At 45.6% G+C, this 288358-nt stretch overlaps 11 protein-coding genes and 1 pseudogene across 15 annotated transcripts in view; 7 read left to right on the forward strand and 5 right to left on the reverse strand.

Moving 5' to 3' along the window:
- Positions 1 to 2636, forward strand: part of LOC142767175 (uncharacterized) — a 15028-nt gene extending 12392 nt beyond the window's left edge. The window contains exons 8-10 of the mRNA XM_075868393.1: positions 489 to 659; positions 1520 to 1681; positions 2445 to 2636. Of these exons, the coding sequence (XP_075724508.1) occupies positions 489 to 659; positions 1520 to 1681; positions 2445 to 2636 (525 nt within the window). The remainder of the gene's footprint in view (positions 1 to 488; positions 660 to 1519; positions 1682 to 2444) is intronic.
- Positions 2637 to 20613: 17977 nt separating this feature from the next.
- LOC119179994 (uncharacterized) lies at positions 20614 to 42768 on the forward strand. The gene is made up of 12 exons (XM_075868394.1): positions 20614 to 20691; positions 21477 to 21586; positions 22099 to 22193; positions 22818 to 22841; positions 24968 to 25120; positions 25796 to 25943; positions 27393 to 27555; positions 30287 to 30411; positions 35799 to 35940; positions 36761 to 36931; positions 40095 to 40256; positions 41637 to 42768. The coding sequence occupies exons 1-12, from the start codon at positions 20614 to 20616 to the stop codon at positions 41826 to 41828; spliced, it is 1563 nt and encodes a 520-aa protein (XP_075724509.1). The 3' UTR covers positions 41829 to 42768.
- Positions 42769 to 47555: 4787 nt separating this feature from the next.
- ND-B14 (NADH dehydrogenase (ubiquinone) B14 subunit) lies at positions 47556 to 54404 on the reverse strand. The gene is made up of 3 exons (XM_037431104.2): positions 54246 to 54404; positions 50534 to 50649; positions 47556 to 47826 (listed from the first exon to the last, which is right to left on the reverse strand). The coding sequence occupies exons 1-3, from the start codon at positions 54370 to 54372 to the stop codon at positions 47701 to 47703; spliced, it is 369 nt and encodes a 122-aa protein (XP_037287001.1). The 5' UTR covers positions 54373 to 54404; the 3' UTR covers positions 47556 to 47700.
- A 3014-nt stretch (positions 54405 to 57418) lies between these two features.
- galla-2 (MIP18 family protein galla-2) lies at positions 57419 to 62536 on the reverse strand. The gene is made up of 4 exons (XM_075868717.1): positions 62198 to 62536; positions 61603 to 61680; positions 59771 to 59942; positions 57419 to 57597 (listed from the first exon to the last, which is right to left on the reverse strand). The coding sequence occupies exons 1-4, from the start codon at positions 62324 to 62326 to the stop codon at positions 57503 to 57505; spliced, it is 474 nt and encodes a 157-aa protein (XP_075724832.1). The 5' UTR covers positions 62327 to 62536; the 3' UTR covers positions 57419 to 57502.
- Positions 62537 to 64881: 2345 nt separating this feature from the next.
- LOC119179471 (uncharacterized) lies at positions 64882 to 70184 on the forward strand. The gene has a single exon (XM_075868718.1). The coding sequence runs from the start codon at positions 65527 to 65529 to the stop codon at positions 69373 to 69375; it is 3849 nt and encodes a 1282-aa protein (XP_075724833.1). The 5' UTR covers positions 64882 to 65526; the 3' UTR covers positions 69376 to 70184.
- Positions 70185 to 75337: 5153 nt separating this feature from the next.
- Dad1 (dolichyl-diphosphooligosaccharide--protein glycosyltransferase subunit) lies at positions 75338 to 76313 on the reverse strand. The gene has a single exon (XM_037430990.2). It carries the CDS (start codon positions 75875 to 75877, stop codon positions 75533 to 75535), a length of 345 nt encoding a protein of 114 aa, XP_037286887.1. The 5' UTR covers positions 75878 to 76313; the 3' UTR covers positions 75338 to 75532.
- Positions 76314 to 76575: 262 nt separating this feature from the next.
- Positions 76576 to 118482, forward strand: fliI (FLII actin remodeling protein). 3 transcript variants are annotated; one of them, XM_075868721.1, is made up of 30 exons: positions 76576 to 76666; positions 77932 to 77958; positions 80051 to 80161; positions 81144 to 81296; positions 81876 to 81961; positions 82175 to 82251; positions 83450 to 83534; positions 84389 to 84492; positions 86124 to 86243; positions 88745 to 88803; positions 88916 to 89073; positions 89571 to 89812; positions 93969 to 94131; positions 95462 to 95544; positions 96653 to 96703; positions 97021 to 97133; positions 98863 to 99048; positions 100602 to 100777; positions 101590 to 101819; positions 103305 to 103506; positions 103663 to 103771; positions 105129 to 105212; positions 106250 to 106346; positions 108860 to 109155; positions 110603 to 110755; positions 112991 to 113028; positions 113627 to 113756; positions 115069 to 115158; positions 117203 to 117409; positions 118129 to 118482. In XM_075868721.1, exons 1-30 carry the CDS (start codon positions 76604 to 76606, stop codon positions 118261 to 118263), a joined length of 3828 nt encoding a protein of 1275 aa, XP_075724836.1. In that variant the 5' UTR covers positions 76576 to 76603; the 3' UTR covers positions 118264 to 118482. The 3 variants fall into 3 exon arrangements, with proteins under 3 accessions (XP_075724836.1, XP_037286694.2, XP_075724835.1); XM_037430797.2 differs by lacking the exon at positions 77932 to 77958; XM_075868720.1 differs by lacking the exon at positions 76576 to 76666 and having other exon boundaries at positions 77735 to 77958.
- Positions 118483 to 122936: 4454 nt separating this feature from the next.
- Positions 122937 to 123584, reverse strand: LOC142767293 (essential MCU regulator, mitochondrial-like). Its single transcript, XM_075868722.1, has one exon. It carries the CDS (start codon positions 123547 to 123549, stop codon positions 123256 to 123258), a length of 294 nt encoding a protein of 97 aa, XP_075724837.1. The 5' UTR covers positions 123550 to 123584; the 3' UTR covers positions 122937 to 123255.
- A 1354-nt stretch (positions 123585 to 124938) lies between these two features.
- On the forward strand, positions 124939 to 173050 carry LOC119179248 ((E3-independent) E2 ubiquitin-conjugating enzyme). 2 transcript variants are annotated; one of them, XM_037430318.2, is made up of 25 exons: positions 124939 to 125234; positions 125622 to 125795; positions 134379 to 134476; positions 135934 to 135994; positions 137372 to 137524; positions 140028 to 140146; positions 141386 to 141539; positions 144682 to 144910; positions 146832 to 147001; positions 149078 to 149180; positions 149734 to 149839; positions 150677 to 150782; positions 151279 to 151538; positions 157558 to 157842; positions 158764 to 158977; positions 160036 to 160248; positions 163831 to 164026; positions 165566 to 165669; positions 166390 to 166452; positions 166791 to 166994; positions 167585 to 167645; positions 168563 to 168764; positions 168857 to 168963; positions 172330 to 172564; positions 172919 to 173050. In XM_037430318.2, exons 1-24 carry the CDS (start codon positions 125013 to 125015, stop codon positions 172494 to 172496), a joined length of 3771 nt encoding a protein of 1256 aa, XP_037286215.2. In that variant the 5' UTR covers positions 124939 to 125012; the 3' UTR covers positions 172497 to 172564; positions 172919 to 173050. The 2 variants fall into 2 exon arrangements, with proteins under 2 accessions (XP_037286215.2, XP_075724838.1); XM_075868723.1 differs by having other exon boundaries at positions 151303 to 151538.
- A 5655-nt stretch (positions 173051 to 178705) lies between these two features.
- LOC142767294 (N-sulfoglucosamine sulfohydrolase-like) lies at positions 178706 to 187516 on the reverse strand. The gene is made up of 6 exons (XM_075868724.1): positions 187362 to 187516; positions 185771 to 186037; positions 184534 to 184684; positions 182729 to 182967; positions 180996 to 181171; positions 178706 to 179446 (listed from the first exon to the last, which is right to left on the reverse strand). The coding sequence occupies exons 1-6, from the start codon at positions 187450 to 187452 to the stop codon at positions 178817 to 178819; spliced, it is 1554 nt and encodes a 517-aa protein (XP_075724839.1). The 5' UTR covers positions 187453 to 187516; the 3' UTR covers positions 178706 to 178816.
- Positions 187517 to 187756: 240 nt separating this feature from the next.
- LOC142761678 (etoposide-induced protein 2.4-like) lies at positions 187757 to 215986 on the forward strand. 2 transcript variants are annotated; one of them, XM_075868726.1, is made up of 2 exons: positions 187757 to 189023; positions 215443 to 215986. In XM_075868726.1, exons 1-2 carry the CDS (start codon positions 188071 to 188073, stop codon positions 215648 to 215650), a joined length of 1161 nt encoding a protein of 386 aa, XP_075724841.1. In that variant the 5' UTR covers positions 187757 to 188070; the 3' UTR covers positions 215651 to 215986. The 2 variants fall into 2 exon arrangements, with proteins under 2 accessions (XP_075724841.1, XP_075724840.1); XM_075868725.1 differs by lacking the exon at positions 215443 to 215986 and adding an exon at positions 191270 to 191622.
- On the forward strand, positions 210488 to 211813 carry LOC142767138 (zinc finger MYM-type protein 1-like; annotated as a pseudogene).
- Positions 215987 to 288358: the final 72372 nt, after the last annotated feature.

Genomic DNA, 288358 nt, shown 5'->3' on the forward strand with positions numbered 1-288358 from the left:
GTCAAAAAAGGGTGCAAAACCAAGTGAGCAGGAAGATTTCAGTGCGGAAGGATCGATACAATTGATCGAGAATAAAAAATGACTTTCGCCTTCATGGCAAATGCACAAAGAACGATATCAGCTCATTTTCTCAAGTCTCTATTAAGCCTCATCAACAAGGAATACATGGGAATATAAAAGTGCTCAGAAATCTCCTTACATACATTCAATTAAAAAATTTTTGAGTAAGGTTTATCGCGGATTTTATCATTTGGACAGCATTCCTTAAAGCAAGAACTCCGATTATAGCTGTTGCCCTGCCATACTCAAACGCTGCCTTACATAAACTTTGGATCTGGCAACATTGTTTGGCCACCCTTGTGAAAATCGTAGTATTTGCAGCCTCAATTCTTCTAACCCATGTTCTGTTTCAGTTTGGCAGCGGTCACCTTCAATTGCTAACGAGCTCGCGCTAAATCTGCTTTTTCACTGTGCCTCACATCTCGCAGTTGGATATGCTGAATGAATTCCCACACTACAAGCAGCTCTTGAACCGTGACAAGATCTGCTTCTCGATCTCGTCGTCGATAAACTACGCCCGAAACTCGTTCCGCAATATCGACTTCAGGGTGGAGATGGAGGACAAGGACGACAGCGTCATACGGTACTCTCGTTACAGGGTGAGTTTGCCGATCACTTCAACAGCGCGAGCTGAATTAATCTATGCAGGATCTGCAATTGAAACGGACCTCTAGAATATGTCGCACCTGTGTAGAGATGTAGCATACAGCCTGAAGTCGAAGATGCTAAGAAAAGGGCAGAACGCGATAGCGTGATCGGACCATGTTTGTATCGCCTTCCCACTAGCCTGTCTTCGCTTCTCGGTGGAGACATGGACCGTGCCGCCAGGAAAAAGAGTGTGTGGGCGCCTTACAGCTCCTTCCTTAATTCTTAATCTACTTCGAACTTTCGGTCACGGACAATTCATAACCAGAGACGCCGACATCGCCGAAACGCCCTATGTTGCAGCTTCTAAATGTTTACTTGGAGCAATAGAGAAGTATGACAGCATCGTATGGCCAGGTTCTGGCTGGCCGCGTCCACAGAAAAAGGATGCGTAGAAGCTCGCCCCCTCGACAGAACCTATTTTCCAATTGTCCCACCAATCCACTATTTTCCACTTCCCACAAATCGTCGTGGCCCTTTGTCTCGTGACGTGCAGATTGCGCTGGCGCTATTATCACAGTTGCCAGTTGGACTAGCCATGGGGCAGACGCATGGGGTTTGTTCACAAGAACAACGGACACTGGAACACCAACATGCACAGAGGTGCGCATGGGCTCGAAAGCGACTCGAAACCGCAGCCTCACCAGACTTTCATCTTCAGTGCATTAAAAAGGCCTTAAATTTTACGTGCGCGAATCAGTACTCCTTTTGCGCACATTTCCGTGTTGTTGTCTATGTTATTAGTTTAACGTGCCGTATATTGTTTTCTTTTTCTTCTGCACATGGCGTGACGCCTGCTGCACCGCGTTGACAGTTCACCTCCATCGACAACCGCACGAAGGAATACCCGCTGCAGTCGGACGCCTTCAAGTACGAGTTCAACGACACCACTCACACGCACTTCTGGAGTCTGCGTGTCGGGGGCAACCTCAAAGGGTTTTTCGCCTACGACGACGCCAGTACGATCGCTCACAAGGTGAGCACCTCTTGTGCAATGGTCACTGTGCTTTTTGCAAACGCGGCGCACTTGTACGTTTGTACACTTGCGCACTTGTACAGCCGCTTGGTTGACGCACGCACGGAAAACCGAAGCAGCCTTAGCAGTTCAGAAAGCGTCGTGCACGAGGACCGACTACGCTATCGGGGCCTATAAGCGTGAAGTCAGAGCTCTATCGTCCTCCAATTTGCGTCACGATGAATTACTAACTCGCTCAAACACTGACCTTAATCCTTCATTCGAAGCAAAAGCCAAGGCATAACAATAAGCAAAGCCACAAGTTCGTTCGAGTCACAAGCATCGAAATTTCCATAATGGGTCAGCGTACACAGCACCGTGGTTCATGTAGAAAATGTCGTAAGGAAGTTCTGTGATTATTACAGTCACATCGTCTTCATGCCGTCTCTCTTCTCATCTACATTTTCAACAGCGAATCTTTCTAAGGCCGTGGTTAATTTCTTCAAAGCGAAACGTGACTCTATGTGCACAGAAACTGGACAGTTCCCACAACCCACCACCAATTCGCTAGAAACGAAGACTTCTAAACAAGCTCACTAGGTATGTGCCACAGAACTTAGGCATGCCCACTACTCAACTCCGGTCCACAAAACGTTATGAGCAAATTCAGGCTACGAAATAGCAGTATGATGCCACCGGTACCGCTCTACCACTCTTCAGACGGTCTTAGCCAGGTTTGGCCAGTTAAGCTGCCTTCTTTTTTTGTTTTCTTGCATTCTCGCAGATTAATGCGTTGCTCGACGCCTACCCTGGCGACCGATGCGTCGTGTTTGATGACCTCGGTGACGACATGTGGGCGGGCAGCTTCAGGCACGACGGTCGCACCATCTCCTTCCAGAAGTACGAGATGCTGCACGCCATCTCTAGCGCCATGGTGCAGAGATACGGCCCGGCCTTCCCTTCGAACTATTATTAGCTTGATTACACGTTCACCCTTCATGTGGGCGCTCTGTGCGCGTTGGGGTGCCCCAGACGCCGATCACACTGCTGTTGATGTGGACAGGAAAGGAAGAAAAAACGTTGGGAATGCGGACGTCTTCGGCGAACACTCTCGTTTGCGCGCCTTGAGTGAACGAACCGATTTGCGATTCAATGTAACAATTGTTATTGCGCTCGTTTTTAAATGCTTGACGTCACCGTATGCTTCATAGCGGCTAGCGGAGTTTATACATGTCTTCTATATATTGCACGGGACCTCCTTGCCCACTCCCTTGTCAAGAGATAATGTCCCACCTGGTACAAATACGGGCGTATACTATGATAGGAAAAAGAGGAATATCTAAAGTCACCTGCAAATGTCCTGTAAAGTTAATGCTTCCATTCAATGAAGACGTGACGTTTAGAAGCGTATTTATATAGAATTCAACGGGTTTCCAGGGGTCAAGGTTGGGACATAAAAGAGGGAGCAACAACACTCAGTCTGTGTGACACCGTGTCTTGTCGAAAAAAGCACACCGGTGACTCCATGGATTATGTCAAGGTTAAAAAGACGCTGTTGCAAAGATTTAGGTTGACGGCAAGAACTTCCAGGAGCGAAGACTTGCAGGGGCGTTTTCGTGGGTTCAATCCGGAGAATGTAGACACCGAAGTAGTTTGTGTGAGCTCGTCAAATTACTTTCAGAGAAGGATATAAAATAGCCAAAAGTAGAAAAAAAAACGTATGGAAGCCGGGCGTGACTGTATGGTCGTTGAGAAATTCCCAAATTGTTGTTGTAATACGTTTTTTTAGAGGCAAAGCTCCTTAAGGCATAGGCCATTATCCATCGAGTCACATCTATGGCGATGACGATGGTGCTGAGCCGCTCTCGAGCTACTACTCGACTTGCACACTTGATGGTGCGGCGGCGCTCGCTCCACTTCGATGCGCTCTCTAGTATGATTGGAGACCGCTAGAGGCGCAGCCATAGCAAGCGTTCCAGGGTTCTTCGATGCGCGCGCCCCCCTCGAGGAACCCTAATACGTTCGCTCTTGGCGCGCTTCCTCTTTCGCTGACAGTCTGTGTGCTTCGAGTATCAGCGGAGCGTGGTGGTTTGGGCTAGTTGGTGTGACATGACAATTGTTATAGCGCGAGACTAGAACGACGACAAAGGGACCTTTGTCGTCGTTCCGATCTCGCGCTTTTACTTTTGTCGTGAGCGCAGGGCTCGGAGAGCGGCTGCAGTGAGAGCCCGCGAATCCGAAGCTGCACGGAAGCGCCGGCAAGACACTCCTGAGCTGAGAGCCGCCGAAGCCTCGGTGAAACGCGCACAAAGTGTTTGTGAAGTCTTCTCACGACTATCAACTGGGCAGTATTTACGGAAGGTTCACGGTTTACCGATGTACCTCCGGAGCTTCGCCCACTCATCATCAGTCACTCCGTGGATATGCAGCGATTGTTTTTTTTTTCAATAACGAAGGGTAGAGAAGGGTATATCTCCTCACTTGGTGATGTGGCAGAGCATGTTGACCGGTATTTCGAGCTGCACGGGCTTCAGAACCTGAGAAGATGAATAGGGGCGTTGTCACCAACGTTGTCACAGCGACCACTCGGGTGTTTCCAATGTTACCACATTGGCCACCGGGTATCAGTTGTATACTCCAATAAGACATCTCACACGAGAAAGACAAGCGACTGATGCCTGGTCACTCGTTATGCGTGCAAGTGCTGCATTTCGTGACTAATATAACCACCTGCCTTTAGTCTAGGATCGTAAAAAGAAAAACGCAGACTGAAATTTTGTAATTCGTGATATTCTTTAGGAGTACCAATGTGTTAAGTGTTTGTTAAATGCGGAGTGCTTGCAAGTGTTCGAGGAATAACTTTCCTCCGAATGGACCACTGAGTCTCGAAAACCCGCCGAGTCCAAGCAAGGCGAATGCGTACCGCCTTCCACCACTTGAGGGCGAGAGCACGACGACAGATGCTGGCCAGACTAGCGTCCGGTTAGCTACCCTACTCGGGGTGGTCAGCCAGTCTGTCAATGGGCTAACCTCTCTGTCCTTTCGTTTTCGTTCTCCTCCTCTGCGGCCCTACACTGACCGCAAGATACCAAAAAAAGTGAAAACTACGTGGCCGTATAGAAGGACTAGCTGGTCACTGCTACAGACGTTTTACATTTTTATACGTTTTTTTAATCGTCTTTATTTCTTCATTTCGTGGACTAGACCTTGCGGCCATAATAATCATCCCAGGTATACGAGAGACGCTGTGATGATAGGGCTCCCGAAATTTCTAACATCAGGTGTTGTGTAAAGTGCACTCACATATCGCACACGACATGAACCTGTGGCATCTAAGCCGTCGAAATGCGACCGCTGCAGCCGCACACCGTGACCACTGTTGCACCGAGGCAGACTGGCCCTGCGGCACGACGGCAGGCGTTAGCTTGCAGGAATTCGCCAATACGATTTTCTTTTAAATAAACAATTCTGAGTGTGTATCTTCTTTTCAGTGTGTTGCGGTTTCGTGCCCTGCTGTTATTTTCAGCCCGTCTTATACAGCGTTTCACTCAAGGCTCCATGGGCGTCGCCATATTCCTCTCTAGGCTGTTCTTTGTGCGCGTGACCCCTCCCCCCCCCCAAGGAAAATGCACTGCCGAGGCTGTGGCGCCGTCTTCTGTACTCTCGTCCAACAGCCCAAAAAAAAAAAAGGAACTCCTCCTCTCCGTATAAAGGGTCCATATAAAACCGGACATATCGGGCAGAGACATGTACACTGAAAAACTGGAAGTTAAGGACCACCCGGCAACAGAACGAAAAAAAAAATCACAGCATATCTATGGAGTGAATAATGATGAGTGGGGAAAGCTCCGGAGGGCCATGACTCTTCTGTGCAAATTGGCCCATTTCATTATCATGAAACACGTGAGAACCACTGTGTGAGATTATATAAGAACTTTTATTTATTCTCCTAAATGAGGTTTGGCTTTCGTTGTCCCTCCCAAATTACGGCTTTATATGGACCGTGAAATGCCAGAAGAGCAGTCCTTGTATAGGCTGCAGTTGGACGTTCGTAAACGCAATGTTTATATGCACGTCCCTCGGATGATTGGGGGTGTCAAGTAGTAAAAGGATGTCTGCGTGAGAGCATATCAGCATTCTGCGTCGTGTAAGCCAATTATCGTTCCTGCCTGCGATATCCACGTCAGAATCGACAACCAGTATGAACGGTGCATTCTTGTTCTTGAGTCATATGTGAAGCTCATGGGAGGCACTTTTTCCCCGGATATAACGACGGAGGGCGCAGGCCTGTTATTGGGTAAATGTAACGTTAGGTGTAATCGAGGAATCGCATCAAAGTAGGGATTACTAGTGGGTTTCGTTTTCCTTTGGCATGGTTCTTTTACTGAATGTTGAAAAAAATAAAGCTGTCCGACTTTTTCAGCATGAAAGCTGCAAATCCAGAGTAGGGATTACTAGTGGGTTTCGTTTTCCTTTGGCATGGTGCTTTTACTGAACGTTGAAAAAAATAAAGCTGTCCGACTTTTTCAGCATGAAAGCTGCAAATCCAGTCAAAGACCGCGCTGAACGCCGCGGTGCTGGAGGAAAGCGTGTCGGGGACTCTCCAGGCGCTGTTGTTTGAAAACAAATCGCCCGCAGCTTCCCTCGGAGGAACACTGAGGAGGATGCGGAGCATATAATTGGTTAACGGGGTGTTAAAGTGCGACTTACTTGGGTCGATGGCTAAATTGGTTAACGTGGTTGTGAAATGGGGTGTTAAATTGCGACTTACCTGGGTCGATGGCTAAATTGGTTAACGTGGTTGTAGGAGGGGGTGTTAAATGAGTGAACACGTACACACGTATGCGAAAAGGCGGCGCTGGTCGAAGGGACGTCGATCATTGTGTTTGTGGATTCGTTGGAATTCATTTCACCGCGACCTTGGACGTCGACGCGCCGTACAAACCAACCGACGAGCGGCAACTGAGCGAGCGAGCGCCGACCTTGAGTATATATACAGCGCGACGGCGCATGCACTGTCAGCTGTCGAATGTTCGAGAAGGGGGAGAAGCGCAACGGCGCATGCGCGCGCGTCAGCTGCCGATGTTCTCGAAGCGCGACGGCGCATGCGCGCGCGTCAGCTGCCGATGTTCTCGAAGCGTGACGGCGCATGCGCGCTACATTATACAGCTAGCGAATGTTCGTGAAGAGGAGAAGCGCACGCGGTGTGTAGAGGAGGAAGGGCGCACAGATGGTGGAGGAGTGAAGCGCGCGTGGTGTGTAGAGGAGGAAGGGATGCACAGATGGTGGAAGAAGGAGGAGGAAGCTTGCGGGCGGCGCCGCACTACAAGCCTCGAGTATTAGATGCTCCGCATCTAAAAAAATAATGGGAAAAAATGTAAGAGCGTTGATATATAGACGCCATCGCAAAAATAACATCAAAGCTACAAAAAGTCACGGAAGCGTTCGCGAGCTGCCTCGTTTCGCACATGGCGTTCACTCTTCAAGTACCACATTACTTGTTACCATCGCAACGGCGTCTTCAGTATGTTGAAAGTAACGAGAAATATGTCATTCGTTGTGTCGGCGAGCGGCCTCCGACGGCGAGGGCCCGACGACTGAACGCGAGACACAACGTGCGCCGGCACGCGCCCCCGACACGCGCAGTAGCAGTGAGTTGACCGGAGCCCGCGGAAACAGAACAAAGACTGAGCCGGCCAGCGGCCGTTTATCGAACGACACACAACGGACACGCGGACACACGCGATTGGCTGCATGCAATCACTTGTGTGTTGTTACAGGCGACATCTGTTCAACAGAGTACACACTAGGGCGCACTCGGTGCGCGCGCCACTCACAGGTGGCGTCACGGCACAACACCATTCAAGCTTCCTGTACATATGAGTTTTCAGCTCATTTCATTAGGCAGCCATGCGACGTTACAGAGCGAGGGCAACATGATCAGCTGAGACCGCGAAAATCGAGTTGGGGGTAGCCGTTCACTTTATTGTATCTTGAATTTTATTGGCTGAATGACTTTGAACAGCGTGTCCCTATGGTTGCTGTTCGTGCTGCACTAATCTCTAGCAAATTTTGAGTCTATGCAACGCGCTAGCTTGGTGGCGCAGGGTCTCCCCTGCGTCTTCTCTGGACATCAACTTTTCATCATCGTCGTCATCACAGTAGGCCAGCAGTGACTAGTAAGACTCTTCCAATTTATGTTGCACATGCCCGTTCATGATGATGATAGTTGTTTTTTTTTGCACATAGCTACACAGTTCTTACTGCCGAATGCTTTATGGGTGCTTAGAGCAAGTTAGCGGCAATCATGAAAATAACAAGCTTTCCAAAGCCTTCGAGACCTGATCCGTCCGTCTCAGTGGTTCACGCCACGAAATATATTTCACGATAGTTAATATGCCCACCTCCCCCATGTGGGTGCATGGCACATTCCTTTAATGATGATCATTGATATCGTGCAGGCCCGAGCGGCACGTGAAGGCACGCGCTCACAGAAGAAGCTTACAAACCTGGAGGACGGTTCACGGCAGGCCAGGTTCCCCACAAGTCCGCAACGAGGACGCCGTCATGAGTGAAGGTGCGCAAGGTGCAGCCACTTCGTAGTGCGGTGCCATTTTTTTCTACCTGCTAGCATCTTCCCAGAGATACTTTCTGAGCGGCCCGTGAATTTATTAGGTAGGAAGACGTCGTGCCTCGAAGGGCTTCCAACTGCGAGATCAACGGAGAGGACGAAGCTCTGCAGCATGTTCTTGTCAGTAGCGGACGGTTATGACGCCAGAAATCACCCCCCACCATTCAGCTCACAAGACTGGTTACTTACGGACCACGTAATCTGCGGCTTACTGCGTAGTTCGCCGAACCCTCCCACCTTTAATGCATTGGTCGTCACGCGCACACTAACTGCCATGGTGTAAACTGCAAACTTAGGCTTCTTCTCTACCCTTTTACGTCACTAAATGCACCCGGGAATGTACCCTATAGCCTCAACCTGCGTTTTTTCCTGCTAACAGGGCGGTTAACAGTTGTCCTTATGTTGCGTCAAATGAAAGGCCAGGCCGTCACAAACCTAAAAAAAATGCTCTAGTAAGTGTGAATGCATGCAACCTGAAAACTTATCCAAATTCAGTATGTATGTACCGGGTCGTCTCAACGCTGTATGAACATCTCGCCACGTGCTCGCGCAATATATGGTGACTTTTCCGCGGCCACTTCGAACCGTGACTCCATAGGTGACGCACAGGCCGTCGTTCAGGGAGTTTCACCACCTACTGTGATGACAACTAGCCAAACTGCTACTATATAGGCTGACATGAAGCTAGTGTTGATGTCGGTAGGTGCACAATGGGAAAATGAACTTTCATATAAAAAAAAGTTTGTCTTGTCAGCATTGTCTCATTTTCACACTTCCTCAGAGCCGTCTCTCTATACTGCAGATTTTTATGGCAGAGTACACTCGTTTCCAAAAAAGTGTCACCAACCCTTTAAAGGGGTACTGACACAAAATTTCGGGGCCGAGATAGCCTGCGGGGTCGATTCTCGTGAACATTCGTATATCATTTGCAAGATATCAACAGCGAATATAGCTTGGAAGTTATTTTAAATTAATTTCGAAGTTTGCGTGAGTGGCTGATTTCATAGCGCTATAGACTCCATCAGAGGGTACCCCTAGGTGACCCCCTACTTCCCTCACGTGACCACGCTGTGGTCAACAAAACAAGTTATGATGACGTCATAGCTGCCATTTTGCTTTTGCCGCGCTATCGTTCCCGAAGTTTATATTTCTCGGCGGCTGGTTGCGAGTGCGTGGCCATGGCGCACGCTTGTAAAGTTTCGTGTTTGGCGACATTCCAGTCCCGTTTCCTATTCGAAAATAATTCTTGATGTGGACCGTGCGGAAGTGCGTCACAGCTTTGTGTGCTGACGTGGTCATGAGTTGCACACGCTAGGTGGCGACAGTTCCACCCAGTTTTTGAAACTCTCTCAAACCGAAACTTAAACTGATTGATGATGAGGGGCCTGCAAATAATTATCTGTCGCGTGCTGTAGCAAACGATGTGTCGTGTCATGACTAACAGGCCCCCAGCAACGCATTGCAGCAGAAGAACGCGAGGCCAAAGTTTTTGTGTCAGTACCCCTTTAAACCTTCATAGAGTTTCAACTTGGGAGTTCTGGGAGGCTGCCACGTGCAGCTGTGGACCTGAACTTCAGGGGGGAAACTTGGGTGGTCGAGGGTTGGTTGGTTGGTTCCTCAACAACTTGGCGCAACCCACCTGGGGGGGGGGGGGGGATAGGCCATGAATGGGACGGTGCCGTACTTTTTAAACTAATTCACTTCTTGAAATGAAGGGTTGAATTAATTAGGTAATAATTTAAAGGTGTTAGATTTCTAAACGAAAACATTGAAAAGGATAACATAGGGGTCCTACATCGTGTAGCATAACCTTCCTCTTCTTCTCCCATTCTGTTAGACAATGGAATCAAGTCACTTTTCTTCTTCCTTCTGTATCATGTTGCACACTGTAATGGTTGAAGCCGAAAGACCTCTGCATCCTTGGTAATACATTAAGTGATAGATGACTTGCACCGAAATCATTGAAATCGCCGTGTTGGTGCCCCGCAAGTCACAAGACGCAAGATGTAGTGGTGTCCCAGCGACGATGACGTTATCATGCGACGCCACTGTGCTGTCATTATGGCTTCTTAAATACATGTGATTCGCGACTCGAAACTGCTGGGCGTGAGCGGCTTGGGTTCATAAACATCGGAGCGTGTCAAGGTGCATTCCCGTAAAGATACATTTTGTGCTCGTTAGCGGATACATACACTCCTTAACAAGTCCCCACTCGGAAGCCACTCCGAGATTTAGCTTTAAAGCTAAATCTTGTTTAAAGCTTGTTTAAAGCTGTGAAGCTTGTTTTCCCTACCCCATATTACAAATGCATGCATTATATTTTCGCGGTCGTTTTCAACGATAACCTAGTTCATGATTTTGTTTTGCTATTACTAAAATTGTTTGATTGCGTGTTCTATAACGGCAATGTATAACCTATGATTTGCATGTCATTTTGTAGTACCGGCTTTTTTGTGTTTTCTATCAATATGAATCTGTGTAAACAAATATTTGTTTTCAGATGCCTTCCCTGCTATAAGCTCTCATGAGATTGGCAGTATTGTTAAATAAATAAAATAAATAATAAATACATAAAGGGGAACTCCGGCGTTTTTTTTTTCGATATTCACCGATTTCAATAAAACTTTAAACATGTGCTCACGTTGGTACCGTGGTGATATGTGCCAAATTATACAATAGGTCATTTAGCTTTTTTTTTTTTTTAGAAATCAAGTTTTAAACTTGGTAGCTGATTCTGGGATCACACTTGTAAACGCGGGCCATCCTGTGTATATGACGTCAGGGCCTACTCTTTTTCCAAAGAGCCTGCCTTTCCCAGCAGACGGATACAACCGCGAGCACAGTTCAGTTTTGTCAGCTCCATACAGCGTGTTAGTAGCTGTTGACGTCGGGTCTTACAATATTGAGCAACGAGGAAATCGATTCGGGGCACTTCAGATGCTTTATGCACCGGAGGGTCGAAATAAAACAAAACAAAAAAACGATGCTTCCGCGCTCAGATAGTAGCTGCAATCATCCCTGAACTTGGTAAGTTCAGACGAGCGGCACAGTTTGATTCCGCGTCGGATGACATCGCACACAAGCTTTTCGCGCATCAGAATATCGAGACACGTCAGCCATGTTTACACCCTGGCCAGCCGTGGTGAGGTGTAGCGAATTTCGTGACGTCATCGACGACGGATTTTTGTGACGTCATCGGATACCCACCATGGAAGACAGAGCCGCTCCCTGTTTCGGTTTCTGTTTTGACTCGTCGTTTCTTTTTTTTTTTTTTTGCCTAAATAATATTATTGACGAGTGCCTGGGCAAAATGAACCAGCCTAGTTTTTTTTTTCAGGACTTCGAGTTGCTGCTCACAATAATACCGAGAAATTATCTCGAGACCTGTACGGTACTCCTTTTTCGCAAATAATTGTTTGTACTTCCACCCTGTAACGGCCCACTTCTGGGCTAACAGTATAAATAAATGAAATGAATGAATGAAATGACTGCCAGTACTATTGGAAAACGGCATTATCTCAATGTGGATGGAAATGCACTGGAGTTCTCCTTTAACGTTCCCACATTCTCTTTAGTAGGCTAGCAACGCCCCATATACTAAGTTGCGACGTGTAAAAAAAAAGTAACTCATTACTTTCTTACTCAATACTTTCTTTTTTTTTGTTTTGTTAACACGCCTAACGAAAAAGCTAACGGATCCACTGTGGAAAGAATACATGTTATCGCACGCAGGGTCGAGTGTGGGCTAAGAAATATTGTTTGTTTCTTTTCTACGTCACGTTTCAGGCTCAGAAGAAAGCGCCATGGATGACACATCTACAGCAAGCACTGACGATGCGCTGGACATGAGCAGCCAGATCGTCAGCACGTCGTAAGTGTCTGCCCGTACAAAGCGTACAAGTTGAGTAGAGGAGTTGAGTAGAGTAAGTTGAGTAGAGGAGGGAATACAACGAACGAGACAGAAAACCTGTATGAACTGACAACTGAGCAAGGGCCATTTTAGTTTGTTTAAAAGTCCTTACAGGCCTCGTCCGAGGCCTTAAGGTGGACATCATAAAATATTCGATCATAACGAATACTTCTCATACAGCTTGAAATGGCTGAAAGAATATGCATAGTCAATATTACCTAACAATAATTGTAGAGGTGAAACGAACAAAGGAATAGTTCAATGTGTGAATAGTTCAACGTTAACAAAGGAATATATCAAGAGAAAACATCATCAGGTGCACTTCGTACACATGTAGGCAGTGCAAAAGAAAGCACATAGTATAGTTCAAAAATGAGTAAAAATAAATGACCAGCCCACAAACAATACAGGTACTGGAACACCCATAACGAGAAAAAAAAAGGTGATACGCATTTTGTCGAGGTTGTGCAGTAGAATGTGCAATTTATGACGGGACAAAGTTTTCAAAACTTTTTTTGTTCGGATGCAACAAAACCACGAATGGTGATTCCAAAACCGAATAGTACAAGGATGCGCTAACGAATTAAAAGCGTGAGTTACTCCACATACGCGAATTAAATAGGACGAGTTTACATAGTTACAGCGAAAGATAAAAATGTCATCGTCCACAACCATAGCTTTTCTTTCTGTAGATAATTTGCGTAAATGCGCCATCCAATCGCGCTCGCTCATTTTCGTGACGTCAAGAGTGTCCCTCTTTCTAGGGTGTTTCAGAGAATTCACTTTCCCGTACGGACACATTTGCGTCGCCGGTTTTAAATAGATCTAATGAAATAAACTCTGCGAAAGCGTCGTCGCACTCAGACGACCACGAATTCAGGGGGCCCGTCACTTCCGACGAGCTAAGCGTAGGATTTAGAGCTACACTAAGCCTTACACAGGAACGATATTGGCGGGGGACTTTGTTCCCAAGTTGCAACCGAGCGTAGCACATCTCGTCGCTCGAGGTGGTTCGCTTATGCGCTGTCTCGTTTCCAGGAATGACGACAGTGACGACGACTACTCCGACGAGGCTGTGCCCATCGTCGGCTGCTGTATGTTGGGCCTGCTCATCATTATGATTATCCTCCTGTCTCTCATTGCCCGCCTCTCCGCCAGTAAGTGTGCTTCCCTGTGCGAATCGATGAGTTTGTCACATATTGAATTGCATCTCGACAAACAGATGAGAAAAAAACATTGTACGCGCGGACACCCGTGTGTGAATACGTGGGAACGATGCCTTCATTTCTCTTGGCACTGAACGAACTAAAAATAAAGCTCTCGTGTGATGCCATGCGGGCTTGCTGGTAAGACAACTGCACTAGGTTTTCTTGAAGCGCAGATAAAAGCCTAGAAAGCTGAACGTACAAGTGGTCCCGCAGATTATTGGAGGTAGGAGGTCGTGGGTTCCTGATAAGCGCACCGAGGAGCGAAGTAAATTTTGTCAGGTCGGTTTCACTTAAATTGAAGGAACCTTGAGTATACTGAAAAAGGCCCACTAATGTATTGTTCAGACTGTCAGTATTTTATATTGCTGTAAGTCACCTCTTGGGAAAATTCCTAAAGCGCCACGATTATCTGCAGGGTTTTGCTTCGGGTTGTGCAAACGTTAGTTGCATCACGGGGCACGGAGAAGGAGGGATGGGTGAGTGCCGGTGAGGTTTAGGTGGTGGCGATTTCACCTTTTGCAGCCCCCTGTCGATGCCCATGCAATGTACTATGTTTAGAGCTATGTGACGCCCCATCGAAATACGACAACAATTGTGTACAGAGGTAAACAAAGCGTATAAGAAGAGCGCAATGTTCGCCACTGTAACACGTGGTTCGTAAGAGCATGGAACATTTATTACATCCGCGTAAACACGGTGAAATTTTTACGCATGCCGCAACTTCACAAAAATTTTATACTCAGGGCGGGTAAAGAGGTGCACTTTATAGAAACGCTATATCTCATCACCAGAATATGGTTCTTAGTAAAGTGCTGGTGATAAATGGGACCAGTACAGCCTCGTCTGATCGCTTGAAAACGATAATGCTGCTATGGAGTCATATTTTGCCGAAGTATTTGCGCACGTTTTTTTTTTTCGTTCGAGGCAACACTAACGCAACCTTTGTCTTCCGCCTTCTCTTTCAGCTGACTACAATGACGATGACGACGGTAAGCTCTGCACATTCACCTCCTTGGCGTTTCACTTGATGACGTATATGTGCACAGCAGTGATGGTGGCGCCATCTAATGGAACCTGGCCCAACCGGGACCTGTGTGGTCATTTTTCTAGCTAATTAAGACACTCATCTGGTTGTCTTAATTAGCTATTGCTAATTGTTTCATTGTTAATTAAGATACCCATATGGGTGCCTTATTTAGCAATAAAGGTAGTTAGCGATCTTGCCACCAGGTCTGAAAGGGTCACTGCCCACGTCAAGCCGCCTTAAGGGCCGCGGCTTCTTATGAATAAAGTTGATTGCTTCATGTGACGTCGTTGGAGTATGTGCAGGGACTCGGTGTAGGCATCCCGATTCCGCGCCACGGCTCTAATCTTTATTTGATGCCGCCATCTTTTGCCGTGTAATCCAATTAGAGAAAAACGATGCTTTGTCATGGTGACCCGACCGTAGTGCTCGATTGCTGCGATACGTCATCGTGCTACTTCACCGACATGTTATATTGCGTGTCAGAAATGACTCGAGCTACGTAGCATACCCCCCCCCCCTCCCTCCTACCGAAATTCTGAAAATGGGCCCACATACGGGACGAAAATTCAGTCTCTTCAGAGGGTGGTGAAAAGGGGCGCTGCTTAGCCCGCATCGGCAAGATCAAATACGGCCCATTCATCGAGCACTGGAATTCACCAGAATTAGTCACGTAGTCTGTTGTCCCGATAGTGTCGATGCGTGTAACGATTTCGTCATCGAAAGGCAATGTCTTATCAGTATTTAGTGAACTTCACATTTGCTCAGAGCTTTCTCCGTATGCTATTATAGCCTGCCCTGTGGTGGTAGTATCTCTCAACTTTTTTTTTTCAGACGCGGCGTCGACTTTGAAGTACAAGACAGCCGGAAAAAGTGAGTGCCGAACTTTTCTTCTAAGAGGAATAGCGTTCTTCATCTGCGTCGGCATTTTTTTTTTCGCCGTTCCGTTTGTCTGCATGTCCGCTGCTAGCTTAATTAAGAGCTGGGAGTGTACAAGCAGTCATAGGCATTTCACGGGTTATTACGGTACAGGGGCAAAGTTTTATCGCAGCAACTGCCCACCCCTCGCTCCTACGTTGTTCGAGTCTAAAGGACAACACATTTCGCAATGCATTCACAAACGGAAATGAAACGCTGGCGCGCTTTTCACGATACCTTGCCTCAGGTCTCTAGCTTTCTGGGAGTGAAGCTTGCAAGTAAATGGTAATTGCATGCATCGCGTGTGTTGGGCCGTCGTTAAAAACCTGCTAATAAAGCAGCCATGGACCAGTTCTAAGTAATCGTCGAATGACCTCATTATCGGACTTTAATGCCCCGGGGATCGATTGCCGCAAAGATTACTCGAACGGAAGCTCGAATACGTCTATAGAATGAGCCGAGTTGCTGAAATTGGTCGCACTCCTGAATCGCTTTCTCTCTTCTCTCGTCCCTATGGGCGCGTTGTAAGAGATGGTGCGTGGAAGGGAGATTACGTCAGTGCGTTTCATGACCTTGAGCTCGCTTGATGAAACACCATCGCTCTCTCCATTTGCGATCTCTGTGCTTCCCAGTGCGCGAGCGTGCATGGCTCACTAGGTAAGGTTAGCAGACTATGGAGGGCTGCTTAGGCGCGTGGCAAGAAGCGCGTCATTCGAAAGACTCCATTTATGTCGACTATTGGCCATGTAGCGTGCTATCTGCTTTTCGACGTCAAAAAGCAGGCACCGGCAGCTTCGAGGATGGTGTGAGCACCGGCCTCTCTCTACGAAAACTGGGCGCTCGAGAAAAGCTGGCGTTCCTCTTCTCAACGTGCCTTGCCGCGTGGTACTGCAAGAGATGGCTGTCTCCTGGACAGTGGCGCAGCCCAGGGGTGGCGCACTGGACCCGTGCCCCCCCCCCCCCTCCTCCTATTTGTTTTTTTTTGCCATGGCACAGAGTGAAAAATGACAATCAAAGAGATGCCAGCTTTACCCTTCTTCCTGGGAACAATTTTCGCCTACGCTACTGCTGCGGGCTGCGTTTCGTCACCAAGCCCGAGGTGTGGTTCATGGCCCCTTCAAAGGGTTACTGACACGAACTTTTTCCGTTTTATTCCGCGTCAAATGAAGGATCAAGGAAATGTGCTTGTAGGCGTGACTGCATCATGAGAAAGTAATTACACTATGTTTTTTGAAAGCTAGCTAGTTCCGGTTCCCTTTGTACCGTGACGTCAAAACACGTTATGAGCTTCGTGACGTGCTCGCGCAGTATATCATGACGTTTACACGGTTGCTGCGCTTGATTGCTCCGCTGGTGGCGCACATGCACCCATGCCGTGGCCTCCCGCTGCGATTTCTGCAACGACCGCACGTGCCATTCTCAGATCAGCCAATGGCTGATAGAAGGCATTCTACGAGGGATTTTTGAGTTTCCTCCGTCGTTCGTCGAGAGAAGAGGAAGCTATTTCTAGCTGACTTAGATCATTTATTGTGAATTTCAGGCCACATGCAGCGCTATAATATTTGGCTCACGTGTTGTCGGGAGCCTCTACTATAGCGATCGGCAGCGTTTTCTGACCATGCTCAAAAAGTGTTCCAGGGCCCCTTTAAAGGAAACTTTCCTAGCTTACTACAAAAAATAGAAGAAAATGCGAAATGCAATAGATACAATAAAATATGTTGTCAAAGGAAAATTTTCTTGCTTACAATAGAATAAGAACAACGCAATAGAATATAATATTATATTTGTTGGAGGAAACTTTCATAGCTTACAGCAGAAGAGAATACAACAGAATACGCTGTGTTTTAACACGCGGTGACCGGGTAGTATGGCTCAGGAAAAACATGTTTTAGACTAGTGACGTCTGCGCAGCTCATCAACGTACTTATAATGATTTTTTTTAAATGGGACGAAAACACTATGAGGTGTGGTTCATGCCGCTAAATAAAGGTCCGCCGGCCGCTTGTTTGAGATACCAGTTCTACGGAAAATTTTCGCGGTAATCGTGCATTCCATGTATCCATGACAACTGTTGCTTCCACTTCGCATTCATAACGCCCGTCAACACAAGATGTCGTGGTGCCTGGTCTCGCAGCAAAGCCAACAAAGACTCCGGCCTCGACTCCTGGTGGAAGTTCGCCTCCCAGTCGGGCTACGAGGGAGAAACGGGACAAACCCTCTCCCAGACCGTCTAACGTACCCTCTACTGGACCATCTGACGGACCCACTCACGGACCACATGTAAGTCCCTCGCACAGGCGACCTCGTAGTAGTCATATAAAAGTACCAGCAAATTGTCACTCGATAGCACCGACAGTTTTTTTTAACTATTGGCATTCTAAAGAAACTAACGAAACTACTATTACGTCTAAACTATCGATAGATTTATAGGTAGTGCTATCGATGGTACAATAGTTGGCATTACTACCAATTATACTATCAATCGTGCTTTGCATATTGATGTTGTTTTCGATGGAGGCGGAAATGCTGTAGGCCCGTGTGCTCAGGTTTGGGTGGCATGTTAAAAAACCCCATGTGGTCCAAATTTCAGGAGCCATTCACTACGGGGTCTCTCATAATAATATGGTGATTTTTGGGACGCTTCACCCCACTTATCATCAATTATGCTGTTTTTGGTGGGTGATATCACAAGAACATTTGTGATATTACTATCGAAAGAACTCGGTTCGTTTAAATCACGAGGGATTCTTTTCTTAATTAATTGCATGGACACCCTCTGCTGGATTTTTCCGCCGGCGTCAGCGTCACCAACCGCATATGTACACGTATCTATATATATGAAAATGCAAGAAAAAAACAATCCGGCGTGCACAATCGAACTGGGTCTTCTCAATCGCGAGTGCGTGTGCCACCGAAGAGCACGTCCTTCAACGTTCAAACAGCAAGCTATTTATATCTACTACTTATCGCTGCGGATGGGCATCTTGGGGGATATTGTGTTTTCAGCATTACCAGCAAGATGGCGCAATGAGCACGCGTCACCACATCGCGTGGCGGCGCGTGCTCTATTCTCCCACTCTTACTTTGCCCCCCTTAGAGGAGGGGAGCAACGCTCCCTCGCGCGCCCTTATCTCGCGTTCGGGAGGAGAGGAGTATCGTACGTCTTGGCTGGCCTCGGGCTTTACCTGAAATGATTCTGTTGTAGTTACAGGGTGCACAAAGGTTACTACAATAATCGCAGTCTCCGTTTGCGAAAACCTTGTGCCTTTCAGACACAGCGAAATAACAACTGATACGTTTATTCACGCGCATCTGTACCTGTGAGTAACGCGGGGCGCGTTTCAATTTGCTTTCGAATCTGCGCGTGACCTTCCAATTTGTTGCTATCGCATTCATTGCTTCGTCTTTGCGGAAAAGCTGTGACTTTTTTTAATCGTTTGAGAAAGTGAGAATGCCGGAATATGTCCACCAATAAATTCATATTCAAAATGACTAGTCACGTCTTAAAATTTACAATCTTATAGTCTTTCATAGTTTTATTTCGCATTCACAAGCACAACATAAATTTTAAACCGCGTACTTTTGCCACATGTGACTGCTTCCTTTCCGATACAGATGAACATATCAACTCTACTACCACGTGTTAGCCCGGCATTCCAGTGGAGGAACTGAAGAATGTTAACTTTTCTGCCGCTCAGTCTTCTCCTTTAGTTGGGCCCTATACCTGCACATAGCGAACCAAGCTTATGCTGCAATGAGTTCTTGCAATGGAACTATCCAATGTGCTGTCGACAGTGATATCAGAAGCTTTATCTTTACCATCGATACTTTGATAGTGACTGAACTATCGATAGTTTCGATAGTACTACCGATAGTTCAGCACTACATCAAATCACTGATGAGCTGGAAGTCGCTGTCATATACAACCTCGTAGTCCATCTGACGGACAACGTGGCTGGTCCACTAATGATGACTTGGAAGTTCCTCTAGTGAATGAGCTGACAAGCTAATAGACGACCTGACAGGCCTTAAAATGGACGACCTGGTTGTCACTCTGACGGATCACCTGCCAGGCCCTCTCACGGAATACCTGGTATCTCGCTACTGGAAGACCTGGCAGTCATTCTCAAGTAGAAGCACCTCAGTTTCATTTCTCCGTAATGTTCAAAGAATCGGGGGAAAACTAAAAAGGGCTTAAAGCTAGACAGGCCCTTCACGAATGTATTGGCGTTTTACGATATCAAGCAATAAGCTTTGATATAGCAGGTAGCAAAAAAAGGTCTACGAATGACAAAAACGCTACACCAGTTTGTAACTGTTAACTTGGATTTAAGATCAGGGGCAGCGGGTAGTACACCAAGATTTTAACGCTACATATGGCGTATCTTTCTTCCGCTCGGTGAACTTTATTCCTGCCCCTTGTTGACAATGGGTTCACCTAGCGTGCCCCTTGTGGTTTCACCAGAAGGACTACCTGTACAGCCCTTCTCAGGGAATGCCTGGTGTGTCTCCACAGGTAACACCTGGCATTTCCACACCTGGACGCCCTGGCAGTCAACCAACGGCGCGTCCTGGCGGTCAACCAACCGCACATCCTGGAGGTCAACTTACTGCACATCCTGGCATCCAAACAACGGCGCGTCCTGGAGGACAACCAACTGCACGTCCGGGAGGGCAACCAACGGCGCGTCCTGGCGGTCAGCCAACCGCACGTCCCATAGGTCAACCAACAGCTCGTCCTGGTGGCCAACCAACGGTGCGTCCTGGCGGCCAACCTACGGCGCGTCCTGGCGGTCATCCATTCACACATCCTGAAGGTCAACCAACTGCACATCCTGGCATCCAAACAACGGCGCGTCCTGGAGGACAAACAACTGCACGTCCGGGAGGGCAACCAACGGCGCGTCCTGGCGGTCAACCAACCGCACATCCTGGAGGTCAACCAACTGCACATCCTGGCATCCAAACAACGGCGCGTCCTGGAGGACAAACAACTGCACGTCCGGGAGGGCAACCAACGGCGCGTCCTGGCGGTCAGCCAACCGCACGTCCCGGAGGTCAACCAACAGAGCGTCCTGGTGGCCAACCAACGGCGCGTCCTGGCGGCCAACCAACTGCACGTACTGAACGCCAACCAACCGCGCGTCCCGGAGGACAACGAACGGCGCGTCCCGGTGGTCCTTCAACTGATATTCCCGGGTTCAAAACGACAACACCAAGTTATCGACCCCATACCCCGTCTGGGCAACCTGTGACCCCGTCATGGCATCCAGCGACTGGGCCGCCATCAGCGAGCACAGCGCCCATAGGGACCAGTACAGCTTCATCACCGGTGTCGGGGTAAGTCTGTTTGCCCCACACTTCACACTATTGAAAACCGAGCTTTCCGTCGCAACCATGGTTTCATAGTGGTGCAGAAAAATTTGGCACTAGTGTCTATCAGAGCTGCAAGTCATTACATTGCAGCGAGAATGGAGTGATCAGTGTTGCCATGTGCCACCGAGCAAACAAGCGAATATTCATCACAAAATATTTTTTTCTAATCTTGAGAATGATTTCAATTTTGCTTTGAACGATATCGCACATACACGCAGGGGAGTTTATAAAAATTGCCTAATTATTTTGTACTGCGAAAATATGCGCAACTATGATCGAAAGCACATAGCTACTTGTACTCGGTGTTGCATGAAACAGCATTCCAAGGAACCATGACTTGCCAGCGCATGATTAACAATACTTGTAATTTCCCTCAACGAAGTTCGAAATACCAACCTTTAGTGGAAACAGTACAAAGTGAAGCCCCTAATCAGGGATCTCACTTTTTGCGACTGAGGTCCTGACCATATATCTGCAAAAGACGCACGATTCTATTCACTCAGACTAACTCGGACTCGGATCAAGCTGTGAGTCTGAGTGATTCCATGTGAGTAATAGGTTTGTAAACTTGAACTCCAGTGAGTCCGACTGACATTTTAGTGAGTTTTGAGCCTGAGTGAGTCTGTTTGAGGAAAACATTGGTGAGTGTGAGTCCGAGTGAAGCCTAAGGGTAAGGTATGTGTCGTGAAAGAGTCTTTGTACTGGCCTATGATCCTGACATGCCGTACCATGGCATGTTGGTTCTGAAGGTCCTGGCAGCTGAGCAGAACCACAGGGATTGTTCTCTCGTGTTAGCTTGGTTTTACGAAATAAAGAAGAATGGAGCTGGCATGCCTATATTCCTGGCACCTACCGTGTGGTAGGTGCCAGCCACCTCCTCGCAGTTCGGCAGATTTTGTGTCGATGACAGAACCCTTTGTGGTCTGAATGAAGGAGGTTTAAGAAAAATTTTCCTCCTTGGTCTGAACCTCTTCTGGTTTTGACTTACGAGACGATGATGTAGACTTCTTCCAACAGAAATTGCTTCCTGCGGTTCATTCCTTCACGTTGCAACTTCTGCTTCGAGCCTCTGCTCTCTCCTTTCACATCCTACTTTCATTTCATGTCTCCAATTACGACTTTCTGCTGCATAACGATGAGGGTGCGATTCAAAGAATGCACCGTTCACCTAGATACAGGTGCAAGCTTATGAAACCGACGTGGTTGACAATAATCCAGAGTGACCTTTACTACGGTGTGCCTTACACACACACACACACCCACACACGCACGCACGCACACGCACGCACGCACGCACGCACACACACACACACACACACATTGTAGATTTGGAGTGCTAAATCGCCAGAAAATTATCATTTATTCTTTCAGGCCACCTTCAAGTCTAACTTCGAGACGTGCTCTATCGACAAGCTCTGCAACTCCGCCCACTCGACCTGTGACGGCGACTCCGCCGTATGCCTCCAGTAAGTAGAACATAACCACGCAGTTTTTGTAAAACCATGCCTTCACGTATATTATCCACTGCGTGTTTACACAGGGGCTTTTTGTGATTTCAAATGTTGTTTTGTTACTCTGGTGTGTATTAACAGCAGAACTAATTCTAATGTACAAATGTTGGGGCTATTTGCTTCTTTCCTGCCAATGACATGATACTGCTAGGAAGACAACAGTATGGTGGCCTTTCCTACAGCATCGCTCTTGTCACGTGTACTTCGGCCTCCACACAATACCTTAATTCATAGGTGCGCACATGGGAGCGGGGAAGGGGGACGCAATACCGGCCCCACGCATTGAAATGTTATGTGGGGGGGGGGCGAGAGGGGGGTGCAAAGTCGGCCTCGCACATTGACATGATATGGAGGAGGGCGCTGCGACAAACCTTCACCCCCTCCCCCCTTGAGAAGGAATCCTGCGCACGCTTATGCCTAAATTATCATCTTTCGCATTGGAAGTGTATGGGAAGAGAATGCAGAATATTGCAGTGACGTAGGGAAAGTTCGAAAAGTGAATCTGAAAAAGTGGGACTTAATGCCTAGACATTCCTCTAGAAATTACTTCTTAATGACCACTTTTTCTTTGTATTTCAGCGTCTCGACCGGGGAAGCCACTTCGTAAGCATGTTCCGATTGTCTCGTTAAATCTCTTGTGTAGGAGGCCCAGGTTATTATGGGAACTCTGTAACGTATGGGATCACAATGAAATCGCACCGGCACGCATAGAGATGACCTGCTGGGCTGGGGATGATGGTGGTGAAAGTCTATTTTGCAAAAAAAAAAAAGTCCTGAATGACTCCCACCTTAGTTATGGGTAGAGGGAACCGCCGCGTTAGGGTAGAGAACCCTAAGCTCTCCACCCGGGACCTCGTGGGCCTTCTGGACGACTCGTAGCTGACCTCTGAGCACACCACCTTTGTGAATCTGGCCCCATAGTGGTATTCGTTCTTTGGGAAAATGTCACATGTTGCACAGTTGTATATTGTGTTACTTAAAATCCCCACCGCATTTATTCCGCGTACAATAACAGACTGGAACAACTTGCCTTGTGAACAGCTGTCCAATATTGACGCTATTGCTCAGTTAAGATGTTAAGTTTTTTTTATGCTTTGTATATGCCTTGTGTGTGCCTTTTTGTTCTTGCCTTGTATATGCTTTGCATATGCTTAGTTTATATGCCAACTTTTGTATTGTTTCTTTTCCCGTTCCATACTTACAATGTTGTTTCCCTCTGGTTATTATAATTTGTACTTCCCATGCCCCTCCTGCTTGGGCCCTTACCTGGGCCTGCAGTATGTCATAAAAAAAATTCCGCGCAAAAAAAAAAACACCGTCGCAGCCTGGGTCGATGTTTCTCATCCTCCACGGACCGGGGTATAGGCACGTTTGTAGCATGCGTAAGGTAACCAACTGTCATCTAGTGAACTATTATGCGGTTGAGAAAACTCGCTTCCACCTAAGTGCCTTGTCGTCCAATTACCATGGCACCCGGGCACCCCGGTGCATATGGTGCTACTTCATTGTTAAATTTAGCAGGCAATAGGGAAATCATGCTAAGTGACGGTGATGCAGCATGCAAGCTGTAGCCAACCGTAGTCTTCACGATTATCTCCGGCAACGCCCAACGATGCGCTCCAGGAGCTAATCTCTGAGGCGACGAGCAGCATAACGGCAAGAGCATTGCATGCGTGCACCGAAAAATGCGGCCTCGTGCCGTCTTACCAGAATAGAGTCTTAAAGTGCGTTACCTTTATTTAACGCCCAAAATGAGGTATTCGAGAGAAAAATAAGCATTAGGCGCATATTCATGAAAAATCTTCGTCTTCCAAACGTTAATGACGTATTTAAGCATATATTCATTGACTTCTAAATTTTGGATGAAGATGAAGATACAGATCTGGTTCTCAATTTTGCGTGGCTGGCAGCGAGAATGTGTTGTCTCAAAAGACCACAACAAAACCAAGTATGACGTGATGAAATCAAATATGGTGTTTATTATGATTATTTGATGGCCAAACCTTCGCATTTTTGCGTACAGTACTGTAATTATGGAGTTTTGAGTTAGGCCGTCGGAAAGACATGTCTAGAGCATACGTAGAACGTACATGACAAATTTTTTAAGGACATTAAGTCACGTGGTTGGAGATTGACGCATCCGTACATTGCATCTACTTACTCTTCTTTCGAAACAGGTTCACATTGCAAAGCTCAACTCTTGTGATTGCCTGAAAGGGCACTTAGCGGATCGGGCACAAGGTGTCTTCGATTTGTCATCTCTGAGCGCCCACGAATGCCCTGTATGAATGGCTGTTACCAAGCACGGGGTGACGCCCCTTTAGCGTATCTTGAGTCTTGGAGGTAGTCGCGGAGAATTCGGAGTTAAAATAGAAGCTAATCGACTCTTTGAATCTCAGTTGATCTATGCGCTAGCCGCAGTACAATGCCTCGGAGATCATTCCGCTTTCTTTTCTTTTTTTTTTTCATGATGTCACGGTGTATGCTCATTGCCCATAGTCTTGAAACGCCTTTTGATCTTCGAGGCTTCGCTATGGCAATAATTGTCACTCCAACCTCCATAAAACCTCACCAAAGCTGCAAAAAGAACCATTAAAAACTCATAAATAAAGGTGGAAGATTCGCCGATTTCAGGTGAAATTAACGAAACGATATCGATAGTGGCCCATGAAATGAAGCATCGAAATGCCTTCGGGTGTCAAAACGTACGTCCGCGACTCTCTTTGCAGGCAACTTCACCCTGATCTGCGTGTTCGAGTACATCACGCACGACATCTGGAAGAAGACGGACCAGTGCACAGACTACGTCTACATCCGGGCATTCTACTACGCCATCAACGTCAACCACGAGCCTCTCGTTTTCACCAGGAAAACGTTGACACGTGAGGAGATACGTAGATGCTTTTTGAATAGTGAAACCGGTGATCACAATGGATGAAACCAATGAGCGCGCACTCTCTACAGTGACGTCATGAGCCAAAAGGCCGAGGACCCCGCCATTAACATTTCCGAGTGCTTGAGCGGGTCTGTTTCTTTATTCCTGTAGATTATTCGCGGCTACCCGGGACTTCTTAAAGAGATACCAAAGTGAAACAATAAATTGGGTTATATTGATAAACTGTACTTTGAGAAACTTCATAGGTCTATTGAGGAAAAGATTAAGATCAAAGTTTCGTTTCTAAATTTCCTGTCAATAACCACACGTGACGTCGGGAATTTCAAAGTGTGTTTTTGTATTTTGGTGACGGCTGGCTCAGTTAAACTTCCTGATACCTACTGGGCTTGGTCAAAATCTACAACGTCACACCGATTGGTGCGGAAATATGAAAATGGTGTCGCCACCCGCGTTTTCTTATGCCACGTTTTCTCGAACTAATGTTAGAATAATTGTTTTCGTATTTAGTGTCCCTTTTTTTATCCGGCTATAAGATGCAATGCAACTGACATTTACCACATTCTACTAATCTAGAAGCTTTTATTGCAGCACATTTCTGTGTCAGCAGAAACGAATGTTCTGTAGACTACGAGTGTCACCCTGCTTTTTTTTCCTCTTTCAGGGAGGACTCACATATTGTACTACGACGACCCAATGTACTGGTACAATCTCAGCATGGCGGACAATGTGGTCAACTTCGTGCAACGCCTCCGTTACGCGCACGCCGACTGGTACCTCGGCATGTGGGGCGCCACCTTCATACGACTGCTGTGAGTATTCGAAAATCCACATGGAGGCTTCCTACAGCGTAGTTGTAAACGGTACAGCTGCCCGTTTTTACAGCTTTCGGCCACGAACAAAAAGAAAATATTGGCTGTGGCTTATCTCAGTTATGTCTCGATGTACGTAGCGACAAGTGGGCTGAATCTTATTGTTTAGCTTGGTTATCTGCAAGGTTACGCTTGTCGAAGTGCGTGAAAAAGCCCTAAAGGTTTCGTTCCGACAACGAAGCGTGGAAGAAAGTTTAAGCGGAAAGACAGGGAGGTTAGCCAGTTCTTGGACCGGCTGGCTACCCTGTACTGGGGAAAAGGGTGAGGGGTTTCTTTCAGTCTCTACGACTCACTTTTCACATCAGCCCACGAGTCCCGCCGATCCGCCAACGCCGGATCCTCCACTTAGGTCACACCAGATGACGCGGCAAGCGGTGTTGCCAGCTGCGGTGGTTGCTAAGCAACGGCTGACCTCGTGGTGCGGCCACTGGCCGCAGCGAAATGGCGAGAATATGGCCAGTGTACAAAAATAACTGCGGCGTAGCCAGGGTGGGGGGACACACCGAGCCCATGCCCTCCCCCTCCCCACAGAATTTTTTTTTTCGTCATGGCACACAGAGCACAAAATGACACTCGACCACATTTGCCTGCCCTGCCCCCACGTAGATCAAAGTGGCGCCCCCGACCCCCGAAATATATTTTTGGCTACGCCCCCGTAGAAGAAATGCCGTGACCATCTCTGAATTGGCGATGACATCATATCGTTTTCATACAGGTGTAAGCTGCGGCCACTTCTACATAGGGCAGACGGGCCACTGCAGTAATATGGAATTATTGAAACGTCATAAATCACCCGAGGCTTATCTTCTTACCTGTCATTACATTATCGAGAGTGTAAGTGCATGCCAGAGTTTGATGATTGCGCTGTTTTGTACCGGTATAAGGTTGAAAAAAAAATGCACCTGATGATCGAGGCCTGGCATATCGATAATGGTAGCACAGGCGTGAGCGCACCGTCGATTAACTTGCTTAATGTTGAAATCGAGTGCCTTAGCAGCTATCTTTCACGTTCAACCCCATGCATACTGATTTGATCGCCTATTGCATGGGCATAGCCTAATATGTCTTCGTGCCTTCTTTCTTTTCCCCCAATGTGCGTCTCTTCGGTCCTTAGTCGGCGTCTGAGGTGTCTAACTTTTTTATTGTGTCCGTGTTTGCACCACCTGTCTTTTATAATGACTTCACATATTGACGTCATCACGTGACATTGTCATGACATAAGAAAGCACGTTTTGTGACGTCATCACGGTCATCACATTACTCTACGGTGTCACATGAGAGCGTCATCAATAGACTTCGTGAATCGGTGTCAACTCACATCGTCGACGCTTTCATCGTCACTTGGCGTCGTTCACGACGCACTATCGATGCACTATTGTTGCTCCGCAGGACAAGTCTGTGGGACACCGACATCGTACACGATTCGCTCTACGAACTGACTCACCGCATGTGGTTCGGCCCGATCAACTCGTCCCGGTTCGACGGATTCGCGGTAATCAACACGATCATCAAGGACATGAGAGGAGCGTACAAGGTTGAACAACAATACAACGTAAGGATACGTTTTCAAAAAAAAACATTGCGATTAATGTTAACGACAGACATGCTAACACTTTTGTCCTTCTTTCTGTTCACTAGAAAACCCTTAATTACATTTCGGATCGTATTAATTATGACCGTCAACAGCGTCAACACGAACGTCACCAAACGTGACTTGACCATATGGGTACACGCACGTGGTAAAATAGCGTTGTGCTGACGTGATTTGTGACGTCATCAACATGTGTTCCCTTCAATAGTTAGTGGATAACACACTGCAGCTATTGCGGCTTCAACTAAATTAGTCATTTTTTTTTCACCCTCAGTTTGTCAAAGTTTATCTAAGGAATTTCATTTCATTCTTGTCCATGCAATCATAATAACCGTGGTGGGAGAATGTATCGTGTTCTACATCAACTCGCATCACACATCTATGTGAACGCTTTGAGCATTTCTTCCCTTTCCGTCCTCCATTTATGTAAAACCTGCAAGGTTATTACGAATCTATTTAACATGGGCAGAAAGATCATGCATGACGTTTCTATCAACACCTTTCAATCGAGCCCGGCTTCTGTAGTAATAGTGATGCTAGCAAAATGCGCTCCATCCTAGTACACGGAAACCGAGACAAATGAAGCACACTGTGTACACTTTCTTTTACGTACACTGGTTGTGCAGACAGCCGTGTAGCACAACGTGCGAACGATAGTGCAAGCTGTTCTTTGCTCTTTATACTTTCCTATAAGGGCACACCAGGCAAGCTCACATATCGTAAAGCGAACTCGATACTCGTAGCTTTGACAACAAAGCAACAAGACTTTCGACCACTCACCGCTCACATACATCTCGCACCTTGCCGCTTCCTGTGACGAGCGTCAGATGAAAGCGTGACCACCTGCTTTGCGGTGAAATGGCAGCAAAGGAATCCAGGATGACTGAGGGCCAGCTTCAAAAATTATTTTCTTTTTTAATACAAAAATTTTTTTACTAGACTTCTTCATCACTTAACCATGCAGAGTTCTATCAAACTCCGCTTTATGAGAATTTTTTTGACCGTATTAGTACGGAAGTATGGTCAAATATGGGACAAATCGCATACTTTTGCCGATTTCAAAATTTGTTTGGGCAGATTTGAAGTCTATTTCGCCTCTAAACATTTTTGTACGACACTAAAATTTCCTAAAAAGCACAATATTCTCAATATTGCTTAGAGAGAGTTCCAGCTAGCATAGGAAAAAATGGCGGACTTTGAAGATTTCTTTGGTTTTTGAAAAGGTCTAGCTGGTAGGTAAAGACAAAATTTTAGAACGGTTTAGTATCACAACTAAACAAAACTTCGTTAGTAGCTCAAGTGCTGTTTCGAAGTTTCGCAAACAAATATGGCTTTTATATACATGTTCCTATTGAACACTTTATGGCAAAAGCAAACGAACTTTGAGGGGACGCCACAGTCAGAAAATTTTTCGAGTATATATATATATATATATATATATATATATATATATATATATATATATATATATATATATATATATATATATATATATAATAAAAAAGAAGAATGGTGTTACCCAACCAAACTTAGTGCATATAGTATAGCATAGCGATCACTACAAATTTTTTACGCTAATGACAATTGAGTAAATAATTATTGTATATGCACGCCAAAAAGTACTTGCCTATTTATCTAATTATCAATGAGATAGATGTGTGTAGGTTCAAACAACAACTGTGTTTGGTACTTTCAATAACGTACTAATTACGTGCTCATTTTTTATGCTGATAAAGAAAGCCCGCAAAATATGAAAAGTAACACTTGACTATACTGCTGCGTGCATCTGTAAGCAGCACCTTAAAACATAATCACTTTTAGGTGGCCATTATCAATGAAAGAAATGTATAAAGAAGAAATGTCACAGCTTTGTCACAAAGGCACCGAGCAAGAATATTCCTGCTCCGAACGCAAAGGCGAAGCAATGAACGCGATAGCAACAAATTGGAAAGTCACGCCAAGAATAGCAAGCAGATCGAAACGTGCCCCACTTTCCTCACTCACAAATGACGCACGAAACGTAATCACAGGTACAGATGAACGCGAATAAATGACAAACGACACAGAACCTGCAAAAGGTGCATAGCCGCTGGATACCTAGCCGTGTCTTAAGATGCTTTCTCGCTGGCTATGTATACTCGTGCACATGCTGTCAAGTGATGTTCGCGACTGTGGCAGGAATGATTGTACAAAATCCGTTTCACCAAAAAACTGAAGCAGTGAGTGTTATAGCGACAAATTGCAATGTCATATGAAGTGAGGCTGGCAGTCAACTCATTCAGATCCGGTCTCGCGTAACTCTACAAAACGCCGGTGTAAGAGGCCGCTCCAGGTACACTCATGGCACCGATTTTTCATGTTGAGAGCACAACCCGTAGAAGCTCCCGCCTGTTATGGAGGCACAAGGCGCGGGCGGATCGTTTTCCAGACGACCGGGGCCCGCAAGACCATTTTTTTTTATAGCAGGCGCTGCATCGGCAGGATTTTGCCACGTGATCCGTACACTTTTGCTCACGCCTGTACACAAAAGGAATTTTCGTGTGACGTCAGTGGTATTACATGCCTGCCACCAGCACTGTCCAATGTTGACAATAATGCAAGCCATCAGTGTAAACCCAGTGTCTTAAGCGAAAATTCAAGTAAATTGAAGGCTATGGGTGTATATAGCCGCCTGGTGTATTTATCTTTCCAGGATAGCATTTTTAAAGGCCCAAATAAGCCAATCATACGGTCAGACTGGACTTACTTGCACACTGCCGCCGTATGGCCGGGAGGGCAAGAAGTGGTCACCGACAGACACATCAGGAACTTCCTCAGGTAATCTATGCTATATTATGTATATTCTTCACTGTGTGTCTCTTTCACTTATTGATTAGAACTAACCGACAATTTTACCAAGAGAAATAAAGGGTATGTTATTAAAAGTAACTGTAACAAAAATGTGAAGAAAGAAAAGTGGACGTAAAGTTAACTTGCCACTCGCAGGATCCGAACCTTCGAGTAACGCGTCCGATATACTCTCTAAGCTACGTTGGAGGTCATCCGTCCGTCCACTTTTATAAGGTATAAATGTGCATTTAAATCTGTGAGTGTCAGTGAGTGCAACCTGTTGCCTTTAATGAGAGTGTGGAACCCTATTTTTTGCCTGTTGCCGTCAAGCTGCACGTGATCTTATGGCAATTTTAAAGGAGCCATATATGGTATATGTCACTGCATATATAGTAAATGTAAATTATGTTTGCCGTCTGTGGCTTCTATAAGAGCCATGTCATCATCATCATCATCATCATCATCATCATCATCAGCCTGACTACGTCCACTGCAGGACAAAGGCCTCTCCCATGTTCCGCCAGTTAACCCGGTCCTGTGCTTGCTGCTGCCAATTTATACCCGCAAACTTCTTAATCTCATCTGCCCACCTAATCTTCTGTCTCCCCCTAACCCGCTTCTCTTCTCTGGGAATCCAGTCAGTTACCCTTAATGACCAGCGGTTATCCTGTCTACGCGCTACATGCCCTGCCCATGTCTATTTCTTCTTCTTGATTTCAGCTATGATATCCTTAACCCCCGTTTGTTCCCTAATCTACTCTGCTCTCTTCTCGTCTCTTAAGGTTATACCTACCATTTTTCTTTCCATTGCTTGCTGCGTCATCCTCAATTTAAGCTGAACCCTCTTTGTAAGTCTCCAGGTTTCTGCTCCGTAGCTAAATACCGGCAAGATAACGCTGTTATATACCTTCCTCTTGAGGGATAGTGGCAATCTACCTGTCATAATTTGAGAGTGCTTGCCGAATGTGCTCCACCCCATTTTTATTCTTCTAGTTACTTCACTCTCGTGGTTCGGCTCTGTGGTTATTACCTGCCCTAAGTAGACATAGTCTTTTACAACTTCAAGTGCACTATTACCTATCTCGAAGCGCTGCTCCTTGCCGAGGTTGTTGTACATTACTTTCGTTTTGTGCAGATTAATTTTAAGACCCACCTTCCTGCTCTCCTTGTCTAACTCCGTAATCATGAGTTGCAATTCGTCCCCTGAGTTACTCAGCAATGCAATGTCATCGGCGAAGCGCAGGTTACTAAGGTATTCTCCATTGACTCTTATCCTTAACTGTTCCCATTCTAGGCTTCTGAAAACCTCCTGTAAGCACGCGGTAAATAGCATTGGGGAAATTGTGTCCCCCTGCCTTACACCCTTCTTGATTGGTATTCTGTTGCTTTCTTTATGAAGCATTATGGTAGCAGTTGATCCCCTGTAGATTTCTTCCAGAATGTTTATATATACTTCATCTACGCCCTGATTCCGCAGTGTTTGCATGACGGCTGATAATTCTACTGAATCAAACGCCTTCTCGTAATCTATGAAGGCTATGTATAGTGGTTGGTTATACTCTGAGCATTTTTCTATTATCTCATTGATAGTATGAATGGGCTCAATTGTTGAGTAGCCTGTTCGAAATCCTGCCTGTTCCTTTGGTTGATTGAATTCTAATGTTTTCTTTACTCTGTTAGCAATTACCTTTGTAAATAGCTTGTATACTACAGAGAGCAAGCTGATCGGCCTGTAATTCTTCAAGTCCTTGTCATCTCCTTTCTTATGTATTAAGATGATGTTAGCGTTCTTCCAAGACTCTGGTACTCTTCCCGTCAGGAGACACCTCGTAAACAGGGTGGCTAGTTTTTCTAACACAATCTGTCCTCCATGTTTCAGCGGATCTGATGTTACCTGATCCTCACCAGCAGCTTTGCCTCTTTGCATGCTCTCCAAAGCTTTTCTGACTTCTTCTATCATTACTGGTGGGGTGTAATCTGGGTTACTGCTAGTTCTTATAGTATTAAGGTCGTGGTTGTCTCGGCTACTGTACAGATCTCTGTAAAACTCCTCCGCTATTTTAACTATCCTATCCATATTGGTAGTTATTTTGCCTTCTTTGTCCCTTAGTGCATACATCCGACTTTTGCCTATCCCAAGTTTCCTCTTCAATGCTTTGACACTTCCTCCGTTCTTCAGAGCGTGTTCCATTCTCTCCATGTTATACCTTCTTACATCGCATACCTTACGTCTATTAATCAACTTTGAAAGCTCTGCCAGTTCTATTTTGTATGTTGTACTTGACACTTTCATGATTTGACGCTTCTTAATTAGGTTCTTCGTTTCCTGAGAAAGCTTGCCAGTGTCCTGTCTAATTACCCTGCCTCCAACTTCCACTGCACACTCCGTAATGATACTCGTCAGATTATCATTCATTGTATCTACGCTAAGGTTGGTTTCCTCACTAAGAGCCGAGTACCTGTTCGGCAGCGACACTCTGAATTCCTGTACTTTCCCTCTCAGTGCTAGCTGATTGATTGGCTTCTTGCGTATCAGTTTCTGTCATTCCTTCTTCAAGTCTAGGCGAATTCGAGACCGTACCATTCTATGGTCACTGCATCGTACCTTGCTAATCACTTCCACATCCTGCACGATTCCAGGGCGTGCACTCATTATAAAGTCTATTTCGTTCTTATTTTCGCCATTAGGGCTCCTCCATGTCCACTTGCGGTTTTCTCATTTTCGGTAGAAGGTATTCAAAATCCGTAAATTATTGCGTTCTGCGAATTCCACTAGTAGCTCTCCTCTGGCGTTTCTAGTACCGATGCCATAATCTCCTACTGCCTGGTCTCCAGCCTGCTTCTTCCCTACCTTTGCATTAAAGTCGCCCATCACTATAGTATACTGTGTTTTTACCTTACTCATTGCCGATTCCACGTCTTCATAGAAGCTTTCAACTGAAGCGTCATCATGGCTGGATGTAGGCGCGTAAGCCTGTACTACCTTCATCTTGTATCTTTTATTCAGTTTAATTACGATACCTACCACCCTTTCATTAATGCTATAGTATTCCTCTTTGTTGCCAGCTATGTTTCTGTGAATTAGAAAACCCAATCCCAGTTCTCTTCTGTCTGCCAAGCCCCTGTAGCAAAGGACGTGCCCATTCTGTAGCACCGTATAGGCCTCATCTGTCCTCCTAACCTCACTTAGCCCTATTATATCCCATTTAACACTCTCTAGCTCCTCGAATAGTACAGCTAGACTTTCCTCACTAGATAAGGTTCTAGCGTTAAACGTTGCCAAGTTCAGGTTCCAATGGCGGCCTGTCCGGATCCAGAGATTCTTAGCACCCTCTGCTGCGTTGCAGATCTGACCGCCGCCGTGGTCAGTTGCTTCGCAGCTGCTGGGGACTGAGGGCCGTGAGTTATTTGACGTAAGCATGTGGGAGGTAGTGGCCAGATACTGCACCAAGGTGGCCAATCTTTCTCTGGTGAGGGAGTGCGTTCTCGGTGGTGTTTGCCGGTGAGGTCGCACCCCAGGCCTCTGAATGCAGCTCCATCAACACGCGGATTTTTTTTTTTTTAATCCGGTTGGAAACTGCGCGGTACCGGGATTTGAACCACGGACCTCTTGCATGCGAGGCGGATGCTCTAACCACTACGCCATCGCCGCAACTCCATGAGCCATGTACAACATGGCCATAAGAGCCATGTACAACAACCTTAACGCAGCCACATATGATAACTACCTCAAGGGGCTCTAGTTCAGCTGAAAAAGCTTTACGCAGCCCTTGGGTTAATATACATGGATAATTTATATGCATATATATTTGTCATGCACATATGTACATATTTATATGCTGTATGATGCATATAAGTGGATTTACCTAATCCTAAAGTACCACATATGGCTCCTAAAGAAGCCATATGTGGTACTTTCCCACATAAGGCTTCTAAAGGAGCCATTTGTGGGAAGTTTATGTTTACGTAAAGCCAATTGAGTTCTTGCACCGACATGAAACTCAGACGGGCTCGTAGCGGAGGAGCACATGGTCTCTCACTTCTCGGTACCCATTGGATTTGGGTGTGGTTTAGGGAGACTGCATCAGGCACACGTAATGTGGAAGAGATCACCTAAGGCAAAAAACCACACGCGATCGGTGCAGCATAGTCGCGATGTGCCTATCCTTCACCCAGTGTAATAGCATGGCCTCCGCGATCAGATCCGGATTGCACTGGCGCGCTGCCAGGTAAAATCGCGCAGGCAACGATGATAGCGAAGTTAGCCGCGGCCGGATGCAGGATGATGTGTTGAACAAGTCGTGGGCTCGATATATATTGTGGCCGTCGCCGGAACGCTGTTTTCGGGCTGCATCGATCGGCATGCGTGGGCAGGTCTTTCACGTTCCTTCCAGCGTTTGCCACAGGTTAACTCCTACGCACTAACTAATCTGCAGCATGACTGACTATGCCTGAACTCCTACTGATCAATCGCTACCTAATGGCATAGGTGTGCTGCGTGAGTAGGGTATGGGATGGGGAGCAAGAAGGCGGGCCTTCCTCATCGGCAGTGAGTCGGGGGCGCCAATGCTACTCGATACCTTTATGCAAACAGGCCCCTCACGTTTTTTTTTTTTTGGTGCACATGGTTATAGTTACGCATGTCACGATTCTGGCGACCAGCGACCCCTGCTGTTGCATTCGAACAACTATGTACTTTCTACTTTGGTAAAGCCAATGACAAGCATTCATGAGGAGGAAGCCATCGCTTCATTTTCCTTTTTTGCAGCCATTGCGCAGTACGTTTTCTTTGGGACTTGACCAATGGTTGTAGGGAGCGCCACAGGTGTGCATACGCAGTTGGGCAAGCGGGGGCGCCTTGTCTCCCCCCCCCCCCCAGTCACCTAATACGGGTGCGAAACTTGCCCTATATATTCACTTCATAGGGATCGGGGGCGTAAAGCCCCATACATTGACGTATTAGGGCGTGGGGCGCTGCCACAAACCTTGCTTTGCCCCCCTCCAAAGGGGAATCCTGTGTATGCATATAGGGGAGGCTAAAGTGAAGCTTATTTGGTCCCCTTGATAGAGACGATTGCTGGGACGTGATATAACCACTGAGACGTGATTGGGGCACGTCCCCGCACAATGTGAAAGAGGTGCAGACTGTGGTGACCACTTCTTATTGGTACAGTCCATACAGCTACTGTCACCTTGTTACCAGGCCAAGATGGAGGATAATTTACAGGAAAAGCTTTCACACGACGTGCACAGCCATTGGTGATAAGTTTTGACTATCTTTATTTAAGAACTGGTGTAGCTTTAGAGGTATACTGTAGCCCTCGTCAATGCCTATGACTTACCCACTAACATTTTTACTCGATCCCAATCTGCAGCGCCGCCGACATTGTGGGCCTCAGCACGAGCAACACGACCGACGAACCCAACACGGTGCAGTCTGTGGGAGCCAGTCCCCGGTTCCTTTGGGCGTCGCCGCCCAACCCGATACGCGGCATATTACCGGGCATCCGAGGCATGGTCAGTGTTTACACCTAGTTTTTGTGCTCCTAATTATTGGCGTGTGCCATCCAGATGATGTCGATTACGGGTGACAGTGACACTAAGATATGAAGGCCATTGTCATCTGTTGGGGCAGTTTTCACCAGAAGGGTGGCAACTTTGGCTTACGTGTCTGATGAAACACCGCAGCCAAGTAAGAAGGCCACATCATTAAAATGATCTGACCTCCCTTTGCTCTGGTGTTGCAGCAGGAACTTTGCCTTTTTTATTTTTTGCTTGAGATTTCGCAGCATGCCTTCTAGATATGTGTTCAATGTTGAGCTTTGTGGCTTTCTCAAAATGTCAGCACTGAGAAGCGCATCAAGACCACCTGTGCAGATGACTTATGTATCTAGGGGGACACCACGTTAGACAATGACTATCGCTGTCGGCCGCCTATTAACTAAGATTTAATAACCTTTTTGTGACTGCAACAAGTGGGTATGTATTAAAAATCTGGAAGTAGTCGCATTCATACACAGATATACTTGGACGAATTATTCTGGCATGTCCGTGCTCCGAGGTATCGCGCCGCAAAGTTTAATGGAGCAGCAACCGCAAGGTTCTGAGCGAGCCCAGCCTAACCTCGGCGGATCACGTGACATCACGTCACATGTGCTCTGGTGACTCGAGGTGATTGCGACACGATAAATGACCTTGTGAGACATGGCATAATAGAGTGGTCACTGTACAAAGTTGTCTTCGCTGCGCATTGCATGTATACCCGTATTTGGGTCAGGGTCTTAGCGGGTTGCGTGAAATTTGCTTTCTCCACATGTGTGCAAACCTGTTATCGCAGTTGGATATGTTGCAAGAGTTCTCCTACTACAAGCGACTCCTGAACCAAGACAGAATCTGCTTCTCGATCTCCTCGTCGATAAACTACGCCAGGAACTTGTACCGCAATATCGACTTCAGGATGGAGATGGAGGACATGGACGAAAGCGTCATACGGTACACTCGTTACAGGGTGAGTTTGCCGTTAACTTCATCATTGGGTGTAAAACTTCTGCGAACTATGACGAAAATTACACGTTCTCTCCTGGCATATGCAGGCAGAGGCAGTTCCAGGATTATTTTACTGGGGAGGGGGCACGATAACTGATCCAGTTCCTTTAAGGGGGGCAGGGGGGGAACTTAGTCATTATGTAAGGACTACTCATGTTCCCTGTTACCTCTTGAGGGGGCAAGGTGGGAGAGGGGGGCAGGCAAGAATTTTGGGGTAGCTCCAGCCCCCCTGTGCCCACCTTTAGCGTATGCAGGAGTAGCACCAAAATTTTTAAAGTCGAGAGCACTATAGCTTAACAAATGCTATACAAGCCTCATCAAACGCCTTACGCCATGTCTTACATGCCTCGTCCGCTTAATCCGCTTAATGTTAATTTTGAATCGTACAAAAGCGAAGAGCATATACTATTGTAATACACACAGTTGAAACATAGCAAAATTGCTGTTAGTTAAGACTATTGCGCAACAATGCGTTATGATAGAAAAAAGCTTATCAACCACGCAAAATCTCGAAGTGTGCCTGTCAAGCTATAAGAAACTAGTAATCAATGGTAGGTGCTACAGTTACAATGCCAATGATGATGCTGTGTACAAAGTGACACCGATTCACAGTGTCAGTGGTTTCGACGAGTCTTCTACCCAATATTTAAGGTCTGGCCGCGCGGTTTCGGCAGCACGCCGATAGCATGACGTGAGGGGCAAGTGCCCTAATAAAAAAATAAAGAAACAGCGAACTGTGCTGCCTAGTATATAACTGTGAAGCTGACATTATCGCTCTAACCAAGAAATGGCTAACTTCAAAAGTATCGAACTAGGTCGATGCAACAAACCGTATAACATATACCGGTGTGACCATGCTAACACTACAGGTGGGGGTATTCTGCTGGCTGTTAACAAGTGTTATGAGTCTTTTTTTATCCTAATAAAGTGTGACATTGAATCTCTATAGTGTTGCCTGAGCATTAATGTCATAAAGATTGTCATCGGAGTTTGTTACCGCGCTTCATCAAGCGATTCGTCATTTCGCGACAATCTGTACAATTCAAGTGACAAGTGACAATTCAATTTCCAGCAGCTTAGTATTATCATGGGTGGCGTCATTTTCCAGAGTATCTGTTGGTGAGGACCATGTACATTTTTGTCGTCTTCCTCATCCGAAGCTAATCGTTCCATTGAATCATGCACTGATTTCAGCTTGCATCATGCACTGACCTATGCGCATAACAAAAACTACGTCATCGCTCTTGTATTATGTCCTCATGTCATGTACTGATCTCTCTTCGGTGGTTCACTCACCAGGACTGAGTGATGACGATGTTCTACATTTTTCTATCACTCTATCATGGTCGCCATCACGCAACCACTTTAAAACAATCGGAAATTACAGGAGAGGGAACTTTGATACTAATAACGTTGCGCTCTTAACATTCTCAGATCAGATTTTGAAAAACTTCAACAACCGTCTGTATGAGCTGAACTGGCAAATGTTCAAAAGGAAAATAAATAAATTATACAACCAATTCGTTCCTGTTAAACAAGTTTTCCCAAACATCAAAGCGCCATACGCTACAACATATCACTGACCCATCTTTCTAACAAGAAAAACCTCTGTTTTGCATGGCAAGGCATTTGCGATGTCAACATAAATGGGAGGTTTATAAGAGTGCAGCTTCTACTTATCTAGCAGCACTAATAGCTTCCAAGTACTATTTTTTCCAAAATACACTTCATAGCATGCTGAAAAGTAACCCAAAGAGTTTTCGGAAACTATTTCGGTGTAACGATACGCAAACCATATCTATAACCACATCTAATGGTGATCCTGTACCCAGTCGACAATGTGCAACCATTTTGATTTATGCATTCATGGTAATTTTCATCCTGAAGGCCAGGTAATTAACTACCACATGTGACCCCTTGTTATTTTTTTCCAATAAACCCTATTATTTCTTAGTCTGCTGACATCGTAAAAAAAATTTAAAACTTAAAGCTTGGCTCGTCTTGTGGAGTCAAAGGTACCAGCTCAAAGTTTTTGAAAAATACCCTTGAGTATTGCTCCATTATCTTATAATACATTTTTTTCACAATCACTCCATTCTGCCTCATTACCTCAGGACTGAAAGATAGGAAAGATTGCACCAATCTTCAAATCCGGTGAAACCCATAACTCTCTTAACTACGGATCAATATCTCTAACTTCAATACCATGCAAACATGTAGTTACCATGTAAACATGCAAACTTTTTCGAAGATGATTCTAACTTTCAACGTGGGTTTCACAAATCTTTCCCTTGCGAAACACAGCTGCTTTTATTTACTCGTGACCTGTACACTTACCTTGACTCTGGCTTTCCCATTGACTGCACATTTCTTGACTACTATAAATCCTATAACCAGTGTTTGAATCGGTCTTATGCTTTACTTTTTTGTCTTTATTGTACATTGTTACTGTACTCACCTGATTGATTGTTCATGTATTTTTTCTTCTGTTTTTATCTCTCTTTGTACTTGCCCCTCCCCTCTATAATGTAATGTCTGTACCTTGAGGGTATTTCAAATAAATAAAAATAATTAAAGAACGCAAAAAGTGACCGTCTTTCATGATGGCGACAATGCCAATACAGAAAAATCATATGACTGCATCATAAACTGACGTCACCATGTCGCACATCACTGGTATCTGTGAGGCCATTATGATTCAATTATGATATTATCACGTGACATGCCCCACGACAAGCAACTCCTACAAGTGGCCCACGAAAAGCGTGTTTCTCCATGCAGAGAGGAGCGTATCACCTACATTTGGTCAGCTCTCAAAGTTTTCAAGAAAGTGGCGCCGCAACCCCCCCCCCGCCTTCCTTGGCGCCGCTCCTGCAACCTCGCGGGACGCATGTGACAATATATACAGTGTAACATTAGAAAGATTTAACACGTAGATGGACTTTAAAGATGCACACAGAGTCGATCTTTGCGATACGGCACTTTATTTCATGAATTAGGTGTCAAAACGTCTCTACTCCTTCTTTCACACTTGTTTCCTTGTTCGTCTGGCATTTCGGACCTTTGTCGATGTCTAATTCATTACCTTTGTACATACGTCGCACCTGCTATTCCGCATCTCGCAGTTCACTTCCATCGACAACCACACAAATCAGTTTCCGTTGGATTCGGATAACTTCATGTACGAGTTCAACGACACCACCTACACGCACTTTTGGAGCCTGCGTGTCGGAGGCTATCTTAAAGGTTTTTTCGCGTACGACAGTGCCACTACGATCGCTTACAAAGTGAGTACACTTCACAGAAGTGGTGCTTTTCCATATGCACGACTCAGTCGCTTAGCATGTACTCATACTCGGGGCAGTGTCGCTGTAGTCGGTATACCGACACCATTATTCGAGGCTGAGTTTACTCTGTCATACAAACCTCGTGTATACAGAGCCGACTATACGAGAAAGTCTGGAGCTTAAAGGGGCCCTGAAACACTTTTTCAAGTAACCATGTATTGAATTCACTGGAAGAGCTGGTTGCCTTACGAATTCAACGCCGAAAAAGTTTTAAGAATCCGTCCAGTGGGAGTGGAGTTACAAAGATTTGTCGCATGCTGCAATTGCATTCTCTCTTCTCTTGTCCCAACGAAAGCACTGGTAGCTAAGCAGGGAGAGATAGCAGGGGCGAAAAAAACGTCACTCGCACCTCGTGACCTTGAGCACATTTTTTTCTTTTTTTTCGAATATGTGGCTTCTTTAGTGATATTGAAGGCGCATGTGTAGACAAGTGGCGACCTCTCATGGCAATCTCTGTAACAACCGAGCGCACCATGTTCAAATCAGCCAATCAGCCAAGACTGATAGATGCGCTTTCTACGAGTAATTTTTGAGCGTCTTCCATCATTTGTAGAGAGAAGAGAAAGCAATTTTTAGCTGACTTTGATCATTTATAGTGAATTCCAGGTTGCGTGCTGCACTATAATAATTGGCTCGCGTGTTGTTGAGAACCTCTACTACCGATCGGCAGTGTTTTTTGAACGTGCTCAAAAAGTGTTGCAGGGCCCCTTTGAGAAATGCTGGAACGGATGCTGATGATGATACTGATAACATCGAAGTCAATTTTTGCATGATGCGCACACTGACGACAGAAGCGTGACGTCGGGCAATTATGGTGACTTTATACAGAAATACAACTAGTTGTGATGTCTGGCACAAAAACATAAAAATTGTCTGCTTGCTCGTCAACGACGGTATGGTGGCTAGAGAGAATATAGCCACTATACCAACGAAACGACGGAGCGGAGTGGTCATGGAAACGTCAGATCTTGCGCAGTGCAAGCACCTGACACAAGCACGAATTCCGTCATGGCACTAAATTTCATAATGGCGTCCTTTTAAGCCAATCGCAGTGGTCGTGGCAGCAGCAGCTGCCTTCTGAGCAAATCATAGTTGACAATATAGCAAATTTGAAAATATGGCGAGAAACCTTCAATTCGCTAACTCAGTCGTCTGCCCATATTATGATGCAGACAGAGTGGTGCCTACTTTAGAAGAACGGCTGTCCCCCTGCCCCTGTGCGCAAATCAGGCGCGCACCCACCAGGCTTCGCTTGCCCACATTATTCCGGTTGGGGAAGGGCAAATTATTTTTTTGTATTTGTATGTGGCACTTTCGCAGATGAATGAGCTACTGGACGCCTACCCTGGCGACCGATGCGTCGTGTTTGACGACCTCGGTGACGATATGTGGGAAGGCAGCTTCACGCACAATGGTCGCACCATCTCCTTCCAGAAGTACGAGATGCTGCACGCCATCTCCAGCGCCATGGTGCAGAGATACGGCCCGGCCTTCCCACCAAAATATTACTAGGTTGCTTGCATAGTGGACCGTGATTGTTTGTGCATCCTGCAGTGCTCGTTCAGTTGCCAGACACCATCGCATCGCTGTGGGTTGTGGACAGAGAAGACGGGGGTGTCAAGAATATGCGTGCTAAGTGAACACTCCTATGCGCGCTAATGTGAACGACGCTGACTTGCAACTCAGTGTCATAAAATAATTATTCAGCCCTTAAAAGCTTGCTATTAACGTACATGTAAAAACTCAATAGTTATCTTGTTTTCTTAATGATGTAATCTTGTTATGACCTTTTACGTCTTAGACATATACGAGCTATTGATAGCACGTCTTCTACCACTGTTATGTGTATATGTGACTGGTTGAGATGTACTTTATTCTGAACTTGCTAATGTTGCATTTAACATGACGCATGCATTCATTCAATGTAGCAACTTCATTCACGGATAACTCCCACATTGTATAACACTGCACAGTATTCCATTATCACTATGGCACTTGTGCAAAACTCATGTTGCAACATGCGCTTGCACTATCGAAAAGAATTCGGGTCCATTTGAGGTGTATTGAAACACCTCTGGGCCATATTACTTGGTGTACACTGAATAAAGCTTGCTTGATTGATTTTAAACCGAAGGTTCATGAGAGTCGGGGAATGCGCGCAGAGCTCTCACAGACCCGCATAACTTCTGAAAGCATGGTACGCTGTATCAAATTCGTAGAGCAACAGAGTTTAAGCTATACTCCATTTCATACATCAAGTGCAACACTGGAGAAGCTGGCGAGACTTCTTGCGGAACATGTGCTCGCGCCAAGAAATAGTTCAATGATCTGACTACCCATACTGTGTTTTTATTTTCTTTTTGTCTTTAGACCAAGTAATAAATTTACATCCTTTGTGCCTGAGAAATAAAGAAACCACATGATTGTCAATAAATTGTTCAGTATCGATGAGCATCTATGGTTTTGTATTATGGTCTCCGCGATCAGTGTTATCAGCACGCAGCTGGAGCCCATTGAGGAGACCATGTTTGCAAGGACAAAATATGAGCGTGGTACCGCAGAGTTACACATTTTGCTGACCAAACCTCCTGTATAGTTTCTGCATCATCGCATTTGATGTATGAAATGAGGTATAGTAGTATAGATTCGAGATTTTCAAAATAAGTGTGGGGGGTGGGGGGGAATTGCAAAATCAGAGCGCAAGTATGTTTGTGTTGTCTAAACCGCTTCTTTTGTGTCCGTGTCTAACCACCTACCTTCTCTCATCAGGTAGGAAGGCGTAGACATTTGCCTGCTTACCTATAGCTGGTATGGGAGGAAGCCCTTGATCTTGAACTGCGACCAATTCGTATAAGCGAAATTGCTGTGTTATTGAGATGCCTCTGTAGATACTTGAAAGTGCAACTATGGCACCAGGTGTGTAAGACATAAGATCTTTTGCACATGACCTGTTGTGCGTCGGGACCATCTAGGAACCTGAGATCAACCGCAGCTGCTAGAAGACTTGCTGCACAGATGACTAAATTTTGGTGGCCACCGTGCCTTCAACAAGTCATCCGCCGTAGTAGTGTGACTGACAAGAACAAAGGTCCAATAGGCTTTATAGTCATGGGAGGTGTGACTCTGCCTGAAGAAGTTGTCTGGACTATCAGCAAAGGACCAAAGTACATGACCGACTAGCGATTGCCCGCAGTATGTCAAGCCAGGTCGACAAAAGGGGACGTCAAGGAAAGGATGCATTCCATAAGGCACAGAAGCCGTCGACAAAACTGTAAACACAAAGCCTGCCGAGAAAGCCAATAATCCGACTAAAAATGTCGTTACTCTCTTCAAGCAAAACAGTCGGTTAGGTTGATCTAGGCTGCCAAGACTGGAGGATTTGTAGTTTAAAGCGAAGATGACTTCAACAAGTTGGGCGAAGGAGCCATTGCCAAGAATAAAGGGCAAAGACGCTATAGTGTTCAATAACCTAGAACTAATTAATAATGCAAGTTCAATTATGGGGTGTAAAAAGAAAGCGCTCACAGATTTCTTCACTGCAAAAACCAAGGGCTCGGTTCTTTTAGAGGCGAAGCTCTTTTTTAGGGTGAAGCTCCTTAAGGTTCCCTCTTCTTAAGCAGTAGTAGTAGTAGTGTGTGTGTATGTAGCCACCTTTAGTTTATGAATTGCTTACTAGATGAAGTCCTGTGTATACGTCCTTAAAGGGCCACTCACTATGTCCCATACCAAAGTTTAGTTAGACCACAAATATTTTTTTTAATTGGTTCATTACGAGCTGAGAAAACCATTTTTTTTAAGCGGCGTGAAACGAGGATGAGAGTAGGCGAGCTCGAAACCCTTGCCGCTTCTCCGCATAGCCTTCGCAAGCCAAATCTCTTCGCTACCCTCTCCGGCATTCGACCAAGAGGTGAAGTGCGCATGACGTGCGCGAACAAGCCCAACCCCAATGCACGCGAGCGGCGTTCTTTTGTTGTTAACGAGCGTTGTTTGTCGGTCTACTGCCTGTTTCTGCAGGATGGTTTGGAAACGCTATAGCTTAGATGCGGTAGAATAAATGAGCACAATGAGTTCGCGAACGCGTAGGAGCGTTCCATGGCTGCCGTCTGCTCGATGCACTGACCGTGGGGACACGAACGCATGCAAAACGCCGGTACATTAGCCCCGCATCTCGTTGCAGTTGATGGGGGGGGGGGGGGAACGAAAAAAAAAAAAAACGCTCACATTCCCTTATTGCGTCTTACTATTTATCTAAAGATTTATTAATCTCTTCGAGCAACAAATCCCTAAACTATGCATGTCGTGTAAACAACTATCCCCTTGACATGTGTCACTGTTTGCAACGTCAGAGCATAGTCTTCTACGTGGAGGACCAATGTCACTGCATTGCCGCGTACGTAGGGCCATTTATACGCACACGTCATGTGCTCATTCTCCGGGCGCATGCCCGCGAAAGGGAGGGAGAGCAGCGTTCATTTTGAAATTTGATCCGTTTCCGCGGCGCGTAGCATTGCAAATTTTGGCAAGGTGATCGTGAACGCATCTACGCATTGCGCATGTCAGCTCTAAATTGTCAAACCTGGTGAGTGGCCCTTGAAAATATCACTAGCGCCCCCAGCTCATCATCATTCACTCCGCGGATAAGCGGTGAATTTTACAGAACAAGCTTCATTGAAAAGTTTTGGCGGAAGAATTCGAGTGCCCTGCATATAGATGATACATTTGCGAGAAAGAACTCTGGTTGACTGGCGAGCTTCTTGGATTCTAGGACTTAGGCCAGGCCCGTAGCCAGAAATTTGGGGGGGGGGGGGGACTTTTTTTTATTCAAAGCCAAGACTGGCGGCCAGGCAAATGTGGTGATGTGCATTTTGTGTTTGGTATGCTGTTGAAAAAATATTCGGGGGGGGGGGGGAGTCAAACAGGCCTGTTGTGCCACCCCCTGGCATAGACCAATGCAAAGCCTCGAATCCATCATTAAAGCAGTATTTTAAAGGGACACTAAAGGGAAAGAATGACTTGGTTTAGATTGACAAATTGCATTTTGTTAAAAGTTTGTTATTAGCAGAGAAAGTCAAGGTTGAAGCTTCATTTTCAAATTTCGCACCGAAATCTGTGCGTGAGTCAAAAATTTCACACTGATTTTTCCTATTTTCCCTGCATTTGCTCGATCAAATTTTCTGAAACTTTGTAGGCCACGTCTATGGCACCCACAGATGGCAGTGTACATCATTTTTATCGATTATAATCTACGCAGAACCCAGTAGATGCGTACAAAACCTATGAAGTCATGGTGTTTGGTGCAGGGAATCATTTTACTGCCTTCTTTTCTTTCCTCTTTCTCCCCTCCTATCTTCCTTTCCTATGTTTCTTCCTTCCTCCCGATAGAGTGAGCAGGTGTTGTGCCCCTCCAGGTGGCAGTTGCCAGCTTTCTCTCTCTCTCTTTTCTCTGTGTCCTTGTGTATCCATGTATGCAAATGAAATAAAATATATAACCATCATGTCGCGGTAAGAGTGGTGTTTGCACAGTACTTCACTAAACTGTACATTACTAATAGGAGAGAAATCGTTTTAGTAATTAGTTTTTGTTCGAAGTGGCTTAACTGATATACAAACACAGTACATTTATAAGCAATGTGCCTACTATAATTACGTCCTTATACAGATGGTGTTGCTCCAAAGTATGTCTCTATTGTTCGTGTTACCGTCGTTTTATGCGCTGTTGGTATCTGTCATGCATAACTGCGATAGTGGACTAGCCTCCTAATGCCTTGCGATTTTTTTCCCCCCTCGGCAGATCTATGGGGTTTCGTTCCAAATTGACCGAGTACCAGTTTTCTCCATATTCATGACCTCTCCAGACTCATGGCAAAACTGCTTTGACTTCTTAACACTACTTCTATCAGCATAAAATTATGCCAGCATTAACACATCATCATTTGTTCCAACGTGCTGAACATGCAAATAATATTGGTAGCGGGAGAACTGCCCCTATGTGAATTAGTAGGGTGGTTTTATTCCATAAGATATGTCACCAAGCTACTATTCCTCCACCTTGGTAACCTAATTAGCATACATCAGCTTTACGGGGCATTTCCTTTCGTACGTTGAGGAATTACATGAATCGAATTCAACTGCCCGGTCATTCCTGGAATGGTAATGAGATAAGCTTTTTGTTCCAAGAAATTGAAAAGAATGCAACTGTGGCAGGTTCTAATTCAACTGCTGTACAGCTGCTTCATGCGGCTGTGCTTTTGTCTTCTGTTAGCCACACCTTCCACTGTCTGTGAAACATGGGTGCTTGCTTTGTCCACGTGTGTTCCTAAAATTACCTGGAGGGAACTCTGGTGCTGCGATCATTCAGCGACCGTGGGAATGATGGGTAGTACATGGATTTGCTTGGTCATCCTGCTTGCAAGCCTCAAACGCATTTATGGCTTTGTTTATCGCAGTTTTTGTTTTGTTTGAAATAAAACAACAGACGATTCTAAATTTCATGAGGCGATTTGAAATTATGAGCTTAAAAGGTTAAAGTAGTGAAGTGCAACTGCTGAACATTTGCCGATTGTCGTTTCGTGACAAAGCAACTTCAAGCCACACAAAGCCAACCCAAGCCGAAAGTACAAAAATTAGACAAATCTGTGTACTACCCATCATTCCCATGCTGTACTACAGCTCTCATAGACGCTAGCGCCAGAGTTTCCTCTAGTGTATTTATAGGAAACTATGCATGTGGGGTCCTCCTGTTGTCCTCCCATGTGGTGTGGCTGAGTATTGGTTTGTCCTGAACACTACGGACAGGTGCCACAAAATCTTATGAAATGTATTTTACGTAGGTAGTACAAATTAGTTCGAAGCTAGGATGGGAGTATTACGGACCAAGAGGTACCGAGCCAAGTATGGAGGGATACACACTATACAGAGCGTGTGGAGATGATGAAACTGTTGAACACCTGATACTTTCGTATAACAAGCTTTAACCTACAGTCCTAGGAGGGATACACACTATACAGAGCGTGTGGAGAAGTCCTAGGCAATGAGGCTGAATGTCTCAAATTATTGGGGTTCAGGATAAATGTAGGCAAACGGGCTTCAAGTACGTAGAAATAACCAAGAGGAAGCTGTCCGATTGGTAAAATTAAGTCGGGAGTAAAATTCAGTCTTTCACTACATAACGTTGGTACTTCAAGAGGGTGTACTGCAGCTCCATCCATCTGCACATGCAGCATCAAATGCGCAGAGGGCTTTGTTTTCAAACGTTGTTTATTGATTGCTAAGGTGCTTTATGTACAGTTCAACAACTAGTTCTTGCTTGCAACGTGTGGCAGTTTGAAGCTTGAGAGGCCTGCCAAGCTAGTCGCGGTAGCCGCCTCCGACGAACTGTAGGCTTCTAGTAACCAGCAAGAAACTTTGACATAAAGTCCGTAGGCTTCGGGTTGACGGTTTCCTTGAAGTAATTCATAACGTGGGATTTTTGCTTGAAGATACTGAGCGTTTCCACAAGCTCCATTTGGCCCTGCAGTTAAATCAAAGGGCTGTGATAGCATTCGACAAGACAAGATGTAGTAGTACTCGTAAAAAACTTCATTTCTGTTTATTTTGCTTGTGAGCTGATAGCATCGAAAAAGCTATGACAACTTTACTGAACTTCATACCGACAGGGTTTGTGTCATAATGCATCGTTACATGGGAAATTGTGACGATGTTTTGATGAAAAATTATTGATTTTAAAACATATTTTAAGCTACCAGCCTGCAGCATCAAAGATACTCCAGATATCCATATCTCAAACTGCACATGTAGATGGACGCTCTTACAAATTATACGCCAGTATAGTCTTTCCCGCTCCTCAAAGAATTTTTCTGAGATGCTATTTCTTTTATAATGATGCAACCGGCTGGTATGAGCAGTACATTGCAGTAGCATAAGCGACTGTGGATTACAAAGTACACTCAAACCTCGATATAACGAAATATCGGTTATAATGAAGTAACTAACTATAGTGATAGGAACTAGACTGATAGAACTGTACTTTCGTAACAAATTTTCAGATATAACAAACATTTTTTGTGACATGCAACATTGTTATGATGAAGTACGAGTGTTACTAATGCAATGAACTTGCTGTAGCATAAGCGATGGTGGGTTACGAAGTACTTTAAACCTCAATATAACAAACCTGGATATAACAAAATATCGGACATAACAAAGTAACTAGTCTTGCAGTAGGCATCGTGATAGGAATTCACATTTATAATGAATTTTCAGATATAGCAAACTTTTTTTGTTTGTAAAATTGCTGTAGCGTAAGCAACGGTGGGTATCAAAGTACCTCGGACCTCGATATAACGAACCTTGATATAACGAAATTAACAAAGTAACTAGTCTTGTAGTAGATATAGTCACAGGAATGTACCTTTATAATGAATTTTCAGATATAACAAACTTTTTTTGTGTGCAAGATGCAACTTTGTTATAATGAGGCTTGATTTTACTACAATCGCCAAGCACAATCTAGATGTTGAGCGATGTCTACATTTGATCTCAACCGAGTTTCACATTCACGATTGGCTCATTTGCACAACCTGTGATCGACGAAATTGACTCTAATCGGGTAAAATGCACTAGCACTACGACAACTAATGGCCCTACACATGCTGATGTTCACATCGACCCACAGCAAGAACCAACATAGTTTCAATACACACTGGGCCACTGCTACCCAGTGTGTTATAGGTTTTAGCGGACGTTTCTAGTACTATGGCAAAAGTCGTCCGCTACTATAGTGTTTTGCACGTCAAGAGCAACGCTGCGGAGACCAGCAATACTTTTTTTCAGTTCATGCATTCACATCAAGAAATAGTTCAATGTTCTTACGAGGCCAAATAGAATTATCTTTTTGTTTTTATGCCAAGTAGTAATTGAAGGTGTTTTGTGCTGTTCCTCACATCTAAACATATGCCAGTTACTATGTGGCTGGATTGCTTAGGGACTATTTTATTACTATTTCAGCCTGTGACGACGCGCCACTTCGGTCGCACATTTCAACTGCCTGGGGTTTTTTAACAAGCACTAAATAAGTATATGGGCCTCAAGCATTTTGCCCTCTATCGAAAATGAGGGCGCCCCAGTCGGGATTCTACCCCCCGACTTGTGGGTCAGAAGTCGAGCGCCATAAGTGCGAGACCACCAATTTTTTGATCTGAGACCAGCCCCACAGAAATGGGCCTGGATGCGAAAGTCAGCTGTTCAAAACTCTCTAGCAGTCCTCGACTTTACGAAAATGTGTAAGCTTTATTGGATGAAGCGTACGCGAATTCTCTGGGGGCGGAGTCAACATTTCATCGCAAGTTGCAACCAAGCATAGCGCCGTTTTGCCAAAACATTTGACCTCGAACGAACATGCCCGAACACTAGTTCTGCATGAACAAAGTTGTTATTAGCCCTTAAAAAAAATGCTATACATTCAATTAGTATTTGCCTGCCTAAAGGAATGTCTGTGTGACATGTTTTGACATTCATAGTGGTCCCATCTGTTACCGAAATCCAAAGCTATATGAAGAAGCCTAGTGGTTGGCTTTATTACAGGCTAACCTCCCTGTCCTTCCTCTCCTCCTCTTATTTACAGAATAGACTGAATATGGGCTGAAAAACTAGACAAAAGGGTGCTTTGCATTTTGCATATGCACTGTGGTGATAACACTAGGCGATTATGTGTGCAAATTTCTGCATACCCAGTTCTAAAGCTCTGTATTGTTTCAACAAGCCACAAAGCGATGAAAATGTGTGAAAGACTTTGATTAGGTGAAAAGATTTACCAAAAACAAGCAAAATTTTTTAAACTTTGGATGAAGAGCACCGAAAAACACAGACTATACATGAACAAAAACCAACTGGCCATTTTACTAACAACATTGCCTGCTAGAGCAGACGACAGTGATTGAAGTAGTGATAACAGTGTTGTCTTTAAAGTAGCACCAAGACTGAACCATTTTGCGTACAAAACATGAGCGTTACCACCCGGGGCTGTTATAAACGAACAGTACCTTATTCTTTCACACTGTGAGGTTAAAAGGGTCATTGAATGCTGAATGCACCAACCCAAGTGTTTTCATGCATACGTGTCAACCACAAAAATATTCATTTCGTTAAGCACTAAGACTACAGCTCGAAATGGTGGCTTGAAAACTCGGCCGCAATATAGTCCGCAAAGTTGGTCGCACCTTGATAACTAGCAAGTCGATGGCCCGAATGTCTCGAACGTGCTTGTTCTTGAGGTACTCTTCCCGCAGCTTGGCCCTTGCTTGCTCCGCTGATACCGGTATGTCGTAGATTTTCACTGCAAAGGTGACACAAGAGAGTGGTTAACTGAAACAGTCACATGTGTGAGCATCACCGCACTTGAAACCAAGACCGTCATCAGCACACTACGCTTGGCGACAAACAAAAAAAATTTGCCCTCTGTCTACAGAACCGTGGCAAGCCATCAATTCACCTGTGAAAAGCAGTCTTACAAGCCGGTTTCCACTCAAGGAGTCAGAGTTTATTTATTTACACTACCTTATAGGGTACTTGTGGGGCCTTGTGTAAAGGGGGGCAGTAGAGAGAATAAACATGAGAGATATACATAGATAAGATATTGTTTACTACAGAGGATACATTTGATCTCATGAACATATAAATGCAAAATATGCAATACAAACGATAATTTAAAATAACCAATTGAACCAGCAACAGTGCAACATAAGATTTTAACTAGCGAAATTGTTTTCGGCATTTGAATATACAAAACACAACAGATTATAAAGAGTGTCATACATCAAGTTGGAAGCATGAATATTTTTAAATATTGTTACAGAACTTTGCGTGGTCTCGCTCTGATGCAAGATCATCTCGCAGATCATTCCACAGACGAATAAGGAGATGCCACAGAAAGGCTGAGCCACTGCCGTTGGTGGGGCTTTCGGACCGATAAAATACGGGCTTTTTTTTCTCGTCATCCAGAGTCGAACGTATCAGTGGACCTCATTTTGCAGCCACAAATTTACAAGCACGCAAAATGAGCTCTAGGCCATTCAAAACTCATCCGGACAGCAACTGCCCAAGCCACATCAAAGCCGGACTGCTGTTCTCTAGTGACGTGTGCTTCCGATCTCATGTAGGCGTTCAAGAAAAGTGTTCACTGAAAAGATATGCGACTCTAGAACATCTCAAATATTGTGTTGCGCAACAACACCTCTTCACAGTATTCCCCAGTACGATTATAATACCACACGTCAGATATGAAAACCACGTTCTTTCTGCATGACAGCTGAGCAACGCTTTGCTGCATTCCTTGACTCATTTTCTTAGCGACAGGTATCTCTACATCCTTCAAAATAGTGTGTGTCATAGTATTTCAGACTAAACAAGCCATGGACATGTGCATTCACAGCGTGCCACAAACCAAACAAAAACGCTGATGATGCATTTTAGCTGTGTACGAAGAGAGCGTCGGAGTAATGCTCTTTTAATGCACACCGGTTTGTAATCGTATAATGCCTTGTAATCGTAATCTATCACGCAGCTTAAAGTTGTTGTTCTGGTACAGTATATGTGTGCATTCACTGACCCATAGTTGAAAGTTATCGTGCACTTTGATATTGCATGCCATGGAGGGGCGCATTGTCTATCACACATCGCATAACAGCGCATGGGATCAGCGGAAAGGTCGGTACGATGATCTATGATAAAAAGGCAAGTACAATGGTGCGACACTTGGTTGCCATGGTAGTGTTGCCAGCGAGGCAATAACAAGGGATGCGATGCTCGGGAAGCCACCAGCAAGACTGCCTACCGAGGTTGTCTCATGCTCACGCGCTGCGCTCGGAAAGCACAGTGTGTGTTCAAGTATCTTTCGGCGACATGCACGAGGACTGACTTCACATGACGAATCTACCAGCTGAAGAAGTATGGCATCTTTGCAGAAGCCATCTTGACTGAAGCTATGGCTAAATGAGCGGTCAAGGTCCGCCTGCGAGTCAAGGAAGCCGAAGACACCCTGTGGGAAAAAGCCATAGAGGCCAAGTTTACCCTCGAGCGCTGCAGGAAACTAAAAGAAGGCATGAGTGAGTCGCACTTCTATGATAACAATACTGGCAGCAGCCTTCTGTTCAAGGTGAGAGCTGGGGCTCTTTGCACTTTTGAGTGCCACAGAATGTTTGACGACGCTGTCGTCATCAGCCTGTGCAGAGTTTGCAGTGCAGAGACTGAGACACAAGAACACCTCGTTCTTCAGCGCAGGAGTCTCCCAACCGCTCTGGTGTGGTGGAGGGTGCAACCCTCCCACAGGTGATTGGGTTTCAACTCTTTGATGAGAATGACATAACGGGAGGGGGGGGGGGACATGCAGTGAAAGTCATGGAAAGGCGGCTTTCCGAGTGGTAGGCAACCGTACGCCGGACTTAAGACCTGGGCTGCTCTGCGCGCTTCTTCTGCCTTTGTTGTTTCTTTTTTCTTTCTCGATGCCAGGGTACTGAGTGCGCTCTTCCATTGCAAAGGGCCAGGTCACCACCACATCATCATCCCCTATTGGATGGAGCATTTATGAACGTGGTACGAAAAGAGTACCCGAGTAGGTCAGGTTTGGTCTCGATCGGGATCAAGTCTTTACACCACGATTGCGATTGCACTGTCGGAGGAACAGTGACAGTAGTGGGTGGAGTTGGCATTCTTAGGCTGTAACCGAAAATAGCGCGAGCATAAAATCACGACAGCGACAATATAGCAAGGTGTTCAGTGAAAGAGCCTCGCTATGGGCATAACATGAGCACTCCAGATCGAGACCGGGTCTTTAGATTGGGTTCATTCCGTAGCTTGCACAAGTAGCGAATTGCCAATGCTGAGCAAGAAGCTACATAAAACAGCCAATGGCGATCAAGAAACTTTCTCGATAGCGGTCGAAACCATTGCAACGTTAAAACCCGTTTTAGCCTCGATTCTACGTGGGACTCGCTCGCTGGATTTCGTGCCGACCGGTTGTGCCCCCGCGATATCCGACGACAGCGCAGCTCTGGCGGACTGGGCTCCCCCTATGCCATCTCCTGACGCCAAGAGCTCTCGCCGAGTGGTGCCCCGTCCTCAGACTCCTACGACCGTGTCCACCTTCCCTATCTCCTCTTTACTTCCGTAGTTTTCTGCCGTATGCTGTCCCTGCGCCTCGCTCTTTCCTTCCTCTATCTATCTATTTACCTTTTAATCCTATCTTTTTTAATTCCTCCTCACCCCCATCCCTTGTGAGCTACTGGCGAGGTGTTGCACTCTGATGCAGACAGTTACGGGGCTCACTTTTCTCTTTTCTCCTTTCGAATCACATAAGATTCTACGCTTCTTTTCATGTTTTTTCATGCAATCGACACCGCAGAAGCACCTCTTCTTACTATGGTTGAGCTGCACAAACGATGCGAAACGCACACTACTAGGTTTGGATGCAAACTAATACCCGATTAAGAAGACAACCACCGCCGTAACTGAATTGGTGGAGCATCGGGCGCCTTATCTGAAGGTAGCAGCTTCGGTCCGTGCCGACGGCAAGTTTTACTGCAGTCCACTTTACTTTCTTGGAATCAATACCGCAATACCGCAATTACTGGAGTACATTAAACATTCGCCTCCTTCCTTGGCTTCATTATCAGCTGGCTTTCATTACTGGGGCAAACATTATACCGATTAAGCACAAACGCGGATGAGTCAACTTCGTACGCGCGAAGTCGGTCGGACCGGCTTGATATTACGTCAACAAGCGGTATTTACAGTGTAGCATTTCTATGCAACCGGCGACATCGAAGCTGAACACAGCTAGAGGTCATGCAACACAGCTGAGATTAACCAGTCCGTCGGCGACATTCGGTTCGTTCTCTCAGACACCACCAGGACAGCTGTCCTCGCTGCGCTTACCTATGTGAGGCATCTGACGATACCAAGCCTTGTACAAGTTTAGGGCTCTTCGCCTCGCTTCGCTCTGGTCCAGCGAAAGCAAGGGTTTCACCGTTCGAGCAGTCGATTTTACCAAGTTGGACGCCATTTTGCGAGAACCGTAGCGTCCTCTGGTGTGGTCAAGGGGCGGCGACGACAGTTCTTGTTTCACGCGCCAAATCAAGAAATTTCGACGAAGCGCACATCACTTTGCTCTACCAGCGTTCAGGTGGCGATTTTTATGCGCTGAAACCCCGAGCAGAAAAGTTTTTTTGCTGCAGTAGTAACTATCGTTCACGTTTCTGACTGAAACGTGAACGGCCGTCAGAAAACGTTAATTCGCCGACTGCTTCTCGGACCGCGTAGATTATTAATTACACAGAAACTATGTTTAATCACGTCCCAAATTTAATGTGCTGCAACAAGGCGCGAACGATTTCACGGTCAAGCACCCGATTTCAAGACGTCGCTATCAAATCGCGAACCACCATTCGACCCTCCTTTTCGATATTCATCCCTTCCCATTCCTCCGTGTCCCTTCCCATTAAGTGCAGCCACAGGAGAGAGTTTCATTGGTTCCGCACGAAACCGCAACATAGCAGACGACCGACCTAAGGAAACTTGTTTCATCTAGGGACCTTAGAACGACCGCGCCGCTAACGCCGATTAGGCAGTACTAGCCATTCGGTATGTTGTCACGGAAAGTTTGTCCAATACATGTAAGTCCGGCGTCAAACGACTGCACTCAAGTAGTAAACAACTTTATTAAGGCAGCTGACGGTTTTCTAGGTGGCGAGGGCCATGCCTGGTCGCCACCTCGTCAGCGCGTTTGACGTCCCGCAGCTGGGCGTCCAGGCTTGTGGTCGTGAGGATTCTCTCTCAGGCCTCACTTGAAGGTGACTGTCCTAGGAAGTCTGGTGGGGAGGGTCCTTACTGCATCTTGTAATGAACCAAGAATAGCGTGCGTGATACGAAGTTCACGGCCAGGAGATAAACGACTACGAAAACCCGCCAAGCTAGACTGCGCACTGGTCGCGAAGGTGAAAGCTCATGCCTTAAAGCTTTAAACGGTTTCGAGTTTGCGGTAAACGCGATGCATCTAGCAAGTACGATGACGACTACGCTTTTCCCGGCAGGCTCACTCGCTGGATTCCATGCCAACCGGTTGTGCCCTCGGGATCTCCGACGTCAGCGTAGCTCTGGCCGACTGGACTTGCTCTACGCCATCTTCTGCTGACGCCGACAAGAGCTCTCGCAAGTGGTGCCCAGTCCTCGGACTCCTGTGACCGTGTTTTCACCTTTCCTATCACTCCTATCCCCTCGATATGTCGTCGCTCTCACGCTTACCTCATCTCTCTTTCTCTCTCTCTACACCTTTATTCATATACTTTTAATCCCTCCTGACCCACCTTTCCTGTGAGCTAGTGTTGAGGTGTCGCTCCCTGAAGCAGACAGTTACGGGGCTCACTTTTTTTCTTCTTCTTCAACATAACCACTCCCCCCTCCCCCTTTTCAGCGCAGTTGAAAAGGACGCTATGTCATGTTGCGCCGCGCGCGTCCGCTCTTTATTGTTAGAGTGTACTAGAAGTGTGTACTTTTGTCCTGCGTCAGGCGTAACCGGCAGTATCTCGCGAGCCGCGGCTGCTCGTGCTCGTCGCCAGACAGACAGACGGACAGACGTTTCGCCCCACTCATCAGTCACTCTGTGGATGTGCTGCGATTATCCTTTTGCTATCTTCTTCCCTCCACCCTTCGTTCGTTCACTGCGAGTCCCCTCCTTCTCTGTATCGACCTCGTCGCTCACTCTCCAGCGGCGCACACATCGCGCCTCTTTTCAGGCGCGCACACCTCACAGCTACTGCGACAAAGACTTTCCGGCAAGCGCATTATAACCGGCCGCTCTTCTTGAAAGACTGCACAGTAAGCGGTATGCGTATACATGGGATTCTGTGAGAGGGTAAACAGGAGTAAAAAAAAGACCGCATTGTAACCGGTTCTACGCTATGTGTAGGCGGCCAGCTTATAAGTGGTCTACACTGTAATTGGTTATGTCGCGATTCCTCGTACCTTTTGCCAAGACCGTCCGTTTCCTTTCTGGACCCTTGTCCATCTTTCATAGGATGTCTGATGAATGAGGACATGGCTTGCATCAATGGGGCAGGCCCGTGTAAGCACAGTTCAATGACACTTCCCCAAGTACAGCAGCAGCACGCATCAACGCGTTGGAAAAAGAAAAGCAAACAAGAAAAAAATGATGCCACATTCACGAAGTGAATGACGATTACATAGCTAGCTCCAGAAGTTAAATCTGGTAAACCGAGAATCCTTCGTACATCCACTCAAGCATCATACAAAGATGTGCCCTATGAGGGGCAGTGCAGGTTTGGGGATGTTAATTGCCAACAATTATTATTACTATAGGGAATGTTCGTTGCAACGCCTCCGCGCCACGTCTTAGGTGACTAAAGGGCAGCTGCCTTCCCCCCCCCCCCTCCAGAACAGCATGGAACCAGAGGAGCCTGTGCAGCAGTCGCCTTGCAAGCCCTTCGCTTCATGGTGTGTAGCAATATCGAAGCGCACTAAGCGATGTCCAGCGAAAGAGGGAGAAAGCACAGCAAGAGCGAGCGTTATATATAGGCGTGGTTTTTTTCAAACTATAGCATGCGTCGAGAGTCGAGCGAGCACCGCCTAAGTGGCGCACCATTTAGTGGGCGCTGCTGAAATAAACCGAGAGTGCAGTTGCACCACTAGCGGGAGCAGCAGGAACTAGCGTGGCTACTGCGGCAGTAGGGACGGACAAGCCTCGAGCTTAAGAAGCAAGCTTCTAAAAGCTGTGGTGCCACCGCCATTTGTAATGCAAACGTGGAAGCACTAAGGCCTACAATGTTTACACGGAGTATCTCTGAGACATCTCCAAGACTACGAAGCGCCGCTGATGGCCCCATCTGACAAACTGGCGACGCGATGCACATGGCTTCCCGCACCTGTGCGTGACTGCCGCAGGGTACGTTCATATCACACAGTACGTTCATATCAAGCATGGAAAGGGGAAAATCGAATCGCGACAACAGTCTTCTATTACATTCCAGACTAATGGACCTTGGCCGGGCCCACCAAAAAAACTTGCGTTACCTCAAGATTAATAAGAACCCTGATCTTATCACTGAGGTTTTATTGTATATTTACACATAATCACTTGCTCATTTATACAAATAAAATACTTTCCATTATCAGTGCTTTTAACGTTCCATAAGGCACCCGTTGACAACTCGAAGCAGGTGCGAGTTTTCCAAAGCAGCAGCAACTCGCTCTTTGTCCTCCAACTGCTTGTTGACTGCAAGAAATGTATGAAATAAGCACTGTAGATCATGCAGGGAAGTAGCAATGGCGCATACACTATGCAATGCGTGCACTGAGTGAAATGGCATTAGTACAATGTTTGTATAAGTGGTTGCCAGAAGGCCGTCTGCCGTTATTTAATACAAAACTAACCATAGATGGCTGCCACAAAAGCCATAACTTGTCGACTTGAAGGACCCCCTTCCCCAAGACCAACTTTGGAAACTCGAGATGCTTGCATTTGATAGTGCTGCATGTGTGGGCACTTCTGACTGTTTATTACTGACGAACAAGTGTGAGGGCTCACCTGATTTCTCGGCACCTCGTGACATTGCTGCTAGAACGAGGTATACAGAGGCCCCTTATGATGTTCCACAAGAAAACGGCGTATTGCTGACGATCCAAGACAGTGTCAATAGCACACGAAACCACAACTAGCACCCAACGAAAGCTATTGTTTCTTGCCCCTTTCGCTATGTTATCCGGCTTCCCTCAAGGTGAATTTGGGGTGCTTATGCCTGGAATGCTTTTCTTTTTCCTGAGGGAGGCACGCTCAAAGGACCCACATCGCTTGATACTTAACCGAGCGCAGGTCCCCCAATTGGAAAACTGCGCGTTTAGCGACACCGAAGTTCGAGCGCACATGGTTTCAAGTGCTCCCCAGCTGTGGGGTATTAGTTTATTCAAATCTCGGGTGGGCATTCTGAAGTGATGCTAAATGTAGTCACAATTAATGACACGATACATTACAGCACTTACGATTCAATTTCAGCATTACCAGACACAAGGCTACAAATTGCAGTAAAAAATTCACAAACAAAAATTTTGCTGTCGGGGGTCCTCATAACGTGAACTTGTAGGAAGATTGAGAAAAACAAACACAATGAAGCAAAATGAGAATAAAAATGCAGGAGGTGCATGAGAATGTATACACTGGAGAAAAGAAAAAAAGATATGGTGCAAAAAGAGCTGACCTAACAGTAGGACGTAGCTGACAACATATTAACATACATTCAACTGGCCATTGAGACTAGAATTCAGTCCAATATATACAGCTTTAACACAGTATCCACCATAGTGGTAGGCGAGAGTTATATGAAGTGGGGCAAAAGGCAGTCCAGAACACGGGCAAAGCATAGGAAGTAAGCAATGCTAGGCACAAACAAAATAGGAATGTTCTAATACAAAAAAAGATCTTGCACAAGGATCTGTCATTCAAAGAGAAAAGACGTAGAGCCCGTGGCTCTATTTCTGGCAATGACCTTTGCTAATTTGCTAAAACTATGACCTGTGCCAATCACTAATTAATGTAAATTTGCCTGTTTAGCTGAAGGCCAGACACAACCTTTATGTTTTGTAATATGTCGAGATTGCAAATATTTGACAGTCGCTTCAATATTCATAGTGTTTTTTCTCAACTATTAATATTCTTTATGAAATTTTAGCTTTCAAAATATTAAGCGCCAAAAAAACTCCTGTTTCACCGATTGTGCTTACTTCAATTTTTTTATTTTCGTCATTCGCCTCTAGGTTCCAACAAAAATACAACCACAACCATTGCAGCCATAGTGCTGAATAGCACTGCCATATGATATAACATACCTTTCTTGCTGGATTACAGAGGCCCATTATAACCAGATGTCGGCTATATATTTCTCAGTGCTGTGGATACGACACAATGCACTTCATTTTCACAGTCGTTGGTTCAGCCCTCTTGACACATGTCTACTGTGCATTAATGACATACTTTTCATAAAGAATGGGCATCTACTACTGTTTCAGCAACAATCAACCCAAAGAAGGAATCATTTATAGGCAAATTCCATCCTCAAGCCATGTTGCTCTGTTATGGTCAATACTGTAGAGAGGTGTGGACAAAAAAAAAAGGGGGGGGGGGGGGGGGAGGCCCGAACAACACACCTTTGCCTCCACTGCAAAGGTTAAAAATTCAAAAAACTAAAAGGGGACTGAAACTAAACCTTGCACGATTCATACGCACCAAGCTCTGCAACAAGATTGAATCTTCAAGCTTTTGCTAGACAGTGAAACTTAAAATAGGTTTATGTTCACCAGATTTCCAGAGACGACCAATATATTGTGAAAAGAAGCTCAGCAAATACCTTTATACCAGTATATTTCATCTTCCCACTTGTTGACCGAGCACTTACTCGCCGATTCCGACACGTGAGTTCCGGGAAGAATCCGAACAGCCACCTTGAATACAGGTGGCAAGCAACGAAGCAGCTTGACCCTGATGGCCAGCCCGATGAGTGTCGCCATGCTGCAGTGGGGTATTGTTGGCCGAAAGGCCACGTCAATGGCAGACTTGTCCAAGTCCACCTGTGGAGCACACATGGGTGAAGCCCTTTTAACTAAACCAGTTGGCCTTGATATTGAAGAGCAAGCCCAGAGTGCAGCCAGTGCTTAGCATTAACATTAAACCCAAATATGAAATCGCAACCCTCACAAATGAGGCAGTTCAGTTAGCACTAGAGACCCCACCGATATTAGATGCATTCAAGCTCGCAGAAAACCGTGTAACTTAACAATCATACATATATATATATAACACTTCACCAAATATAGCATAAATGCATGTAATAGGTGTGCTGCCATTTTATAAAGAGCTAAAACGAGGTGGGCGGCATGCCAATAAACTTTTTTCAAAAACCGCCACGAAAACACACTATGCACACCTTCAAATTTGTCAGAGTCGGTAACAATACAGGATGATAAGTTAATACTATTGTGGTATGAATAATGATAACGGTACCTTTTCAGTGATTTTTAAAAATAGATAAACTTGATAAAAAAAAAAGCCCAGTTTTACGTAGTTCTGAACTTAGAAACACATTTTCAATTACCCAGCAGGCACCCAAATGGTCCAACTTTGCCATTAACTTAAATTACAAGAAACAAACTTTGTTTCAAACCTCGTTTAATAATAAAACATTATATGTTTTACAAAGAAGCCCCCCCTTTTTTTTTTGAGCATGTGCTCTTACACTATTACATTAAGACATTTAGCCACTCTAGTTCAAGGCCATAGCTTTATTTTGATGAGGTCGCACCCATGCACGAAACTCACTCAACAGCCTTTACATACCAGATATTCACCACTGTGTTTTCTGGCTAAGGCTGTGGTCTATTGGCTAAGGTTGCTGAACTGCAGGTCGCAGGATCGAATCCGGGTCGTGGCAGCCACATTTTCGATGAAGGCAAAGATGCTCAAGGCTTACGAGGTTCAATTTAGGCGCACGTTAAAGAACCCCGGGTGGCCGAAATTTCCAGAGCCCTCCACTACGGCGTCTCTCGTATGCACACGGTGGTTTTGAGACGTTAAACTTTACCAATTGTTATGAATAATTATCATGCACAAGATGATGCTGGAGCGATGGTGGTTCATTGACCCTGTAAATCACTGTCATTGGGAAACTGCAGCTTGTTTTGCTATTTCATGGTTTATGTGAAAAGTAGCACTGATCATTTCCTCACAACTTTCTTGCTCTGCCTCCTTGTACAGTAACTGTATTCTTTGCATATTGGCAGCTTTTCATTGGCTCGTGTGACCATCTAGCAGGCCTGCACCGCCTGGACAAGGGAAGGTCCGTGCCCTAGCTGCCTCCGTGTACTTCTCGCACGCACACTAGGAAGTTAGTGGCAGGGTGCTGCATGAGCTTCTGGGTGTCGCCACGTTACAGTTTTATTTTGAAAAAAGGAAAGATCCCTTTTTTCGACTTCACGAACTTTCCAATTCATTGAAATGATCAATTGTTGACATCGCTGCGTTAAATCGAGTTTCAGCTGTAAATAACCATGCATATAGCTGGTCTTTCTCTTTTTTAAGCACACCAGGCCAGACATCAATTTTACAGCATAAAGTGGGTACAACACCAGGCAACACCATTCTAACACAAAAACATCATTGCCAACCTGTGTGCTTTGACAATGGTTCTATCCAAGCTAGACATACAACAAAGAGTAAGGTTTGCCTCCTCACCGTTATGTTCTTTTCATCAACAACATTCAATTCTTCCAAAGTGAGGGGATGCTCAGGGTCGTTGATAGACCGAATGTGATGTGCGGGAAGTCAAGGTTGACACACGCAAACTGTGGCATGTTCATCACACTGTAACCAACAGTCGAAACTTTTTTACACCAAAGGGCCAGCAGCACAGTAGTGTATATTGAACATAAATCACATCAATGGTTTTGTTTTCAAGTGCTGATTTCCAGAGAAACAAAGCAGTTAAATCTACACATATCTAACTATGCAAAGTGATTTAAACTATGCATTATCTGTAAGAAATTTGATTCTTTGATGTTGCCACAAGACGAAGAGCAAAAATTTTTTTCATTGCGAAATGCGTTGCTTAACAAAAACTTGCAGAACACCAACACCACATATCCCACTATCACACAGTGCAGAAAAGTGTTGAAGTTGTTCATACAGTTACTCTGCGGTTGCAAGCGAAACATTGAGGTTATACTTTGAGACATGTTTTGCTACTCGCAAGCATATTCGTACCGTTTACTGCACCTTCTTTCAGATACCTCACTGTGCATCAAGAAACGGGTAGATTTTACGAAAGGATATCGAAAATCTCTCGCGAGTCAATGGGATCTTCAATCTCCTCGTTGAGTTCTTCAGCAGTTCTCACTCTGTCCTTCGCCTTTTCGTAGGTTGACGGAGAAATGTTATCCAAACCATCGCTACGGGCCATAGCTGTAAAGGGTCACTGCTTGCAGGGACCGTGCAAGACCATCAACAGTGAGTCCAAATTTTCAGCCGCGCACATGCCGTGCCTCCCAAACGCGCATGGCGGAGGAGGCAGATGAGGAACCACGACCTTCTATATAAGTTTATATAGCAGGTCGTGTGAGGCATAGAGTTTCTCAAAATTAACTAGAGGCCACTCTGGCGCTGCGATCGTTCAGCGACCATGGGAATGATGGGTAGTAGGCACATTTGCCTAGTCTTCGTACTTGCGGGCGGCGAATCGTACTTGCGGCTTCGTTTATTGCTGTGTTTCGGTTTTGTTTTGAAAGAAAGATCCAATCCTTTTGAACTTTCTGACCCAAATTTGAAAAGTAAGTCGAAAAAAATAGGATGGAGAAGCGCAATTGCTGAACATTTGCTGATTTTTTTGTTTTGTGAGAAAAAAAGCTTTAAGCCACATGAACACACACGGAGCCAAAGGCAGGCCAGAAGTAAGAAGTTTAGACCAACGCCTCCTCTAGAAAGATGCCTGCCACATGAGAAAAAAAAAACAACTGCTACACTCTTTCTTTTCTTCATTTTGAAAGTGTTCTCGGTCGCTAGCGTCACCTGTGGCAAACGGTGCAACAACGCAACACTTTGCATAGCCTCCGAAACAGTAGTGCACAATTGCAGGTCTCGAACAACTCTCGACTGACGTGCTCCTATGGCCCTATGTGCCGCAGATGAAAAACGCTTAGCTCACGGAGGAAGGTTTTCCTACATGGCTTAGCTGGTACCGCCCGTCGCCGTGATGATGGATGGATGGATATGGCTGTACCCTTTAGATCGGGCGGTGGCTAGCGCCACCAAACCGTAATACTTAATGATAGTGTCGGTCGCGAGCGCCAACACGCGGAGCTTGTTTAAAACTGAAGGCAGGCCAACTCCGCTGGGAGCGCGAGTCATTCCTCAGGCGTCTTTCTAGAGGAGGCGTTGATTAGACAAGTGTGTGTGTACTACCCCATAGAGTTTCCCACAATACTTACGTACTACCTATCATTCCCATGCTCGTTGAAGCGCCGTGCGTTGCTGCTCCCATAGACACTAGCGCCAGAGTTCCCTCTAGTAAGTATTGTAGGAAACTCTATGGCACGGTATGGTGTGAGGAACACACACCCATTCATCTTCGGATGTATGGATGTATCTGGCTGTGCTCTCTAAACTGGGTGGCGGCTTGCGTTACCTAGCAATAAAGTTGAATACTATTATTATGTTTAAAGCTTCCGAGATTGCGGACGCGCGGCCGCCATCTTAAAGGTTATTAACACAATTGTATTTAACTTTATGGCTAGGTGGCGTAAAACGCCGCCCAATTCAAAGAGGACAGTCAGATGCATCTATCTGTTTATCTATCCTCCGTGGTCACAAACGTCATTATTCACGGGGGTAGGAAATGTAGGAGAGGCCCTGACGTCACTCGTCGTGAAGCTGCGATGCACGGAGGAAGAAAAAGGTAAGGAGAGGCCCTGACGTCACTCGTTGTGAAGCCGCGATGAAGCCGGAAGTCGGCCATATTGAGTAGGCAAATTCTCCTCTCTTGTTTACATATGAATGCGAAGCAGAAGGCGCGACTCCCTCTCCGGCTCGAAAAGCACGTGGGCTGCGCAGCGCGTGTGTCGTGACGATCCGAAACTAATGGAACTGGGCTCATCACTCAGAGCCAGCGGGACACCTTCAGCGAAATCGCTTCGTCCGAGTAATAACAAAGAGTAACAGCTCGCTGACAACGAAGCAACTACGAAAGAACGCGCGCTAGATGCACTGACAACGGCGAGTGCTTTCACGTCATTAATTGAGCAACTGTACAGACAACACGATCGGTCGTGCGCCTTCTACGGTTGCATTCCGCCACGCGACTGACGCAGCGTCCTGCCACTGTGTCCGTGTTTCGCGCGAAATTCACCTGCGTCAGCATTCTGCGACCGTGGTGACTTTGAGCACGGTGCTAGTGACAGTTGAACGTGGTTGCTGTTAAGTTGAGATTACATGCAATGCTGGAGGAGAGTGTACCAAGCGGAACAGAAAAGGTGTTTTAATACGCACATGCAAGTTGTTACTGTACACACACAACACGAAACTGTGCACATGGTCCTCACGGCGTCTTGCTGGGCTCAACAGCGTCGTCTGTTGTCACAAGCAGGAGCACTGCTCAACCGTCACTGACCTGCAAGGCGTTCGTCGTCATTCAGCTTCGTCATGGTGCCCAACGCCATTTCGCTGAACACTAACTGTTTCATCCGCGTCATCCGCCGCACGACACATGGATATGCACTCGTTCTACACACTGTTGAAACGCCGTGATGGACAAAGGGATTTGTAAACGTTGCTAAGAGTAATGTAACAGCCAGGAGAACACTGCGTAACCAATAACGCGGCGCAGAGCACATATATTGTCCGCCACGGCTCAGCACGAGACCTGGGGAGGCACACATTCCGCCGCCAGCCGCGGCCGCTCACTGCTAGACCAGCTTCACTGCGCAACACGTAACCATAACAACGCCGCCATCACGGAAAAAGGAAAACCTTTTTTTCCTCTGTGGCCGCCATTGTGCCCAGTGAATATGGCCGCCATGATGTCATTTCCGCCACACTTTTCACGCCGCGCGCCGGCTGGACATGCCCTCTCCTACTTTTCCTTCCTCCGTAGTCGTTCGTGGTGCAAGCCAGGCCCGAGAAAAACGAACGCGCTCTGGCTGGCTCGGGCTGTCCGCGGGTAGCCAAAAGAGTAAAATCGAAGAGCCTCAAATGAATGCAATGCGCAAACTATGGCGCCAACCGCTGATGCTTCAGACTACAGTATACCCCTTCTAGCCACCATACTTCGGACCGTGCGTTTCTCGTGTACCAGGTAGACATGCCGCTGTGATAGCCAAATGGTTCTGTGGTGATAGCTGCTATGACTTTAAATATCACTGACCAGCAGTCGTGATCGAACAGTTCCTGCGGCAGCCTCGCCAAACTGTTTCAGCACAATGTTCCTCGCTCACGTTTCTGTTGTGTGAGTAGCGGCGCAGATAAAAAAAAAAAAAAAAAAAAAACGACGGTGCACGCTGTCGGTGTTCGCCACCGGCGTCGAAGGGGCTCCTAGGAGATCGTTCGCAACGTTTTTGACAGTTCATTCTACGAGCTGCGCGTCTGTGTTACTAAGACACGGTGTCTCAAATGTCGAGGCAATCGCCGAACCACCAGTACATGTGGGGATTCAACGCTCCGCACCGGTGCGCGCACTGCAAACTGCGCTTCGTCGAAGAGGGCGAACTGACCATGCACCACCGGCGCCATCACGGTCTCAAGCTTCTCGCAGTTGAGAACTGGAACTCGGACGAGCGATGCTACGGGCCGGTGTCGTCGTGGCCCTCGAAAGCGGCGCGGGTGATCGACTTCAACTGCCTGCTGTGCAGCCATCAGGCCACCTCCTGGACCGAGCTGTCGCAGCACATCGCGGACGCTCACACGCGGCGCGTGTGCACTTGCTGTGGTCGCCTTTTCGCCAACGAGGCCGCGTTGAAGTCGCACCGCCGCAATATGCACGACGCCCCGACGTCGAGTACGGTCGGCGTAAAGGTCGTGGCGTCTTCATCTCTGGCAGTCTCTGCGACGGACGAGTTGACGGCCGTGGTGACCCCCAGCGCTGGCAACGCGGCGGACGAGGGGCCGACTGCGTTGTCTGCCCAGGTCGATTGCAGCATATGCCAGATGTCCCAGTCGCACCCTCAGGGCTCCGACGGCACCTTCAGTTGCGCCCACTGCGCGTGGACGTCGCTTAGCGTGTCGCGCCTCAAAAGGCATCACCTCGAAGTGCACGACCAGGGAAAGTACGCACAACTCTTGCAAGGGACGTCGGCCCCCGAAGTCGGCCCGGAAGCGTGCGACCCCAGCGCAACCCGAAACAGCCTGGCGGACCAGGACAGCGGACGGTCGTCCGGGCGCGAGAGCCCTACTCCGACGGGGGGATCAAATGCCAGCAAGATTAGCGAGGCGCCTGTGAGACCTGTAGAAGGTGGTGTCCCAACAGACGACAAGAAACGAAAGGAGACGAAGTCGGCAGAGAGGAGCCTAGAAATCACCTGTCCAAGTTGCAACTTCACTGGCACCACACCTCGGGCGATGCGCCTGCACAACATATCTGAGCACAGTGGGAAGCCCTCCCATGAACCTGAAGCCAAAGAAAAAAAACGGACGAGTCGGAAACAACCTTCATCCATCAAGTCGAGGCACATGCCAGGCAATAAGAAAAAGGCGAGACATGCCATCGAAGGAAGGCAAGCATCTCACCGCCGCAGCAAGAAGACCTTCACAGCGCATGGCTATCAGCAGGACGGTTTTGTCTGCAGTGACAGTAGCAGCTTGGGAAGTGAAGATGAAGAGAGCTCGACACCCACGCCTGCTCTGAGCCCGCACTCGGACGCTGATGGCAGCTGGCATCCGAGTGAGCGGTCAGGCGAGGACACGGTTCATGAAGAGGAGGAGGACTCCGGCAGTGGCGTTGACAATGAGGAGGGCCACCTCTCCTGCGAAAGGTGCCGAGTGAGCTTTGTCTCCGAGTTGGGTCTTGCCATTCACATGAGCCGGTCACACAGGGTGTCATTCTTTTGCAATTACTGCGTTCGAGGCGCGAAGCATGTTGACATCCTGAGGCGCCACCATAAACGGGAGCACCAGCAGCTCCCATTCACGTACCGCACTCTCGACAAGCTCAAGTTGGTGACTGTCGGTGCCGATTCGGATGAAAGCGACGAAAACACTGTTGGCAATGAGAGACCCGTTGGCAGATCCGTCCGGCATCCTAAGAGGTACCGTCATCGTGTTGTTAAGAAGAGTTCCTCGAGGAGCTCCTTGCGACAGTGTTCTGGCAACGTGTCACCGAGTGAGCAACATGATTCAACGCCGTGGCGGCGGAAAAGGCACCGACCCCTCTCCTCTACAAGTGATGAGGCGACAGATTGCTACGAATTGGAGACCGCCGTGCCTATAGTTTCACGCTGTGTCTACTATGGTTACCGCTGCCCCAAGTCTGTCCGTGCTTTTCAACAGTTGGTAGCCAACATAAAGGACGAGTTCAAATGTAGTGCTTTCAGCTGCGGCTTCAGCACAAATAGCTCTTCAAATTTTGAAAACCATTTGCAGAGTCATGATCTCATCGACGTGTTCTGCATGTACTGCGGCATTAATGTTGACAGTCCTGGGGCATTGCTGTCACATCTCCGAGAAGACCACAGTGATCTGTGGCTTCAGTGCTGCAAGTGCCTGTACCGTACTGCCCGCAATATGCATTTCAGTATCCATTTCGCTCAGGCACACCCTCAGGACACAATCGCATCTGTTGCTCTGTCTAGGCGTGGTGACCCTGTGGCATCCATTTCACCTGTAAAGATCAAAGAATTCAGTTCGTACGTGTGCGGTTTTCCGGAGTGTCTGTTTAGCAACAGGAAAAGGTGCGAATTTGAAAAGCATTTCGAAGAGGCTCACGGCAATGCAGACTCGTATCCATGCGAAATCTGCCGTAGAAGTTGCCAGTCCGTGGGATCGCTCATTGAGCATCTTCGTGATCACGGCTTCACAGACATTGAATGCGGCTACTGCAACTTTGGAACAGAAGACACTGGCACCATGATGCTTCATGCCTGTTACTGCCACTCGAGCCACTTGACCATGTTCCGTGTGAGAAGCGACGACCTCAGCCAGCAGCTCATCACTTCCTCTGACCAAGGCATCAGGTACGAGACCTCTTACGACTTGAGCCACCTGACATTTCAGCAGCGGTGCTGTTTCTGCCCAACATTGGTTGCGGGATTTGAAGACTTCCAAAGGCACGTGTCAGGTAAGCACGATCTCGTGCTCTCCGTGCATGAGCTCGCGGACAAGCTCTTCATGCTTTACGACTACACAGAGGCTTTGCAGCATGGCCAGTGCCCATTCTGCTCATTTGCCGTCGACGACACAGGACGTCTGCAGCAGCACATATTAAAGCAGGAGCTCTGCATCACTACCTACATCTGCTCAGCCTGCCGCCTTGGCTTCGACGACCAGCTGTCCTGGCAGAAACATGTCGACAATAGTCGTTGCTCCTCATCTGCAACACTGCAAGTCTGTGAGAATGGGCCACTGCTCTCTTGGGTGCAGCAGAACTTAGCATTCAAGTTTCAACGTTTCGGCTGCTGCCACTGCACACAGGTTTTCAATGTGGCATCCACCTTCCGAAGCCACCTCCAGCGACATTACTCGTACTACCCGACCCTGTGCAAGATTTGCAACCAGTCGTTTCGTGGGATCAATGCAAAAGAAGCTCACATGAAAGCTGTTCACGGTGGGTCCAGCTTGACCGAAGGTGAGCAAATTGACATTGACGCGGAAGTGGCACGCCAGAGTGTCTCCCGAGAGCTCCACACTTGCCACAAGTGCAGCTTCCAGACTTTCAGCCAGGCGTACATTGAAATGCACTGTGAAAAGTGCTCTGCGGTGGAAGGTTCAGCTACCACACTGCAGACGAGTGGCAACAGGTCCGAAAAAAGCAGCACTGCTTCGGAGGAAGAGGATGATGTGCCTGCTTACTGCTGTATGCAGTGCAGTGTGAGCTTCATGTACCTGGAGCGAATGCTGAGCCATGGCTTCACTCAACACGGATGCGAGTACTTTTGTTCTGTCTGCTACCGTGGCTTTCAGACCAAAGAACACTTCATGCGACACTGCAGGACTCGCACTTGCTGGCGACCCCCGTCTGTCTTTCGCGTCGAGGTCCTGAAGCGGTCATCGCAGCGAAAGTTCTTCTACCGAGAAGTTTTCGTAGACTATGATGACGATAACGGGGCGTACAGTTCATCATGCGGAGACGACGAGCTGGAAGAGTGCTACTATTCCTTCTACAACCTGGAATACGAGCCGGTCCGGGGATACGCCAGCACATACATCAAGGCCGACACAGAATTGAAACTCTCGGTGCAGGACATTGCACAAGTGATGAACATTGAACCTTATGTTTCTGTTCGTGATTGGAAAAGGACATTTTATTGAGCCTCACTACTTCATTGTGAAATGGCCGACTCCTCATTCTGTGGCATTTTCTGTGTTCATTTTCATCTACTACATTGCCTCTCGGCCATGTTTAAAGTTTGATACCTCTGCTTTCTGTACTTCATGCTGGGTCTACAACACCTTGACGGCGGGCACTGAAGTGTCATGCTTTTCACAGAACTGTTACTTATGACGGCCACTCTTCGCACTGATATTTGTTGTTTTGCAGCTTCACGGCTGGGTGTTTTTCGAGACAGAAAGCTTTTGTGAATATCATTGTTTTCTAGAGGCGTCATGGGTCGTTTTTAATGTTACCTGGGTATTGCTTTTCTATTCTTTGTGCCATTAAATGAAGACACATGCCACCTTAAAGCCAGCACGTACGGATGATGCGAGAGGAGTTTAGGGAAAAACACAATTCCTACTTGCTCCAAGCTTCACCCTCATTACTTAAACTGAAAAGTGAATCTGTGGGAGCGCTTGTTCAGCTTTTTTGTGATCACGGCTTAGCAGAAGTTGAGTGCGGCTACTGCACCTTTGGATCACACTTGAAGGCCTTGCATAAAATTTATTGGAAACACTAAAATTTATCATGATGCAGACCATAAACCATTTTATGCTTCTTGTACATTAAATGTGTTAGATGGCCATAGTAAGTTTCCTAAGGATCAGGTTGTTTCTTCCCTAGGTAAATTAAGTATTAACACCAATATTCTGTTTTGTTTCACCATGGCATGTCAGACATGTCTGTAGTGTTCTGTGTACTTTTGAGGTGGCTGTACAGAAATAAACACGTTTCTTTAAACACACCTCTAATAATGTGAAGCAATTTTTTAGGAAACCAAAGCACTGTCACAGTTTCTTTGTAAATAGCCGTCTACGTTTTGGTGCTATTGTGGTGGTCTCAACTTTGTGTTAACCAAAATGAGCACAGGAGGACTTCAGTGCATGATCAACATGTTTTGCAGATCGTGAAAAGAATTATGCGACTGCCCTGCCATGGTATGTTACGAAATCCTTTTGTCACCAGTCACGGGTGGCACGTCGCCACATAACGCAGCCTGTCGCGTGCGGATATGTGCCACGGGTGATTCACTCTGCCTCATTTCAGAATCTGGACGTCTTAACATGACGACATGAGCGAGCCCATGTCACATAAAATTTGGCACGATCGTCAATCGGCAAATGTGCCGATGGAAGGAAAGAATGAAAATCGTGGCTCAAATTGAAATCGAAACCAGGCATTCTGTGGGGCACCCAAAGATATCTGCCACAGAGTCACACCAGTGTTTCATACTGCTTTGGAAAAAAAAAAGGTTCTGTACTTCATAAAAAGGCACAAACTTTTTTCTTCAGAGTTACTATGGGCCATTTAGATGTGCACGTCGGCGCATTGTTGAATGCACTTTGTGGCAATAAAACTAACATACACGATCTAGTCATACCACGAGCAACCCTTTACATGCCATTGTGCTCTGCATGCCAGCTAAGCCCACAACACCTGCTCAACTACTAGATAAACACGAAGACATTGATCCACCTTGTAAGACTTGACTCGAGCGTAAAATCTTGGTTAGGCTGCTGCACACCGACTCTTTCCCATGACTTTGATTCACAAATTGCACGGGAAAGAAAGAAGACATTTGTTTCAGAGCGAGGAGTATGAGGTCTTTAAGCATCCACTCTTAGCTAATCCCACGTTGGGACTGGGAGGTCGAGTCTGTCCGCCCTCGCACGGGCCGTTCAACACATCGAAGTTCTTTCATATTAACAAAAATCATCGCAAAGCCTGAAATTCGTGTCGCAGATGCTGTGTATTGGCGCTTTGTATAGTATATGGTCTGATCTAATGTGACTCAGGCTATCAGAAACTTCATAGTGAAGGGCACCGGATTAATTTGACCACATCACCAGATTGTAGATACATGCATGCATGACAAACCTGTATTAACGAGCATGAAGAGACGTGAATGCCTTCGTTTGCTCGAAATCCAAACAGTTTGGTACAGGCAGCTTCTCCGACTTTTTCAGATGACACTGATGTGTGGGATCTGCGTAAATTTTTTTTTCTAAAGCTGAAAACAACTTCATTCGAACTCATAGGCCCCGCCGCGGTGGTCTAGTGACTAAAGTACTCGGCTGTTGACCCGCAGGTTGCGAGATCGAATCCCAGCGGCGGCGGCTGCATTTTCGATGGAGGCAGAAATGTTGTAGGCTCGTGTGCTCGGATTTGGGTGCACCTTAAAGAACCCCAGGTGGTCGAAATTTCCGTAGCCCTCCACTACGGGGTCTCTCATAATCATATGGTGGCTTTCGGACGTTAAACCCCGCTTACCAATCAATCAATCAAACTCGTAGGTGCACCCTAAGGTTCGTACTGACTCTGTTAACACCGCGTAATGATGTTCGTACTCATGTCTACTCACACTCAACAACTCATCCAAGTTAATTCTCTCAACTACTTACCAACTCGTACAGTGAGACACCCTTCTGAAGTTCATCACTTTGACATCGAGTTTTTACTAATGGGCACTGGCAATCCTACTTGCGTCCACTCACACACACAGTTACTCACTCGTCCCGCCACAGCGGTGTAATAGCATTGTGCTCAACTATTCACTTTATTATAAGTGCATGCATGTTTTGAACTTGTTGGTAAGGCTTCAAAACAGCACGAAAATCGAGGAGTCGTAAATCAGCGCTTGTTCCTGTTTGTTTCTTTTCCGAGTCCTCGTTTTTTGAGCTGTTTCGCATCGAGGAACAACCATTCACCTGCAAGTCGTGGGCTCGAATCCCAACTGTGGTGGCTGTATTTTTATTAGAGGTGGAAACGCTCGAGGCCCGTGTACTTCCTATAAATGATTTAAATACTACAGCCATGACCATAGGATCTGCGGGGTATTAGTTTTGTTGCTTACATATAGCCGAATCTCTATTGCTACATCAGGCATCCCGTTTTCTCTTTTGTGTGTGTGTGTGTGTGTGTGTGTGTGTGTGTGTGTGTGTGTGTGTGCAATGAGTTCTAACATACTTTCTCCATCAATGGTGCGGTAGCATTGATTTCTTGTAGAACTCTGCTTCCCTCAAGCAGGAGCCATTCACAGCTGGGCACAATTTTCACAAGATCTAGATGTGTAATGGCTAATCAAGCTGATGAGCAGGTAATACATATTGCACGAATAGACAAAAGTATCGCGTCGCATCATTCCCAATTCCTCTGTGTACTAACCACAATCCTGTTGTCACATCATCCCTACAGTTTCACTTTCACAAGTGGCAGCCAATATTTAAAAAAAAAAAGGGACCAAGCATTTTCATTATTTATCCCCGAACATATATGTATTGTTGTTCGTGACATTTCGTTGTTATTCCTAGAACAATAGAGAATATTGCTATAATGGACCCTATAGTGCTTCGGGATTGGGTACTCAGGCCTTTCTGGTTACTTGGGTAGGCCAAGCCATGACCCAGGCTTCACGATGCATGCACACTAGCAACAAGTCGAAGGGGCTGTGTCTGCAAATTTTTTGGGTAAGTTGCTCCGAAACCTTTCGTTACTGGTAAGTTTTGTGCAGTGCAGGGAATGTTTTTGTTTCGTCTTCTAGAGAAACTTGCTCGTGCCCACGAGCAGGATTGGCCGCGCTGTCGGTTACGATGGTAAATGAGTGAACAATGAATAAAATCAAGCAATACTAAATGTAATGCGACATTGAAAAATTGTGCAGATTTCGTGTACCATGGGAATCAACGTTATGCGAAACATGCGGACAGCTGGTGACTGTGGCGCAACATTTTGCTTGAGCCAGACATTACGAAATGGCGCTAAATATACGCACAAATGTTGTGCGCACAACATGTGTTGAACAACCCCGTCTTTGCAGTTGCATAACGAAGCTAACAGCAACGTGGATATTACCAACGTCGGAAGTAGTAAGCTGATATGCACCGCTTGTGCTTGCGAGGACGGTAGCCCTGCCTAGTGCTACGTAGACCAACTGCCTGCATCAAAGGAGCACATATGTAATTTTTATATAATTAAATAGCCAGCACTGCAACCACAATGGATGTTTCACCAACATACAGTTTTTTTCCAGGGCAGTTTTGAAACTTGGCGTGGCTCTATGGTAGAATTCTTGATTGCCACGCGGAATGCTTGGTTCCACTCCTACTGGGACTCTGATATTTATTCTTTGAATTTGTGTGGTCAGTGCTACCGATGCAAGTTTTTGTTAATGCTGTCGCATTAATATTACCAATGTTTGTTTTCGTCACTCCTGTGGGGATATGAACTGTCAATCACCATTGGCACATTCCTGCATAACCCAGCCAGTGTTGCAAGAGTATAGTGTCTGGGAAAAAAGGATTGGCGGCGTATGCACCAGAATTTTCACGCTGTTCATGTCACAACCAGGCAGACATATTTGTCAAACCCTCTTGTCCTCCCACACTAATTCTGGTCTAGCCCATGTTAAAAAAGTGGTCACGGGAGCACCCAGACGTAGGCGGCCAGGTAGATATGTGGATAGAAACGCTCAAAGTGCTGCAGTTCGCTCGTAAATCTTTTACACTTAATAGGAGAATGGCAAAATGTACCATAAATAAGTACCTATAGCATAGCAGGTGCTATACCAAGTAGTACAAAAAAAATTCAATTTCTTGTAGTCAGTCTCAGTAGCAGCCCAATCTTACAGATGTTTAAATAAATTTTGTAGGGCTATCAAAACAGCACTGCGGCTTGCACCTGACTGATCAGCCCTGAACGACAATAGGTTAAAAGTAGTGGATATTAAACACAGCCTACCAAACAGCCTTTCAAGAAATTTTCTGCAGATTGAGGCAAAATGACGGTATCGGAGAAAAAAAGCTTTATCGTTTCCAGTTTGCTGAAAACTACTCAAAGGTTGGTCAAAGAGAAACCAGATTTTTTGGTGGTGGTAACAACTTTATTAATAACTCCGGCCAATTGGAGGCCTGGGCCTAGGCCACTCCCGTCTTCTTGCTGCCTCGCAGGCATGCTGGGTGGCTCACAGTTGACCCTGAAGATTGAAGCTGCACAGCGCAGCCATTCACCGTGCCGCAGCCTCATCTGGGGAGACTGCATTTTCCTCGGCTAAAACTTCACATTCCCAGAGAATGTGCCTAAGTGATACGGGAGTCCAGCCGCACAATTCGCAAGTGTCATCTGGATAGACGTCTCGGTATATCCCCTTAAAATGAATGGGGTTGAGGAAGGTCTGGGTTTTCAATGGCCTCCAATCTACCGCCTTGGATTTGTCAAGTTTGGGGCTTGGTGGAGGATAAATATGCCTAGATTGTTGATAAAAGTTTGCAATTTCAGGTAAAAATTGAATCGTGGAAAAGAAAGCTTTTGTTAATCACCTCACATTCACACGAACAGCATTTTGTAGTGTTCCATAAGAACTACGAATGGCGGCGATCATTCGATTGTATGAGAACTGCTTCATTGCTTTTAAGAGTAATGGCATCCAAATCTCTTCTTTGTCATCTGAAAGTGACTCATTCTGCCAGTCCTGCTTAACACGCACATCAAATGATTTGGAATTGCCTTCCCGCATCACTAATAACTATTTTAGATCATTAAAGATTTGTTACTATATTAATAAATTTTTAATATAACTTGTCACTTTTTGCATCTTTACAGGCACATTTGTATAACAGCACTTCAACGTTCTATTTCGAGCTTTGATAGCTATTATTTATAGAAAAACATCACTCTCTGATCTTTCGTTACATATTTCTTTGAATATTCATGTGTAAGTGCGCCTGTCATCGGCTATTTTCGCATAATCAGAAACATTGTACTACCTCTTTGCACTTACAATGTTTGTTTTTCGTGTTTTTACGACTCCCCTCTGTAATGCTTGTTGACCCCTGACGGCATCATAAATAAGTAAAGGAAAGATTGGGCACTACGTGTGTTTAGGCGTGAATTGAAAGGCACTTTTTTTTTCTGACACCACTTGTTTATTACAAAAGAAAAGAACGGAAGATGAAGTAGACCGGTAAGGAATCGGGCGGCAGAAAATGACAAAAGAAAAAAAATCCCGCGAAACCAGGCAAACATGACAGTCCTTTCACACTCGGCGGACGGTCCGTTCTTCTTCGTAACGGAACGCAGCAACAAACGGTAGGTTCTTCAGCCGATGAAGTTGATGACGACCAAGTGCAGGATGATGTGCGCAAACACGAAGTCCGCGTAGGCCCTTTCGGGGCTGATGCCGAAGAACTGAGACTTGTTCTGCGGGTTGGCCTGGAGCCGCAGGCAGACGCCCAGCACGAACGAGGCGACGCAGGTGATGAAGCCGGAGAGGAACGAGTTGAACGGGAACGTGCCCACGATGCAGCAGTACACGAACTGCACGATGCCCGTGAGCATGACGTAGACGAGGTACGAGTCGATGATCTTCATCTTCTTGGGCGTCGTGGCGGAGTACTCGTCGAGGAACCGCTTGACGACGTCCCAGGTTGTCGCGGAGGCCATGGTTTTTTCCAAAAGCGGCGCTTCTTTGCGAAGTCCGGACAAAACGCTCGGCTATGCGATGCCACGAAACAGCTCGGATTCCACCGACCGACGTGTACAAACACCGGCAGATAGCGATTGCAAGTTGCCGACGTTGCTGGCTGACTGGCTTGCGACTTCAAACGGATAATGTGGACACAAAGGTGATGATGATAGTTCTGTAGTAGTAACTGGTTTGATAATGGTAGACTGTAGCCGTCACGTAACCTTAGCACCTTCTTAAAGCGTGACCTCTAAAATTTGCAATTAGCAGTCGGGTCGTTCGGGTTGCCTTGGTTTTAGTTTGAGACATACGATCAAATACGGGTGTCACAAACACACCTTAGCTTTAAATAGGCTCAAATAAAATTGTTAGATTATAATAGACTTAGTATAGCTGTAAAAATTTACCAAGAGGTTTGACGCCCAGCTTGACCCACACACACACACACACACACAAAAAAAAAAAAAGATGCGTGCACCGCATTAAAGCGTAGGCTCTGAGATTAACAACATAAACGTCGTAGAACACCATCTACCAAAATGATTGAAACGCGAATAATTTAAAAACTTTTAGCTTTCATAAAATTACTGGTTTATTTTCATACTCGTGCATTTGCCCTTTTTGTTCTCGACGTTTTTCTGCTATTTTAAGGTTTGTGCACATCTGATCAGGTGGCGCCACAGACACTCTCAGAGAATATCAAGATGGCGGCAACTGGCGTGCTGCCTTTCGTCCGCGGCATCGATTTTACTCGAAATGACTTCCAAGTACGAAAAATTCCGCTTGTCCGAATGCTTGAAATTAACGCTACTGTCACTAACCTATAGAGTCGTCGCATTGTCCTGTCGCTCAGCCGTGCGTGCTGTCAATGTTGACCCCGCCTTCTTCGCTGGAGGTGTAACCCAAGATCCCGGGAGACTCCACAGCACGTTGGTTTCTCTCACGCGGCTTTGTTGTTGTTTGCTGCAGTGCCCGCATTCTCGCGTCACGGAAGCCGGAAGGATCGACGCGTGCAAAACAAACGCCCTTTAAAGCGTGACAGGTCTTTGACAAGTTACGTGCAGTACAATCATAGCCGACGTTCCCTTCCTAGAAGCTCGCTAGTGACGGCTTCGCTTGTCGAATGGTTGCCTAACAGTATGCGAAAAAAAAAAAAAGAAAAAGAAAATAATGAAAAAAAAAGCTGTGACTAAAATAACGAACTCAACGGCACGTGTTCCTTGTGACTTTAGTTGGGCAAACTACGGTTTAGCGATCGGGTTGAATATAGATCTCGGATTTCCATCGACTTTTGCCATGCCCTCTTGCACGGGCTACCCACTTTCGATCGCGATAAGGTCCAATCGGGATCCAGTTTCTCAATTGCGATAGGCCCCCTTCTTTAAATTGCACGAGTAAGCTTTTCGTGATCGAGAAACTTGATGCCAGTGGAGCTGGATTGCAACCGAATGAATTAATGTTTTCTGGGGTAGCTCTTTGTGAAAAAGTACCATATGTGAATAAATAGTTTGTTTTTTCGAAATCTAGGGTGCTTACTGATATAAGAAAGTGTTAACTTATAGGATCACTTTCATGGGAATTTTGTGTAGCTTTGTCCAGTGCGGAAGTTGAAATATCAAGTTTATGCTTCCATGCTCAAACAAGTATGCTGTGTGGCTCTTCATTAAATGGGTGCTCTTGAATGGTCATTACATAAAGTTGTTTCCGGCTACGCCATTTTGCTGTGCTTTACTTTTTTTTTGCCAACTTAAATTTTTATTGATATGTGAAATGTAACGTCCCAAAACCACCATATCATTATGAGAAACGCCGTAATGGATGACTCCGAAAATTTTGACCACTTGGGGGTTCTTTAACAGACACCCAAATTTGAGACCAACTTAAATTTTCCAAATCGGTCGCACAGCATGTTGACTAGTAGCTTGAATTTAGAAATGTACAGTACGATCTCTTTAGTTTGCCAAGCATGCAATCGTATATCCTAAATCTGTTTTGCTGTTTTGTGTTTTTTCCTTTTGTGTCTTCATTTCAGTTGCGAGCATGGAGCTATGATAAATACGTAAGCATCACATGATCCCAACACATGTAGACATTTTTTCATCTAGAAAATATGTATGTCTATGTCTCTGCAAGGCTCTTTGTCTTTATATAAATTCATCAAGAAATCTCGATTGCTTTGCATTTATTTGTCCATAGCAGAAGCCGTTAGCTTTCACCTATTCTTCTTTAAAATTATGAAGAAAAAAATGTGTTTGTTCCGCACTTATTTCATACTTCGCAACAAGCCTTTGCAACCTAAGCAAGTAGTGTCCATCATGAGTGTTTTTCTTGGCATACTGCGTTGCAGCATCCAATTCATTCTCAAACTGCAGAGCTAAAGTTATTCCTCTGCCTTCTCGATTCACTGCTCAATTGAAGGTTCATAAAACTGCATTGCTTTTATGTCGAGTATGTAACAGTTTCAATTGTGTTGATTTGGTTACATCGACTAACGCGACAATCTGCTTTCTTTCAAATCAGACTGGAAAAAGAAGACGGATTCGAGTAATGTAGATCTCTTACTTCTTCCACTTTTTTTTTTTTTTTTGAGAAATGGGGCAGTGTGGCTGTAGTTACAATAAAAAGTGAAGCCAGTGCCCTTCATGAAAAACCTCTAAAAAAAGAAAACGCAGCTTGCACTAAATCGTGCAAAGCTGGGTGTCAGCAGAGTTGCCTGGTGCGCAGCTTATCTTGGCTTGGCTGGGCTATAAGCTTCTCACTTCTCTCTTTCCCGCCCCTTACTATCGCATTATAAGATCGAGAATTTTCTCGATCTCATCCTTATGTATGTGTCTGTCTATTTCTTTCTGTTTTTGACCTTTTCTTTGTCTTCCTCTCTTTCTTTCCTCCCTTTTTTCTATGTTTATTTTTCTCTCTCTCAGTTTAGTCGTTCTCCTGCCTCGTTTTTTTTTTCTCTTTTCTTTTTATCTATTTCTCTTTCTCTGTACTCATTCTCCTCTTCTTTACCTCACCCTCACACCTGTCCCCAATTTTCTTTCCCACTCCCTCACTGTGATATACTGTACTACTATACTATATTATACAAGGCTATGCTATGCTAGTGTGTCTGGATAGCTGGATCGCCATGACACTTGCCTTCTAATAACGGTGATGCGGGTTGGCATCTCTCCGAGAATCGCCCTCTTTATGTTTCTCTCTCACTCTTTCTGTACTTTCTCCCATCAGGACTATTGCATCCCGTGGGGGACAAATGGGTGCACGTGTTCTGGTAGCGAAGCAGGGGAGGAAGGCAATAAAGAGAGCACATGCCAGTTCTTAATGATGACAATTTTCTATCTACAACGAACGGCAAACCTCTGCCATAGCAGCTCTGTTGTGAAAATAATCATTTATCTTGAGCACATCGAATTAGTTGCATGGGAGAGTAGTTCACTGGTTAGGACACCCTTTCTTTACGCCACTCGGCAATGGTAATTTGGTAATGGTTATACACGCCACTCGGTCTGTAATTTGGGCTAGAGTTGTGTTGCTGCAGATCGGGTTAGCTTTTGCCATTACCAGTCCCACCGACAGCCAAATTAGTTGGGCGGTGGTTTATCATGTGTGTTTAATTGCTAATGGTAATATAGCAGGGCTGTTTTATAAAGACCACCCTGATTATGTGGAAAAGTTTGACAGCTTACCACATGGTGCGTTTTTGTGCGATGCGGTCTAAAGGCAATGAGTCACTTCCGGTGCGCCTACTGATAAGATGATTTATTGAGTAATTGTTTGGTAATAATAGTTCTAGCAGTAACACACATCTCGTATTTGCCTGCCATATGAGCTGCTCTTTTGCCGCAGTACCGTTCATTTCACTTGATTAACTTCTTTGTTCAGTACCTGTAAAATAGTGCCGTGATGAATTTTCTAATGTTCATGTATTAAGTGTTACAAAATCGCTCCATAGAGATGTAAGTTTGCAGCTTTTAGCATTTTCGTCTTCATTTCAGTAATCTACAATGTTTACTCTGCATTTAAGTAGGGTAGACTGTGAAACACTTTATGTTGGGGCTCTAAATGCACCACCATAGGGCTAATTCTGATATTCAAATAACTGCGATTGTTTCTTCGTTAATGCTAACTGCTATGCCATTTCACCTCTCCTATAGGAGGACTACTTTCCCAAAGCGGTCGGTGAGATGACCGGCCTGCGATGGCTGCGGCTAAATCGGACCAAGATCGATTGGATTCCGGATGAGCTCCAGGGCCTCAAGAAACTTGTACGTAACCAGCCAGCTGGCACATCAGTCAATCGTTAAACATTTCCAGCGAAACTCGCCGGATGCCTTCAATCGCATAAGATGACTTGAAGGCATAAGCCATCTTCTTTTTCTTATCAGTTTATGTACGTATTCTGAAACTTTGAAACATTATTTATTCCATCATTTGGGATGTTGAGGGCCTGGGTCAAAATGTCCTTTTTTCCCTCTGAAAGCTTTATGCACCAAGCGTGGTTTTGCTCTGCGTCTGCGATCAACCCAGCTTTCACCAAGTGTCAATTTCATGTGGTCATGTGGTGTCACAGTGCTGCCATGATGACTTCACAAATTTTAGTACTCTGTGGTGTCATCAACATGGGATATCATCACAGGATTACAATTTTCGCGTCACTCTGGTTCTCTCTGACGGTAAAGTTTTGCATTTGAGAAGCATGAATGTGCCTAGTTCGCTTGACAGAATAAAGAGTTTAAGAGGACCCTCCATAGAGTTCACTAAAATTAACTATAGGGGACTCTGGCGCTGCGATCGTTCAGCAACCATGGGAATTATTGGTAGTACCTGTATTTGTCCAGTCTTCGTGTTTGCGGGCTTCCAACGCACTTGTGGCTCTGTTTATTGCAGTGTTTTGGTTTTGTTTCGAATGAAAGAATAAACTTTCGTGAAATTCGTGACCGAACTCGAATTGGTGAACCTAAAACGTTAAGGTGGCGAAGCACAACCGGGAAACCTTTGGCGATTGTTGTATCGTCACAAAGCAGCGCCCAGCCAGGTATAGCCAAACAGAGCCAAAAGCTTGAAGGTTAGACGAATCCACGTACCATCCATCATTCTCATGCTTGCTGAAGGGCCATGCGTTGCAGCTCCCATAGGAACAAACGCCAGAAATGAACGCTAGTGTATTTGTAGCCAACTCTATGGCATCCTACACCCATGTCCTCTTCATGGTTGTTACTCTAGCATTTAGCTTGTTTCCATGTGCAGGAAACATTATCTCTGGTGCGCAACAATCTGGTGACGTTGCACGGTGAGGTCCCCCAGCTGCCGTGCTTGCGCTCCCTCAACTGTCGCCACAACCGGCTCAAGAACTCGGGCATACCCCCCGACATCTTCGACCTCGAGGATCTTTTCGTTGTGGTAAGAATACTTTGAAGCGTGAATGAACTTTTTAATTTTATAAAGCACTCAGTAAAATAGAATATATTTGACCTCCACTCAAGTAGTATCATTCTTTTTATAAAATGCATATCCACCATTAGTTATATCAGGAATTTACCCTTTTTTTATTTATAGTGTAACCAACCTTCTACGTTTCTGCAGCATATTCATACAGTGTGTATGCAAAATATACACGTATGTTCTCTTCTTTCGTGTGATGTTTTGCTGAATAACTATTGTATCCCATTTATGTTTAGGTTATGGAATCATCGTGGGTATTGATGATGGACTGATTTGCGTCATATTTCATTTAAATACCATGCTTTTCATTTCTTATCTATGTGCCACTGCTTCTGACCCATTCTTTTATGTAGTAAGAGCTAGCCAAGCTGCTTTGGTGCAGCATTCACTCCCATCATCCTTCCTGTACTAAACGTGAAAGTATTCGTTTCAAATTCAAGCTTAACCATGCACCTGAATACTGACTTTCCAGTGTGTAGCTTTAGGATCGCAGAGTGGGACGATGTGACTAAATGCCTCTACGACCCTTTCTCTCAGGACCTGAGCTACAATGACTTGCGAGAAATCCCCACAAACCTGGAACACGCTCGGGGTCTACTCGTGCTCAATCTTGCTTACAACAGGTACTTCATGTCTATTGTTAGGTATCAGTCTATTGCTCTACGTAAAGTATTGTTGGGTGTGGTCTATCAGTCTTTTGTTGGGTTGCGGGGGGGGGGGGGGGGGTGTTTAGCTGGAGTTCATTGTCATGAAAGAGAAAGGTGGAGAACTTGTTTGCCAGAATGACTTGCGCATTATTCACCCCCATCCACTTCTCGTTTTGAATTTTCCCGCAGAATCGAGACAATCCCTCACCAGCTCTTCGTCAGCCTCGTCGACTTGATCCACCTCGACCTGAGTGGCAACCAGCTCGGTGAGTTCTTTGAATGACCAGACTCGCTAACGGTGTCAAATAAAACGTGAACGGTCAGCAGTGGCATAGTGCATACCTTCCAGTTATTATTGTTTAAAAGATTCGCACATCCAGTTTGGCAATACTGTGCCATCCCACTCTAGTGCGATATTTTTGCTTCTGTTCTAGTTGTTTTAATGGAAGAAAACAAAAGTTCACCTAAATAGACTGGAAACAGCCAAAAGCGCTCTGTACCCCCCCCACCGGCCACTGTTATCAACATGTTAGAACTAGGAAACAAGCGGAAATATCGCACTATAAGGAAATCAGAGACTGCTGCCAATCCTGATGCTTGTGCTAGTCAGTAGTGTTGACTGGACAACACTTTGTACACCACAACAACAAAAAAAAAAGATTGTAGTCTGTGTCGTAGATGTGTTGCCCCTTTTTTTCTCGTCAAAGTGCGCTACTTCACCCTTACGGTATGATTGCTACTGCTTGCTGCTGTTTGTGTTTAATATTATGCCTTTAACACACCTTTCAATGTGCATTTGGCATTTTTGAACATTGTGCAAGTTAAGGGGAAATCAGGGGCATGTACATAGGACAAGTCGTCGAACGAGGCGAAGTCACCAGAACCAATGTTTCGAGGAGGTGATGCAGCTGTGTCGCGGCAAAAATGGTTGCTGCCCTGACAAAGCAAGCCTCCTTGTCGAAATGCTGGCACCAGTGGCATTCCTCATGGGATGATTCTCTCGTTACTCTATATCATGTGTAGGGTATGTGTTGTACACATGCAGGAGTACCATTTCGGATACAGTGCAATCCTGTTGATACAGTTCTACATAATACGTTTCTCAACCTAGTAAATTTTTCTTTTTATTCCTGGCCAACATACCTTGGAGGTAATGCATATAATATAGCAATCTGGTGAGGCTACTTTGTTGATCAGCTTCAATTCCTTCCCATTTAGGCCATAATTACTTCTATGCTACAGTTTAAGCATACGGGTAATGTCTCCATATCCTTCTTTGATTCACTGTCTGTTGATTTCACTAGGCTGTGTTCAACAAAAAAAACGAGCCTTTGCAAGGATCCTGCTTTCACATCAGAGCTGAGTCATCCGCAACGTAACAGTTGAACTCATTTGTGTTCTAAATAAAAAATGTGTTTTGAAAAAAAAAAAAAAAAAACCTTCGGCAATGCGTTTTTGTTGCAGAAACCTTGCCTCCTCAGATGCGACGCCTGGTCAGTCTGCAGACCTTAGTGCTGAACGACAACCCCCTTGGCCACTACCAGCTGAGGTGCGTAGCATGTGACAAAGCGGCCCCGATGTCACGACACAGTGACACCATTGGCTCGAGGGGGGGTTCCTTTGACTGCTAAAAGGCGCACTTCTCTCGACTTGTAACCAAGTGTAGTGTTGCGCATCGAAATTTGAGGACTGTGTGCAATGAAACCAGAATGGATATTCTTAGCCCTTTTTAAGAAATATCATGGCACGTGGAACATTCTTCAAAGAATTCCCAGCTTGGACATCATCTCACTGGTGATAATTTTATAAACCTTGGCTTAGCAGGTGCCATTACGTTCCAGCTATTTAGAATGATGGCTGCTAAAGGATGTCAAGTGTGTGGTGAAATTTTTTTCTATTAAGATTCTGACATTAGTGATGACTCATATCTCAGCTTTTATCGAATCGAATCAAGTTTATCCTGCAACAAGGTTTGCGAGGAGACCCGACAAATCTCAAGCTACATTGAGCAGCTTGAGAGGAACCTGGCCACCTCGTACACTGAGCAGTTTGAGTGGTTGAAGAGAAGCATGCCATATACATAGTGCATCAACAGAGCAGTGAACAAGCATGTTAAGAATGATTAAACAGGGTTATTGTGGAAATATTAAAAAAAAACAAGAAAAAATAGACGTATTGATGAGGACCGCAGAAAAACTGAAAACCTATGGAAGCACAAGCAATGACATGAATATGTTGCGTAGCCTTGCTAGTGACAGAATAGATGCATCATACCTACTTCTTCGTGCAATTGATTTAGAATACTAGTCGGTAAACAAAGCGGTAGCATTCGGTCACTGTATCTGGTTCTGTTTTTGTTGACAATCCAAGGTTCTAAATGACGAAATTGGCCTATGACTGCAGGCAGCTTCCGGCGTTGACATCACTCCAAGTTCTGCACATGCGCAACACGCAACGGACGGTCATCAACACGCCCGTCTCGCTCGACTCATCAGCCGTACTCTCTGGTGAGCTGCCTGACGTATGTGAAGGCATTTTGCTGGTTTCAACATTTGGCAGAGCCTAGGTCAAGGGAGACTAGGGTCCTGAAACTTTCTTTAATTCTTCGTTCCTTTAAATAAAAGTTGGTGGGCTTGTACATATTTGTGCAAGGATCTCAACTATGCAATTGTTTTTCTGGTGTGCTATATAATTTGCAATACATCAGACAGTCGATGTGCCATTTTGGATTCGTTTGTATTAACTGAGAGAGTTACAAAGTAAATGGGCATATTTCGATACTCTTGAAGGAAAAATGTATGCAAGAACACATAAATATAAAAGTTTTTAACCAATTTTAACAAAAATTATGTTATGTTGAACATTAATGACTGATATCTCAGCTTGACTTCGACTCGCGTCATTTTGTTCAACACACCGTAATCTTTGTTCAAATAGGTTTAGAACATTGATTTTTATTTCCTTGTGTGCAGTTTTCACTCCAGAATATTGCGATGTGCTGATTTACGTAGTGACTTTTCCAGTTTATTGAACCGTTGCTCCCGAAATGGCACATAGAATATTTAATATTTTGTGAACTACTTATTGTGCTAGGAAACTAATGGCATAGTATTTGAACTTGGCAAATAAGTATGTGCAAACCCAGCAAGTTTCTCCTATATAAATTGAAAGATTTGAAAAAAGGAAGTTAATCGCCCAGGTTTCCCTTTTCACTGAAGTTGGGAAATAACTTGGAGGCTCTTCAAAGCTTATGATCGTCACAGTTTGCATTACCAGTGTCTGTATTGGCGTATCAGCATCTGAGTTGTTGCAATGCCTGCTGTAGGCCTACTACAACCCTCAGCTCTTGCTTAGCCTAACTTCGAGGGAGTCATGGAGCACATGTGCACATTCTTCCATATATGACCTTACAGATGCACTTTATTGTGCTGGCATTTCAGGAATAGGCTGATGTGGCCATTTTATATCTGTAAAATCTAAATGTATGGTACAGCAGTACATTTGTACACTATTTGTTGTACGCGTAAGTTCAGCACTTTCTGACCTTGTTAATTTCATGTCACAACATGCAAAACTAGACATTATTCATCTGAAAGTACATAATAACAGTGCCCATAAATCTAGGATTACATGGTCTATATGTATGTAGCAGACATGTTCAATAAATTCGTGTAGTCTCGGCAAGCAACCATACCCTCAGATTCAGTTTGTGTTTGAAGACCTTGAACATTTGCTTGCTTCATGATTTTGAAACAACTGGGAACTGCATAGCATGTCATTGAAAAGCTAGGAATTCGTCTAGAATTAACGAGGATTCTCAGTTGTCCTAATTTGTCTTATGTATTTTTATTTTTGACAATCAGTCCATGAATGCTCGCGATATCTGGCCTTTGTGCACTTTCAGACCTGTGTCAAAGCCTACTAGGAATCAGCATGAAAACTTTTCAGTTAAGGACGACTCAGACGCAAGCGTGGTATCATCCTTTAATTGAAAAGTTTTTGCACTTAATGCCAGTGGAGTGTGGCGTTGACTAACAGCTCATACCCCCGCTCTGTCACATAATACACCTGCACTGTGACATCGATGTCCTTTTTGCTGTTTCAAATAATCTTCCCGTTGCGGGATCATTTCACCCAGATGTGGACTTCTCCCAGAATGCACTGCCGAGAATTCCCGACGTCCTCTACACATTGACGACGCTTCGGCGCCTCAACCTGAGTGACAACGCCATCACAGAGGTGTCCCCGGTCATTGGAGGTTAGTGTCATTCGAGCAAGCTTATATCAGTCAGTCATGCAATTGATCAGTCAGTCAGTCAACTCTTTATTTTTACTGTGAGGTGCTGGGTGAAAAACAAAGAGCAAGGAGAAAAAACATTTTCTCCGTATTTTAACAGTGGCGTATACATGGTGACGTGAGAAAAAATGGAGGCTCCGCACACTATAGGTGCTAACACACCCTGTAAAGTCGTTTGCACCTCGTGTCGCACATGCTTCGCACATAGGCCCCACTTCGGGTTCAGAACTGTAGAGTGGTAGGTGGCATTGTGCTCGCGAGCGATTGTTACCACCACCACCATCATCATCATCATCATCATGGTTAGCGCGGTAGTGATGCCAGGCGGCAAGCCTGGGTGGTGGCACGTGAGAGATGAGCGGGGCTCTTATGCGTGTGGTGTTTGGAACGAGCGGTCGTCTGTTGTGGCGGGTTCGCGGTGGACAGCACTGTGGGTTGTCTGCCATTGGCCTTCGTGGTGAGTCGAGCATTAGAAAGGTCACCTTGTGTTTGTTACGTTGTTGGGTGTTCTGGAATATTGTGTATGGTTGTTTTAGCATCTTAATCAGAACTGATGTATTTTGATTTGGCCGACGATATCGTCATTGTAAAAAGTAATTCAATAAATGTGTGTTGTTTGGTTCGTTTCGACCGCGTCCGCTGTGTCCTTTCGCTACGAGAGCGACGTGCCTCGTTTCGAGACCCCACAACACGAAACTGCGGCATGCCAGGTTTTCCACTGTGAAAGATGGTCGTGCTAGTTGTTTTTTGCTCAAATCATGGGTACTTTTTCATGGCTAATGTAAATACTATGAATATAAAGAGATTTAAGGTTGTGGGGGTCTCGAAATAAGATTGCCGCTTTCGGAACACACGGAGACAGTAGACGCAGTAGAACAAACCAAACACCGTCTTCATTTATTCAATTACTTTTGAGATCAACAATATCGTCAGCCGAATCCAATACGTCGCTAGTAAAACACTAAACCACAACCTTGTACAGTATTGCAATATAGTCAATCAACATAACGAACACAAGGTAACGCGAAAGCGTCATCGTCGATGTTCGGTTCGCCTCTAGGAACCACCGGAGAAAACCTGCAATTGCCGGCAGGTGTCACTGTTGGCACTACTGCGCTCGCCATAATGATGATGATGGTGAACCCTGTGCCACCTATCGCTTGATGCTTGCTAACCCTAAATGCATCCTATCTGCAAAACACGAGTGTGCCATGAGGCACAAATGACTTTACAGAGGGTAAGAGTACCCCCACAAGGTTCATCGTTACTACCTAAAACATTACGTTTGGCAGAACAGCGATGCTGGAATCCTTGAAGAAATTTTTCCGTCCATTGAAGTTTCCTACCTAAAGCCAGTGACACAAACTTGTCTGTAGGGAAAAGTCAACTATCTGAAATGCTCGTGAAGTGCTTGACATCACAAAAATGACTAAGTGCTATTGGGTGGAGCATATGTGCAAATTCTTCGTCGAAGGAACAGCAGTGGCTGTGAATGTAGGCACTGAGATCGGGCTAGCTGGTGCTGGTCCTGCTTTTCCTTTCTGGTGGCTACATATATGCATATACTTGGTGTTACCTCCATTAAAACCTCATTTGAAAATAGCGTTTGTCCTGTCTACTTCATTCGTCTTTCGTAAGTGTCCTCTGCACTTACAGAAGTTGTGAATGGAGAGCGGGGCGTTTTCGCCTAGGTTGTAACTGTGTGTAGTTTCCTGAAACAGTGGCCCATTGCTGCAATATCAATACAACATATTGCTGCTGACGTTCAAAGGCAGTGACCTAAGGAAGATATGTAGTAGGCTTAAAATGGGAAAGGCAGTGACGGGTAACAGTGGGGGTGAGCGACTTAGTAAGAAAGTTATGACACGGCCGCAGTGGCTCTCTGGTCATGGTACTCGGCTGCAGCCAGGGTGTGTCCCTAGCCGCAGCAGTTGCATGTTAATGTAGGCAAAAGGCGAGAGGCCCATCTACTGTGTGGTGTCTGTGCGCATTAAAGAACCCTAGGTGGTCACAATAATCCAGAGCCCTCCCCTACGTATCTCTCATAGCCAGAGTCAGTTAAACACTGTGAACCGACCAACCGACATTTGAATGAATGCAACCTGCTACGACTGTCTTATGGTTATTGCTTGACTGCTGACCTCCATGTTGTGGGATTGCATGCCGGCCTCTGCGAAAGTATTTTGATGAAGGCAAAGGGCTAGATTCAGATGCACGTTGACAAATCCCAGGTGGTTAAAACTTCGTGAGCCCCCAACTACAACATCCCTTGTAATCATACTGTGATTTTCAGGCATAGAACTCCAGAAATGATTATTATTATCATTATTATGAAGTGAATACTGTTTTAGAGGCTCGTTACTTTGAAGTTTGTTGGTTTGTGAAAAACAAATTTCTAGAACGAAATGGCAAAGGAGCTATTTTATTTCATTTTATTTTTTTTGTGGCATCTCTCCTTGCAGACGTGTGGAAGAACATTCGCAGTCTGAACCTGTCTCGAAATAAGCTGACATCACTGCCTGTAAGTGGTAGAGCCGCATATGTTTGTCTTTGGACTTGTAGGTCGTGCTGTGCGCTGTACGAGACATCAAAGAGCTTTCTTCTCTGTATTTTTGTGTGTTTGCACACTTTAGGCAGCGCTGTGCAAGCTCACCACCCTGACCCACCTGTACCTCAACGACAACATGCTCGACTTCGAGGGCATTCCGTCGGGAATCGGTAAGCTCCACAACCTGAAGGTGTTCATGGCAGCCTACAACAACCTGGAGATGATTCCTGAAGGCGTCGTACGGTGAGCCTGCCCTTGTCTTCCTACCGTAGATCTATATTCTTGTGCTGTGTTCAGTTAATCAATCAATCAGTTTATTATTTATCACTAAATCGACTACACTGCATTATAAAATATATACAGTTACTCAATGTAACTCGTTGATGGGGTGCCCAATGACAGGTAGTCTTATTTATACACATGTAAAAACATGTTCAGTGGCTTTTTATTTCTCCCATCTTCGAGCTGCACTTCCCCAATATTTCTTCATAACTAAGAGCCTCGAAGGGAAAGTAGGGCTAGATGCTTGGGATGTAAAAACATTGAATATAAGAGCCTTGTCGTTTTGAATTATAGTATGACACATGTCTTTAACTGGAACAGCACTGCATAGGAACATCCAAATAAATGGTTGCAGAACTTACGAGGTTTTACATGGAAAAGTGCTGCATCACCAATTTTACTACCAAGAAAGTGTTCCAGCCAACAGCGTGGATCGCTTATCCACGGAATCCATGCAGCTGCGGACGGCTCAAGAAGCTGGTGCTCTGCCACAACCGGCTCATCACGCTGCCCGAGGCGATCCACCTGCTCACTGACCTCGAGGTGCTTGACCTCAAGGACAACCCGGACCTGGTGATGCCCCCCAAGCCGCTCGAGTGCCAGCGGGGCGCTGGTGCCGAGTTCTACAATGTCGACTTCTCACTCAGCGAGCAGCTAAGGCTCGCTGGGGCTACGCCGACTGCGCAGATCCCAGCACCGAGTGAGTGCACGACACCATGTTTTTTTCAGAGCAGAGCCGTCTTAGTCTACACTGTGTTACCGTTGTTATCATGTTAGTAGTAGTAGTAGTAGTAGTAGTAGTAGTAGTAGTAGTAGTAGTAGTAGTACAGTTAAACCTCGTTATAACGAAATTGGGGGGCCGCCGCTATTTGCTCGTTATAACCAATATTTCGTTATAGCCGTAGCGGGCATTTACCGCAAATATTATGCACTGTACTTACCCCCAAAAAATAGCGGGCGAAATAGCATCCCGCCGCACGGTGGTATGCAACAAAATAACCGCATTCCCAAATTAAAAGGAAAAAGTCATGCACCTGTTTTAATGCACTTCAAAATACACAGCTTGCATTTCAGGCAGACTTAGCTGCAAAGAAGTCCGTAATTGGACGTTGATGCATCTTCCTGAAGCGAACGATGGCTCACTCAGCTGCGGCCGCAATGTTCAAGCCATCTTCGCCGCCCTCGTGAGCGCCGAAGTAGTGGCACAGTACGTCCACCGCGTCTAATGCCTCCGACGCCGTCGGCACGTTTGTCTCCTGTTCGTCGACAGTCATCGTCACTGGTTTCGTTACGGTCACTGACAGCGCGCACAATATCGTTATCCAGAAGCTGCTCCGTTGCCACCTCTTCCGAGTCTGCACTCACATAGTCGCAAAACGACTCGCTGTCAGGCCCGACACCGGCGTCACGAAGTGCCGTCCATGATGCAGCGACTTCGTCTGATGTAGCAAAACCGTCCGGCACAATGGGCTCGTCTGATGGCTCATCGCTGGCGTCTGGTGCGGCGGCAAATGAGGCGTGCCGAAAGCAGTTTGCGATCGTGGTCGCCGTCACACTCACCCACGCCGCCTGAAGCATTTCGAGCGCAGCGTACATGTCAACATCGGTGTCTCGCTTAATCCTCATGTTGAGCAGGAGCTTGTCTATCACACGATTGCGGTAACCTGCCTTCAGCGACATAATCACGCCTTGGCCAAGCGGCTGTATTTTTGCTGTGCAGTTGGCAGGAAGGAACAGCAGCTCGATGTTTTGAAGCACGGCAGCGGTATGGTGGGCGGTGCAGTTATCTAAAACAAGGCACACCTTGCGGTTCGCCTTTGCCAGCTTCTCGTCTCATTCGCAAAGCCATTTTGAAAAAATCTCCCTGGTCATCCAGGCTTTGCGATTGGCTACGTACTTGACTGGGAGCTGCCTCTTCCCCTTAAAGCAGCGAGGGGATGCACTTTTGCCAATTACAAAAATTGGCAGCTTCTCAGAGCCGGTCATGTTTGCACAAAGTAGCGCGGTGATCCGCAGCTTACTTTGTTTGCCGCCATGGCACGGCTCGCCTTTGAAGGCTAACGTCTTGAGCGGCAACATCTTGAAAAAAAGAGCGGTTTCGTCCGCGTTAAAAATATCCTCCGCGCTGTATTTTTCTAGCAGCCGCACGATGTTTTCTTTCGCCCACTTGGTAGCCTCTGCTTCGTCGACAGATTGCGATTCGCCGCAGACCACTCTCCCGACAATGTCGTGGCGCTCCTTGAAGCGTTGGAGCCAACCCGAACTTGCTACGAAGTTGTCATAGCCCATGATGCAGGCAAAGTCTCTCGCTTTTCTTTGCAGCAAGGCACCGCTCACCGGCAGATTCACGGCCCGCGTGTCCAAGAAGCATTTAAAAACGGCCCTTTCGACCGCTTCAAAGGCAGGTGCCCTCATCCTCTTAGCGCTTCCTTTCACGCCACGTGCAACAGCATCAATGATGGACTCCTGCTTGCTCAAGATGGTTGACAGTGTGCTCGTCGATACGCCAAAGTCTCTTGCCACGTTGCCTTTCTTGGTCCCCGATTCGACAACTCTTATTGTAGCCGCCTTCTCATCTAGCGTTATGAGCTTTCGCTTCACGCCTGGCGCATTCATGTTGCTGGAATCACGAGCGCAGCATGATAAAAGTTAAGGCGGAAGCGGTCGAAAAAGAGAAGAAACACGCACGCAAAAGCAACGCGGCTCAGGTCGGCGAGCGACAACACTTGCAGAGAAAGTTACTGTGAAGAGGAAGGGGCAGAAGGGGCCCTCTTTTGCGCTGCCCTCTAGGAACCGGTTACTCAAGGGGAAGGGGGTATGCAAGATTAGGAAGTGCGCCTCAGCGCCATGAGAAAGGGGAGAGGGAAAATATAAAGAAGACACAAAAGAAAAGGGCGAGACGTTCGCGGTGCTGCGGAGTGCTCCGCTGTCGGTGGTAGCCAAGCGGCGCACGTGCAGCGATCTCTCCTCCGGAAACAGCGCGTGCTGTCTGGTTTGCGGGCGTTGCTGGAGGGCGCGTGGCGGGAGTTTTGAACTGCTAAATACAGTTCTCGCGTTGCGCGCCGTCTCAAATTCGCGTTGTGCACTGTCGTGACATCGGCTCAAAATTTTACTTCCTAACAAAATTTGTTCGTTATATCCCATAACAGGCAAATTTTGCCTCGTTAAAACGAGGTTTTGAATACATTGGTTTGTATGGGGACTTTCAAGGGGAATTAGGATTTGCTTGTTATATCCATTATTTCGTTATAGCCCGTCTCGTTATAACGAGGTTTAACTGTAGTAGTAGTAGTAGTAATAATGCAAGACATGTGATCAGAGGGGAAGTGATTAATGAAATAAAAATATCACAGCATGTCCACGAAGTGAATGATGATGAGCAGGGCGAATCGTCTGTCTTTCTGTCCATCTCTCTATCCCTCTGTCTGCCTGTGTGTCTGTCCATCTGTCTGTTTGTCCATCTGGCCAGTTGCGCCTGACGCAGGACATGGTTAGACTAAAGGGAGCTTTGCCCCTAAAAATTTAACCACTTGCACGTAGGGGACACTGATGAAATAGTGATGCTGTTGGCTTACAAAGAAGCCTTTGCTTTGTCACTTATTTTATCTAGTTGAATGAAATTGGTTGAAATAGCTATGAAGTGGGGATGAAGTGGAAGAAGTGGCAGGAGTAGTAGTGAGAAAGAGAGTAGTGTAGTGAGGTGGGAGTAATGAGCGGTGGGAGTCGTGAGTATACTGGCACTACTTGATTCTGATCTACGCAGGCCCCCGAACACAAAAGCCTTGACTGAGGACAGCTTCGCTGTTAATAAAATGGAACTGTGATGATGATTATGACTTTGTGCATAAAGACGTACATTAATTGCAATAAACCACCTCTGCACCTACATCTATGCTTTTCGACAGTTTTCATGCCTGGAAGTGGCCGAATTTTTTGCCCCTGATAATTTTCGACAGCTATCGTAAGTGTCATCGTAGCTGTTAGCGATAGTTTTGAGCATGGCTGTAGACAACAGTAGCTGTCCTGGTTACAGCTTCATTATTAAAATTAGGTACACTGAAAGCTGCAGCATAATACTATAGGGATAGCTGTAGTGATAGCTGTGGGGCTATGCTAAGCGTTACATTTTTTTCTTTAGCCTTCACTACTGTATTGCAGTCATAGCTGTTATTGTCGCCGTTGTTAGCGATAGCTACACTATAGTTTCAGTGCTGCTGATAGAAGCAGCAATGCACATTGATGGTTGTTACATGTGTTAGCGATAGCTACAGAGATAGCTATTTGACTATTAATCGAGCAACACCTTTTCCATCATAGGTGTTAGTAATAGCCCTAACTGTGACTGTTAGTAATAGCGACTGTTGTAGTTAGAGCAAATGTGCTTGATAGCTGTGGTGTGTTTGTAATAGCTACCGTAATAGCTGTGTGGCTATCAGCAAAAGTTAAAGCAATAGCCTTTCCAAGTGTGGTAGGGGTAGCTTTATTTATGATAGTAAGCAGTAACTGTGTCTCATTAACAACATTGGTGTTAGAAATAGCTACATGGCTGTCTTTAGATGGTGATGGCGGTGACAGCATTTACGAGTCTGAAGGAAAGCACCAAGGGAAAAAAAGGCAAAAAAGGGTGGTGAGTTGAAGAAGAATGATATAGTACAAAAATATAGCCACAAAAAAAAGCTGTCACCAAACATTGTACTGCAGTTAGTATCAGCCACTCCAGGAAGATTTGGACCGCACACACTTTGACAGACTTCCACAGAAGTCATCTGGCTGATTGTAGGCGTGTATGTGTGGCTGAGTCAACTGTCGTCTTGCTAGCTTTCAGCCTCTGATATGTGCAAATGGCACGACTGCAGCCCCCGTAAAGGACCCGATTGCGCGCAAGATGCGGCTTCGGCGGCGGCGCGAAGGCGAGGCCGACAGTGACCAAGCGAAGATCCTCAAGGGCATGACCGATGTGGCCAAGGAGAAGGACCGAAACGGTCGTTCAGGAGGGGAAGACCGTGTGGACTCCCTCAAGTAAGCGAATGCTCGCATCTGTGATGCCTTTGGGTAGTCAGTGCTTGTCGCTTCCTTATAATGCAGTTTGAACTCAATCACATTAGGGTAGGGACCCTGCTTTAGGCGATTATTTATTTTTGAGTGGATTTTTATGAAACTGTCGAAGCTTTTGTATATTTTTCCGTAGATTTCAAAACCTAAATATTTTTCTGGTACAGTGGGCTGTTATTTAAAATATGTGTAGCAGTCATTTCATGTGCCTTATGAGGAGAAAGATTTTCTGAACTATGCAGGTTACATAGCAAAGCAACATATCACAATAATTTGGAATGAAAACTGAGTGCCGTAAAACCAGAATGAATGCCTAAAGTCAATTCGAACAAATGTTATAGAGTGAACTCTGGTGAGCGAAATCCTAGCTTGACGTCTACTCGCTTGCATAAAATCAACATTCGACAAGTTTTGCTTAAAGGAGTTTGTAACATCCGTTACTGTTACAGTCCATACTGTTGTCGTTTCGAATTATTGTGCCTCGTTAATTTGCTTTGCAGCTCTCGCAGTTAAGAGGACGACTTTGCTGCAAACAATTGAACGCGTATTTGATATTTTAAAAACTGCATTCATATGAGAAAAATATAGCACGTTTTGGATTGGCACATTAAAATACATAAGCAGTGAAAAGTTTCTCGAAAACTTGCTGAGAAACGAAATACGTGTTTCTAATGCAGCGTCTTCTCCGCGAAAGTTTTATCGAAGTTCACTGGAAAGTGAAGAAACAAGGGACACTTTGGCCGTTCGTCAGATGTACGACCGCTTTGTAGTCGTCGCCATTGGCAGGTTACTACGATTTGGGGTCACTGCTTAAGTTTTAAAAACTGGGACTGCATGGCAAAAAACTAAAATACATTAACCGAGTGCGCTAGCTAAGCGTTGGGCTTAGACATTAGGTTCATGAGATTATGCCAATCCATACCATCGCGGTGTGGATTGGCATAATCTCGAGTAGCATCATTGGATTCGGTGATTAACAATGGGCTTAGGATCGTCATTTGTCATCTACCGTGTAGATTTTACAACTACTCTAAATCAGCTTGCACCAACGAGGCTATTGACAAGATCTATGCTAATTTCTCCGAACCAAAGCAGTATTTAAACCTCAAGTTTGCTGCGCCACTATTACATTGTAACTGCTGTTGACGGTAAAAGTGGAACGTAAATTTGTCGACGTGGTGTTATGCATTATTTGTTTATTATGTATATTTATGCATTGAACCTGATGCAACTTTGTCATGAAATGATCCGGCTGTACCAGCAATGGCTGTTACCGTGTTCTCGTGCCCGCGTGCAGGCCAAAGCGTTGGGACGAGGCCCTGGAGAAGCCACCCATAGACTACAGTGAGATCTTCGAAGAGGATGTTGGTCAGATGCCCGGTACTGCTTTTCTTGTTCTCTTGATAACTGCAGATGCTTATAGTTTTTCTGCGAACATTCAGCTGGCTTGCGACCTCACGAGACAATTTTTCATGTTCAATATTTTAAGAAATGTGGGTAGGGGGTTAGAGAATATACTCTGATATTGTAATACAATCACGAAATGTAGAAACACTGCTACATTTAATAAAGTAGCAGTGGTAATCATTTAATCTTCTTAATTGTTTACAGATTGAGGTACTGTAATCATATTTATAGTTATCTCTTATTTGTTTAGTGAAATTCTTGGGGCATGAGGCATCAAAGAAGAGAGTGGTTAAAGCAAACAATAGAAAAAAAGAACGTAAAAGCAGAATGGTATGTTTTAGTGCCCTGGATTCTGATTATACAGCTTTAGCTAAAAAGTCATTTCACATGATCTCAGAAAAATCATAAAAAAGTGCACTAAGATTGCAAGCTTCCTGAGGTTACTAAGGTTACATAGTAACGGAATGCTCTTGATTTACACACAAAAACTAAAAAATAGGAGGAGGGTTTGATTATGTAATGTTAACTAAAGCTGCGTAAAATATGTGGTTATCGTAAACGATGCTGTCATCATGAACACCTTTTCTCTTATTTTTTCCACTCTCTGGCAACAATGCACAAGACTATGTGCAGATGCAGTGTGAAGGTCAGCATTTTGAATATTGGAACTAATGTTACAATACTCGACTTTGATTAGAATTGAAATTATTGGAAATATTGAAGTATTTGAAATAAACAGATTGACATAAACTGCATTAACTCTGTAAAGGTGGTTTTGCTGCCGTGTAGGGGCGCTATATTGTGAATACTTCACTTTAAGGTTAACTCAACATACCATTTCCCTCGAATTAAGTTTTAAACCTTGTTATACCAGCTTCTATGCTCCAAGTATAGTTCTAAGTATATGCTCCTAGTTTTACTCCATAAGTGAGCAAAAAGGGCAGTTCTTCTTTCTCAAAATGAAATTTCAAAAACTGAAGTGTTTTTCATGTTTCTGGAGTGCATGTGTTTACTCCTCGAGGAATTTACGCACCTTAAAGTCATACGTAGCTCTCAAACAGCGATCTTTTCTTTCCCGCAGGGACGTTTGTCTGGGAAATCGACAACTTCCTCCCAAACCCCCTCGATGAGTGTAAGTACTGCGCAGGGTTCGGGCCAGCATGTTTAAATTTCCTAACCTGTTTTAAACTTTTAAACCTATACTCTTGAGAGAGCAAGCATTCACTCATCCTTTCCACTGTAGGTGAACAAAAGAGTTAATTAACCGTTGCTTTAGGGAAAGCCTGGAGATATGTATAAAGTAAATAAAGTGGGGAATATAGTAGAGGTAACCCAGTAACGAAGAGGTAAATATAAGTGGTAACGAAGAGGTAAATATAAGTAGAGGTAACGCACACTTCTGTAATCTGTAGTGAGCGTGCACATAGCTTTGTGCTGTTGACCTTGCAGCTCTGGTGGGCAAGTTCTACGAGGGTGACTGTTACATTGTGCTCAAGACGTTTGTCGAAGAGTCGCAGAACCTCAACTGGCTCATCTACTACTGGATTGGCTCCGAAACCACGGTCAGTGTTGTGGACTTTGCTTTGGGGAGTGAAGAAGGCGAGGGTTGTGTGTTAGGGGGGGGAATCGGGTTAGATACACGAGTGTGTTCTTGCGATTCCTCTCCTTCACAGGGGCCCGCACACGGCATTTTTGTTGCTAGGCATTTGTCTACTCATTACGCCACCATTTATTATAAGTGGGCATAGGTGAAGAATATTCAAATGCTTCAAGCATTTGCACAAATGTTGCAGTATTCAAAAGCAGCTAACAGACATTTTGGCAACATTTTAAAACCGGGTTGATTGGCGGATCATGGGAGAGGCCTTTGCTCTGCAGTGGGCATATTCAGGCTGCTGCTGCTGCTGCTGATAATAATAATAATAATGATGAACTTCTTAAAAAGGTAGTTTCACTGTCACGCATTTCTGTTATGCCATGAAACCACCTATGCATGGAAAAGTCGCACTTTCTCAAAAGCCTCACTTCGAGGATAAAGGGGTACTGACACCTGTCTCTCATAATCGTATGGTGGTTTTGGGATGTAAAACTTCTGACAATATTGTTAGGGTTACTGACACCACTTTTCGAAGGTGAGTTCCATCGAAATCTGCTGTGTACAGAAATGGCTCTGAGCTAGTGTGAAGCTCAACAATTGCTAATAAAATATTTTATTTAGATATACATGTAACATGCTTGACATCAGGTACCGAAATTTCGAAAATGGCCGCTTGTGCAGTTGTTGACGGAGCCATGATCCAGGTTGGCCATGGAAACGTCACTGTTTCTTGTGCGAGCATGGATGAAAAGTTCATACCATGTTGTGATGTCAGGGAGCAGTAAGAAATGAAACTGGCTTTTAAAAGCATATTGTACGTATTTTTTCAGGCTACACTTATGCTTAACAGTACACGTTCTGTGCACTTGATGAGGGCACGACCTTTCATTTGATGCAAGAAGACAATAGCTGAAAATTTTTTTGTCAGTACTTCTTTGAATGTACAGACAGTAAAATTTCGAGAACTTCCCTTTTTTTTTTTCAGCGATACGAAATATGCAATAATGATCGAGGAAGCCCAGCCCGGTATGAAGGAACTCAAGTTTTGGGAGTCTTTAGTTATGTGCACAACTTCTTAATATCTTAACGGTGTGGTGCCATGAGTTTCTTTCCGAGTTTTCTCAAATTGCTGGTTCAGTATAAATAGTAAATGCATGCATATTCAATAAAGCATTTCATTAGAAATACAGGTGTTCATTTTTTTTTTTTTTTTGGAGTCTCTTCCTTCATTAACTCGAATTTTGGTCTGCAGCCAAGTAAGGGTCTAAATCTTGTCTCATTTGCGTTCATGTAGGGGAATCGGCTGCATGAGCTTTTATGGTATTACCTGTGCCCTAATTAAATTTTTAAATTCTGAACACATGTTATAAGGGCTAATATGTGCTAAATCTGACAACGTTTTGAAACATATTTTACCCTGTATAACTTGCATCCTACTGCAATTTAAATTTCGTTACTTTTCAATTTTGCTTCCACTTCACTTTGAAAAAGAAAAGCAATTCAATATCATTCTTTAAAATAGACTGCCTGTTGTTTGGGTCATGACAAAATGCTCGTTTTTCTTTATGGTATGTTAATAAGTGCTATTCCAACTATTCGATTCACAATCACTCCATCAATTCGCTATTAGCGCCGAACCTCGCGTTTACTCGTGGTCTCTAATTACGGTCAGTGACCCTTGCAACCCATTGCAGCTGGACAAAAAGGCATGTGCAGCCATCCACGCCGTGAACCTGCGCAATTTCCTGGGCGCCCACTGCCGGACAGTGCGCGAGGAGCAGGCGGACGAGAGCCCCGAGTTCCTGCAGCTGTTCGGCGGCCACATCAACTACCACAAAGGAAACAGGGCGTCCAGCGGCTTCTACAATGTCGAGGAAGTGGTGAGTGAGGATCCCAGTTGGTGTTTGGAGCTTCTGCTTGTCTATTTTTTTTTTACTCAACTCTGTTATAAATGCATAGAGGATGAATTGGCGTGCTGTGCGGTCTATGCAAGCTTGCAGGGGAAAGGAAAATGATGGGAGTGACCTTAGGAGGTCGAAGAATGGCAGAATGCTTCAGGGGTCGTCAATATTCAGTTGACATCCAGTGAAAGAAATGGACTGGGGCTGCACAAATGACAGACTGGATGGTGGATTGTAAGATCAACGGAATGGTTACCAAAGAATGTAAAATGCAGTTGAGGAGGGCAGAAATTAATTAGCTGGAGGGACGTAATTATAAGTATGCGGGGATACAATGGAATCTGCTCACACACGGTAGAGTATACAGGGGATCACAGGGAGAGTCCTTAAGTCTGCAGTAGATTTCAATAGGCTTAAAATAAAACTGAAAATAAAAAGAGCTGCTGTGCAATGGGTCCTGAAAGTACCATGTCTTCTCGCATATAAGCTTCTCCCACGCATAACTACAGGCACCATCTACTGCAAACCAGGGGGAAAGGAGGAAAAAAAAGATCCCTGGGAATTGGACAAAGCCACTATTTTTGCAGTGCCATAAAGCCAGCTTGCACACTAAAATTTGTGCATAACTCACCCACTTAATTACCTGTTCATTTCGTGCAGGCTATACATGATGAAATGTATTGTCGAGTTTATTATCGGCTGCTATGTGTAGGGCCCCACAGAGTGATGCCCACGATAAAAAAAAGGGGGGGGGGGTCGGGGTTTCATTGCTGCGAGAACGTGCGCAAGCGTGCATCCTGCTTTCCGAGGCATGCATGAACCTCCAGTGGTGGTACAGGCCTCGTCCTGCACATAAGCTGCCTTGCAGTTTACGCTCGAAATGATACTGACAGAAAACCATCAGTGTGAAGAAAACGTGCAAAGCTTTTCAGCATGCTGGTTCGAGCATGTGATACTTCGAGGGGTACTGACGGGAAATTATACAGTTGTTGTTTTGTCTCGAAGCAGTGACAACTGTATAATTCTTTAATGCACTGTATAATAAGCACTGTATACTTTTTGAATGGTTTTAACTGTGTGATGAAAACTGAAAATGTACCGCTAGGCACGACTGCCCCCTGAAGAATTCTCTTCACGTGTTCTTGCGAGATATCGTGATATTTCCATGACCGCTGCGGATCGTGGCCCCAGCGGTGATGCGAGAGCGACCATTTTGAGTGTTACTAATCATAACTATCAGACAATGAAAGCCAAGGAAAGTATAGAGGACGTTATTAGAAGTAATTGTGATGTGAGTAATGTAATGTTGTGTCTAACAAAGAAATCGAGCCGATAAATTTACACATCTTTCCTTCATTTTGAGTGGTGATATACAAGAGGATACCAGAATTTTCGGTGCCAGATGTCGTCACAACTGGCCTTTAGACGCATTATTCGAAGGCCGCAGGTTCATTTCCTGCCTCTGACAAGTTATATTTTCATCCACACTTCTTTCTTTGCATTTTAATTTGCGGCACTTTTCAAACATGCAGGAGTATGCGGTCCGCCTGTATCGCCTGCACTCCCGAAACCGGCTGCTTCACGTCGAGTCAGTGGCGGTGGACCCCAGTTCTCTGGACCCGCGTTACGTCTTTGTGCTCGACGCTGGCCGGAAGATTTTTGTCTGGAGCGGCAGGCACTCGCAGAACACCATGGTCTCCAAGGGAAGGTAAAAGTGAACCCGGGATGCCTCGCACGAAGGATGGAAACAAATTGACCCTCTTTATTACTGTAAAGCTCGCTTTCTTGCAATGCAGTTTGCCCAATAATTGGCATCTGGTCACTCGGCGGAAACAGCGCATTTTGATTGCGCTGTGGTGCAGAAAATTTAGACTCGGCTCTCTTGGCTTAAACACGCACAATATACCAAGCCCCAGTGCATGCAACTAATACTTCGCCCCTACTTGTAGGACAAGAGGTGCTAGGATCAGATGGGAAAACATTCAGCATGGGGAAGCACACTTGCGTACTTGAAAAGGGTCTATAAAAGACAAGACAACAGGACCATGGACCTCTTTTCCTGGTCGCCAATGAATAAATGAAGTAATTCATTAATGAGAAGCCTGAGCTGCACTGAATTTTTATACACTCAAACCTTATTCTAACACAGTTGCATTTGACCCGAAAAGAACTTCGTTATATAAACGAATTTGTTATAAAATCGCAATGTAATTAACCCAGATATAATGAATTATTGATTATAACAAAGTAAGTGAAGAATAGCTTTGTGATAAACACAGTGTTAAGAATGTATGCTTATAACGCGTCTTTGGATATAACGAAGTAATTTCTTGGCAGATCTGACTGTTATAATGATGTTTGAGTGTAGATGTATAATCGTAACGACTACTCTTCGTTTACTTCATTATAGCCAATAATTTGTTTATTAGGGTTTGTTATATCGAGGTTTCTGTGTAAATGCATCCAGTTTGTGCGATACTTCTTCAGAGGGTGCATAAAAGGTGTGGATGTCTTCTTCAGGCTTCTGGCTGAAAAGATCAACAAGAATGAGCGCAAGAACTACTCAGAGGTCATCACGTGCGCGCAATCCGAAGAGGACGAAGAGCACTTCTGGAGCGCCATTGGCTGCACGGACCCCAGCGAGTTTGAAGACTTTGAGCCGGTCGAGCACGTGCCGGAAAACTTCACACCCGCTCACCCTTGCCTGTACAAGGTCGGCCTCGGCATGGGCTACCTCGAGTTACCTCAAGGTAGAGGAATGTTTTGCAAGTGTTATAGCTCATCAGGGGGGCTGCAGTTATGTGAAGCTCAGTCAAACCTTCAATGGTGAACTTAATCTGACTTCATCTTGCTCATGATAGTTCTAAAAAAATATGAACCGACATTAACTTGCCAAGCTTATAAGGAGACTTTTTTTACAGCAAAAGCTTTTACTAGATCACAGCGGCCAATTTCGGTAGCGCAGTTGTCTCGTGTTGCTGGCATCCGTAACTGCTGTCATGCACAGGGCAAAAATGATGTTCAAGATTCAGTGGGATTTGAACCCAGGGTTCCTGTGTGGCAGCTGGACATTTTACGACAGAGCAACACCGGTGCTTCGAACTCCTTTGTAAAAAGACTCTATATGGGCACCATGGAGGGTAAAAAAATTACAGTAGTAGATGTAGTATGATTTCGTAGAAAAGTGGAGTAACAATGAGGGCATTAGGCAATGTCAACTGCATTACTAGTAGGTGGTTCAAAGCTTCAGAACCATTACAAAGGGTTCTGCCATAATTCTTCATTATTGGCCAGAGCATTGACAGTGGCTTACTGACGTAAAGCGAGCAACTTGCTTGTGAAAAAAATCACATAAGATGTAATATTCTTTGATGAAAAAGTGTAATAATGATGAAGCATTAGGCAATGCCAATTTCATTACTAGTTGGCGGTTCAAAGCTTCCAAACCATCACAAAGGGCTCTGCCATAATTTTTCATCGACAGTGGCTTATTGACGCAAAGCGAGCAACTTGCTTCTGCACAGCTTGATATGCTCAAACCTCATGATAACGAAGTTGCATATTACATAAAAATAAGTTCGTTATATCCAAAAATTTGTTATGAACGTTTATTCCTAACACTATATCTGTTGCAAGACTATTTTTAACTTACTTCGTTATAACTGACATTTTGTGACATCCGGGTTCATTATAATGAGGCTTGAGTGTAATGGCATAGTGGGTACTTTCCTACATTGCAGAATGGAGACCACCTATGGTGTACTAGTGAGTACCTTGCAAGAGTACTTGCAGCAGTCACCCCTAAAGAGCGTAAAACAGACTCCAGAAAGGCTGCCCTTCTCTCTTTTGCTGTGACTGCGTGGCATATCCCACACAAACCTGCTGTTTTTACTTAATACCATAATACTCATTTTATGAACTGCCACATAATGCACCTTGTGCTCCTCGTGAGTTTTGGATGTCGAGCTTCAAACCTTACCTGCCTTGTTTCAGTGAAGTCAACTTATTTATAGAAACTTAGAAGTGTGGCAGCTTGGGCTAGTTGGTATGACATAACGATAGTTATAGCGCGAGAACAGAACGACGACGCAAAGACAAGAAGGACGTGTCCTTCGTATCCTTCTTGTCTCGGCGTTGTCGTTCTATCCTTGCGCAATAATTATCATCATTCTATAGAAACTTGCACAAAAATCTGTATTTCAATGGCCATAGTACGCTAACGCTGAAATTTGCAGTGGAAGTGCCAGAGGGCAAGCTGGTGCAATCTCTGCTGGACACCAAAAACGTCTACATCCTGGACTGCAACTCAGACCTGTTTGTTTGGCTGGGCAAGCGGTCGACGAGACTCGTGCGTGCGGCAGCGCTCAAGCTCTGCCAGGAGCTGCTCTGCATGATTCACCGGCCGAGCCACGCTATTGTTAACCGCTGCCAGGAAGGGTGAGCGGGTCAATTCATTTCGTGCATGCCCGTTCATTCATTCGATGACTCAGTCATTCACCTCTACTGGTAGCGCACTTATTCGCTCAATTGTCGGCTCTGACTTTGTCTCATGAGCTCTTGTTGTCTTGAGAAAAATCCATTGTTTTTTTATAGGACAGAGTCGATGGTCTTCAAATCCAAATTCGTCGGCTGGGACGACGTAATTGCTGTTGACTTCACTCGCACAGCCGAGTCTGTTGCAAGAACGGGGGCTGACCTTCAGGCAAGTTGTGCGTTTTTGCATTGCTAAATGCCAAACTGGCTGCATGTGCAAGTAAGGGGGACGATTTGGTCTTTCTTTTTCTGTGTGACATTTCGTAGTGTTCTAGCCAAAATCTGTAGTCTAATAGAAAGGATATGATGTAAATACTGTATGCTTCTTTAAGGACACATCAGGAAGCATGTAGAATAAGTGCTCGTGTTTTTTTCGGGAAGATCTAGAAAATCAATGTCCTTCAAGGAGAATACAGGAGTTGCAGGATGTAGAGCTTTTGTTGCATTCTTCAAGATCACAACACTGCACGAGCACTTGTGACCTTTGGGGATGCAACAGAGAGAGTGGGGCACAAGCAGTACAACTCTGATGGACAGGAGCGTCACTATAAGTCTGTTTTTCGCAGACACAACAGAAGTTGCACATAATAGTAGTATTTATGTTGCATCTTTCAAGTACACAATGAAGGGAAAACTCGCAATTGTCTCCAAGTCTATTGGATACACAGCAGGAAGCATGCATACTTATATCCTTTGAGGACAAATGAAATAGACGTATGCCTTTATGTCCTTCGTAGACACTGCAGAAGTTTCACGTTGTAGTACTTCTGTTGCATCTTTCAAGGACACAAAAAGGGAATGTATTCCTACGTCAGCACTTGCGATCAGCGAGGACACGAGGAGAAGAGCTGCAACACAAGCATCTGTGTCCTTCAAGGGCACTTCATAGTGCTTCTGGTGTGATCTTTTAGGACGTAGCCGAAATAACACAGTGTATTATTGCTTATGCTATTCGTTAATGGCACAAAGGACACACTTCAGTTCCTTAAACCCAGCAGAAAGGAAGCAAGCATCCTGGGCAAGTTGCGTCTGGCAGTTGGTTCATTACTGTGGTTATTTTTGCAAACACATTTAAAAACCGACTGGAAATGTGTTTTTCATCAAATGTTGCTCACTAAACTTTGTTAGCAGAGTAGCAACAAACTGAGGTTGGTTCTGTTGTTGGGCGTATAACTTGCTGGAATACTTTTAAGAAATGTAGTTCTTAATTAAGTAATTGTTTGTTGCCATGGGAGCAGTGTCTTGTTAGGGCTGTCTTTTTGTGTTATTTCTTATGCCCTTTTAGTATTCATTAACCTGAGAGAACTATTCCTGTTGGGGAACGTTCACGCTTGCATACTTGTATTCCGTAATACTTGTGAACATATTTCTTATGGGCCCTGAATGCAGTTTCATCTCCCGAATCATCTATGGTTTCTTGATGAATGATAGCACTCAGTTGATCATCTTCTCGTAGAGCGTTAGTGTTGCCGGTAACTGTCTCTGACCAGTGAGTGTGTTGCCTTTTGTGCACCTTGGCACTTCAGAAATGGATGGCCACCCAAAAGACGAAGACTGACCTCTCTGCCCTGTTTATGCCGCGCCAGCCGGCCATGTCCAAAGAGGAAGCGGTGAGTGTGGTGCAACAGCGTTTGGTGGCACGGTTGGGAGGCTTTTTTTTTTCTGTTTTTTCCTCTGTTTTTTATTCACATATATTTCGCTGCATAAACTGTGAAACACGTTTCGTATATTGCCTGCCGCTGCAGTACTTTTGCTGATGTCCCTCGCGAGTACTGTGTCTGTCGTCATAAAATTCTGTTGTAACTGCTCTAAAATTTCCTTAAATATATTTTCGATATTCAAGTTACGGTAGCCTCTCATTGAATGAAACCTAAAGGGACCAAGAAAGGATTTTCCATTTAACCGGCAATTCGTTTTCTCAGCGATTAGTGGGGTTTAAACATTCAGGTATGAAACCAATCATAGAGGAGGCAGTTTCATTAATTAAAGCAGCAATTCCGTTTAAAAGATTTCTGTTCACTGATAGTATACTGTATTTTGTATGTCAAGTTACCTACACTCGAGTCTTGATATGCGAACCCAGGTATAGCGAAATATCGGTTATAACGCTGTAAATGAAGAGTACTCTTGCAATAGACAGGATGTTAGGAACATACCTTAATCACAAATTTCTGAATAGGACGAGCTTATTTTTATGTGAGATGCAACTTTGTTATAATGAGGTTTCAGTGTATAAGTAGAACTTCCTTGTGGTTTTTTTCAGATTCAATACATCTAAGTACAGCTGTGTATTTATTGTTACTGCTTTTGTATTTCAATAATATGTCTTATTTTTATTCTTACCTGAACATATTGTATTTTTTCAGTTTTTATCACTTTTTATGAATAAAAGTTTTTCATCCATTCATCCATTATCACTTTTTATAAATGTTCGTCTCTGATGTATGATTTTACACAAGGTCTCTGTCTCATTCGTGCAGCTGGAAGACCCTCCGTCTGCATTTATGTTTTCTGTCCCAAATGTTACAACTAACAAAATATAGTAGTTGTACTGTTCTTGCACTAAAGCGGAAAATATAATACATTTACTTCGATGATGAGATCTTGAAGTCATGGAATCTAGTATGTGACCTTGTCACATCCACAGGGGCAACTCATGGAGGAGTGGAACGATGACCTGGAAGCCATGGAAGCATTCGTGCTCGAAGGGAAGAAGTTTGTGAAACTTCCCGAAGAGGAACTCGGTAAGTCCGCCGTAGTGTTTAGTGGTCGAAATCTGATATTCGGCGTTACGGCACTGCTCGTGACCCTGCATTGGTCTGGCAGAGAGATCTCGTTACATAATTTAATTAATCGAAGCTCTTACACTTGCAGATTTCTGTAGTGGCGGCATACGTGAAAAGCACGATGTGAGAGAAATGCGGCCCTTGAAGATGCACCCATCGCACGCGTATTTGTAGTATTTATATGCACCGTTTCTCAGTAATTGATGCTTTCTCGATAGTCATTTGTCATGGGTCAGCTGTTTATGATGTAGAAATGTGATTTCTTTTTGTTTGAACTTACTAGTCGCTTTAACACCCATCCCCTCATGCACAAAAACGCTCACGACAGCGACGAGCGATCCGACATGAGTCGCCTTTGTCCAACCGATCGCTTGCATGGGCAAACCCCGTTCACCCGAAAGCTTTGGCATGCGACCTTCACTGTTGCTGGCACGAGGCTATCTATCTGTACAAAAAGGTACCACGTTGTAAGCCATATGCAACGGAAAATAAGATGTTTTGTTGCTCAATGGTACATAAAATGTTTATTGTTTTCTTGTAGTAATGTGTTACATGCATGTACATAAACATTATGTAATTTACTGATAGGCTGAGTAAGCAACTGATGTACATCCTGTTCCAGTGTTTTGTTTTGGCTGCTTGAGCACTGCACTTCCGGGCGATGGACGACAAATTTTAAGCCTAAGATCGAGTGATCACGAGATATCGACTGCATGACACATCCCGCAAACAGCCAGTTTCGTCGCTCATAACGTCGCTCGTTGCTGTTGCATGCATTTTCGCGCAAATGGGGTTTGGCCTTCACGCTGCCAGGTTTAAGAGGGGACATGGCAATGAAAACCATTTTTGTTATTTGTGGAGATAAAGGGATGAAACTTGGCGTGCATATGTCATACGCTGTGCTGATATTACAACTGAAATTGGTTATGAGCTATCTGATGTAGTTTTTGAGTTACAATACTTTAGAGACACTCATTGTCATACCAAAATTAATTAATAAATTAGACTTAAGTTCATCAAAATTTTTGCTTAAGGATATTTACAAGGGCCCATTCTGTGCCGTAATGCTATTGGTTTATTTTTAATATTTAAGTAAGCACTAAAAGAATCTTAGAAATGTCCTGGGTCTTACAGACAACTTTTATAAAAAGCCAATTTCAAAAATCAATATGATGTGCACACAAATATGGACAGTTTTACGGCACTTACCAATGTCACAGGATCTAAGTGCAGAAAACGGAATGGCTATATCCTTATTTGTTGCAAAATGGCACAGTGATCACTGACAGGTACTGCTAAAAAAATGAAAGCTGAAGAGATGGACCTCAAAGAAATTCCAGCTTGAAGTCATGAAAACGGAACTTGGTTGGGAGCTGGCTTTATTTTTCATGGAAGAATTGCTGCTTTGCAGCTATTTTAAGGTCCGATTTGTCTTCTTTATGATGATGCTAATGTGGTGCCACTGTGTCGAAAAAAAGCTGTGGGTTTGCATTTTCTAAAGCCCAGTTTTGATGACAGCCCACCCATAAAATGCTTTTTTCTCAACTTCTACTGCTTATATCGTTCTAATATTTAACGATGACGTAAAACATAATCTCGAGATTGCAGAAAAAAAAAGCTATATTTAATAAATTGAACATTTTGACCAAGTTTACCATTCCTAGTGTCACGTCCGTCCTTAATTGTTGCCTTCGTATGAATGTCTGACTATTGTCGCTGCCTGTAGCAACAAGGGTGTTGCACCACTAAGCACGTGGATGAGGGTTCAGAGCCCGGCATGGAGGAAGGAAACAGTTGGAAGGGAGGATCGTGCAGTGCAATAGAAAGAAAGAAAAGTAGTTGGCTAGGCATGCTCACAGCAAGCTTCAGTTTCGCCCATTGTCCAATAAGGAAAGAGCTTCTGAATATTAGGAGTGAAGCTCCTAAGGCCCTCACGATGTTCATTGATGTTGTTGTCGTAGCTTCCAGTCGGATGGAAACACAAATGTTACATTTATCGTACATGAAGCGTTCGTAGCGCTTATAAGTTTAAAATAGACTGTACTCTGTCCATGCATCTTTCTGTCCGTGAGTCCGTACGTGCTTCCGTGTGTGCATCCATCTGTACATTTGTTTGTCCGTCCACGCATCCGTCCGTCTGTCTATGCGTTCGCCCGTGTATATGTCTATCCGTACGTGCATCTGTCTGTCCTTTATAGACCTTTTTAACAGACAGGAATTTCCCCTCCTTTCTGGTCTGTTGCATGGGAGTACAAAAGGTGACGTCACAGCTTCGGCCGTGCATTTTTGGGAGGGGTCACACATGTTAGCAGCAGTCCGGAGGGGCTTATGACGCGCCCAGGGAGCCTTATGTACCCTAACCTAGCTTTTCTCTGTCATTAGTATTCACTTTGTGGATATGCAATAACTTTTTTTGATCATTCCTAAGGAGCAAGCAATCATAGGATGTTTCTTCCTGTCCTCTCCGACAGGCCACTTCTACAGCGCGGACTGCTACGTGTTCCTCTGCCGCTACTGGGTGCCCGCGGAGGGGCCCGGCGACGGGGACGAGGCGGGCGTCAAGAATGGACTCGACGGAGGTGCCGGCGACGAGGACGAGGAGGCGGAGGAAGAAGAGGAAGCCCTGGAGGACGACTACACGTGTGTGGTGTACTTCTGGCAGGGGAGGGACGCGGGCAACATGGGCTGGCTCACGTTCACCTTCAGCCTGCAAAAGAAGTTCGAGGCCCTGTTTGGGGACAAGCTGCAGGTGCTCAGGACGCACCAGGTACGTATATGGGAACATCGTGCAAATTGAAAAACGCAACCCTAAAGTGAAATGACCGGCTTCATTAACTAGTGATTGACGTGGAGAACAGGCGTCAGATTAGCTCGCTGCAATAAGTGTGGTTGTGCGCCGAAGCTCCACTGATGCATGATCTTGGCAAGAAGTAAAGATGAATAGACCTGCCTCATTATGGAAGCCAATGCCATCACATTTCTTAATGACTAGGGCATAAGCACAGCTTCCATCACCTTATCTAAGAAGCAGGTAGCATACCTGAGTGACGTGGCATGTGTACGCTGACGCTTTTTTTTATTTTTTAGTGCTGTTATGCGCTTTGTTCGTATATCACCACATGTGTGGTGATGTTTTGCGTGATTTAAATTTGCACCACTGTCATACTTTCTTGGTTAAATTTGGCTGGTGCAATGCGCAGTGTTGTCATGGAAATGTTTAAAAGGGTGTCTTTACTCTTCTCAATTAACCAATAATGGTTTTCGCCCTGTTCGTGTCCTATGCCAATACTACTCATCCTAATAAGCAAACAAGCCCAAGGGGAAAGCCTTTTAAAGTCAGGTTTTATTTTTGAATTTCATGTGTAAATTTCAGTGCATGATGTCATGTATTTCAAAATGTATCTTTCCTACTTTGACAACATAAGTGCAACAGAAATTTTTGAAATTCGGCATGTTAACTCTGGGGCCCCCACAGTGTATGCTGAGGGATGGATGGATAGATAGTTTCGCATCCATCCATTCCTCAATGTACTTCAATTTCACTGATTAGGGTCTATGTAGGACTAAGAAGAATAAGAATGGGATAGAGCACTTGTGTCAAGCACTCTCAAATTAAAACTGGTAGATTGCCGCTATCCCTCAAGAGCACGGTATATAACAGCTGAATCTTACCGGTACTTACCTATGGAGCAGAAACCTGGAGGCTTACAAAGAGGGTTCAGCTTAAATTGAGGGCAACACAGCAAACGATGAAAAGGAAAATGATAGGTGTAACCTTAAGAGACAGGAAAAGAGCAGAGTGGATCAAAGAACAAACCTGGGTTAAGGATATAATAGTTGAAATCAAGAAGAAATAGTCATGGGTCGAGCACATAAGACGTAAGCAGAATAACTGCTGGTCATTAAGGGTAACTAACAACATTCCCAGAGAAGGCAAATGCACGAAGGGGAGACGGAAAGTTTGGTAGGCCGATGAGATTAGGAAGTTTGTGGGTGTAAAGTGGCAGCAGCAAGCACAGGACTGAGTTGATTGGGGGAACATGGGAGAGGCCTTTGTCCTGCATTGGACGTAGTCAGGCTGATTATGATGATGAGGACCTAGTAAATGCCTCGAAAATCTATGACGTGACAGCATTTTGATGGTGCTTGATGCGGAAATTTCAAGCTGACTTAACCGGTTGACTGTGCAATAAGTAACGTCGCCATCCTCGCAGCAACAAGAGAATCTCAAGTTCCTGTCGCACTTCAAGCGCAAGTTCATCATCCACACGGGCAGCCGCAAGAAGTCTCAGATGGAGGAGAACAACGCGGTGGAGTTGTTCCACCTGCGTGCCAATGGCAGCCCCATCTGCACGAGATGTGTTCAGGTGGGCGTAATGAACACTCGATCGTAGGGTCATTGTCATCATCACTGTGTCCACATTTCTGCTGGGAAGAAACAATTTATGGTGTTACATTTATTGACACTGTGGTCATCGCCCATCATCGTGCTCAGCATTAATGAAAGCGGGCAGATAATGAAGCCAAGGAAAGTATTTAGGGGACGTAACCTGTGTGCTGTTTTAAGTGTATTGCAGTAATCGTGATACAGGTGTGAAGTAGAGTGGATGAAAAGACAACTTGCTGCTGGTCGGGATAAAACCTGCAACCTTCAGATCCAAAGGCTGCAGGTTCATTCGAAGTTGTCGCTGTTTTGGAACTTTTTCAGAAGCAACTTACGCATTCGTGGTGCACATTAGGAGAGCTGATTGATTGATATGTGGAGTTTAATGTCCCAAATACATTAGGAGAGTAGAGTGCCAGCTTGTATTGCAATGCAAGCTCTCGTTGGCAATAGTGGTAATCATCACTGCGAGCTTTAGCGTTAGTCATGCCGTTCTCACTGCTTTATGACACATGCAAAACAGTTCTTTGTTTGTTTGTTTTGTGGAGATATGTGTGTTGAGGATGTAGATGTGGTCACTAACCAAGTCAAGGAAAAGACACAGAAACGTTTCGAGACCCATACGGGTTCCTTATTCACATTCTGACCAAGTCAAGGTGAAAAAACACAGAAATGATTCGAGACCCATATGGGTTCCTTGTTCACTCTCTTACCAAGTCAAGGTGAGAAGACACAGAAATGTTTTTAGACCCATACGAATTCCTTGTTAACTAGTGTGAACAACGAACCCTTATGGGTCCCAAAACGTCTCGTGTGTTATTTCACCTTGACTTGGTGAGTGACCGCATCTACATCCTCATCATGATACCTGACCAGACGAACTTTCGTCGAACTCCTGACTATTAGGTATGCGTGTATTGGGATAGCGCAATTGGAATCGCAAGGACAGCTGTCACTGTTGGCAGTGGTAGACAGCGCTGGCTTTGAGTCCATGAGAAACTATATTTTAGGAATGTTTTCATTAGAGAAAATGTAAAGGGCATCTTAAAAGGTAATTAAGCAGCACACGAAAAATGACACAAGAAAGCAAACACACTGGGCCAGTGCCGAGATACCCACAAAGCTTAACAACATGACAGACTGGTCATCAGTCTGGCCCTGTGTGTGTGTTTTTCTTGTGTATTTCTGTTGTTTTTGTGCTCTTTAAAGGGTCTGTCTACCGCTCAAAAAAGTTTTTCCAATTGTGGCGGAAATTAAAAGATTGTTCATCACATCGGCGGCAACGAGCATGCTTCCGGTCCGGAAAGAAGGAATTATAAGTTTTACTTGATGTAGGTGGCGCTGCCAGCAGTGTGTATTCGCTTGCCTGCATGCCTGCCTGCAAACGGCACAGAAACACAACCACAGCGTCTGCCGCCGCTCATGAGAACAACAAAAAAGTGTGTGTGCCTAAAATGACCACTAAGATATTTGTTTTATTAATAACCAAATTTGATGAAGCCTGCAAAAACCACACGCACTTTCAGTTTTCGACTTTTACTGGCACCGACCAGTGTTGTGGGCATTCATCTCACCTATGGAAGGAGACATAACGCGGGGAGAAAAGTTCTGTTTTAGAAATTTCTACGCACTTTCCCGAGAAACCGCTGCAAGGTTAGACACTTCACATGGTACGCTTTTTATTGCGGCACAAAACAGGAGAGCAACGAAGGACGGTAGACAGTCCCTTTAATGGATTCTTTGTGATGATTTTCTTCTGTTTTGTTTATTTATTTAATACAAGCAGAGAATACTGCAGGCCTATTTAAAAGTTTTAGCAAGAGTGGACACATTCTATATAATATACAGTTAGACCAATACAGCAATTATAATGATAACAAAAACAAAATGTAGTTTGTGTCAATGAGGTCTCGGTGTTTCAGTGAAAGCTGTCACGACCTCGGTTCCTGCTGTTTTACTTGGGGCAGAACTAATTTCTGCAATGTTAGTTTGTTGGTCTTCATTCTCAGTTCTCCTTTTTTGCCGGTCTGTAGGTTTTTTTTTGGCGGCAATAATAATAGAGCCGAATGAATGAGGACACAAGTTTGTCTTATTTTTGTGTCCCCGTTCATTTAGCGCTATTTTTCTCGTCATCAGTATGTACCAGCAAGCCCAAATTTCAACAGCGCTGCATATTTTCGGTCTTTTTAAAGCGTCTTGTGCATTTTGCCTCTTACAGATTCCTCCCTGTGCCAGCAACCTGAATTCAGCTTTTTGGTGAGTCCTCCTTCTTCTATCTGTCATATTTTTGTAGAATCAGCGTACGTATTGTAACTCGAGGTCTTTAGCATTCTTGAAGAAGCTTGATTGCTCTCGCGATATTGAACGCCACTTGTAGGATGCTTCACTGCAGGGCAGTCAGTTCCTGTAGTTTTGAGTGTGCATCGTTGCATAAGAGGGCTGCATTGAGGTGAAGCTCATTAAAACAAGTTTGTTTTCACGCAGTAAAAATAAAATCCCCGCTCTGCCAGCCAGAACACACATTATAGTTCAATGCTTTGTGTGATGCTGTCTTCCAAAACGTGGCTAATTCATGGGCTTGAATGTATTTGATGGAGAATGATTTTGTGTCAGTTAGGAAAGCCAACTTTCAGGGGTGCAGCAGCACAGCATTTGATATATCAAGAGCTTGAGGTGAACAAGAGATTTATACATATGAGCATGCCACAGAACTGTACCGTCATGTGAGGTTTCAGAGAGTATGGTTTGATCTTTGTTTATAGCGAATATTGATTCAATAAATTCAAGTTTGATATGTCTGACTGTGGTGCATCTCATTACCTTTAAGCAACCCTGTTCGTTCTGGTTTGTGCAGTTATATTCTCAAAGTGCCTTTTGAGCAAGATGGCGAAGAGGACGGCATGGTCTATGTTTGGATCGGCAGCAAGGCTGACGAGGACGACGTGCGGTTAGCGGAAGAACTGGCACGGTCTTTGTATGGCGCGGTGAGCATAATATTTTTTGGTGCTTTGCCTTTGCATTGTTGTTTTAGTAGACTTTATAGTGAAGGCATTATATATTTTCTTTTATCGTTTACCGGCAGCTTCATTTCGTCATTCGCTTCCCTTCATGCCATAACTGTGTTCGCCACCGTCGATCCTTGGTAAAGTTGAGAATCGTTAAAGCAAACACCAATGTAGCAAATTATCATTTGCAGTGAGTTCATTGTGAACTTATGAATGGTCATACTTCATTTCAGTGGAACTTGTTGTTCTTATAACAAAACAGAAAACACGAGGGCTGCTGTGATATTGGCTCTAATGAAGGAATATTTTATTTGCATGGGGCTTGAAAATCAAAAAGGAGCTTGAAAAGTAAGAATATATTTATATTGAAGAACTATTCACAACCTTATTTTTTAAAATGTGGTTGCGACATTAAGAAATCCTTTAAAAATGAAGATCGCATCCTTCTTCAAAAAAATGTCAATGGCGACCTATTTTGTCAAACAAACTTTGTTCTTTTGCATCTTTGCCTTTTCATGTTATAGTCTATTTTATTTAAAATGCCACAAGGAGATTGGCAAGGATTAGCTCGTTTATAGTGTGTTTGAAACATACATAGAATATTGTGTTTTGGTGTCTAGGATTCCTGTTGAAGTCAGATTGCCGAATAGTTACGAGCCGATTTCTCTCTCTACCGTTAAGCTGTATTCACACGACAGACCAAAACACGATTCGAGCCTGTGGATTGCACACTACATCACCATACCTTAGCCGTTCCCGCTTGGATCCGCTCTGTCCGATTCGTGAAACGACAGAAGCCCAAATCACTTTTGGGATCCTCGGGGAGCAATGCCGATATCCTTGCTTGTAGCATGAATTCTCCCCCCATTGCGGTGGTCTAGTGGCTAAGGTACTCGGCTGCTGACCCGCATGTCGCGGGATCGAATCTCGGCTGCGGCGGCTGCATTTCCGATAGAGGCGGAAATGTTGTAGGCCCGTGTGCTCAGATTTCGGTGCACGTTAAAGAACCCCAGGTGGTCGAAATTTCCGGAACCCTCCACTATGGCGTCTGCGGAGGGATCTGAATTACGTCACAAGTCACGTGACTGATCCGTCCGCGATCATGTCTGTCGTGTGAATACAGCTTTACTCGTTTGTCAGATATAACGAAATATTTTATTTTCCCAGTTCTGCTATATAACAATGTCTGTATAACTGTCTAGTTTGTGTACTAAATATGGTGGGTACAGCTAGTAGCTTGGAAGCTCTTGTTTTTCTTGAAGAAAATGTGTTTTGTTTTGACACACTTCAGATGGAGTACTCCATAGTGACTGTCGATGAAGGCGAGGAACCTGAAAATTTCTTCTGGGTTGGACTCGGAGAAAAAGCTCCCTATGACACGGTAAGTGCTGAAGAGCTTCGGCTTCCCTGCTGCTGCAGATAGCTTTTCAATTCCCACGTGGCACCAAGACATCAGCAGCTTTATGCAGCCCGTTGGGTTTGCCAACTCATTTTGTAACTTGTGCGTGTGTCATGCTGATGACGTGCTCACTGTTTACAGCCTGGAAGTGCTGGTTGTGCAAAATGAAAGCAAAGGAAAGCCACCTAAGATGGATGCTAATCATCATTTAGGGGCAACAGTACCTTCCCGAAGGGCACAGCTGTCTTTACAATGTAATGTGCTCACGCATGCCATTTCTTTTAGTACGACAGCTATGACGAATCGCGTGTAGTAACTGCTGGTATATAAATTTGAACTAACGGACAATTCGAAGCTTGCAGGTTCGGTCGCTGCTGCTGGCAGCAAGTTATCTTTTCTCCCACTTTACTTTCTCCTCATTTATTTTCACAATTGTTTCATGTAACATCCTCTATACTTTAGTTAGTTTTCTTGTGTGTTAGCTCTCAATAATATTCTACAAGAGTCATGAGCGCTGCGTGTGTTGTCTTCCTTCTTTTGTCCTTGTGTAGAGTTCATGCTACAACCGATTCCTCTTAACATTGTCTAACAAAGAAAAACGAGCCCTTAATGTTCCCCTTCTTTCCTTTGTCATAACTGTATTATGTAGCTGCAAGTCATGTAGCTGCCAAGTTATGTTGGCTTTTGGGTAAGTGTTCAAAGTGGAAATTATGCCAATTCGACACGAAATGTAGATGCTCAAAACGAAAATATGTGCATTGCCTTGCCCAAAATTTTCGTGTTTCAATCCATGGGTACAGAAATCACCAGCTATTTCTGCTACCATAAAGCTTTGTATAGAATCTCTCGTGTGCGTGTGCTGTGGGTTTGAGGGTAAGTATTTAAGGTGTGGGGATCTGAGGCGCGCCCGCGACCATTTCGCGGGCATTCCGCCACATGGCCACACCCTTTTGCTTTTCTGCTCTGCTAACACCACGTGGCGATAGATGGCGCCACGTGCGGGCGGCACGTGGTACGTGCGCGTCGAGGAACTGACGGTCTCTCCTCCGTGGTCGGCGCCGGGTAAGCACGTGTTTTCCTTCGTCCGCGTCCCCTTTGGGAATCGTCAGACTGTAGCCTGCCTGGGGTGGCCTGTGGCACCTCGGCAGGTGTGTTTCCTTGAGTGCAAGCTTCGGTAGCATACGCTAAGCCCACAGCGGTGCCTAGTGCTTGAAGTGGTTGTACCACAACGAGCCGCACTTGCCGTAGGCCTACGCGTACGAGGTTTGCCCTAACACTCGCGACCAGGCCCAGTGGCCATCATGAGAGTGCGCAGCATAACCGCGAGGGACCTTTTCCCGACCGGCGTGTCAAAGCTCGCCATTGCCAGCTGCGATGTGCTCGCGGTTTTCCCCTTATTGTGAACGTCCGCGTGCGGGTGCCTTTGCTACCCGCGTCCCGGGAGCGGACGTTGTACTGTTGTTCGGGGTGCCGCCAGAGGCAATAAAGTGTTGTGTATTTGGCATTAGAACACTGTCTGTTTGCCGCGCCGCGCTAAACGCCTTATTAGTTGAGCGTGCGCGGAGTGGTGCGCTACACGCGAGTAAACGGAGTAGCGGCCCTGTGGCTCGCTAAGCGTGAACCCGCGGTGATCGTTCGCTGCAGTTACTAGCGGGATCACCGTAAAGGGCGAGCTAAAAAGTGCTATGGATTTTTGTACAGCAGTTTTTCCATCGGTACTTGCCATCGTCTTTGCGTTCGTGCGCATTTATTGGCGTCGTGGTGCCTTCATGACATTGACAGTCAATGCGACTCAGTGGTCTAGTAGTTAAGGCGCTTGACTGCCAACCTGAAGATTCCGAGACAGGGTCCTTGCTGCGATGGCCTCATTTCTGTAGAAGCAAAATGCTTGGATTTATTATGTGCACTGTAAAGAAGGGAACATGTTCATAATTTGTTGGCCCTTCCTTACACCATTTGTCATGATCATGTCGAAGTATTGGGACATTGAACCCTGGACGTTGTCATTATTCATTGCCGTTTGCAGGAGGCTGACTTCCTTCAGCACGCTCGTCTGTTCCGGTGCTCCAACGAAAAGGGCTACTTCGCTATCTCGGAAAAGTGCGCCGACTTTTGCCAGGATGACCTGGCGGATGACGACATCATGATCCTCGACAACGGGGCGCAGGTCTTCATCTGGGTCGGCTCGCGCTGCAGCGAGGTTGAGGTCAAGCTCGCCTACAAGAGCGCTCAGGTAAGCATGCTTGCCTGAGCCGTGCCTCGGCAGAAGCGTGGCTCAAAGTCTATGTTGTCGTGTGCCAAGGCACGTGTGATTTGATATATAACTGCTTTCGGGCCTAGTTGGTGCTTGCTTAAGAACGTAATGTGATGCGAATAGACGTGCTTGCAAAAAACATATGTAGGTGTCGCACCCACGTCGACTTGGCAAATCAGTTCTTCGAAAGCCTTCGAGGTGGACAAAAGTTCACATTTTCTTCATATTTTTTTCAACTTGTTTTCCTTCAGAGAATCCTGCAGCAGCGGTGCCCTGGAGCCCCTAGTTCCGAGATTACTTAGATATCTTCATAATTTATTCACACTTTTACAGTCTGGTGCCTCAGTTTTACATTCATAGTTGTCAAGTGTCGAATGTCGAAGTATTTGAAAAATGTCTTTTCCCTTGTGAAATTTGACTGAAGGATTCCCTCCAGCTGAGTAAAAACAGTAAGTGTATGCGCATTTAATAAAGCATTTTATTGGAAGCACTTCATAGCGGCTCTTTCGCCACCATTTTAAATACTGGTCCACAACCGAGCTAGAGCCTCTGTCCAAATATTGAGTGATTAACCTACCTTTCACCGTTGGGTTGGGGGGCAGGGGCACTTGCTCAAGATTTTATGGTACATAGAGGCTTTATTAGGAAACTCTAGGGTTACACTACCTCTGAAAGCATGCCGTTCCACACTTTCCCAGGTCTACGTGCAAAATCTGAGGGTCAAACAGCCCGAGCTGCCGCGAAAGCTGATGCTTACTGTGAAGGGAAAGGAGTCCCGGAGGTTCACAAAGTGCTTTCATGGATGGGGAGCCTACAAGACAGTCGCCGAGTAGGGGAGCAGTCGAACCACCAAGTCTAGTGACGACGACGATCCACCAAGGAACCACGCCCTGCGAACATCTAGGGCACGTGGCATCTCAACAAAGGCAGCGCCTTCTCGTTGACAGCCTCGTACAGATGTCTTACGGCTCACTTTCAATGTATTTTTTAAATTCTTGATCTATTTTACTGAAACTTGCCAAGTTCATGCATATTAGTTTGCTGCTTTTGAATGTTCAATCACTATCGTAGTATGGCATCTAAAATATCGAACAGTTCTCGTGCCGTTTGGGAACTGCACCTAATCTGAACTGAGGGAGCCACAATGTAATGGGTATATCAGAATATTCTAGAATAGAAACAGTATGCAAACCAATACGAATGGATCTTCTAAACCTGTTTGAACAAAAGTTATGGTATGTTAAACAATCATGAGCGAGTCAACGTCAAGCTTCCGGTTTCAGTCACTAATGTTCAACATGCCTGAACATTTGTTAAGTGTGTTCAGAGCATTCATTCTCGTTTCACCACATGCTACGCCCATTTCAGATTATTGTTACCTATGCCAATTCACTTTGTAATTCTTTTAAACTAGTTTATGAAATATTATTGCTCTCACAAAAAACTTATGAAATCTGGATATTTTAAAGACTGTACATTGCACAACAACAATTGCATGTCTGAAATATGCATGAACTCAGCAAGTTTAATCAATACAGACCAAAGTTTTAAAAATATTATTCAGAGAAGGATCTACCCCTTGAGCCCAATTAGGATCGGATTTCACTGTTGTGATAGGCTGCTGTGCAAGCTGTGGGAACAGGTTAATCCTGACCTAGTAATTCGATCCGAATTAGGCTTGACCATGATCTAAAGTGACTCGTAAAGCACCTGTCGCCTACTCTGGGTACTTGGTCTGTCAAGGACGTTGAGGTGCTGCTCCAAACGCGTATAGGTCACAAGGTTGCATAACGATCTCGTGTTAAGCTTGGACACCGGACCACGTTTCTTCCTCGTGTGTTGGCAGCGGACTTTGTAAGCTTATTCCCGGTTAATTGTTTTGACCATTGCTGAGAGTTCGCAAATAGATTTCCTGGCATAGCCAAACAAATGCTTTAATTTGATGGAATAGGAAAGCTTGCCAGAGAGCCTGCTAAGGTGCATTGTAGGTGAATGCAACTTGGATCTCTGAAAGGTGTTGCTAATGCAACATTCTCAACTTGCCACATTTTGCGCGCTAAACTGAAGGCAATCCAAAGAGGGCTTTAGGCCAATGCAAAAAGAAATTTATCCCTAGTGCCAGAACGCTATATGTGGTTTACTACAACATTTGTTTTCGTCTGTGACTGGCACAGCATAGCCTTAGTCACTTTTGCATCACAAAGCCAGCCTAAGTAGTTTTTATGAACAGTCTCCGATTCCTGCGCCAAGGTGACATTCGTCGTGATACGCTGGCTCGCTCCGTTCTTGCCATCGTTGCGGCTACAAATGCGAGCGCAGCTACGAGTGCCCATTGCTCTGTTTTTGAAAGTTTTTCATGATCAATCTGACCATGCTTATCTTTATCACCATACGATGTCAGCGAGTTTTACTTCATGTCAAGACGTCGCGATAATATCGGTAACACCAGGTATGACGTTCCCAACGTTTAGCATTAAGTGGAAGCTTGTGGATGCTTCCTGAAAATAATGCTAGTTAACTGCCATCATCTCTTCTTGTCTGAAGTGCCTTTAGTAAGGTGTCTCTCAAGTTTGAAAATGCGTCGGCATACCTTAAAAAAAAAAGAGTCGTATTGTGCGACGTGATAAGTGGCAACTCAAGAATGCAGCGTCGGGTTCCTTTCAAAGGGGACCCAGTCATGACATCGTTGTCTTCCATCTTTTTACAGTGAAGCTGCAGATGGCTAGGAGGTGGATAACTGTGGCCGTCCGTGAGTGCACAGAAAATGTAATTAGGGGGCAATGCTGGCATATTCTACTGTATGCAAGCCAATAGGAATAGATGTTCTGAACCTGTTTCAACAAAAGTTACACCATGTTAAACAGTCATGAGCAACTCAATGTCAATCTGGCAGTATCAGTCACTAATGTTCAGCCTGCCCTTGCTTGGGTTTAGAACGTCTAGAGGAGTCTTCGCTCCAGCTCTAGTTTCTTTTCAGCTATCGTCAGCATACGTTAGCTAGGGTTGATACGCACCCCAGCATGAATCGCTGCCCATAATATCCTGCAGGTGTTCTTCATATCCTGAAAGCTAGTGTCACCATACACCAAGTTTGAAACTCGCATCTCTTCAAGTGCAATAATGGATAAATCAAAAGCCACAGAAGAGGACTTTTTAAATACTCAAACCTCGATACAGCGAACTCAGATATAAAGAAATATCGGTTATAACGAAGTAAATGAAAAATAGTCTTGCAGTAGATCTAGTGTTAGGAATAAACCTTTATAATGAACTTCCGTATATAGCGAACATAGTTTTGTCCAATATGCAACTTTGTTATAATGAGGTTTGAGTACATAACCCAGCTAACGATGGTCCGCACGTTTCAGCTTTACTAGTTAACCATATATACAGACACTTGTGCGGTAACTTTTTCTCTCTATATTGACGCCCTCACATTCTCCACACTCGGGCACTTTGTTGTAGCTAAGCCTGTCGTGCCTTCATGGGGTTGCATATCTTTCATTGGGTGCAGGTGTTGTTCTGAGTGAAGGAGGCGACTGGGTCCTTTCAGAAAACATTGACGTGTCTTGAAACGCACAGGCAAATCTGTTTTAGCAAATTCCACTTGACATAAAAATAGTTTCTTCATATCTAAAAGTTCGTCATAAGTGTACATTTATAACACTCGTTATCATGAAGGCTGGGTTATTCTTAATGTATTTCATTATAACTGGTAATTCATTATTTCCATTCTTATTATATGAAGGTTTTACTGTATGAGGAATAGCAGGTATCAGTGACTAACTACACTGAAACCTTATCATTCCTGAATCTCTGAGAATGAAAATGTGCAAGCTTAATGGGCATTGTGTTAGAAGCAAACATGAACTCAGGCTAGAAGCAGGTGGCTAAAATGGGCTCAGGAGCAGGTGGCTACTCCAAAGGCGTTTCTTTTTGTGTGTGTGTCCTTGACCAGCCTAAAGGTGAAGATCTACTTGTGACTGATTACAGGATATGTACGTACAGGTTCGGGCAAATCACCCTTCTTAACCCCTGTTGAGATTACCAATCAGTTAGCCTTTTCCGTTGCACTCGACAATTTTTACGTGTGTACATCATCACAAAATTAGGACAACTATTTTTCTTAACAATGGTCTTTACAAAAGTGCCGTGTCATAGTGCATAGAAAAATACATAGCCAGGCAGATCCCACTTTTATGGTGGTTTGTGTAGGGGACGCAGGGGGAGGGAAGGTACCTGTCCTGCATTCTCGACTTGTCACTTACTGTGCGTGGTTCTGAAACTGAAGCGAACAAATTTCCATCCTGCCTAAGATCGCCAAGTGTTTATGCAATAAGTTTGTACGAAACCATTACTGTGCCATATACTTCCGATGCCTTGCCATCTCGTACCAAAGCTGACAATGCCATATTTGCAACACTGTACTGCTCTGTTTATCGATACACCTTTCCTATTTTATGGCCGACAGCCTCCTGAAAATGTGACCAAGGATTTACTGAAGGGTGCATCAATAAGGGAGGCCACCAGAAATGTGCTCTGGTCAAACTAATGGCTTGTTCGCGCCCATACTTCACCTTTCGATTTTGATGTCGTTTAACTACAGTAAATTCATCTGGCACTGCCGAGCAATTTTGATCTAGCCTTTACCGCTATGCTATGCCTTTGCAATAATTGACGGCAGGGTATTATGCGTTCGTTGTAGAGTTTAATGCGATAGTAAATAGGGGCACCAGATAGTCAACCGCGTGTGGAGAGTGCTAACTACCTAGAGGGTTAGCCCACAGAGCTAAGCTCTCTTATCAAATACAATATTACGTAGAGCTCTCGGAGACTGAAATAGGTCATAAAACATTTAGTTTAACGTCCTATACATCCAACTTATTGAGCTAACCATGTCATGCCGCTATGAATCTGGCTGCTAAAAGTAAAGTTGACTGTGGAGCGAGTTAAAACCAAGATTACACCGATGCATTGCAAACTGATCGCAGTGGAGAGTACGTGCGTTGCTTAGTCGTAAACTGTGTTTAAGACAGTGGGCATTGTACATCCTCACAAAAAGTTCAACTGCCCGTTTGTGAGATGCTTTGCATGGTTCTGAAACGCCCATGTTATTGTTGGGAAAATTCATCAGCGGGAGCATCAGCATTTCAGACTGATAGTGTTGTATGCACAAGTGAGAGATATGGGAATGCAACCGTGATAATGTCCTTTTAAACCCACTTTTTTTCCACGCCAGTGCACACCATCGCGGGAAAGCCGTGCTCAAGCTGTAGACCCAACGTCCATCTCTACAACTTCGTATCATAGTCACACAGATCAGACGATATCGCCAAAGCCTTGCAGAACTGTCGCTGCCTATTTCGTAATTTATTTATAATGTAATGTAATATAAGACAATTTAGTGCCTTGGAGACTGTTTGTCTGTAAAACGTGTGTGTGTTTGTATATTGCAGTGTATTTTCTTCCGTGGATGTATAAATTAAAGTGCGATCAACTACAACACTTCTTTCCGTGCTTTTATTTAGACTTATAACCTTAGGATTTATATATTTTTTTACAGTGTATAATAAGTACTAGCTTGCGTCGTAAAGCGGATCCACATACAAGGCAGTTTCAGACGAATTCGCCTTAGCAATGCCCATGGCACACGACGAAATTCTCGACTAGTTTAAGTAGAGACAAATAAAAGAGTTTTGCTTGCATCGGCGAGGCGGTCGAATTTTCGACGAGTCCTCGGAGGGCACTGCGTGAAATTGAGAAGGCGCAAAACGGTAGTGGCGTTTCGCGACAACGCAAACCGGCGATTTAGAAGCACCGTCTTCTCATCCGTCGTCGTCGTCATCGTCGGGCACGAAGATGTCGTTCTCTTCCAGAAACGCCGCACCTTCCTTGCTGATGGTTGCGCCGATGTACAGGCCGGGTAGGACAGAGAGGAGCACCCACAGAAGACCCGTTTTGGACGTTTCAGGTTCGGGCATTATGGCGCCCGAGTTGTAGCACATCCGGTGACGAATTTGTCGCACTGTGGGCTCCGACTTCGCCCGCAGTGACGGCACCCTGCACTGCAGGCGCAACGATGAATAGAGGAGGAATTTTCTGGCGACCACCGCGGCCATGGCAAAATTTTTCTGCGGGGCGTAACCATCGTGGACAAATAAACGCAACAAAAAAAGCGTGCCTTAGCTTCGGCGTGTTAAGTAGCGCTACCTAGCCCACGAGCGCGTTGTTTTGTGGTTGCGGAGCGACTAAATAATATGTAAAAGGGGCTATTGAGACCATTTAGTACAGCCGGTTAGAGTGTTCCTTTTTGCTGAATGTTTTAAAAAGCAGCTTTTCTAATTGTTTAAAATAGGGCATGAAAAAGAGGGCATTATCCTCATGGATTAATGAATCCAAAGTAGAAGTTTGGATGTGATATAAGAATTCGAATGCACACAAGCGATAGCATTCGTTGATCAATCAGCCTAAACGCACTAGCCTGAACTGTAATACACTGTAGCACGAAGGCTCACTGCCCATGTAACGCTTCCTCGACAACGTTCTGACTAAACAACGTCGCGTTATGCGACTCTTTCGTGTGCGCGTCGACTATTTACGAAAGCGCCGTTACACAAGCGATGCCTCTTGCGGGGCGTCTCTATCTCTTTTTTATTACGTAAGTGAAATTACGTGTGAGGGACGCGCTCCTCTTCGTCTTCTTTGGGAGGAAGCGCTGTGGAACATCTAGATGCAATGTGCGGCACTGTTGCCGTGACAACCGAAACCACTTTTTCTCTCCCCAACGCCTCCTAGAAGAACTATGCCTTGAACGTCGCTCTCTTTTCAATTGAAAGTTTTCTGCCAACTCAGTATCTCGGAGCCCATGCCTCTTGCCGCGTGTTGCGATTGTGCGCCGCGTGAGACCGCTCGCCTCCGTACCACTCAGTCACGTGACATTACCGCATCATTTTTTTTTTTTTGCCTGCCGGATTATTGGCGGTCACTTGGAAAGCGGCCGTCATCGGAACTATGGTGATGGCGCCACCTAAGCAGGAGGTGTTTTCAAACAAGTTTTTACGGTTTTGAAACTTGTATGCAACAAAAATAACGTAAAAAATTTTAAAATGGCGTAAACGTAATTATAAATAACTCTGCGTAAGCGACCCGTCATTCAACAGGCAACTTTTTTAGTACAAGGCATAGCCTCTGAAGTTGGTAGCAAATGCCAAAATTGCCGGTCTCAAAGGTCAAGTACAAAAACCCTTATTCCTACGCAGGCAGCGCCGCTATAAATGACGGGCGTTTCGCGCTCATTCGGCAGGCAAGGGACTATGACCGTACCGTTCTGTCACGTGACTTTACAAGCTGCTCAGAGGCAACTATGAGAGCAATGCTGCGTTCGCAAGAAGAGGCCGCCAGAGGCGCTCGCCTTTGCACTAGAGGAGAAGGTTAAAGTCTGAGGGTAGAGGGGCACGTTTGCGGCTTACGTTTCAGGCATAAATTTTTCTAGGAGGCATTGCTCTGCCTCTCGCGCAGACCTCGCGATCTCGCGAGAACCTGCGCGTTCGCGACTCAAGCACAGAGCGCAGACGGGTCGAATATGGCATCTAACTGTAAATATTTTGACGAGGACTCCGTCTACCGCATCACTCGCAAGGGACGTATCGAGTTCGGCCTGGTGCTCGAGAATGCCGAGTACGTCACCAGCGAGGACGAGGACGAAGTCGGGGCCAACGTGCCCCAATGGGACCGCATGAGAAGGGGCCACGTACGAGTCGCATGGCACCCCAAGGGTCGCGAGGAAGTAGTCTCCGAAAAGAAGGTAAATGCGGCCTTCGCTACTTTCTTTCTCGCGAATCGAGCCCCGTACCTGGCGGGGGATAAGCTCCGGAAGTATGCGTAAAATGGAATAGCGAAACTTGAGGGGGGGGGGGGGGGAACCAGAGCCTTGCACGAGGGTTGAGATGCTAAACCGGGACGTAGTGCAGTACGGTCACCCACACCGGTGTACCTGTCAAAGCGAGAAAGCGCGAAGGTTCTCGTTTCGCGTCGTTATACGATACGCCGATCTTGTGCGTATCGATACAATCCCTCGCCAACCTCCTCCTCTCTCTTTCTTTTTTCCCCTCTTATAAGCAACCCACCGAGTTCTGCTGCTCTCTTTCGGGGGTTATGGGGCGCTCCGTTTATTGTTTATCTAACTACGCAGGTAAAACTGCACGATCGCTCTCTCATGCCTGGCGATGTCGTGAGGAAAGTGGTCAAGGGTAAAGACACCCAGTTGGGTTACTGTCGCAACACGGAGGTGCTAGCGACCGTCCAGGTCTTGGGAACCAACTGCGTAATCAACAACGTCAACAGCGTCGATTTAGTTCCACTGGAGGTAAGAAATGTTTCTGTATGCACATCTCAGCGTGAAAGAATTCCGGTCCCCCCCTTCGCCAGTTTTTCATTTCTACTACGTTTCCTCTTACTTTTTTCCATTCATACCCCCCCCCCCCCTCCGATAGTGTCACATAACGTCATTACTGCTTTTATTTTACTCTCTTTGGGGTGTACTTTGTGTTAACACCCTTATTCCATTTTTGACAGCTTCCTAGTAAAGAAAGGCACGCGTATCGCGCAAAAGCCTTGTTCTTGTTCACTTCTATTTATTGTTTGGAGCAACGCAATGAATGACACGCAGCCGATTCGGTATGGGCGTGGGTGCTTACGGGTTCGATTTTTTTTTTCTTCTCGCTACTGCGCTAACGATGGTGTTGCGTCTGTTGTGCACGGGAAATGCCACTGAGCCGTACAGCGGGCCTGCTGAGATTACTTAACCGATTTCGGACGCTGTTTGCCGGTTGCGTAACGCGCGAATGTTTTTTTTTTTTTTTGTTGCGTGTGCGTTATGAAATCCACAAAATTTGAGAAACGCGCTTTTTTTGTTGTTGCGTGTGCGTTATGAAATTCACAAAATTTGAGAAACGCGCTTTCCATACTTTTACACCAGAAACGCCGACATATTGTTCGTGTGACTTAAGCGTCATTAGTGTACAGCTTTTTCTACAACATTAGACGTATATGAAATCTTAATCCCATAGAATATGTTGCAGCTGTACTTTTGTTTAGTTGTGTCGCAAGCTTGCGTTCAAAGTAACTATTCGTGATATCAACCATACCCTCTAGAAAAAAAATTTTGCCGTTTTATTACACATTTGTGGTGTGACTCTGTTACCAATGTATACAATTAAGCATTGTAATTTGATCATACGTTTAGATTATGTAGTGTAACACTTGGTGCACTCGTGTATTTTTATTTTCACCGTAATAAATTTTCTATCTTTTTGTCACAATCCAACAGTGGTAGCCATACGAAGTTTGTATATCTATGTGCCATGCACATAGAGCTGTGAAATTCGTACAGCAACTACTGTGTAATTGTAACCTGGGCCTTGTTTACTTATACTCATGGCTTTTATTTAGAAAAACTCCCAGTAGATCTGTCCGGTGGACAACAATTGTCTCTGACTGTGAAGCTGAGTTGCCAGATTGAAGTTGGGACTGTCCTCGTAGTTACAAATGATAACAAGCAGCGATAGTGAGTCTGTCGTATTGCCGCTTGTACAAGTCTGTGTCATCTCTGTTCATTAGCGAATGCAATAGCATATGCACGTTGAAAAAAGGAAGTCCTGTGAAGTTGCATAGTTTACGTACTAGTGTTATGAAACTGTTAGTTACAGCTGTGTTGAAATGTGTTGTTTTTTAAGCATGTGCCAGAATGGGCGATGTCGAATTGATACTTGTGGGAATGCTAACAAGTAGCCCGAACTGTTTGGGGGATTAGGAAATATGTCCAGTTGTATTTTCAACATTCAGTGTTGAAATCAAGGCCAGGTATTTGCTCAGGATGAACTGAGCAAATCTCACCTTAGTTGCAAGTGGCGGATCACCTCTGTAGTTTTCTATTATTATTTTTTTAGGAGTAAGCATGTAGATAGTGATAGCGTTATGGTTGACAACATTATGGTTGAACCCAGATATATTCAATCTGAAGGGGACAATCAAAATGCTTTATATATAGGCAGTTTGATATATAAATTATTTTATGTATAGAAAAGATATTCAAAGATATTTTACGACCATATGATATATACAGTTATTTGTTATATGGGGAGTTTGACATATGCAGGACTATTTGCACATAATTGTTCCCCTCTCCCATTAGAACCCTCTGCGTGACAATTGCATGAAAGTCGCAGGCGGTTGCTTTGAAAGGTTACTGACCTCTTTGCTTAATGGTATGCAAGCTTTTAGTTGGAAGTATTAAGAATATTCTAGAGACTGTTGTTCACAACACTGAAGTAACGGTGCATTAGTTGGCCTTACAAAACCATGGTCAGGTCTGAAGAGACGATGATGCAATCTCTCAAAGTTGTCTGAACAATATGCACGAGCTGTTGAGACGTGTCGGAATTGTTTTTCAAGTTGATGCTAAGCTGTACCCAAATGGAATCTTTTGCTTTGTCTGCTACTATAGAAAAAAACATTTGTCAATATATATATATATATATATATATATATATATATATATATATATATATATTGGTTGTTTAATGCATTGACTATAATGATCTACTGTCTACTTTAGAAGAGATTCCCAATTCTTTAATACACTATGTTGGAGAGGTAAAAAAATATGGGAAAGAAAGTTTTTTCTTGGAACTTCATTCTTCACTAATTGCCTCTTTAATAAAGCAAGGTTGTGAAATTATCATTGAAGATGAGATAGGTTGAACTGATGTGCACTCGTTAGATGTCTAGTACAGCATCGGTTCGTGAAACATGTAGCAGAGACAATTGATTTGCGGCTTCACTTAAAAGTCTTTTGTTTTCAAGCAACATATTTTTTAACACTGCCAAGTCTAACTTCCTTCTTATTCATTTCGAACTAACTTGTTAGTTGTCTAGAAATGGAGGAGGAGGAGGAAAGAACTTTATTCATATTCCGGCGAGTGGATGGGATGGGCGATTGGCCCCGCCTACGTTACGGCCAGGAGTCCTTGAATCCTGCCGGCTTCCTCGGCCTGCTGGACGGCCCACATTTGGTCTTCGAGGGCGGAGCTGAGCATTGCGGCTTTCCAGCACGCGCGAAGGCTGTCAGCAGAGGCCGCATACTTGTTATGAGTATTAATCTCTTTACATTCCCATAACATATGCTCCAGAGTGGCTCTGGAGTCGCAACACTTGCACCTGTCCGTTTTGTATATATCAGGATATATAATGTGCAATAGTGCAAGTTTCGATTCCACTGCAAAACGTGATTCACCTTCCTTTATTCGTGATATATTGGACAAGCAGAAATTTATTGATACCGTTGCTAACACTAACTGGTCTGAAGTTTATCTTAAAGCTGATGCACAAGAAGCTTTCACCCTCTTTTCATCTTTGCTCCTATCACATGTTCAATCTTGTACAGATAAGCTAAAATGCAAAAAAATAATTGCATCACCAGCAAATCCCTGGCTGATGAGGGGATTACTAACAAACATGCGCAAATGTGACAACCTCTACAAAAAAACTAAAAGGCAACCGTTAAACACGAATTTGCTTGCTCGCTATAAAAAATTTTGCAACCTAATAAACACCCAGCTAAAGGAAGCTAAAAGAAAGTATTATGCGCAAAAGATAACTGAGGCCGGAAATAGTACGAGAAAAAAATGGGACATCATTATTTCCTTTTTAAATAGGAACCCACGTTTTGATAAAATAGCTACAGTTCTTCATAATGATGTCACTTATAGTGACCCAGCTGACATTGCCGATCAGTTTGCAAACTTCTTCTTTAACATCGAGCACACCCTACCTTTATTAAATGAAATGGCTTTAGATCGCCTACCCCATTCGTTCTTTCTGTTTCCCACAAGTCCAGATGAAATAATCAGCGTTATAGGTACCCTAAAAAAGACGAGTGCTGGCCTTGACGGCATTCACCCCTCCCATATAAAAATGTTAGCTCACCTTATATCAAATGTATTCTCTTCAATTGTGAATTTAATGTTTAGAACAGGTGTTTTCCCGCATGAACTGAAGCAGGGTATAATAATCCCCGTACATAAAAAAGGAGATGCTTCGTTATTGAATAACTACCGCCCCGTTTGCATCTTACCCTTTTTGAGCAAAGTAATTGAAAAACTGATCTGTACACGTCTCACAAATTACCTGAACAAATTTAATATACTATCGCCTTGTCAATTTGGCTTCCGTTCCGGCTACTCCAGTGACCTTGCGCTAATCTCACTTACTGACCAATTAAAAAAGGCTATTGACAACGGTTACTATGCGGGCAGCATTTTCATCGACCTAACTAAAGCTTTTGATTCGATCAATCATTACATTCTTTTCAATAAACTTGAAGCATTTGGTATAACTGGCCCAACATTACAATTATTGCGTAGCTATCTCTGCAACAGGACACAGAAGGTGGTAATTTCTAATGCATATTCGTCAACCAAATTAACTAATTTTGGTGTGCCCCAGGGGTCCATTCTGGGGCCCCTTTTGTTTTTACTCTATATTAACGATTTGCCGAAATGCCTTTCTTCATCCAGTTGTGTATTATACGCCGACGACACTACAATTTTTAACTCCGATAGCAGCATTACATCCTTAACTGGAAAACTAAACTTTGATCTGGCACAACTCGTTCGGTGGTGCAGTAATAACATGTTAGAAATTAACACGTCTAAGACAAAATTTGTTGCCTTCTATTCACCACAAAAACCCTTACCTTCTATCCCTCCTGTTATAATTGCGCGCAATGACATCCCTGTGAGCGACTGCTGTAGATTCCTAGGCGTTGAACTCGACAGTAACTTGAAATACCACCGACATGTTGCATATATTAGGAAAAAAAATGACGTATGGCGTTCGACTACTGATTAAATCTCGTCTTTATTTCAATCCATCAATACTTAAGTCACTGTATTTTTCTTTTGTTCATTCGCACATTTCTTACTGTATTACTTCGTGGGGTAACACATACACCACTCATCTTACTTCAGTTCAGACAATTCAAAACCAAGTGATAAGAATTCTCACGTCAAGCCCATATCTCTCTAACGCTAAGTCACTACTTCGCGAAAACAATATATTAACTGTATCTGAGCTAGTTAAATATAACCTTGGTATTTACATGTATAGAACTATAAATAACCAACTTCCACACTTTACTACCATTCTTTCAAATAACAATGTCACAAGGTTTGCCCTTAACAATAACTTTCTACTGCCAAAAGTTCGCACCAATTATGGCAAACAAACCATTCATTTTTCCGGAATTTCTTTTTGGAATAGTTTACCTTCCGACATTAAAGTATGCCGTTCCCTGAAGGTAATTAAATCGAAGTTAAAAAATCATATGTCAACTAACTAGCCTGTTTTGATGTTTCTTAATTGATTCCTGTTCATTGTGAGTTGCGTTCTGTAATCACTTGTCATTGAAGTTAGCACGTTATTCTTGCTTTTAAATTGTTTCTGTGAGATTACAAGGGTACATTCTTACTTTATTTGTTTCAATTGCATTTTACTGTAGCTCTGTCTCCCTGCTATGTACATCACAATCATTCTCAATTCTACATTGTACAAGAGGTCCCCTTGCAGTCTCTGACTATGGCACCTCTTTCTGTATATCATGCACATGTATTCTTCTTCATTTAGCACAATAAAACCTTCTGTTCTGTTCGGATACGTCCTAGTTTTTAACTGCCGCCATTCGACAGACTGTCTTTTTGTTAATTTTGGGTGAGGGGGCGGGAATATGCCCCTCTGTAATCTATAATGTTTTGTAATTTAATTGTATCTGGTCATTCTGTCTTCCCACTGCCACTCGTCTGCCACGCCGTAATCACCGGAGCAGGCTGGGGCGGCACTTGAGAGGGCAGCTCGGTCGGTGAGCCCTCGAGCTGCGTCATGTACAGCCCCGTTGTTGCTGTCCCCTGCGATGCCGTGAGCAGGTGTCCATATAATGTATGCATTTCTGGGGCTTGTTCGACACCCTCCTTGTAGAATACGTAGTGCCTCCGGGGAGATGCGGCCGTTGGCAAAGTTTCTCACTGCAGTTTGAGAGTCACTGACTATCACGGTTGCGTTTGTCTGAGCTACTGCGAGCGCTATGGCTACCTCTTCCGCTGTCTCGGTACTTGTGGTGCGTATAGTCGCGCATGTCGTACAGCGTTTGTTGCTATCGATTACGGCTGCTGTAAACCCTCGTCTGCGCTTGTATCGAGCAGCTTCTACGAAAACTGCGTCCTTGTCATTACCGAACGTTTTTTGTATTTGTTTTGCTCGTGTCTCTCTTCTGGCCTTAATGTGTTCGGGGTGCATGTTTTTTGGCAAGGGTGGTATCATCATTGTTTCCCTGGTCTCTTTTGGGATTTCCACCTTGACGCCGTGTTGCGTGTGATACGTTATGCCTAGTCGCTCTAGAATATGTCTTCCTGCTCGCGTCTTAGAGAGACGTTCATATTGCGCCGTAGGCTGCGCCTCAATAAGCTCATCTATGGTATTGTGCAGGCCTAGCTGTAACAGTTTGTTGGTGCTTGTGCTAATCGGTAGCCCTATAGCTAGTTCGAATATTTTTCGAATGAGGCAGTCTAGCTTGATCTTTTCCGCGACTTGCCATTTTAAGTACGGCGCTACGTATACTATTCTGCTTATCACGAATGCCTGTATCAACCTTATCGTGTTTTCCTCCCTCATGCCACTGTGCTTAGTTGCTATCCTTTTTATGAGTCTCATTATTTGGGCTACAGTTGCATTCAGTCGCCTGAGGATTTCTCCATTGTTGCCCTTGGCTTTGATGAGCAGACCCAGTACCCTGATCCTGTCGACTATGGGTATGGTTTTCCATCGGCTGTTCTTAACTGTATTTCTTCTCTATGAGCGAGATCTTGCAGGCAGTTGCCTGGTTTGCGACCTCTAGGAGTTGGTCTGTACAGCAACAGCTCCGAGCCCCGCCGTGGTGGACTAGTGGCTAAGGTACTCGGCTGCTGACCCGCAGGTCGCGGGTTTGAATCCCAGCTGCGGCAGCTGCATTTCTGATGGAGGTGGAAATGTTGTAGGCCCGTGTGCTCAGATTTGGGTGCACGTTAAAGAACCCCAGGTGGTCGAAATTTCCGGAGCCCTCCACTACGGCGTCTCTCATAATCATCAGTGGTTTTGGGACGTTAAACACCACATATCTATCAATCAGCAACAGCTCCAATTTTTCCGCAGAGCAGGCTAGCCCAGTATCTTCCAGATACCGCTCGACCGTTTCGACTGCTGTTTGAAGCGTTTCCTCTATTTCACCATCACTACCACTTCTCACCCATAGGGTGATGTCTGCATATATTGTATGATTCAGTCCTTCGATTGCTTGGAGTTTGGTTGGCAGTCCAATTAGAGCCAGATTGAATAACATAGGTGATAATACCGAGCCTTGCGGCATACCTGCACTGCCCATCTCAATTTCCTCCGAAACTAGGCCCCCTATCATGATCTTTGCCTTACTTCCCGTCAGGAAATTACGCACGTAATTGTACGTCTGTTGTCCCAGATCGCAGATCCCAGATCTCCCAGATCTGTTGTCCCAGATCGTCTGTTGTCGCAGAGTGGATTAGGGAACAAACGGGGGTTAAGGATATCATAGCTGAAATCAAGAAGAAGAAATGGACATGGGCAGGGCATGTAGCGCGTAGACAGGATAACCGCTGGTCATTAAGGGTAACTGACTGGATTCCCAGAGAAGGGAAGCGGGTTAGGGGGAGACAGAAGGTTAGGTGGGCAGATGAGATTAAGAAGTTTGCGGGTATAAATTGGCAGCAGCAAGCAATGGACCGGGTTAACTGGCGGAACATGGGAGAGGCCTTTGTCCTGCAGTGGACGCAGTCAGGCTGATGATGATGATGATGATGATGATGTCCCAGATCTAGATCATTTACCCTATTTAGCACCGTTGCATGGATTACATTATCAAAGGCCTTCTTGAGGTCTAACTTGTCCAGAAATATTCAAAATAATTTGGGGCTGGGGGTGGAGAGGAATAGGTTAGGTCAGGCACCTTTCAATCATTCTGTGCTTTTTTTTTTTTCCAAGGAAAAGTGTGAAAAGTCTAACTTTGTTTTTATGTTACATAACTGTCATTATGGAGCTCAGCATCACATTTCACGCTGATCAGAGCGGTCAGCTTCATCTTACTATTAGCTCTAGCTAAAAATGTGACACATGCTAAATTAGCTGCTCTATTTGTATCTTGCTTTGGCATCAACAAGGTATGGACAGTTGACTAATTGGACTTTGACAGTATGGAGGAAGGACAGAATGGTGTAGAAAGGGTAGCTTTGTACTCGTCTTTGTTGGTGACGGTGTTGTTTATGGGGTCGTTGCAGTGCTGATTATAGTTAATCTCTTTGAGACACTACATTCGCACATGTACGCGCCAGCTGGTTTTCCTTAGACTAGTGGCCAAGAAATAACTACAGTAATTGCGCTTTGGATCTTTTGAAGCTTTCTGCATAGTCGGCGTGTCTTGATTTGACCTCAGTGTGTTTAGCAGTGTAGTCCATCGCTTCTGTGAAAGCATTGCTATGTTTCACATGTTGTTCGAAGCGCTGCAAATTGGGCATGCGTCTTGAATCTACAGTTTGATTTTTTTTTATGAAACATGACTGACTGGGCAATAATTGAACATTTGATTGCATGCTAAATATGATTAATTACTGAAAAGATGTTATATCTGGGAATGGGATGTCATGTCTTCAGAATTATTTCATTATAATCTGACTCATTTGCATACGATGCATCACAATTTGCACTCGACGAGGTTATTGCATGCTTCACTTTTTCTTTTTGCAATGAATAAACATTAATCATTGGAATTTCGTGCAATAAATTATGTGTTGCCTTCGAAGTTGCCAATCGATTTTGTTAAACTTTTGCACAGAGGTTTAGCCAAGATGTTGCCATATATCTTGACTCCTGGGTCGGCATGGTGCAAAGCTTCAAGACGGAGCTTACAGTCCGATTTCCTGACGGGTCAACGTGAGTGTACCCTTTCGTTTTGCGAGTAACATGACTTTTGGATAGAGAGGTGCACATCATGGCTTGGCAGTGGCCCAATTACAGTAATTCGATTATTTTTTGCTGTAAAGAGTAGTGCTGGCCAGGTAATTTAGTCATGCAGCAAATTTCTTCAAGTCAGTAATTTCAGAAACGTTACCCATTAGTTTTCTAAATACTTTTAACTAACAAGTAGCATCTCCCCTTTCTTTATGGCATAAAATATTGACCAAAAAGAGGAAAAAAAATAATGGGCAATTCAATGGGAGCGCTGAACTTCAAGTGTCGGAAGCCAAACAAAGAGCGCGGAGAATTCACTGTATGTATGCTCTGTATATAGTATGCACGAGTTTTGCAGAATGGTAAAGATTATTTATAGTACTTTCATAGTAATTTCATTAATTTTCAAAATGAATTTATATATGTTATTATTTTCTGCCAGCTGTGGCTTTTAATGTAAATTAGTTACTCTTTTGGAGAAGCCTGTATGGGTTTGTGCGCCACAGTGATGGAAACCTTGGGCATCATTGTGGCATTGCAGTACAATAAAAAGACTGATATGTTGGAAGGCTAGCTCTCACCCCATCTGCTCGCTTTCCTGCGTAGACTTTTTCAAATAACGCTTGGAAGAATTTGCATATTTCAGGGCCAGTGTTGTATACAAAAGTGTACAGTAAGTTTCCTTGTAGCGCACAAAGAAAAAAACGAGACAAAAAAATATAGGCACACATGAACACACAGGGGGCTGTGTGTTCATATGTGCCTATATTTTTGTCCTGTCTGCACGGTGCAAAAAAAAACAAACAAACCTGGAGACAGTAAATTACAGTAATTAGATAATTAGTTATGTTGTAGTTAAAATTAATTGCTATGAGATACACTATAATTTGTTTAACTACCAACAAGCCTGCATTGCATCCCTTATGTGTACAAAAAACCTGGCACCGAGTAGCATACTGAAACACGGTCTTGAAGGTACACCAGTCAGATGTGTATAACCTATTTTACAATAATCGATGGTTTTTCAAATGGGGGCTTGTCGGCCATTGGCCGTTTCTGACATTGCAGTCTGATCCTATATGACCAGTCATTTTCACGCTGCCACATTTAATCGTTGCCTGCATCCCAGCCGTTGTCCATAGCACCCGAAGTGCTGCGCGGCCTAGCACACGGATAGAGGTCGAATTCTCGACACGGAGGAAGTGATAATTTTAGAGAGAGTATTGCACAACGTGATAGAAAGGATGAACTCTTACGGGAGGCCGCGCGTACGCCAAAATTTTGCTTGCTCCCAATTTTCTTTATAGTAGAAGGGCTGCTGAATATTTATTTTGCATGTTTCAGTTCCTTGTAATGGGGAGGGGGAAACAACTTCAATTGCTTGCTTGTGCGGAAGTGTAGGAGGTGTGCTTTCTCACGTGCTTTCATAAACCTTCCAGATGCATACTTCAAGAAGATGACGCACTCGACTTGGAAGATGCTCTAGATCGGAGACTGCCGGTGAGCTTGTCTTTCTCTTGAAAGTCTAGTCTGCATGTCGAGGGGTTTGAAATTGCACTTTGCTCGATAACTCTCGGAGTTAAAATACGAATAATAGGGCCTTTTTCTTTAGCGATTCACGTTGATAGAAAGGGCAAGAACAAAAAGCTTCAGTCTTCTTGACTAAATTCTAGTGCAAAAAAAAAAAGGATGGGTAATGTACAACACATAAACTAGTGTGTAAATGTGTCTTCCATGATGAAGTCATATTTTTTCAAAAGCCATGAAGGACACTGAAACATTGTAAAGTGAGAAAAATTACAATGCATATCATAAGTTAATGCCATGTTATGAGCGGACTATTACTGTGCTTATCACTGTTGCCAATCTCTATAACACTTTTTTAGATCCTTACGATATATTCTTGCTGTATCGCATACTACTGGCCCACTGAATACTTGAGTATCTTGAATTAGAGTGTAATGTATATATTAGGCCAATATGTATCCAAATTCCCTGTGCTTGTGATTTCTGTGAAGAAAAAATACTAGCTTGCATGTATTTACATGCTTTATTGTTCAGCTCTTTATTTTGTTCAACACCTGTGTAATATGTCAGACCAAACTTATGTGCTGTAATTGTTCGCTCAATTGTTATTGGAGTGATTTTTTTAAATGCATCATTTCTTGTGACAATTCTCACAACAGCTCTATATCTACACTCTTCAGACAGGACCTTTCCCCTTATGTAACACGCAAACCTCGATATAATGAACCCGCATATACTAAATTATCAGTTATAGCGAAGCAAGTGAGGAAGAGCTCTGTCACAGCTAAAGTGCTGCAAATATATGTTTATAACGAATTTTCCAATATAGCGAAGTATTTTCGTGGCAGTTGTGACTTCGTTTTTATAAGGTTCGAGTGTACTCACGGTGGCCTCTTCAAGTATTATTGCTGCCGTTTGGGTCTCTGACGTCCTTCATGTTTTAAGTACACTTAAACCTCGATATAATGGACCCAGATGTAATGAAGTAACGAATATAACGAAGCAAATGAAAAAATAGTTTTGCAATGTAGCATTAGGAGTATCCCTTGTAGATTTTTCAGATACAACGAACCTATTTCGTGTAAGACGCAACTTTGTTATAATCGGGTATCAGTGTTGGAATATTTATAGGGAGGTGCCGATGAAATTGAAAAGTTTTTAGGTATAACGGAGCAGCAGTGAGCACAAAACTGAGTTGATTGGCAGATCATGGGAAGGACCATTACCCTGCGATGTGTGTAATCAGTGTGATGATGATGATACTTGAAAACAACCTCCTTATAAGTATCATAGGTATTCTTGACTGTGGCATGCTACACATGACATCCTCTTGTCCCCGGTCATGCGCAGTCGTCCGAGTTCAAGGAGGAAGGCTTCTACAAGGGCCAGAGGCTGTGCGGCCCGATGTCGTGCTTCGAGGGGGCCCGCTGGCTCAACTGCACCAAGGAGACCAAAGCCCTGCTGAGCCGTCCACACAAGCACGTCCGCGTCACCGTGGACGACGTGAGTGCTGCATCGATACTTAGTTCCGTTGTGACACGCATCGTGACTGACCTCTCATAAGTGCGAGGAATTCATGGAACTTCATTGCAAGTTTCTGGAGGCTCAATTTGAGTGGTTGTAAATATTTAGATACCGCATTTTCGTCCGTATAACCCGGCCCTACATATAATCCGCATCCCCACTCTCAGCTCACCGGAAAAAGAAAAAAATCACCGAAAAAAAGAAAAATTTTAAAAGAAGAAAGGCTTTACAAAAGCTACTGCTCAAGCAACATAGCACATACATTGGCAGAAAAAAAATTTATTTATCAAGCAGAACACGCTGCCTGCAAGGCCAGTAACAATTCACTCTTTGTCACTGTTCTCGCTAAAGCTACGACTAGCACCACAGTCCTCACTGTTATGCAAAGTCACCTTTGGTTCCATCTGTGTTGTTCGTGATGCAGCATTTCTTGAAACTTTTACGCACCATCTCACCTGGAATGGCCTTCCATGCCTTGACAATCCACTTTTTTTTTTATCTTCGGAGTTTCGTTCCCAAAGTTAAATGGCTGGCATGTTTCTCTCTGCTTAAGAAACTGTCGTTGGCTGCTCTCACTCGTTTTCACCCGCACGTGGAGCATACAGCGCGCGGGGCAATGTTATCGAGCTCTGAGCGTCACGTGGAAGCTCGTGGCATGAAAAAAAAATGCGCCAAGAGTGTTCATTCAATTTACGTTGCAATGAAAATGCAATGTTTGTACGTTTGTGTGCAGTCTTTGATGTCAATTAAAACTGGAATGAAAGAGCTGTAATATACATTTAGAAACATGGTTTCATTTTCACGAGCAAAGAAGCCTATGAATTCAGTAAACGAACGACATTGTAGCGTCCTCGTTTGGGCGGCATGCAGCTCGAAGGCTTTGCCACAGGGGCGAAGTAAAGAGACCGCCAAACCATAATCGACGCCAGCAGGAAAGGCAAGCAATGGCTTCACGTGCCACAGCCAAGTGCAATTGCACGCTCTCTGGTTTGCACGCCGCTGCCGTTACCTCGAATACGTTAGCTATTATGCTTTAGAATCACTGTGCTTCGAAATAGTAGCGTCATGGCTATTCACTCATTGCTTAATTATTGTTTAGGCTTGTGCGAATATTTGAGTGCTTCAAATATTCGAACGAATACTGATTGTTGGCCTAGTTGGTACTTGCTTAATGACATGATTTGGCCGCAAGTAACACACACACACAAAGTAAAGGAACACTCAACGCCACTTGTGCTTGTCGTTGAGTGTTCCTTTACTTTGTGTGTGTGTTATTTGCAGCCAAAGCATGTCATTCAAACGAATAGTTGAGTATTCGAGTTTAAATTATCGAATATATTTGAAGTATTCACAATGAACGAATAAGTGTTCAAGTCAATTTGTTTTGCCGTGAAGCCCCCCTTCAAGTTTAAAGGGGCCCTGCAACACTTACTGAACACAGTCAGAAAACGCTGCTGATCGGTAGTCGAGGCTACCGAAAACACGCGAGGCAAATATTGTAGCGCAGTACATGGCCTGTAATTCACAATAAATTTTCAAAGCTAAAAATTGCTTTCTTTCCTCGGCAAGTGATACTACGAGCTCGAAAATCACTTGTCACAGCCAAGAAGTAATATACGGCTCTGGTCACAGGCATTGGCTGATTTGAGCATGGTGTGCTTGTCGATACCGAGGCCGCCGCTTGTCCACGAGTACGTGTGCGATCGCACTGAAAAGCCGTGTATTCGAAGAAAAAAAAAGGTGCTCAAGGTCACTAGGTGCGTGTGGAGTATTTTCTTTTGCCGTGCCATTCCTCCATGCTTAGTTTCCAGCTATTTCGTCAAGACGAGAAGAGAGAATGCAATTGCAGCGTGCGACAAACTCCACTCGTACTGGACTGATTCTAGAAACCTTGCAGCAGTAAATTTGTGAGGCAACAAGCATGTTTACTGGCTCCATGGCTACTTGAAAAAGTATTGCAGGGCCCCTTCAAAGGAACATGTTGTCCTCAAATCAATTCTTCATTTTATTAGGCTTATTATGACTGCTTATAAGATCCAAGTATAATAAAACATTAAGTATCTTACATGTTATCACTCGCATCCTACCGAATCTACTACTCAAGGTTGTTACGGCTTCCTTTTAAAGAAAAAATCAATGGCATTTGCATAGAGCCCCTATTTCAATTCAAAAGAAATATCATGCAGATTAGTTAGGTCATGATAAATATTCCTTTTTTTTTATTATATGTCATTCATACCATTCGAATTCGATTCGAAATTATTTGATCAAAATCACTATTCGCTTACACCGAAAATTCACTATTCGCACAAGTCTATTATTGTTACATTTTATTTATAGATTGCTTAAGGAGCACTTCAGTTATCCAGTTTTTCCTTTTCTTCCACCCCTGTAATAGCCCAAAAGGGACCGACAATGTAATAAAGTAGAATGAAAGAAATACTTGACCCAAGGCATTGATTCTTGAGGGTGCTCTCTGCAGGTGAAGGTGGTGTACCTATTTGTGCAAGGTGTGTGCAAGGCTTACCAGGACACATCCAATGGGAACAACCAGAATGATGAACTCATCAAGTATGTCATCGAAGGAGAGGCACTGGACAGGTGGAGTCATCTACAGAATCTCTGTTTAATTTTATGGATGTCTAGTCGTGTAACTTCTGCCCATTGCAGTAACCTGACTTGGCTGATGTGCATACAATCTCTCCATTTCATCATCATCATCAGCCTGACTACGTCCACTGCAGGACAAAGGCCTCTCCCATGTTCCGCCAGTCAACGCGATCCTGTGCTTGCTGCTGCCAATTTATACCCGCAAACTTCTTATTCTCATCTGCCCACCTAACCTTCTGTCTCCCCCTAAGCCGCTTGCCTTCTCTGGGAATCCAGGCAGTTACCCTTAATGACCAGCGGTTATCCTGTCTATGCGCTACATGCCCGGCCCATGTCCATTTCCTCGTCTTGATTTCAGCTATGATATCCTTAACCCCCGTTTGTTCTCTAATCCACTCTGCTCTCTTCTCTCCATTTAACCTATAATATAATCTATGTACATGATCCGACATCTTCTTTCTCTTCAGCGTAACCTGTGCGAGGAATAGGAAGCGGCTCTCGGGAACAGGCACGCGTTCGGCTGGTGCAGAGATGGGGAAGGTGAAGTCGGGATAGAGCAGCCAGCATAGAATCTGGCTACTCTTTGATTATCTGTCTTCCTGATCGCTGTTTGCACCGCCATTTGATATATCTTTTTTACTAGGCAATTCTCGTGTAACCTGTGAATCTAATCCCTCTATTTATCTTTGCCAGTTCTGTCATCTGAAACCAGTTGCATTTAAACATGGCCTACATTGCATAAAAACAATACTCTTGCCGACATGTCAAATTGTCCTGCAAAATCATTGAGCTCCAACCTGAATCTGCTGGCATGCTTGGAAATGAATCTTTGTAATCAATTTATTAATTGGCCAAGCCCTGTGAACTGGTTAATATGCAGACAGCCAATCAGGGTGAATGTAAAGGCAGAAACTAGCACAGGTGCATCTTAAGGTGTATGTGCACTGATGAGGAAAAATTAAAATGTAAGACTTAATTGAGAGTTCAGCCTAACAAAGCTGCATCACATCACTGGGAAAGTGAAGAACGATCTGAAAAATAGTCAGCTTATTGAAGAGTATTACCTAGTTTAGATCATGTTGCTATGAGATGCTAGAGATGAACATAGTACAGAAGACGACAATAATGGCTACCCTTACAGTAACAGCATTAAAGATTACTTTAAGATGTCCACGTCGTTAGTGTCTGAACCTTCTGAATATTCCTGCGCTGCTTTGCCGTTGCTTGCAGGGTGAAGATGATCAACATATTCGAGCGGTGTGCTCTGCAGATTGGGGACCGTAATTACTACACCCTCAAGGCCACCGACAACATTGTCACTCTAGACCAGTGGAAGCGACATTGTGCCTCCAAGTACTCCCCACCTGTTCACAACCCTGAATGTGTGAGTGTCTACTTTTTTTTTTTTTGATGGAAGCGCGTTGAGAGTTAAATTTCAATGGCGAGATTCATATACAGTAGACACCGAAGAGACAAGGCAAATGTGTTCCATTTAACATGAGTTTCATCTACTGAGAGCATAGAGTTTCCTAATTATACGCTAGAGGGAACTCTGGCGCTAGTGTCTATGGGAGCTGCGATGCATGGCCCTTCAGTGAGCATGGGAATGATGGGTAGTGCATGTATTTGTCTAATCTTCATACTTCTGGCCCCGTGTGTGTTCGTGTGGCTTTAAGCTGTTCTCTCACGAAACGAAAATGAACAAATGTTCAGCAATTGCGCTGAACATTTGTCTCGTCGAAAGCCCTTACTTGTTGAAAGCCCCATTTCGTCGAAAGCCCTTACTTCATTTAAACAGCATTTTCGCTTAGGAGTTTTCGATTTAATGAGAATCTGCTGTATGCGAAAAATGAGACGCCAGCAACCGTACAGAAATGCAACCCTCAAAGGCACGCCAGTTGAGTGCATATATCTGTGCTCCAGTTTTGAGTTATTGCTTTCTGAATTGTCGGCAGTAAGCTGTTCATTATGTTGCAGTTTGATCTTTCATCGATGTCACTGGTCGTTTCACGTTTCGTTGTCTGAATATCAGCTTGTGACCATCGTTGTTGCCTGTAGCAACTGAAGTGTTGGGCTACTAAGTTCGTAGACGACGATGCGATTCCCCTTATACTTTTTTGTAAATACTCTAAAGGAAACTCTGGTGCTATTAGGTATGAGAGCTGCGATGCACGACACTTGAGCCGGCATGGGAGAATGATGGGCAGTACACAAGTTTGTCTAATCTCCCTACTCTAGACTTCATTTGGCTTCGCGCGGCTAGAAACCTCTTTGGCACGAAACGACAATCTGCAAATATTCAGAAGTTGCACTTCACCACCTTAACCATTAATGCTATGAACTTTTGCTCACACAATGCTAAGACACCTCAGATTTGGGTGCACGTTAAAGAACCCCAGGTGGTCGAAATTTCCGGAGCCCTCCACTACGGCGTCTCTCATAATCATATAGTGGTTTTGGGACGTTAAACCCTACATATCAATCAATCAATCAATGCAAAGACACTAAAAAAAGATTCACAAGGATTGTGCTGGTCCATAGAGTTTCATACAATAATATCTAGAGAAGAATCTGGTGCTGCGATCGTGTACCCCTATGGGAATTGTGGGAATTACATACAGGCTTGGGATTGGATTGCGTTAGCTAGCCAACTGTCTTTCAATTGAATATAATTTCTATTTGCCTTGTCTTACACTCGGCAAGCAAGCGTCACGAATCTCAAAAACCTGATCCATCTAAAGCAGATCGGAGGCCTGTACTTCCCGTGATCTCTATGGGGGCACAAGCGCTGCCGAAGGAGCTCGCGTTGACACCAGCGCCAGATTCCCCTCCGGCTATTATTTGTGTCATCGTGTTGCGTGCACAAAAGTTTCAGTATGCAGCCAAACCAACGAGCCTGCCTTTCCATATTGTTGCAGTTCACATTCAGGCTCACCTGTTCAAATCTGGCCACGAAGTTCACAGCAGTCAATTCTTTTATTCGAAACAAAACCAAAACACAGTGATAAACCGAGCCACAAGTGCGTTTGAAGCCCACAAGCACGAAGGCTAGGCAAATTTGGGTACTACCCGCCGTTCCAATGACGGCTGCACGGTTGCAGCGCCAGAGCCCTCTCTGGGTAATCTCAGACCTGCATGCGATCAAGGAAACAGTTAGGAGGGAGCATTGTGCAGTGTGATAAAAAGAAAAACGGTGCACTTGCAAAGCTTTGCTTGCCTGTCTTTTTTTGGCAAGGGCGAGACTCCTAAATCCTTCTTATGTGGAAGGAAATGAAGACGTCTTTGTGTCGTTCAATAGACTCTTGCACCCCCGAGACATAAAGAAGGGACGCCATGGAGGAAACTATTTTACAGAGAACGCTGTTAGGAGATCACTTCTCGGGTCACTCGCAGTCATTGTTGGCCGCCACATCGCACGAAAATAGAAACAATAACCTTGCACCGATCTCACAGTGGGGCTTGAACCCGGGTCCGCTGGGTGCCAGCTCAATGTTCTACGACTGAGCTACACCAGTGCTTGTGACTTGTCAAACTTGACTTAGGCAGGCTTGATGCTGAGAAAGCAATCACGTCAATAAGACTTATAGAGCGTTTCACAACAGCAAAAGAACAACCAGTAGTCGCACAATGCAAATAGCGTAACGAGTGGGCCGTCCAATGTTCCAAACCATGACGAAAGCTTGTTCTCGTTCCTCTATTAACTTTGGCAAATACACACTTCAACCATTATTCCTCATCATCGTCGGCCACTGCATGGACAATTGGCACAAAATTCCTTGCAAGTGTTTAGCGGACACCACGCTTCTCAGAAGAATGACGAAAATAGCATAGCGAGTGCCGGCCTACTACCCCAAAGTTTTATTATTAATGCCCTAGTGGGTACCAAGCAAGTGTGCTTGCAGTAGTTACCCAATGAGTGTTTTCGAAAGGCTCTGAAAGGCCGCTCCTCTAGCTTTGGCTGTGACTGTGCTGCGCCTATCGCGCAGGCCTGGCGTTTTTTTATCGTGTTAGTAGATTACTCGTTGACAATGCCGAAATCACCATGCTTGCCGCAAGGGTATTCTTTCTAAGCGAGAAGATGCGCAGAAAGAATATGTCAGCGGCAAAGCCGCCTTGAAATTTTGGCATCAGTCACTATAACCTTTGTAGTTCCTAATCGGTCAATATGCAGTAATTTGCCCTCTGATAGTGCTATTGAGCCAGTGTGGCTGGGTAAAAATAAACCATTATCCATAGCGTCATTCACTCGAATTTCAGTTTGAGATTTGAAAACAAGACTGTGACCTTGATGTTTTACTAATGAGCCTATTATGATGAAACAAACATTGGAGCTTTTCAATTATAGTTTGTGTAACTTCTGTTCAGAGTAGAATTTATTCAGAGTCTCACTTTAGTGTCCTCATCTCAAGTTTTCAATAACTCTTTTGCAACAATTTGCAAAATTGAGGCCCTTGTCACACAAGTTCTTTCGTTTCGTACGCGAACCCGTCGAGATTGGTCGTCACTTCTTTTTTTTTTTTCGACAGCCACAGGCTCCCGAAAACGAGGGCGTGCGGCAGCAACCGGCCGCCGTGGTGGCCAGTCATGGCGACACGCGCGATGGCGAGAACAACCGCGACTTACAGGTGTGTCAGGACGGCACGGACTCTGACTACGAGGACGTTGAGGATGACGAAGCGAGTGGCTCCGACTCGGTCTCCGGGACGAGCGGCTCGACAGTGTCCTCCATGGACCATCACCACAGGCGGACTCCCGGTGGGCACTCAACTAAAATAGTACAATACAGTCAAACCCGTTCATATCGAACTCAGGTGAATCAAATTGTTCTTTATATTGAATTATATTGAATGCGACTATACTTTACACTGGCTAAATAGAATGAAAATAGCTGGAGCACTTGACGTGTTGAACATCTCAGAAGTGTTTGGCTTTTTCTCATGGAAGTTGAATTTCTCATCTACCGAACGGAGAGCGAGTGGTGTGATTACGAGAGCGGCACAGACAGTGAGTAGAAACAACCGCTTGGCTTCACATGTCCTTCCCCCAGTATTCCTCCTCGTTGATCCACTGGCCCATCTTGTGGTGTTGCTGTTTCTTGATTGATATGTAGGATTTAACGTTCCAAAACCGCCATATAATTATAAGAGACGCCGTAGTGGAGGGCTCCGGAAATTTTGACCACCTGGGGTTCTTTTACGTGCACCCAAATCTGAGCACACGGCCCTACAGCATTTCCACCTCCATAGGAAATGCAGCCGCCGGGATTTGATCCCGCGACCTGCGGGTCCTAGCCACTAGACCTTAGCCACTAGACCATTGCGGCGGGTGTATTGCTGTTTCTCCTTTTGTAAACATGATGGTTGCCGTAATAAGGAAGAACCTGCTGTTCTCTGCAAATTTAGTGATAATATCATCGAACTTGGGGGGGAAAGAAGCCTTACATTGCTGCAGTGTGCATCATCCAAAGAAGCCAGCCTAATGTGATTGTGAAAAATAAAACCAACATTAGGCCGAAGGCAGACATTAGGCTGAAGGCTTTCAATGCTATCTGAATATACACAGCTGTGTACGAAGATGTAGAACCAACAATTATAATTTACCACGTTTAACCCACGCGTGCATATAAACCCACATCCACAACTACAAACCGCAGAAAAATGCAAAATTTAGAAAAATCCAGAAATACTACTGTTAAGGCGTCTCCTTACATCTTACATTACAAAAACACAGAAGTAGGTTGACAGATAAGAAAGGATAAATTTCATATTTATAATTAATTGCTGGTTTACATTTTATGAAAACAATGACATAACATCTGTTGAGATAATTTTTACATAGTACTACATCTGGGATAGATGCTTTACAACTGAGGCTCTGTAGAGGCCATGTACTCTGCATTTATGTGTTGTCGAAAGTATATACAGTAATTAGCGGTAGGGTATCTTGCTGTAGTCTTTATGGAAGAATGTCCTAACTAAATTTTATCTTTCATATATGATGTGACCACTGCAGTGGCCCAGTCGTTATAGTGCTTGACCATTGACCCGGAATGTGCGGGTTCGATTCTGGCCATTGTGGTCACAGTTGAGGCCGAATGCTGGAGACCCGTGCTCATCCCGAGGTCTGTGCATGTCAAAGAGGTTCCTAGGGGATCGAGAATATCTGCAGTAGGCACTATGGTGTGTCTGATAGCCAGTGTTTCTGGGCGTTCGACCCCCAGCAAACAAACAAACAATCGTATTGCATTTGCGCTTTTCTTTTTTAACGGTATAGGAGCTTGGTGGCTAATGATCTTTCGAAATTGCTATTGTCCACTCTCTTGAGCTCGTTCAAAAAGTCGTTTACGGTTGAGAATCGGATCAAAATGGTACACTTATTCATATCATACTATGAGTTGTGGGATATTGACTCCACATAATGTCACTGCAGTTCTGTTCTGAAATTCACAAAACCTTACTTTGACGTAATGACCATTAACAACCAGTCTGTTAGCACGTAACTATCAACAGAAGCAAAGAAAAACAAATTTCTCTTTTGTAGTATCTGCAGAAGAACTGCTTGTAACAGGCCTGCCTCGCTACTGCACCTGCAATGTTTTGAGAACAAAATTAAAGTTGGCGTTGCTAAACGGAAAAAAGTCTGTGTCGTAACTAGTGCCCACCGCTGTGTCTTCCAGCGTTCCGGCGAGGCAAGCACGGCCCATCGCTAGCGACCAAGCTGCTCAAGAAGCCCAAGCTTCGTCGGGCGCGCAAGCGTCAGCCCATCAAGCAGCCCTCCATGAAGCCCGGGGACGTGCTGGTCACCGAGACCCTGGCCACTTACACCACTGCCCAGGTTGTCTGGCAGGTGAGGGGGTGCCACCTAGCGCTACTTGTCTACAGCTTCATTCATTCGCTCATTTCCATGCCAGATGCCTACTTTATCCTTGTGTATGCCCCTTTAAAGTCGAATTATGACCCACTTTGTGCAAACGTGTCTAATTTGCATGGCATGATTCCAAGGCACTCAGTATTACATTCCAAGAAAGAAAAATAAGGACTGTTTTGTTTTGCACGAGTTTGTTATTAACATTAATTAACATGTAATTATCTAATTATTAATCAGTTAACTGGGGTGTTACATTAAAAATATGAAATATTAGGCCCAAGTGCAAGCACAGCTTGTTTTTTTTTTTGTTGCATTCATTTCAAGCAAAAAAAAAACACTCTTGACATGGGTCCTGGAAGACGGCACGTCAACTGGTCATTGAACATAGTATTGTCGCCATCCATGTGATCCTCTATAGCATTACGCAGAATGAAGAAGCTAAATGACTGGTATTTGTTCACTCAGGAAGCCTGCATGAATGTCCACGTGTATCAAGCCACTTGAACAAGCATACGTTGCGTGACGTGCCTCTAAATCTGATGTGTGCGATTGTACATGCTGCCGCTGAAAGCGATATGTCATTCCAATAACTTCATGTTTTCTGGATTCCATCCGTACAGTATGCAAGGCCGTCAAACAGTTTAAAGGGTCACTAAAGTCAAATAACAACTTACGTCAGAGTGAAAGCTCAATGTATGACAACATCTAAAATGACATTATTATCGACAACAGTGCCCCACTTACCGAGAAGTTCAGGTAAATGCACAAAACCACATGGGACACAGTAGGACATTCTCGAATTGATCCCGGTGACATCAGACGGACCGCCTACAATTAATCACTAGTAGTTGATCTAGCTGCACTAAGTATAGAACCTTGCATGCATCAAGAGATGCAATAAAATGCTGTTTGTTCATTTCTGTTTGATTCATTAAAAAAAGAGCTGCCGGAGGTTGCTATGGGGAATGGCGTGAGTGGTTCATCAATTCAATTTTTGCAAAGTTATACTGGACAGGTGGTGCCATCTAGCAAGGTGCAGTTGACCCAAAAACGTCTGCAATCTCGGATTTAATTAAGGAAAATTGATCAATGGCCGTTTTTGCTGCTGTGGCTCCCGCTGCTTTCGGTCTGCGTCTACTAGCGCAGTAAAGCCAGGCAACGTGTACGGCAACAGAGACGCGAGTAGGTCCGGTCTGTCCGCTTCTCGAGGCGGGCAATTTGAAGTGCGCTAACCTGATGCAGACCACTAAAATGTGATTTTATTTCAAAATAGGCCCTTCCTTGGCACAAAAGTAACGCTGTGAGGTTTCTGGACTGCTATTTCAATAATTAACATCGACCTAATAGTTTTCAACTTTGCTGTCAGGAGTTCCTTGAAGTCCTTCCCCCATCTTGTAATGCCTGGTAGGGCCTTTAGTGTATGGCAGTAAATAAACAAATGAAATGAAAACAAGGAAAACAATGTTGCGAAAAGGAACAAACACTATGGAGTCCACCTGCTTTAGTGACATCTGGTGGGTCCTTCTGTACCGCGCGCAGCTCGTGGACGCCGTTCACTGTCAGGGTCTATGAATGAAGTTATTGATCAAGCTTCTAGTCAACTGTCCACTCAATAGATGCCAATAAAATCGATGGAGGTGCTGTGCCCAGAAACTTAAAGCTTATTTTTGGTTTTGCAATGACAAATAAGGGAAATAAAAAGTTTGTTACTCAAGCAAATTGAAGCTAAGCCATTAAGTCACAAGCTCACTGAAATATACCACACTCATGTGCTTCTTATTCTTAGCAAGTACAGACATTCTTTGCACAAAAGTAGATTTTGTGCTTGTAACAGATGAGAGGTAGATTTTGTGCTTGTAACAGATGAGAGTACTGTTTTCAACATACATTTGCAGCAAAATAAAATACAACTGATGGAAAAGTTAGTTCTCTTGGTAATTTTGTCTTTAATTTGTATTTGAAGCTGTGTATTCGTATTCAGTTGGTATGTGAAAATTTTGATATTTGCACACTCCTACTTTTTGGAAAGAATTGTTTGTTTATTCATTATTGCAGGACGGCAGTGTAGAAAATGGAATTCCCTCTGCAGACCTCTACCCCATCCACCACTTGGATGGCCACGAATTCTTTCCTGGGGACTTTGTTGTGGAAAACACAGGTATATGGAACAATGTCTTGGGGGGGGGGGGGGGGACTTCTAGCTTATTTGACCTATTCTTTCTGTAGGAATTATTGTATGGGTTTTTGTTGGCATCTGAAGGCTTCCTTGCAGAAACTTTTCTGGTGCGAGGCCAGTGATTAGAGGGAGCATTTCTTCAATAAGTGAGCATTTCTGCAAAATGCTCACTTATTATGTTGAAACTCTTGTCAGTGGAGATACAAAACTGGCATTTCGAAGCTCTTTATATGCTGCTCTGTCTTGGTTCACGAGATGAACTTGAATGTAATGTGTAACACTCAGTAACCGCTGCCAAAGGTACGAAATAGAATGCAAATCACAACGACATGCTGATTATCTTCTAATCAATCATCTGTCGCTCATGCTTACTGTATTCCTAATCACTGTTGACTGTTGGGACCTTGAAAGTTGCACTGGAAAGCTTCTGTTTGATAAGTTCATTTTTTTTTTATTTCTGCTGAAAATCACTTTCAATGTTCTACAGTCGCTGTAGTTGTGACTTGTAAACCGTTGTCGGTCATTTTGTTTTCAGACACCCCTCCCGCCCATGAGTACGCAGTGGTCAAGAAGGTGGACCACTCTGGAAGAACGGCGGTTGTGACAAAATTCAAGACCTACATGGCCGGCGCAGACCCCCAGTGAGTTAATCTTGCCAATCTCTTGTGTTGCCATTAGTGATTAAGGACGAGGTTTGATCTTTGAACTCTACATTGACAACATGAAAGAGATCGTGAATAAAATTGAAAACTCGAACACGTATTGAGCCATAACAAACAGGGACGTAAGAAAGACGAAAACACGATATCAGCGCTGAAATTGAGAAGTCTTGAAAAAAGCAAATATGAATTTCTTGCCATAACAATTCAGAACAACCACTGGTTCTGTGTTTTTCTCGGTAGCGTGTATTGTGAATTCATGCCCACTTACTAATTCATGCCAACTAAATTCATGCCCACTTACTGCCATCAAGTGTTCAAATCACCACAGCCACTACTGAAACGAATGAACTGTACATTTATTTACTGAGTGTTTGTCCTGCAATAGGTGGTAGTGGGGGTATGTGTGTCTGTGCATTAATCACGAAAATGCATTGTCTTGTTACGGTGACTCCTTTCCAATCTCGCATGTGGTTAGCTGTGTACAGTTGGCCATGCATAACTTGATTTCCTATGGTTTGCTGCGCAACGTTGGTGGCCTCTGGTGGGCTGCGGGCGGTCGCTAGCGCATGGTTGGCTGTGTGGTTTGTTGCTTATGTTTATTTGCGTACAGTTTGCTTCCTGATGCCTTCCTGGCAATGAAGCTGACTTTCTGGCGTGTTCAATGAATATTTGAAAAAATGGTCCTCAGAAATGTCTCCTGGAGTTGTTCTTAATAACAACTCGACAACAGAAAGAAAGGTTATCGCTAAGCGCACTGCATACTCGCTGCATGGAAATCGTTCACCGCGACTCCATTTTTCTCGTTCGCGCTCTCAGCCCCGAAGAACTCGGCGTTGAAGAGGTGAGCGTCTACGACATCAAGGACCACCCAGATTTCAAGTACAGGCCCGCGTCCTGCGTCATCAGGGTGGCCAACTTTGAGGTGAGTTTCGCTGTTGCCGTTGCTTCACATGGGTTATTGCGTGTGCTGATCTCTCATCTTCTCACAACGAATAATCGTAAAGGTTAAACCTTAAAACCATGATATGATTATGAGGGATGCTATAGTGTTTCAGTCCTAAATTATCACTATTTAGGGACTACTATTAGGAAAACTTAGGGACCATGAGTCCCTAAATTTGACCACCTGGGGCTCGACGTGTACCTAAATCTAGGCACACGGGTCTCTAGCGTTTTTGCCTCCACCGAAATACAGCCGCCGCAGCCGGGGCTCAATTTGAACTCGTGTCATTCTTTATGGCTTGTATGCTTTACTTACACATGTTTAATTGTCCCGAATGGTTAGTTTACAAAGTGGCAAAGTTTACCATTGTAAATGAGTTTACTGCCCGAGCTGCCTCCTGTGTTTTTCACAGGAAAAAAAAAAAAAAAAAAACCTCATTAGCACCACATCAATCTCTGGTGGCGCGTTGATGCAGTCGGAAGGGCGATGCCCTGCGCAGGACAAGGAGTCCGAATCGACAGCGGGCCAGGTGGTGGATGTCCACCCAGCGGGCAAGGTGGAGGTGCAGTGGGTGAGCGGCAAGACGTCGCTGTGCTACCCACAGGAGCTGTACCGCATTGGTGAATACGACTCGGACGACCTCTGGGACGACGGGGACGAGGAGGGCGACGATGAGTCCTGCTCGGGTGACGAAAGCTGGGAGACCCAGTCGGAGAAGTCGCTCGTCGGAGACCTGTAAGCCTGCCTTCCGCCACCCCGCCGCTGAGTCTTTATTCTTTTGCATTCCCCCCCCCCCCCCCCCCCCCCCCCCGACCTGAACATTTTACTGAAATGTCTATACAGTAGTAGGCTTGTGCGAATAGTGAATTTTAAGGCTCGAAGTGAATTCGAAGCCAATAGTGAATTTGATCGAATAATTTCGAATCGAATTTGAATGGTATGTCTGGCATATTAAAAAAAAAGGGAATATTTATCATGACCTAACTAACCTGCACAATATTTCTTTTGAATTGAAATAGGGGCTCTATGCAAATGCAATTTATTTTTTGTTGTTCACAGGAAGTCAAAACAACCTTAAGTAATAGCTTTGGTAGGATGGGAGTGATAACCTGTAAGATACTTAATGTTTTATTATACTTGGATCACATAAGCTGTCATAATAAGCTCAATAAAATGAAGAATTGATTTGAGGGTAACATGTTCCTTTAAAGGGGCCCTGCAACACTTTTTCAAGTAGCCATGGAACCAGTAAACATGCTTGTTGCCTCACAGATTCACTGCAGGAAAGTTTCTAGAATCAGTCCAGTACTTAGCGGAGTTCCAGAAATTTGTTGCACGCTGCAACTACATTCTCTCCTCTCGTCTTGACGAAATAGCTGGAAGCTAAGCAGGAAGGAATGGCACTGCGAAAGAAAATACTCTACACGCACCTAGTGACCTTGAGCACCTGCTTTTTTTTTTCTTCGGATATGTGGCTTTTTAGTGCGAGCGCGCACATACTCTAGGACAAGCGGCGACCTCCCGTGGCGGCCCCGGTAACGATGAGCGCACCATGCTCAAGTGAGCCAATGACTGTGACCAGAGCCGCATATTCCTTGTTGGCTGTGACAAGTGATTTTTGAGGTTGTAGAGGGAAGAAAGCAATTTGCTGAGAGAAGAAAGCAATTTTTATCTTTGAAAATTTATGGTGAATTACAGGCCGCGCGCTGCACTAGAATATTTGCCTCGCGTGTTCTTGGTAGCCTCGAATACCGATCAGCAGCATTTTCTGACCATGCTCAGTTAGTGTTGCAGGGCCCCTTTAAACTTGAAGGGGGGCAAAGTGAATTTGCCCTGGGTAGGTGCACTCCTACATTGCAGCTTAGCACTCCTACATTGGCTTAGCACTCCTACATTGCAGTAAAACCACCTTGCAGGTGCTTACATGCAGATTAATATACACTTATTCGTTCATTGCGACTACTTCAAAAATATTCAATAATTTAAATTCGAATTGAAGCGAATTCGAACATTAAACAATTCGTTCAAATATTCGAAGCATTCGATTATTCGCACAAGCCTATACAGTAGTAGTAGTAGTAGTAGTAGTAGTAGTAGTAGGTGTCCACTGAAATTCTATTGGCTGAGCCTGCTGTTCACATGATCTTGCTTTCAACAATCTGGTATAAGTGCACACATAGTGGCGCATTACGACATCCTGCTAACCAATCATATAGACTTGCGCTGTTCTAACCATGCGTGATCACACTAGCGAATCGTGTAGATTTGCCTGATTTGAGATAGGTAGACCTCATATGACAAGATAATTACCCTGCTCAAACCACCGGGTATGAATAGGTCTCGTACAGCTTTGCCGATAGTCGTGCTGCTTACGAGCAACACTGGAACATACAGTTGAGCCCACATATAACGGCCCCACTTGAAACGAACTTTCGTTTAAAACGAACAATATCCGCGTGACCGTCAAAATATGCATTGGTTCAATGGTACAAAATCGTACTTGCAACGATCGTCTCCAAGCGCCGCTGATCAGTTACAGCGAACGGAGTCAGCGGTTTGCCGACCTCCCGGGAAACCAATTTCGACCACCGATCAGGCATCGGCAAGGTGCCCATACATTCTTATTGTTAAACGCCGACCCTGCCTTCACGACCCTCTAGTTGCCGCTCTCCCCAACCCATGGAGGAAGGAAAGTTGTTTCCTTTCTCCATGCCCTGACTGTTTTTTGTTACGCACCCCTCCATCCTTTGTCGCCCCACTACTCTGAGCACCCCGCATCGCCAGACGAGGCCCGTGTTTTCACACTGCCACCGATCTTTCAAAGACCAGTCGGTCATCTACCCTGTTTTTGATCACTGGTACTGTCATTGGCATCGCCAGCCTGGAGTGACGAGACCATTTGCCAACATCGTCGGGCACCGATTGTATCCGATAGTCTGTGTCTAGTGCACGCGCGTACGCTACTCCACCGACACTGATAATTTGCGATTCATTTCGTGTTTAGGACTTGTTCTCGCTCACTTCGCACTCGGCTCAGCATGCCTTCTGCGCGCGTGTGGAAGTGCGAAAACGGCTGTTAATTCGCGCGGAACGAAGCCCGAAATATCGAAGTTCGTGAGGCCACGCAAACCCGCCGGCGCAACGAAACGATTTTTCGACCACGGCCGTTGATTCTTCGAACACCGCCGCGCGCACTGATTCAGGCGGCCATGCACACTTTCCAAGTTTTTCTACGTGCGAGTTTCGCAGACCTTTCAAGCAAGCTACCCAACATGCCTCCTTTCCGTGTGTTTTGGTTTTCAAGGTCGCCCTCCTGCCGCATCCTCCTCTCTTTCTATTGCAACTCCTTGCCCTTCTCTTACAAGTCTGCTCTTTTCTCTTGATCACAACCCCTTCGCCCGTCTCCACTGCTCCGCCACGCTGGCTCGAGTTAGTTTCGTTTTCTGAGTGGAAACCGGCCGAGAGCTGTTCCACGTGTTCTGGCATGTGCGTCGCGTGTGCACGTCTTGCTCGCTCTTGGTGTGCGTGGTCATGATGGCCGACGGGAGGACTAGCACGCTTTTTCGTGCCGCTCAACAAAACGTCGAAAGTGTGACGGCTTGAGCGTAATCCGCGCATTAGGTGCTGCATTGCGGAGCACTTGCTCATAGCTGTTGACCACCTGGCAGCCAACTTGCCGCTTCGAGCGTCCCGGTATTCAGCTGTGGCGATGGTGAATATTTCGTGGGCGGCAGTGACGACTACATGCATGCGAAACTGTTTTCGCGAGGCCGACTTCATCGACATCGGGCCCGATGCCGAGCCTGAAGCTTCCGAACTGCGGCGGCAATTTGTGGCAGCGCGTCCTCGACTTTGACCTGGGAGAGCGGGTGGGACATCTGTTGCGATGGTTTAATTACGGCAGATGATGATGCCGACACTGTGGAACCGTGCACGGATCGGGACATTGTGAATGAAGTACGTGGCAAGAGCAATTTGGAGGAATCATATTGCGAAAACGACGAAACTTTTGAGTCAGTGCCTCATGCAGCTTATGCCACGGGCCTTGGCGAACGAGCACCCTGCTGTTTTAAATGAACTCGAGACCACCCTTATCGCTTCTGCTCTTCGAAACACGTGCATCACGGACTTCTTGGGGCAAAAAAAGTTTGTGTTTTCATTTGCAACTTTTTTGTAAAAGCTGTGTTTCATTTACTACGAACTTCGGGATACAGCGAACGGATGCCGCGTCACGCTCAGGTTCGTTATAAGCGGGCTCGACAGTACTTGGCCAGGAACGGGTACGAGTTCACCGTGCCAAAGAAGCAGCATTGCAAGAGTGTGAAGTGGCGTTATGTGACTTGAGATAGGTAGACTTCGTGTAGTCTGCACCATTGAGGAGTACTGTATTTACTTTCATATTAGCTGCACTTTTTTTTTTTCAGAAAATCCGGCTTGAATTAAGGGGTGCACCAAATTGAGGGTAAAATTTTCGAACATTTTTTTTTACTCTGTTCTCGCACTTTAAATCTGCACATTTGTCAAATAAAAGGCGACTTTATCATTTAGCAATTAATTCAGCATAAAACAAACATACCTATGTACCTTTTAATGAACAAGCGAGAGCCGTCAACTGCACACACACATGTAAAATTTATTTACACAAAAGTCGTAGGTGTTCCTTCTTTTCCCTATTCGGAGTCCGAGTCTGAGAGCACACATTCATCCTCGCCGAGCGGGGATTCTTTTTCGGTGTCCGATTCATCCGCACCCGACAACATGTCATCCTAACTCGCATCCAGTGCGTTCGAGATACCCGTCTTCTTGAAGCTTTTCTTGACGACTTCGACGGAGATCACCTGCCACGCTTCTACGATCCATGCGCACAGCATTTCCACAGGCGCCTCTTAATCTTACCACCTGAATGGAGTCAGCTGATGTTGTCCTCCAGCCATCCAGGTGGTATACAGCCTTCGAACATTGTCCTTGAAAGACTTATTCAAGGACACGTCCAAAGGCTCAGTATCGATGTGAGGCCGCCCGGAGTCACTGCCAGATCTGTGTGCAGCTCCTTTAGCTCATCTTGTACGCGGTCTACTAGGTGCCCACGAAAACTGTCCAGGACAAACATGGACGGGAACAACAGACCACCTGGCTGCCGACCCCAGACTGTTTTCACCCAATCTACCATGAGTTCCGCGCTCATCCATCCTTTTTCCTGGACTCTGATGTGTATGCCTTGAGGGAAATTCGCCAGTGAGAGCGTCTTACATTTAAAAGTAACGTAAGGCTTGCACCCATCCGCTGTCACTGCCAGCATTATGGTGCATCGTTGTTTATCAGCGCCAGATGTTCCGACGATGACGCTCCCTGCATCTTTCTCCTCCACTGTGATGTTCTGCGGAATATCAAAGCAAAGGGTCTTGTCGTAGCTCTCGTATATTCCGGACCAGTTGCTCTTCGACGTTCGGTGTTTCCGCAATGCCGCTGTTGGCATTGCGGACAGCCCGTTGTGTCTTCTTCGTCACCTTAAGTTTTTCTTCTTGATGCCTCTATTACCGAAGACTGGTCTCTCCAACACCGAAATGCCTGTTTGAAGCTCTGTTGCCTTGCTCTAGCACGTACTGAACTGCCTTTTAAATCCAGCAGTGTAGTTTGCATACTTCCCCATGATGTAACCAAAGTTGAATACATGACCACAATGCACGCACACCGTTTGCAGATTGAGCCCCCGGCGTTGTACTCGTGACCTCCAAGGACCGCAGCGATTGGGGGGGTATCAGTAATTGATGGAATAGCCATTTCTTTTTTTTCTTTTTTTCGCTCATGGGCGCTTTTGTTTTTCAAGTTTTATTTTGACAAACGCGTTGGTTAGGTCGTCGCACTTCGAATTTTTTTATTTGCTCGTCGATTCGCCTTCTTTTTGTCTTCAAGGTACGGGGACCGCGTTCCAATTGTACCGCTGGGGGGTAGAATTGTTTCTGATCATGGCCAAGTTCAGGGTGCGCCTATTATGCGCGGAATTAAAAAAAATCGAATTTTCCGTGAACAAACTAGCGGTGCGCCTATTATGTGAGTGCACCGATTTTGCGAGTAAATGCGGTAAGCTGCTTACACTCTGTGTAAGACAGCTTAAAGCAAATCACCTACTAGTTAGCAGAGCGACTGGCAGTTGCACGTTGATGTGATGGCAAGAAAAGGTACACCAACTCAAACGTTTGATAAAGATGTTCTAGTTTCCATACAGAAACCCCATTTACGAAAGTCGGTGCTTGTAATTTCTTATGTTATGTTTTATATAGACTAGATAGGCTCTAGACTTTACCTATGTTTTTCTGTGCTTTTCAGAATGGTCAGGACTAAGCTCAGTCTTGTGCGATCCCCCGCTGCTATGCCACTTAACTCATATTTTGTCTTGTTATAGTGTGTGAATATTGAAACTTTTATATAAATCCAATGGGAATGAAACAGTCTTCAAATGCCATTTTGAATATGTGTTTAATATTAACATGTTTTGCATTTCTAATTTTCCTATGTTGCTATAGTGTATATAGCATTTTTGATGATTACCTTATTGTATCTTTTAGCAAGATGCAAAACTGCATTCTGTGCTGCTCATTGCTTGCTTTAATATTCTGAGTTCATCAGAGCGTACAGTACCTTTACTGAATTATCAGTCCGGGTTGAATACTTTGTAGCATTTGTAGATAATGGCACAATCCTAGCTTACTTCTGAAGTTTTTTAATTGTCATCTTACCTTGTTATTTTGCACAGGATGTCTCCAGAAGACACAAATGCACCGTCAGAGCTTATCGAACCGCCGCCCATGGATGGCGACGCCACCAAGGACGACATCTCCGCTGTGGTGGAAGCGGCAACAGCCGCGGCACAGGCGCCAGTTGATCCTTCGGATCCACAGAGCCTCCGCGCCAAGATGCAGGGGCAGATCGAACTCCTGCGGCTCAGCATGGCTCGGCTAGAAGAAACGTTCACGCAGAATCCTGGGCAGCAGTCGTGTTCGGTCATCCGTAGGCTTCTAGAGTTGTACAGGCATTGCAAGTGAGTCGATGAGACCTCAGGAACCAAATCAATCCAGCAAATAGTGAGGTTAAGGAAACCATAGTGGATTAAATTGCAGTAATTAGGATGTAAATTGATGGATCGCACTTTCTGTTGACGACATCCAAGTCTATATACCTCAAATTATGCGTTTGAGGCTCTAGTACCATTTGAGCTTCAGCGAAAGGTGCTTTCTCGTTCATTTCATTGGGTGTTCTTGGAGTGTTGGCCAGTGCCACTCCTACCAAAGGCGGAAAACAAAGTTAGTTAGATTAATAAAATTGAATGAACTACAAGTAAGTGAATTGATGGATTGCAACTTGTATGACAATGTACACATCATTTTATTTCAGTTTACATCATAATTACTACACTATAGCTAAAGACAACAATTGATGTCCCCATGCTTTCCTTACCCCAATTGTCTGTTGGATTCATTTTGCTGCCTTGTAAATTTATGGCATCGTCAAGATTTGATTCGATTTGATGATCATGAGATGAACTTATGCTCGGCAAAAGGGACACTCGCGGTTCAAGCAAGTCGTGGTACAATGACTGCAGTCAGTGTTGTCGTCGGTCATGGATGATCTGATAATTAGTGAAACACATCAGCTTTTACGTGTGAAATCGAACATTCCAGCATTATTGCTGGTGATTGCCTTAGTTCCAGAACCAACCCTACTTGTGTACTTGTGCCTTCTTTGTTCGTGCCTCTTGTGCTGCTATTCAAAATTTAACTCCTGGCATCATGTGTAATCCTACAGGACATTAAAAAGCAATCGTGAAGGTTCCTAAACATTTTTGCAGGGCCTGCACTGAACAATAGTATTTCAAGTGCAAGCTAATGACATGAGTTCTTACTGAAAGCTAACATCATTCTCTGTCTGTATTATTTCGTAACGTCATTCTTTGTGTACGCAGGCACTTTGACCAGCTACTAGGAACCAACTACTTCCAGCAACGGCACCTGCACGTGCTTGTGGAACGCATCCGGCAGCGGGGCCGCATCAACAGCCCCCAGCACGTGTCCGAACAGATCACCCGCCTCTTCTCGGCCTCCCTGGACGCCGCCCTGCACGATGAGCTCGGCACGCCCGACATCCCCGAGGAGAACATCATCAACGAGCAGTTGCAGGTGCGTGCATCCACTTCGCCTGTTTGCTGGTTTTAACAGAGGAGCTGTTTTTCGTTCCTTGGCGTGACCAGAAAACTTAGCTGCACTGACCAAGCGCAATGCAATAGCTCCACAAATGCATGCTTTCTTTGTCTTCTTCATCCCGGGATCAATTATTCGAGAATCGACGCGCATTTGAGAAATGAGGATGGTTATAGTACACTTTTCTGTATTTTCTAGCCATTTGATGAATTACTAAGGTCAGTGGCGAGCACATCCGTTGAGGTTGGCAAGATAAATGTACATATAGGTGTTTCTTCACTGTGGGGCTCCTGTAGAAACGAAAATAAAAGGACAAAACAGATAAACGAGGGAAAACAGAGGAAGGACTAGACATGAGCAGTGATAAAGAGAACCTTGCTAATTAAGACATTTATTAGACCATACTAATGAACAAGCTAATCAGGGTCATGGTAATTAAGACCTAACTAATTACCTAATTTGTCCTCAAGCTTCGATATTAGTTCAGTTTTGCTCCATTAGGCCAACCTGGCCTGTTTTGACTTTTCATTTTTTCAACTCAATTTTGCATTGACATTTTGGAAAAGACCCTCTTGGTCCACAGATTGTCAGCAGCTGAGAGTGAACATCGGAGTGTTTGTCTGCACTACTTGCCATCGTGGCTATGAGTTTTACTACCACTCCAAGGTTTACGTGCATATATAAATATATCCATAAAGTGTAAAATGACCGTCGCTGTAGCTCCGTTGGTAGAGCATCAGACGCATTGCATGCCATTCGCAAGTTTGGCCCTTACCGTTTTAATTTTGTCACATTTATACTGTGGTTACTACAAATAATGTCCGCTGTACATTTCTTGGATTAATAGTCTGTTGGTTGTCAGCAATACTGTGTGTAACAAAAAAAGCAAGCCCTTGTAGTTCTACTTCTCATGTAATGGTCACACACCATAATATAAGAAAACCTGCATTATACAGGTCGTTTTGTTATGGAAGCATTTTGCGGTGATGCACTCGACTGTACTTGTGTCGGTCTTCATGCGGGGCATGATACTGCAGGCGTCGGAGGGTGCGCAGTCGCCACCGCTGACGCAGCCGGCCAAGGAAGAGACGGGTATCCAGCACCTTACGAACCCGCAGCCACGGAAGCCCACAAGCGTCAGCTGCCGACTGGAAGGCAGTGGGGGCGGCTCGCTCGAGCCGCGCAACATCTGCCAGCAGTTGTGTGCCATACTCAAGGCGAGGTTGCTGCGAGCACACGAGGATGTCCAGGTGCGGATTTGCGCAGTTTGGGCCCTAAAGTAAAGGCTGATTGAAAGTGCACTGGTGGTTTAGTTGGTTGATAATTATAGCCTGTGGCAGCGCACGTTGGGTGAAAGGATGTCGCGAAACACAGAGCGCTTGTGTGCGTCTTTTTTACGTGTGGTCCTTTCACCTGACTTTTGCTGCCGTGCACTAAATATAGAATCTTAATTGAAACATGGCACTTTAAGAGAATTATTTCATGGTCAATTTTGAGGAATTCTGGTGAGCTTATGTACATTTGTGTGCTGGTTTCTCATATGGAAATATTTTTCTTGTGTAGTGTGTACTTTTTAAAATACAGGTGCTTTTTGAGGAGTAACTTTTTTTGGAAATAAGAGAGTTACAAGGTAAGTCAGCATATCCCAATAATCTTGAATCGTAATTGTGTGCAGTGCAACCAAAATAATGTTCTAAACCTATTAGAAGAAAAGTTATAGTAAGTAGAACACTTGAGTGTGAAATCCCAGCTTGAAATTGACAGACTCGAAAATGGTCAACATAGCATAACACTTGTTCGAATTGGTTTAGAACATCCATTTTTGTTGTAATGCACAAAATTATGATTCCAGATTTTTTTGATATGCTGATTTACTTTCTAACACTCTGTTTAGGAAATATGTTGCTCCCCGAAAGATGCTTCAGACATTTTGTATTTTAAAGAATACTTACTATATTATAAAAATAACTGCAGATTTAAAATCATCACACAAATATACATAAACTCACCAGGTTTTATCAATATAAACAAAGAAGTGAACTTTTTTTAAGAGCAGTGTCCCCTTTACAGGAGAACAGTATTATGTAGAGGTAATTGAATATATACAATAGCTTCTTTGCAGAAAATGTATTCAAGGGGATCTTACTACTGTATGAGTTACTCAATAATTCGTTACATGTGGTCTGAATATATCAGGGCTTGACTGTATAAGAGCTGCTCCTGTCAAATGCGGTCAAGCACCAACATGAAATCAGAAGCGTTTCACTGGATAGTCTCAGCTCAGAACTGAAGTCTTGTGTGAGACAAATAGCTTTTTGAAAGTCAAATAACTCATTTGAAATGTGTATTTGTGACATATTTGTAACTCATTTGTGAAATCTGTATTTGAGACATGGTGGTGGCAAAATTGTTGTTCATTTACTTTTTCATGATCAGTTGTGATATGGGAGTGGCAAAATTGTTGTTCGTGTACTTTGTTATGATCAGTTGTTAGTTGTATTCGGAAATTTGTTATGCTTGATGCATTGTCAGCACATTGTCAGAGATGTGCGTTGCAGTTTCTAATCTTCGCTGTGGGGCATCTGTGTCGTGGTTAATGTGCAACATTAATAATAATAATCATCATCATCAAATTGCATAGCTTGGCTGTGTTGCAGGGATTCTTGCCCATGGAAATCTATCGTTAAGGAGTCGAAATAAGTTCTTTGTATAAAGACTCATTTATGTCTTTGAGCAAAACTGCAGTTTTTTGTTGCTGTTGTGCACACAAGGTTGCGGTAGTCCTCTGAATTCTTGCTTCTTTTGCAATTCCTTCAAAAATGCCATGTCGCCTTAAAGGGCCACTCGCCAGGCCACATAACAAATTGTAGTTGGACCATGGAAGTTGTGTGTTCAATGAGGAGCATTTTGCCACAAAAATTTTTTCAGTCAGTTCATTACGAGCTGAGAAAACTGCTTTTTCGAAGCGTTGCGAAACGAGGATTAGAGGAGGCGAGCTCGAAACCCTTGCCGCTCTTCCGCGTAGCTTTCGCAAGCCAAATCTCTTCCCTACCTTCTTCGGCATCCGGCCAAGAGGTCACGTCTGCGTGGCATGCAAGTTTTCGTGCTCGAATTAACTTTTCGAAATGCTCGAGCAGGCACAACCCCTAAGCATGCGAGCGGCGTATTTTTTTATTTTTTTTTTTGGCCAGCATTATTTTGTGGTCTACTGCCTGTTTTCGGGATGGTTTGGAAACGCTGGCTGAGACGTTTTATGTGAGCACAATGAATGCGCGAACACTTAGGAGCATTACTTTCACTTCCACGGCTGTCGTCTGCTCGATGCGCTGACCGTGGGGACAAGAACGCATGCAAAACGCCCGCACATTAGCCCCGCGTCTCGTCGCAATTCACAAGAAAAAAATGGAAAAAAGACGCGCACATTCCCTTATTGGCATCTCATTATTTATCTAGAGTTTTATTAATCTCTTCAAGCAACAAATTACAAGAACTACGTGTGCCGTGTTAAATACTTTTCGCTATGTCGTGTGCCGCTGTTGGCAACATCAGAGCACAGTCGTGTACGTAGAAGACCATCACTGCACTGCCGTGTACGTAGGACCATTCATACGTGCACACCATGCCCTCATTCTCAAGGTGCGCGCCTATCAAAGAAAGGGGGAGCAGCATTCATCTTGAAATTGGACCCCTTCCCGCGTCGCGTAGCATTGCAAATTTCAGCAGACGTGATCATGAACGCCCCATTTACGCATTGCGTTTGTCAGCTGAAAATTGTCAAAACTGGCGAGTGGCCCTTTATAAAACACTAAAGGTGAATATTAACTCAGCATTGATTATTGAAATAGAGCTCCAGAAACTTCGTATAGCGCTGTTTTTGTGCCAAGGAAGTGCCTATTTTGAAATAAAATCGCGTTTTAATGAACCACATCGTGTCAGTGCACTTCAAATCACCCACGTGAAAGCAGTCTTTTAGACATCGCTGTTCCCGTGCCCAAAATCGCCCGTCCTTACTACGGGGCTGCGGACACCAGTGGCAGCAGAGCAAGAGTAGCGGGAGCCACAGGAGAAACGACGGCCATTGAACAGTTTCCTGCACTCTCGGAGGCCGTAGTTTTGCTTGCTTGGTTTAACTTGGCCCCGCTAGATCGTACCACCTAACCAGCCAAAAGCTGAACTTTTGAATCACTCGCGCATTCCTCTTGTAATGCCAAGCAGTTCTTTTTGCTATAAATCAAGTGGAAATGGACAAGTAGCATTTTATCACGTCTCTTGATTCACGGAAAGTTTTTTATTGCAGCTAGTTTGATTACTAAAGTGGTTTATTGTAGTCGGGCACCCTCGTGTCATCAGAATCATTTTGCAAATGTCCCACTCGTGGCGCACGATAGGTGACACATTAAGCTTTATCGTTTGGTAAGTAAGGCACTGCTTTTGATAATATTGCTGTTTTAAATGTTGTCATAAAGTGAGCTTTCACTCTGACAAATCATTTGCCGCTAGTGTCCCTTTAACGATGACTGTTTGTCAGAACCTTTTGTGAACCATTCTTTATTTTATTTTTATTTTATTTTTTTCAAAACTGCAGCTTCATTTTCATGTGAAAGTTGTGGTAGTCCCGCAATTTTTACCTGAGCAATGCCTTGAAAAACTCTGTGTCACCTTGTGTCACCCTAACAATGACCGTTTGCAACCGTTACAATCATTGCAACCGTTCGATGCGATCGTTGACCTGGCACAGCATGTTGTTTGTTTGTTAGCAATTGTTCTGCTTCCAACCCCCTCACTCACTCATTCTCAGTAATTTCCTCCTGATTTTGCGGCTTTGTTCTCAGGTTCGGTTTGGCATGACGCCCGCTCAAGTTGAGATCGCAGCCAGTGACGCTGCTTCTGATCCGGACGTGGACGTCGCAAAGGTGGACGAGGCTCTGGAAGCCGTAGCCACTGTCGAAGCCGTAGTGAAAGAATCTGAGGAAAGCCTCCCAAGAGTCGTCAGCGAAGCTGCTAGTGAGCAGAACAGCAAAGGACAAGGTATTCGCCTTTGTCTGTTTTTTTTCTTCCTTTTTTTGTAAATCTGGTTAACCGTACTGTAATCCAAAATTGGTAGGTTTAGCCTTAATAACGGGCAGAAACTCTGGTTTGCAGAGGTAACTTTATGGCAGTCTCTACAGCTGTGCAAGGAAGCTAGCTTCACAGCAATAGGTGGGAGTAATTTATGGAAAAATTTTTCACCAATTGCTTAGAACGTGTGTGTTACACGTAAACCAATGCAGTAGTTTGCGAGCGACCTCATCAACTCTAATAATCATTTTAATGCAAAGCTTTCTGTGGGCGGGAACTGGGGTTTCAAAAACAGTTGAATGGGCTGACATAAAAAAAAGGTTGAGTTTTCTGGGTTAAAATGCAATTCAAATGTATTGAACTTTTTTGTGATTGCCTCAAAACCAAGGTCATTTTAGTTTTCTCATTCGTGTGTGTGCTCGCCCATCATTTCCCGTCAGTTATTTTGGTTGTGGCTTCAATGATCTGAACGTCAGTAAATATCTTTTACTTGGGTCGGTGTCCTTCAGTCTTTTCGTTTGTAATCTGAGCCCCCTGAATGCAGTAAAAGGTGTAGTGTACAGCGTATCCCGAAGGAGTACAGCCACTAGCGTGGGTTCGGACTTAGCGAGCCGCAGGGCCGCGCTCACCGTCGCTTTGCGCCACTAATGCCGCTGCACACGCGCTTTCAAACAGCCGCAACACCAAGAATGCAGTACAGCGCCCGTTTCAAAAAAGCAGTGGGAAAGTAAACGAGGCTTATCCGCGCCACAGGCAAAAAGTACAACACAGAAGGTGCCGTGAGCACGTCTCCGTGGGCAAACCAGATTCACAATGAAGCGCCGCTGAGGGAAATGGGCCCTCGTGATCGTGCTGCGTGCTCTTACGATCTGTGAACGCAGGGCCCGATTGCTTTGGCGAGAGCAAACTCCACTTGCGTTGGCTTCGAGAGGTACGTGCCGGTGTAGTACGACCACGCGCAAGTACACCTTACCGCTCTTTGACCTAACGTTCGGAAGGGGCAACGAAAGGTAAATGCCTGCCACAGGTTTTGTTGACGAGTCCATGTGAGCTCCAAAAAAAAGAGCCGACGGACAAAAAAGAAAATGCGTGCTCTCCATTCGTTATCCCAGAGAGGTCTCTGACTGGCTCTCGACCCGCGCGCGAAGCATCCTGATAGACTCGAGCGCAGCACCACGGTCGACATCCGGGTGAGAGGGGTCAACGTCATTCCCGCTTCCCCAGCACTGACGGACCGGGGAGGAGGGGAGAGTCATGTTAGGACATAAAAACGGCGACAAAGCCTGCGCGATTGCGGCAGGCTAGCCTCGATTCCCACAAAAGGCATGCATCGAGAGTGATTTCAGAATCCTTGGGAGGCTGCGAAATTGGCATTCAGTGTGCTAGGTTCGGGTGCATCCGGGGATAGGGAAAGCGACAAGCGATTCGGTGAATGGGTTTGTTTTGCAGAGGGATTTTGCAAAACCTATTAACCTAACCGTTCGTTCACACTGTGCCGCCTTGTTCCAGGAGTGTTCTCAATGATGGAATCGGTGCCCGACTGTCACAAGTACAAGCTCTCAATACTGCAGCCAAACGACCCCAAGCTTTTCTTTAAAGTTGTCAAAAAAGAGGTGAGCACGCCTCCAAGTTTTGTGTGTTATTATGTGTTATGTTTCATCGATCTGTGTGTTATTGCCCGGATAAGAAAATGTCATTGGTGAAACAGGGCATGCCACCTTGAGGAACAGTAAAATAAAATTCTAGGTCATCTTAGTTTGAGCACTTATTCTCGAGGACTCCATTGTAGCTAGTGTGATGTTTCTCGAGGTGTTTTTGTCTTCTCTTATTTATTTTGATTGAGCTATTGTGCAAACTTTTAGAGAGTATCACAATGTACTGGGCAAATTCATTCCCATTGAGTATCCCGTTGACCTCAAGTCAATCCAGTTGACCGAATTAGTTGAAGGAATTGGGACTAACAAGCCCCGCCGCGGTGGTCTAGTGGCTAAGGTACTCGGCTGCTGACCCGCAGGGCGCGGGTTCGAATCGCGGCTGCGGCGGCTGCATTTCCGATGGAGGCGAAAATGTTGTAGGCCCGTGTGCTCAGATTTGGGTGCACGTTAAAGAACCCCAGGTGGTCTAAATTTCCGGAGCCCTCCACTACGGCGTCTCTCATAATCATATAGTGGTTTTGGGACGTTAAACCCCACATATCAATCAATTGGGACTAACAAGTATGTGCAGTGCCACAATGTCTTTATAAAAGTGAACTGATATGACCTTAGAAATTCAACAAGAGGCTACCGTGGCATGCTTTCCATTTTTAACTGGCAATCCCGACTTTTTCACAGATCAAGCTTCTCACATCATCCCTACCTGATGGCATTCACGTAAAGGCCTTTGAGGACCGCATGGTGAGTTGTACGCCTTTCTTTGAAGCGCGGAGCCCTCTAAGCATTTCGTTGGGCTGGGTAATGCGAACGGACTCTATATCGTCAGCATGAATCGACATGTGCCCTTTAACAGAAGCTTTGCACTGCTAAGCGCACTAATGACAGTCTGATTCCCCAGTGCGGAAAAAGAAAACGATTTGAAAGGAGCACGGCACAATGCAACGAGAAGAGGGAATGAAGCGGTGTACACCAGGCGCGTGCATGCCGGTCATCAATTTCCCGTATTCTTTTATACAGCAATGGCTGCTTAATTTTTTTTTGTACACGAGACGCATTAGACTGCCAACTTGAAATTGCAGGACCTGTACTCGGTGCTGATCAAGGGTCCCCGGCGGACGCCCTACGAGGACGGCCTGTTCCTCTTCGACTTCCAACTGCCGGCCGAGTACCCACAGTCGCCGCCGCAGTGCCACTACGTGTCGTACTGCAGCGACCGGCTCAACCCGAATCTCTACGAGGGAGGCAAAGTCTGCGTCAGCCTCCTGGGAACATGGAGCGGCAAGGCAAGTGGGGCGTTTGCTTGTCACCCACCATGTCAACTTAGAGTTTTTTGTCATGGATTCAAATTATGATGGATGTCCAAGTAAACGTCTCATTTATACGAGTTTGTTTCTTAGTGCCCAGCATACCATTTGCAAAAGCATGAAGTCGAGACAATAAAGTAGTAACATCGGGAGGTCTTCAATAAAAGAAGTTGAAATGTGTTCATCTGTAAATTTGCACGTGTCCTAACAAATTCGAGTACTTGTGACATTCATTCTGACCTGCCATGTTTTCATACAGAATGGAATGAAAAAACTTTATTTAACGAAAAAACTTTATTTATTTTTTTTTTACATACAGAACAAGCGGTTATTTAGAAAAAAAATGTTTGACAGCGGTTCCTACAAATACACTTCAATGGATGCCCGATAGTTTTCACCTTAAGTCGTCGTAGCATTGAGATTTTTCCTCCTTTCTTTTGCTCCATGACTGCTTTTTCCTCTTTGAATTTTGTGGTAATAAATTGGCAGCTCTAAACCGTTGAAGTGCAACCGCTGCCCTCGGAATCGATTAATCTTGGCCTCTGTGTTCTCGGTCGGGCTCCTTACAGGGCTCGGAAATGTGGTCGGCAGAAACTTCAAGCCTCCTGCAGGTGCTCGTTTCCATACAGGGTGAGTGTGCGGTGGATTGGTGCTTTCACCGGACACTGCAAGTTTGTCGGAGACAATGGTGCTTTGTGCAAATTGAGTAAAGGTGGTGTTGCCTAACGTACCACGCTGCATTTTGAGCCTGAAGACGTTAATTGCAATGCCAGCGCCTCATTTCATTGGTTAGAATTTCAATATGTGTGGCTTGATCTCGTCAGGTGGAAACTGAGGGGACATGGAGAAATTAATGTTCTGTTAAAAGAGGAGTTCCGTGTGCTGGAAGATTCGGAATTTATATACGAAACCAATCGTACTGGATGCAGTTTTTAGTGACAATTCAATTTAAGCAATTTTTTTTAGCTTCTATTGCGGTTGTTTTTTGGAAAAAGTTGCCAAGCATGACAGTGTTTTAAAGAGGGTCACTGGCAACGTCTACCACACAAACATTGTGGTAGACGTTGCAGGTGCATCATGCGCTGTCGTCGTGGTTGCGTTTTGCATGGCCTCCGAGATGGTGGGCGCGCGGCGTGTTTCTATGCTGTGTGCCCACCATTTCAGAGGCCACGTGCTTTGTTTTTGTGCCACTGTGCTTGCGTGGCACTATCAGCAAAAAGGTTTCTCCTCCATTCGACAGATGGAGCTTTGCCGCAAAAGGCGTTACTTTCAAATTTCGATTAACGTCGTCCGTACTCAAGCTGCTTGCAACTGTTTAGCATGGTTGTAAAACTATGCTTTGACTGTTTTTGTGTTATTTTGTGATACGATTTAACGTCATTTCGATGGTAAATGGCACTGGCTATTATATCGAAATAAAATGAGCAGATACATTAAAAAAGTTTTTATTTTTTTTCTAAGGACCAAGGTGGGGGATGGGTTCATTATGCGAGTAGGTTCAATACGCGAGTAAATATGGCATATAGAACTGGTGTACATGCTTGCAGGTCTCATCCTAGTCTCGGAGCCATACTACAACGAGGCCGGCTACGAGCAGCAGAGGGGCTGCCAGCATGCTTCCGAGAACAGCCGCATGTACAACGAGATGGTAGTGCTCAAGCTGGTGCAGTCCATGGGGCGCATGATCCTGAACCCTCCCGAGGTCTTCAGGGAGGAGATCGAGCAGCACTTTAGGGACAATGCAGATAGGTGCGCGTCACTGCCTGCATTCAGTCTGTAAACACCCTCTCCCGATGTCATTCTTCTGCTAAATGTTGTGCCCTGTGCCGTTATGTTTCCAGGTTTGTCAATCGGCTGGAGGGCTGGCTCAGGCTGTCTGATGCCTGGCACACGAGCTGCCCGGGATCCTCGGCCACTCCTGAAACGCTGAAGGCCTTTGCCGAGCAAGGTTGGTACTGCGCTGAACTGTCGCTGAGGGCAGTAGTCGTTGCTGTGCGGGAGACTCACTTGGGAGGCTATGTTTGACGTATTTACAAGCAAATCTGCTGTAGTGTCGTCTCTTCAGCCATGACCAGCCTCTTCCCTCTCAGTGGCATAGATAGGTCGGTAAACTCACTCATGAGTTGGCTTACTCGGGCTTAGATCAAAGCACGAGTCTAATATACTAATATTCTAATAGTCTAATATACTAATACTACCGTAATTACTCGAATCTAACGCGCACCTTTTATCCGGTTAAGCGAGTTCATAAATCGCACGCGCATTAGAATCGAGTACGAACAAAAAAATTACGGTCAATCTATTGCCATCGGCAAATCCAAAATGGCCGCCCCCTACGTGCGTCGGCATGGCGCGTCGGCCATTTCTGCCTGTGTTTCCCCTGTGCGGCACTTCGTACGTGTGCTGAGGAGTTCGTCATCTAGTAGTGCATTAGCATCGACGGCGTGGAAGGGCCGACTCCAAAACCTCGTGTGCACCACGATGCCGCTTTTAAAAGAAAAGTCATCGCGTGTGCAGAAACGGACGGAAATCGGGCCGCATCGTGGTCGTTCGGAGTTCCCGAAACGTGCGTGCGGGACCGGCGGAAACAAAAGCAGAAGATTGTCGACAGCAAAGCTTCACGCAAAGGCTTCAGTTGACCACAGCAGGGTCGGTTTCCGCAAATTAAAGAGCTGCTCGGCGAGTATGTGCTTGAGCAGCGAGCGGCACAGCGGCCTGTGACGACAAAACTGCTCCAGGTGCGGGCTATGCAATTAGTCTTAGAAAAAGGTCTAATGCGGAGCCAGTTTAAAGCGACCAGGTGCTGGCTAACTAACTTTATAAAGAGGAAAGGCTTTTCCCTCCGAAGGGGAACATGCATATGCGAAAAGATTTGCGGAGGAGTACGATGAAAAGCTTCACAGTTTTCAGAGGTTCGTCCTAAACTTGCGGCGCAACAACGGCTACCTGCTTGGGCAAATAGGGAACGCCGATCAGACGCCTCTTTACTTCGACATGCCTGGCACCACAACTGTCGAGAAGAAGGGGGCGAAGCAAGTTCGCGAGCTGACATCGGTCCACGGTAAAACTACAGTGACGGCAATGCTCTGTTACACGTCAGATGGGCACAAGCTTCGCCCGTACCTCATATTTAAATGGAAGACGCTCCCGAAAAGAGTCATTTTTTCGAGTGGTGGGATCGTGCGGGCCAGTGAGAAAATTGGGTTCGCGTTGCAATCGATGTCTTACGTTTTTTTTTTTTTTTTTTTTCGCAGTGGAAATCGGGTGCGCGTTACAATCGAGGGCGCGGTAGAATCGAGTAAATACGGTAATCACTAATATTCTAGCGAGTTTGAGTACGAGTGAGTCCAGTTGATAATTTTGGCGAGTCTGAGTCTGAGCGAGGCTGGTTGAAAAAAAGTTTTGGCGAGTTTGGCCTGTGAAATACATTTCTCGAGTCTGAGTTAACTCCACATTTTCTGCTATGCCACATTGGCCTTAGCTGTCGTGGTAAAGCAGTTGCGGTGCGCAGCTACTGATCCTCGCCGCGGCAGTCACCTTTCGATGGAGGCAAACTGCTTAGGGCTTGTCCACTGCTTTATGTCGGTGCAAGTTGGACCCTTTGACTGTGTTCACCATACATGTACGGCGGCTGTTTTTTGTGCCGCAGCGTCCTTGCTGTACGGGTAGGTTTTCGAACCTCCGCTTGAAGTTTCGCGCCTAGTGATGATGCGTGTTCACTGGGAGGTTGTTGCCACCTCCTAGGATTTACAAAAAGCGTTGGAAACGCTTGTGCTACCTTCTTGTAGAGATGATCAGAAGAGATTTTTAGCGCAAGCACATCGCACGGTCAGCAGTGGCGCCCCTTCGCGGTTTTGCTTTTGCTGCGTGATCGCAACGGAGGCACTCTAATGTTGATTTGTATTTCTATGTTTAAATAATGATCATGGTGATAGTGGTTTTGACTGTACATGTGGTGTTTAATGGCACAAGGGTTGATTGCAGCCAGGGTATATTGTAATCTGAAAGCTGTGTTGTGATTGGTGGCTATGGGTAAGTGTAAAGTGAGTTGTACCATGGGGGCCCAAGTATGTGTACACTGAATATGCATGATGTAGACATATATTATGAAGTAAACAATTGACAATAACCAGTCTGTTGCACAGAGCACAAGGAAACGCATAAGCATTTCTTGAAAAAGAAAGCTTCCAACTAGAAAAATTTGTTCGGGAACTAAACGCTTCAAACCAATGCCTCTCTAGGCCAGTTGCTTTACTATTTGAGCTAACCAGGCTTCTAGAAATTGGCAGTGAAAAAACAAATTAGTCAAGAACTTGAAGCGCACAGATTGCCCCGCCGCTGTGGTCTAGTGGCTAAGGTTCTCGGCTGCTGACCCACAGGTCGCGGTATCGAATCCAGGCTGCGTCAGCTGCATTTCCGATGGAGGCGGAAATGTTGTAGGGCCGTGTGCTCAGATTTGGGTACACGTTAAAGAATGCCAGGTGGTCGAAATTTCCAAAGCCCTCCACTACGGCGTCTCTCATAATCATAGCGTGGTTTTGGGATTTTAAACCCCACATATCAATCAATGAAGCGAACATATACGGGGTATTCAAAATCAGTTCAGTGGTGGTGGAATGGCTATGAAAGGGATGATTGAAATTGTAAATATATATTTACTGGTTACGACAGTGACATGAAGGGCACTGCATGCAGCTGTGGTTGAACGCAACTTGCTGTAATCACTCGAATGTAGCGAAATTTTTTCATTTTTCTACATTTTCACCAACTGAAGTAGACCCACACGTCACAAACACAGAAGTTGTATGTTTTCTTCCTGGGCATAATGAAAAGTCGCTCGTCGCGTCGTAATCGTGGTCGCTTTACAATTGAGCATGCTGACGCCAGGATATTTTTTATGAGGGGGGGGGGGGGGGGCACTGACGGCAAGAGAGTTCTGGCAGAGGTGGAGAAGTTATGCGTTGCCCTTGGACTAGGTTTTCTTTTGGAGGTGCGGGGTAGGGGGGGGAGGCAAAAATTTTAAAATACGGCTTCAGCCTCCTCCCCTCCCAGCACCGTGCCTGCAATCGAGTAAATATGGTAAAATGGCAGGGAAACCCGTGCCCAGGTGACCGAAGTGCAGCAGTCGATTGCCTCCAGGACTAAAGCAACGACCCCATCTACATTTTTGGCCATGTTTTTCGGTGTGAATATAAGCAGTTCTGTCTGACTCATTTCAGTCTAGTCTTGAGCACGTGCTCATTGGTGTATGTCTGCGTGTGCCCACATTTGATGTGCCCTACTATACGTCCGTGAAAAATATTCTCCCTTTCAGGTGACTATGGCGTAGCTGGCAGCAGTGCATTCCCAGATTTCCCGCTGCTACCGGCTTCCCGAGGCTTTTGCCTGACCCTGCGCAAGGCTCTGACCGGCTTCAAGGAGATCCTCAGGTCCCAGGGTCTAGGCTGTCTAGCCGAGATCAGCCAGGGCCAGAGCCACTAGCCAAAACTAGCCCTTCTTCGCCTCTTTTTAAAATTTTTTTCTTTGAGGGGCTAGCTTGTGTAAATTGTGTAAGTATCAAGTTTAGGGCATAAGTTTTTGTCCACTATAACCTAGAAAAAAACATACATTGCATTGTTAGCCTTTGTCACTAGCCACAGTTTCCATGGGTGTTTCATCCTATCATGCATGCCCATATCTTTGTTGTCAAGCACTCTGAATTAAGTTCTGGCATATATATGTATATATAACACATACAAAATATGTTTAAGAAAGTGTCCAAAAATCCTCAAAAGTAAGGTATGTACAGGTATAACTTATGCTGGAGTTGCATCTTTTTTTGCCGCGCATTCAGAAACCGTCCTTGCAGACATGCAGTGAGCGTGTGTTAACTTGTGTTTTTTTTTTTTTCTCGTCTTTTTCAGAAATTTGAGCACTGTTGGAAATTGTTCTTTCACAAGGCAGTGAGAGAAAGCAACTGCTGAACAACGTTATGAACATGACGCCGCCGCCGCCACCCACGCTACGGATGGGACTCTTTTCTTCTCTTTTTTAAAGGTCTTCCTAGCACCTCTTCAAATTTTATTTTTTTATTTATTTATTTTTTTCTGGAAAGGACTAGCTCTCTCCCTCTCTCATTCTATCTACAAGTACGCTAGCTGCGACGCGCATTCTCGCGCGTGCTTCGGCGACGCTGCTTTCCTCCGTGCACCGCCGCCTTTTAACACGCTTTTCCACTCGCCCATTGTGTAGGGGGCGCCTCGCCGCACTTTTTCTAGCACGGCTGGACCCTTTCTCTTGCTCGCTCGATTGTCCGCAGTAGACAAGCTTTCTAGAACAACACGCTGCCACCCCCAGTTCCTGTTCGGATGATTAGAGCGATGTGCTACATGCTACATGGCTACAAGTGGTAACCTCCCATCGTTTTGTCAACTCGGTCGGTCGCTCGCATGTTGGAGGTGCAGCTAGCCTTATTAGGTCGTGTTAAGCTTTGAAGAATGGTTAGTCCCAGGGGCACTCGCACCTATGCCTGCCTCGCCTCTTCGAACTTTTTTTCTTGTCCCCATTAAACCCGAGTAGTCACATGCACGGAAGTGCAATTTCTGGTGAACTTTTTTTACGATATCCGACTTGGTGGGATATTGTTCGTGTAGTCGCAACCCAGGAAAGTCTTTCTTTTCTTTTTCTCGGAGGTGTGCAAAGGTTAGGCGTGCAAGTGTCTCGGGGAAATTGTGAACTGAATTGTCAGCCGGTCGCATGACCACCAAGTTGTCCTAGATTTAAGTAGCGCCGCCGATATCGCGCAACGTTGTGCAGAAACACAGTGTTTTCGTCAAGAGTGCATCGACGGAGAAGACGTGCGTCGTCGTTGTGTGGCGACATCTGCTGTCAAAGAACAAACAGCCGAGTGTGGAACTTTCGGGAAGCAAAAAACTTTTTTTTTTTAATTGAGAGAGGAGGCATCCCAGTGGAACAGTGTTCGAAGGGAACAAACAAGTGCGGCAGCGGCCACCTGTGCAATAGTGGCACTTGTCAGAGCTGCGGAAAAAAAGGCTTGTCCATTTCTGTTGTTTAAGTTAAAAAAAACTTAGAAATATTAAAATTCTTTGAATTGATAAATTAATGTGTGGACTTCATTTTTGGTTCTTCTATACTGGCCACATTGTGGCTGCCATCTTGACAGTAGAGAGGCTTGCCTGCACAAGTATACTTGGGTATGTGTCATTGTTAGGGATAGGCAAGTCGTATGTAGAAAGTTCAAAGCAAATGGTGCTTTCGTCAAATAATTTTTAACTGAATATTATACTTGTTGCATACTCTTTGTGAAACATCAAATTTGCACAATATTTTTAATTGGAACATATGTGAATAGCACTTTTTAGTTTAAAAAAATAAAATTCTATTAATGACAAGGTTTTACTATTAATAAGGTGTAGGTTATAAGTAGTACAATACATAAAATTTTAGTGTTTTGCATGCAAGCCTGTATGACACATTTTTAAACATAAAAAAAAAGTATCGAAGTGACTGTGTAATCAATGCATCTGTGATGTGTAGCTGTAACCTTGTGGGATGTCGTAATTCCTCGCGTTCTTAGAACGAACGGTCGAACCAAACGAAAATATTTATTAAAGTACTTTTACATCGACGCCATCCAAATAAAATGCATCACTAGTGATCCATACGCTAAACACCACCTTGCCAATGCTCGACTCGCGAGGGGCCCATGAAAGACTACCATTCTTGCCAGCCGCCACACGCCTAAGAGCCACTCGTGTCTTGTGCCGCTACCCAGCCTTGCCGCCAGGTGTCACTTCTGGCGCTACTGCTGCGCCACCTACCGCTCAATGGTTGTTAACCATTAATGAGCTACCCAGCCTTGCCGCCAGGTGTCACTTCTGGCACTACTGCTGCGCCACCTACCGCTTAATGATTGTTAACCTTTAATGCAGATTATTTGCGAGACGTGTGCATCACGAGGCGCAAACAACTTTACAGGGGTGATAGCAACCTCTACAGCCTTATAATGTGGCTTCAATGCAGTGCAGACTTTTTTCTGTGTAGGTAGTTTCATGGCTTAGCAGCCCCTTGGCCGCCATAAACCACCTTTTGAAGAGTGTTGCATGTAGTCAAATATGATTCTATTTGTTCATTTTGAATACTTAGAAGTGTCAAACCAAATTTGAAAACTAATGTTCTATCTATAAAAGTACTAGAATATTCGTATGATGTGTAGAGTCATGGACTAATCAGATGAGAAGTCCATGGTGTGGGAGTGCAAATGTGTTTGAAGCTAGCCTGGAATACGTTTTGTTGCAAAATGCAACTTAGAGTCGCGTGAGCATGTTCAGCCATGTCTCTAGGCTTGCATTCCCCACTTGTTCACTTCAGGGATCCCAGTCTCTTGCAGTGGAATAAAAGAAGCAACATGCCATTTGCTTAGCCATTACTCACAGTGAATAGAAAATTAGGCATGGCTGTGCTATTAGAAACACCAAGGACCAGCGAAGCTGAAGTTTAGCAAAAGGACTGAGGTAGAGCGGCTTTCGCCAGCTCCGCTGGTCTTTGGCATTTGCGGAAGCCGAGCCACACCAAATATTTTAGGAGCAAAGTTCCTTAAAGTAGCATCCCGTCATCACCGTCGAAGCTGCCTCGGTGTTTCTAGGACCAGGTTAGTTTCTCAGCTCCCCATAGATGCTTGCTCTCTGAAGTGGACGCGACCGCCGATGGAAGAACTAGCGACACTGCGGTTCCATCTTGCACCTTGCCTCACGCATTTGCAAATCACACACAGAGTACGGAGAAAGCGAGCACGGAAAAATGCGTCGCAAGCAGCTACTACTCGCGCGTCTCTGCTCGCTGTGGCATGTGCATCACATCCATGTTCACACGTCATACCCATGCGTCAGCTTGGGAGTGGAGCTGCGAAACGGCACTGGTTCTAAAAGTGTTGCCCCACGCTATCACATTCATGAAAGCCGGCGCCAAGATCTGGCGCGTAGTCATTTGCGTCCCATTTCTGAGAAGATTCACTCATTGGTTGTATTCATACACAGAACATTTCATCCCACTTCCACCGCTTTCTGTGATTACGATGCAATTTTTGCTAGTGCGCTCTTGGTTTTATTGTATCCTCAGCTGTCAAATGTTTACAACTCCGGACACTCAATGTTGGTGTTCTAAAGAGGCATTCTAGTTCCAATGTTTTCACAATTGTGCATGAAAATGCATAACGCATTCAGCGTGCACCTGTACGAATTTCGCATGCATGCATTCACCTGTGGAGTATGTTGTCAACACGACGTGGTCGTCACTTTGTACGGCAGTGCGGGGTCTAAAGACATTCCGGGAAAAGTACTGCCTTGAGATGTGTCTCGCTATAGTAAAATGCAACATTTTGCGAAAGTTTGGTTGCGAGTCTACTCTAACAAGACTTAAAACGTTGGTTGAAATTTCTCTCCATGCCTGTTGCTAGATTTTACTTTAATAGTTGTCTTTTTGAGAAGGAAAAACTGCTAAACCTCTAAACGAAACTCGAAGGAGCATTCAGGAAGTAGTGCTGTTTATTGATCATTCCTAAAGCTAAATCTTTTCGTTTAGCCTACCTTATGCTCTATTTATATTTGTCGGAGACTGTACTTGAGAGCGGAACTCCAGGCGTCGTTGGCAAGGCAACTGAGCATGTTTTACGAATACGCATTGCCTGGTGTCAGTGTTGGCAGCCCAACATTTTAGAATATCTTTTGCGGTGATGTAAAATAATATTTGTTCGGTAAGATTTATAATCGGCTCCACATGTAGCATACTTGAAGCAGAATACGCATTACGATGATGGAACAGAGCAATGGGTGTAGCGTGAAGAAGTGTATAAGTGGATTAGAGACGAGATGAGGGTGCTAGTTGAAATCGGAAAAGAAAAATGATGAAACGTGTAATCTATAAACACAGTATTAGCGTATGCACGCTTTTGTGTGACAAGCAATTCAAATTTTGTTTGCTCACCTGGAATGCAAAGTGATGTCCAACCGAGTGTGATAGTGCGCACACAGTCACTACTATTCTGCAGCTACAGCTTACACCATTGCAGTGATAAGTGCCAACAGATAAAACCACTGGCAATGCAATAACAGTATCTTGCTCATTAGTGTTAGGCGTTGCAGAATAATAGTTTACCAAGTATGCAGGACTACTGCTTTTCTACTGCTGTCTGCTTCAACCTTTTCTCATCGTGTGCAGTAATAAATGGAAGGATGAATTGCTAATTGTCACATGTTCTGTTTGCTCACATCTACAACTGCTGTTCATCTCCCCGAGCAATTAGTTTTTGTGGTGCCTGTTTTCTTTAGTGCGAGGAAAAGCTTACCAGTCAGAGTGTTATATGACGGAGTAGTTGTGCGGAAAATTCTGTGATGCAATATTTGTCAGTTTTCCTTCCTGCAACAACTACAAAGTTGTACAAGTAACGCGTGCTGCAAGCAGTAGTAGCTGAGCACAACAGCGCTTTGTGTTCGCGGAACACTGTTCTCTGCGCATGCACCACAGCTCGATATGGCCCAATTTTCATCGGCAGGAAGATATCACTGCTTCTCAAAGTCGACTTCTAGAATACAGTGTGGATGCATAATAATATACCCACTCTAATTTTGAGCACTAATTATGACACACATAGATGCGTAAGACTACGTGCAGCAAACAGAATGACACCATAGCGCAGCGTCAATTAAGGTTCTTTCGCCGCACGATATGCCTCTTTTTTCTGTTTTCTTTTATTTTGTCCTTTTAAATATGGTGGTTTTGCCTGCATTCAGTCAGCTGCCTAGTGGTGCTACCCTCGTTGGGGACTGGGATGGGTGTGTCAAAATAAATTTAAAAAAACTTGGTTTTGCGATGCCAGTGATGTAAGTGCTGCTCCAACTGCTCCAAAAGAGAAATGCTGCTCCAAACCTACTCCGAAATAGCACTGAGAGAATGAAAATGACAAACTTTGGCTGTTGAACCAGCTCATACCCAAGTCCTAAAGAAACTGAGAAAAATCTGTATACTATCACCCCAGTATGCTGCTAGTGTGCATCATTTTGGGCTCTGATCTCATTTGTGTGACAACTGGCGTATTAGGCATATAGCTCATTTGGCAGTTTTGTTTTTGTTTTTGTTTTTTTCAGCTAGACTTGCAGGTTAGGGTGGCAAAATGTGAAAATGAGCATGATTACTTTTATCTCGTACTGATTATCTACTGCTTATATCGCAAGTTATGTGGAGATGTGGTTACTTTTAAAATGTGGGGCTCAGCTGTACTGGTTTGATTTGATTTCTATTAGAAATACTAGAATTTTGATTATACAGCTCATTTCACAGCACATTTTTGACTACCAGCCAATTTCTTCAATTATTTGCTTCTTGAAATTTACATTGATTTTTGTCTGTAAAGTATACTTTATAATGAATATTAATATTTATGAGATACATTGGCGATGCTTTGAACTCCAATGGGTGTATGGCAAATTTCGTCTCTGCTCTTGAAACACCAATAGCTGTTCCAAACTAACATTATTTTTCGCCCTGAAAACACTGATGGCAGCTCCAAAACAGTACTTTTCCTGCTCAAAAGTGCGCTCCAAAAAGTAAAACGTCACTTCCATCACTGCGATGCGCACGTATGCGGTCGTGTCTTGTGTGTGTCTGGCTCTAACGTGCCTATCATCCGAGCCAACTCAGAACACTGCATTTAATGCAATTTAAATATATAGATGCTACTGAGATTGTGAAAAGGATGCTTGAACTTGTCATCATAATTCAGTCCTTTCATTTCGACCAGGCTCTTATCACGCCTTCTGGTCTGTTGTCAGTCCCCGTTCGTTTAGCAGAGGGAGACACTTGGGATCCTGTTTGTACAGGCCCGAGTCTTCCAGAACCGAATGCGGGGCGCAGATCCAGGGGTCGTTCGTCGCCCGCTGCCACTTAAAGAGCAGCTGCTTCAGCTCGGAAAGAACCGTTGCATAGGTCTCGTTGGCGGCGACGTTGTACAGCTCGTTCGGGTCGCTGTCCAAGTCGTACAGCTCCCACTCGTCCCTGTAGTAGTAACCGTCGAGCGTCTTGCTCCAGCGGAGCGGTTCTCCGTGCTCCGTTCGGTTCAGCAAGTCCTGGAATGTGGGAGAGACGTAGAAGTCCTGGTCTATTGGGAACGGCATCTTGTTGTTTAGGTTGTGGATGAGCTTCATGTTCGTGGTACGGACCATCCTTGAAGGGTAGTACATGGTGATCTCGTGGAGGTTGTGGCTTGCGTAGATGAAATCTCGCAACGTCGCCGATTTTTGCTGCGCCAGCAGTGGCAGCAGTGAAGAACCCGTGAACGTGACCGGCTTCTTGAAGATGGTGTACTTCGGAACGGGAATGGAGAACCACTCGAGCACGGTGGGCACGATGTCGAGAAGGCTGACCAGTGCCTCGGAACGCTGCGGAATGTCGAAGAACAGGAGTATCACACTGTGAGCGAACGCACTTCATTGTTGTGATACAGATAGTTCGGTTTTGAGTAGGACTTAAAATCGTCATCATCATCAGCCTGACTACGCCCGCTGCAGCACAGAGGCCTCTCCCATGATCTGCCAATCAACCTAGTCTTGTGCTTTTTACGGCCACGTTATACCTGCAAACTTTTCAGCCTTATCGGCCCTCTTAACTGTTCGTGTCCCCCTTGTGGGTTTGCCTTCTCCTGTTTTCCACTCGCAGTATTGGCAGAGATGCATGCACGCGCAGAGAAAGCAACAAGGAAGCAACCACTGCTGCATTGCAAGAGGCAGTGCATTTCACACATAGTGTGGAGGTTGTGGATTTGTGTCGCACCATCAGGAAGTTCCTTTTTCATTCATTTTCATTTCCCCTAATCATACAGCTACTCTAATTAAGTGCAAATAACTTTGTCAATCTTTACCTGATCTGTTTATATGGTTGCGTCCATAAAAAAATTAGACCATCAGTCGATTTCCCTCCTCCTGATTCTCTGCCTAATTGCCATGACTTAATTAACTTTTGCAAGAAGCGTGAACATGTGTCACTTGTATTAGTGCGATAACTTCTAGCATGTTACGTTTTGCTAGGTTGTGCGATGTGGCACCAATCAATAAATTAAACCAAGTTCGTTTCACCAGAATATTCAAGACTGTCCTCGTGGCTAAAAAGTGTTCTAGCAGTGGCAGCGTACGACATTCACAGCGCAAATATGTGTGTCAGATTACAATTATGACATACTATAGAAATACTGTCGCATGAGTTTCAGCACAAATCACACCAAGTAATAAACATAGCATACAGAGTCAATGACGCCACTAATTGCAGTTATGTATTTGCTCTCCCAAAAGCATCCTTACTTATAGGGGTCCTACAACACCTCTTTCAGTAACCACGAAAAATATTCACTAAAGGAGCTTATTGCCTCACGAATTCATCACCGCTAAAATTTTTAGAATCTGTTCAGTACGAGTGGAGTTAAAAAAGATTCTTCAGATGCTGCAATTGCATTCTCTCTTTTCTTGTGCCGATGAAATCTCTGGAAGGTAAGCAGGGAGGGATGGCACGGGGAAAGAAAATACGTTGTGTGCTTAGTGACCTAGAGCACTTTTTTTTCCCCAATTCACGTGAGCAGTTTTTTTGTGCGATTATGCACACACGCGTGGACAAGTATACTGCCTTATGCTCAAATCAGCCAATGGCTGATACTAGGCCTGCAACATGATAATTGTGAGCCTGTAGCGCCATTTGTTAAGAGCAGAGAAAGCGACTTTGAGCTGACTGACAAGTTGTTGTAAATTCCTGTCATTTGCTGTGCTATAATATTTGGCATGCATGTTTCGGGAGCCTTCACTACTTATTGGCACCGTTTTCTGACCACTCTCAAAAAGTGTTGGGGTGCCCCTTTAAGCTTGATAACAAAATTTCACCAGAGAAACCACAACGCTTCAGCTGCATTGACGTCAAGAGTGTGCTAAAGCAGAAAAGTCGTACCGTGCCGGCAGATCCCGGTTTTTCCGGGTTGCGAACTATCATGGGCTCCTGGACCCCTGGCTCGTAGAAGTTGGTCCGTCCATTAGGAAACGGAATTCCATTGTCAGAAGAGTAGATAACGAGAGTGTTATCACTGAAGCCAGCAGCCTCCAACTCTGCCAACACGAGGCCCACCCCTGAGTAACACGAGATAACATTCTGGCATCATTGCTATCTGCGGAAATGCAGCAAGTTGCACCAGTGTAATAATGAGTAGCAGATGAGCCAAACTTCCATCACCGTTATATCTTGTTAGTATGCTGCTTTAATTAATGCTCATATGCACTTTTGTGTGATATATTGCTCGCTATGGACAAAATTGGCAAAAGATTATGCAAGAGCTTGTAAAGTGTTCAAGTATCGGAATGTCACATATGCAACCTTTCTTTACTTCTGACTACTTCAGTAATCCTGCAAAAATTTTCAGAAAGTCTTTAAGATTCAAAAAAGCGAATTGAGTAAATACTGTGAACTTGTATGGAGGTTTAATAGGAATGTTGTCAAAGGTCAGGAAATTTTAAAGAATGGAATAAAGTTTTCTATTCTCCAACCGAAACCTGCTACAAATACTGAGAATTGCATCTAATAGGAGGTTAAAAGCTGACAAAATTGATATGAAACTTCTTAATGTTACCAGTGTGTGAATAAGGCTTGTGTAAACAAGTAACTATTTAATGCAAGCATTGAACAAATGCATCGTCATTTATAGATTTCTAGCAAAGATCTTTTTAAGAATTTTTGTATCTCTGTTTTTTATTCATTTTTTATTTTTTACTGACTAGTAAACCAGTAACATTCTTGCTTGTTCTTTTTTTGTGCGTGTGTTTTTAGTGACTGAAGTTCATGTCTTGTCAGCTGGGCAAACATCGCTTGCATCATAAGGTGCACTACTTCCACTATAATTTGTGCATTTTACACGCATTTGAACAGAAGAATCGGCCTTCACTAGACGCAGACATATTCTATTAAATTTGTGTCGACTTACAATGACCGATAGATGCCGTCTACATTAATGACTTCTACATTAATGAGGCTAGAACAGAGCTGCTACTCTCCTAGCCTTGAGGAAGACAATACTAAAGGTGCATTCTTTTGGAGATTATATATGCATTACAAGAGAACATTGTGACCGTCACATGTGCATCAGCATAGTGCTTTTCTTGGTGTCCTGTACTTTTATTTGTGAATAGGATTTGCATAAACAAAAACTTGTGCGAATGACTTTTCATAAATTGATACGTTTGCAAGCCTGTCAGGCTTTGCTGCATGAACTCTAAAACATCACATCTGCTGCAACCATTTGTCATGAAGGAATGAGTTAACAAAACTTAATGATATTGAAGGCATCTATTATGCACTTCATCTATTTTGGCTGATCATCATCATTGTTTTGGGGCGTACGCTTCATCACTGAATCCGTGGTGCTTGTTTGTTCCCGAGCGCACTTTCAAATAAACATCGCTGCAACCGAGTCGTCATGCGTGGTGGAGGTGCTGGGCACCAATCTCAGTACATCTGATCATTTCCAGTCAATTGCATGTGTCACTTTCTTACAGCAATAATGTCTGCTCCTTCCATGTAACCCAGCCCAAGAACAACAGATTTGCAATTTTATAACTTCCTCAATTTTTTTTCATACAATCGTAAAATGGGACTGTATCATCTCTTTAAACACTGTGGGAAAAACGTCTTGCCTTGGTCCAACCGCCCAACAGTTGTGTATTGAGCTGCGATGTCTTCTCGTGCTGCAGGTGTGTCGGGAACGAATGGGGGCACAATTACTTGACTAGGGTCGTAGGGCTGTGGTGTCCAGTCGGGTATCCGTCCCATGCCCGGAGAGCCATCGCCAAACTTTTCGCAAAACGCACCGTACTGGGGGTGGGTGTGACCACACCGGTGGGGGTCGTGGAAAGCAACGTAGAGGAAAAATGGCCTGAAAAGGTGCATTTCCGTGCATTACTTCTGTAGTGCAAACAACGAATATGAAGCTAAGACACAGAACGATGAGACAGGGTGCAAACTATCAATTGTCACAAATTTAGGGGCGAAGCTTCTCTTAGTCTAACCTGGTCATGCGTCATGCGTAACCGAGGAAGAATTCACAAAAAAGAAGGCAGTATCTCCTGAACAGTAGAATAGATGGCGTTGTCTCATAGAAGTACATACAAACTACAGTTGAGTGAGGATATTCTAGATGGCGCTCTACTGCTACTCTCCGATTAGCTGCTACGCGGGCTGTGCCTGGGTACGCGGAGAACAAGTGCCTCTCTTAGTCTCCTGGATAGTCGTCATATGTGGCGGATTGTTTGTGGGGCGTGGACGAAGCAGAGCGGTGGGCACGTTGAAAACGCTTTCACTCGCCTTCTTTGGCTCGCGTCTTGTCGGAGTTGCCCGCGTGTCGTCTGCATTTTCGAATGCGATCTGACACAAGGACGCATGCACTGACGAATGGACACACGGATGGGTGCACTTATGGACAGACGCTTCACCCCACTCACCATCATTCATTCCGTGGATATGCTGCGATTTTTTTGTTTGCTTAAATTGACCCCACGAGTGTTCTACAATGGCGTCGAGTAATTCCTTGTGTTCACCCACTCTATTGAGAGGCTTTTACACTTGTAAAATTCGAAGACTTTGTTAAGTGAACCGGGTTTTCATGACAACACACTTGGAAAGATAGAGCAGCTTGTCTTAACGCTGCCATTTATTCCAGAAAAAAAAAAAAGATCCTTGTGCCATGCGCAGTGGCTGATTTTCCTCGTCTTCTAGCACACGTTATGTTCACTGTTATTAACAACACTATTATCTAACACTCAATGACAGCAAAACGAAATACTATGTGACGGATTTTGTATATATATGAAAGAACAAACTCATTGTTTAATAATGCCACTGATCACTGTCCCATGCACATGTTTCCCTATTCTATCTCATATCAAATATTAACTAGCCTAATTATGCATGTTACTATGCATGCTTCCATAGTTTTTTTAATTATAGTTACTCAATTAGGTTTTGACTTTATAATGAAAACAATGCTGTCACAGGCAATCAGTGTCCCGAATTTAGCAGATTCATTACTCATTGTGATGCAACGATGCCACGTAAAAAGGTTGCGCATAAAAATGTGTGCTGGTCTTAAAATAAGGATCAGTTCCTACTTGCTCATTGCGCTGTTGTCAATATCTATACCACAGCAATGCTGTCAAGTGCTTTAACTATTTGCAGTCTCCTTCTGCATCGAAGTCTAGGCAAGTGCATGAATAACAATGCAGTAAAAGTTTGCAGAAAAACTACACATGTTTCACTTGTGCAAATCTCACTCCTGTCTTCAATCCTGTGAGTGTACGTCATATCTGCTATTATAAAAGCACAAACTGAGTTTCGAAAAGTTCATGTGAATTTCAAACTGAATAGCTAAGGCTATTCGTTGTCTATTGAATATTTTGAATATTTATCCGACGGATTACATGCTCTCTTTTTTTTTTCATTTTACCTGGAGTCATTGGTGGAAAAGAACTTTCGCACAAGATGTTTAATTTTCGTGATGTTCCGTCCGACTTGTAGAATAGAGTTGTTTTCTTCGGTGTGTGCAAAGTTGAAAGGGTACACCTCTTCGGGGCCTACGTGTTTTTTTCCAATAATGCCTGTAATGATAGAAGTGAGAAAGGGTATATGCTGTCGGCGACATCAAAACATTGACATGCATTGACTGACATGCAAAACATTGGTGGCCTCAATGTTACCCTGTCACTTTTATACAAGACGGTGTAATATACAGCCTTCAAAAATAGCACACATTTGTAACTTGAAGGGGAAGGTGTGGTGTGCTCACTGAAGAGAGGTATTGGCAGAAGGAAGTTTGTATTTTTTTTTTTTTTACTAGCTGGGCAAGTAGTAGGGGTTACTTGGTATGTATTGATAGGCTAGTCGGTGAGCCATGATATTTAATGAAGCGGTGAAAACAATGACACAATCATGCACACATAAAGAGACATTTATGTGTTATGTTTAATTAAGATAAATTGTGATCTGTTGAGTAAACATGAATTCAACTGGAGCATCAGTACTTAATCAACCAAAGCATCAGTACTTAAAAATACTTATTTCAACAAAATAGATAAGCTTGTATTGGGGGCTAGTAGGTGGGAAATTATTTTGAGAACTTAAAGTAAGCTAGACTGGAGACACCAGAGTATAATAGGTCAGGACCAACTCATAGTACTGTAGCGCGTGATTTATGGAAACCACAGAAACTTGCCTCCAGGAACAATGAGTTTGCACAGTAACATTCACGGCCATGTGACAATAGTACATTCACCCACCGAGGCCCCTATATATTCTTGAAGAGATACAATGATTGGTTCACTGATGCGCCTATCTTATTTATGTCTCGCTATCCATGGAGCTTCCAAGATTTCATGTGCCCTTTGGTCTGATTCCCTTTACACATCTGTCCCACCAAAAACCGGCTTGCACTTCTTGGCTAATGTACTACGGTGAACTGGCAGGTGCTTCTCTCTGTCGTGTTCTAGTGAATGAAATGCTTGATTAAACGGTTATTAAAAAAGCATTTAATGCATTTGCTGGCAAGGAGACATCCAGTAGAAGGCACTTGAGTGTGTGTCCTACTCCCAGTGCATTTAAATTCTCAGAGTTATTTTAATGAGTGTTTTTGAGGAAGTTTCAGAGGTTTTGCCAAGTTTGGTGCAAGCGCGTTCGACACCACTCACCGGTCCGAATGCCGCGTTCGGACAAAAGCAAGGGCAGAGACTTGACCTCTTGGAACGACTGGAAGGCGTGCACGCCTTGGTGAAGGCCGTACATTCCGTTCTGGTGCGTCGGAAGACCGCTGAGCAGGCATGACCGGCTGGGCGAGCAACTGCTCACAGCAGTGAAAGCCCTTTGGAACACGACACCCTGTTGGGCAAGCTTGACGAGATTCGGCGTCTTGCAGACGGTGTTGTTGTAGACACCCGTTTCGAATCCTCCATCGTCAGCTAAAAGACATGCATACGAGTCAGATGGAGCTCGTGTGTCACAGCATCACTGGTGTGCTTTAGCACACCTTGCTTCGGTCTCCAAGGTATACCAAAGATATACAACAGAATCAGTCGCGTTGGGCTGGTATTGTGTATATCGTATATTGTGGTATGTTGTATATTGTGGTATTGTGTATATTGTGGTATTGTGTAGTGTATATAGCATTTCTTGAACATTTTGAAATCGGGCTTCATCTTGTGATTTTGGGAGCAAAAAAAAAATCTATTTTTGAATTTAGCGCTAAAACATCAAAGTTATGACGTCATGTGAAGCGAATGATTTCAAAGAACTTGAGTGAGACTCTCCATTTCAACTTTTCGCTCCAATGAACGGTATACAGCTCATTTTTACTGATACGTGTAACTGCGACCTGCAAAACGTCGTCAATGCCTCCTTGATTCTGATGACGATAGTTAAAGCGTGAGACCAAAACGACGACACAGAGACAAGAAGGACACGAAACTGACCCTCTGTGTCGTCGTTTTGGTCTCGCGCTATAACTATCGTCATGTCATACCAACTAGCCCAAGCTGCCACAGTTCCTTGATTCCGCGTAAGAAATGGGCGCAGCTTTCGTACGCAGAATCACGGAGGCCACGATGACGGGTGACTTAGTAGTGCCAGAAATGCACGGCAACGTCGCTATCTGCTGCGGCTACGCTATCGAACTTGCAAGCAAACAAAAACCCATGATCTATCTGCGCGCAAAGGTACATGATTAGAGTGTACTAGAAGTGTACACTGTAACATAATTATGCGTGCACAGCCGAGTGCGAATCCGGGTTTACATAGATTATGATGCCGACAATTCTCCAAACTTCGTTTTTAGTTTTTGTTTTTCGCTCATTTCTTTGTGCCGGCGATCGTTAAGTGGGCGCGCGACGAATTAATAAAAGAAAAGAAGACGCATTGACCATTCTTTCAGCATGGAAGTGATCAAAATTTACACGCTCGATTCATTAATTTTTTTTCCTGCACGAGCTGAAAGATCTATCTATACCTGAGTTGATTTCTTCCAACACAGAGGCAATTAAAGCCAGATTTGATAAGCACTCCTGCAATATGAATGGTGATATATTAAAGAGTAATCGATCCTGCCAATTAGATCGACATGCTTATAATAAAATAAAGGCATGTTCGCCAAATAGCCTGGGTTTTTAGCGCACCACAAATTTTGCAACCTTCGATCAATAGCAATCAAAGCGTTTCAGCTGTGGGCGTAATCTTACAGTCGGCATTCAATCAAAAATCATTAATTGCAACTGCGTGTTCTGTACTTACCTAAAATAACTAGTACGTTTCTCTGTTCGCTGGCCTGTATCATCAAGAGAACAGTTAACAACGAATAAGTTCTAACAAATATGCAGCTCATTTCGCTTAACTTTCTTCTACTGAAAGCGCTTCAGCGTCAATAGAACGTCGAACTTATCAGGCATTGCCAAACAAACTGATAAAACTTGCAGCCCCGTGTCAGTTTCGGTTCTTGTTTCGAGGTCGGGTAAGGCGAGAAAAAATAATAAACGCCGAAAAGGCTGACTGTGCTTAGATATTCACGTGGGCATAAAGATAAAAGCGACAAACAAAGATAAAGCTTATCTGAAAAGAAAGCATTTTAAAGCGCCACCTACAAGGACTCTAACAATGGAAACATAGACAAAGCAATGTGCGGACCCTGGTAACGGAGTGGCGTGTGTGAGTGTTGCAAGTGTGACTGCGATCGTGCGTGTTGCTTTTTCATCCCGCGTAATTGCGTGTATATTTTGTCCGCTCCTAATCGGAACGTGTGACTGGCTGCGTGAGAATGTGCAAGCTAAGGACCATCGTAAGTGCCCGTTTTTCCTCGTAACTTCAAAGTTACGCCTCGCCGCATTTCGTTACACAAGTCAGCTGAGCGAGGAGACAACAACGACGTGTTGTTTTTTTTTTCTCCTCCTCGAGTCACGTCGCACACGGGAGACGCACAACAAGGGGAGGGGGAGAGTTCTGAGTGATGGAGCAGTTCAGGTACGCTGTGGGGAGTTTCGTGCGCGGTGTTTACGATTCCATCGTAGGTATCGGTGTCGTCGTAACCCTGCAAGCCGAGCAAAACAAGAGCGCAGCGCGGAAATCCGCCAATGCGCAGTCCGCGACGACGCTGGCCCTACGCAGGGCCGCGGTCCTACAGGCTAGTCCATCCTCGGCAGCTTCTTTGTCAACAGCTGAACTTGAGCTGCAAAATGCGCCTGCTACACCCCCGTCAACCCCGAAACGGAGGGGAGAAGAGCCGCTGCTAATATACCGCATATTTCAGTGCTGTTGTCTGAACGGCGGCGTCTTCATGTGCAGCGTGCTCGTCTTCTACAAGTTTCTGCTCCCGACCGTTCTGTCCCTCATAGTCTCTCTCTTCGGCGACACCGAGGAGTCATCGGCGAACACCATCTGGAGCTGGTTGCATCCCCTGCTCGTGTGCACCTTCCAAGCCCTCTGGGTGCTGCCGCTCTTCCTGATGAGCAAAGTGGTGAACTGCCTCTGGTTCCAGGACATTGCGGACATTGCGTTCCGCTACACCACCGGCGGCCGCCAGCGGTTCCTGCCCAGCGTGAGCCGCATCCTGTCGGACATTTTGTTCAGCGTTCTCGTTCAGACGCTGTTCCTCATCCAGTCGCTGATCGTGGGCGCCCTGCCCGTCGGGAGGGTGAGCGAGCTCGTCAGCCTGGTGCACCTGAGCATGCTGAACTCGCTCTACGCCTTCGAGTACGTCTGGTTCAGCCGCGGCTGGGAACTGCACCGAAGGCTCTCGTTCATCGAGGAGAACTGGCCGTACTTTGTCGGGTTCGGACTCCCGCTCGCGGTCATCACGTCCTGGTTCGAGTCCTACCTCCTGAGCGGCTCGTTCTTCTCGGTACTGTTCCCGCTCTTCATCCTGAGCGCCTCCGGGGTGACGCCCGCCACTGGAACCACTAGGTAAGCAGGCGGATTAGAGTTCTTCGGACGTGGCATGCATATCTCCCACACACATATACAGCGATTGTTTCTTTACCATTACATCTACCCAACAGGCTACGCCGAGACTTTATCACATAACGTGGGTACCACGCAGGATATGGCATGACGCATGCACAGTGGCAACGAACACTAATGCAAAGCTTTGTGTACCCTGTTCTGAAACTGCCTCTTGGAAAGTTCCAGGATAGGACACACACAAAGCTTTGCGTTGGCCTTCGTTGCCACTTTGTGTGTGTCGTACGCTATCGTGTTGCATACTCATGTTAAGTGACAGAAATAAAGTGCACGTCCTACAAACGGCATGTTCGCGTACTGCCTGCCATTCACACAAAGTGGAACAAGGTATGCCGAGCGTTGCGTACGAAATCGTTCCAGGGGTTGTCACCGCTGCTTATGCACGAAATGCAAGCTCCTTGTGTGTGCTCTCGCGATTCTTGCGTACACAGCAGGCTTTGCATGCCCTAATATGACTTCAACCCCGAGCTTTCTCATTCTTTTGCACACTCCTTGCATTCATCTGTCTGCCTGCCAGAGTACAGTGGAACAGCAGAGTGCCTTCGCCTTTCGGCGCTGCATCAACAAACGAAAGAACACATCATGAGGTAGAGGGTATGCAGAGCTTTGCATATGTGATTATGTTGCATTGTTCCACGGCACATGCATGAAATGCGAGGCTGTTGGGTATGCTGGCAATTCTAGCGTACCAAGCAGGCTTTGTGTGCTTTAATTCAGCCCAAGCCTACCCACTCTTTTGTACTGTCCACGTGTTCTTCCAAATGCCAGCCAAAGTACAAAAGAATGTCAAATGAAGTTTATGATTTTTGCCACCATGTATGTATGGAATGTGAACCTTTTGGGTACGCTCATAATATTTTTGTACCCATCAGGCCTATGTATTCTTACAAGACTTCAGCCCCAATTTTTCACTTTCTTTTGCATTCTTCTCTTGTTTTTGTGCCCAATAGCTGGAGTATGGGAGCAACACAATAGCTTGTGAGTCTTGCTACTAATCCCTTTCTAAAGCTCTACCTTCAGTAGTGTGTGTGCTCTAGAGTACCTTGCATCTGACGCATCTGCATGTGCGAAAGAACCGACAACTCGAATTAGTCATGTACGCAAGGCTGTTGCAAAACTCCGATGCGATTCTCTTTGGCCATGCATGGTTCCTGGATCACAAAACACTGTATTCATCATCATGGATGTTGCATATGCTTCAGACAGGTTTTTCACTTCAAGTAGTGTATTCACATGGCAAGAACATTGGCATGAAAGCAGTCGTGAACAAAACTCTGAAAAGTATGCAGCAGCGGCCAGGTTGGTGTAATGTTGGGATGATGTAACTAAATTGAAATAAATGGCACAGTTGCTGCTGGTACAGTACTTGAAGTTTGAAATGTAAAAGTTCCTAAGTTAATCCTCACACTTTAGTTTCCAGCATCTACAGATTGAGCCATATCAGCGCAATTTTCATTCTGAGACTTGCATTGCAGCAAACGTTATCTTTAGTGGCCAGATTCGCGGCAACATGATACCGTTGTCCCGAGCGATTCCTCATAGAAATCGTTGCACTAAATAAAGTGATACCGTGTTTAAATCTGCGAGTACTGTGCAGGCAGCACTTGCATGCCTAAATTTTGACACACATTGTCAGTGTTGACGGAAGTACCTACAATGCAAATAATCTTAGTATTAGATTGATTAAATGTGTGTGCCTGTGCTGAATAACAGGATCTTGATTTTGGAGTATGGCATGCCTATTTAAATATAATCTAAGGAGCATTATCACAGACAAACAAGATAAAGTATGCTGTTCAGCTGCGTTTCTCTCTGTAACCTTGGTGTGGCTCTTTTTAGTCTGCATGTACTCTAAAATTGAATTTAACGACCTAGTCCCCATCAATTTGACTAATGTATGAATTTCGTAGTGTAAACTTGTTTAGTTTGTCTCCAGCTAGAGTGTGTGGCAGTTTATGGGTCTCTTAGTATCATCATCAGCCCGACTACATTTGCAGGACAAAGGCCTTTCCCATGTTCCGCCAGTCAACTCAGCCCTGTGCTTGCTGCTGTCACTTTATACCCGCAAATTTTCTAATCTCCTAGTATAGTAAGTTTCTATTCCTGCCGCATTTTTTGTCAAGATGGCCACATTGTTCTGTTCTCTACCTCGTTGTGACCATACGCTGCCACCTGTTGGGCTCTTTCAGGTATCCACTCAAGCTTTTTTCGCCGTCCATATGGGTGGCTAATGCCATCTTCCATCGGCTGACCGCAAACTGCACCGCCAAACCGCTTGTTCGACCTGCAGTCCCGCGGCAAAAGCGGTCAGCCACCCGCGAGCTCCACAAGAAGTCGGCATCATTACGTATGTCGCCACGGACATCACGCCCGAGGACCGCTGCCACGCCCAGCTGATGGATTTACCCGGCAACTCCGCGGCCTTCCTGACGTTTCTTCGCACAAAGGGGTAGTCTGACAGCCGCATTCGTAAACCGCCACACCGTTCACGAATGCGATGACTTCGCTCCGCAACATTGACGCAACGCTTGCCACAGCCACGAGGTCTAGGGTGCTACAAGGTTGGGGTGGCTGCCACGATCTGTGGGCATCACGTGACTGGATGGGTGTCGCCCCTCTTGGGACTGTGCGACACCCCCGTCTTTGTTCAAGGGCACCTTAGTTTTTAACAGGTTTTTAATTAATTGTCTCGTCATTTGATGTGTGTCAACCTTGAAATGTGCCCTTGGCTGCCACGGACAAATTTTCTTTTTTTAGTTAAGCAGGGCGTTTCACGACGCTCTTCGTAGATAAGGTCTCGGCTGTCGCTGCTACTTTGCGACAATGAAACAGAGACATCCAATCACTGCTGCAAGCAGCCACATGCGCACAATATACAGGACACTGTAGAGATTACGTTCCTTGATTCCTTTTGAACAAGGGATCTTTTATGAACTACGGTTGATGAAATAAATGTGCACATTTTATCTTTCATTTTCAACATTGGCCGCAACCTCCACATAAAATTCTATTTTTGGAAGCCTGTAGTGAACTGTTCCTTAATGCCACGATGTTATGCAAGTCTATTAAAAAGGAATTTGTAATTTAAAGCAACTCTTGCAGTGACACCGCAGGCAGGTAGATAGTCTTCTCGAGAAATTTCGCTCTATCTAATGCCACTATCACCTGTTTGTTTAACAAGCAAGAAGCAGTAGACGTCGATGTTGCAAACACTGGGTCTACTGCACATGAACCTTGAAAGCAGCTTTAGTTGGCATATCGGCTGTTCTTACCTGTGGCTGCTAAAACACACGGCTATCTTGAGGTACTGTGGTGTTGACTGTTTGCGATCACACCTTTCCCCCTTGCTTCTACATTTTTTGGCTAACATTGGCGAGCTGAGCGAGCGTTCAGTAAAGTTGCAACTGCTGAAACACAGATAGAGGTTTAATCAGTTTTGGCTGAGCTAGCTTTAAGTATGGTATCGTGCAGTGTGGGACCAAAGCTTGTTTGACACGTGCCTGAGTTGTATCTGTCTTGTCTAGTTGTAACGCTTTGTCGTACACTATTGTGCAATCTAAGATTCTGATAGTATGCATCGCCACCCAGCCCTTCTTGTGTGTGCAACTTTTAAAGGTTGTTGTTAGTTTGCAGCCCATTTGCATTGCCTTCTGTTGATGCTGAAGAAGGAAACAACTTTAGCACCATTTGAATTGCGCCGCACTTCACCAGTTGGAAAGTGAGAGTGCATGAAAATCGCCGCTTGCAATGCCCGCAAAATTAAATGTCGGATCTCTTTTTCCCTGGCTGAACTGCTGGGTTGTGGCCTACAGGTGGGCTTTCTAACGTGGGCCTCGGTTTCTGGGTAGTTAGGAACCACCTGAACAAGTTCGTAAAGTTCAGGTGAATTGACTGATTCTTGGCCTAAGGAGACACCATTGTGTTCCGTTGCAACCTTGTTGCTAGATGATCCAGGAAATCGGGCTGTTGGAGTCGTGATACGTATTGACACTTGAGTTGTGAAAGTTTTGTAAGCGCCCGTTTCGAAAAGAGCTAAAGTTCGCCAGTTAACTTGTGTTGTTTTTCGCACGTCCCTGCTCGTCAGACGAGAGATATGAGCAAGAGAAAGAAAATCGGGCACCAAACAGTGGAACCAGAAATCAATGGATCATGCGACATTGCCTTCTTGTGAGAGTTCTTTGATGTGGGAACTGGTTTTGTTCTGCCTAATATAATTACGGTCAATGCAACATTAAAGCAATACAGGCAGTCTGTAACGAAATTTGTAACAAGACAGTTCACATTCATTGGCACACTATGTCGGGCAAAGCGACACATAGTTTAAAAACATGTACAGAAAGTTCCAGAAAAAAAAAACAACACTCTTACGACTACCGAAGTATAATGTGCTCACAGACGTGCAACTTGCAGAGGAAATGTTACAAAAGACATTGTTGCAAGTCGCCTGTCGTAACAGTGCATGTGCTTATAAAAGTAACAGAACTGTTGTGGCAGAACACACTGGTCTTGGCATAGAAATTGAGAGGCGATGTCAGTGCTACAGCTCTCTATACACTAATCTGCCACGTGCCGATTACTGGTTAAACCTCAACGAATAAAAGAGCAGCATTCTTCATAAAGACCGTTTGACTTTGCACAAATGTAAGAAATGCTGTATGGCAACTCTAGCAGTTCACTTTAGAAGGCACACTAAAGAAAAGTTCAATGTCATACCATGCATTTAATTGCACACCCTTTTGCAGACTGTCTGTTGGACATAATCCACAGATATCTGAAGTTCACCTTTTTCATGCAGAGCAGCAGACTTACACACCACACGCTTTATACGTCTTGCCAATTTTTGTGAAAAACGAGTCTTAGGAGTCAAATCTGTTTCTGTTTCGTAGAGCGAAGTACAATGCCACAAATTTATTCCTTTCATTATGTATGTCATAGTGGCTCTCCTATTAAGACATATTCAATCATTTTCGACACGTCAAAAGTCATGTTTAGATTAATTTCAGTGACTGAATTGCAGTACCTTAGCTGAAATGCCCATTGAAACAACGTCGCCAGAGTGCAGGAAGTATTTGTGCCAGTTTGAGCATTATCAGAGTTTTCTTACCTGCAGCTTTGACTAACGTAAACCAAATGTTCCAACACACTGCTGTGTCAGGAATGCACAGGCCTCATTTGAGCGTTCAAAGCACAGGACACTCTAGCCAGTATTTACTGCAACTTATGCATGCCGACGTGATATTCAATGTTACGAAAATCGCTGTTCCTCTGCTGCATGTGGGAGAAGTTTAATCAAGGGCGGAGTTTTCTGGCTTTCTCAAGACCCCTCATCACAGTTCGGTGTTGCTGGTCTCTGCATCAGGTGCGACGCTGTGGAGCTGGTGTTTCATCTGCGGTTTCTGGCAAATTTTCATTGGTCTCTTAGCATTCACATGTTGTAGTTGGGTTCCCGTCACAAGTCTTTGGGCTCCTTCACCATTCGTCTACTTCAGCGCAAGTGGTCTTGCTCCTATTTCTATGGCTGGCAGGCTTATACATTCACCAGCGGAAGCTTTTTACAGGCCCGATGCACTGCACTACCGGACAATTGCCACTCTTGGGGCTTCTTTCACGACATCTGAAAGACAGTGCAACTCGTCCTTTTAATAAGATCGGCAACTCTACTGTTTTCGTAGTCCACAGACTGCGGTACGTCATACGCCCAGTACTTTCTTGAGCCTTAGGGAAACGTTACGGACATTTACTCTGGTGGCAGCATTGTACGCAACCCAGTGGCCAGCGGTCACACTATTCACAGTGCCATACTTTCTGCAGCTTGTACTGCGTGTATGGGAACGCAACTTGTACTGCTTTTCAGCTACTGGGAGAAAAAAACCTGAAGCATTAGGGTGCGTGCTTAGGCATTACGCTTGTACAAGCTTGTGATGTCAATGTTCAATATGCGTTAAACACTTTGACAGCTTTCTCAATGTGAGGTTTTTCATGCAGACCAATGGTTAGTGTAGTCTCGCTCATAGCTGGATAACTTGTGGTAAGAGAAAGGAGAGGTCCATTGGCGAAGTGGAGGTTTTTGTGTCAAAAGGGATATTATCGTGACACTTATTTTATTCCTGTGGCCTTGTCCCTGTGTGAGAATACAGCTCCTTGTAATTAGGCTAGTGAGTCCATTACTCCAAATGCAAGCAGTACAAAAAGAAAAGGCTCGTTGTACTGCATCCCAGGGTCCTCTGAACTCTGCCCTTTATATCCTAGTGTGGCTTGGCGATTATGCTGACATTGGCCTCTACACGCACTGTGCTCCTAGTTGCGAACTCTTTCCAGCATAAAGCAAGCAAGAATTTCACCATACATGTTCGTAGCTTTCACTGCTTCTTTTAGAAGCTGCTATTATACCAACAGTGTGTTTGCATTTCAGGAGAAGGTTCATTCTCTCTACAACGAAAGCTTGGAACGTGAGGGTGTACGAAAATCGCGTGCTGCAATGCCTGCAAAATGAAACCTCGGTAGTGAATGCTTGGGCCCACAAAGTGAGAATATATAGTATACTACGTACACCCCGGATTCCTTCTGGAAGTAGGTCATCGAGCTTGCAAACGCTAAGAACAGTTTGTAATACTAATGAACACAAATAGCGCGTATGTCGTAGCTTTGACTCTCTTAGAAACAGCTTCTTTGCCCTTTGCACAGACCTTTGTCAGTTGTTATCATGTATTTGCTTGGAAAATCAGCTCAGTAATAACTGTTGGCCATTGTGGAGTGCCCCGTGCACTCTAGTGTAAAGAAAAAAGAACATTGGCATGTATTGTTCACTTGCAAGTGGTACCTAATGGAACTATAATTATTACTAACTAATGACTGAGTCAACGTACATCGTTAAAAAAAATGACATGCAACTACAAACTGGCACACATAATAACTGTAAGGGGGATATTTATTCCCATGGAATATCGCCCCAATGGGTTTACACACAGGCGTTCCAAAGAGGCAAGGAGCCGCCAGTACACTCATTTACTGCCTTTTGTTTGTGTGTGCGTGAATGCAAAGACTACATTTTTACTTTGAACTTGTGGCACTTTAAGTGTGACTTTGTGTTTTAACGCGCACTGCGAGTGATGTCATCTGTGCGTCGGAATGTACTTTGAACGTGATATGCTCGTTTGTATTGGTGCTGGTATTATTTAAATGCTGAGAGCCTGTGATCATGTAAATTGGTGTGTAAATATGATTTTTTTATTTGTCTCGATGGCGCATGACTTTCTTAAGTGAGATAGAATCAAATATATATATATGTATACTGATGCACTTGGCTTACCTGTCTGGTAGAGGGGGATGGCCTCGATGCGAGTGTATAATGTGTGTGTGTTGTATATCATCTCTGAGGAGGGTGTCTAAAAGGTGCCATCTACTTGTTCTAATATGGCTGGTGTGTCGAATTTTCTTACAGTGCAATGTGCGGGTGTTTTCAACCGTGTAAAGTGCAACGCCCTAGTCATTGCTGCCGTGCACTGAGCCATGTAAAAAGCACATTTTTTTGGAGTATTAATAAATACGCCAAAGCTTTATGCAAAAATCACTTTTCCTGTGTCTTGCGTTGTTATCAGCTCGTTACAGCAACTGATTCTTGTGGCAACACTGTCCATCACAGCTATCGTGCATTGGAAGAATGAAAACAAGGGTTGAAACTGCAATTAACGACATAACGACATTCTTCATTGTTGGCAGGTGTTCTAGCAGAGCAACACGTCAGTGCTCAAGACTGCTTCAGAAAGTGGCCCTGTAAAAGTGCAATGTCGAATGGACTCATTTTATCATTTATGCAAACACTGCATAGCAGAAGTGTAGAATTGCACAAGGCATTGCACCATATGAATTTTTATAATGAATGGGTGGCTCAAAGGGACACTAAGGCAAATATTAAATCGATGTTGACTGCTGAAATAGTGGTCCGGAAACCTCGTAGTGTTACCTTTGCGCCATAGAAGTTATATTATTTTAAAGTAAAACCAAGCTTTGGTGGTCCGCATCGTGCTAGCGCACTTCAAATCGCCCGCCTGAAGTGAACACTTTTACGTCAGTGTTGCGCCGTGCACAACGCTGCCCGGCTCTACTGCGCGGCCGCTGACACTAGTAGCAAAAGAGCGGAAGTAACGAGAGCAACAGCAGCAACAACGACCATTGAGCCATATATAGGAGGCTATGATTGAGCAATATTCTGCCATAACTATAGTGTACTAGAATAACCTCAGAGGTGGCGGGCGTGCTCGGTTCAACTGGACCCCGCTGGATGGCACCACCTGTCCAGCACAATGAGGCAAAAATGAAACTTTTGAGCCGCTCGCACTTTTTTTTTCTATAAATGAAACAGAAACGGACAACTATTTTTTAACGTGGCACAATCGCCGACTAAGGACAGTGGGGAAGCAAAGAAAGTGAGACAACATTTCTCCGACCTGTCCCTCATTGCGCGTCTTGCTGTCTCCCGAGCTTCAAACGCAAGTTCGGTGAGAGAGAGAGAGAGAGAGAATAAACAATTATTAATAACAAATGCACACTGAGCCTTCTTTGGGTGGGGCCCTCAGTCCAGGGCTCCATTGCCTTGCGCGACCCTGCGAGCCCGCTGGACTAGCTGCTGCTGTTCCTGCCGGCGTAAGCTGAGCAGTGCAGACTCCCAAGAGGAAGGGGTGGGATTGGGAATGGGAGGCACGCCCTGTGGGGCAGAGCATTCCCACGTGGAGCGGTACACCGTCGGTACGCAGGGGCGGCACCAGGGGGGGGCAAGGGTGGGCTGGAGCCCCCTCCAAAATTCTCGCCTGCCCCCCCCCCCCCCCCCCCCCCCTGTGCCCACCCAAGTGCCCGGAAGCATATATTGAAAACCTAGTAGGAGCAGAGCTAGCAACCGATGGCGAGAGCTGATTGGCTACTTGCGCCGAGGGACGCTCTGACGTCACACCATAGCAACGGTGACGGTGCCGCTCCGGACCTTGGCCGCGCGGGCTTTTCCGTCGAGAAGCTGGGCTGCACGACCATATCGAATCAAGCCATACGCAATTCGATGTGGCAATTCGATATGGAGGCTGCTTGCTCGCTCGTTTCAGCGATCGCTTTCCAGACTACAGTAGGCAGTGGAACCCAGAGCGCACCAGCGGCACGGCCTTGTTTAAGCTTCAACCGCGTAGGCCGCTGCACAAAAGCACGCAGAAATGTGGTTTGGTGTGAAGGGGAGAAAGATTCGTTCTGCCAGCCTCAAGGACCCCACAACCCGCGAAAGACTTAAAAAAATGCTGGCCGTGGACAGCGGGAAGGAAAAGCGCACGTGGCCGTTCGGAGCAAAAAAAGTTAACCTCTGAAACAAAATTGTCATGCAAAACAAGAAAACGAACAAAGCTATCAACTACATTTTCGAGAAACAATACTTCCAACTGTTCATCTCCTCTTGCTCAAGTTCGCGGATAGTTATTTGTAGGATAGAAATGTGGTGTTTGAAGGGTCACAGCTTAGGTACAACGCTGTATACCAGTTCCCTTTATTTCACGAGTTACACGTGGCATGATTGGGTCGCAAATCGGCCAAAGTGCGTGTATGTAGGCTCTGCGCAGTTCCGATTAAAGTTGATATAGGTGACATAAAGGCACGTGCTGGCTCCGGAGACGCATTATTGCAAAACTGTGCGCGATGGGAAACGCCTGCAATGCATTGTAAGCTTTCATTAATACGTATTATTTTATTATTATTTGCTGTTCGATAAAATAACTTAACGGGCGCTTTAGAGCATGTGGACCAAACTAGGTGATATAATAAAGGCACATGCTGGCTCCAGATACTGCGCGTACTTAACAAAGCAGCTCTCCGCGCGATGGGAGGCACCTTCAATGCACTATGAGCTACATCGGCCAGACAGGGCGCTGCCTCAATGACCGACTCGGGGAACACGAAAGAAATCTTAACAATAACGAGAGAAGTCATCTTGTTGACCACTGCGCGGCGTGCTCGAATTGTGAACCACGGTTCCGCTGCGCAAAAATCCTTGGCAGAAGTAGGCAAAAAACGGCCCGTGAAACCTTAAAAGCGTTTTTCATTATAAAAGCAGGTGAGGATTGTGTCAGCGACACTTCCATTGCGCTGTACAAAGCCGAAATTCAATTTCTGATGCGCCTTGCTTGAACGTTTTTTCTGTTTACTGTTCTAAGGATCGCTGTGACGATGCGCCTGCGCAGCTTGCTGGTATATATGCTTGTTGATCTGCGTTCAATAAATCAGTTGTTAGTTTGCGCCTGTGCTCGTCTCTTCTTCCCTTGTGTTGTGTGGTAGCGCTTTTACGATGTATTCCATGGCTTTAATTACAGCCCGTTATTTCGGTACCGAATGTTGCTGATAGGGTTTTTTTTTTAATACAATTCAAAAAAGTTTGTGAACGGCGCAGCAATTTTTCGGCGCAAAATTGCGTAATGCTCTGGGAAAAGCTAGGAATACATTCCTAATTAAGGCAACTTTATTCACTAAACAATGCGCGTCGGATGCGATAGGAGATAGCTATGAGCTTTAGGTACAGCCTATGAGCTTTAAGTACTATGAGCTTTAAGCGCTATGAGCTTTAAGTACAGCCATTGTATTGCGATGCGTAATTTTGGCGATTACATGAAGTTTCTTAATAGAGTTCAAATAACTCCATGAACGGCGCAGCATTTTATTGTTTTTTCCAATGCCCTGGAGAAGTGTAGGAATGCATTCCTAATTAAGGCAACTTTATTCACTAAATAACGGCGCGCGTAGCACTCGTGGTTTGGCAAGGTTCTCCAGTAGTCATCGGCGGCCCAGCGCAAAACGAGAAGCGCCGCGAGAGAGAGAGCGGTTCGGGCGGCCAAACGCGCGAAAGCCAAAACCGCGTACGAAGCAGAGGTAACGGTGGCGCGGCCAAAGCGGCCAAGATCCGAAGCGGCGCCGGCGCCGTTGCTATGGCGTGACATCACAGCGTCCCTCGGCTCAAGTAGCCAATCAGCCCTCGCCGCCAGTTGCTAGCTCTGCTCCTACTAGGTTTTCAATATATGCTGCCCGGAAAGCTTACCCAAGGAATGCGGTATCAAAATAAAGTATCAAATTATTGGAAATTTCTGATCACAGGCTATTACCCTCTCGCCTGTGATAAACAGGCACTTGAAATACAGTGCGAACAGGCACGATAAGAAAAGAAATGACTCTGACTGATAGTAGATTGAAACAAGAAAGTCCACAGTTTGTAGTTTGCTCTGCTTGTGTGAAGCAACAAGCTCGTGCGAGATCCTCTTTTCGAGGCGCGCCTTCCCCTCACACACCACCACCGCAGAGAATAAGCTTCGCCCTGCTGGGGCAACGAGCGCTGGGGAACCTTAGACAGGGTGCACGTGCAGTGGCGTAGCCCGGGGGTGGCACATTAGGCCTGTGACCCCCCTCCCTCCAAAAATGCCATCGCATACAGGGCACAAAACAAAACGACGCTCGACCACGTCTGCCTGGCCGGCCCCAACTTCGGATCAAGGTAGTATCCCCCCCCCCCTCACCTTAAACAAATTTCTGCCTGCGTGCCTGTGCACGTGTGGCCATAAGCAGGCTGGAACACAGGAGCAGCAAGCAGCGTGGGCTCAAAACCGTAGACGTTCATATACGGAGCCGGTTTCGATACCTTTTCATGTGAAGTTTAACCTTGGACATAGGGAGATCCCAGCCGCCCACGTACGTTTCTTTGCATATTCTGCAGGTGCAGTTGGGAGTACAATGGAACGCCAGAGCGTGCGTACGCCGGCGGCTGGGGGTCCCTGGCACTAAATCTAGAACACACAACACGCGGATATGCGTGTCGTCTTTAGGCGATGCCAAAGCGGCACGTAAAAAAAAACAAAACTGGACAAACTGCCGTGGTATTCCATTCGTTTGCTAGCTCTCGCGGTGTAAGACACACACTTTTTTCTTATTTTCTTACTCTGTGCTCGCTCCCAAGCAGTGTTCGTGTCACGCATAGGCATACGCAGGGTTCCCCTTCAGGAGGGGCGAAGGTTCGTCGCAGTGCCACCCCTCCCTCTTATGTCAATGCATGGGGCTGACTTGGCGCTCCCCCCCAGTCGCAGCCTCTGTTATATCAATGTGCAGACCTGACTGCGCCCCCCTGCCCCCCGTCGTGAGAGAGAAGACCCGAGAAGTTTGTCCGGCGACGTCAACGCTTCTCTGCCGGAAAAAGCGTACAGCCTCCGCTCCCTTTGGTTCCCGCGTATACTTGTGAAGCGCGCGCTGCACGTGAAACAGCCCTCGTTCCCCCATGTCAACGCGACAAAGAGGAGGGAATCATAGCTGTGTCGTCAACTGTGACAATGGCCATGTAAACACGAAGGGGTCGACTTCAACATTCCCAAACAGAAAAAGCAGGCGACAAGCATGGATCGCAACAGTGCGCCGAGACAAGTAAATTTTTTTTATAAAAATGAGCACGTGCACGATGCATTTAACCTGACAGGAGTTTATTCCTGCGTCACCACTCCTCTAAGCTTTCGAGTTTCATGGAGATACATATCTGCATCTTAAAAGCGCAAATTGCCATATTACTTTCAACTTTCATCTTTTCAGCAAAAAATCTTTTCAAAAAATTGCGAAGACATGTTTATGCTGCTACTGTTATTCGATATTGTAGTAGTTGAAGTTGTGTACACATGTGGTATTTGTGATGTGTGATTATATATTTTTTGTATCTAAGCAGCGCCGATGGAAGAATGTGGTTGCCAAAAGCTTCGACAATGATTTGTAGCAGCCATTTTGTGGAAAACCGCAAAGTGACTCAAGCGAGCACACTTCTTATGTACTGACGATAGTTCCAGCGGCTTACAGGAAACGGGCATCTCACGCAGAAACGGCGCAGAGGTATGATAAGCAGCGAAGCGCATAACTGACTATTGACCCGAAAGAGAATGCATTTTAAAGCATTCTCTTTAGACTGTTGATTCCAAAATTTACGCTCAGCGAAAATTTGTTCCGCGCACGTGCAATTATCAAGTAAATCTAGAATAAAAGGGTATATATATTTATCATAAACGTGACCCCTTCATACCGCCACGTTTTAAGGGTAAGATTGGAACGCGGTTAGTAACAAGGACATTTGTCTATGCAACAAGCGCGCCCGCCCTGTCTATGTGTTTTCTTCATTTGCAGTATGGTTGTGATTTTGGCGCGAAATTGACTATTTAATTGAGACATCTACCAACTAGCCTAACAACGAGTACAACAAGCGCATTGCTCTTTGGATACCTTTCATTAAATGTAATAATGATTCAAGCAACGGACTACGCACAATGTTTGATAAATAAATTTCCATACATAGCTATCTCCGTGCAGTTCTCGTATGACATATTTCTGTGTACACCAGGTGGTCGCAATCGCTAGTTTTTTTTTTAATGAGGCATTTTGCCATCGCACATGTTTTTATAGAGTTTGATTATGGCGTTGTCAGCTACCACTTGCTCCGCATCTGCTACATGGCTGAGCAGATCGCAGACCCTTCACCAAATTGCTGCCACGAAAAAAATCTTAAATTGCGGCGATCTTAAACGCGACAAAAGCGTGTACATCCTAACCGCGCGCGAGGCGAAACTCTCAAAAACACGTGCAGAACGCGTGTAGCGTGGGAGCAAAGGAACAGGTTTTTTTAAAGACAGGTTGAAGGGAACATCGGAGAGGTCAACATTCTTGTAACGAGTTTTGCCCCCCCATTCAACGATGATGATGATGGTCTGATGATGATCTCTGTGGTCTTCCCCTTTATACCGGGGGGGGGGGGGGCACCTTTTAGTGTACTGACCGGAACGAGAAAAAGAAAGGAAAGAAAAATCACGCCAGGTCCATGAACATCACAATTGTTCACTGTCTCCTTGACCACCACTGTAGAAGCCTTGCTTTGGTTATTGCTGTCGCTGCCAGGGGGTGCACGTTGGTATCGCGGCTGTCGCCTCCTGGTGCGCCGCAGTCTTTCACAAAGCCGAGTGCCTCCGGTAGTGTGGCGCCATCTGTCTGACGGGGACACAGGCATTCGCAGTGAAGCACCAGGTGTTCAATGTTCTCCTCGTCTTTCCCGCATGTCTTGCACTGCACAGTGCCGTCGGCCAACGACGGGTCGAAGTGACGGCGATACACCTGAGTACGGAGCGCTCCAGCACGGGCCTCAAACAGAAGCGCACTGCCGACATTATTGTCGTATAATCGTTCGGCGGAGATGGTGGTCTTGTGAGCTCTATATAGGGCCAGGCTGGGTTTCTTCTCCATAGCCGCCTGCCACATCGACGTCTCAGCTTCCTGCACTCTATTCCGTACTCCTACTGCCCATTTCTTCTCACTGTCCTCCTGGACAGGGTCAGTAAAAAGGGAGTACTTGCGGCACAGATTGTGGAGACGCCTGCGCCATGGTGTGTTCATGCCCTTGATAGCTGTGTATCTAAATACACGACGGGCCCACCACTGGTCGTTCATGAGGCGAAGACGTCCTTCGTAGGCCACCTTGCTCCTTCCCTCGCGTGCCTCGTAACTTGACCATCCGAGGTCGCCCTGTATAGCTTCGACAGCCACACGTCAATGACACGCCAGCGCCAGTCGCCCGACCTCACGTTGACCTCTTTCCAACCACTGGCGTGTTGCTGCAGACAGGCAGATGACGGCGTTGGCGAATGTCAGCACTGGCACATGTACTGCCTTCCACAGTTCGTGCACCAGTACAAACCGGTTGCACCCCCACAGACTACACCGTCGCAGCACGTTGGCGGCCCTCACAGAAGCCTGTCGAACGTGCTCCTCTTGCTTGTCATAGATATCTGCGGAGGTGCAAAGGTTGACACCGAGATACCGGTACTGGTTTGATACCGGAATGCTTCCTCCGTCAGGAAGCTGCACATCAATGGTCTCCACGCCTGAAAACTGCAATATGGCCGATTTTTTTGGCATTGAAGTGAAGGCCCAGACTCTTCAGGTGGTCGGCCGCCAGTGTTACCAACCTCTGAAGGCCACTGCTGTGCTCAGCCAGTAATACTAGATCATCCGCGAACACCAAGCCGGGCAGCGTCCATGTCTGCGCCACCCCACCAATCATGAGGCGGAACGCGAAGCCAACTCCCGATTCCACGAGTGCCTGATCGAGTCCCGCCACATATAGCATGTATAGCAGCGGAGACAAAGGGCAGCCCTGCCTGAGTCCTCTTGTCACTCTCACAGGCTGTGTTCTGGTGCCTCTGAAGCATGCTACCACCAAGCTATCTGCATAGAGCCGCCGGAGAAAGTCTGTCCACACGCTCGGCATTTGTCGTTGGTCTAACTGGTGGAAAAACTCCTCGTGTGGCACACTATCATAAGCCTTGGTGACATCCAGAAAGCATCCAAGCAGACCTCTGGTTTCTCTCCGTGCCACCTCGATGGTCTGGGTGAGTACGAAAAGATTGTCTTCCAAGCGTCGGTTCCGTCAGAAGCCATTCTGGAGTTCCGACAGTATGCCCCTCTTCTCCGCCCAGCCGCTCATCCACACCTTCAAGACTTGAGCGAAGAGTCTATACAGGACGCTCGTCACCGTAATTGGTCTATAGTCGCCCAGCAGTCCAGCGTCACCTCCTCTCTTGCACACGAGGCTTACTCGGCCGCATTGCCAGTCCGATGGGATTGGGCCGTTCTTGAGGATGGTATTGAAAATTCCCGCGAGGTGTTCTCGAGCAGACTTCCCCAAGCATTTCACAAGGCCCGCCGGTATGCCGTCCAGTCCGGTAGCAGTGCTTGCACTGATACATGGGAGTGCACGCTCAAGAGCGATCCTCGTTATCTGCCAATGGTTCTGTTCACTTGGCTGGTGATGCTCATCCGGGTCGCCGTTTACTGCTGAGGTCGATTCGTCATGTGTGGGATTGAAGAGCTCTTGCATGTGGGTCGTGAGGTGCGCTGCGAGGTCGGTGACCGGTAGGTTACTAGAGTGGTGTCGAATTTCAGGTGCCGGAGTTTGGCGATCTAACGAAGACACATATTTCCAAAATTTGCACCGTTACGCCCTGCTTCTGTGGTAGCTCGCAATTGTTTGCTATTGTACTGAGCTATTTTGCTTTGTACGAGGATCCGCATCTCTCTTTTGAGGCGGAGGTATTCCTCCCAGGTACTCATGCACTCCTCTCCGGGTGATGTCTTAACAGCCGCTCTATGTAGGCGATTCGCCGTTCGTCTTGCAATAAGGACCCGTTGTACTTCTTCGTCCCACCAACCTTTGCGCCTTAGGCCACCGCGGGAATTTACGTGAATTTCGTGCTTCTTCATGATGCGTCTCAGTTCGAGCACAAATTGATCATATGTTGGTGGTTCCGTCGGTTGAAAGTTCTGCTCGAATGCTTCGCGACTGCCGCATACTCCAACTGCGGGAGGTGCCTCTCAGCTGCGTTGCGATGTTCCTTCGCAATGGTTCGCCAGAATGATCGAGAAAAGCTCAACTTGATTCGGTTGTGGTCACTTCCTATGCTGAATTCACCTTTTTTATCGATGTTCATGTGGGTGAGACGTCGTGCTAAAGCAGGTGTCGCAAGCACGTAATCAATACAGCTGCGACTGTTCCTGGCGCTCCAGGTGTACTGTCCTTCACATTCTGGGCGAAGATTTAGCACATCTAAGGCGAGTGTACGTGCCAGTGCCAGTAGTAGTTCCCCATTGGTATCTTGGAAGCCATCCAGAGCTTGGAGGTGCCCATTGAAATCGCCCATAATGAGAACCTCTCGCTGGTTTGCCCATCTTGCCACGTCTTCCCTGATGCACTGCGCCATTCTTGAGTTTCCGGCATCAGCTCCAGCAGATACGGCAAAGTAGGCCACCCCTACCAGGACTGCCAGCCCTTGCAGGTAGCCCTCAACCCACATATGCTCAACACACGGTGGACGATTGGGCGAGTTGGTGATTCATGATCGACGTATGTAACTGCGCGGTAGTAAACACGGACGACAAGAAGATTCGGACAAGGAGGGAGGCTTCGCGGTCCTCAACAAAGACTTGTACCTGAAGAAAGCTGTAAGTGCGGTCACATCCGTCTTCCAAAAGTGCAGTGGTATTGACCTGGTTAAAGTCAAATCTAAGGCGAAAAAACTGTGCACGCAGCTTAACCTGTCTGAAATAGCAAAAAAGATAGAAAAAAGTGAGAAGTTGGCCCTAGAGATGTTTTTTTCGGCAAAGACACACAAAGCCGACGTGCCATTTCGTGTCATTGTTACAGAGAAGGGCTCTTGGCAAAACGCCTTAGGGATGTTTTTGCAGAAAAAGTTGAAACTTTTAGAGATTAATGATCCCTTTCTAGTCAGGAATTCAAGGGAGGTCACTGAATTCTTCAAAGAGTATTCTAACTACACTTTGAGTGCTTTTTCCATAGATATCAAAGATTTATATTATTCTCTCCCTCGTGACGCTTTGTATTCATGCATAGAAGAATGTGTTGATCTAATGGGCCACGTAACGTTCCAGAATGCAGCTGGTGTCAGTGTTAGCAGTTTTCTTGACCTGCTAGCTACCTATCTGACCTCTACCTTTGTAGAATGGAACGGTGATGTTTATCAAAATAATGGCGTTTCAATAGGATCTTCGATTGCACCGATTCTGAGTGATTTGTTGCTTGCGAAGTTCGACAGGAACTTGAAAGAGCGGCTGAGTTGCCAGGAAGTTGTGAGAATTTTCAGGTTCGTCGACGACTATCTGGTGGTTTTTAAGTGTGAATCTGCTAGAGTAATGGGGTTGTCATCTGATGTAATTGAAGTTTTTAGTGACTGCTTGAGTCCACTCGTACTGACCCATGAACTCCCAGTGAACAACTCGATTCGCTTCCTAGACATGAGACTTTTGTTCAGCGTGAATCACGCATGCTGGATGTATGAGCCTCGCGCTATGAAACCGCTTTTGCCTTTTAAATCAGCGCATAGCAAATTGGTTAAGAGAGGCATAGTGAACACCTGCTTCACTAATGCCCTGGACAGATCATGTTTCCATATGATGGAAACAAGCTTCCAAAATCAAGTTGAGCGTCTGAAAGAAGCTGGCTACCCGGATTCGCTTCTCATTTCTGTGGCAGAAACAATAAAAAAGAAGAAAAAGCCCAGAAGCAGAGAGAGCACTAATGACAGAGACAAAAGCAAACGTGACAAAGTCGCGGTAATCCCTTACAAGCACCAGCTATCTCACAAGATAAAAAAGCTCGGTCAGCGCATGGGCGTAAAGGTCGTTTTTTCGGCACCTTACAAGCTCTCTCAGCTAGCCAAAATGACATGTGTAAACAATAGGCCCAAACAAGCTTGCACTGTCAGGCATAAAACCCAGTTTGTCAGATGTGACATGAATGTAGTATATAGAATTCCGCTATCTTGTGGTGCGTGTTACATCGGGCAGACTGGGAGATGCCTAAATGAGCGCCTGCGCGAGCACGCACGCAATGTGCGCACTGGCAATGAGGGTTTTTTAGCTCAGCACATCAGTAGGTGTGGCTGCCTTGCGCAGTTCGAAAGCACGGTAGTAATGTTCAGGCACAAAGACGATCATACCCGTATGATCGTCGAAGCGGAAAAAATGGCACGGGGACCAGAACACTGCGTCAGCAAACCGTCGTTAGCTCTTTTAGATAAAGAGCTACGGTATCTGGCAAGTGGCGCACATGGTCCTTGAATCTGCTTTTGTCAAACGTTCACGTTTTGTCGATTGTTAAGTGCTAAGTCATCAGTTTTTGTTGATTTTCGTGTTTTCTGTTTCTGTTTCAGTCATATATATGTGGTTTGTGAAAAATAAACCTTCAGTTGATAGCTGTGCTTGTCCTTGTATCTTCTTGTCGTCCGTGTTTACTACCGCGCAGTTACATACGTCGATCAACACACGGGCTGTCCAGTTTCTTCCAAGCTGACCTAGTTTTCCACAGGAAACCTATTCCTCCCCCTTTCCTCGATTCACCTGAACGGTTCAAGCCAGCCCACTGCCAACTTTTATGTACTGGTGGCTCTTCCATGACTCGAAGGTGTGTTTCAGCCACGGCATATATATCTATATCTTCGTCACCCATCATCTGATATAGTTCTTCCCATTTGCTCGCCGTTCGAGCACCATGTAGGTTAAGGAAGCCTACATGTATGTCCTCGTTCTTCTTGCGGCTACGGCGACGGCGGGTCGACTTTTTCTTTACGTCCTGTGCCAGGAGCGCTTCTGCCTCCTCTGTGGATTGGCCATTTGTAGGATTGTCTGTCCCAGGGCAGTCATCATGGAGATAGTTGGTTTCACCCTCCATGCCCTGTGCTTGTAGTTGCCCGGCGGGCGAAGCCCTAAAAAAGCACATAGTCTGCGTCCCAATCGTTGTCCTAGTTGCTCGGCGACGTATTCACTGTAGGAAGTTCCATTCATCTTATCCTGGAGAGCCTTTGTGACACTGACGAACTCCACGCGCGTTCTAATGTCTGAGCAAATTTGACGTAGGTTTTGATTCTGCAACTCGCACTTTATCCGCATGGTATCGTCTTTGTGTCCTACTTCTGGGACGCTGTACACCACGAAAAAGTGGCCTTTGGCTCTTGCCTTCCAGAAAGTTATTTGGGACTTGATCTTCTCAGTTGAATCGTGTGGAGATGTGTCGTCTTGGATGTCGCTGAGACCGGCGTGCAGAACCACGATGGCCTCTGTTGAATCCCAGACGTCCGTCGCAGTCTCAATGGCTTCCATTGTTTCCACAAGCGTGGCATCTTTTTTCGTACGGCAGTGTACACCTCTGTGCCAAGCACTGGCTTGGAGGACTGCACGTTTGAGTCTACGTGCATTGCCATCCCCGTAGACGAATGCGCCCGGGAGTCCTGCTGGCCGTTCTGGGGGGCCGTTGGCTGTTTTCTTGCGCGAAGATGGTATGGAGGCCTGGCTATCCTCTGCCCTCTCCTTGCGCTGTCGCTTCTGAGCCCGCTTGCTGCGTTTGACCTGCCATCCTACGGCCTCCGCGGGAGACCCACCCACTAGCTCTTGATCGCTGTTGGGCTTGTTCTGGGATTGGTCTATCACTCTGCCAGCATAGACGGCCGCGGCTTTGACCGCATTCCTGTCATCGTCACCCAGTAGCTCTTGATCACTGTTGGGCTTGTTCTGGGATTGAACCATCCCTTTAACGTTCAGTCTACATTGGGTTGTCTCAGTATGTCACAGAAAAGGTCTATTGCCGACTTTTTTTCGCCTTCGAGCAAGCGCACCAAGCAAAAAGCCGTCTCCCCCTAGCTTTTTGCTTCCCAGCAGAAGATTCGGAGACGCTTCAGGAACAAGAAAATGCTCAGTGCTTTGTTTCAATTCCGCTTGAAGAGACTGTGCGTAGCACCGCGTCTGACGATGCTTGCCCGTCCTCGTCAGGGCACATGGACCGCGAATGTGATGACCTTTCCGCATCGTGTGCAGCAAGACATCAACCTGATTCTGCGACAGAATTCACCGCCTCTGATGTGGATGTCGACCACGCAGGCCAGTTGGACATTTCGAAATTCAAGACAGAGCAACCCACACAGCCAATACTGAACCCATTTCCATCTAAGAAGTACGGCAAATTGAGCAGGAGCTTCAACTCAAACTGGTACCGCCTATCTCCTTGGTTGGAGTACAGCGCGCAGGCTGACGCAGCCTTCTGTTACCCTTGCAGAATGTTTTCAACTGGTGACAATGAGAAATCTGCATTTGTCAATGCTGGATACAGTAATTGGAAAAATGCCCTAGAAAGAGACGGTGGCTTCAGGAAGCACGAAAACTCACTCGTGCATAAGACTTGCCAGGCATCGTGGGTTTCCTTCACGTAGATGAAGGCGGGAGGACAAAGCAGGTCGGTTGCAACACATCTCAGCGACGCGCACTCCAGGGAGGTGCAGGAAAATCGCCTCTATATAGCAAGAGTTGCCGATATATTGCGATTTACTGCCGTTCAGGGAATCTCTCAGAGGGGCCACGATGAAAGTGCCAGAAGTGAAAACAAAGGAAACTTCGTTGAGCTCTTGCACTTGTTTGCTAAATATGACGACATTATAGGAAAGAAACTGAATGGTGGATTCGAAGTACGTTCATCACTCGATACAAGACCAGATCCTCGAAATTCTCAGCCACATCACATTAACAAGTATAAAGGAAGATATGAAAAGCTCCCAGTGCTTTGCACTTATCGTCGATGAAACCAAGGATCTAAGTAAGACGGAACAGTTGTCAGTGGTAGTAAGGTACTACCACAATGGGGCTGTTTTTGAGAGGTTCCTTCGATTCCGCAACGCTGAGCAATTGGATGCTAAGTCGCTCCTGAACTACGTCAAGGAAACGCTGAATCGCTGCGGCATTGATTCTCAACTGTGCATTGCTCAAACATACGATGGTGCAAGTGTCATGAGTGGTACGTCACGAGGCGTCCAGGCACTATGCAGGAAGTGCCGCAGGCAGTGTACGTACACTGCATGAACCACCGTCTCAATCTTGTCATCGTGGATGTCTGCAAGGCGATACAACCGGTGAGGGATTTTTTCTCTTTTGGAAAGCCTTTATGTATTCCTAAGTGGATCTGCAGTTCACTCCCTGTATGTAGATGTTCAAAAAAGGTTGTCTTTGCCTGTGACAGAGCTGCAGCGTCTCAGGGATACACGATGGGCCTGGCAGATAACGGCTTGCACAGCAGCCATGAAAAGCTTTCCTACCATTCTTGTATGCCTCAGCGAAGTCATCGCTACAAACAGCAGGCGGGCAACGGAAGCCGGGGGTCTGCTGGAGCAAATGAACTTCTCTTTTCTTTTCTGTTTAAGGCTATTCACCAAGCTACTCAGCCGCCTTAAGGCTTTTTTCGGACATATTACAAAGTAAAGACTGCAACCTTAGTCAGGCATGCCTAATGGCGCACACTGTCATTGACGAGTTATCCGAAATCAGAAATTCGCAGAGCGCGTTTGACACTGTGTGGGAGCAAACCTGCACTATTTCTGAGGAGAACGGGGTCCCCCAAAGGGAAAAGCAGAGAACGAAGCGCCTTCCGCTCCATTTAGAGCAGTTTGTATTAAGTGAAGGACGGCCCGTTGAAGAAGAGTCTCCAGATTCAAAAGAAACTTTCAGAGTCAAAGTTTTTCTGTCCGTTTTGGACCACCTCATTGTGGAACTGACTAGGCGATTTGCGGAAAATAATGACATACTCTGCGGAGTCAGCGCCCTCCACCCTCAAAGTGGGAATTTTATGGACGTCTCCTTGCTCAAGCCTTTCGCTGAGCACTATGCATGCGACATCAACAGCGTTGAAGTTGAATGCAAGTTGGTAATTAAACTTCTTCAGCGCATCGAAGCCGAAAGGAAGTGCAAGATAGAAACATTGCTGCAATTGGTCACCGTATTGGAAGAGTATAAGTTAGCCTTTCACGAACTGCACAAGCTAAGTGTTATCGCCGTGACGATACCGTCATCATCATCTTCTTGCGAGCGCACATTTTCGTGCCTTCGAAGACTGAAGACTTATCTTCGCAGCAAAATGACTAACAACCGTCTGAGCGACCTAGCTGTGCTTGCGGTAGAGCGGTCTCTAGCCAATAAGATAGACCTTCAGCGTGTTGTTGACATGTTCGATGCTGCACACAATAATCGGCGTATACGTCTGCACTAGTATGCTGGTAAATGAAACTCTATAGTACCTTTGCGGCGCCTTCATGGGAAAAATGTTCGGGCACGGAAACCCGCTTCGCCATCGAATAATTCCGGCCGTTTTTCCTCGCTTTCAAACAAATTGCAAAAGGTGCCCCGCTTGTCTGAGGCCACGTCGGTGCCCCGCTTGTGTGGTGAACAGTGCCTAGTAGGAGAGCTGACACGTTTGTGAAAACTGGTGTACTGTTTAGTCAGATGTGAAATGACTTACCTGCCTATGCGTGATCCAGTTTTACAAATCTATGCCCTTCATTTGTTTATTCTTTTGCTACATTGCTTCTTTTTTCTTTTCCCATTTCCAACGTTTAGCAACACCAGCAGGTGCAAGAACAGCCTTTTAACATTTTGTAATCTGGCGCATCATTACGAAACTTGGAATTGATATGAACATTACTTAGTGGTGTTGGTTATCTCTGATGCTCTGAAATGACTCTTTCGAAGCTATATTGTGATCTAGTTAACACGTGTTATTTTGTTGCTGCTGGTTACCAAGCTTAATTTCTTTTATTTGGTACTGCATTTTGTATATAGGTTGTTTGACAAACTGTATCAATTTTCATTTTACTAGCAATACAACTGCTGTGTAAACATGCTAAATATTAAGTTGTATCCTACTGCGTTGCTCGAATATCTTACTTACACTGGTGTGTTTAGAACCTGGGCCTTTAGCCCAGCCAAACGGTTTCAGCCACCGACTAATTGGTGTCCTCTTGTGTTTTCGGAAGATTGTGGTGAAAGATTGTGGTATTTCGTGACTAAGCAGCACTTGCGTGCAGCAAATGAAGCAGTTGCAGGTGAGCTAATAGATAGCTATCCTTGGCGAGATTGCAGTGAACTGCGCATAGCAGTAGATACAGCTACAGTGTACTAGACAGCAAAGACAGCGAAGCAGCATAGCGGCGTCAAACCGGTCGACGCTGATGACGTAGCTGACGTTGTGACACGCAGGCTTGACAAGTTCTAGGAGGCGTTGCTTCGGCTCGACTTCTCCCAGAGGCTTGGCTGGCTACCTCCGACTACATCACAGCTGCGCCCATTTTTTCAAGTTGCTATCGTTCTGGTAATATTATCAAGGAAGCTATAGATCAGCTGTTTTTCGCCCAGCTAATCCCATTCTAACCCGTATAAAGCTAGCGCCTAGGTGATTTCTTTTGTAAGAGTGTAAGAGTTGATTTAGATCAAGAGAAAATCTTTCAGATAATATATTACGTTGAACTCACCTAAGCAGAACAATACGCATGTTTATGGACGTGTTGAGCTACTGAACGAAGCGTAGGTGACATGTAACAGGACATATCGTAGACTTCCATCGAAGAAGTTGGGCGTTTATAAAAGAAGAAAAGGGGAAGAGAGTAAGACAGTGAAAATACAACGCATAAGCTCCCCACTTGCTTGCCCCCTTGGAGGAACTCACTTTTCGTGGTTGCCCCCCCCCCCCCCCCCCCAGTAAAAACATCCTGGCGCCGCTCCTGCAAACCAGCGTTCGCAATGCTGGCGCGCGAGTCCGCAAACACAAACATAGCAGCGGCGCTTATGCGGGAAAGCCGGCGAAGCAGCCAGGCGCCCCGCCGATGCCATACCGTGTCGGCTTGCCGACGGCGTCGCTAGGCTTACGACGAGTACGGCTAAACGACCACCGGCGATCGCAACATGCGGCTCGCGTGAAATTTTCGTCGTCGTTATTTTATTGTCACAAATGAACAATAGGTAAGTGTCCCATGTTCACGGTGTCTTGCCGGGTGATGTAGATATTTGTATACTTACAGCGACGAGACCGTTCGCAGGCAAGGTTCTTTCACCGTGCTAGTAAGTCGCTCCCTGTGTACCACCGGCCGCACGATTAGTCGTATCCGCGATCGCCTACACGCTGGATTTTTGATAACGATTGTCGCATGGAGAAAAAGACATAAGTTTGTCTGAGCTACATTTTCTGTGAATTTGTACGTGACGTTTCCTTCGCTTGTGCCGGCAATGCACTCACACCGGCAGCCAGCTTGGTATACCGATGACGTACGAAGCCTACTTTTCCTATATATCGCTTTGAAGTTGTGGTCACTGTGTGGGTACACGACCGCTGATGAACAGCTTACTTTAATTAGCGTTGTCAGTGTTCATCGTAGTTCGAACTAATTCAGCACATTGAAGCGAGTTATCCGCCTTGCCCGTGTTCGGCAATTTTCACTTGGTTTCGGCCCGCCCGTGCCGGCATGGTGAAAACGCGAGGGCGCTTGTTGTGTGCACTGACTGCATGTTGTACTACTTGCCTGTCATAACGTCTTCTATTCGTTTCATATTGCTTCGCTTTCACAGTGGCGTATAGCCTATATAACTTGTTTTCATGATCGCCGACCACGCCGAGCATTGCAGTGCAGCATCGACAGGAGGCGATCGCGGCGCAGTTGCCCTCCCCGTTGGTCCCTTCATTGCCGGGCGTTTGCGCAAGACACGCACTGTCACGCATTTAGTCCCTGTTGGACGAACCGTTCGTCCGTTGGTTTAACGACTGCAGTTAGTCTAACTTTGCCGAATTTCGGCTTGGAGTGTACCTTGCATTTGACGCTTCTGCATGTGCGAAAGAACCGACAACTCGAATCAGTCATGTACGCAAGGCTGTTGCAAAACTCCGATGCGATTCTCCTTGGCCATGCATGGTTCCTGGACCACAAAACACTGTATTCATCATCATGGATGTTGCATATGCTTCAGACAGGTTTTTCACTTCAAGTAGTGTATTCACATGGCAAGAACAGTGGCATGAAAGCAGTCGTGAACAAAACTCAGAAAAGTATGCAGCAGCGGCCAGGTTGGTGTAATGTTGGGATGATGTAACTAAATTGAAATAAATGGCACAGTTGCTGCTGGTACAGTACTTGAAGTTTGAAATGTAAAAGTTCCCAAGTTAATGCTCACACTTTAGTTTCCAGCATCTACAGCTTGAGCCATATCAGCGCAATTTTCATTCTGAGACTTGCATTGCAGCAAACATTATCTTTCGTGGCCAGATTTGCTGCAACATGATACGGTTGTCCCGAGCGATTCCTCATAAAAATCGTTGCACTAAATAAAGTGATACCGTGTTTCAATCTGGGAGTACTGTGCAGGCAGCACCTGCATGCCTAAATTTTGACACACATTGTCAGCGTTGACGAAAGTACCTAGAATGCAAATAATCTTAGTATTAGATTGATTAAATGTGTGTGCTTGTGCTGAATAACAGGATCTTGATTTTGGAATATGGCATGCCTATTTAAACATAATCTAATTAGCATTATCGCAGACAAACAAGATAAAGTATGCTGTTCAGTTTCGTTCCTCTCTGTAACCTTAGTGTGGCTCTTTTTAGTCTGCATGTACTCTAAAATTGAATTTAACGACCTAGTCCCCATCAATTTGACTAATGTATGAATTTCGTACAGCAAACTTATTTGGTTTGTCTCCAGCTAGAGTGTGTGACAGTTTATGGGTCTCTTAGTATCAACAGCATCAGCCCGACTACATTTGCAGGACAAAGGCCTTTTCCATGTTCCGCCAGTCAACTCAGCCCTGTGCTTGTTGCTGTCACTTTATACCCGCAAATTTTATAATCTCCTAGTATAGCAAGTTTCTATTCCTGCCGCATTTTTTCGTCAAGATGGCCACTTTGTTCTGTTCTCTACCTCGTTGTGACCATACGCTGCCACCTGTTGGGCTCTTTCAGGTATCCTCTCAAGCTCTTTTCTCCGTCCATATGGGTGGCTAATGCCATTTTCCATCGGCTGACCGCAAACTGCACCACCAAACCGCTTGTTCGACCTACAGTTCCGCGGCAAAAGCGGTCAGCCACCCGAGAGCTCCACAAGAAGTCGGCATCACTACGTACGTCGCCACGGACATCACGCCCGAGGACCGCTGCCACGCCCAGCTGATGGATTCACCTGGCAACTCTGCGGCCTTCCTGGCATTTCCCCGCACAAAGCGGTAGTCTGAAAGTCGCATTCGTAAACCGCCACGCCGTTCACGAATGCGTTGACTTCGCTCCGCAACATTGACGCAACGCTTGCCACAGCCACGAGGTCTGGGGTGCTGCATGGTTGAGGTGGCTGCCACAATCTGTGGGCATCATGTGACTGGATGGGTGTCGCCCCTCTTGAGACTGTGCGACATGCCCGCTTTGTTCAAGGGCACCTTAGTTTTTAACAGGTTTTTAATTAATTGACTCGTCATTTGAGGCATGTCAGCCTTGAAATGTGCCCTCGACTGCCACAGACAAATATTCTTTTTTTAGTTAAGCAGGGCGGTTCAGGGCGCTCTTCGTAAGTAAGGTCTCGGCTGTCGCTGCTACTTTGCGACAATGAAACAGAGACATCAAATCACTGCTGCAAGCAGCCACATGCGCACAATATACAGGACACTGTAGAGATTATGTTCCTTGATTCCTTTTGAACAAGGGATCTTTTATGAACTACGGTTGCAGAAATAAAAGTGCACGTTTTATTGTTTTCAGTTTAGAGTGCTAGTCTCTTTCATTTTCAACATCGGCCGTAACCTCCACATAAAATTCTATCTTTTGAAGCCTGTAGTGAACTGTTCCTTAATGCCATGATGTTATGCAAGTCTAATAAAAAGGAATTTGTAAGTTAAAGCAACTCTTGCAGTGACACCACAGGCAGGTAGATGGTCTTCTCAAGAAATTTCGGCCCAACTAATGCCACTATCACCTGTTTGTTCAACAAGCAAGAAGCAGTAGACGTCGATGTTGCAAACACTGGGTCTACTGCACATGAACCTTGAAAGCAGCTTTAGTTGGCATATCGGCTGTTCTTACCTGTGGCTGCCAAACCTTGCAGTAACCTGATGCTTAAGCCTGTTTGCACACACGGCTATCTTGAGGTACTGCGGTGTTGATGACAGTTTTCGATCACACCTTTCCCACTTGCTTCTACATTTTTTGGCTAACATTGGCGAGCTGAGCGAGCGTTCAGTAAAATTGCAACTGCTGAAACGCGGATAGAGGTTTAATCAGTTTTGGCTGAGCTAGCTTTAAGTATGGTATCGTGCAGTGTGGGACCAAAGCTTGTTTGACACGTGCCTGAGTTGTATCTGTCTTGTCTAGTTGTAACGCTTTGTCGTACATCATTGTGCAATCTAAGATTCTGATAGTATGCATCGCCACCGAGCCCTTCTTGTGTGTGCAACTTTTAAAGGTTGTTGTTAGTTTGCAGCCCATTTACATTGCCTTCTCTTGATGCTGAAGAAGTAAACAACTTCGGCACCATTTGAATTGCGCCGCACTTCACCAGTTGGAAAGTGAGAGTGCATGAAAATCGCCGCTTGCAATGCCCGCAGAAATAAATGTCGGATCTCTTTTTCCCTGGCTGAACTGCTGGGTGGTGGCCTACAGGTGGGCTTTCTAACGTGGGCCTCGGTTTCTGGGTAGTTAGGCACCACCTGAACAAGTTCGTAAAGTTCAGGTGAATTGACTGATTCTTGGCCTAAGGAGACACCATTGTGTTCCGTTGCAACCTTGTTGCTCGATGATCCAGGAAATCGGGCTGTTGGAGCCGTGGTACGTAATGACACTTGAGTTGTGAAAGTTTTGTAAGTGCCCGTTTCGAAAAGACCTAAAGTTCGCCGGTTAACTTGTCTTGTTTTTCGCACGTCGCTGCTCGTCAGACGAGAGATATGAGCAAGAGAAAGGAAATTGTGCACCAAACAGTGGAACCAGAAATCATTGGATCATGCGACATTGCCTTCTAGAGAGAGTTCTTTGATGTGGGAACTTGTTTTATTCCGCCTATTATAATTACGGTCAATGCAACATTAAAGCAATACAGGCAGCCTGTAACGAAATTTGTAACAAGACAGTTCCCATTCATTGGCACACTTTGCCGGGCAAAGCGACACATAGTTTAAAAACATGTACAGAAAGTTCAGAAAAAAACAACACTCTTACGACTACTGAAGGAAAATGTGCTCACAGACGTGCAGCTTGCAGAGAAAATGTTACAAAAGACATTGTTGCAAGTCGCCTGTCGCAACAGTGCATGTGCTTATAAAATTAACAGAACTGTTATGGCAGAACACACTGGTCTTGGCATAGAAATTGAGAGGCGATGTCAGTGCTACAGCTCTCTATACACTAATCTGCCACGTGCCGATCACTGGTTATGATGATGTTTGAAGTTTTGTGGCGCAAGGGCCGTTTCACGGCCAAAGAGCGCCAGTTCATGTTACTAAGAATATGGGCAATGATTGTGATAAGCGGCTATATAAAGGCCATAAAATTCCTCGTGGTAAGGCGGGTAAAAACATACAAGTAATAAAATCATGACCATGCCCTGAAAGGTGTGTGTGGTGAGGATAGATGACAAGAGTTGGTGATTATAAAAAGCGATGGTGGATATGAATGGCATTAGCACAAGTGCCTCACTCGTTCATACCCTTGCGTCCAAGGGCCGTGAGGCAAGTGCTTTCTTGTGTAACCGCCGCAGCAAAAACCTCTCGAGAGAGGTCGTGCTACGGAATGCCCGGGTGTATGATATGAAAATTATTGATTTCTTTTAAAAACGCTAACAACGATTTATGACTAAAAAGCGGTTCCCTACCGACGAACATTGCAGGGTGTAAAGGTATATGCTGTCGGTAGGGTAATGGAAAATGTCGTTTTCTTAGAGTTTCTAAGTGTTTGCACTGGATTATTATGTGAAGGACTGTCAATGCCTCTCCACATCTGTCACACAATGGTGGATCACCACCGGACAAAAGATGCGTATGTGTCGTGTATGTGTGTCCTATCCCGAGTCTTGTTAGTGTTACCTCTGTTAGACGTGATTTTGATACTGGTGGCCAATGGCCAAGGTGTGGCTTGATAACGTGTAGTTTGTTTTGTGTGTGTGTATCCCACTTGCTCTGCCAGTAGTCCCTGAGTTTTCGTTTGAGAGACGGCTTAAGATCAAGGGCCGGGATTGATGTCGGTGTAATGGCGGTGCTTTCGTGGGCGGATGCAGCAAGCTGATCCGCCATCACGTTGCCTTGAATCTCACGGTGCCCTGGCACCCAGCACACAACAACATGTCTGTTGAGTGTGTGGAGGGTGCATAAAATGGAGTAAAGTGAAACTAGGACAGGGTTTTTTTGTTTTTTAAGACTGTGCAGAGCCGTTACCACACTGAGGGAGTCTGTATAAATTACTGCTTTTTGTATTTGTGATTGTTTGATGTGTTTAGCTGCCACAAGTATCGCGTAAGCTTCCGCTGTGAAGATACTTGTGCCTGGATGTAGAGGGCCAGCATCCGAAAAGGAAGGGCCAACAGCAGCGTAGGACACAGAGGAGTTAGACTTAGAGGCATCTGTAAAAAACTCAGGACGTGTGTATTTGTGTTGAAGTTCCAAGAAGTATGTTCGAATATGGGCAATAGGCGCATGTTTAGTAACTTCTAAAAAAGACACATCGCAATCTATAGTCTGCCACTGCCACGGTGGCGGGTATGCTACAGGAGCCATTAAACTGTGTTCGAGTGACACTCCAGTGTCCTCAGCTAGACCCTTCAGGCGAACTGAGAAGGGCTGCCTCATTGAAGGCCTGTTTTAAAAAAGAATGGAGCTCGACAAGTCATTAATAGTAGAGTATGATGGGTGCCTCTTGTCTGCTTTCACCTTAAGGAAATATACAAAGGACACGTAGGTTCTTTGCAGATGAAGCGACCACTCATTTGACTCAACGTAAAGGCTTTCTACGGGGCTGGTGCGAAAAGCACCCGTAGAAAGGCGGATGCCCGAATGGTGCACGGGATCCAGCATCTTCAAAGCACTTTGAGTCGCTGACTGATAAATAATGGCCCCATAATCTAAGCGGGTGCGAATAAGGCTTCTATACAGGTTCATGAGGCATTTCCTGTCACTACCCCACGTAGTACGTGACAACACTTTTATAACATTCATGGCTTTTAAACATTTTCTTTTTAAATATTTTATGTGGGGTACGAAGGTCAACTTGTTGTCCACGATTAAGCCTAAGAATTTATGCTCGGCTTTGACGGACAGACGTTGCCCGTTCAGTCGAATGTCAGGTTCCGAGTGCATGCCTCTCTTTCGAGAGAACAAGACACACGTGCTTTTTTGTGGGTTAAGCCGAAATCCGTTTTCATCTGCCCATTTGGAGACCTTATTTAAACCCAGCTGAACCTGCCGCTCACACATGGCCAAGTTGCATGACTTGAAGCCAAGCTGAGCGTCGTCGACATATGTACAATAGAACATATTGCGGGGAATGGACAAGTGCAAAGAATTCATTTTAATAATAAAAAGTGTGCAACTAAGCACACCACCTTGTGACACGCCTGTTTCCTGGATAAATGTTTGAGAGAGCACACTGCCCAGACGGACACGGAATGTCCGGTTTGACAGGTAACTTTCGATTATATGAAACATTCTTCCGTGCACGCCAAGGTGTGACAGGTCTCTTAGAATTCCGAAACGCCATGTTGTATCATAAGCCTTTTCGATATCGAGGAACACAGAGAGAAAATATTGTTTATGAACGAAGGCGTCTCTGATCTGTGCCTCGATACGAACAAGGTGGTCTGTGGTGGATCTACTTTCTCGAAACCCGCACTGAAATGGGTCGAGCAAATTATTTGTTTCAAGAAAGTGTACAAGTCGGCAGTTTATCAATTTTTTCGAAGACTTTGCACAAGCAGCTTGTAAGTGCTATAGGCCTATAACTCGAGGGTAAAGAAGGGTCCTTGCCCTCTTTCAAAATGGGAATAACAATAGCCTCTTTCCAGGCGGTAGGAATAGTGCCAGAAGACCAAATAGCATTGTACAAACAAAGTAGGGTTTTTCGGGTTTCGTTTGGTAGGTTTTTTAACATTTCATACATCACACGGTCAGAGCCTGGGGCAGAAGTACTGCAGGAGTTTAGAGATGTTCGGAGCTCAGCTAGACTGAAAGCTTGGTTATATGCCTCGTATCTAGTGGATTTGTGTTCGAGTTTCTGCTTTTCTATTCTTGTTCTGTATTTTTGGAAAGTGTCAGTATAGTGAGACGAGCTGGATACCTGTTCGAAGTGTGCACCGAGGAAGTTTGCCTGATCTTCCAAGGTATCACCCTGAGTGTTTACGAGTGGAAGTGCGTGTACTTGTTTTCCTGCTATCCTATATACTGACCATGTTCCATACTTTAGCCTCCTGTGTGTATGAATTAACCCCCGATAGAAACTTCTGCCAGCTTTCTCTTCTGGCCTGCCGACGCGTTCTCCTGCCTTGAGACTTTATTTTCTTGAAGGTTTCAAGATTTTCGGCTGTCGGTGAGTTACGAAGCAGCCTCCAAGCTCTGTTTTGCTGTTTGCGCGCGTTTCGGCATTCATCGTTCCACCATGGCACACATCGTTTTCCAGGGTGTCCATTTGTTTGTGGGATGCATTTTGTTGCAGCATCAATCAAAAACGTTGTGAAGTAGTTCACAGCAACATCAATGTTCAAAGTACAGATGTCATTCCAACCTAGACAAGCGATAGTATAAAACTGTTCCCAGTCGGCTCTGTTTATGAGCCACTTGGGAACGCGCGGTGGACACTCAGTTACTGTCGTTGTGCTCAAAACTATGGGGAAGTGGTCACTTCCGTACTGATTACTGACGACTTTCCACTGTAGTAGAGGCACAAGAGATGGAGATACTATGGTCAGGTCTATAGAGGAGTAGGTGTTATTAGCGAGGTTATAATAGGTTGGTTCTTTTCGATTTAGGAGACACGCGCTCGATGAGATAAGGAACTGTTCGATCAGCCGACCTCGCGCGTCATACCGAGAGTCCCCCCATAGCCTGCTATGCGCATTAAAGTCTCCAAGGAGAACATAAGGTTCCGGAAGTTGATCAATTAAAGAGTGTAAATCACGTTTTTGCAGCTGATAGCTAGGAGGAATGTAGATAGTGCAGATTGTGATCAGTTTATTAAAAAGAACCGCTCGAACAGCCACTGCCTCAAGGGATGTTTGTAGTTGTAAGTGTGTGCTTGCAGTTCCTTGTTTCACTATGATGGCAACACCTCCGGATGATGTCATGGCATCAACACGGTCCTTTCGGAAAATAACGTATTTACGAAGAAAATTCGTGTGTTTTGAATTAAGGTGTGTTTCTTGTACACACAGCACTTTTGGCGAGTGTTCATGTAAGAGTTCTTGGATGTCGTCAAGGTTCCTGAGGAGGCCCCTGACGTTCCATTGTATAATTTGAGTGTTCATGGTGAATGTAAAATAGTGCTGTGTGTACGAAAAGCGAGTGGCTGTTTAGACGGGGAATTTGAGTTCACTTAACAGGGCCGTCACCGGGCCCTGTTATTTGCTTTTTCGTTTTCTTGGCGCGCTCCAAGGAGCCACGCCGCTCTTTCGGCACCAAGGGTGCCGACGTATCCATTGCCTCCTCGGAGGCACTGGATGCCCGCACATGCGGGCTGTTAGTTCGGATTACGGGCCTCGCCTGGTGAGGGGAGGCCTTGAGACCCGAGGACTCTGGAGTCTCCGGTCTCTGTTTGGGAGTAGGCGGTGTCGCCTGGGCTACAGCCGCCTTGGGGGCAGGTGCCACAACCGTCGGCTCGGTATGCGCGGGCCGAAGGAGTGGCGAAGGCTGGTGCGGCGGTTCCCCCTGACGCGCCGCATCAGCGTATGTAGGTCCATAGAATGGAGCGACTCTTCGCCGTGCTTCCTTAAATGTTATGTTCTCCTTTACCTTTAATGTAATTATTTCTTTTTCTTTTTTCCAATATGTGCAGGAGCGTGAATATGCGGCATGGTTTCCTTCGCAGTTTGCACAGTGTGGCGGTTGTTTGCAGTTCTCAGACACGTGGCCTAGGACTCCACATTGTGCACAGGTCTGGCGACCACGACAGGTTTTAGAGCCATGGCCATACCTCTGGCATTGGAAGCAACGACGAGGGTTTGGTATATACGGCCTGATAGATGTCTTGGTGTACCCTGTTTGAATGGAATCTGGTAGTTTACTGGATGCAAACGTGAGTATTAAGTGTTTCGTCGGTATTTCCTTATTATCTCTTCTGATGATAATTCTCTGTACATTAGTGACGTTTTGGCTCTTCCACCCTTCCAAAAGTTCAGTTTCGGTGAGTTCAAGTAAGTCTGCATCAGATACCACTCCGCGAGTGGTGTTCATGGATCTGTGTGGTGTTACGGTGATCGGTACGTCACCAAACTTTGAGAGGCTGTCTAGCTTTACAAATTGTGCTTTGTCCCGAATTTTTAGGAGAAGATCTCCGCTAGCCATCTTCGTTACTTTGTATCCAGCCCCGAGAGTTTCAGTAAGACACCTGGCAACTACGAAAGGAGATACGGTCCTGGCTTGCTTTCCGGTTTTTTCACAGTGAATGACGTGGTAGTGGGGAAAAGTTTCTATTGGCTGGTTGAAGAAATTTATGTCGTCGGTGCGTACCCGCTTTAGGCCGGTACGATCAGACAGTTGAGGGAATGCTCCATGCATGCCGGTCTTATTTTTGTTCAGCAGCGTTGGCGGCCACCCACCACGGAGCCCAACAAGGGGACGCTGCAAGTTTGCAGGTGCTGAAAGCTTGCAGACGTCAGCCGTACAACACTGCCATAACCCAATGCGCCTAGACCAAGGTAGGCTATTTGCACAGGGTTAACCCTTGCCGCCAGGAAAATTGGAAGTAAACAGAAGAGAGAAGTAGACAGGAAAGCTAAAAAAGTAAGAAAGACGAAGATGTAGGGAGAGAGAGATAGGAAAAGGCGACTGCCGATTTCCCCTGGGTGGGTCAGCCCAGGGGTGCCGTCTACGTGAAGCCGGGGCCAAAGAGGTGTGTTGCCTCTGCTGGGGGGCCTTAAAGGTCCAATCACCCAGCGTCAGCTCAACCCCCAGGATCCCCTTTTCCCCGGGCACGGCAAAGCCACGCACGGCTAGGCGTGGGAGGGAGTAGAAACTCCCCCGTTAGCTCGGGTCCGTGGTGTCGCTACACACCAAACGCCTACTTGCGCAGGCGCCCCTGCGGGGCCGATCACTGGTTAAACCTCAACGAATAAAAGAGCAGCATTCTTCATAAAGACCGTTTGACATTGCACAAATGTAAGAAATGCTGTATGGCAACTCTAGCAGTTCACTTTAGAAGGCACACTACAGAAAAGTTCAATGTCATACCATGCATTTAATTGCACACCCTTTTGCAGACTGTCTGTTGGATATAATCCACAGATATCTGAAGTTCACCTTTTTCATGCAGGGCAGCAGACTTACACACCACACGCTTTATACATCTTGCCAATTCTGTGAAAAACGAGTCTTAGGAGTCAAATCTGTTTCTGTTTCGTAGAGCGAAGTACAATGCCACAAATTTATTCCTTTCATTATGTATGTCATAGTGGCTCTCCTATTAAGATATATTCAATCATTTTCGACACGTCAAAAGTCATGTTTAGATTAATTTCAGTGACTGAATTGCAGTACCTTAGCTGAAATGCCCATTGAAACAACGTCGCCAGAGTGCAGGAAGTATTTGTGCCAGTTTGAGCATTATCAGAGTTTTCTCACCTGCAGCTTTGACTAACGTAAACCAAATGTTCCAACACACTGCTGTGTCAGGAATGCACAGGCCTCATTTGAGTGTTCAAAGCACAGGACACTCTAGCCAGTATTTCCTGCAACTTTCGCATGCCGACTTGATATTCAATGTTACGAAAATCGCTGTTCCTCTGCTGCATGTTGGAGAAGTTTAATCAAGGGTGGAGTTTTCCGGCTTTCTCAAGACCCCTCATCACTGTTCGGTGTTGCTGGTCTCTGCATCAGGTGTGACGCTATGGAGCTGGTGTTTCATCTGCGGTTTCTGGCAAATTCACATTGGTCTCTCAGCATTCACATGTTGTAGTTGGGTTCCCATCACAAGTCTTTGGGCTCCTTCACCATTCGTCTACTTCAGCGCAAGTGGTCTTGCTCCTATTTCTATGGCTGGAAGGCTTATACATTCACCAGCGGAAGCTCTTTACAGGCCCGATGCACTGCACCACCGGACAATTGCCACTCTTGGGGCTTCTTTCACGACATCTGAAAGACAGTGCAACTCGTCCTTTTAATAAGATCGGCAACTCTACTGTTTTCGTAGTCCACAGACTGCGGTACGTCATATGCCCAGTACATTCTTGAGCCTTAGGGAAACGTTACGGACATTTACTCTGGTGGCAGCATGGTACGCAACCCAGTGGCCAGCGGTCACACAATTCACAGTGCCATACTTTCTGCAGCTTGTAATGCGTGTATGGGAACGCAACTTGTACTGCTTTTCAGCTACTGGGAGAAAAAAACCTGAAGCATTGGGTGCGTGCTTAGGCATTACGCTTGTACAAGCTTGTGATGTCAATGTTCAATATGCGTTAAACACTTTGACAGCTTTCTCAATGTGAGGTTTTTCATGCAGACCAATGGTTAGTGTAGTCTCGCTCATAGCTGGATAACTTGTGGTAAGAGAAAGGAGAGGTCCATTGGCGAAGTAGAGGTTTTTGTGTCAAAAGGGATATTATCGTGACACTTATTTTATTCCTGTGGCCTTGTCCCTGTGTGAGAATACAGCTCCTTGTAATTAGGCTAGTGAGTCCATTACTCCAAATGCAAGCAGTACAAAAAGAAAAGGCTCGTTGTACTGCATCCCAGGGTCCTCTGAACTCTGCTCTTTACATCCTAGTGTGGCTTGGCGATTATGCTGACATTGGCCTCTACACGCACTGTGCTCCTAGTTGCGAACTCTTTCCAGCATAAAGCAAGCAAGAATTTCACCATACATGTTCGTAGCTTTCACTGCTTCTTTTAGAAGCTGCTATTATACCAACAGTGTGTTTGCATTTCAGGAGAAGGTTCATTCTCTCTACAACGAAAGCTTGGAACGTGAGGGTGTACGAAAATTGCGTGCTGCAATGCCTGCAAAATGAAACCTCGGTAGTGAATGCTTGGGCCCACAAAGTGAGAATATATAATATACTACGTACACCCCGGATTCCTTCTGGAAGTAGGTCATCGAGCTTGCAAACGCTAAGAACAGTTTGTAATACTAATGAACACAAATAGCGCGTATGTCGTAGCTTTGACTCTCTTAGAAACAGCTTCTTTGCCCTTTGCACAGACCTTTGTCAGTTGTTATCATGTATTTGCTTGGAAAATCAGCTCAGTAATAACTGTTGGCCATTGTGGAGTGCCCCGTGCACTCTAGTGTAAAGAAAAAAGAACATTGGCATGTATTGTTCACTTGCAAGTGGTACCTAATGGAACTATAATTATTACTAACTAATTGCTGAGTCAACGTACATCGTTAAAAAAAATGACATGCAACTACAAACTGGCACACATAATAACTGTAAGGGGGATATTTATTCCCATGGAATATCGCCCCCATGGGTTTACACACAGGCGTTCCAAAGAGGCAAGGAGCCGCCAGTACACTCATTTACTGCCTTTTGTTTGTGTGTGCGTGAATTCAAAGACTACATTTTTACTTTGAACTTGTGGCACTTTACGTGTGACTTTGTGTTTTAACGCGCACTGCGAGTGATGTCATCTGTGCGTCGGAATGTACTTTGAACTTGATATGCTCGTTTGTATTGGTGCTGGTATTTAAATGCTGAGAGCCTGTGATCATGTAAATTGGTGTGTAAATATGATTTTTTTATTTGTCTCGATGGCGCATGACTTTCTTAAGTGAGATAGAATCAAATATATATATATATGTATACTGATGCACTTGGCTTACCTGTCTGGTAGAGGGGGATGGCCTCGATGCGAGTGTATAATGTGTGTGTGTTGTATATCATCTCCAAGGAGGGTGTCTAAAAGGTGCCATCTACTTGTTCTAATATGGCTGGTGTGTCGAATTTTCTTATAGTGCAATGTGCGGGTGTTTCAACCGTGTAAAGTGCAACGCCCTAGTCATTGCTGCCGTGCACTCAGCCATGTAAAAAGCACATTTTTTTGGAGTATTAATAAATACGCCAAAGCTTTATGCAAAAATCACTTTTCCTGTGTCTTGCGTTGTTATCAGCTCGTTACAGCAACTGATTATTGTGGCAACGCTGTCCATCACAGCTATCGTGCATAGGAAGAATGAAAACAAGGGTTGAAACTGCAATTAAATAACGACATTCTTCATTGTTGGCAGGTGTTCTAGCAGAGCAACACGTCAGTGCTCAAAACTGCTTCAGAAAGTGGCCCTGTAAAAGAGCAATGTCGAATGGACTCATTTTATCATTTATGCAAACATTGACATGGCAGAAGTGTGGAATTGCACAAGGCATTGCACCATGTGGATATTTATAATGAATGGGTGGCTCAAAGGGACACTAAGGCAAATATTAAATCGATGTTGATTGCTGAAATAGTTGTCCGGAAACCTCGTAGTGTTACCTTTGCGCCATAGAACTTATATTATTTTAAAATAAAACCAAGCTTTGGTGGTCCGCATCGTGCTAGCGCACTTCAAATCGCCCGCCTGAAGTGAACACTTTTACGTCAGTGTTGCGCCGTGCACAACGCTGCCCGGCTCTACTGCGCGGCCGCTGACACTAGTAGCAAAAGAGCGGAAGTAACGAGAGCAACAGCAGCAACAACGACCATTGAGCCATATATAGGAGGCTATGATTGAGCAATATTCTGCCATAACTATAGTGTACTAGAATAACCTCAGAGGTGGCGGGCGTGCTCGGTTCAACTGGACCCCGCTGGATGGCACCACCTGTCCAGCACAATGAGGCAAAAATGAAACTTTTGAGCCGCTCGCACTTTTTTTTCTATAAATGAAACAGAAACGGACAACTATTTTTGAACGTGGCACAATCGCCGACTAAGGACAGTGGGGAAGCAAAGAAAGTTAGACAACATTTCTCCGACCTGTCCCTCATTGCGCGTCTTGCTGTCTCCCGAGCTTCAAACGCAAGTTCGGTGAGAGAGAGAGAGAGAATAAACAGTGTAAAGAGGTTTATTGGGCGAACCAAACGGGCAGGTGGGAGATTGGAGATAGCGACAGGACGAGGAAGACGGAGGAGCTCGAGCGCCGATCTCGTGGTGCCTTACTCTGCGATGATGCTTGCTGTTTCCTTTTGTTATCATCATTCCTTCATTATAATTGCCCCCGTCGAGAAAGATCAAGCCATCCTGGCGATCTAACAAGTAGGAACGAGCGGGTCGAAGTACGGCTTCAAGCGGTCCACGTGAACAATATCGTGTCCACGCCGACGATGGCCACCGGGTGGCGTAAGCGGTTCGATGGCGTAATTGACGGGCGATGTGCGCTCTACCACGCGGTATGGGCCATGGTAATTTGAAAGTAGCTTGGTAGACAAACCAGGTGCACAGGGTGGTACATACAGCCATACAAGGGTTCCAGGGGCGAACTTGGCGGCAGGAGGGTGGTCGTCATCGCGGGCCTTTTTCTGGCGTTGCTGGTCAGCCGTAGTAAACTGCTTCGCTAGTTGGCGGCATTCTTCGGCGTGACGGGCGGCTTCAGACACGGTCGTGCACTCAGATACATCTGGTGCGTATGGCAGCAAAGTGTCAATTGTGTGCGATGGTTGACGTGCGTATAGAAGGTAGAATGGAGAAAAGCCGGTGGTGACTTGGGTAGCGGTGTTGTACGCGTAGGTCGCAAACGGAAGAACCAGGTCCCAGTTCGTTTGGTCAGATGCCACATGCGTCGCGAGCATGTCACCCAGGGTCCGATTAAACCGCTCAGTCAGGCCATTCGTCTGAGGGTGGTAAGCAGTACTCATCCGGTGTACAATGTGGCACTGACGGAGAAGTGCTTGGATTACGTCGGATAGAAATACACGGCCCCGGTCACTGAGGAGCTCGCGAGGAGGGCCGTGACGCAACACAAACCGATGGAGGATGAAAGATGCGACGTCCTGAGCGGTCGCCGTAGGAAGAGCAGCGGTTTCGGCGTACCGTGTCAGGTGATCTACAGCAACGATAGCCCACCGGTTACCTGCTGTGGTCAATGGCAGTGGTCCACAAAGGTCGATTCCGACGCGATCGAATGGGCGGTCAGGGCACGCAAGCGGCTGTAGTGGAGCTGCTCCTGCATTCGGTGGCTGTTTTCGTCGCTGACACTCGTGGCAGCCGCGAATAAACTGTCGAACAAAAGTAAACATCCCACGCCAGTAGTACCGCTTCCTTAAACGCTCGTAGGTCTTGAAGACACCGGCGTGAGCGCATTGCGGGTCGGAATGAAATGATGCACAGATTGTAGAGCGCAGCTTTCGGGGAATAACGAGCAGCCATTTCCTGCCGTCTGGTGAGTAATTGCGCCGGTACAAGAGGCCACCTCGAATGGTGAAGTGCGAAGCCTGGCGTCGCATTGCTCGAGTGATGGGAAGTGTCGGTACCCCAGATAAGACGTCCAGAAGCGAAGTTATCCATGGATCGTCGCGCTGTGCAGAGGTCATTGTGTCGATGTCAAGAGCGGACAGCGCGTGTTCCATAAAAGATATAGAGGCAGCCTCAGTCGACAGTGGTGATCGCGAGAGCGCATCAGCATCAGCATGTTGGCGGCCGGAGCGGTACACGACGCGGATGTCATACTCTTGAAGTCGCAGAGCCCAACGAGCAAGGCGACCTGATGGATCCTTCAGCGACGACAACCAACATAAGGCATGATGGTCTGTAACTACAGCAAAGGTGCGGCCATATAAGTATGGGCGAAATTTCACAATTGCCCAAAGTATGGCTAAGCACTCTTTTTCGGTAACACTGTAACCTCAGCCTTGTTGAGCGTTCTGCTGGCGTAGGCGACGACATACTCAGGGGATCCAGGCTTGCGTTGAGCGAGAACTGCACCGAGACCGACACCGCTGGCGTCTGTATGGATTTCAGTTGCAGCCGTGGGATCATAGTGGCGCAATATAGGCGGTGATGTCAGGAGCCGGCGAAGAGTGGTAAATGCGTGATCACATTCGGAAGACCATGATGAGATGTCGTTGGCACTGCTTAAAAGTTGGGTCAAAGGGGCAATTATGGAGGCAAAGTTGCGCACAAACCGACGAAAGTAGGAGCACAATCCTACGAAGCTGCGTAACTGTTTTACAGTCGTTGGTTTGGGGAATTCAGCAACAGCGCGTAGTTTAGCCGTGTCGGGAAGAACACCATCCTTTGATACGACGTGACCGAGAATGGTGAGCGTCCGAGCAGTGAAGTGGCATTTCTTTAGATTCAGTTGGAGCTGCGCATTCTTCAGACACGTGAGGACATGTTTCAGGCGTACAAGGTGTGTTGCGAAATCGGGTGCAAAGACGACGATATCGTCGAGGTAGCAGAGGCATATGTTCCATTTCAAACCCCGCAGAACCGAGTCCATCATGCGCTCGAATGTGGCCGGCGCATTGCAGAGGCCGAAGGGCATGACATTGAACTCATATAGCCCGTCCGGTGTCACGAATGCTGTTTTTGGACGATCACCATCTGCTAAGGGCACCTGCCAATACCCCGAACGCAAATCTAACGACGAAAAAACTCGGCACCTTGTAAGCAATCAAGGGCGTCATCAATCCTGGGCAAAGGGTATACGTCTTTGCGAGTGATCTTATTTAAGCGCCTGTAATCAACGCAGAAGCGAATTGTACCATCCTTCTTCTTAACAAGAACGACGGGTGATGCCCATGGACTTTGGGAAGGTCGGATAACGTCGCGCTTGAGCATATCGTCAACGTGTTCGGTGATAACCTGACGTTCCGTGGTGGAAACACGGTATGGTCGCTGTCGTACTGGCGCGTTGGAACCTGTGTCGATGCGGTGGAAAAAACTGGGAGTTCGGCCAAGGGTAGGTTGAGCAACGTCAAAGGATTCACGAAACTGGTAGAGCAGCTGAAGGAGCTCAGAGCGTTCAGATGGCGATAGTCCGTCGGCAATCGATGAATCGAAAAGCTCGCAAGGTGGTATATTGGAAGGGTTGAGGGCACTTATGGCGTCGTAGTCACCGGAACAATCTGGCGGCATGGTAAAAATTTGTTCTTTATCAATGGCATGCACGTGTCCAAGAGATTCACCTTGAAACAGTTCAACGGGATACGGAAGGGGATTGATGAGGCAAAGAGCACTGTTTCCTTCAGAAATAGAGAGGGTTGAATAAGGCAGAAGAAGTGATCTTCGACTAAGGAAGAGGCTTGATGGCTCAAAGAATGCAGCTTCGTTCCTAATGCCGTCACAGAACACGGGGAGCAACACAGCTGCTGTCGGAGGAATTTCAGTGCCTTCTTTGACGACGAGTTTGTGTACGGCGGGCTGAATGCGGCTGGTTGGTTGGTCGTAAAACGGGAAAAGTTCAAGCTCCGATCTTGCACAATCAATAACGGCATGGTTACGCGATAAAAAATCCCATCCAAGTATGATGTCGTGTGAGCATGACGACAGGACAATAAACTCAACAGTGTAGTGGTCATTCGCGATCATCAGTCGGACAGTACAGGCGGCTACAGGCTGAACCGGGTCCCCATTCGCTGTTTGCAAGGACATCATATTAAGAGGCGTCGTCACTTTTCGGAGCTTGCGGCAAAGTTTAGCGTCTATCACGGAAACGGCAGCACCAGTATCCACTAGAGCATATGCTCGAGTACCTTCTACAAAAACTTCGACAATATTCGACGGCAATGTCCGAGGACTTGAGCATTTCGACAGCGCAGTTCTTGCCTCCTGAACTGCGGCGGTTAGTTTCCCTCGTGTTCAGGAGCTGGCCGACGACGCATGGGTGACAGGGAGCGACGACGGGGTGAAGGTGAGCGACCAGACATAGTACGCGGACATTCCCGTGAAGACGAGCTTGACTGAGGGTCAGAATTTTCCAGACGGGATGGAGAAAGGTCCATGAAGCTGTTCTGTGTCCGGGCGTCTGGGTATCCCGGCACGCGACGACGGCAGTAACGGGCGATATGGCCAGGGCCGCCGCACGCAAAACAGATGGGCCGGTTATCGCGCGTTCTCCAAGTATTGGCGACGAGGGGACCAGTCCATGCGGCAGACGGGTGTGTCGAGGCTGTGGTGACAATGGGAGGAACTCATGCGGTGGACGGCTGAGTCGGGGCTGAGGTATACGGCAGTCCCTGGAACGACGGGGGGTGGTGTCGCTGCTGCCGCTTTAGTGCCTCAGCGTAAGTAAGAGGCGCGGTGACGGTGGGCTGCGGCAAGGGCACCGGCATAGCCTCGGAAATCTGCTCCTGGACCACATGTCGGAGCATGGGAGCCAATGGTGGTGGGTGTCGCAGTGGCTGTTGGTGCGAGAGCTCCTGGCGTTGAGCAAAAGGCAGCAGAGAAAGCTGCCGAGCCACTTCCTCTCGCACGAAGTCTCATTTGTGCGAGAAGGTTTGACTGGTCAGCCATAGCGTCCAGTGCGGTCACTGGTTGGATTGTCTGGAATGAGCGTCGCGTCTGAGCTCGTTGCCTCCGCAATTCATCATAGCTTTGGCACAAAGTCACTACTTCTGCCACAGTGCTTGGAGACTTCGCGAGAAGCATCTGAAAAACGTCATCGTCGACGCCCTTCATAATGTGCTGTATCTTCGCACTCTCGCTCATGGAAGCATCGACGCGCCGGCAGAGATCAATCACATCTTCTATATATGATGTGAAAGTTTCACCTCGCTCCTGTGCCCGTGTGCGCAGACGTTGTTCGGCGCGTAGCTTCCGTAAGGCAGGACGACCAAAAACGGCACGTATTGCCTCCTTGAAGGCGGACCAATTCGCGAACTCGGTTTCGTGGTTCGTCTACCACAGCTTGGCCACGTCGGTGAGATAAAAATTGACAGTGCCTAGCTTAGCAGCGTCATCCCACCTGTTGGGTCCACTGACTTTCTCGTATGACGACAGCCAGTCCTCGACGTCCTGGTCTTCGGTGCCGGCAAAGATCGGGGGGTCTCGCTGATGAACCGGGCCGGGGCAAGTAGTGGCCGCGAGAGGCATTGTTTGTTGGGCAGCGTCAACTTGCATGGTCGACGGCAGGGTGCGAGATCGGAGTTCCAGGTTGTAGGCGATGTGGTTACCCAGCACGATCCACCAAATGTAAAGAGGTTTATTGGGCGAACCAAACGGGCAGGTGGGAGATTGGAGATAGCGACAGGACGAGGAAGATGGAGGAGCTCGAGCGCCGATCTCGTGGTGCCTTACTCTGCGATGATGCTTGCTGTTTCCTTTTGTTATCATCATTCCTTCATTATAACAGTTATTAATAACAAATGCACACTGAGCCTTCTTTGGGTGGGGCCCTCAGTCCAGGGCTCCATTGCCTTGCGCGACCCTGCGAGCCCGCTGGACTAGCTGCTGCTGTTCCTGCCAGCGTAAGCTGAGCAGTGCAGACTCCCAAGAGGAAGGGGTGGGATTGGGAATGGGAGGCACGCCCTGTGGGGCAGAGCATTCCCACGTGGAGTGGTACACCGTCGGTACGGATCCACAGAAGGGGCAGTAGGAGGGGTAGAGAGTTGGGATCTGGCACCGGCATGGCTGTCAGTCACTCACGGCTCGTTTTTCTGCAGGTTGCGCAGATGCTGGCAATTTTCCTTGGTTCTGGAGCAACAACGTGTCCTATCTTCGATGACGGCACAAACCCGGATATCTGCCCGGCTTTTCAACTGCTGTCGGATTGCTCCTCACCGCTGGATGTGCTAGTGCTGTCGGCACCGTCCGGCTACCGTTACTTCGTCTGGCAACCCGGGACGCTACAGGACGGCGCAGGGCTACTTAAGCGATTACTGCAACCACCCACTTTGGGATCTGGCACCGGCATGGCTGTCAGTCACTCACGGCTCGTCTTTCTTCAGGTTGGTTATTCTTATCGCCTTGTTAACGGAAAGCCGTTTAAAAAATTGGTGCCAGATCCCAACTCGCTGTCGACTACGATTGTTCAAAATGTTTTCCTGCTGGGTGCAAAATTTTTGTCATGCATGCGTGTTGCTCGAATGTTGCTGCTTCTGTCTGGGGATGCAGAACAACACCCGGGCCCTCTGACATCCCAACAAGAAAAAGAAATGTTTGATGTCATCATGACACTACCATCAATGCAACAGCAACAGACTGAAATTCTTTCGGAAATTCGTTCCATTCGAGCCGACCAACAAGCACTCGAACAAAAGCTATCGCAACTGGCAGAAAAGGTCAAGCTCGTGGAAGATAACGTGTCCCCTTTACGGGATGACGTAACGCAACTACTCGCTCAAAATGAAGATCTTGCTGATACCTGCGCCAAATTACGGGACTCGTATGAGGACCTAGATGGCAGATCTAGAAGAAACAATTTGACAGTTTATGGCCTTCCAGATACTGTAATTGAAACGTGGGCTCAGTCAGAGGCTCGAGTGATTGCCTTTTGCTCCGAAAAACTGAACGTGGCAATCAGCACTGCTGCCATTGAAAGAGCTCACAGGCTAGGACGCTACACAGCGGTAAAGGCAAGGCCCATAATTCTGAGGTTTTTGTCATTTAAAGACAAAGAACGTGTGCTTGCTGTTGCCTCAAAGCTGAAAGGAACTGAGTTCGCGTTGAGTGAGGACTATTCAAGTAAAGTTCGACAGGAAAGAAAGAAATTGATTCAGTTCGCCAAAGACCGTGAAGCAGAATATAAGTTGCATTTTAATAAAATGAAAATAGGCAACCAAACCTTCGTATATAATGCTGAAACCGACACCGTGACCAGGGATACTCGATAGCCACTAACGAATGCAGCTTACCGTAAAAAGAAACCATCCGGCAAACACGATCTCGTATGTATTGTAGTAAATCTCGTATGTATTGTAGTAATTGTAGTAAAATGTATTGTAGTTCAGTTCCTTGATAGAATCAACAAATCCGCACGTAGTCATTGGTACAGAATCATGGCTCGACAACACAATTAGCGACAGCGAAATGTTTCCCTCTGGCTATACCGTATATAGGAAAGACCGTAATTGCCATGGTGGTGGTGTATTTGTTCTCATTCAAGATAGCATAGCTAGCAATTCTATAAGCATCGAAGCCGACTCATGCGAAACTGTCTGGTGTAAAATTTTGCTACAAAACGGTTCTTCCGTTGCCATTGGCTCATTTTATAGGCCGCCCGGTATAAGAACTGCCCATCCTCTCTTTCAGTTAAGCAACGTTTTATTAAGTTTGCAAACAACGCACGTAATTCTCGGAGGTGATTTTAACTTCCCGGATGTAGAATGGAAGTCCTTTAAACCCGTGTTAAACACAACGTTTTTCCTGTATACTACCTTTAGGGAGATGATTAATGCCCACTCATTATTTCAATTTGTCGAAGCGCCAACAAGAATTGGTGGTGACAGTGCAAACATTCTTGATTTATTTTTGTGCAGTGAACCGGATCTTGTATCCTCTGTTGTCACGGTCCCTGGTATCAGCGATCATGAAGTTGTTGTCACTAAAATGTCTTGTAGTGCTAAAAACCGCCGCGCTCAGGCACCCCGCAAAGTGTTCTCATATGAAAAAGGTGACTACCCATCACTGTCGCGTGAACTGGATGCATTTTTTCCTGAGTTCCAATCGCATAGTTCATCGTTAGACATGAATGCGCAGTGGAATTTCTTCAAAACAAAGATAATGTCCTTGACCCAAACTTTCATTCCTTCGTGTATCATTTCGGCCAGGCGACGCAATGATAAACCATGGCTCAGTAGGGAACTCCGATCAAAGATAAATAGAAAGAACCGATTGTATCGAAAGTATTGCCAAGTGCCTGATCCTGCGTTGCTTTCAATAATGAAAGAGATAGGCAAAATGGTGACAAAAGCTATGCGCAGAGCACAAGAAATGTACCTTTGTGATCTAGGCGAGAAACTTAAAACCAACCCCAAGGAAGTGTGGAAATACGTGAAAAATAAAAGTAATTCTAGACCCACTATTCCTGACATCATGGACGGGATAAATTACGAATCTAACACGGAAGCCAAAGCTCAGGGTTTCAATACATACTTTCAGTCTGTGTTCTCGAATCCAGTTAACACATGTAGTCTATGCCAGAATGATGGCTCACTCCCGCAAATGAACGACATAGAAATTTCTGAACGCGGTGTCGTGCTCTTGTTGGAAAAAATAAATGTTCACTCTGCTCCTGGTCCTGACTGTATATCCAACTTCGTCTTGAAAAACTGCGCAGTGTCTATCGCCCCTTTTTTAACTCTCATGTACAAAACGTCGCTTGAACAATGCGTTTTACCGGCTGATTGGAAAAATGCCAACGTAACCCCAGTATATAAAAGCGGAGATAAAACAAACAAGTGTAAATACAGGCCCATTTCTCTGACAAGCGTGTGCTGCAAGACACTCGAACATATCATTTACACAAACTTAATGAATCATCTTCAAAGTAATAACTTCTTTTCCCCATTGCAACACGGTTTCAGGGCGGGTTTCTCGTGCGATACACAACTGGTCGAGTTCACGCACGACATTGCAGCTTCTATTAACTCAGGCCTTCAGGTTGACTGTATATTTCTGGATTTCCAGAAGGCATTCGATTCCGTGTCACATGTGTTGTTGTTGCAAAAGCTTCATTGTCTAGGCATACCTAATGCCCTTCTCATGTGGATTGAGGCGTACCTTTCAGAAAGACAGCAGTGCGTGATTCTTGACGGTGTGTGCTCATCAAGCGTCGGTGTATTGTCAGGAGTGCCGCAAGGGTCAGTTTTGGGGCCCCTGTTTTTTCTTATTTTTATAAATGATATCTCCGACAATCTCTCTAGCCGTGTTCGATTGTATGCTGACGATTGCTGCATTTACAGTAACATTACCTCTGAAGCGGACACCGTTCAATTGCAGAATGACTTGAACTCCATAGTTTCTTGGTGTGATTCATGGAGAATGACACTAAATCTGTCGAAGTGTAAATTGGTGAGGTTTACGAACAAAAAACAGCCTCGGATTTCAAATTACGTCATGGCCGGGGCTACCTTGCCGGTTGAAACAGAATATAAATACCTAGGGGTCATTTTTTCTGCCAACCTATCTTGGAACGCTCATATTAATTACTTAACATTAAAGGCTAGTCGAGTGCTAAATTTTTTGAGGCGCAATTTCAGACAAGCACCAACTAAGTTGAAAGAAACACTATACATATCCAATGTGCGTCCCATATTAGAATATGCCTGTAGTGCCTGGGACCCCTCAACAAAATCGAATATAGAAGCCCTGGAGCGTGTACAGGCACGCGCAGCACGCTTTGTGGCAAGCAATTATAACTTTGCCATAAGATCAGCTGACATTCGTTCAGGATTGCAATGGCCTCTGTTAGCTGACCGGCGAAAATACCTACGACTGTCCCTATTTTACAGCATATTCATGAACAAAACAGGCATCGACAAGGATCAGTATATAAGGCCACCTACCTATGTGTCACCCCGTACTGACCATTCTTTAAAACTGCGTGAATACACTTCCAGGATCAACGCATTCAAATACGCCTTTTTTCCTAGAACCACGCATGAGTGGAACGGCTTGCCAGAGGAAATTGTCTCTGCGCCTCCCTTATCTTTTGTTAAAAATTTGCACAATTTTTTGTTGAACTAATCATTACTGTACATTTCTGATGCGTTCCGTACTAATTATTTTCTTTTGTTTTTATTGCCCTGTGTTACCAATAGCACTCTTCTCTTTCAACGTTTGCTTTGTATTTGCAATTTGATGTCTTATTTATGACAGTGTTGTTTCACTTTGTTGTTTCACTTTGTTATGACTATGTTCTTTCAAAAGATACAGCCTTTTATCCGCAACCATCTTTTTCGGTATATTGACTGTACTGTATTCTTTTGCTTGTTCTCCCCCCTACAATAATGCCCGTAAGGGCGATGCAGGTACATGTATAAATAAATAAATAAATAGAGTCGGATGAAAGCGATTTAGCATATAAAGGCAAGGAAATAAATTGGTCTGTAGTTGTCGCCAAGCGACAGCATCTGCTCTGTTAAGTGAAGGATGAGGGGGAGGATACGTATAACGGCTTTGTCGATAGTACTCCAGCGTAGCGTTGTAGTTTAGTGGTTCTGTCGATGCGTCGTCTGGATTGGACAGCTCTTCCAATGGAGCCCGGCCGGTCAGCTCTCGGGCAACCGCATGAACGCGTTCATTACCATGGAGAGAGGCGTGTCCAGGAGTCCAGACGATACGCACAGGACGTAATGCGGACGGTGAGACAGAAGAGAGTATACTGTGTGTATAGTTCGGTGATGTCCATGCTTTCATTTTAGGACGAAATTGAGCTGCTACAGCGCATGACTCCTTGGAAACTTCCGCTGCGCTAAGAAGCAAGAGGTGCCACGAAATTGTCGGCACATCTTTGTAACTTATCTTCCACTCTCGGGTAGATGGTGTGTTCTGTGCAATAACACTTCTGTATTTCATTGGTTCAGCTGTGCACCGCCTGATGAACATTGATGTTGACCATGTCTACGGCTGCAGCAGCAATGGAGTTTAATGCGAACCCCTGGCCGTGGCAATGAACCGGAAAGAAGTTTTCAATTTGACCACAGAAAAGACAGAAAGAACGCCGGGGTGGTCTGGAAACCGAGTGTGCGTGTGTCGGTCAAGCGCGTCCGCATTTGTTCTGATTTGATTTGATATGTAAGATTTAACGTCCCAAAACCACCATATATGATTATGAGAGACGCCGTAGTGGAGGGCTCCGGAAATTTCGGCCACCTGGGGTTCTTTAACGTGCGCCCAAATCTGCAGTGTTGTGTATGCATGGCCTTCGAATGCATTGATATCATACATTGTTTATTGCTGTTACTGTCTGGGGACATTGAGAGCAATCCAGGGCCCCCTAACGATAGTGCTGTCATTCTCGCTGATCTAAAAAATATATCTTCTGGACAGGCTAAGCTTTTTTCCGAGGTGCAAGACCTAAAACCACAATTGAATACTACAGAAAAAACTATCAGTGACCTAAGTAATAGAATAACGCAGCCGCAAAAACACTACCAAAGCCTCTCAACCGTTCAAACACAAATAACGTTGCTAGAGACCAGTGCAGGCACTACGGCTCGTCACATTCAAACCTTGGAGGCCAGGTTTGACGATGCGGAAAACCGCTCGCGACGTAACAACCTAATATTCTATGGTCTCCCAGATACTAACCACTCTGAAACTTTCTCCGAGTCCGAAGAACTAATTGTGAGCCTCTGCAGCAAACACTTAAACATTAAAATTGACACGAAAGAAGTTGAAAGGGCACACCGGCTCGGTCGTCACAAGCCTGGCCAGCGCCGCCCGGTCATTCTAAAATTCACATCGTTTAAAACTAAAGAAACGATTCCTTTTAACGGCAAAAAACTGAAAGGTACAACTTACGCAATAGGTCAGGATTTCTCTCGTTCCGTCCAAAATGCATGGAAACACCTCATTGCCTTCGCTAGGAGCAAATCCGTCGCTTTTTCATGCCCCTGCAAAACGTTGTTTCTTGGCTCCAAGCGGTACGTCTTCGATGAAATGTCACAGTCTATCAAAGAAATGGCGTAGCAATCCCAAAGGCAACGCCAACCGTCACACCGCCCATGCAATCGATTACGACCAAATATTTCCACCTCCGTAATCTACACTAACGCCCGTAGTTTTCTTTCTAAGCAGAACAATTATCTAATCTTGTTTTGTCATCCGACAGCAATATACTCGTCCTCACCGAAACGTGGCTTTCAAGTGACGTTACGGACAATGAAATCCTGGCTGATCTCCCGAATTTCGACGTTTTTCGGAACGACCGCAAAGGGGCTCAAGGGGGAGGTGTTTTAATCGCCACTAGCAAGTCGCTATCGTGCTCAGTTGTCGACATTACATCTGACATTGAAATATTATGGCTTCGTATTCGTTCTACGCCAGTAACTCTGCTGCTTGGAGTGTGCTATCGTCCCCCACAAAGCAGTCCAGACTTTCCTGAGAAATTCAACAACATACTGAACTACCTCACTGTTAAACAACCCAACGCGCATGTCCTACTTTTTGGCGATTTTAACTATCCCGATATTGACTGGAAAGACCAAGTCGCTTTGGCAGGGAGCAGTGTTGAAACAAAAGAATTTGTAGACATCTGCTTAAACTTTAATCTCACCCAGCTGGTATCGGAGCCAACCCGCGTGACAAACAACTCAGCCAATATACTAGACTTGGTTCTAACAACGCACCCCGAAAGTTTATCGTCACTTACATACCTTCGTGAAATCAGCGATCACAAGGTAATACACTAAGTCTTGCATTTCGACCACTTGTCCCGCAAGCCTCATCCTAAAGCTATCAGTCTGTACGATAAAGAAAACTACGAGGCAATAAATAACGAACATGAAATTTTTTTTCCGGACTTCGAAGCAGACTTTTGTCTGCTTCGAAGTAAAGGACAACTGTAAATAAAGGACAATCAGTAAAGGACAACTGGACGATTTTCAAAAACAATATATGGGAACTGGCGACAAAGTACATACCGAAAACCACATTTCGCGCATCTTGTCACAAACCATGGTTCACAAAAACCTTGAAAAAACTATGTAATAATAAGAAACGATTATTTCGGGCTGCCGAGATAAAATCTATAGCTCAGAATTGGGATAAATCCTACGCGGCCGAAAAAGCGTATTTCCTCGCCATACGCAGCGCGAAACACTCGTTTTTTCACACAGATTTACCCAAGATTCTAACCAATAATCCCAGGAAATTTCTGAAAATCATTAACCCCCAGGAATCCCACACGGTTACATTGAAAAATGAAGCTGGCGATGGTATGAGTACCACTGACGTCGTTGAACTTTTCAATGCTGCCTTTTCATCTGTTTTTACCAACGAAACCCACATACCGTTTCCTGCGTTACCGAATTGTATCCAGTCTTTTATGTCGCCTATCACATTTTTTCCATCGGGTGTATTGTCTGTTATCGAAAAATTGAAACTGTCTTCCTCAGCAGGTGTGAACGAAATCAATGCTAAAATTCTTAAAAACACGAAATCTATTTCTCCAGTAATTTTGTCATTATTATTCTCACAGTCACTTCGCACAGGCATCTTACCAGACGACTGGAAGGTGAGGAAGGTCACTCCGGTCTTCAAATCAGGTAACAAAGACAGCCCCCTAAATTATCGCCCAATCTCTCTAACAAGCGTACCCTGTAAAATCATGGAACACGTCATCTACACCCAAATCATTCACTTTATTGATGCCAATAACTTCTTCCATCCTGCCCAGCACGGGTTCCGCAAGGGTTACTCTTGCGAAACCCAATTAGCCCTTTTTGTCCAGGATCTGCACACAAGTCTAGATACTAACCTGCCGACTGACGTAATATTCCTGGATTTCTCGAAAGCGTTCGACAAGGTACCTCATAAGCGACTGCTAATGAAATTTAGATCTTTAAATATACATCCCGATGTTTTAGCTTGGATTGAGGAATTTCTAACTAACCGCTCCCAGTTTGTTTCAATTGATGACGTGCCCTCTAACCCCCTTCCAGTAACATCAGGTGTCCCCCAAGGCTCCGTTCTTGGTACCCTTCTCATCTTAATTTATATTAATTATTTAGCTTCGCATTTCTCCTCCAGTATCTTTTTGTTTGCTGACGACTGTGTAATCTATCACTCAATCAGTAACCCGACAGATCAAACCGCTATTCAAGATGACCTTAACCACGTGCAGGACTGGTGTGAAAGCTGGCTTAAAAAACTTAACCCTAACAAATGTAAAACAGTCTCTTTCCACCGCCGTAGCAACCCCTCTTTGTTCCCTTACTCAATCGCTAACGTCGCCCTCGAACACGTGCAATCATATAAGTATCTCGGTGTCTCCCTGTGCAATGATCTTAACTGGCGCCTGCATGTTACCAACATTATATCATCTGCAAACAAATCCCTAGGTTTTCTGAAACGTCACCTTCGGCACGCCCCGCAGGACGTCAAGTTAGAGGCCTACAAATCCCTTATTCGCTCTAAATTGGAATATGCCTCTGCAATCTGGAACCCACACCAAGCATATCTCATCGACTCACTTGAGGCAGTTCAAAACCGTGCTACTAGGTTCATTCATTCTTCGTATTCGTATAATATTAGTGTATCATCCCTCAAAAAAGAATCTGCTCTTTTAAACCTTGACGTTCGCCGTCGCATTTCCAGCCTCTGCCTGTTTCAGAAAATTTTTCACAGCCCATTCCATCATCCCTACATTGTTCCACCAGCCTGCATATTTCACCGCACTAGACATCCACTTCAAGTTGCCCGTCCACGCATTAGAACTACCACTTTTTCTATGTCCTTTTTTGTGCGGACTGCAAACGACTGGAATGATCTTCCCCACGACGTCGTGGCCATTTCCTGTCCATCAACATTTTTCGACCAACTGTCTGCACGTCTTTCGCGATGAAAACCCGTGTCAATAAAAACAAAATAACAGAACTTTATTTGTTAACCCACCCCTTATGTAATACCCCCTCGGCGGTCTTTAAGGAAATAAAGTGAAGTGAAGTGAAGATCTGAGCACACGGGTGGCCTACAACATTTGCGCCTCCATCGGAAAATGCAGCCGCATTTGTTCTGCCGTTCGCTACTTCCACCTATTCTTCAGGCTCGCAAGCGCGTAGCTTTAAAGGGGGTAAAAGCGGTAAAACTCACCAGAATAACGCTAACCCGGAGAACCAGGCGACGAGGCCGATGCTGAGGAGGGACCCTGACGTCACTCTTTGAAGCATCGGTAAAGCCGGAAGTCTGATATTGACTGAGCAGATTCCCCTCTCTAGTTTGGTGGTAGTGGTTAGAAGAGTAAAAAGGCACCTAATTTATGCAGCCCGGCCCGGAGCACGGCGCAGTGTCTGCACGTGAACAGCAAAGCAGGGAGTTGAAGAACACTGGTAAAGGGAATCCAAGGTCAATTTTACGCAGCGCCGCCCCAGCGGATTGCGCGGAAATCTCCGGTAGCTCGGACGGGTCGCGCCTGCTGGCTTTTCCCATTGCGCGCGCGGAGGGCGTGTTTTTGGCGCTTTTGACTAGCATTTCTCGCGCTATGTGCGCCGTTCCTTTGTCATCCTGGAAAGCGTTCCTTTGTCCTAAGGGCGCCGTTCCTTTGTCATCCTGGAAAGCGTTCCTTTGTCCTAAGGGCGCCGTTCCTTTGTCATCCTGGAAAGCGTTCCTTTGTCCTAAGGGCGCCGTTCCTTTGTCATCCTGGAAAGCGTTCCTTTGTCCTATGGGCGCCGTTCCTTTGTCATCCTGGAAAATTTGCAAGGAGAGCAGAAGCAGAGTGTGACGTACGTTGGGCGAGTTGTTGCATAGCTTAATAAAATATTTGTTGCGAGACTCATGCAAGCAAGGAAAAAAAGGAGGAGAGAGGATACAACGCCAGATTTCGCGCCATATCCTGTCTGCTCCTTTTTTTTTCTTGCTTGTATCAGTCGCGCATCGAATATTTTATAAAGCGGAGGCTAGTGGATTATTGCATATCACCGCACTAGGCGATGCTCTTACGGTCTTGTCACATTGAAGAAGTTTTCGTCGTACTATTAACGTGGACACGTGGAGAAACGTGATGGTTGAGCTCATGCTGCCGCGACATAGTGCCAGCATTCAAACAACGCGCCCATCACCACGCGCACAGGGGCATACATGCGCGCCGTCTAGTGTTGCGCAGAGACGATGATGATAGCACGAGAACCCAGCTGGCCCTTGCTGATGTGCGCCACGCACTTGGGACTCTTCTTGAAGAAGGAGAAGAAGAAGACATCTTTGGTGTTCTGCAGTAACGTGCTACGACCATAGTCCCTTTGAGTTGTGGGCACAGGTTCGCCCTTTAATAAATGCGTTTTATTATACCCCGAGTCCTTCAACATCGTTACAATATTTGAAAGGGAATAAGCGCGTCTGTTCACCGAGGCTACAACAAATAGACAACCGCTGTATATTTCGAGATTGCGCGCTGGCTTTCCGAGTCAGCCGTTTGTAACGTGACAGCAGCGATGCATATATACAACACAGCTTAAATACCGCCGTAGGAGCAAATCATGTGTTTTTTTTTTATTCAGGTGATGGCGGTATACTCTTCCTGTCACCGCTCAATGTAAACAAATTTAAGCTACGTGCTTGCGCAGAATATTTATATTAATTGGCCTTAGATGCAACACACGTTGATTTATTAGCATGCTGATGTGTTGCGCTGCTAGGATCGAGGTCGTGAGTTCGATTCCCGCGTACAGCAGCCACATTTAAATTGGAGCGAAATGCAGCAATTAACAATAGGGGCACGTTAGTCTCCCACGACGGATTGCTTCAGTTATAGCGCGCTTTCGACGTTTGAAGTATTATGCTGAAAAAAAAAAGAAGAACCACATGGTTGCGATAAACTTTTCGATGGTTTCGCCAAACCAGGCGCAGTCACCATCATGGGCAAATCCTTCTGCGCATAACCATAAACATGCGCGATCCCAGTGAGTAGGGGTTGCACGGATGTTACATTCGGGAACGAGAGAACCGGAAGATGCGCCATCTGTAGGAACATCTGGAATCGCTGCCGAGAGCTTTGCAGCGGTATAGTGAGCAGCGGCGAGATGTGTTGAACGCGCCACCGTCTCAACCTTAAATGTTTCCGCTATTTCTGGATGTAGAACAAGGACTGCGATTTCTGCTTCGAAAGTCAAGGCACAGCCATGCACGCGTTAAAATGTTTAGCTTGCCCGAACACATGCTCTGGCAGTGCACCAAATTCGCTCATATATCGAACATCACCTCTGCCAGATGGGAGGCGGCAATCCGCAGCTCATCCTTGGCAGATCAGCTCTGGGCTGTCCACCAAGCCCGCGAGGCGGCTGAGGAGCTTGGCATCTCAGTCCCCACGTGGGAGCTGCCCGCAACACAGTGATCTGTGTTTTGGAGGACCAAATAAAAGTTTATCCAATCCAATCCGCAATAAATCGGTGTGCGCCATCAAAGACGTCCGAAAAGCGACGTACCCTTTGGCTGGCGCGCATCAAAGGAACACATTCGTGTCGGCAGCCTTCACTTCATCACAGGTGAATGTACTTTCGATATACGTCCTGCAGGTTTAGTGATGCTATAGATATTCACAGTGATGTACAGACCAGCTTTTCCCCTTGAGTAAACGTGTTTCGAGTTGATAAGTTCGGCCTGACGGTGCAACACACGTGTTCTCTTTTGAAGAAAATGCTGTGAACTTAATGACCGACTCGAAACCAGACTGGGCATCAATTAGCTACACATACTGCGGGGCCACCGCCGTTATGACCGTACCACTGCCGCAGCATCTGCGCGTTTTCACCGCTGTAAGAAGCGACGAAAGAATAGATCCTGGATGCCGTCGGTATATAGCGGGGACGCCGTCCATGGAGCAGGGTTCAAAAGGAGCATTTGCGCCTCCCAAACAACACTAGCACTTCCCCCACCGCGATGTAACATGAATTCGACCCCCCCCCCCCCCCCCCAGACACGATCCTGTCGACGCCCATGGACGAAGGCGAAGTTTTACTTCAACCATGCTTTACAATTTCAATAGTTTAAAAAAATCCGCGAGTTAACAAATTAACAGTATACTGAATGCGGGAACAGCGCAACCTAGAAGTAGTTACTTCGTAACTACGGAAGCGAAATAAAAAACAAGGACAGAAAAGACAGCGCTCTTTTCTGTCCTTGCTTTTCTCGCTTCCGTAGTTACGAAGTAACTACTTCTAGGTTGCGCTGTTCCTGCATTCAGTTATGTCCTACCAACTTGCCCAAGTTTCCACGCTACATAAATTAACAGTATTTCGTCAGAAATACCCGGTTCTTGGCCAATCCCCTATAGCGTAGGCGTGTGCCACGGTTTCCGGGCACTTCCTTCCTTCCTAGGTCTCTGTGAGTGGAAATTAAATGAAATGGCCGATGCCTTAGCTGGCGCATCGCTGGATCTCCCAATAGTTCAGGTTCTTCCAGTGGTAGAACACTTCACCGCAACCAGGTATAGAAGATTAGCTATATATTGACACACATATATGATGGTAGCAATTTAACAATGGTGGCGGAATATAAGCTCCTAAAATTTCCATGGAAGTCGCATTAGAGCCCGTCTCGACAATCAGAAGTTGGATCTCCATATTGCGATGCCGTGTGGTCTGACGATATCACCCCTCTGTTAATTCTGCGGATAATTAGAAAATATTGCACACTTTTTGTCGTGTCGGAGATTTTCTAATATTAGAACTCGACTCCTCATTACTCCGCTTTAAAAAAAATAGGCTTAACGTTAACTAAAGTAACTGGAGAAATTGTTTTAGGCTTCCGTGTCTCAGGCATGGGATACTGCCAGATATGTCTTTGATGCCGTGTGTAATTTCATTATAGCTACTCAACAAGTGCCATTTTAATCTGGTATTTAAAATTCTTCGCTATTTCAATAAGGTAATCTAACTACTCTATTCAAAATTGTTTTCATCAGGTTAATATGGCATTCTGCAATACAAGCTCCATAGCATAATACTTGTAATTTTTAATATCATTTTTTTATATTTTTTTAAATCACCTACCATTCTTACAGTAACATTTCAAATCCTCAACGTCGCATCCTTAGACAATCCTCTAGAGTGGGTACGTGCCATGTATGGTAGAAAAACAGACAAACATGATTGATTGATATGTGAAGTTTTACGTCCCAAAACAACCATATGATTATGAGATACGCCGCAGTGTAGGGCTACGGAAATTTCGACCACCTGGAGTTCTTTAGCGTGCACCCTAATCTGAGCACACGGGCCTACAGCATTTTCGCCTCCATCGGAAATGCAGCCACTGCAGCCGAGATTCGATCCCGCGACCTGCGGGTCAGCGGCCGAGTACCTTAGCCACTAGACCACCGCGGTGGGGCCAAGCAAACAAACAAACAAACAAACAAGCCATGCCCGGTGACAAATAGAAAATCTTCGACTTAATCTAAAACAGCGTCACAAAATTAGAATGACACTTAGAAGTGTGGGTGCTTGGGCTAGTTGGTATGGCATGACGATAGTTATAGCGCGAGAACAAAACGACGATCTTGTCTCTGTGTCGTCGTTTTGTTCTAGCGCTATAACTATCGTCATAGAATGACACGCTGCGATGGAAGCTGCTTTGCTGCTAAGCTCTTCTCCCAGCCGCTGCTGAAGTCGTGGTGGCCATAGAGCGACGTGTAACCTTAATTTGTTGCAGTGTGACATGACTTCTTGAAAGCACCCAATGCTTCACAACGTCGCCGTGTGTCACGGCTTGCAGCTGATGGACGTTTGGTGCAGCATACTAGCCGGTGCGGTGATCGTAAGGGCCGATGCCAGCAAGTACCCGAGTCGGCCCCACAGGATCTTCAAAGTACGGCGGTCAAAGTGCGTGCATGTTTTTTTTTTTTTTTGCCATGCTATGGTCATGCCATGCCGCGCAGAAAAAATCGAACGACGCCGATCGACTGCGACGTGGCGGTGAGCTGCTCGCTTTGCAAGCCGGAAATGACGATAACCAAGTGAGCTGTCAAAACGACGTTCACATCAACGGACACGATGCGCGTTATCAGGCGTCGAAATGAAACACGCCGCAGCAGAGGGGACATGGTCGAAGTGTGCATAAAAGAGTTTTTTTTTTTTTGCACGTGTGGTTACGCTGTCGAAAGGAGGTGAAAAAAAAAAAACCAAAGTGGCATTAAACTTGCGATTCGACGCTGTTATCACCCCAAGCAAACCTCCGCGAAAGTGAACCCCCCGGAAACTGTACACGGCGCATTGCAGTGTTGCTACTAGAGCAGACGTAAATTTATGCTCTTGACACTGAGCTGATAGTGAGTTTGATAATAATAATGATAATAATGATTGTTTTTGCTTAACGTCCCAAATCACCATATGATTGTCAGAGTCGCCGTACGCAGTTGAGGGCTCCGGAAATTTCGACTACCTTGGGCACCTAAGTCTAAGCACACCGGCCTGATAATCGATTTGAAGCGGCGCGATAAAACCTGGATTCCAGAAAATCCAAAGCCAAGCATGCGAAAACATGCTGGTTGTCTGACAGACAACGGGGACACGACTGCCGCAACGAATGCGCTCACGTAATACCGGTAACACTAATTCTAGAACTCGCGCAGTCACCTCGCTGTTCACGGCATAGGAGTGAGTATGAACTTTATTAAGGTCCTGAGAGGAAAGAAAGCGGTGCCGAAAGCCCCGCCATCAATCCGGCGGCTCCACCCAGGTCGGGACCGGTAGACAGAGTCTCTCGGCGACGGCCCGGGCCCTCTGGACAGCCTTGAGCTGGGCGATGAGCTCTGTGCTTCGAAGGGCGGAGTCCCAGGAGGACTGGTCAGAAAATTCTGTACCCACGTTGGCAGGGCACAACCAGAGCATGTGGTCGAAATTGTTATACTCGTTTCCACAGTGTGGACATGCAGTGGAAAAGTCCGGATTAATCCTGCTTAGTGTCGTTGGTGTGATGTACGTACGTGTCTGCAATTGTCTGTAAGCGGCATAGGAATGTGGCCCGTTCACCATCGACTCGGACGGGATCGCTCCGACAGCATCGTTGACCTCCGTGATCGTTGACGACGTGCTCGGTGTCGCTGTCGATCGACTGCGCTCTGCTCCGGTGAGTTTCACACCGCAAAAATGTTTTGTTTTTCCTTTCATCTCGGACATCTTTTTACTCCTTCGGAGCAACGGCGACACGCGAGGCTGCACGTGCTATAGGGGTGAAGGGCGCGTAAACGTGCTCCGACAAAGCGCAAGGATTGGGCACCTATTTTTGTGTCCCTGTTTGTTGGGGACACGGCGACCCGGCTCAGCGCCCCAGTCAATGGTGATCTATAGGAGGGAGGGGGGTTAGAGTCGATTGCTCCCCCCCCCTCAAAGCCTCTGTAAGCCCTTCACCTCTATTTAGTGATGTCCGTACGTCATGCTTGTTCATTGCTACGGCTACCACTGGCCAAACATCAGTGGTAGCCGAGTGGTTAGCCGCGGTGGATCCAGGGGGAGGAAAGGCACCCCTCTCTTCAGGGCTTGTCGTCCACCTATCACCGATTAGGACAACTCAGGAGCACCGATGGGATTAAACATCCACAATACTTATGCTAAGATAATAAACGCCCTCTACCGCCCTCTATGGCGGAATTCGAGAATTAATGAGGGGCGGTTACCCACAACGGGGACGCCACGCCACGAGGAGCTTCGCCCCTAAAAGGAAATAACTAGAAAATGAAAATAAATAAAGACACAACAGCTATATACTGAAGCCGCAAGCAAGAAGATTAGTGAATCCACGTAGTATACCTTTCATTTCTATACGGTGGCTGAACGAACGTAGAGCCACTGTTCCCCGTATAGTAAACATCGCAGCGAGTGGTATACGATTGTGAAAGTTTGCAACTGTTACTCAGATATCGTGGTAGAAGCAAGGATAATAATGAACTGTTTGTTTTTTACACGCCGTAAAATCATGATGTGATTATTATTAGGGACGCCGTAATGGAGGATCGCGGCAATTATGACCATCTGCATATGGTGTTCTTAAAAAGGACATACTGAAGAAGAATGGAACAAGGGACAAAAACATTCAATTTATACTCGGAACGCGTACTGTTCCGATAAACAGTGTTTATTTCACGCGCTTTCAAGCGGTCGGTCATGTTTTTTTGGAGGTTCTGTCGTATACGGTGGCTGCTCTGCATGGAGCGCGTGCTGGGACGTCTTAGTCCTTGCGGTAGATCGAATCAAGTGCAACGAATTACGCGAGATAAAACATACATATGACACTATCTCGAATAATCGGAGCCCCCCCCCCCCCCCCGCTGGTTTTAGCGCGCTTGTCACTGATATGTTGACTGGATCATTTATTGGCAGCAGGTGTAGCTCTCTGCAGGGCTGAACTGTCTAGAAAAAAAAATATTAGAAACTAGAATTCGCTTTTGAACATTCATACGTGGGTATTCGGGAGTCATTGAGGAAAGGACCTTTGCATGTTGTTGCACCACGGTTTGCTGCAACGGCTTGGAAGAAATGGAGGAGGGGTAGAATTGTAGTAAGCGTTACACTAAACCAACTAAACATGTTGTGTCTCGTGAAGCGCATGATGTTAAATGTCACTGATAAAGAAAGCATCAGTTATCAAGGGGCGCGAAGACCTTGTCAGGCTTTTTCAGCCCTCACTACTCGCCTAACCCCCCCAAAAAATTTGTAACTAACCTTTTTTCCTCAAATAAATAACATGCTCAATATCGAAAAGTCATGCAATATAACTGTAATGCCATTGCTGCCAAGTCTGATTTATAACACACATTCACAAAGTACACATTCATGCACTAGAGCGCATTCAGTCGATAGGAGCAAAATTTTGTTCTGGGAAAATATGACCGAACTGAAAGCTCTCAATTTATGAAAAGAGAACTTAATTGGCAATACTTACAAGATCGAAGACGTAATCTAAGATTGAAACTATTTTATTCAATATATAACAAGAAAACAGGCATCAATCCTTCAGAATATTCAAAACCAGCGCATTATCATTCCTCTCGTCATGACCACAAATTTAAAGTACCGCCATACAACCCCAGAACGGATCTCTTTAAGCATTCTTTTTTTTTTCGCAAGCCATTGTCGAATGGAATATGTTACCAGCTGATGTAGTTTGCCACAAGACTGCGGATTAATTCTATGAGGCACTGTGCCCCCCGCAATAATGGCTAAGATGGCGCTGCGGGTAACCTTCCAAACAAAAATAAAATAAATAACCGCTCTATTGCAGACACGGACAATTATTACACTCAATAGCATGCATTATATTTGTATTAGAAGCAGTAATAATATAAGATGAAATGCTATAGCCGAGTTCTGATATACATGTACGCACTGAATCGGTCCAGCAAATATTCAAGCAGAGATGACACAGCAATAGCGCTTTCGAAAACGAGTGGTTTGAGCGCTAATTAAGAGTGTGTATTACTCCAAACTTATAAAAAAGAATCATGATACTATGTCGTCATGGATAGTACTCGTGTAGCGAGAAGTTATGCGATGTGTTGAATAATCGGCAAGCTGTATTTACAACCAACGCTACTCGTTCGTGACGGCTTTTTTTTTTTTCATTTCCCCAACACGTGTTATTGTGAGTCACAGTCGGATAGTGAGTCAAAGTCGGGTGTGGGTAAAGATCACTCCTGTCAACCAACAGGCGTTAACCAGTTTTTTTTAAGGGAGATAAGGTATGCCAGCTTGTCAATCCCAGTCGCTCATTTGAGTCGCTCATTCGTCGATAACATGCCCTCGCCGCTACGATATCTTGTCTTCGCTTTTCGGAACTTCTCAGAGCCTTCTTCCTTTGTGGTTTGCTGATATATGCGTTTTAATTTATCATCAAATCGCCACATCCCGTTTCCCTGAAATCCGCAAATAGGGTACATGCTGAGCCAAAAAAAAAAAAGATTTCACGAAAGAACAACATCGTCTTGATCACAGCCTGGCAAAGCAAGATATTCTTCCCTTTCAGCACTACCCTCCTGCACTGTTCCCGCAAGCTATCTCTGTATGACACATTTCGACACCCGCGCACCCCACACATCCCCTTCACCAATGAGGGTGATTGTCCGAGACAGCATATCGCCTCTATAGGGATATACTGAAACGAAACCTTTGCGAAGTTGTTAAAAGAAGCACCGCAACAGGACACCGCACGTGGGAAGCCCGGCGAAAAGTTTCAAGATCAGGAAGGACAGAGGGGCCCCGTTTGTCCCCATTCGGACAAACGTGACTTGAGACGTGACTCACCACATCGGAGTCGATAGCGGTGATTCACCTGATTCGCGAAGGAGATAGGCTGCCACGATTCCCTTTCTTTCCCCTACGTCAATCTCGTTCTTCCTATTTGTCTCATCCCTTTAAAAGTGAAAGATGGGGGCTGCATGGCTAGCGCGATGGTGTGCACGCTGTCTTCGGACTTCTGAGACGACAGTTTGTGCGCCGATGAGCTGAAGGACTTCGAATAAGGGAGCATACAATCTCGAGACTTCGGAGGCTCGCATCAATTCTCGACGAAACCCCGAGCGTTCTCTCCGGGCAGGCAGGGCCATGGCGAAAACTCCCATCTCGGGCTCCAGCATCGACTACGGGGCAACATGCACGAGCAGCAAGGATAGCCTGTGCCACATCTTCAGAAACCTGTCCCACTGGAACGAGCTCTTCTGGTACGTGCAACTCGAGCTCAAGGAGCTCTCTCCGGGCAAGCTTTCTCTCGTCGATGCGTGCCGCAGGTCCATGAAGTGCCATTTGGATTATGCTCCGCAGCATGTACGCGACGCTGTTGCGGTCCTCGGGAATTTGCTGACGCGTCATCACTGCCTCGTTTCAGTGAACCTCTCGAACCACATGTTTGACGGTCATCGTGAAATCGTGTGCGACGCACTGCGCAAAAGCGCGAACAACCTCAGGAAGCTCGAGCTGAACGTGGAGACCGAGAACGGACAGCCAACGCCGAGCTTCCTTGAAACGCTCCCGCATCTGAAAGGGCTCCAAGAGGTGAAGCTCGTCGGCAAGCCTTTCGAGAAGACATCCATCAGGGGTCTTCCGGAGTTTCTGGTAAGCACCCGGTCGTTGACGACGCTTACCATGCCCCGTTTTTGCGTCGAGGGCGAGGGCTTGGTCACGATCATTCGGGCACTGAAGGGTAACACTACAATCAAGGCGCTTTCGGTCAACGCGTGTCTGCTGTTCGGGTGCGCGGTCGGTTTCGGGGACTACCTGAGCGAGAACCGGACGCTGCGCAGCCTGAGCGTGACGTCGTGCCACCGCTTTGCCCTCTGGGAGATTCGCCGCTTCATCGGGGCGCTGTACCGCGACCACAGCATCTCCGAACTGAGCTTGATCGACTTCTCGCTGGATAACAAGAACATCAAGTCCATCACTCGTCTTCTGCGCCATAACCGAAGCGTGAGAAGATTCCACTTGGACAGATGTTCTTGGTATGACTATGAGGAGGAGCTCGACGCCGGCAGATACAAGGGCTGGCCAAGAAGTGAGACCGGTCTGATCTCCCCCTGGTTGACGCTGCTCGCCAAGAACAAAACGCTAAATGAGCTGACCTTGGACCTGTCGTCCTTCAGTCCAGAACAGTGCAGATCTTTCTTCGAGGCAATCGCGCGCAACCAGTCTCTGGAGAAAGTCAACGTGCAGGACTTCAGACACGAGGACGTTGCACAAATATGCCGGGCGTTGAGAGACAACGACGTTCAGAAGCGCTTTTTCTTCGGCAACCACTATGTCACGCAGGGCACGGCCCAGGCGCTCGAAGAGTGTGAGGAGATCACCCACATAAGCATAGACAATACGCTCAGACATTGCAGATGCGAGGGAATGTTCAACACACTGCACCTACTGCCGACGTGCACGCATGTGAAGTCGTTCCGTCTCATGATGGGAGATGCGCTGTTTGATGGCATGTGGAGCTCGTTGATAGCCAATTGCATCACCGACACGAAGTCTCTAAAGGAGCTGAAGCTGGAATTCGACTCGGGCAATTGGCACGACGCCGACAGGCCAGAACGGGTGCTGCTAGAGGCACTGTCCATGAACAAGAACATACAGAGGCTTTCAGTCGAACGTCTCTGTTTCAATGAGAGCGAAACCCAGACGCTGGTCGACACGTTGATCTCAAGCCGGACGCTTTGGGACCTCACGTACAAGCCTTTGTACCACCAATCGACCACCTGGTTCGTCGAGAAGCTGGCACAGGACGTGTCCACAAACTACACGCTCCTCAGCGTGAACGTGCTCAAGTACGATGAACTCTGCCGAGAACTGTTCGCCATCGCGGACACGGTACGTCGGAACAACACGCTGGTGATGCGCGCGGCACACTTCGTGGAGGGAAGGAGGGACCGATACTGTGCGGCGGCTGCCGAGTTGGTGCACTTCCATCCCGTACTGCTGACTAAGGTGCAGAAGCTCGCGTCCATCGACGAAAACGAAGCCGCTTCAAAGATCGAGGGCAGCGTGAAGAGCTTCACGGAGCTGGACGACTTCATGTCCGTGGCAGGAGTCGTCAAGAGCACCGTGACGTGCCACAGACGCGACGACGGTCGGAAGCAGCTGGCAGACCTCAACTATTACTGCTGGTCGCACTTAAGACGCTATTTAAAGGTGGCCGACATTCTGGGTTCACTCTAGGCGAGGGTGTTTTGTTCACATGTGCGCCGCAGGTAATTACATTGTGTTTCATGCTGCGTGCAGGCACTGCAGTTCTGCAGTTCTCGAAAGCCGGCATCTAAAGGGCACCGGTTGAATTATGCAGTCATATTGTGCAACCGTGGCCTGAAGACATCTTTTTAAACGTTCTAAGTCACGCCGACAGTCTCATCGTGTACGGCGTAACATGACGATAAGATCAATGTGATTCCGCAGCCGAAAAGCGGTGTGCCAACCACGACGGCACAGACTATTACCGTATATGTACGGCAAGCCTGTGTGCGCTATATATTTCGCTAGCTTTGTGCATATATAAGTGTAACACTGTTTCATAACAGTACTGCAGGAGCAGAGATTTGAAAAAAATTGTCATATGCACTGCCAATAAAAAAAAAGAAACCTAATCATGTGATTTTGTGCCTAAAATGCTTTGAAATAAGTTTCCAGTCTCTGACACGAGCCACCGTGTGGCCGGATATGTGAATCTTTGATGTGCTTTGTATGGATATTTGAATTGTGTGCGGAGTGTTTAATGGATATATACTTACACGTTGCTGGAATGTTTGCCATGTGAGCTAACATGTATGCGGATATACACCAAGATATACTACATGCATCAAATCGTCGACTTTCGCACGAATGTTTACTCAGGAGCAGTGTTCGTTGTTTAGTCATCGCACTCTAGTAGAGAGCATACTATATTGTTGTACATTTCTATTATATTGTGTCCTTTGCAAAAGTGCGATGTGTATTTTTTTTCTTAATAGAAACTATAAACCGTGTCGGATTTCCTTTCTTAATTCGAAGTTGCTTTTTTCATCCGGTCAATGAACGTTATCGGAGGAAATATCGTTGCTATAAAATATAGTAATGATGCTGCTAGATGTATGTCGACTGTTACAAGTGACTTTTGGAATGATGCGTATTCTACGACTCCGGAAATGGCGCGCTGTTTGCGACCATGCAGTACACGCAAGTGGTTGCAATAACTTTATTCTAAATATTTTGCTTGTCTCAACGAGGGGTATAGTGTTTGTAGCCATCATGGCGTGTTTAGAATGGGTATACTGAGAGGCAGACTGGTGTCCTTTCGAAGCTTTTTGTTGCCATAATTAAAGTACTGCACGCGAATATGTTTTTGCAATTTAGGGTAGGCACACCTTGTCCATACTTAATTATCAGTGAATGAATAATAAAATTTAATAAATTAGATTAACTGTGTCGCCAGATCAGTTATCGTGACGGCGGGCTTGTGATTTCAATGCACACGAGTACGCCACTCACTCCAGAACTGTGCAGTCGGCATGAATCTAGAATCCAAAAAACTTTCGATTGTTTCGACCTCAGGAAAAATTGTCCACTGCTAACTATTTCGCTAGTTTCTTGACTAATTGTCGCTTAGTAATTTTCTTGCAACGTCGTGAGTGTGGCTGTGGATTTCGCATTTTATTCTAGCTCTCGAAATATCCTTGATAATAAGGCAACCGACATTTAGGGTTACTGTCACCTGCGTCTTACAAACCACACAGTGGACACACAGCAGTTTTGAATCTTTCTCCTTACACAATACTCTCATGATTAGTGAGAACTGTTCCGCAGAAGTCCTTCTCGAGGGTGTGTGGTCTATCTTATAGTTCGGCGTACAAAGATAGGCAATATTGTTTTTTGTTTACATATTTTACAATGTAACCTAAACTGCAATGTAACTTTATTTCTTCAGTGTATCTAGCGACTGTTACACTTATTATCGTAATTTAAATGTTGTTTTCAACAACGGCTTCTTGAAGGTCTCCTTCCTGGAATTGAATATTGTTGCAACTTGGACAATGACGTATTTTACACAGTGTTGACTGTTGCTATGAAGCGATATGCTTTCTAACTTTTTTCCTGTGCATCTGGAAGGAATCTTATATTTATGAGCGGTTTAATTGTATGTATATAGTTGCAAATATTTTCTTGTATACTTTTATTGTGTCTTTCTGATTTGAGCATTTCTGACGGTCATAATTTTCTGCTGCAACGGGCATTAATAAAATGACACCCACAACGAATTGCCTGTTATTTCATACTGTCCATACTAAAAGAAAGAGCAAATAAATGAGCTTCCTGTCTGCATTCGCGAATTCCCGATCCTCCTGATGACCTGCAGGGTTTTGCACGGTGTAGCTTTGGCTCGAAGAAAACAGTACACCTCTTCGAGCTACGTCACGTCGCGCTAGCCGGTACAAGAATATTTCCTGTAACTATCACAAGGGGTGATTATTCAGGTTGATTGACAGTTCATGACCGTAAAAAAAAAGTGTGAAAGACAACTGACAATAACAACGAGCACGCCTCCACCGTGTTTGTGCTCATAGAGGGAGAGAGGGGTGGGCGGGCATACATCGACCTTTTATAGGAGTGGTGCTGCGATACCCCCCCCCCCCCCGCATAATCAGAATAATTCGAGTTTTCTTTGAATAAGTGCCATCCTCGCGATCCCACACACGCATGAAATTTACCGACTCGTCCTAAATCTATACTGGTTTTATGATTACCGAAATGTTGAACACGCCCCGTGAAGTCACGGATTTGACGACGCTCTTTCGGGCAGCTGCGGCGTTCGATGGATTAATGATTTCAACTTACGCGCGTTTTTGGCGATGCCATTACGAATAAGGATCTGGAAAGAACGACGGTGACATGACGTACCTCCGAAGAATGCTCCAATACTTTTTTCTTATCGCGGACAACAGAGCTGCCGAATGCTGCCGAGATAAACAAGCAGATAATCATCACAAAATGATCCGCCCAAAAGCGGAGCTATACTCGATGAAGACCAAAAATAGCACATTTTTAATGAATTTTCCCAGCCTAGAAGAAGTTTCAAGCTATAGCAAGAAACTATTTAAATATATCTATAAACGCGCCATTGGTCGTTGGGATCATCATCATTAAGTATCTATGCGTGTTTGGAAAGCGCAAATAGGCCCAAAAACGTTACAAGCGGCTGCTAAGCTCTACAAGTCACTAGAGGAAAAAAAATAAAAAAATCAAAAGCTCGCTTATAAGCGCGCCTTGAAACTACGGTGCCACCGCAGGCGGCACAGTGGGCAGACAAATGGGAGAATAGCGCACCCTTTAAATAGCTATATAAATGGTGCTCTGGGGCAAATGGGGCTCTGTCCCGACAAGGACATCGACTGTCCAAAGAAAGAGCTTCGAAAGGAAGCTCATTTGGGTTACTGATATACGCAATCGCTACGAGGAGGAAGAAAGTGATTTGAAAGTGTCAGTGTCCAAATAACTGTGAAATAAACGGTGTGACGCCTTAATTGAGGAGCCGACGATGCAGGTGGACACATATGGTAAAACTCAAGCTTTTCACTGCAGTCACCAAAGAATGTTGCACATACACGGAGCAACTTGTGCGATTCTAGCAAAAAAGAAAGGAAAGCTCTGCTACACGTATCATCACATGACGCAACATCAGAAATTGCTGCGATACAGGGGAAAAAATCCGCGCCAAAAGTTTCAATCCAGGATGTCGCCAACCTTCACAAACTGGCGTATGTGCAGCCAGCAGTCGCGATTGAGGTCCACTATCTGCTTCTGACCGTCCTCGCGCCTGTGGCAGCTGACACTGCGCTTGACGACCCCCACGAGGCGCATGAAGTCGTCCAACTCGGAGATGCTCTTCAGACTCCTCTTGATTCGCGACGCTGCCTCGTTTTCGTCGACGGCGGCGAGTTCTTGCACTTTCTCCACGAGTCCTTGGTTGAAGCCAATCAGCTCGGCAGCGGCCCCGCAATACTTGTGCCTCGTTCCCTTTACGAAGTGGGCCGCTCGCGTCGCCAGCGAGTTGTTGCGACGCACAACGTCGTCGATCGCGAACAACTCGGTGGGGCAACTTCCTGAGCAGCTCAAACCGATGCGGAGAAGTGTGTAGTTCCCCGACATGGTCGCGGAGAGCCTGCGCGCCAGCGAGACGGTCGACGCGTCTGTACAGCAGGGGCTGATGGCCACGTCACACAGCGTCCGGCTGGAGTCCAGCATGTTTACGAGAACCTGTGACTCAATCTGGCCGAACAGGAAACCAAAGCTTACCAGTTCGCGGATGCTCTTGTTCTTTGCCAGCGCTTGCAACAAAGTCCCATCGAACCAGGCGGTCCGGAACGAATCGGTGGGGATGAAAACAAGCCGCAGCTCTCTAAGCGCCGTCGTCTTGGTGATGTATTGCACCATCAAGGACCTCCACATGTCGTTCATCCCCTCCATGTCTATATTCAAACACAACGACTTCACGTGACTGCACATCGGCAACTGGCGCAAGGTGGTGTGCAGTGGCTCGTCGTGAAAACGTGCCTTTCGTTGCAGGGTGATGCAGGACAGCTCTTTGCATTCCGAGAGGGGGGCTGTGGTGTCCTGCCAGAAGCGATGCTTTCCGAGGGAGACGCGCTCCTGCACGCCGGCCTGCCGCACGGCCCGGCATATATCGGCCACATCTTTGTCCTCCAAATACGGGACGTTGACCTTCTTCAAGGAGCTGTTGCACGCGAGCGCAAGGAAGAACAACTTGTAGTCATCCGGTTCCATCCACAACAACATATCCATTGTCAGCTCGCTTAGGGTACTGTTCTCTGTCAGTGCCACTAACCAAAGCGATATCAGGGAGGCCTCTCTCCTGAATGCAAAATAGATGGGTTCCACGATGGAGGGTTCCACGATGGCGGGTTCGATATAGATAAAGTTGTTAACCATAAGCAGACTTCTCAAGCTCCTATTTTGGATCAGTATACTGATGATGAGTTCATTCTGATGAATATATAACTCGAACCCAATTAGTTTCAACACGGACAGGTGGTTGTTGTGGAACAGCGCCCCGATTGTCGGTCTAAGATCGTTCTCACTACTGAGCTGGCATGCCATGTTCAAAGTGCGCAGCGTCTGGTTATGTCTCAAATAGCGTGTAAACATTGATTTCGAGTTCTGTACACACTCACGTTGATGGCCAGTGTCGTGATAGTTGTATTCCGCTCAAGTCCCTGAACGAGGATGGCCGCGTCTTGTTCCTTCATAATCTGGTAGATCATGTTGAGCGTCGTCAACGATCGGGTGCTTGACAAGAACTTTGAAAACTCCCGGAGGGTCACGCTGTCAAAAGGCACTTTGAAGATGTCCAGCACTTGCAGTTGGTTCAGCTTCGGGAGTGTTGCGAAGAAGCTGAGGTACGCGCTGGCCGCCAAGTCGCGTGGCCACAACTTGAGCTTTCTAAGGTTTGGACTCCGGTGCAAAGCTTCACGTATGGGTTGGTCGTGGCCCTCCAGTATGGTGTCGCCTAGGTCCACCGAGGCGATGCAGCGATGATGCGCCAGCAAGTGTTGCAGCAGCTTGGCGGCATCACTCCGCTGTTCCTCCACTCGATGATATGTCCGCCCGCAAACTCTCACGATAGACAGTTGACCAGGAGAAAGCTCCCGCAGTTGAAGACCCACCATTCAGAAGAATTCATTCCACAGGCGAAGGTTCTCGAAGATGTTGCACAAGCGGCCCTCGGCACTCGTGCACGGTGTCCGGTAGTCTAATTTGGAGCCCGAGAACCAACTGTGCTCCAGTGACATGTTGGTTGGCAGACCGTGCGCTCGGCCTTCCTCGTGAACGACTGCAACTCACTAAATCTGAGAAGACTGTGGATCGTAGCTTCCTTCCGACGTGACCGATGAGAATAAGCGATATGGATAAGGAGGGGGCTGCCAAAAAGCACGGTCCCTCATCGGTGCCCTGTCTCATTGGCTGTTTGTATCTTCTTTTTTTTGCCCTCCCATTTCTGCGAAGCTGCCTAATCTTGACCTTCTTCTAAACCCAGTTGTCCCGATGGCATGAAACTGCAGCCGGCCCATTGAATGGTCAGTGAACAATGGACAGTTTGCAGAATAGTCACTGAGCATGAGCGAGCAAGTTTGTTTTCAACGAGATAGCTTCGACGACAGACTAGCCAGCAAACTATTTTTTTTTTTCATTCACCATTGACCCCTACTTTTCCTTTGGTTGTTTCTCCCGTTCTTTTGTTGCACTTGGGAAGCCTACCATGAGGTGATACATTCCTGCAGTAAGCTCTCAAAAGACTTCCGTGTCTTTGGGCACCTTCACGTTTTAAAAATGTAGAGGGGTGAGCGTCCTCAGAACTAGAAAACTAGTCTGGGAACGAGTCTTCTGGTTGAAAAACGTTGCTGGGGGAAAGCCAACGTACAGGTGTTTTTTTTTAGGCCAATTTCCACACACCACTTTTTGGGGCAACACCTCGAAATGTGAACCGGTCCGCAGGCGTGATTACAATGTGCTAACACACGTCGACGAAAAAAACATGACCCCCCCCCCCCCCCTGGCAGAAATCATCATGAACTCCTCTGCACCCCGGTTGATTGATTGATTTGTGGGGTTTAACGAACCAAAACCACCATATGATTGTGAGAGACGCCGTAGTGGAGGGCTCCGAAAATTTCGACCACCTGGGGTTCTTTAACGTGCTCCCAAATCTGAGCACACGGGCCTACAACATTTCTGCCTCCATCGGAAATGCAGCCGCCGCAGCCGGGAATTGAACCCGCGACCTGCGGGTCAGCAGCCGAGTACCTTAGCCACTAGACCACCGCGGCGGGGCCCTCTGCACCCCGGTGCCGCATAGTCACCTCAGAGGAAGGGTCCGAGTACGATCCGAAACGTCGGAATTTCCCATTTTAAAGTAAAAAAAAAAGTAGCGATGTTAATTGTATACCATGGTTGGTGCCCCTTTTCAGAAGTTTAAGCCCTCAAAATGCATTTACTGCGTCTTTTGTGTGTGAAGTTCTAGGAGGTGTGCACGCAGGCTTGTGTTCATTGCTGTTCTTCCTTTAAATGTGGTCAGATCTCCCCATCCTAACGGAAGCACTCGACACAGCAATGGCTTCTTGGCCAAAATTACTCAAGGCCTGAAAAGCTGATTCCGTATAAGAGAACGACCTTTATACTCTGTTATATCAAAATAATAACCTTGAGGAAGTTGAGAGTTGGGTGCGTCGCACCTTCGCAGCAACCAGGGTGATGAACATAGGTGAACATGGGTCCAAAAGCTTAGGTAGTGATCACAAACGTATCAAGCTGAATTTTGAAGGTGAAATGAAAATGGAAAGAAGGCATTATGAGCAGCCTTACAGTAATATTTATTAAGAAAAGCAAATATAATTGCAACTAAAGAGATTAAGAAAATGATCACTGAGGATACTAAAACAGAGCGGACGTACAAAAATTCAACTCGGTTGTTTGAGTCAATTCAAACGCGAAAAGGAGACACAAACACAAGAGCTGATGGGATGAGGAAGTTAAGAGAGCCATAGTAAGATGCCAGGAAGCCTCCATGGAACAACAGGTACGCTAAATAGAGGGGTGAACCGGAAGATGATGTCAAAAGAAAATGGGATAACTTTTTGAGCTGCAGAAGGGAAGGGTCCGATTTGATCAGTGAAAAGATTAGAAGAAAGGGGGCTCAATGGATGGCAGAAGTAAACAAAAAAGGATACAAAGGCAGCTGCAAAGTTTTGGAACCATCTCAATTCTCTGAGTAATAAGACAAGCATGAAACAGAGGTTTATAACTACAGTTCAAGGGGTCAGACTAGAAGGGGATGAGGCAATGAATATATACATACAATGATGACAGAAAAATTTAAGCTCCATGAAAGCGCTGCATGTACCGTACCAGATGAGGATGGACCAATTAGCTCAGTGGCTCCACTGGGACAACGTGACTGGGAAAGGGCAGAGAAAAGAGTTTCTAATAGCACATCAACAGACCCTGACGGCATCCCAATCATGCTAATAAAGAAACTAGGACCAAACTATAAGCAAACATTAAGAGAGGCCGCGAGCAAAGCAATAATGGACGGTGAAGCTCCCAATGGGTGGAAACTAAGCAGGATGAGCATGATCTACAAAGGAAATGGGGACAAAGCCAATATCAACAGCTACCGTCCTATAAAAGTGACATCATTAGCTTACAGGCTGGTGATGCAGATAGTATGATGATGTTTGATGTTTTATGGCGCAAGGGCCGATTCACGGCCAAAGAGCGCCAGTTCATCTTACTAAAAAATATGGACAATGATTGTGATAAGCGGCTGTATAAGGGCCATAAAATTCCTCGCAGTAAGGCGGGTAAAAACATACAGGTAATAAAATCATGACCATGCCGTGAAAGGTGTGTGTGATGTGAACAGATGACAAAAGTTGGTGATAATAAAAGACGATGGTGGATATGTATGGCAATAGCACAACTGCCTCACTCGTTCAAACCCTTGCGTCCAAGGGCCGTGAGGCATGTGCTTTTTTGTGTAGCCACCGCAGCAAAAACCTCTCTGGAGAGGTCATGCTACGGTATGCCCGGGTATATGACATGAAAGCTGTGAATTTCTTTTAAAAACGCTAACAATGAATTATGACTAAAAAGTGGTTCCCTACCGACAAACATTGCAGGGTGTAAAGGTATATGTTGTCGGTAGAGTATTGGAAAATGTTGTTTTCTAAGAGTTTCTAAGTGTTTACACTGAATTAACATGTGAAGGACGGTTAAGTATTCCCCACATCTGTCACACAATGGTGAATTGCCACCAGACAAAAGGTGTGTGTGTGTCGTGTATGTGTGTCCTATCCTGAGTCTTGTTAGTGTTACCTCTGTTAGACGCGATTTTGATACTAGTGGCCAATGGCCAAGGTGTGGCTTGATAACGTGTAGTTTGTTTTGTGTGTGTGTATCCCACTTGCTCTGCCAGTAGTCCCTGAGTTTTCGTTTGAGAGACGGCTTAAGATCAAGGACCGGGATTGATGTCGGTGTAACGGCGGTGCTTTCGTGGGCGGATGCAGCAAGCTGATCCGCCATCACGTTGCCTTGAATCTCACGGTGCCCTGGCACCCAGCACACAACAACATGTCTGTTGAGTGTGTAGAGGGTGCATAAAATGGAGTAAAGTGAAACGAGGACAGGGTTTTTTTGTTTTTTAAGACTGTGCAGAGCCGTTACCACACTGAGGGAGTCTGTATAAATTACTGCTTTTTGTATTTGTGATTGTTTGATGTGTTTAGCTGCCACAAGTATCGCGTAAGCTTCCGCTGTGAAGATACTTGTGCCTGGATGTAGAGGGCCAGCATCAGAAAAGGAAGGGCCAACAGCAGCGTAGGACACAGAAGAGTTAGACTTAGAGGCATCTGTGAAAAACTCAGGACGTGTGTATTTGTATTGAAGTTCCAAGAAGTATGTTCGAATATGGGCAATAGGCGCATGTTTTGTAACTTCTAAAAAAGACACATCGCAATCTATAGTCTGCCACTGCCACGGTGGCGGGTATGCAACAGGAGCCATTAAACTGTGTTCAAGTGATACTGCAGTTTCTTCAGCTAGACCCTTCAGGCGAACTGAGAAGGGCTGCCTCATTGAAGGCCTGTTTTGAAAAAGAATGGAGCTCGATAAGTCATTAATAGTAGAGTATGAGGGGTGCCTCTTGTCTGCTTTCACCTTAAGGAAATATATAAAGGACATGTAGGTTCTTTGCAGATGAAGGGACCACTCATTTGACTCAACGTAAAGGCTTTCTACGGGGCTGGTGCGAAAAGCACCCGTAGAAAGGCGGATGCCCGAATGGTGCACGGGATCCAGCATCTTCAAAGCACTTTGAGTCGCTGACTGATAAACAATGGCCCCATAATCTAAGCGGGTGCGAATAAGGCTTCTATACAGGTTCATGAGGCATTTCCTGTCACTACCCTACGTAGTACGTGACAACACTTTTATAACATTCATGGCTTTTAAACATTTTGTTTTTAAATACTTTATGTGGGGTACGAAGGTCAACTTGTTGTCCAAGATTAAGCCTAAGAATTTATGCTCGGCTTTGACGGACAGTTGTTGCCCGTTCAGTTGAATGTCGGGTTCCGAGTGCATGCCTCTCTTTCGAGAGAACAAGACACATGTGCTTTTTTGTGGGTTAAGTCGAAATCCGTTTTCATCTGCCCATTTGGAGACCTTATTTAAACCAAGCTGAACCTGCCGCTCACACATGGCCAAGTTGCATGACTTGAAGCCAAGCTGAACGTCGTCGACATATGTACAATAGAACATATTGCGAGGGATGGACAAGTGCAAGGAATTCATCTTGATGAGAAAAAGTGTGCAGCTAAGTACACCACCTTGTGGCACGCCTGTTTCCTGGACGAATGTTTGGGAAAGAACCGTGCCCACTCGGACACGGAATGTCCGGTTTGACAGGTAACTTTCGATTATGTGAAACATTCTTCCGCGCACGCCAAGGTGGGACAGGTCTCTTAGAATTCCGAAACGCCATGTTGTATCATAAGCCTTTTCGATATCGAGGAATACAGAGAGAAAATATTGTTTATGGACGAAGGCGTCCCTGATCTGTGCCTCGATACGAACAAGGTGGTCTGTGGTGAATCTACTTTCTCGAAACCCGCACTGAAATGGATCGAGCAAATTGTTTATTTCAAGAAAGTGTACAAGTCTGCAGTTTATCATTTTTTCAAAGATTTTGCACAAGCAGCTTGTGAGTGCAATAGGCCTATAACTGGAAGGTAAGGAAGGGTCCTTGCCCTCTTTCAAAACGGGAATTATAATAGCCTCTTTCCAGGAGTTAGGGATAGTGCCAGAAAACCAGATAGCATTGTACAAACAAAGTAAGGTTTTTCGCGTTTCGATCGGCAGGTTTTTTAACATTTCATAAACGACACGGTCAGAACCTGGGGCAGAAGTACTGCAGGAGTTTAGGGATGTTCGGAGCTCAGCTAGACTGAACGCTTGATTATATGCCTCGTATCCAGTGCATTTGTGTTCGAGTTTCTGCTTTTCTATTCTTGTTCTGTATTTTTGGAAAGTGTCAGTATAGTGGGATGAGCTGGACACCTGTTCGAAGTGTGCACCGAGGAAGTTTGCCTGATCTTCCAAGGTGTCGCCCTGAGTGTTTACGAGTGGAAGTGTGTGTACTTGTTTTCCTGCTATCCTACCGACCATGTTCCACACTTTAGCTTCCTGTGTGTATGAATTGATCCCTGACAAAAACTTCTGCCAACTTTCTCTTCTTGCCTGCCGACGCGTTCGCCTGCCTTGAGACTTTATTTTCTTGAAGGTGTCAAGATTTTCGGCTGTCGGTGAGTTCCGAAGCAGCCTCCAAGCTCTGTTTTGCTGTTTGCGCGCGTTTCGGCATTCAGAGTTCCACCATGGCACACGCCGTTTTCCAGGGTGTCCATTTGTTTGTGGGATGCATTTTGTTGCAGCATCAATCAAAAATGCTGTGAAGTAGTTGACAGCAACATCAATGTTCAAAGTACTTATGTCATTCCAACCTAGACGAGCGATGGTATAAAAGTGTTCCCAGTCGGCTCTGTTTATGAGCCACTTGGGAACACGTGATGGACACTCAGTTACTGTATTTGTGCTCAAAACTATGGGGAAGTGGTCACTTCCGTACAGATTACTGATGACTTTCCACTGGAGTAGGGGCACAAGAGATGGGGATACTATGCTTAGGTCTATGGAGGAGTAGGTGTTATTGGCGAGATTATAATACGTTGAGTCTTTTCGATTTAGAAGACACGCGCTTGAGGAGAGAAGGAACTCTTCAATCAGTCGACCTCGCGCGTCATACCGAGAGTCACCCCATAGCCTGCTATGCGCATTAAAGTCTCCAAGGAGAACATAGGGCTCCGGAAGTTCATCAATTAAAGAGTGTAAATCACGTTTTTGCAGCTGATAGCTAGGAGGAATGTAGATAGTGCAGATTGTGATCAGTTTATCAAAAAGAACTGCTCGAACAGCCACTGCCTCAAGGGATGTTTGGAGTTGTAAGTGTGTGCATGCAATTCCTTGATTCACAATGATGGCAACACCTCCAGATGATGTCATAGCATCAACACGGTCCTTTCGGAATATAACGTATTTACGGAGAAAATTTGTGTGCTTTGAATTAAGGTGTGTTTCTTGTACACACAGCACTTTTGGTGAGTATTCGTGTAAGAGTTCTTGGATGTCGTCAAGGTTTCTGAAAAGGCCCCTGACGTTCCATTGTATAATTTGAGTGTTCATGGTGAATGTAAAATAGTGCTGTGTGTACGAAAAGCGAGTGGCTGTTTAGACAGAGTTTGACTTCACTTAACAGGGCCGTCACCAGGCCCTGTTATCGGCTTTTTTGTTTTCTTGGCGCGCTCCAAGGAGCCACGCCGCTCTTTCGGCACCAAGGGTGCCGACGTATCCATTGCCTCCTCGGAGGCACTGGATGCCCGCACGTGCGGGCTGCTAGTTCGAATTTCGGGCCTCACCTGCGGAGGTGAGGCCTTGAGACTGGAGGACTCTGGAGTCTCCGGTCTCTGTTTGGGAGTAGGCGGTGTAGCCTGGGCTACAGCCGCCTTGGGGGCAGGTGCCACAACCACCGGCTCGGTATGCGCGGGCCGAGGGAGTGGCGAGGGCTGGTGCGGCGGTGCCCCCTGACGCGCCGCATCAGCGTATGTAGCTCCATAGAATGGAGCGACTCTTCGCCGTGCTTCCTTAAATGTAATGTTTTCCTTCACCTTCAACGTAATTATTTCTTTTTCTTTTTTCCAGTATGTGCAGGAGCGTGAATATGCGGCATGGTTTCCTTCGCAGTTTACACAGTGTGGTGGTTGTTTGCAGTTCTCAGACACGTGGCCTAGAACTCCACATTGTGCACAAGTCTGGCGACCACGACACGTTTTGGAGCCATGGCCATATTTCTGGCATTGGAAGCAACGGCGGGGGTTGGGAATATATGGTCTCACGGATGTCTTTGTGTACCCAGTCTGAATAGTTTCCGGCAAATCGCTCGAAGCAAAGGTCAGTACTAAGTGTTTGGTTGGGATTTCCTTTTGATCTCTTCTGATCTTAATACGCTGTACGTTTGTCACGTTCTGGCTCTTCCATCCTTCCAGAAGTTCAGCTTCCGTCAGCTCAAGCAAATCTACGTCTGATACGACCCCGCGAGATGAGTTCATGGACCTGTGTGGCGTAATACTGATGGGTGTGTCTCCAAACGTTGTGAGGGTGTTCAGTTTATCGAATTGGTTTTGTTCATGTATTTCAAGGAGTAGATCTCCACTGGCCATTTTGGTAACCTTGTACCCGGCACCGAGAGTTTCGGTTAAGGACCTAGCCACTACGAAGGGGGATACTGTTCTGGCTTGCTTGTTAGTTTTTTCACAGTGTATAACATGGAATCGAGGAAAGGTTTGTCTTGGCCGCATGAAAAAGTTGATATCTTCGGTGCGTACCCGCTTTGAGGAGGCACGATCACTTAGTAAAGGGAATGCTTTGTGCATGCTAATTGTATGTTGTTCGGTAGCGTTGGCGGCCACCCACCACGGAGCCCAACGAGGGGACGCTGCAGGTTTACAGATGCTGAAACCTGCAGACGCCAGCCGTACAACGCCACTATAACCCAATGCGCCTAGACCAAGGTAGGCTATTTGCACAGGGTTAACCCTAGCCGCCAGGAAGTTTGGAAGTAAACGGAAGAGAGTAGAAGACAGGACAGATAAACAGTAAGAGATAAAGACGAAGATGTAGGGAGAGAGAGATAGGAAAAGGCGACTGCCGATTTCCCCTGGGTGGGTCAGCCCAGGGGTGCCGTCTACGTGAAGCCGGGGCCAAAGGGGTGTGTTGCCTCTGCCGGGGGGCCTTAAAGGTCCAATCACCCAGCATTGGCTCAACCCCCAGGATCCCCTTTTCCCCGGACACGGCAAAGCCACGCACGGCTAGGCGTGGGAGGGAGTAGAAACTCCCCCGTTAGCTCGGGTCCGTGGTGTCGCTACACACCAAACGCCTACTTGCGCAGGCGCCCCTGCGGGGCGATGCAGATAGTAAATAGATAGACTAAAGACATGGGTGGAAAATGAGGGGGTGCTGGGAGAACTACAAAATTGGTTCCGTAAACGAAGGAGGTTGGAGAACAATCTGTTTTCATTGATGCAGTGTAATGAAATAGCGGGAAAAGAACACAGGCCCCTGTGGCTGGCATTTCTAGATATCATGGGAGCTCACGACAGTGTCATTCAAGACGACTTGTGGGAATACTGGACACACTAGATGTCGAAGAAGGAATAACTAAACTTCTAGTATCTGAGCCTATAGAAATACAACGCGGGTTTCGACAGGATGTCCCTTGTCACCTTTGTTATTTATGCTGTATCTGCAGGCGCTAGAAGCCAAATTAGAGGGGAGTCGACTCGGCTTCAGCCTTTTTTTTGGGGGGCGAAGCTCCTTAGGGCGTGGGCTGTGCGTCCCCTGTAGCCTGTATGTAGCCACCTCTAGTTTAGTTCTTGCAGTGTTCACTAGATGGCGGTTCCGTACCCTGTATGTAGCCACCTCTAGTTTAGTTCTTGCAGTGTTCACTAGATGGCGGTACCGTCTCCTGTATGTAGCCACCTCTCGTTTAGTTCTTGTAGTGTTTACTAGATGGTGGTACTTGTAGCTGATGATGAAAAGATGCAAGATGTTATAAACTAGAAAGCGGTACTTGTAGTTGATGAAAGACGCGAGATCTTATAAAATAGGAATGATGTCACATATGGCGCGTGTCATTGGTTGAAGGCAATCATTCGATTTAGTGCGGCGACGTACGCTAGGGGGAGCGATGTAATAAAATCGAGTGGGCAAAATGTACAGAGGATTCATGGTTTACCAGGTTTACCTCCGGAGCTTCGCCCACTCATCATCATTCACTTCGTGGATATGGCGAATTTTTTTTTTGCCAAGCAAGGAAAATACATTGAACAGTCATTACCAGCATTGATGTATGCAGATCGCATAGTATTAATAGCCTACAACAAGGAATATCTGCAGGGATTGATAGACATCTGTGGCAATGAGGGAGATAAATTAAATATGAAGTTCAGCAGGGAAAATCAGCAATCATGATTTTTAATTATAACAAAGGTAGGGAGCGTACGGTACAAGAAGCCACGCCAGAAATAGTGGATAAATACAAATATTCGGGCGTATGGATAAATAACGGTGCTGAGTACCTAAGGGAACACGAACGATATGTAATGAATCTAATGACTAATGGTAACAAGAATACAGCTGTAATGAAAAAATAGGGCATTGTGGAACTACAATATGTATGACTTTGTGCGATGGATTCGGAAAGGTGTCATGATCCCGGGTTTGACGTTCGGCAATGCGGTCTCATGCATCAAATAAGGGGTTCAAGAAATATTGAAAATTAAACAGCGTGGCGTATGTAGACTTGCTTTGGGAGCACACGGGAATACCCAAAATCAGCGGGTACAGGGTGACATGAAATGGACATCGTTTGAGTGCAGGGAAGCTAGCAGCAAGATAGAATTTGAGGAGCGATTGAGAAAAATGGGAGAGAAGCGTTGGGCTATGAAAAGTTTTCAGTTACTTGTACATGAAGGATGTCGATACTAAATGAAGGAAACAAACTCGAAAATTGTCAAGCAAGTATTTAGACAACAGCAGAATGCCAAGCCAAGAGGAAACATCGGTTAAGAAGAAGGTGAAGGAAACAGAGAGGGACACATGGAAACGATGGGAATGCTTACGAAATCATCACTGTAGACCTACCGAACTTTCAAGCAGGAAATTGCAAAAGAAAACATATATGATATCGTGGTAGTTTTCTGCTGTTCGAGGTCAGAACGGGAGTATTGTGGAGCAAGGCGTACAGAGCAAAATACGAAGGCACAGACACGGCAAGTAGTGCGTGTGGAGAGGAGGAGGAAACGGCTGAACATTTTATAATGTTCTGTGAAGATGGCCACCCTATATTCCAAGATAATGACGTGGATTTTTTCAAAGCAGGGGGGTTTTGGGACAGTGAAGGCAAAATAGACTTTAAACGGGTAGAAATAACTACGAGAAGGGTAACTGATTAGTGGCTACAATCTAGGCGCGAGTGAAATTCAATCCTTAAACACGTTATAGCATCTAACTTTATGGCTAGGGGGCGTGAGCGACCACCCGATCTAAAGGGCACAGCTGGATCCATCCATCCATCATCATCATCACCATCCTTCTCCTCCTCCACCTCCTCCTCCTCATCATCATCATCATCGCTGTAAGCCACTGCATGAACCATTGGTATACAATTCTATGTAAGTGTTTAGCGGATACGTGCACGCTTTTCATAAGAGTGACGAAGGATAGCATAGCGAATGTCGGCCTACTATTCAGAAATTATGATTATTAATGCCGCGTTGGGTACCCAGAAAGTGATCTTGCAATGAGTGTTTGAAAGGCTCTGAACGGCCGCTCTTGTAGCTGTCGGCTAGAACGGCCGCCCTTCTGACTGTGCTGCGCCTTCCGCGCAGGTCCGGCGTTCTGTATTTTTTTTTTCGCTACCTGTTCAATTATTTACGTTAGTACAAAGTTGGTAACTGGGATCAAATGGGGAGTAAATGCAGCTGTTACTACCTTTCTTGCCCCGTTACTACCTTTTCGCTCACCGGCCGTTGACTATTCAATCTAAGGCAGTAGTACCTATTATAGTAAATTTTAAGAGGAATCGTTATGACTTATCATCTTTACACGAAAAAAAATGACGTGAAAGATATCCATAAATCAAGGAAAAAACGTTTGTTTTAAATTACGCAAACGAGATATGTAAGCGTCATTCTGCCATTGTCAAAATGGAGAAGTAAAAATTAATGAACAATCAGCAAGTGCTACACGTGCCGCAATAAACCAATTACAACAAACTTAGTCAACTACTACAAACCAACAAGACAGGCGAATCAAGATTAACCAAATGGTGAAACTAATCCAGCGCCCCTCAGTACGGCGTGCCTCACAATAATACTGTGGCTTTGGCAGGTGAAACGCCTAAAACGATTATTAACTTTTAACAATTGATATATTAGCACTGTGATACATTCAAACGCGCTGAGGCTATGTTAACAGGTTCGGTATCTTGTTTCGGTTGCTATATACAATGCTTTATTGTGGCCCTTTTATAACAAATTGATGAGGCAAGTTATCTTTTGTAAGTACGGACGATTAAAACGCTTGTGCTACGGCACCAAGCACAAGCAACCATTTAGTATAGTACAGTGCTGTAGGCTCACATTTTTTGTAATTCATCCTGAAACATAAGTGCTCACTTGTGCCAGATTTGCATCTTTAAAGTAGGGGGTCAGCATATTCCAGTAGTCGCTTACGTCGTTTTGTAGCGTAGTAAACTTGTAAGGTGTGTGGATTCACTATGCTGCTGTGTGCTTTAGCGGGACGGCTAAGTGTTCTCCCATAGTTGAGTACGAAGTACTCGAAATAGTTAAACACTTTTTCTAAACTCACCATATCGAGTTGCGTTGTGTAATCACCACCCGCGGGACGGCTTTATGCTTTCCCATAGGCGAGTACCTAGTACTCTAAATCGTTAACCACGTTTTCTAAGCACATCTTTATTAGCCGGCTGCGTCTCTTCACGTTTTAGGAATTCTATAAAACGACTACGACGTTTGTAACTCCGTTTGTTCCAACGCCCTCGACGGAGTAAAGCAAACATTGAGAACGCACGGGATTTCGACACTTCTTGAGCGGAGCTACCTTGCGCAGACTGTGTCCTGTGGTCGCATTTGGTACCGTTCCCACGTGGAGCAGCCGCCTTTACGCATCGGGAAGTTATTGCAGTCTGCTTCATGTTCCTTCTTTTGGTCCGGTGGCACTGAGTTGGTTTCTCGTGCGGTGTTAGGACAGCAGCGTTAGGACATACCTTTTTGTAATAATTTTTGGTGTGTCTGTGTATGTTGTGTTCCGTGTACATATGTAATGATTAATTTGTGGGGTTTAACGTCCAAAAACCACCATATGATTACGAGAGACGCCGTAGTAGAGCACTCCGCAAATTTTGACCACCTGGGGTTCTTAAACGTGCATCCAAACCTGAGCACACAGGTCTACAACATTTCCGCCTCCATCGGATGCAATGCATAGGAAAATGCACCAACTAAGCCATCCTCCATTACGTTTAATTCATGCTCCAGACAGACAAATGTACAAACAGACAGACCAAAAATTTTGCTTCGAAGGTCCCTAAGAAAGACTATCGTCTTTAAAAAAGTGCTCAAGGTCACGAGGCGCGGTAGCTTTTTTTTTTTTTTTTTTGCCCTGCCACCCCTCCCTGCTTAGCTTCCAGCGCTTTCGTCGGGACGAGAGAAGAGAGAATGCGATTACAGCATGCGACAAACCTTTGTAACTCCACTCGCCTTGGATGGATTCTTAAAATTTTTGCAGCGTTGAATTCGTGAGGCAGTAAGCTTTTCTAGTAAATTCATTCCATAATTACCTGAAACAGTGTTTCAGGGCCCTCTTAACGCATTTTGTTCGACAGGTGTCACGACGAAAACGAGCCCAGTCGGCGATAATAGCGCGCGCTGGTCCAATTCACTGTGTGCGTGTGGTATACCGAGCAACACGGTTCGAAATGAAAACCAAGACATACATGCAGTACACGTGATGAAGCTATAGTACAAATGAAAACACTGCGCCTGAGGCAATCACATAGTAACCAACACGTGCCCATGCGCCCTAAAGACGATAACTATTAAACGCAGAGCATGATGCATTCTAAATTACATTTTTCTAAAGAGATGATCAGCGTCTTTTAGTGATAACGCTATGGAAGGTACACGATCAGGACCATGTTTTTTGTATTTTATATACTTCAGTCAGTTCCTTATCGCATATCGCGGCATTTGATATATACTTCAATCAGTTCCCTCAAGCATTTACTCAATTGCTGGGTATCGTTAAAAACTGGCGAGCAACTGCACACTCTGCAGTCTAGCAGGCGAGTCTTCTCCCGCTGAAGTGACCGATATTTCAGGTTCCTTGAGCGTCCCGCCGGGCCTATGGACACACTAGTGACACTACCACAAAACAAAGAATGGCTATATATAACATCTCTATCCTTCCTTTCTTCTTCCTCCTACAACAAGGAAACTGTATGCGATACGTATGACATCTAATAAAATCATGAGCCCTAAAATGTAAACTTCTTTCCTAACATTTGCGAGTAGTTTGGTTAATCTATTACATGACCAGTAGTGCCTGCTCCTTGATTTCTGTTTTTTTTATGATCTCACGAAATCGCGAAGGCATTGCAAGGCGTCGAGAACTTGACAACTTTTTTTTCACGCTATGGAAAATCGTACGTGCACATGTACTACCGCTAGCCTACTGAACGCACTTTTACGCGTATTTCTTTTTTGACTTCCTTTTCCTTTCAACTCAACCCTGCGGCCTTACGATAGTTATAGCTCGACAACAAAACGACGACACAGAGACAAGAAGGACACGAAGGACACGACCGCTCGTGTCCTTCTTGTCTCTCTGTCGTCGTTTTGTTCTCGCGCTATAACTATCGTCATGCCATACCAACTAGCCCAGGCGGCCACACCCTGCGGTCATACAACGGGTGATTCAAATGCTGCAGCTTTTCAACGAAGGCTCTCCAAGTGCCGCCTGATTCCCTCCATGATGTTGTAGGTATTCGTGACCCCCCAAAAATGCACCTGGTTTCTGCTAAGAGTCCTTCGGTGCAAAAAAAAAAAATGTGAGAAGGGGGCGCAGGGGCTCCAAAACAGGTCTTTACATTGTCAGTGTCAGAAAGGATTTTCCAGCCCTTTTTTTTTAAAATAAAGTGGAGTAGCTATGGAATCGCACATATGTACTTGTCGACGGAACACATTGTTGGTACCAGCCCCGAGTCAGGGAGAAAGTTGTGACCCCTTTCCTAATCCTCCTAATACAAGAAACAGGTCGCCCGAGGCCTGTGGGTACAGCGTACTAGAAGGGGAAGTTGGGTGCTATGCTGCCCGACGAGGCAAGGTGTTCCACGAAAGCTACTGCAATGGTTCCCGGCCACAAAGCCCTGCTTGAGGAGAGCGGTGTCACGGCGGATGACAGCCAGCCCCGATAATTGAGCGTGGCGAGCCGCGGTCCTTTTGTTCCTTCGTTGCACGAGTGGGAAACCTATGTCCGACCCACGTCCTCGCATCAAGAAAGGGACACGTTGGCGCCATAGGTAAAGTGTGGTGGCAATGCCTAGTCGAAAACGTCAACCTGGGTGGGCGTGGGTTAAGTGGAGACATCTTCGTCTGGTTTCATGATATGTTCTTCACGTCTTCAATTATTATGAATAAACGTCAAGTTTCCTTCTACCAAAGGAAATTTAGTATCTTCAAGCTGCCTCGACCCCGTCTTGGCGAATCTCCTGCGCCAGAACGAGCGGACACAACACTTCAACAACCTCTAAAACCGCTGATATATCTCTACAGAGCTTAATGCCGTTTCGTAATCTGTCATATAGAGGGTTCTTTTTTTTTGGCAGTTTTATCAATTATTTGATTATTCGCATGACCATGATCTATGGTAAAACACTATGCACAATTTAGATTATCTTTCTGAATATCTCGTACAACATGCTGAATGGAGGTCGATTGGTCTGTATTGTGGTGAATGGTGAAATAGATCACGTCCTGCGTTGATGAAGTCATTTGATGAATCCACAAAACGCCAAAATATCAACACCATTTGCGCCCGTTGACTAAAAACTGAGGGTTCGCATCACATATGTCAGAACGCTGCCTTTATTTTTTATTTCGAAAGACTTCGCAACTGTCGTGTTAAATACTATTTCTCGATTCCTTGTTTTTATGACACCCCGACTTAAAATCATGGGCGCAGCTACAGCTTTTGCAGCGCAGACGTACGTGAGTTTCGAAATTTCGTTGCCATGCGGCAGTGTCTACAAAAGTCAAAAGAGTAGATCAGCTTCAACGATAGACTGTGAACACCACATTATATTCTCTGCAGGTACTGGTGTAAACTCGGATCTGCACTGCAATGGCTTTGCGTCCCTGATTTCAAATCAATAAGTGTCATTTGCAAAGGAATAAAAAATAAGCTTGAACGAGAAGTATTTGAAGCCTTCAAAATAAAACGAAACGTGGCAAAGCGTCGTGTGTAAGTCATCCCTCAGTTTTCCTTACAAATAAAGAACTCGCGTTGCTACATAGTGATTGCACGGTAGCGTCGATACTCTAGTGTTTCATGAAAATGTGCTGTTTGTAACACCTGTGCGCTGTTAGCTGTGCAACTATGAAATGACTCAGACAGCCTATTTATGCGCGCATTGCTGGGTTGTGTGTGGGCCGGCTTTCTGCAATAAACATTGTGTTTGAAGTACCAGCACTTGTTCTGTGTGGTTGCTCTCCTTGGCTGTCTTTCGTTGGGTTCCTCTTCTGAATATTATGAAGCAAGTCGCACAGCAAGCTGCCGGTTAGTGATGTACTGTTTCAAACACTGCTGTGATAAATCGGCATCTAGATCTAGTTAGTCGAATTTTCTCGAACATAGAAAACAGGCGAAGTAAGGCGCAGATTACTCGGTTTGATTGTCTGGCGAGTGCATGACAAAGATGAGGAAAACACAAGGCATTGCGTACTTATTGTTTTATCCTCATGCATTCATGTTCTGCGCAGTAGTTCACACGAAGTTCATGGTGATCTCAATCTCGCCCAATTGTCGACCTTGTTGAACCTGCCAACTGGATCGTTTGTTCGATAGTGCATACTTCATCTGATGTGTTCGTCTCTTTCTTTCTTCATTGAAGGCCTTTTTTCAGCTCCATAACTGACTTTTTCTAAATATGCCTGCCACAAACAGCTGGATTTTTTAAACTATAGTCTAAAAAAAACATATGCATATGAAAGGCAACCGCTTTCATATGCATATAAGCGCTTCTACATTAACTAGAGTCCATCTTGCACTTTGAACTGTAAATGTTCCTTCGCTCGCTTTCACAGTCGCATTGATTGTTATTCCAACACGAACTTTTCACACCTTTTATTCATACATATTGTGTGAAAGGGATTGTGTAGACTCGATCGACAGCCAGAGTATGTTGGTATATAGTCCTCGCCAAACAACGCCGTTGGTGCTGTCACTGACCTGCATTCGCTTAAGTTCAGTGAGCTTGCAAGTAGCTCAAAATTAACGTTTATTTTCAGTCCAATTAACACTACTTTCCTACGCCATTAAGAGCACTGAACAAGTTTTTCTGATCCAGTTATTTAACTGCAACTGGCAGGCGAATCGATTGCGATGCATTTACAAGAGGGCATCATACAGAAAGGACCGATAATTTACTGGTGACAGAATAAACTGCCAAAAAAAGCCAGGTTTACAGAAAAAATCTATTCGTATATTAATAACGCGCCCAGAAAACATTTAGGCGGCGGCGGCGCGCCGATCAGTTGGCGTCGGCGGCGGCGGCGCAGCGAATACTGGTGGCAGCAGCGCGCCGACGTCTCGGCGAACACCTCTATGAATCGCAAGCAGCTATGAAGAAGAGCAGAATATCATTCGTAATGTAATTTCAACCCGAGGGTGACTTTTCGCGCCTGACGAGGCATCTAAGCGTTTATCTTTAATAATATTAGCATCATTAACGTCTTTTACACCACAGTAGACATGCAAGAAATGTCGTGCTGTATTATAAATGAGCGTGCAATGAAAAATTCTGAGTGCGAGTAGGTTTTACTGCAAGGTTTGTGGTGAACAGAAACCGTTTCCTCATTGACAGCCTTGCGCACTTGCCGTGCGTTGTTCCTTCGCTTTCCCCGAGAATGGACACCTGCACCACAAAGGTTTCAAGCATTCTTTCGCACTGTCTGGTAGTGTACATATGCGACGAAAAGCATTTTCTAAGCGAAGAGCCCTAGTGGCTCGCTTGCAGGACAAGTTACTCTTGCCATTAAACAATTTATCCTGCCTCGAGTTTCCCAAAGTTCTCCTCCGAGCAAACGTGTGACTCACTCAACTCAAAATTTCCTCCAGGTCATTCTTTTAGTAGGGTATTAGCTTTCGCAGCCTTGAGTAATTTTGCCAAGAAGCTATTGCTGTGTCGAGTACTTTCGTTAGAATGGGGAGATATGACTACCCTTGGAGCAAGAACAGCACTCTATGAATAAAAGCCTACATACACACTTCGTAGAGCTTCACGCACAAAAGACGCAGTAAATGCACTTCGTAGGCTTAACTTTTGATAAGGGTCACCAACCAAGGTATTCAATCAATGCCGGAGCTTATATTTACTTTAACATGTGAAATTCTGACGTTCGGGGCCGTATACTCGGACCCCTCCTCAGGGGCGAATGTGTGGCCCCGGGGCGATGCATAGTTTGCAACACCTTTTGCTGAAAGGGGTGGGGCGTGGGGTCATGCATTTTTCACGGATATGTGCGTTAGTCTATAATAATGCAGGCTCGGGAGCACGCCTGCGGACCAGTTGACCTTTTCAGGTGTTGCCTGAATATATCGCGAAAAGACGTCTGTGCAAATGGGCCTCCAAGTGGATGACCCCGAGAGTTGTCAAAGGCGATGCCAGGATCATTGACTATAGTGTACTAGAATATTCCAGTACACTATACCTTGACCTCGCCGTGCTCGGCCACTGGGCTGCTTTGTCGGTCAAGCCTGCTGACGTCTTCCCAATGCTGTCGTAGCCTGTCTGGGACGTTTTTTTTTCTCTTTTTTGGTCTCTCCGGCACATGACCCACCACAATACACACAAGGGACAGAGGGAGGTACACGTGTGAGGTGGCTTTCTTGGAGCAATATTTTTCAACCAGAAGAATGGTTTGCAGACTAATTTTCTAGTTCTGAGGAGGCTCACATTTCTACATATTTAAAAAAGTGAAGGTGCCGAAAGACACGGAAGTCTTTTGAAAGCTTGCTGCAGGAATGTATCGCCTCATTGTACGCTCCCCATGAGCAACAACAACAAAAAAAGTGGAGAAACGAACCAAAGGAAAAGTAGGGGTCAATGGTGAATGAAAAAAAAATTGTTTCCAAGCTAATCTGTCATGGAAGCTATCTTGTTGAAAACGAACTTCCTCGCTCATGCGCGGTGACTATTCTGCAAACTGTCCATTGTTCAGTGACTACTCATTGGAGGGGCTGCAGTTGCATGCCATCGGGACAGCTGGGTTTAGAGGGAGGTCAAGATTAGGCAGCTTCGCAGAAATGGGAAGGTGAAAAAAGAAGATACAAACAGCCAATGAGACAGGGCACCGATTAAGGACGGTGCTTTTTGGCAGCCCCCTCCTTATCCCTATCGCTTATTCTCATCGGTCACGTCGGAAGGAAGCTACGATCCACAGTCTTCGCAGTTTTAGTGAGTTGCAGTCGTTCACGAGGAAGGCCGAGCGCACGGTCTGCCGACATGTCGCTGGAGCACAGTTGGTTCTCGGGCTCCAAATTAGACTACCGGACACCGTGCACGAGTGCCGAGGGCCGCTTGTGCAACATCTTCGAGAACCTTCGCCTGTGGAATGAATTCTTCTGGATGGTGGGTCTTCAACTGCGGCAGCTTTCGCCTGGTCAACTGTCTATCGTGAGAGCTGGCGGGCGGACATATCATCGAGTGGAGGAACAGCTGAGTGATGCCGCCAAGCTGCTGCAACACTTGCTGGCTCATCACCGCTGCATCGCCTCGGTGGAACTAGACGACATCATACTGAAGGGCCATGACCAACCCATACGTGAAGCTTTGCACCGAAGTCCAAGCCTGAGAAAGCTCGAGTTGTGGTCGCAATACTTGGCAACGAGCGTGTCTCGAAGCTTCGTCGCAACACTCCCGAAACTGAACCAACTGCAAGTGCTGGAAATTTTCGACCAGCCTTTCGACAGCGTGATCATCCGAGACTTTTCGAAGTTCCTGTCAAGCACCCGATCATTGACGACGCTCAACATGATCTACCAGATTCTGGAGGAACAAGACGCGGTCATCCTTGTTCAGGGACTTGAGCGTAATACTTCAATCTCGACACTGTCCATCAACATGAGTGTACAGAGCTCGAAATCATTGTTTACACGCTATTTGAGACTGAACCAGACGTTGCGCACTTTGAACATGGGGTCTCAGCTCAATACTGAGCACGATCTTAGCCCGACAATCGGGGCGCTATTCCACAACAACCACCTCTCCGCGTTGAACCTAATCGGTTTCGACCTGGATTATTCTCAGAATGAACTCATCGTCAGTATGCTGATCCAAAATAGAACCTTGAGAAGCCTACACATGGTTAACAGCTTGATCAATATCGAAGCCTCCATCGTGGAACCCTCCATTGTGGAACCCATCTATTTTGCATTCAGGAGAGAGGCCTCCCTGATATCGCTTTGGTTGGTGGCACTGACAGAGAACAATACCCTAAGCGAGCTGACAATGGATATGTTGTTGTGGATGGAACTGGATGACTACAAGTTGTTCTTCCTTGCGCTCGCGTGCAACAACTCTTTGAAGAAGGTCATTGTCCCGTATTTGGAGGACAAAGATGTGGCCGATATATGCCGGGCCGTGCGGCAGGCCGGCGTGCAGGAGCGCGTCTTTCTCGGAAAGCATCGCTTCTGGCAGGAAACCACAGCCCCCCTCTCGGAATGCAAAGAGCTGTCCTGCATCACCCTGCAACGGAGGGCACATTTTCACGACGAGCCACTGCACACCACCTTGCGCCAGTTGCCGATGTGCAGTTACGTGAAGTCGTTGTGTTTGAATATAGACATGGAGGGGATGAACGACATGTGGATGTCCTTGATGGTGCAATACATCACCAAGACGACGGCGCTTAGAGAGCTACGGCTTGTTTTCATCCCCAACGATTCGTTCCGGACCGCGTGGTTCGATGGGACTTTGTTGCAAGCGCTGGCCAAGAACAAGAGCATCCGCGAACTGGTAATCTTTGGTTTCCTGTTCGGCGAGATTGAGTCACAGGTTCTCGTAAACATGCTGGACTCCAGCCGGACGCTGTGTGACGTGGCCATCAGCCCCTGCTGTACCGACGCGTCGACCGTCTCGCTGGCGCGCAGGCTCTACGCGACCATGTCGGGGAACTACACACTTCTCCGCATCGGTTTGAGCTGCTCAGGAAGTTGCCCCACCGAGTTGCTCGCGATCGACGACGTTGTGCGTCGCAACAACTCGCTGGCGACGCGAGCGGCCCACTTCGTAAAGGGAACGAGGCACAAGTATTGCGGGGCCGCTGCCGAGCTGATTGGCTTCAACCAAGGACTCGTGGAGAAAGTGCAAGAACTCGCCGCCGTCGACGAAAACGAGGCAGCGTCGCGAATCAAGAGGAGTCTGAAGAGCATCTCCGAGTTGGACGACTTCATGCGCCTCGTGGGGGTCGTCAAGCGCAGTGTGAGCTGCCACAGGCGCGAGGACGGTCAGAAGCAGATAGTCGACCTCAATCGCGACTGCTGGCTGCACATACGCCAGTTTGTGAAGGTGGGCGACATCCTGGATTGAAACTTTTTGCGCGGATTTTTTCCCCTGTGTCGCAGCAATTCTTAATTTTGTGTCATGTCATTATACATGTAGCGGAGCTTTCCGTTTTTTTTTTCGCTAGAATCGCACAAGTTGCTTCGTGCATCTGCAACACTTTTTGGTGGCTGATGTAGAAGCTGAATTTTAAGACGTTCTTCGACCTGCACGACTTGTCAATTAAGGCGTCACATTGTCCGTTTCACAGTTGTTCGGACATTGAGGCTTTCAAATCACTTCCGTCCTTCTCAAAGCAATTGCATAGCAGTAAGGCAAATGGGAATCCTTTCGAAGCTCTTTCTTTGGATTTTAGAAGTACTGCATTTGGACACTTGTACGCTTCTTTTGTTTACTGTGTTGCCGGATGCAGGAAGAAATTCGTGCATGCACTGGCCTTTAGGGAAGGTGGACTTTTTACAGAACGTAAAATACTATAGGCTTTACGCACGTGGCCCCAATTCGCAAACCCGTCTTCGTTCATCGCTACACGCGATGTCCGTTTTGCGGAGACAGCAGCCGCCGACTCAAATCAAGCTGTAGTGCAAATCGCAATCTTTGGCAAATGATTTTCACTGCACATGAGCAATAGGCATTGTTATTTCGTGAGAACCGAAATTTTTTTCAGTCGAGTGGAAGCGAGTCTCGTTTCAGAACACGGGTTCTAGAATACTGAGACCGTAAACGCGAGAACCCTTACAAGCTAGATAGGTGACGCCATCTAATGGGGTAAATAAGAACCAGGGAAGCACCAAATTCTCACCACACAAACATTCTGCCTTCTGTTTTGTGTGGAAAAGTATTGCAGGAACCCATTTATGAATCAGTTGCCTTTTTGATCATATTTACCTTCACAAGCACTAGGTGTGTCCATGGCTGAACGATAGTTATAGCGCGAGAAGAGGACTACGACAAAGAGACAAGAAAGACAGGAGCGCTCGTGTCCTTCTTGTCTCCATGTCTTCGTCCTGTTATCGCGCTATAACTATCGTCATCTCATACCAACTAGCCCAAACTGCCACACCGTGACTGACGTTGCACGAAGCGTCACAAGATGTATGCACCATCTTCCACTAAGTCCAGGGCATCCCTATCTAAATTTCCATAAAAAATCTAAATCAAATGCATTTCATGGTGGCAAGCGAGGATATTGTTGCAAACCCAGTAGCAGTTGTCCACTGTTTCCACTTGGAGAAACTATGCCCTATAATATGATTATTTTTGCTAAATTCCATCGTCCTCACTGTTGCTTTATAGTTGCCTTGCAGCGTCCTAACCATGGCTGTGACATTAATGCATAATGAAATGATGACGTAGCTGAAACATGTAAAGACTATCACACTAGATTACCGTCAACTCTGCCTTATACACCACTTAGCGGGCGTACGGTACATGTGAATTTACTCCTAACATCATATAATTGCTATTTGTCGAAGTGTTTTGTAAAAGACCCGCTCGAAGATATGCACTGTATTTGAGTTGGGCGCACAATGTATCAATACTTTTTAATTTACTAGCAAGATTCCGTATACCTTTTCTCGAAACTGCAAAGCCGTTTTATTTATAGCATCTGACGACTGTCCCACTTGTCCTGGTAATTTTAATCCTGTGTTCACCAGCCGCTTTGTAAACTCCTTTTTTTTTTCGGGGTTCGTAAATTTTGCTTTTCTTTATCATGATAATGTCACGAGAATGTTCTGTATTGCAATTGTTACTTGAAATTATAATGTTGTACCCTTTTTTTTTTGTCTTTTGTAGTGGTGTGGTGTTTGCATGGGCGTAGCCAGAGTGTGGCATACCAGACTCGTCCCCCCCCCCCAGAAATTTTTATTTGCCATGACATAGAGAGCGAGAAATGGCCGTTCCGAAGGAGTGCCCCCCCCCCCCCCCCCCCTTAAATCAAGGAGGTGACTCCCTCCCGAAAAAAAATTCTGGCTACGCCCCTGCCACTTTGTGTGCGCGTTGATTATCTTGTAAATGCTTTTTATTAATTGCTGTTTATTGTCATCAAATGTGATGATGGATGCTCACTGACCCGAATGCCACATTGCGTCCATAGGGGTTCCATGCTGTGATGCTCGTGACAATAAAAAAGCAAGAAAATAAAAAGTCGTGATGACCTAATTTGGGAACTTCTCGATTCTGCCAAGTTCACTGAATGGATCGTTTCCCGTTCCGCACAGAGCCTCCAGCGGAGATCGCCCAAGTGAAAACTGGTGGCGCTTGGCCTCTGATATTGTCCGCTGCGTGACGGTAGACAGTCTTGGAGGCCATTATTTCCACTTTCCTTTTGGGGGAGAAACTGCAAGCTCGTGATACCAAATGCCACTCAGTCTAGTCCTGTCCAATGATTGAATGATATGTGGGATTTAACGTCCCAAAAACCACGATATGATTATGAGAGACGCCGCAGTGGAGGGCTCTGGAAGTGTTCACCACCTGGTGTTCTTTAACGTGCACCCAAATCTGAGCACATGGGCCAACAGCATTACCGCCTGCATCAGAAATACAGCCGCCACAGCCGGGATTCGATCCCGCGACCTGCGGGTCAGCAGCTGTTTACCTTGGCCACTAGACCACCATGGTGGGGCTACTCCTGTCCAATGTCCCCGATGTTGTCCATTCTGTACACTGTAAGGATGGATACACACGTTAGAAGGTGTACCATCAGTGGTTTTAATCTGTCACATATATACAGGCCGGCCTGATGATTAAGGAGCTGCTTCCAGGATAATTGAGAGCGAAGTTGTTAAAGCTCGCCAAAAGACGTCCTCGCTCCGCAAAGAAGTATCGTCATGAACGGGCATTGTCCACGAAATTCGGCCAAATTCCATGACTCACCGCTCCGGCTTGGCCTGTTATAAGATTGATCGATGAGAAAACGAGTACAGAGAGAGAGAGCAAAAAACAGAGACAGAAAGACAGGGAAGTATGAAGAAAGATAGAAATTCTCGCGGAAAACTAAATCGGAAATACTTGGGGTAACAATGCAAGTGCCACAGAGAGTAGGTGAATTAAGGCAACAGGGACATGAAGGTACAGAGAAAAAAAAACCATTGCAACAACTCTAAAACGGGGAAAGCTGCAGATTATTTTTTTTTCTAACCATTTTATTATTCATTATATATTTATTATATATGCGATTCAGATGTGATAACTTCTGTTTGGATGATCCCCCAGGGTTGGTGAGAGCCATTCGCATAGGGCATCATAATCATGGTTATAAGGAACACAGCGTATTGTGGGGACACAAAAGGTGCGAGATGCTCCGAGGTCTGTGCAAAGGTGTGGCAGTTCCGGGTCTTGCGTTTGGGAAACACACTGCATGGTGCACGTAAATTCAGAAGTATACTTAGCAAGTCTACATTAAAGTCAAGAAAAGAACTGAGGGACGTCTCATACTGGGCTCTCTTTGGAAGAAGCTCCAAGAGGCCTTGTGGGATGTACATGTCTTGGAGTGACAATAGTACAGCAAAGTGAGGCCAGAAGAGAGGCTTTAAGGAATATAAAAAGGTGTAGATTGGCGTAGAAGGTGTTCCGGTAGTGTATACAGGGCTTGAACCTACGTCATTTGACGTGACTGCTCTGGGTGAGTCGGCCTATTGGTAAATGGTGGTTAGCCCTTGTCCCCTACTGTGTCGCCGAACTGTCCAGTTTCTCCCTCCACTATGGAAGTCCAAAACATTGATGGGAGCCGACAGATATAATAACGCGGTGGAATATGCAGAATGGACAAAGGAAGTGCCTCAGACTGGCTGGCCGACATTTTGACAGGAGGGCCTATCTATGTCTAAAGTGCCTTGGCATTCCTGACGTGTCAGTATTAAGAAAGTATTGACGTCATCTCCGGTGGTGGGACGTGTCCATGCTGGTAATCGCCGTCTGGAAATTAAATAAAAATTATGTGTAAAAAATCTTCAGATTTTTCAGTACAGGCGGCGTCCGCAAGAAAAATTTCACGTAGTTTCTTTGGAGAAACTGCGTGACAATTTCCTGGTGTTCATTCTGCCGCCATTTTCGTTACGCAAAGTCAGTTTATGAGTGATTATGTGGTCGCGCGCATATGCATGTGTTCGTTGAATGAGATTTCGCTTCGGTTGCCGAAAAGATCATTCGGAGACGGGCTACAGTGGTGATATGTTTGCTAATTCCAGCATTCTGTACGTGCTGGTTATCATTTTTTTCTGCACTGTTTACATTGATCTATCTGTGGACCTGATAGCTTCACCAGAAAGTTCCTCTACAGAATACTGATAGTTACAACGGATATCTTTATGACTAATTGATTCGGGCATGTGTCGGTTGTCTGGAAATCAAGTTTAAATAATGATTATGGTTGTATGGACGTCAGTGGCGTTTTGGGGAGAACCACGTCGCTAACTAATTTGTCACGCATTTCATTATCAACGCGTGCAGATATAATGAGATAGCAGTCGCCAATGTCTCCCGAAAACTGTCACTGCTCGACGCAGAAAGATAGAAAAGGTGTCGGGGCACTTATCGGCAGAGAATGTTCTTACTGCACATACAGCTGTGGTTGCCCCCAAAGACAACAATCTCAAAATAGGATATGACTGTACAGATATCTCGACTGTGACGTCATAGGAACCAAATATTAAGATCGTACTGGCACTCCACGATGGGAACTTCGATGACAATTTGCGGTTGACCGGTTTCGATGTGATAGCGGGTTGGCAGCAACCCGTCTGTGCCTGCATGTGATGTTCTGACAACATTAACGTGACGTCGCAAATACCGCCTCCCTACATGTATACTGCTCCAATCCAGTGCTTTCAGTAACACGTGTGTAACTTGGAACGCGTGAATGTGTGAATAAGCTGTGTGAGGGACGTCGCGGAAGCAACTATACTGCAACATACATTGGTGAGTGTGTGAAGCAGAACCAACATCAACAGCGTTGACCCGATGAATGCTATGAATAAAATGGTACCAGCAGGAACCTATCCGAATGCCACGTGATGCCTTGGATTCGCTTTGGGAACACACACTATTCAGGCAGGCGTAAGTTCTTCAAACGTCAGTTGCTTGCGGCTGGCTATTCAAGTTTATAAACATTACACATCTACTCCTTCGATGCTGCCGCCACGTCGGGTTAACGTGAATTGTATAGTTATAGGCGCTGTCCACTGCAAATGATCTATATAGCAGTGTCCAGGGCTGCCATCCTCTTGTGCCAAAATGCCATACCTATTTATTTATTTCTTTGACATATTTTCTTTGAAGGCCTCCTGGGCAATAATACCAGTCATGGAATCATCATACCATGCCTGGCATCGTTGCTAATACACGTGTTGCTGTTGACATCTTTACGCAACTGTAAAGAACTGGTTACATAAAACATATGCGCCCTGCCACTGTGGTCTAGTGGCCAAGGTACTCGGCTGCTGACCCGCAGGTCGCGGGATGGGATCCCGACTGCGGCGGCTGCATTTCCGATGGAGGCGGAAATGTTGTAGACCTGTGTGCTCAGATTTGGGGGGGGGGGGGGGGACGTTGAAGAACCCCGGGTGGCCGAAATTTTCAGAGCCCTCCACTACGGCGTCTCTCATAATCATATGGTGGTTTTGGGACGTGCGGGATTTTCTGCAGTAACGGTGAATAGAGCACACGTGATCGTGCCATTCTTTTGCCCGTTGGTCGACTGTGTCAGTTGGTCCTGTGAAACTATATCAAAGTCGTACTGTTTGCCTAAAGTGAATTTATGTCATGTACCAAGCTCATTTTTTAATACTCACGTATTCACCTCATTCCATAAACAACGTTTTTCCGGGTATCTATCTACAGATAAGTGGGTTACGATCTGGTAGATCAAAACGCGTGTTTTGAGCGCAGCACCGTTGCCACCTAAGGACGTTACGCACGTGACTCTCTTTAAAACGTCCGCTCGAAGAGCCAATCATCGTAACTGTGCCTGACGCTTCCTTAGTACTGTGCGCTGGTCGTGCTTTCCCTGTAGAAACGAATATTTGTGGCCGCTTGCACGAAGAATGACCCAGGAGGCGGACGAGGTGACTGTACGTCTGAGAATGAATGAAGGTGTCCATGAGTTGGTGCAGCAACTAGACGCTCTAAACCCCCACGCCGTCAGCGCACTGGTCCTCCGAAACTGTTTCATCGGTGATGAGGCAGAGCTGTGCAAGGAAATTAGGCGCTGCGTGTCTCTCCGTCTCCTGAGCTGCGTCGCCTGCACGCTGCGGCCAAGCCAACTAATCAAGGTGGTTCTGGAACAGCTTCATCATCTGCTGCACCTCGAGTTATCCCTAGTCGAAGATACTGAGGCTGCCGTTTACCGAGAGACGAGAATCATGCGCCTGATTGCGTCTGAAATGGAGGGCGTCGCCGTGACGCACACGCTGCGACGACTGTACGTTGAAGTTGGCGGTGACCGCAACTTCAAGCTTCTCCGGGAGTTCCTGAAGTTCTGCCCCAACGTGACCGAGCTACACATCCACTTCGTTCACGGAACCTTCTCTCATGCATTGTCGGAGTGTCACCAGTTCCACCAAGACCTCACTCAGCTGGTCAAGTTCACATTCACCTCCGACCTGCCGGCATCCGTTGAATTCCCGTACATGTCGGGTCCATCGTCGGTGTTCACGGGATGCGCGGCCATCTGCGCAAACGTCCGTCACAACAGGTCGGGTAACTCATGGAGCTGCGTAGATCTGTCTAAGCTCGTCAGCAGTTTAGCTGAACGGAGCACACTTCCGTCGCAGTGTGTCGTATCGGGGGTCAAAGAATGGCCTGTGGGGCCTTTCACACTGGCCGAAGCGGTAACGCGACATGACTGGTCGGGCGTCCACAAACTCTACATTCCGCTTCTACCTGAAAAGCCGTTCACCCAGTTGTACCCGAGTGCGACTCCCTCGCATCGTGAAGATCTGCTCCACTTATCCCTGGCACTTTGCGGCATCACTGAGCTTAACGTCAATTCGCATCACTTTCGCCGTGGCGTCACCCTGAATAGGCTTTTCGACTGCATCGCCCTTGGCTCTTGCTTGCGGGCGCTCTCAGCACCCCCGTGTTGGTTCCAGGGGCAGTACTACGTGCGCATGCTGCGTTCTACTTGCAGCGAGCTTAAAGACCTGGACGTACGGTTCGTAAGCCGAGGAGGTCGCTTGCGCTGCGCTATACCTGCGATGATCTCCCCACGAATGCAGAGGTGGACCAGGGATCATCCGACGCGGCCTCTTTGGTGGCCACCAGCATCATCAGACTGACCCTCTCTGACGTACCTTATGACGTAGTGTTCTGGTTCCTCCAGTATTATAGAACAGCGGTGACTCTTCGACTTTCCGAATGGCGCTTTGTCGGGAGCCAGCATCACGGTCTTTTGTGGGGTCCTCTTGGCCAGTGCGACGCTATCCGTTGCCTCGTGCTGCAGCATCGAGTCCTGCCCATCAATGATCAGCATCTTCTGGTGAGTAAATCGTCCCGTTGCTCCTAAGAGCAGCACTTGTTAACGCGCTCGTGATTTGCCGACGACGACATAAATCTTAATTTATTCATGAGTAGTCGTGCCCACTTTTTAGCCCGGCTGCAAGAGCGAAACTTTTGAAGTGGTGGAGCATGCGTAAATTGTACACAGCGGCGTTTTTTTTGTGTGTGTGTGTGTGTGAGAGAGAGAGAGAGTGGTGGGAAAAGATTGTCGACGAATAACATGCTTTGACTGCAGTCTACACTCTTAAAAAGGTTAGTAAAAGGTAGCAACTGCAAGCAAATAGGTCGTAACTGCAGCGCTTACTACCTTTCTTTTACCATTGCAAACCTTTTGCTACCTGTTTACTACCTATATGTTAGTAAACAGTTATAGTAATTGGAATGAACTAGGTAGTAACTGCAGCTGTTACGAACTTCCTTGCCTCGTTTCTACTTTTTTTTTCTACACGGCTGTTGACTACCTAACAAATTATCACAACAAGTGATACCTGTTGTGGTAATTTATTAGAGGAATCGTCTTAGCGTATCACCATTAAACGGGCAAATGGGGCCGAAGATATGCATGGATAAAAAAAAACATTTTGTTTTAGATTACACAACCGCGATATGTAAACGCCGTTCCGCCTTGCAAAGAAAGCCTATAC

Source organism: Rhipicephalus microplus, chromosome 7 (assembly GCF_043290135.1).
Source record: "Rhipicephalus microplus isolate Deutch F79 chromosome 7, USDA_Rmic, whole genome shotgun sequence".
Taxonomy (NCBI): Eukaryota; Metazoa; Arthropoda; class Arachnida; order Ixodida; family Ixodidae; genus Rhipicephalus; species Rhipicephalus microplus.

What these genes read in the sequence shown, in the direction of transcription:
- LOC142767294 (XM_075868724.1), bottom strand. Translation starts at nt 187,452, where the DNA reads ATGAGCTGCATATTTGTTAGAACTTATTCGTTGTTAACTGTTCTCTTG. An exon ending in AAACGTACTAGTTATTTTAG is followed by an intron (nt 186,038 to 187,361) that starts GTAAGTACAGAA and finishes CATGTCTTTTAG; the next exon opens with CTGACGATGGAGGATTCGAA. An exon ending in CGAACGCGGCATTCGGACCG is followed by an intron (nt 184,685 to 185,770) that starts GTGAGTGGTGTC and finishes CTATCATTACAG; the next exon opens with GCATTATTGGAAAAAAACAC.
- LOC119179471 (XM_075868718.1), top strand. Translation starts at nt 65,527, where the DNA reads ATGTCGAGGCAATCGCCGAACCACCAGTACATGTGGGGATTCAACGCT.
- LOC119179994 (XM_075868394.1), top strand. Translation starts at nt 20,614, where the DNA reads ATGGCATCCAGCGACTGGGCCGCCATCAGCGAGCACAGCGCCCATAGG. An exon ending in AGGTTGAACAACAATACAAC is followed by an intron (nt 27,556 to 30,286) that starts GTAAGGATACGT and finishes TTATCTTTCCAG; the next exon opens with GATAGCATTTTTAAAGGCCC. An exon ending in CCACTACGATCGCTTACAAA is followed by an intron (nt 40,257 to 41,636) that starts GTGAGTACACTT and finishes GCACTTTCGCAG; the next exon opens with ATGAATGAGCTACTGGACGC.
- ND-B14 (XM_037431104.2), bottom strand. Translation starts at nt 54,372, where the DNA reads ATGGCGTCCAACTTGGTAAAATCGACTGCTCGAACGGTGAAACCCTTG. An exon ending in TCGTCAGATGCCTCACATAG is followed by an intron (nt 50,650 to 54,245) that starts GTAAGCGCAGCG and finishes TCACCTTTGCAG; the next exon opens with TGAAAATCTACGACATACCG. An exon ending in TCGACTTGCTAGTTATCAAG is followed by an intron (nt 47,827 to 50,533) that starts GTGCGACCAACT and finishes ATTTAACTGCAG; the next exon opens with GGCCAAATGGAGCTTGTGGA.
- galla-2 (XM_075868717.1), bottom strand. Translation starts at nt 62,326, where the DNA reads ATGGCCCGTAGCGATGGTTTGGATAACATTTCTCCGTCAACCTACGAA. An exon ending in ACTCGCGAGAGATTTTCGAT is followed by an intron (nt 61,681 to 62,197) that starts ATCCTTTCGTAA and finishes CTTCCCGCACAT; the next exon opens with CACATTCGGTCTATCAACGA. An exon ending in TTGATGAAAAGAACATAACG is followed by an intron (nt 59,943 to 61,602) that starts GTGAGGAGGCAA and finishes TGTGCTCCACAG; the next exon opens with GTGGACTTGGACAAGTCTGC.
- fliI (XM_075868720.1), top strand. Translation starts at nt 77,866, where the DNA reads ATGCAATCGTATATCCTAAATCTGTTTTGCTGTTTTGTGTTTTTTCCT. An exon ending in CTCAATCTTGCTTACAACAG is followed by an intron (nt 81,962 to 82,174) that starts GTACTTCATGTC and finishes ATTTTCCCGCAG; the next exon opens with AATCGAGACAATCCCTCACC. An exon ending in CTACCTCGAGTTACCTCAAG is followed by an intron (nt 101,820 to 103,304) that starts GTAGAGGAATGT and finishes TGAAATTTGCAG; the next exon opens with TGGAAGTGCCAGAGGGCAAG.
- LOC142767293 (XM_075868722.1), bottom strand. Translation starts at nt 123,549, where the DNA reads ATGGCCGCGGTGGTCGCCAGAAAATTCCTCCTCTATTCATCGTTGCGC.
- Dad1 (XM_037430990.2), bottom strand. Translation starts at nt 75,877, where the DNA reads ATGGCCTCCGCGACAACCTGGGACGTCGTCAAGCGGTTCCTCGACGAG.
- LOC119179248 (XM_037430318.2), top strand. Translation starts at nt 125,013, where the DNA reads ATGGCATCTAACTGTAAATATTTTGACGAGGACTCCGTCTACCGCATC. An exon ending in CTGTTCACAACCCTGAATGT is followed by an intron (nt 141,540 to 144,681) that starts GTGAGTGTCTAC and finishes TTTTTTCGACAG; the next exon opens with CCACAGGCTCCCGAAAACGA. An exon ending in CTGCCCAGGTTGTCTGGCAG is followed by an intron (nt 147,002 to 149,077) that starts GTGAGGGGGTGC and finishes TCATTATTGCAG; the next exon opens with GACGGCAGTGTAGAAAATGG.
- LOC142761678 (XM_075868726.1), top strand. Translation starts at nt 188,071, where the DNA reads ATGGAGCAGTTCAGGTACGCTGTGGGGAGTTTCGTGCGCGGTGTTTAC. An exon ending in CCCGCCACTGGAACCACTAG is followed by an intron (nt 189,024 to 215,442) that starts GTAAGCAGGCGG and finishes GGGCTCTTTCAG; the next exon opens with GTATCCTCTCAAGCTCTTTT.